Source organism: Bemisia tabaci, chromosome 8 (assembly GCF_918797505.1).
Source record: "Bemisia tabaci chromosome 8, PGI_BMITA_v3".
NCBI classification, from domain to species: domain Eukaryota; kingdom Metazoa; phylum Arthropoda; class Insecta; order Hemiptera; family Aleyrodidae; genus Bemisia; species Bemisia tabaci.
Genome location: NC_092800.1, coordinates 19114809 through 19403166, shown reverse-complemented (window position 1 = coordinate 19403166; position 288358 = coordinate 19114809). Strand labels below are relative to the sequence as shown.

At 39.3% G+C, this 288358-nt stretch overlaps 11 protein-coding genes and 2 long non-coding RNA genes across 18 annotated transcripts in view; 4 read left to right on the top strand and 9 right to left on the bottom strand.

Moving 5' to 3' along the window:
- LOC109044464 (uncharacterized) overlaps nt 1-6620 on the bottom strand; it is a 10075-nt gene extending 3455 nt beyond the window's left edge. The window contains exons 1-4 of the mRNA XM_072303558.1: nt 6609-6620; nt 4933-5399; nt 3691-4273; nt 1-2783 (exon numbers count right to left, since the gene is read on the bottom strand). The exon at nt 1-2783 is cut by the window's left edge and continues 3455 nt beyond it. Coding sequence (XP_072159659.1) covers nt 1710-2783; nt 3691-4273; nt 4933-5399; nt 6609-6620 — 2136 coding nt within the window. The 3' untranslated portion in view covers nt 1-1709. The remainder of the gene's footprint in view (nt 2784-3690; nt 4274-4932; nt 5400-6608) is intronic.
- Nucleotides 6621-27315: 20695 nt separating this feature from the next.
- Nucleotides 27316-45548, bottom strand: LOC109044465 (carboxylic ester hydrolase). Its single transcript, XM_019062188.2, has 10 exons — nt 45194-45548; nt 44230-44376; nt 42577-42721; nt 39446-39631; nt 38491-38687; nt 35059-35206; nt 33087-33271; nt 31563-31701; nt 29513-29645; nt 27316-28248 (listed from the first exon to the last, which is right to left on the bottom strand). The coding sequence occupies exons 1-10, from the start codon at nt 45386-45388 to the stop codon at nt 28053-28055; spliced, it is 1671 nt and encodes a 556-aa protein (XP_018917733.2). The 5' UTR covers nt 45389-45548; the 3' UTR covers nt 27316-28052.
- Nucleotides 39640-44312, top strand: LOC140225215 (uncharacterized). Its single transcript, XR_011900353.1, has 2 exons — nt 39640-42307; nt 43116-44312. It is a non-coding gene; the product is annotated as an uncharacterized lncRNA (long non-coding RNA).
- Nucleotides 45549-53064: 7516 nt separating the features above from the next.
- On the bottom strand, nt 53065-68200 carry LOC140225214 (carboxylic ester hydrolase-like). The gene is made up of 10 exons (XM_072303263.1): nt 67856-68200; nt 66907-67053; nt 65507-65651; nt 64234-64419; nt 62139-62335; nt 59470-59617; nt 58426-58610; nt 55928-56066; nt 54872-55004; nt 53065-53573 (listed from the first exon to the last, which is right to left on the bottom strand). Exons 1-10 carry the CDS (start codon nt 68048-68050, stop codon nt 53378-53380), a joined length of 1671 nt encoding a protein of 556 aa, XP_072159364.1. The 5' UTR covers nt 68051-68200; the 3' UTR covers nt 53065-53377.
- A 2297-nt stretch (nt 68201-70497) lies between these two features.
- Nucleotides 70498-90435, bottom strand: LOC109044387 (carboxylic ester hydrolase). Its single transcript, XM_019062091.2, has 11 exons — nt 90187-90435; nt 88834-89087; nt 87877-88023; nt 87026-87170; nt 86345-86530; nt 85014-85210; nt 84197-84344; nt 76644-76834; nt 75847-75982; nt 74686-74818; nt 70498-73594 (listed from the first exon to the last, which is right to left on the bottom strand). Exons 2-11 carry the CDS (start codon nt 89038-89040, stop codon nt 73408-73410), a joined length of 1677 nt encoding a protein of 558 aa, XP_018917636.2. The 5' UTR covers nt 89041-89087; nt 90187-90435; the 3' UTR covers nt 70498-73407.
- A 1449-nt stretch (nt 90436-91884) lies between these two features.
- Nucleotides 91885-106767, bottom strand: LOC109044610 (carboxylic ester hydrolase). The gene is made up of 10 exons (XM_019062431.2): nt 106529-106767; nt 103617-103772; nt 102632-102776; nt 100777-100962; nt 97085-97281; nt 96418-96568; nt 95567-95754; nt 94141-94276; nt 93387-93519; nt 91885-92363 (listed from the first exon to the last, which is right to left on the bottom strand). The coding sequence occupies exons 2-10, from the start codon at nt 103680-103682 to the stop codon at nt 92192-92194; spliced, it is 1374 nt and encodes a 457-aa protein (XP_018917976.2). The 5' UTR covers nt 103683-103772; nt 106529-106767; the 3' UTR covers nt 91885-92191.
- A 7406-nt stretch (nt 106768-114173) lies between these two features.
- LOC140225234 (uncharacterized) lies at nt 114174-118172 on the bottom strand. The gene is made up of 2 exons (XR_011900379.1): nt 117064-118172; nt 114174-116770 (listed from the first exon to the last, which is right to left on the bottom strand). It is a non-coding gene; the product is annotated as an uncharacterized lncRNA (long non-coding RNA).
- Nucleotides 118173-119707: 1535 nt separating this feature from the next.
- Nucleotides 119708-128346, top strand: LOC109044602 (transmembrane protein 185B). The gene is made up of 6 exons (XM_019062423.2): nt 119708-120133; nt 120768-120944; nt 122134-122341; nt 122910-123170; nt 123541-123664; nt 125204-128346. Exons 1-6 carry the CDS (start codon nt 120096-120098, stop codon nt 125449-125451), a joined length of 1056 nt encoding a protein of 351 aa, XP_018917968.1. The 5' UTR covers nt 119708-120095; the 3' UTR covers nt 125452-128346.
- Nucleotides 128347-130281: 1935 nt separating this feature from the next.
- On the top strand, nt 130282-194349 carry LOC109044530 (uncharacterized). Of its 3 annotated transcripts, none has more exons than XM_019062307.2 (22): nt 130282-130473; nt 168815-168908; nt 171646-171858; nt 172687-172766; nt 173666-174025; nt 174643-174877; nt 175220-175313; nt 175924-176102; nt 176637-176841; nt 177629-177844; nt 178147-178365; nt 178779-179050; nt 179964-180038; nt 180578-180811; nt 181526-181700; nt 183082-183196; nt 184044-184150; nt 184519-184639; nt 185146-185332; nt 186023-186242; nt 187437-187532; nt 188969-194349. In XM_019062307.2, exons 1-21 carry the CDS (start codon nt 130425-130427, stop codon nt 187518-187520), a joined length of 3534 nt encoding a protein of 1177 aa, XP_018917852.1. In that variant the 5' UTR covers nt 130282-130424; the 3' UTR covers nt 187521-187532; nt 188969-194349. The 3 variants fall into 3 exon arrangements, with proteins under 3 accessions (XP_018917852.1, XP_072159860.1, XP_072159862.1); XM_072303759.1 differs by lacking the exon at nt 130282-130473 and adding an exon at nt 161218-162150; XM_072303761.1 differs by lacking the exon at nt 130282-130473 and adding an exon at nt 161223-162150 and having other exon boundaries at nt 177644-177844.
- A 309-nt stretch (nt 194350-194658) lies between these two features.
- Nucleotides 194659-205776, bottom strand: LOC109044531 (protein O-linked-mannose beta-1,2-N-acetylglucosaminyltransferase 1). Of its 2 annotated transcripts, none has more exons than XM_019062310.2 (13): nt 205058-205776; nt 204506-204610; nt 202813-202975; nt 201506-201744; nt 200972-201127; nt 199885-199989; nt 198967-199245; nt 197972-198148; nt 197396-197525; nt 197043-197192; nt 196406-196579; nt 195575-195706; nt 194659-194891 (listed from the first exon to the last, which is right to left on the bottom strand). In XM_019062310.2, the coding sequence occupies exons 1-13, from the start codon at nt 205065-205067 to the stop codon at nt 194813-194815; spliced, it is 1899 nt and encodes a 632-aa protein (XP_018917855.2). In that variant the 5' UTR covers nt 205068-205776; the 3' UTR covers nt 194659-194812. The 2 variants fall into 2 exon arrangements, with proteins under 2 accessions (XP_018917855.2, XP_018917854.2); XM_019062309.2 differs by having other exon boundaries at nt 204473-204610; nt 205058-205771.
- A 13994-nt stretch (nt 205777-219770) lies between these two features.
- On the bottom strand, nt 219771-237772 carry LOC109044419 (uncharacterized). The gene is made up of 3 exons (XM_019062132.2): nt 232492-237772; nt 224752-225411; nt 219771-223815 (listed from the first exon to the last, which is right to left on the bottom strand). The coding sequence occupies exons 1-3, from the start codon at nt 232540-232542 to the stop codon at nt 223339-223341; spliced, it is 1188 nt and encodes a 395-aa protein (XP_018917677.2). The 5' UTR covers nt 232543-237772; the 3' UTR covers nt 219771-223338.
- A 26947-nt stretch (nt 237773-264719) lies between these two features.
- LOC109044414 (tRNA (guanine(6)-N(2))-methyltransferase THUMP3) overlaps nt 264720-288358 on the bottom strand; it is a 64703-nt gene continuing 41064 nt past the window's right edge. The window contains exons 2-6 of one of the 3 annotated variants that reach the window (XR_011900431.1): nt 287601-287914; nt 285910-285973; nt 282208-284356; nt 280668-281045; nt 278431-280037 (exon numbers count right to left, since the gene is read on the bottom strand). Coding sequence is in view for 1 of the 3 variants with exons in the window: in XM_019062122.2 (XP_018917667.2) it covers nt 264940-264956 (17 nt within the window). In the remaining 2 variants the exon portion in view is untranslated. Of the gene's footprint in view, nt 264957-278430; nt 280038-280667; nt 281046-282207; nt 284357-285909; nt 285974-287600; nt 287915-288358 lie in introns of those variants that run through there. The other 2 variants (XR_011900432.1, XM_019062122.2) reach the window with 2 other exon arrangements.
- The window catches only part of LOC109044418 (sialate:O-sulfotransferase 1), a gene marked incomplete in the record, with an annotated part of 50336 nt that continues 34321 nt past the window's right edge, over nt 272344-288358 (top strand). Inside the window, 1 exon segment of the mRNA XM_072303762.1 lies at nt 272344-273150.

Genomic DNA, 288358 nt, shown 5'->3' with positions numbered 1-288358 from the left:
TCTTTCATGGAAGATCCAGAGATAGTGGTTCCTTTATGCAAAATGTAAGCCATTTCATCACTCTACCGAGCGAGAAGAATCATATCAATTTCCTCCATTAAACACCGATAAACTCATCAACAAATGAAACGATGGATAATTGTTCCACCACGAGTAAATTGGACTAAATCTTGCAATAGAGAACTATTATTTCTAGCTCATTGATAAAAGCTCTTTTCTGCACAGGAAAACTAATGACACATTGTGCTGTTTCTCAAATGAGCCAGATATAGTTGTTCTTTATAGCACATTGTCATTCGTTTCATCTCCCTAATAAAACTGCTTTCCACAGATTTCCACCGAAAAATAGCTGTTGCACAGCGAGTGCACAATCGATGAAATATTTACATGCTAGCATAGAATAACAATGGAAAAAGGAAATGATACTATCGGCTAAAAATGTTGCATTTTTTTGTTTAAAAGAAAAGTATCAACATTTTCCAGAGTTGACCTACGGGATTAATCTCCTAAATCTAATGGGCAGTTTATTGCACTAACTTTCTGACTAAATAATTTTTTCTTGAAAGAAATTCTGCATGTCATATAAAAAATCTTATCCGTCCGTTTACCATAATTGATGCAGCTACATTAGATTAATGGCACTTCACTTCCTGAGAGCAAAGTTCTCTCTCAAACACTATGAGAGTAACTTCATATCTGAGAGCAGGTCATCGTCATGACCTGTACTTGGACCATAGATGGTGATTTAAAAAAAATTTCCGTTTAATTTTGCAATGGTATAAACTTTCTGGCATACTCATTCATTCAAGTGTTTCTCATTCACTTATTATCTTTTTCAAAGACATTTTCTCCAAAAATGTAGCCGGCCACGATTACTGTGAAGTTAGAAGCGAAGATTAAGAAATGGGAAAAGTTAGGCCTCGTGCTCATGATATTCTTTCTACTTGAAAAGGCAAATTCTGACGATCAGTCGTGGCTTTGTAAATCCGGAGAAAAATTTAAGAAAGCGTGATCAATCTACATCGAAAATTTGTGAAAACATACACACCAGTACCCACGTAGCATTTTCCAGGAAAAAAATTGCAACACGTTACATCAATGTACCGTTGCAATGAAGTGCGAACTTTAGTCTAAAATCCAATGATCATTTGCAACAACAAGAAGGCAATCAGCCAAAAAATAGGGAGTTGCAACTTGATACGACTTCATTGAAACATGTTGCAGTACTCTCAGTTTCTTGAGTGAGGTGGCATGATATGCCACAAGTTGCATCAATCAAAAAAAGGTATCGCAACTTACTGTTATGCTACTCGTGCATGAGCAAATAATACCAAAGGCGGTGCATGATGTATCGTCGTTTCTCGGACAAAGAAACGTAACTGCAGTTCAATGTTGCCAAATTTTCCCTCGCAAATCGAAATTTAAATCGGAGAAAATTGAAATTCAATTTCTAATTGAAAATTCCACTGATTTTTCTTTTGAGCTCATGGTAAAATAAAAAAAAAAGGTGTAAAAAAATTGCATAGGCACAATCTTGTACAAAATTTAATTGTTTCAGTCGATTTTGCAACCTTGGAATAAAGTTACGTTCCCTCGTCTAGAAAACTACGATATGCTTTCAAAAATTTCCAATGTAGAAGGAGCACTTCAGATGGCGACAACCAGGGATCTTATTTTGATTGCACCAACGAGCCCAGCCTTGACAATGCTTAGCCGTTGTTCCTCTTGAAGTACTGCTTCAGGTAATTGACATTATGCACATCCGGCTCGCTGGTAACGACGGGGTAGCGGTTGTAGTTATTGCCGTCCCAGAACGAAAACTTGGCGTTCCACTCAGAACCAACGTCTCCGGAACTTTGGGCACTCACCAGCCTCTTGTAACCGTCGTGAACGTTACCCCAGATATTGGGCTCCTCGTTGTAGGTCCAGCGGTCCACCACACTACTCGCGCTGGCGTTGAGACCCGCGGCCGTTCCATGGACCCCTTGTTCCTGCTTCTTGTGGAACGACTGCCACTGCATGTTCGTCAAGTCTGGGCTCGAGTTGTCCAGCTTCTGGCTGGTCTGACCTTCGTTCTTCGCGCTCTGTTCGTGCTTCTGGCTGTTCAGGTTGTTCAGGTCGTACCTTTGACTACCCTGGTCAGACTGCTGGTTGCTTTTGTCGTATTTCTGACTGCTATCGAAGCCTTGGTCCCTCCGGTCGGACTGCTCGAAGCTCTGGTAGCTGTAGGTCTGGGCGGACCCCTTAGCTTTGGGTTCTTCCTGCTTCTTGGAGTAAGACTGCCACTGCTGGGTCTGGTAGTTCTGGTTCACCTGGCCGTAGCCTTGACTTTGTTCTTGCTCGTCTTCGTAGGTTTGTTTGGTCTGTTCGTATTGTTTCCCCTGATTGCTTTGTTCGTATTGCTTGTTTTTGTTCTGGGTTGGAGCGGGCTTCTGGTAGGTCTGGGTGTGCTGGACGTAGTTCTGACTGGGCTGATTGTGGTTCTGACTAGATTGGTACGAGGAGGATTCGGCTGGTCGGTCGTGCGTGTTGCTGTCTTCGTTCTCGTAGGCGTTTTGGTAGGCGTTTTGGTTGTAGTTCTGGGCGTTTGAGTACGGCTTTTGGCCGTTCGCGTTTGTGTAGGAGTTTTGGTTGGGTTGATCTTTGGCTTGCCAGGAGGAGGAATGGTCCACCTGGTGGTGCCATGCGGACTCGTAGGTAGGGGCTGGTTCGCGTTTTCGGTAGTGAGCGCTGGTGTCTTCTGTATCGGTGCGCTCGCTCATGTGAGAATTGTGAGTGGCGTGCTGGAAACAAAGATAAGGATGAGGGAATGAAGTCTTTTAGCTGGTGGAGTATTAGGTTGAGGCAGATTTACATCCGTGCAAAGCAAGAAGAGCAAATGGAAAGCTTGGAGGACAAGGCGCGTAAGTGCAGTTTTTGCCATTCCGAGGAACACGTGTTTGATGTTTTAAAATTATGTGGATCCTTATGGCCGATAGGAAGTTCAAATTGACTTTTTGATGTATGAGAATTGAATTTGGAAGCAAATTTTGCGCAGAATATGCTTTAAGACTAGTTTTACTTGAAATCATTAATATCTAAATTTTTCAAAAACTGTACGTATGCGCTTTGTCCTCCAAGCTCTTTAAATAGCAAAAGGCATACAGTGAAACCAGGGTCATATCCTCTGCATGTTAAATGCACTTCAACGTGGCAAAAAGGGGGAAAAAGGTTATAAAATGCCTGAAAGTCATCAATTCAGGTTTAAAATATTGTAGTTGGACGTAAAAAGGACTTTTATCGAGATATTTTTTCCAATTGAATTAATATGAAATATAAAAATAATGATCATCACTTTATGCAACAGCTTGATATGATACAGCACGAAACGCATTGAGATCTCCGTCTTGAAGTTTTTCTCCTTAGTTTATTACAGGAATATTGTACTCTTATCCACATTCTAATATCCTTTCATAGTCGTTACTGCTGTATGAACTTGTTTCTCATCGAATTGAAAGGTTTACGTGGAAATTTTCTCACTAAAACCCTCGTTTCAATCTTGTAAATTTTCGAACTTGCTGCCAATCCTAAAAATAATGTTGCCACAGTACATTGAAAAAATCACGGCTGTGGGAACATTTTAGGTACTCCACTGTATCCCTTTTTATAGCATGCGGCGCATCATAATTACCAAGAATTGTAGATTCTTACCTGATACTCGTCACCATATCCCTCGTAACTCTGCTCAGGGCGGTGTCTGCCACTATTGGCCTTCTTCCTGGGCTTCTCCTTGGAGTGATTCTTGGGCTCCTTTCCGTAGGTTTGTCCTTGGCCATAGCCTTGGCCTTGTCCTTGTCCTTGACCATAGCTTTGGCTTTGTCCTTGACCATACCCTTGACCAAGGCCTTGTCCTTGACCATAGCTTTGGCCTTGTCCTTGGCCGTAGCCTTGAGCGTATCCTTGCGGGTGTCCTTGAGCATGTGCTGGTGCATGTCCTTGGGTGGAGGGTTGAGGGTGTGATCCCTTTTTGGGGGCCGGCTTTGGTGAGTTGAAGAAGTTACCGGTGAAGCCTAGGTGACCGTAGGTGATGGGTTTTTTGCCGAAGGGCTTGGCCTGTGCTTTCAAGATGGCGTCCACCTTCTCCGGAATAGCGTCGAATCCGTTGTTCTCTTGGTAGAGCTTGGAGTAGGAGATCGTGTCGAACGTCTCGAAGCGGTGCTCGTGTTCGAAGGGTTGCGCGTGCGCAGGCGCTGTTGACGTCACAGAGGCACTCTCGCTTGTTTCCGGTGTGGACCTGTAAGAAAACGTGGGTGCGTGAAACATACTGCCGTACTGAGGAAAAACGCAACATGTGCTTTTAGTTGTTGACATATTGAGGAAAAATTGTGCTCACAGGAGCTTTTTCCGTCTGTGTTTAGATTTTTAGCTTTGTGTTGATTTTTAACGCACGTTGGCTAAACAAATCCAACTTACTGTTGACATATTCCTTTCGGTAAAAGTCAAATTTACCGGGAAAATTTCGAATATTTTTTTCCGAAGTTTTCTGACAATTTTGTTCGTCATTCCATCTAAGTATCTGAACATTTCAATAAAAAATATGCATAACTTTCCTCAGATATACATGTTTTATCCGGTTAAATTTGGCAACCCTCGAGTTTTTCACACGGCGTTTTCCTTCAGCAAGGCAGAAAAGTTATCAAGTAATAGAGGTATGCAATTTGCACGCTTAAGTAGCGATGATTGCGCTGAGAGTTGCAATTGCATCGCCAAATCAATGCAGTTTTATCGAAATTCGTAAATTGAACCACACATTTTTTTCTCCTTTTGTCCTCCGATTTCCTTAGAAAATTGAATGCGAAATCTGTAAATTTCATGTACATATTCAATCACAGAATAATCATAGCCTATCGATTTATTGCTTTAAGTAATAATTAATTCGATTTGTTTTCTCACCTGGATGGTTGTTGCCTCGGCGGACGGTTATTGAAGCCCTGCCGTGTGTTGGGCCTGGAGTTAGGGCGGGAGGGGTATCCATATCTGGGCGGCGCGTTGCGCGGGGGCCCGTTATTGTTAACGCCAGCGTTAGGGGGCGGAACGTTACGTTTTTGGGGTGGGCGGAAGCCACCACTACGCCGCTTGTGGCCCTCGTTACGGGCGGGGCCCACCGGCCTGAGGTATATCTGCAGCGGGAGCTGGATCCCGTGTTTGTTGTGAGCGTACGGGGACGGCGGGCTCCGGGCGTTGGGGCCCCGCCCGGGTGGGCCCCCGACTGCGAAGCTCGGCGCTATCCCTGGGGCCGGCCCCGGGCCCAGCTCGTCCGTCTGTCCCTCGGTATTGTCGTTAATCGATTCCTCGCGGAATGATGCTGGTGTTGGCTGCACTTTCAGGGAACTTGAGATCACAACCAAGTTCAGGAAAACCTGCAACAGAGACGATCAGAAATATTAGGCTGGGTGTATTTGCCAACATCAGAAGATTATAAATGTATCGCATTTAGCACAAAGGAACCAGCAATTACAGTGTTTTCAAAATCGTCCGACTTCTTTTTTTCTTTTAAAAATACTAAATAGATGTACAGTATTAAAATTTAAACAATTATTTTCCTTTAAAATTGAAAATGTGTTGGTGAAAAGCAAAAACTATTTGCTACTCTGGGAGACTATGTAGACAATGGGCCTGTTGCAAACTTTTGCTAGAGCAAAACTAAGAGTTGTTTCCTACAGATAATGCCTCAAAAATCACGATGAGCGCATCGGCAAAGTCTGAAATGCACTAATAACTTCACAATCTGCGTAAGAAATTTGCGGTTTTTTGAGCTTCCCGCTTCGAAAACGATACTACGGTACAGGTGAACATTTTGTTAGAGGAGTCGTTCCATTGGCGACAATACTCATCATGGCCGACGCCAGTCCGCCAAAACACGTGTGATGGGACGAGATAACACTTGAACAGGATTAAACCATATAACAATCGGCGTGTTTACGTTCATATTTTCCTCGCCCGCCTTAATTGACCTTGAACTCTCCTCGAATTACGCGAGGAACTGCGCAAGCGTCGGCCATGATGAATATTGCCGACGATGGAGCGACTCCTCTAACAAAATGTTCACCTGTGCAGTAGTATCGTTTTTGAAGCGGGAAGCTCAAAATAACGCAAATTTCTTACGCAGATTGTGAAGTTATGAGTGCATTTCAGACTTTGCCAATGCGCTCATCGTGATTTTTGAGGCATTATCTATAGGAAACAACTCTTCATTCTGCTCTAGCAAAAGTTTGCAACAGGCCCATTATGAAGAAGCAACATTTTAACGGCACTGTAATCACGCTGGTTCTTTTTTGCTAAATGCGATCCACATATGAACACAACACACAGTGAATCGAGTCAATCGGATAGGTTGGACTTAAAACTTTTGACTAAAACTGCGAATTTTGATGTTTATTTCGTCACATTTTAAATTTTGAGGGGTGCCTTTAAAAGAAAATTTCACGATAATTTTCTTGCATATTTTGTGGAGGTAATAATTCTGACCTATGAACATTAGGTTTGCTGGAAGATGCATACAAAAACTGCACAATTTAGTAACATAATGTGAGAGAGACCTTTAGTTTACCACATAAAATTCCACGTACCGATTCCAGCATACCGTGAATATCTGTAATAGTGTCAGTGAGGTTTGGAAAGAAGTATGTCAATGGTACAACCAGAGAAACACCCCGTGCTTAATCTCTCTGCTCAACAAAAAAAAAAAAAACACCCCATATTTCTGGATAAAATTTGCCCAGAATTTGTTCAGGAAAAGAAAAAAAAATCCCCGAAATTTTTGTGAAATACAAACGCAACGTTTCTAAATTTAACCGCAAACAGTTTAAAACGAGTGGCTAGAACTATGCAACGTCGTAAACTGAGATAGTATGAATCTCAATCCGCCATCAACATTTAGAGAAATACTAAATTGCGCGAAAGTGAAAGAACATTACTGAACTTACAGTCCGTTAACCGTTTTTCTTGCCCCCTATCTCTCACGCGAAAAGGTCTTTGTGATCAAAAGATATGACTAAATTTTAAGATGATCTATGTGCAAGTCTTCATGTGCTTAATAATGACGTAAAAAATAATTTATGTCCTCTCTCCAACTCTTTTGACTTAATGACAAAATCACGGCGACCTTTCTGACGTTGCGTTTAAGTCTCCGAGCATAAACACGTTACCATCATGTCTTTTACGACATGATTGCAGTTTAACGATTATTTTTACAAGGTCAAGGTCACCTAGAGACGTGAAATATCATGTTGGTACTTAAAATGAGCTTACTCCACATAGATTGTTATGTTTGCCGTGTTAACTTTTGTTCGAAATCTCACGCGCGTGTGAAAGTAGCCGTGAATGCACTTCGCTGCACCGCGAGGAACTAATGAAGCTTTTAATAAGCGTGCGCCGAGAGGGGCCCCATGCAAAGAAGCCGTGTACCTGGATCAATCAGTCAATCTGGGAAGACGACGGATCAGAAAGAGAAACATTGGGAATACTGCCGTGCAAAGGAAAAAAGCCCGTATGAGCATTCCAGAGTTGCCAAATCTCCTCCAATAAAAGGTTTACTTCTAAGTGCGAAGTCTTAAATATTTTTTCTCAAAATTTACAGATAATTCAGATCTGATTCCGAATGAAATTAGCTGAGAAATTGGAGGAAAAATATTCTCAGATTTACTGAAAATTCGTAGTTAATCGAATGAAATTTGGCAACGTCTGAAGGCTCATACGACGTTTTTCCTTGGCACGGCAAAATATGATGGATCGGTACAAGAAAGAGCAGTGAGAGATACTCAGGCACGCGATAACCCCAGGACCCGAAGCCCCGCCCTCTCATGGGTGCTTGAACACGTATCGAATCAGTCATGACTAAAGATGACAAGCGTTTTCTTTTTCCCTACAGATATGAATCGTGGGTGATCATACGCATCAGTCAAGCTTAAAGCAATTGAAATCGGAATCCTGCGATCAAAGCTTTGATCAACATTACAAGTGTACTTAACCTAGATCAAAAAATTCATTTGGCCAGTATACAAGGTACAAACTCAAGCATTCTGATACGTGTTTCTTCACAAAAAATTCACGCAAAACACGACTCGCTCAAAGAAATTTACTGGCTCTATCTCCAAACTAAGATATTAAATGGACGTATTTCTATCAAACGGAACTATGTGCATGAAGACATGAGCCCTGAGACCCATAAGAGTATGTGCGTAACAGGGCTCACGTCATAATGCACATAGTTCCATTTGGCAGAAATACGTCCAAATGTTCCTTGACGCGTAAATTTAAACGTCCTCCGCATGAATCAAACAAACGTCTGCGTGAGTCAAAGCGAGCTGTAACGTTTCTGCGGAGTAAAAGTATAACAACCTTAATTTCGGTGCTTTGTCTCATCTGCTGCACGTTCTTACAACTTTGATGAAAACAAGGCAAGGAAGGAAAGTTTCGTGATTTAGAAGCGCCAAAAAAGTTTTAGTGCGCGGTTTGATTCAAGTATAGACTATATTGTTTTCCTTGTGAGCGAAAAATTCAAATCTCCCATAATCAGTGTGAAAGAAAAAATGATTAATATCTCAGATATCAGTTGATTTCAGTAATGTTCCTCTCAAAAGTAGTGTTCCACGTGAAATTTTGGTTAAAAAGCATGCTTCAGATTGCTGAAATTTGCATACCGTGTTTACGGGTCAATTGGATGACCTGAACGCTCGGTGAGCTCTCACAAATGAATGAATACTCTTTGTGACAAAAAATATGACTACATTTTAAGAAGATCTCTGTGCAAGTCTCCATACTTCCAGAAATCACTTGGAGAAGAAGTTACATCTTTCTCCGACTCTTTAGACTAATTGTAAGTGGAAAACTTACGGTAACCTTCCTATCGTTGCGTTGAAGTCTCCAAATATTACCATTAACAGCATGTATACTTTACAAGATTAGCAAAATTTAAAGATTGTATCTGCAAGGTTTAACGTCACTTAGAGACTCTTAAAAATGACGGGAAGAAGAAGTTTTGGTACGCTGTAGGCTGCAGCCATAAAAATGTCGCTACAAAATTATGGAAAAATACTCTTGTGATCGTCAAAAATTAAGGAATTGTTCAATTTATAAACCGATTGTATCCTCGTGTTCATTTTACTCAGTGGTTTCCGCACTTAAACACGCTATTCATCAAGTTTAAGACACCTGTAAATTCTCCATAGTTAGAAATTATACTCGGAAGATAATTGCACGTGAAATTTGCAAAATCTTTCTTACCGCTCTCAATAGTGCGGAGCACAAAGTAAGAAAAATTTGTAAATTTTACGCGCAGAAGAGTGAAAGTGATCCCTGTTATAAATTCATAGCAGTTGTAAGCAATTCATTTGTTCGATGTCCCCTCGGCAAGACTAGTTTATTCTCTTTTAAAATATTGATACATGCACGGGGAGCCGATTCTCAGAATTTCAGCGTCGATGTAAATCAATTACCACAAATCCGAACGACATCCACCAGAACGTTTGAATTTATTTGGCTTGCTCCCGTTTTTCATGTGGACACGCTTCGTCGCCCTCTGGCATAAGGACGTATCTCACTTTAAACGTGAGCCCTGTTCTTCGTATACCTTAATGTTTTTCGGGGCTCAACGAAGAAACAACTTATGCGCGGAAAACGGGACTGGTCAGCGCGAGCGACCCGCGAAACAATTAATCCATGCTTCGAAATCGATCAGTCAGAATAAACGATGCCATTAATAATGGGGCGTCACCCAGGGCGTCTAATGAAGCTATTTACTTCATGCATAATTCATTCCGCTTCTGTCAGAAGTCCGCGAGAGCCAATGAAGTTACTAGCACATCTCCGGGCGCGCGTCGCACAGTGGACCGAGTCAATCAGAAAGGTGGAACATGATATTTTTTACTAAAACTGCAAATTTTGATGTTTATTTCGGCACATTTTACATTTATAGGGGTGTTCTTAAGGAAAATTTAACGAGAAAACGCATGGAGCAACTTTCAAAATCTCAAAATTTCGTGTAAATGGTGTTCTAAGCTTTTAAAGTTTCCAAATTTTGTCCGACCTCTCCTGTTGACTCGCTCCACTGTGCGTTGCATTCTGTCCACCAGTGAGTAAACCCTCGTCTCGTAGTGCGTAAAAATGACGGATGTGTGCTCTGTTTCCAATAGCGCGTTTGTCATTCTTTAAGTGTGTGATTTTAAATTATTTTTTTTTATGACAGATCCTGATTTATGCTCGTAGACTATGAGGGTATTACGAGACCTACATTTCATATTTTAACAACTTAAAATGTTCATAAGACTCACAGATTTCTCGAAATGAAATTGGAAAGTTCAAAGGACGTTAAATCCGTCAAAGGACTCATTTGGACGTTAAATGGGTCACTAAACCATGAACAATTTTTGACTATATTGTTCGAAAGGTTGACTGCATTGTTGACACGTAGACCACAACGCGCACTTTAAAAATGCGAAAAAGCAACTCAAAAATCGAGAATAAAGCAGTTCAAAAAGCGCAACTTTTCCGCAATTTTAAGACGTCAAGGTTTCGCGCCGAACCAAAATGATGTCATCCAGCACCAACCACAAGCGAGCACAGGTTTGTAAGACTTTCATCAGAAGTCTTTCTACTCCTCCTACATGAAAACAATAGGAAAGTCGAGTCTACATCTTCAGAAAAGAATCGAATCTTATTCATGTTACTTGGAGTAAACAAGCAATATTCCCACATTTTAAAACGTTTTATTTCAACAAACATCAGTGAAAAATGAGAGACGATTTAGCTATTTGACTCCCGTGGTCCATTACTTCAATCATTTTCCCGCCATGTTGGGGTGTTTGAAATTCCTTTGAGTCTTTAGACTTTTTAAACTCAGGCTTGTCTGGGATTTTGGCTCCAAAAATATACAATATATCACGACGTAATCTATTCTCCTGATACATCAGAATATTAAAATGAACGAAAAGTTTAGGGACCCGTTTAAAAGAATATGTGTCAAATATCTGCTCTCATTGAAGAAAAAATTTAGAAAAAAAGTTTTATTTAGTGGAAAAAGGAGTAAGTTCCTAGCCACTTCTTCCATCAGCACAGGGTGCTTTCACCCTATGAAAACCATGAGCAATGGCTCAAACTAAGATTTTTAATTTTGTCATCGAACACGCATGCTACTTGACTTTTCATAATACTTCAAAAAATTGCAACCCTGAGCGGTTTTATCGGTGAACGGGCGCGCGCATTCACCAAATCGTTTTTAAAAAAAATGTATTTCTCGCCCGATTTCTCTGACCACTCTCATGAGATTGTGCTCTCATTACAGATGCAGAAGCCGGCAGGAATTTCTAGAAGGGATCGGATCTGTAATGAACAAGTGCGTCAGATCATGGAAGTCGAAAATGACAACGTATTCGACGTTTATAATGAAAAAATCTAGTTTTTTTCCGTTCTTTAGACTGTCAAAATTTGATATTTGGCGGTTACGCCCTCTCTCAGACAAGCCGTTCCACGCAAGGATACCTACTTTAAGCAAGCTCATCTCCAAACATACGAAGCCAGTCGGATCTTGACTACCTTTGCAGGCCTCAGGCACCGACTCGCAACTCCGAAGAAGATGCACTTTGCATTATTTTTCGCCGCTCTGCTCTCGAGTTCTCGACCCACCGGAGGGTTTCCATATCCGTCGACATCTGCGACTGTGACGGGGCCAGAGAAAACCCCGCGCATGCGCATTGTCCAATAACCGCATTCGGAAATGCCCGCCAATTAGCGACGCTCCAACGCGCACACGCCACGCGTCACGCGCCGCCCATAATTGAACAGTCTCCCTCTCCTTCAACGCCGACTTTCGATCCGCACAAAGCACGCCAAAACTCAAACTTCCAGCCGTCGTCGGTATCCCAAGTTCTTTGAGACTGTCCGTTCCTTCTCAGGCACCTCCGGTTATGGAGCTGAACCGCCCAGGGATGTGCGGAGGTATCCATCGCACACTTCACGGTCTCAAATCGACGCAACACATTGCACATTATAAATTGCACATGGTTGTTGTGCCAAACTGTGCACTCTGACTGCACTGACAAAAAAAAACCTCCGACCGTGTAAGCTGTACTGAGGGCAGGGCCGGGTTTACCTACTTGCCGCCCATGGGCCGCCTGTGTTTTGCCGCCCCCTTCTCATTCGTTTTGAAACATCAATAAAAATACCATCAAGTGAACGTGCCGGAGGGGGAGGAGTGCCTAAGACGCGTTTACTCGTGTTGGACACATTATTTCCGAAAGCCCTGTCAACACTACTAGAAAAAGTTCACGGAACTTTGTATGAAAGTTAAGCTCCGTAAACCTATCTCTGGGTGGACATGGCCTTCCTTTTATAAGAAATGAACGAACAAATTATGAAAGAACAAACATAAATTTGGTTTAATAATTTTAACTTCCTCCGCCGCGCCGCGCTGATCGCACTGTGTTTTACGCAGTGCTTGTAGTATTCACGCAATCTTGTAGGCACTATGCGATTCACGCCGACCGCATTGTGTTTGACGCAATGCGTGAAGTATTCATGCAGTCTTGTAGGCGCTCATAGGTGTCACATGCCGACCGCCGCGCCGAAGCCTTCTTCTTTCCATCTCAAGTCCTCATCATCATTGCTCTTAGCGCTGCGGTACTCCAGGCAAAATTGCGTGTTTGGTTGCTCTCTTAACTCGACTTATTGAAGATGCTGTCTCTTGTAGGTATCACCGAAAGACGACACAATTATAAATTACTATACTCTCAAGAAATGAGAGATTTGTCGCCTTTTTTTCGTTCGTAATTTTTTTCTGAATCAAATTTCTTTCTAATATGCCTACATTTTAAAAAAAATGGAAAGTTTGCCGCCAGTTTACACAAAACGTATGTACCATTACTTTCTCTATAGATATATATTTTTTATTTACGGATGAGCCAGAAACTGTAGTTACAAATTGCAAAATGCAGTCAATACAAACCACCTGTTTTAACCAATAGGATCGCTCCATGTCCCCAATGTCTTATTTGTCCACAACTTTGTCCATCAATTCCAATAATCAGCTGGCTGCTGTCTTCAAATTTTCAAATCGTCGAAGAAAGAGCGCGAGGTGCCCTCGGTATTCGAGCCTCGCAGCGGCCAAGCGGCTGGCCCCCTTGCATTGGCGGTTTCCCATCATTTCCTTTCTACCATCGCTAGAGAGGTGACCTAACCTATAATCGGGGCACTACGCACAGCGCGGCCGCGGCACGCATGTGACAGGGAGCACACTCTTCTCGCGGCACCCGTAATGAAATTAAAAGTGAGCCGTATTTTGAGAGAAAGCAATAAATTACGCGTAATTACGAGGGGTGACGGGGGCCGAGGAGGGGGAGGGTCAAGTTCCCGGCCCCCGGAGATGGGGAGGGGAGCCGGGCACGCGTAATCTCGCTAATCACACGGATGATGCTGAGAACGCACTTGTTTCCCAACGTAGCCGGCTTCACCAGGAGTTTTATCCCAAGCCACTGCGGGCGTATTGGAATGGCGAGGCAAAACGATACACAAGATGACTGAGGCAATCCAATTTGTCAAAACGTGTGGTTACACTGAAAAAAAAAATCTCGGTGTATTTACTAACAAAAGGGTAAAATTACCAAGAATTCAGGGTTCTATTTGATCCCAGTTTTTTCTTGGTAAAATTACCATTTATGGAATTGATGATTTCACCGCGAATTCTTGGATTATTGAACTTTCTCGGTAATTTTACTAGACCTTGGTAGTAACGCCAATATTTTTTATCGACTGTGGTAGAATTACCGAGATAAAATGGCAAAGTTACCGGGAATTGATTACCAATAAAAGTGGTATTCTTACCTGAAAAAAAAAAAAAACAGTAAAAATACCGGTTTTTAGGTAAGCTTACCAGTCTGTCTTGGTAAAATTAGCAATAATTGGTAAAAAAAAGTGAGATGGTAAAAGTACCAACGGACCTTAGTAAAAACGCCGAGAATTTTTTTTCAGTGCGTATTAGAATGGATAGGTATAACGATACACAATATGACTGAAGCAATCCAATTGATCAAAACGTGTGCTTAGTATCCACACGTCCTCTCCATAGAAAAAATAAAATGCTTTTGGGAATCAACGCTTAAAGCCGTAGGATGACTGATGATCAGAGAGTTTAGCAATAGGCGAATTTTTTCCACAACACTATGAGGATCTCTTAAATTCCATTGGCGGCGGATGCGCTAGAGGTTGAGAGGAGGGCTAAAAGTTGGATTTATGAGGGAAGGTCGGAGTGCCCCCCCTCCCTGACTAAAAGGGGTAGTCTTCCTGCAAAAAATGTTTGAAAATTAGGTACCCCTAGAACGCAATTTGATTTGGTTTTATGATAAAGTTTTATGATAATCTTTTTCTGCTATCAATTTTGGGGTACCGGTGGGGGGAAGAAATTGTCACCTTCCGGCCAAAGTATCACAAGCGCCAAGCGACGTTTAAAAATGTCCGCTGCCGTTTTATTTTATTACGGAGAAATTGTTGGTTGAATCTTGTTTGAAAATTGCACTGAATTTTATCGGCAGCACAAAGGAAATTCAGTGAAATTTTTGGACAGCGCCTTTTAACAATTTCTCTGCAAAACAAATAAAATGGCGGCGGAAATTTTAAACGTCGCATGGCGCTTGTAATATTTTGGCCGGAAAGTGACGATCTCGTTATCATCCTTGGATTCTAAGGAAAAGGGGAGGCGTCTCCGCGAAAATCCTTAAAAACTTGGGGGGGGGGGGCAGTAATGCCTCCTTCCCCCGTACACGTTCTGCGCCACCAAATTTCATTAACAACCCTTGTGATGATTTCGCTAGAAAGTACAATTTGACAGGGACTCCGAAAAAGTGCGATGAAATCACACATTTCTGCTTGCAGCAGACTTCCGGTTGAGTTTGAAAATCCTTTAATCGATTCAGACCGTATTAAAACACCTCCAGTACTCACACCCACCCACTCAAACATCGCATATACAAGTACGATTTAGCTGAATGGCTAATTGATTTAAACTCGATCGCAGTCAATGTAGGAGTAACACGCGCACATTCACTCACACGGGCAAGTAAAGACGAAGACGGCGCAATAAAACACATGGAACCAATGCAATGCATGGGAAACGAAAGTAATTCAATTCAGTTTATCGGAAAGGATCTGAGAAAACCGTTTCGCAGTTTAATTGAGGATCTAATGGAAAATGACAATTAACTCCCGCAACCAGTGGGATTCACGACTTGATCCGGATCCGTGCATGTTGCCACAGTGCCGGAACATATTAAATGGGTGGCATTAACGAGACTGCCGTGCTAAGGAAGAACGCCGTATGAGCCTTTAGGCGTTGCCAAATTTCCCCCGGCAAATCACTAATTTTCGGAAAAATTGTTTAGTATTTGTCCACCAATTTCCCAGATAATTTTGTTTGTAATTTGATCTTAAACGTCCGAAAATTTCAAGGAGAAATATACATGATTTTCCTTAAAAATAAACATTTTATTGAAGGAAATTTGGCAACTCTTGAATGTTCATACGGCGTTTTTCTTTAGCACGGCAGTAGAGTACCTGTATAATTCGGGAGAGTATTGCCATCGCAATCCTTTTACCGCAGAAAAAGTGTGCCGCTCTCTGATTGATCGGCTATCATGGAGCCCCAAAATTTGACCAATGTAAACAAATCCCAGCCCCTTCGCTCCTAGTTCGGCCCGATGTAAACAAACAAGATGGCGAAAAAGTTCTAGAAAGTTCTAGACGTAATTTTGGGTTTGAATTATATTTTCTTATATCCAGCTTCTGAATTGAGTTTTGATCGATCTTAGATTAATATTTTTGCCGAAAATTAAGCTTTGAGTGTGATTATGATTCATTTCTCAGCCGATGATACGTGTTCCTCTGGGTCGGGTTTGTTTGCATTGGTCCAATTTTGGAGCTCCATGATAACCTAAAACTGATGAACCTATCAGAGAGCGGCACAGAGATGGCAATACTCTCCCGGATACAGGTACTATAGTATTAACCGGAATCAGCGTAACTGCATTTCGCGTTGCCTTTTTTCCTCTTAAGTTTTATTTTTTTATAAATAGAGGACCAAACAGCAAATCGCCTTTAAACTTTCTGTACAGTTCCGTTGCTCATAAAGAATGTACTCGCCAAATTTCAAGCCAGAATGTTGATTTCTCTTCTCATGAAAAAATTGAAGAAAATTAGGCGATGTCTGATGTAGTTGCGCTAATTTTGCATGAAACTCGTCCAAATAAGACATAACAATAGTTTTGCGGAAATGCGGCAAACAATTATTTAAAAAAATGTCTAGAGTACAAATTCTTGAGTCTATCTTGCACTAAACGTAGTAGAGTAGGCGGTTTGGTAAAATTTCAAAAGTGTTTCGCTGGTTCTCTTATCATAAAATAAATGTTTAAGAAAGAAACGGAGACATCACTAGGTTGCAACTGCACTGATAAAAACATTTGTTCCCATAGGTAGTGAAACACGAACCAACTCAAATTTTGTATTGATTTTGGTTTAAAGTTTGTGGTGGATTTAGTGCAAAAAACAATGGAAAGACTGGGTCACCACATAGTCTATCGAAGGCTTGGGTTATTTTGTGTTTTACTTCTCGTGTTAACCGAACTTTGTGTTGACTTTTCTCTCTGTGTGTACGTATTTATGCTAAAAGGAACTATGTTACATGCAGACCCTATGCATATACTTCGACTTCCTTTTAGCATTAATATGTTCAATTCATGATACGACAAATCATCGCTTGTCTGGCGTAAGGGCGCATTTCTCGATTTCCGTATGAGCCCCTGAGAGCATGGTATAAGTACATACAACAGCACTCATGTGGAGATTGAGATACGTACCAGTGGCGTGGCGTGCTTTGCGATATATCGATTGATCGGTCATTTAAACCTATGGAAAAGTATCGATAAACAGAGCGTTCGCAGCGAACACCCTAATAATCGATTATCTACCACAGCTTTAAATGGGGAAATATCGATAGATCGCAAAGCACGCCACGCCACTGATACGTCCTTACGTCAAGGGGCGACGAAATGAAGGTATAAATTGCTTTTCAGAGGGATTTCCTGAACCATAAATACCATGATATAAGGGGATGCCAATACAAATAACCTCCTCAAGAAATAAAGCAGTTTTGCAAGGAGTGTGGTATCATATAAGGCGTGATATCTTGAAGTACTATCGTATTCGAGCGGTTATTCTGCACAGTCGCCGATGGCCGAGACGCAGATAATCATTTTACTTTCGATTTCACACAGACACACATTCTCTCTACATAGCTAGCCCAGTCTAGGCCTCAGAGACAAAGCATTGCTGTAATCGAGATTTAACTCCCCCCCCCCCCTCATCCCACATACCCCCCCCCCCTCCCGAACGAAGCTCCTAGAGCAGTGTACAACCATCGCTGCCTTCCTTCCCGAAGAATTTGTCTTGTTTCACTTCCAGGAGCTCCGTCCTGTTGAGCCATCGTTTTCCGGCGAGGGAACGTAACTGCATTCTAAGGCTGTAAAATTGTCTCGAACGATTCAATGTTTTACAAGAATATACTCGTGCAATTTTAGTCCAAAATTGTTCTAATGGTCAGAGGAAATATCAGTGAAGTTTTCGGTTAGAAATTCTCTATTTTTTCCTAGAAAAAATGCAATTTGCGAGAGAAGATTTGTCAACACTGAAATACAGTTACGTTCTTGCGAGAAGGAAACGACAAACGTCTCAAGAGACTTGAGCCTCGGTCAAGTAACTCATCAGGAAATGAGCGTAAAACTTTCAAAATCTGCGGGTAAATCCGGAGCGCATGTCACTCCGAAACCTGTTAAGCTCTCAAAAAACTAGTGTGCGGAGAGAAATTTACTCTTTTGGCGGAGTTTACTTCGCTTTTTCGGAGTAAATTTCACATCTTTTACATATCATTTGGGTACTCAAGAGGAAAAATAGAATCAAGCGTGAAATGCACTCCAGATTTCAATCCATGCGATTTCTAACAAGGCAGCTCAAAAAATAGTTAGTTAGTTAGTTAATCTATTGTTAAGACATTCAGCGTCACAGGCTATTAACGCTCTTTACAGAGAATTTTTAAAATGGGTGTATATTCGAAAATTTAGATTTTTAAATTTAGATAGGTGAAGAGTTTCGCATATTTAGAAAGATATGTTTAAAGTATGTAAAAAATGATATGTTACGTGTACGAGGAGATGACAAACGTTCATTCACACTCCAATACTTTGCCAGCTATTTCGTTATTCCATCTTTGTAGTAATCGCTTTTCACCACTGATAACATCGAGATAAAATGCATTAAATATGCGTTGAAAGCGTCCTTGATAACCCCGGAAATGTTTTACATGTCGATGGCCAAAGTGCGAAATCACGTATTTCCATTTTCAACGCTGCAGAACCTTCTGAAATACTTTATTTTGCATTGAAAAACTAGTCAACTGTAGTAATTTCTTGAAATCTCTTTGGTTTTTTCTCTCTATTAGCAGAATACTCCGTAGAAATTCCAAGTTTTTAGTTGACTTTTTTCTCTCCGAAAAAATAAAATAGGTGCAGTGATTTTGAAATACCGCAATGGAGATACATGCTTCTGCAGTTTAGCCGTCGATATAGATACGATGTGAACCCTCGTACAAACGCGCATATAGGTATTATCCACTCAATGTAATACGAGGGTCATCCAAAAAGTAAGTTTCCCTACCTTGTATCTTCCGAACGAAAAGAGATAAATCAAATCGGTAAAAAAGCACATATAGGCATACTCTAAGCTTTAAAAAAAGCTCAAGTTTTTGAAAATCGGTCAAGGGGTTCGCGAGTAAACTTAATTTTACTGAGACAACCTCCTGTCGCCGCGTGCCCACCTCCGGGGTCAGGATGCGCGGAGAGTCGATTATAGAAGACTCGGGTTATCGCCTCTACACATCACATCAACAAGAAATTTTAATGTTTTCATTGAGTAGGCCTTACCTTACTCTTTGACATAGTCTCCACATCTTCTTTGACATTTTTGGTATCATTATAGCAGCTTCTTCATGCCTTCCGCGTAGAAGCTTTCGCCTTGACTCTGAAACCAGTCATTGACAGCGATCTGTACCTCTGAATCGGTTGAAAATCGCTTCCATCGTGGAAGTTTTTCCGCTCGGGAACAAATGAAAGTCACATGAAGCTAAAGTACGAAAGTTTGAGGATGGGGAAAATTTCCCTACGCAAAGCAACTGATTTGGGAGTGCAGATCGCTGTCAATGACTAGTTTCGGAGCCAAGACGAAGATCTTCTACGCGGAGGGCGTCAAGAAGCTGCTGTAATGATACCAAAAATGTCAAAGAAGATGTGGAGACTACGTCAAAAAGTAAGGTAACTACTACTAACTACTAGTAAGGTAGTTACTCAATGAAAACTTTAACATTTCTTGTTGATGTGATGTATAGAGGCGATAACCCGAGTCTTCTATAATCGACTCTCCGCGCATCCTGACCCCGGAGGTGGGCACGCGGCGACAGGAGGTTGTCTCAGTAAAATTAAGTTTACTCGCGAACCCCTTGACCGATTTTCAAAAACTTGAGCTTGTTTTAAAGCTTAGAGTATGCCTAATATGTGCCTTTTTACCGATTTGATTAATCTCTTTTCGTTTGGAAGATACAAGGTAGGGAAACTTACTTTTTGGATGACCCTCGTATATTAATAATGTATATATTCACCTTTTCATGAACCGCGAAATATTTTTGAAATTTTTCATGATGAGTCTTTCAGACCAAACTGCAAAAATTACTGCTCATTTTCGAAATGAATAAAATCTCCAGGCGACAGTGGCGATTCTTGAAATTTGGTCACACTGTTTTTCTCTATTTAAATGTATGTAAAACAATCGATTCTGGTAGCACCACCCATCTAAAATCGATATTTTCAATGGCTTTTAATAGAAGGAAAAACAGTGGTGCCATCTTGCAAAATCGCCACTGACAGGCTTCGGCTTTGATGAAAAGCATCAGCCACTGTCACTACATCATCTTATCGTCATGAAGTGTGAGAGGTGAGTACGCATACATCTAAGATGTGGAGAGTATGATCAAGTTGTTCTTTCCGAAAAGGTGACATCTCACCATTTATGGAACGAGGATTCTTTATCACGTCATAAATAAGTCCTTTACTCAGCGGCTTTACGAGAGCCACAAATATAAAAATAGGCAAGCACTGACATGAGCGCAAAAATATTTTCAGTTTTTGCACGAAAATTCGAAGCCCTATGTAACACAAAAGAAAGCGAGCGAAAACCTACAATTCTACTTCCGATTAAGTCTTCATTCTCTTATTCACGTCTCATATTATGAATAATACAGTGTCTTGAGAGCCTTGCTCTACGAACAGTGTTGACATTTGGACTTATTTAACTCCATAAAAATTTGCAATGCACCGAATGATATTCTTTAAAATGGCAACCACGGAGACGAAAAAGATAGACTTATTTATTGCAGTGTTAAAATATGAACCGTGAACACAGCCTATTCCCTCACTCCGCAGCTATCTGGGTGTTTCTGCCCATCTCGAGTTAAATGAATGGACTAGACCTCAGACAACTTTCTATCAATCTTCCTTTTTTCGCATTTATCTCGCGGATGATGATACGCTTTTAAAAACCAATAAAATTCACGTTTTCAGCGCTCGACTTATGTTCTCAAAGCTGGAGGAATTTCTCCATAGAGTGGCGAAAATTAAAATTTCGCGTGACTTTGGACTGGTTATGGCCTTGTATATCAGAGCGCAACGTGCGGGAGATACAAGATTGTGCCAAATCAAGCTCCAAAGGCATAGATACACGCTCAAATGTCCATCAATTTCCGATCAAATGGTGACTGGTGAGCACCATCTACTATCAATTTTTTGCGGAATGCAAAAGTTTGATGATACATGATGGAACTTTGGGTCTCATCCGTCATCTGATTTCCACACAAGCGTGCTTATTTCATGCTTATTTCAATCAACACGCTGTTTTAATTAATTAGATACCAAGATAGATAACTCTCGACCGCCATTTTTGTCATCATTTTGATCGGCAATTAATGGAAACTTGAGCGTACATCCAGGCCTCAATAACGCAATCAGCTAAAATTTTAAAATCAAAACTTGCCTCTTCTGCCAGTCAAATAACATTTCATGAACCAGATCTGGCCACGTGCAACGTTTCAAGCATTGGCGGATCCAGAAAATTGGCAACATTGTCTTTTCTCCATTCAAACCTATGGAAATGTATCGATCCCTGGAGGGGCCAGGTGCTCTAACGAGAATCGATTATTTAGCATAGGTTTAAATGGAGGAAATCCGGTGTTGCCAAAATGCTGGATCCGCCTCTAGTTGCAAGACTGTCCTCCAGTTTTATTTTTTAAATTTGAAATCAGCATTTAAATTGTAGTTAGGGGGCCATTACGATGAAACTAGTAAAATATGTGAATATGTGAAAAAGCATACGAGTATAAAATATTATCAATAATAATGAAGGCCCGGAAGAATTAAGAGAAGCTTTAATAACAACGAGTCATAAGAAGGCAATGAAAGATGAGCACGGAATTTCCAACGAACGATGAATTAAAGGAAATCGCAAATTTACCTACACTTTTCATAACAATTCGTATGAATGGCATAAGCAGAACGTTAAATATGATTAAAACTGAAAGGTTTAAATCATGCATCCGGGATTTTAGTGAGGGATATATTTTAAAATGCAGTTTTAATCACGAGTAAATACAATAAATGACCGATTAAAATTTTTGGACGACACTTATTCATTCATCCTCCTACTCTCTAAGCGTTGGCTCCGTTTGGCTTCAACGACGAGGCTAAATGCAATACATCCTACATATCCGTTATTGCTGCATCATAAACTGTCATAAATCATAAACTGACTGTCATCACTCATACACTGACATATAAGTGGCTACAGAAATATGCGCATCGCGCATGGTATGTATCACTGTGGGAGCTTGCTGATGACCTCGTTTATGATATTTTAAAATTGCACGATATATATCATTACATACTATCGCATTTACATGATATCAGTTCGTCGATGTCAGCATTGAAGGGGTTTAAACAATTAAGAAAATGGAGGAAAAAAATCTTATAAATGAAATTTTTGCCTGATTCTGGAAACAATACTTTGCAATGAGGCGAATTTTAAGGTAAGGTTGTCTTGAAAAGGCTCAAATGAGAAGCTAAGGTGATTAAACCTCGTGACTGCAGTCACGCCGTTTTTGTGGATAACATCTTTTTGCGAAGGATGCATGCTTACGTCTTATCGTACAACATTGCATAACCTCGTATCTGAAGTTTTGTGAATGATCTAGGATTTTTTTTGGAAAAATAGCTCTACTGAGACAAACATTGAGTCAGAAGTATTAAACCTGCTTTTATCTCGCAAAGTCATTTTACTTTCACACCGTTTTTCCACTTATAAGTCTGCCAATGTACAATTTCAAGGTATCGGCTTGAACATTCCGAGCAGAAAAGCTTCAACGTAATAAAAATAATGTGTAGTTGCTTGAATTCAACATGACTACCGTGGTAATTGAATGGACTGCCGTTTGCTAAAGAACTATATTTCTGGCTCATTTGTTTCTGCGGACTGATCGTTGAAATTGATAGACTAAGCGATAGACAAAGCAACCACCCGCTTTCCACCAGTAGGATCCCTCCAAATCCCATTTGTCTTCTTTGTCTATAGCTTTGTCTATTAATTTCAACAATCAGCCCACTGCATGGGGGAACTCATGGCACATATACACTGTTTCAAAAATCGGCCAAAATAGTAGTTCGCAACTGCGAAATGGAGTCCAGATGTACCTGTACTTTTAAAATTGTAATTCATTAAAATAAGTAGGTACCCACTGACTATTTTTTAAAATATCGTAGCTTGACCTCTGAATCAATTAATGATGTAACTATGTGTCACTTGAAATTTGTTTTAAACCTCTCAATTGAAATAAGAATTTGCAGCAGAAGTGACAAGCGTGGTAATAACCGGTGTGAGAAAGGCTCTTTATGGGCTCAGACAGGGAACCGTTTTCAGCATTCTTTGACGCCAACGGACGACCGCCGCACGGTGGATCGAGTCAATTGGAGAGGTCGGACATGGAATTATTGACTAAAACTGCAAATTTTGATGTTTATTTTGTCACATTTTACATTTTGAGGGGTGCCACTGGAGGATAATTTTACGAGGATACTCCTGAAACCACTTTTCAAACCTCAAAGTTTTATGTAAACGGGGTTTCAAGCGCTTTAAGTTTCCAAAAGTCCGACCTCTCGTATCGACTCGATCCACTGTGCGCCGTCTACACCGCTAAAAAGCGGTAAACGCCACTGCTTTGACCTTAAGAGAAGGATTGAGCTTCGCAAAGATGACCTAAGTGCCAAACCACCTAACTCCATTTTCCACGGTCCAGACTTCCTATCACGCTATATTTTTATTTGAAAAATTAAGTCGGAGTAATTTCTGCAGGATTTATCTCCTCTGTTAGCAGAAATTTCAAGCTATAAAATGGGCTTATTTCCCCTCCAAAAACGTATAAACGAGTGAAAATGTTGAAACACTGCGATGGAGATACTTGGTTTCGTAATTTGGACATCGATGCGATACCAAAAGAAACCCCCTGGTAACTAAGCGACGCAGCCACCAAATGAATCTTCGCGCCACCAAAATGCCACTTTAAGTCAATTTAGAGACTAGGAATGACTTTGGGAAAAAAAGGACTTATCTAGAGATTGCCAATTTCCGGTGAATTATGGAAACTGCCTACTGGCATACCTTCGGACGGCAATCAGAATTGGAATTAGAACGCTCACGAGAATTCAGCAAACAAATCTAAAGTATAATACTTGTATTAATTATGTGCACTGATAAAGATACTAAAAGAAGATGCAACTTACATTTTAAGCGCTTAGTGAACAATTCACACGTAATTTTACAAACCACGGATATTGGCAGGGATAAAAATATGTAAACTATATAACCTCTCAAAGCTTATGTCATTTTTTCTAGCCCTTCGTTTAAGTCTCCGAGAGCCCCGCGATTAACAGTTTCCCCGTGCATGACTCATAACTGGAAATTGTTCTATGATGGTAACGCCTTTATCATGATGTGGATTCAGTAAACGTCATTCAAGAAACACTTTTGGGGAAAAATGGACCGTTAATCCATATCAGTTTCGGAATTCTGATGAAAACCTTTCTCCTAGGAATGAACGCAAATTGCGACGAGGATTTCATTACCTATTGTTTCCTACGTCCCAGCGTCCATCCGAACCATACATTTATACATACGATTCGGCACGACAAGAAATGCATTTTCCTTACAGAACCAAGTTGTAATAGACGAGCCCGTGTCTTAATTACGATGTTTCGACAAGTGGGTGATACATTGCGTTAAGAAGAATCGAATCGTTTTTAATTTGGAATAAGGAAACTCAAAATTATTCGATAATAGGAATAGACAGTGGAAATTGTATATTGAATCTTAACTTCAAAGCACCTGAACATCAATAAAATGGGTATGTAAGTATATTGCTGCAATGGAATAATTATTTTCCCCCTAAAATTAGCCCCGAGTACTTTTTAGATTATGCATGCACCAAAACTTTCATGAAGTCTAGTGAGCACTCAGTTGGAGAAACAATCCTGCAAATTTAGTGCTTTTTTAGACAATATCGCAGAATGTTACGAACATGATGAAATATTAATTTCTCTTTCTCCGATTCGTTCAGAAAGCATTCTCACAGCTATACAAGCATTCAACCGACAAATGTCATGTTTATACCCGTTTTGTAAGGTATATTTCGCGACCGAGGACCGTTAAAATTACGGGAAGATTAGAAAAAATGAAAAGTAAAGGGTAATCAGCGTAGAATTTAAATTGTAGACTAATTTTTTCTTTGAAGGGGTCATAAAATATACCGTAATCAATAAATAACTCACTTTAAATGAAAGAAACACGAATAAGCGCCGTTAAAATGTTTTATTTTGCGCAGCCCTTGCAGTAAGTTTCATTACCTCTAACTTATGGAAGCAGTCGCGCTGGATGTCTGATGTTCCCAAGTCCCATTAAACTAATTGGATCCGAATTATTTGTGATCAATTTCCCTGTGCCTTAAAAAACAATTATAGCTGGAAAAACTAATGGATATAGTTTCAGACTTAAAACGTATGAACGATTCAGCGATTTTATGGAATTAAACAATGCAATTCATACAAGGAACGAATTTGTCCCTTATTTTCTTCAAATCCGACCGGGATAAAACATGTAAATTAAAATTGAATTAAAAAAACGGGGTATTAAAAATATAATAAAAAACTGATCCACGGCAAAAATGCAAATAAAAAGAATACACGTTACATTTTTAATGAGAACACTGCGGATAGGGTAGCTCAATTTATAATCTTACATTGTCCAAAAATGATTTAGAAATAAAACGAATAACACTCGATTAGATTTTAGACACAAAAAAATTGAAATATATATGAATAAAAATTTATTTCACAGTTTTTTCCCTCCAATCTGTTATCTTTCAGATGTATTTATTTTTCGTCTGGATCCACGCTAAACATTCGCGTTTTGCTCTCCGAAAAATCAATAAAATGAGACAAAAAGGGAAAATCGAAAGAAAAGAAAACCATCCCGCATGGAAATAATGTTCATAAAGCACGCATAAATTATTTTCACACTTTGCTGCGCGAAAGTATAGAAGTGCCCTTGGGAGTATCAGAATGAAGGACGCTGCGAGAAAGAGAGACTTACCCATGGCACGGCGGAGGTCATGGTCATAGCACAAGAACACTGAGTCCATCAAGGACGTAACGTCGACTAAACCAGTTACTTGAACCAGACCCCTGCCTGTTACCAATGTTACCATCTCCAGATTCGCTCTAGCCAACTTCCACACGCAGTCGCCAACTTAACATCAAATACCTCTTTATCGCTATTAAACAATGTGTAGTACCCTCCACTTCCAAGGACCCTCACAGTGTACTTACGCGCCTGCCTGTTTGACTGTAATATTGGAAGGGGGAGAGCAAGGTTACCTAGCCGCTCAAAAATTGAACAATTCTGCCCCCACCCCCACCCCTCACGCAAGAATTTTTGCATTGAAAAAAGTACTTACAATATTTTTTGGAAAAATTACAAACAATTTAAGTCAGACTTTTCAATGGACCACTAGACAAGGTATGAATTTAAGCAATCTGATACATATTTCTTAACCAAAATTTCACGTAGAACACGATTCACACAACGAAAATTACTTAAACCAACTCCTAATGAAGATATTAACGTTCTTATTTCACATTGGTTACGAGGAATTTGAACTGCCCGCTCACAAGAAACTCAAAGCTCTACGTGAGTCAAATCGCGCACTACAACGGCTTCAGCAAGCTTCTCAAACGAACAATGTTCATTTTCCACCATGTGTTGTTCAAACTATTAGCAATTTGCTAAAGCTGAACCAAAGCGTCAAGATTGAGGTTGCCAGATTTTTATATCGCCAAGACTGTCATGATAACGTTCAGCGCGCGATGTGAATCACGTAGAGCATTGAGTTTTCATGAGCAGGTGGTTTGAATTCACGCATCAAGAATCATTAAATATCTTTGCAAGGAGTTGATTGCGGTAATTTTTGTTGCGCGCATCGTGTTCTACGTGAAATTTTAGTCAGAAAAATGTATCAGAATGCTGAAATTCGTACCTTGTTTAGTGGTCCATTCAACATAATTTAAGAAATGTAAATTCTGAGTATTTCTCGGAGGATGTAGTTCCCCTCTTCTGCATCCCTACTTATTTAACTGCCAAGTTCTTCCTCCGAGCTATATACGGTTCAATTGAACGCATTTTTGCCAAACGAAACTATGTGCAATATGACGTGAGCTCTGTTATTCATACATTCTTATGGGTCTCAGGGTTCATGCTTTATGCACATGGTTTCATTTGGCAGAAATACGTCCAATTTAAAATGCGGTAAGTTACAAATTGACACGCAAAAATAGATTTCAATAGGGAAACGTATCGTTCCTAGGAAAATGAGACAACTTTGGTATCACTATGTTGTTGCATATTGCACACTTTGATATCATAGCAAACAGGGATTTAAATATGCGAGTATAAGTGACTTCAAATTTTCTGGAACGGAGGGTAATATTTTATTCCTAACTGTATCTAGGGCATTTTGACTTACGTTGGCAACATCAATACTTGCAACAACACTAAGACTTTTAAGTAATATTAATTGAAATAAATTCAACTGAATAGTTATTTACCAGTGCACTGGATAATCAGTTTTTTATTCAACGCACATGAGAAAAGACCATGAAAGTTATACATTTTTATCCAAGATTCGTCACCCAGGAGACGCCGAAAAGAGAAAATAAAAACGAACATATGATTTTTTTTTAATAACAACGAGTAGGATTTAACATTCGTCTTCCTGAATGAAAGGAGTCGAGCCATAAAGTACTTTTTTTATTTGAGGCACCCTGTAAAGGAATGTATTCGGGTGCCAGAAAGCAAATGAGAGAGGTTGTGAAGTTTTAAAGATGGTACAGCATGGAATATAGGCTTCGCTTCGTCGTTAGATAATCTTGGTCACTGCATCGAGTATAGTAAGGTATTCGGTGCCCAACGCCCTGATACAACTATTCGTGCACGATGGATGTCCGTGTTGCCTATCAAAGAATTGAAGGCATTCTAGTATCCCGTGCTTCCACATCCACAGCGATGCTCTTGATTTGACATGGTTGACATGGGTAGGGGGAGGGGAGTGTTCTCGGGTGGGGGTTGAAGAAGAAACATGTCAAATTGTGTTTCTACCAGGTAACGATCGTTGAGGTTGCGTTTTTATGCACCTATCTACTTTTCTACTCCTGCGTTTAAATCTCCAAACACATTTATGAGCACTCAGTATTTTTAGTAGGACGGATACCTCGATAAGTCTATTCCTACTCTTTCATACACATAGGAACCATGCACGCGGTAAATTGTCTTTGTGATCAAAATTCATCCCGTATTTGCCTTGATGATTCAGTTTCCTCTAATTTACCATCCAACAACGACAGCCAAAAGTTCAATCTTTTTGAATAGAGATTTTCTTTAACCGCCAACCCTTGTGCCGTGATGTGTAGGTATTGTTGCGTCTTTGCCGTTTTGCTTACTGGCTGCAACTTCGAGTCGATATCAGTGAGTTTCCTAAACGATCAGACAAAGGAAGAAATATATGAATTGTTTCAAGGGAAGCCGTAAAATTGCAAATCTATTGGCGATAGCGCTATGCAGAAAATTATATATTACTTGATTGCTCCTGAAGACGTCATCAAAACAGCTGGTTAACTTACAGTATAATTCTTCATATTTTGTTTTACATTTTTGAGAAGGTTGCTCAGTTTTAGAGTTCAGCTTGGCAGTTTCATTGCGAAAATAACAAAGTGTTTGGTATACTTTTGTCGGTAATTTTTTTTCCAAATTTAGACTTAAAATTCCAAAAGAAGCTATATAATCTACGTTTATATGACTATGTATCGATGGTGAAACTGCAGAATGCGCACCTCGGTTGCACTCTAACGGTCATCTTTCTTTTCCGAGCGGAAAACTAGTAAAAATACTTTATTGAGGACGTCTATAATTTTTCTTTTCTATGTTCTGAAAAAATTTTGAGTCGTGATGCTGGTTTGGTATTCACTTTAAAAATAAAATAAAAGCGGAGATTTCTGAAACACCGCAACCGGAATACGGTTTCTTGCAGTCTCACCGTCGATGTAGTCTTCTTTTGCAAAAATGCGTCCAATGAAAGGCCTTTTTAACTCCCTCCACCAAGAAGAAATCGCATTCTTCATATTATACATGTATATTACTGAATTTCTTTTTCAGTTGTGTCTCCTTTTGTCATTCACATGATGCTTAGAACAAACAAGATTTAGAACAGGCAATATAAAATGACATCGGCAAATATGTGAGAAGGCAACCAACCACACGAGAGAAATGTCTTCACACTTAAATCTAACTGTTTCAACCTTCCTCATGGTACTTTATTTTTGAACGCCGACAACTGTACTGCCGCGCTAAGTAAGAACGCCGTATGAGCCTTCAGACGTTGTCAAATCTCCTTTGACGAAACACAAATTTCCCGGGAAAATTCGCAATTTTGTTTCCTTCTAATTTTGCAGGGAGCTTTGTTCATAATATGATCTATAAAGTGTCTGAAAATTTCAAGGGAGAAGGTTCATAACTCTCTTTATTTTTTTGAAAGGAAATTTGGCATTATTTGAATGCTTATGCGGCGTTTTTTCTTGGCACGGCGGTATAAGGTTTTGCAACACCGAATCTAACACTCCCATTCAGATCTCGAAATTTCTTTTGAAAGCATATTCTATTATTTGATTGGATTTCGGTTGCTTTTCTAAATAAATAAATCAAAATTTCCCTTAAGGTACGTTGAAGTTGTTGGTAAACTCACCCATTTTTGGCAAAATCAGTTATAATATCGATAAATTTTCTGGAGACTTTAACATCAGCTTCGGTCCATGTTCTTTCCGGGAAGTATAGCTGAAGCGGGAAAATATCGAGTAGATCATCTGCGTGTGTTACACCTACGAAGAGGGCATTGAATACATGTAAAATGGAGAAAAATTCATTGCGGTACTAGTATAAAAAAAAACAGAAAAAAACAATTGGGGATGAGACTACAGTCAATTTTAAAAAAAAAGGAAACACAAGTGTTATCGTCCGCGGAATAAGGGATTTAAAAACCAAAAACCAGAAAGTAAGTAGTTAATGCCACTGCTCGCTACATGGACAGCGTCAAGCAGAAAGGAACCAAGTCATATCAGCTATTGCCAAATTTATTTGGGTAATTTAATTTTTTACAAGAGAACGTTTTTGCGGATTTTTTGGAAAATTTGAAGTAATTTGCCTCGTGCTATTCAGAAAACTCACTGGAATTTGCAAATAAATCTGCACAACCGTCATGCATCTGCACAATCTCATGTAAAAAATTGAATTCCCTGGTAAAAATTGGCAGTAGAATCTGTGTTCCAAAATACCATAGGCCCACAGCCGGCTGTGAGATTTCCAATAGCTTCTGTAGCCGGCAACACAATTTCTTATAGCCTTTTATAACCGATGGCGATTAGGCAACAGCCTGGCGATAAAGTGTATGCTAAACGTTACTAATTACGGATTCGGTTTTTGGATTACCGCTCTCTTTTTGGGCCATAGTATCTTGATTTATTTTGCGAGGAAAGCTCCGTACTTTTGAAGGATGCCTGACATTCCTAATATGTTGGAGCGCCTTCAATTTCGTATGATACTGTGCAATACCTCTGGTGTGAAATAGTTGCTTTAAGCGCCGTGGTACGCTGCGGCGGGGCGCGGCGGGCGGGCAGCCAGCATACAAACCTAACAGGGATACTTCACGCATTGCGCAATACGTGAAGTATCCCTGTTAGGTTTGTAGGCGCCAGTGCGCCGCCGCATTGCGCAATGCGTGAAGTATCCCTGTTCCGTTTGTAGGCGCCAGTGCGCCGCCGCTCCGCTTTGTGTTAGGCTCTAATATTTAATCTCGTGGAGTCAGCGTTTTCAACCCATGACTTAGAAATCGTTGCACACTCTGTATGGATTATTCTCATTTTGATTGATGAAAAAAATATGTAGTAAAGGAAAATATAATGTGCGTTTTGTAAATATTAAGGTGATTCCGTGCATACTGAAGGATTTACAAAGCACACGAATTTCTACACAATTTCTAATAGCCTTTTATAAGCCGATGGCGAAAAAGCAACAGCCAGGCGATAAAGTGTAAAGCCCAGCGATAGGAACTATAGCCCGGCTGTATAATTTTTTATCGCTTCGTGTAGCCCGGTCGTATGATTTTTTCCACTTTCTACAGCCAGCTACATGATTTTCTATCGCCTTCTTCAGTCGGCTATGAGAACTCCTATGGGATTTTGAGACGCAGCTTCGATCGCCAATTTTTACCAGGGTCGCCCAGTTAAATTTGATAATAGCTGATAGGGCTTGATTCCTTTCTACTTAATGCGGTCCAAAGGATGCTCTGTGAAAATTTTCCCCCAACAAACACTCAAAAAAGGCAAAAAAGAATCGACGTAACTAAGAGAAAAAACTATGTTGAGTTCTGAGAGTTTTTTGCGTGTGGGTAACTTTGCTGAGCAACGCAAAAACGCCGTGAAACGTCATTTTAAATTATTTGGAAACAGTGCATCATAGCAGAAAAACTTGTGTACTCTGCAACAATGTTTTTACAGAATTCTTTCTTAAATACTATCAAGAATTTGGCATGAAAATTTGAGATAGTAAACATAGGTAAAACAGTTTTTTTTATAATGTGTTAAGTTCCAAAAAACGCGGGGAAATCTTGATGGATTTACAGCGTTCTTGCTTAGCACGGCAGAATATTGGAGAAAGACAATACGAAAATAGTCATTTTGGAGAAAGAGGAAAATAAAGGGAAAATAAAATCCATCCCTCAGTATCGAGATGTAGATTACTTTTGATTATGCCTGCTCCATCTAAAATGTCATTGAAAGAAACAGCGTGTAGATGATCGTACAAATAAAGATACGCATCTCCATGGTGCTTTTTGGCTGCTTCAACGGCTCCATGTAGAAACCATCTATCCGTGAACATCTGGAAGAATGATTATAAATGAAAACAAGTTCGAGAATACACGATAATCATAAATTAATCGTATATCAAATTTCAGAGAAAACCTCGTTGGCGGATTAAATGATACTTGATTGTTTCGATGGAAAAATGCCCAATTTCAATATTTATTTGGTGAGTTTATTTATCTCGGTTTGAGGTGTGAATCCCCAGCTTTTGAGCAATGTATGCTGAGTGCGGTCGATAGATTTCAAATTTCCATTATCAAGAGAATTATTCGGAATATATCGAAATATCAATCTCGAGATCAATCACTAGGCAGTATTCATCCCAAAATCGTCTATCAAACCCTTAAAATATGGTCAAAAGTACTATTTTCAAATAACGATTAATATAATATACTAACAGATGTTTGTTCCATCTCTTGCGATTTTATGTGATTTGTTGTGTTTGTCGTCTAATGTCTGCCGTTTGTTCCTCCTCTGCCCGCTTAACATTTTTTTCTTCAGGTGTTCGATAGGGTTGACTTTTCGTGTTTCTTTTATGGAAAAAGTAAAAAAAGAAGTGACTAAGGTTTTTTCTCACCGCGTGTCAACTTCAGGGAATTGATTTTTTCCCTCTAAAATCGCAGTCTTATGGGTTAAAAATGTCTTCATTCTTTCTCAATTCTTTGCTTTTTTCAAACAGCAACTTTCTACGTTTTAATATTAATAGAGATAATATCTAAAATTGAAAAGTCGGGTTTTTGACGTCATCCACCGCGGGGGTGACACCCTTAGTTTCTTCCTCTTTTGTTCAATCAGTGTTGCCGAGGGTACAACTCGAAACTTCAACGACATTAAAACATAAAACAACTCAGGAAACAGACAGATTCGCGCCTCGAGGATCTCCTTATCAGGAAATAACGCACTCGACGCACAGTGGATTGAGTCAATCAAAAAGGTCGGACATGAAATTTTTGACTGAAGCTGCAAATTTTTATGTTTAATTCGTCACATTTTAAACTTTGAGGGGTGGTTCTGCAGGGAGAAAATGTCACGAGAAAACCAATGAAACTACTTTTAGAACTTCAAAGTCTTACATAAACGGAGTTATAATCGTTTAAAGTTTCCAAATTTAGTCCGACCTCTCCTATTGACTCGATCCACTATGCGACGCGAGGAGGATAGGCGGTCAATCAGTTCACCACACTTTGTTTGTGTTTAATGTCGTTGAAATTTCGCGTTGCACCCTCTGCATCACTGTTTGAACAAAAGAGGAAGAAACCAAGGGTGTCACTACCGCGGAGGATGACGTCAAAAACCTTGAATTATTGCTGAAGTATACAAGTCAACCATTTAAAGATGTGTAATTTAACTCATCCCATGGAAACTGCTATCATAGTTATAGTTAAAAATAATTTATCTCACGTTGATGACTTCTTCCATTGAAGCATTCATGTCCAAAGGCTTATCGCCAAAGTAAAATTTCTGGATTTGCTTGGCCACGCTTGAAAGTTTGTCCCTCGGGAACCTTGACTTCAGTAGTAAAGCACTCGGTAAAACCCTCTGGGGATTTTCTTTCAGTTCGTTTCCGAGTCCTACCCTGTTTATGACTATAACAAAAATGTAACATAAGCATAAAGCTTAATTTCTGAACTGCTATTTAAGTTTTCAAATTAGGAAATTATTTGTTCCACGGGGAAAAATGGAGTATAATCTTAGATTGCAGTAATGAAGATTTTAGATTTCAAAACTCAGCTATTAACTGATATTAAAAAGTTAAAAGAAGCAACCAATAATATTTTTCACAAAGTAGAGTGTTACGGAGGCAACAATCTGCTTGACTAAGTCAAATATAGCAGTCAAAAATACCATTCAACGACCGTTACGTAGTGGGAAATTTTTAATGAGAGAAGCCGATAGTCAGACAGGAGGCAATAAAATGTACAAAGGTTTCTTTGGCTATAACTTCTGCATTAAATCCTAATGGAAAATGCCACTCATCTTTGTACGACAACGGTCAAAGCTATTAAGGCGACAAGCGGACTATATGGACTGCATTTTGCAATTTGGACGTATAAATTCTGGCTCATCTGAAAAAACACTTAAGTGCATAGGGGAGCTAATGACACATACGTTGTTTTTAAACCGGGTAGAATTTATAGTTCCAAATTGCAAAATGTTGTCCTTATATCAGTCTCCTAGAACCATCCCAGAATCATAGGAGAAGAAAAGAGGAAAAAATACAAAAATAGTGGTTACTAGATTCCTCACTATGTATAGGTAATTCTTAGAAAATCTAGTTACCGGTGCTAGATTTTTCTCTCCTTGTTAAACATGCATCTGGTTACATTTACGAGCCGCGAGATAGGTATGTCTAAAATCTGGCACTGCTCACTTAATTTCTCGAATGATATACTTAATCAGGATCCTGATGACCAGTTCAATCGTGTAATCTCGGATATTTCTATGCGTATATTTCGGGTGCCCAGCGATCGACCACAGATCGCCTTCTGACTGCTTCGTGAAAAAAGTCAGTCAGCCAATATGGGCGCCCTTCCAACAAAATCTCGGTGGAGAAAAGGGGGCAGCAAATATTCTTGTGAGTGAAAGCCGTATTTAACGGGGTAGCGAAATTTTCAAAAATCTTGAACGGTGCTCAAAAACGAACAAAGGTCGTCCTTAAAAATGGGGTAAAATGTCAACATCGAACTATCAAAATTAATGGAAAATGTATCGTTCAAAAATGAGCCAAAGAGGTAGATGCTCCTGGTTAAACACCATCTACCTAACATCTTTGAACACGGTTGCCGTCTCTTGAGCAGACATCAATACCAAAACAAGCGGGAAAGTTCTAATACTGTCGTATTAGAAAAGCGCTCAGGTGTTAGTATATGTATTTAGTGAAGAAAGGAAGTATAAACTCCGTCGACTTGGCTGGGAAATGGAAATAAAACATCAGCTGATAGCAAACAAAGGTTACCAAGGAAACCGTAAACGGGTATTTTTGTTTCCCGAAAATGAGCTCACCGTTGAGCTCATCAGGCGCGTTTTTTTTAGGCTTCACTTGAGTTCAACGATCAATTTCGATAAGAATCACTCTACCGCTAATAAATTTTCTTATAGACAAACGATCGAAACTACCTGCGCATTACGTTAAAAGCATAAAATACAGTTTTCACAGCTTTATTTATTTTAAAAATGGACCCCCCCCCCCCAAAAAAAAGCCTACACATCGATGAGCTGGTGCGCCATTTAAACGCATTAGCACTAGTATACTAGTACTCAGAGGCACTCAGAGGCAAGTCGAAATAAAAAAGCGCTGCCTATCGGCTGAGCGCTTAAAATTTCTATCGGGAGAATCAACTACCGTATGTTCCAAGAATGTGCTGTCACTTACTGGAAGCAAAGAAACCTCCTTCGCCAGAGGTAATTCCTGTCATAAAAGGGATTTTGGACCCCAATTTATCTAATTCTTTTGGAAGGAAAGCATTTTTCGTTTCGGACTCGATGGTTGGTGCAAAATTCAAATCGCCAACAACCCAGTCCTGTAAAAAAGGAAAAACAACGAAGCGTTAGTGAAAAAGTATGAGGTTCATTACTCCTTCAAAATATTCAGAAACTCCTCCGTGGATATACAAAAGATAAGTTTTTTTAAAAAAATCAAAGCACCTATCGGCATGGGATAACTAATGGCACGAACGTTGCTTCTTAAATCAGCGAGATATTTTACATTTTTACACCTATTCCGTTCCTTATTACGAAATATAGTCCAAATTGCATTTTATTCTTTCATGATTTGTTTTCATTTGACAATTATTTCAGACAAAGTCGGCTCGTAAACGCATCAATTTCAGTAATAATTCCCAATTTTCCATGTTAAATTATATTTTGAGTAATGAAGATATCAAAGAGTACCCGAATGAATTACATTTTACGCTCATATGAGCAGGATATCAATCAATATATTTAAAACTCTAAGGAACCTCTCCTCCTCTCGGAAGTCTCGGAAACAAGTCAACGGATTGAATTTTTTTTTTTTTTTTTTTTTAATTTTTTTGTGCAGAAATACAAGCAATGTCACTACTACCTAAGCAATTACAAAGGTATCCATTGACGTGGATTAAATTGAATATAAATGGTATAACTAAATAAGAAACGGATGATAAGGTTATGTCCTTATCATATTGGTCTGGGGTATGTAATACCCCAGCCATTTGTTTAATGATAAAGAGTAAAATTGTTCCTAGTGGGCAGGCGCGCGGGGAGGGGCAGAGGGCCGGGGGCCACCCCGCCGTAAGGGCAAACAATCAGAATGGGAGAGAATGGCCTTGGCATGGTTAGCTCTGATTGGCACTTCAATAGCAGCTCCTCTTACAACTGATTGGTTGACCCGGCAGAGAGACCCCCGGCCCCCCGACCCGACCCGCCCCGCCAACCCACTCGGAGTGTGGTTTAACTACTTATTAGTTTCCCACCTCCATATTATTTTGGGACTGCACTAATGTGCTAATAGTGGAGAGTAGGGAGGAGATTTGCTCCGCTTGAGCTGTAACAAGACGCTCCAAGGTGTTGAGACGTCTATCAATCGCTTGATAAAACTGAATGGCGTCGTTTCTATTATCATTTGTTTTATTGGGCTGAGAATTACCTTTGAGAGCATTAGCGTAACTTGCCGCATTTTTTGGGAGGTTTATAGCTGGGGTGGTGAGATTTGTGGGCGGTATTGCCTTGTGATTAACAAACTTTGAAAGCCTTTTCTTTTTAATGTCTTTGTAGACCCCACACCCTCTGTAATTACCTAGGTGTTGACCGCCACAAAGGGCGCATGTGGGTACAAGGGGTGTAAGGGTCGACAGAGACTCTTTTTTACGATTGCATTCATCTACGACGTGAAATTCGCCGCAGATGACGCATCTCGGCTGTCTATAACAATAGTGTTTGGTATGCCCATATGCCATGCAATTTTGGCACTGAGCAATTACTTTGCTTTTTTTCATAAATTCAAGTTTTACTATCAGGTTATTAATCGAATTAATTTTCTCGAGTTTTTTGGCGACTACAGGAGACGCCTCAACCTCTAAAGTAAACAGTGGCATTGGAGCCTTGGTGATAAAGTGCCTTATCTGAGTAACGTTAATTACCGACAGGCCTTGAGAGACAAGTGACGACTTAATGTCGTCTACTAGGTAATCAGAGGGAAGTCCTCTTATCATACGTTTAATGGTTTTACATTCCTTAAACTGATAAGTATGAAAGCTAATATTTTGAGACTTGAAGTGGCTAAAGAGAGTATTGTACTCATCACGAGTTTTAACTAAGACCTTAACTTGAGATTTATTTACAATTTGAATTTTGGCGTCCTTAACTAAGGGATCTACTACTACCTTTTTGAAAATAAGAGGTTTCCCTACTCCTGAAACAAAAAGGGGGGGAGGAAGGGGTTTAGCTGCCGGTTTATCCGGTTTTTCTATATCTAATACATTAAAATTGTTACTATTTTTACTAGAGTTAGATTTATTTACATTGGGGGACTTCCCCTGATTTAGCTTGTTAGATTTGGTTTTGGGGTTCGCACTGGAACTTTTTGTAGGCTCATTGTCAGTAGAGCCATTATCGGATGAGCTGGTGCCTCGTTTTCTTTTGTTAATCACAGTTGTCCATTCACTGTTTTTGACAGGGACCAAATTGCTTGAATTATTGGAGTTCGCTGAAGAAGGTCTTGAAGTTTCTTCCATGGGTGTGGCCTTTAAGGTTGATTGAAAGGGCGGGGAGTTTTCGGCATAAAACTTGTCGAGAACTTCACGTTTAAAGACAGCATAACGTTGTGTATCCGTTCCTTCTATGTGGTGATCGTTAGGGAAAACGGATCCTTTTAATGGTATACATGTGTTGTCCAATACATGTGATTGGTTGCAAAGGCAGCACAGTTTACATGATCGCCATGGGACGGCGTGAATACAAGAGGCATCAAGAATTATATTTGTGCATATATCGCATGTGTGAACAGGTTTCCTGTGGATGCAAATAAACCTGTATGCAAAAGCAGCATTTCGCTGTATGTCTTTATGCGTGTAGTAGAACGGCATACTAAAAATTTTATTATTTACACAATTTACAAATTGAAATCTGTTCCAAAGTCCAGAAAAGTGATGAGGTGGGCATACTCACAATGCTGCAGAGCAGCCACACAACACTTTTGATCACACAGAAGATAAGGGAGCTCTAATCACTGCGCGTCTGTACTGGTCAGAGGTTGATAACGAACTCCAGATTGAATTTGGGTTCTTTTTAAACGAAATTTTTAGATGTGCTAGAACCCCTCCCCAAGTAGCACTTTTCAAAGGAAAAATCGCTATATGTATTGCGATTTTATCGGCGATAAAATCGCCAGGAACATCAACGTCTGAGCGATTATCCTCGATCCTATCGCGATAAAATCGCGCTTTTATCGCCCGACAATTTATCGCGATATTTTCGAAGTACAAATCGCGATAAATGGCGATTTAATCTCGATTTTATCGACGAAAATTGATCACGATTTTATCGAACTAAAAATTGCGATGTGTAGCGATGTAATCGCCATATATCGCAATTTTTAACGCGATAATATCTCGATGTATTGCCACCGATATAATCGCGATAACCAACCGATAAAATTCTCTATCTATCACGATCACTGCTGCTTGGGTCGATGATTCGATCTGCGCCACCGACGTTGCAAAATTTATCTTGATTTAAATTGACACATTTTCGGGAACTACTGGACCAATTTACTTCGGATTTGTTTCCCGGAAACATAAATAAGATAAATTGATTAATGAAATCTTACTTGGAACCTATTGGCCATCTGTACGAGTAATTCAACTGGAACCGTTTGCATGCATTTTCGGAGTTCGTGAGAGGGCTCAGGTGGACAGCTGCACAATACAGCCAGTGCTTTTGTCCTGTCCTTAAGCAACTGTGGAGGTATGATTGCCGATGGACAATATCCAGATCCGCTCATTGATATGACTCTATGAATCAGACCTGCATGAGGATTAAGAAAAACGGTAAGGTTTCAAACATGAATCGTAATTGGAATGGGGAAACATAGCTATAATACCGGATGTACACCGAAAAAAAAGAAAAGATGCTGTAGTAACATCCCGATGTTACGGTTGTTAAAAAAATGTGCGACAACTCTTGGATGTTGCGATTAACACTCGGGCAGTTAACGTAGCATAATAGGGTGTAAAAGTAACATCCTAGGATGTTAGTTAGTTTTAGTTTTAAACCATGTAGATAGATACAAGGAAATACTTGTAGTAGTTACGTTATATTTAAATAAAATTCTGAAAAAAAAAGATAGAAAAGTGGTCGGCTCAGAACTGTAAGGTATGGTATAGATAGCAATTCTTCTAGAAATAATCTAGTGAATACTGAGTCAAGAATATTTCTCACAATACTTTTAAATATTGGACTAAACTATCAAATAAAATTCTGGTCAGGAGTTGTGTGAACTACTCAGAGTTAGTCCGAGCTAAAAAATGGCTCCAGAATAATTATTCCCGTATTTTGAAAACTCACTCAGATACGAGTTAATTTCACTCAGGCGGGAAATAGCAGCGGGAAGACATCGAGGAAAAAATAGATTCAAAAGTCAATGATGGTCGGGACCAAGATGCCTTCTCCCGTGGACAGTAATTAGAAATAAATCGATCAACAATTAACGATCAACGAATCAATCAGTACGTATATGATCAGTCTCTACAGTAGAAAATGGCACTCTACTGTAAGTCACCTACCTTTATTTAGCGGTGACAAAAGATTCAGATGAGCACTCATAGCTCCGGCACTCTCGCCAAACAAGGTTACTAAATCGGGATTTCCGCCGAAGTACTCGATATTTTCGTGGACCCATTTAATCGCGAGAGCTTGATCCTTCAAACCAAGATTGGCAGGGATTACTTCGTCACCAGTGCTCAGGAACCCTTAGGTGATAATACGAAAAGGTTCAAATACTTGGCGAGTAAAGAGTTGTAAAAACACACGAGGCATACACGTCTCTTTTTGCATCATTTTAGAACGTGCATGATAGAGAGAAGGCTCTAAAGTATGCAACTTGCATTTAATTTAACTGAAAAGTGATTCTGTATCCCCTATTATTAGTTCAAAAATAGTAAAAGCAAAACAAGGAAATAGTGGAAACAAGGCTAAAATACAGAAAAATACATGGGACGTTTCGGTGTCGCACGACACCATTATCAACCGCTAAAAAAGTACGAAAATAAAAAAGAAATTAAAATTCAAAGAGACCAGCACGGCGTTACATGGTAATGAAAGACTGCAGTGATAACACGCAGCAGTCGCTGTAGTTATTACTACGGTTAAAGGACATTTCGTCAACGATTTTTTGTCCGCGCACCTGTCTTTTCCAGTAATTTACGTCCACGCGTTTTTTCGGCACGGGAGTTTTGGTCCACGTGCCAGTTGAGACCCAAAGTTAATTGGCCCACATGTAAATACAAACGATCATTGCTCACGACGTTTTTGGATGAAAATGTATAATGTCTTGGAAGAATGAGGGTTTGCTTGTTTTTTGTTTTGTCCGTTTGGTCCAATGGAGAATAATATGTAGTTGAGAGTTTTGGTAAAAATGGGGGAGCGTCAATTCCATGAGACAAAATTCACTGAAACTCTCTACACCTCTTTGGTGTAACAGGACTTAATTATCTTTCAAGAAATTCCAATCTTGTTATACCTGAACCGGATAAACCTCTATATTTGCTTCAGCTAAAGGCTCTTAGATTTTTCCCGTGCACGATAAGTATCTTGATTTATTTTGCGAGGAAAGATCTGTACTTTTAAAGGATGTCTGTCATTCTTAATACGTTCAATTTCGTATAATACTGTGCAACACCTCTGTTGTGAAATAGTTGCTTCAGGCGCCGCCGCACGGCGGCGAGCGGGCGATCAGCGCGGAACGCGCATTGGCGCCTACAAACCTAAGTGGATACTTCAAGCATTGTGCAATGCGCGAAGTATCCACTTGGGTTTGTAGGCGCCAGTGAGCCTCTCGCGCTGGCAGCACGCCGCTCCGCTCTGTTAGGCTTTAATATTTTATACTCGCATAGTCAGCGTTTTTTAACTCATGATTTTGAAATGTTTGCACACTCTGCATTGATTATTCTCATTTAATCTGATGGAAAAAATATGTATCAATTTATCAAAGGAGAATAATAATATAATGTGTGTTTTTTAAATATTGGTGGTTCCGTGTCAAATTTAATGATTTCCAAAGCACTTTAATTTTTTCTTTTACATTTTGTGCTTTTATTGTGCTGCAGCGAGGTGTACGCGCAACCAAACGCTCAAAAAGTTGACGTATTTGACTCTAAAAGATCGATGTACAAATGGTTTAAAACTAAAGATCGCGTGCTCCTTGGTTTTTTCCTCTCTATTATTCATTTTTGCAGTTTCTGTCGGCACAACTATGCGGCTCATTGAGATTAATGTCGCTTGGAAAAGGTTTTACAAATATTTGCCACGTTTTAAAAATATAAATGTTTTCAAAATGAAGTAATAATTTCCTAAAGAAAGAAAAAAATAAAATAAAAAAAGTACCCATACATATATAAGGTATATTGTCCATCGAATATTTTAAGGATAGAAATAAAACCAAAAATTCACCAATGACAATTTAAAAAGATGATTCAAAAGGAGAAAGTAATAACATTTCATTTAGAAAATGAGCAACCATAACAACACCTCTTTCCCTCTCAATTTCTCATTTCCATATTGTCAATATAATTTTACATACCGACTGAAATATAACGCTTGGATCAAGTCACTGTTGCTTATTTTACGTGTGGGCGTAGACTACTGGACAAAAAAGGTGCGCGGACAAAAAATCGTTGACAATGCAAAATGTCCTGAAACCATCACTGCAGTCTTTCATAACCATGCAACGCCGCGCTGGTCTCTTTTGATTTTAATTTCTTTTTTATTTTCATACTGTTCTAGCGATTGATAATGGTGTCGTGAGACACCGAAATGTCCCGTGTATATATATGTATTTAAGCCTTGTTTCCACTGTTTCCTTGTTTTGCTTTTAATATTTCCGTTTTGGGCTGCCTGTGTACCTTTGTCTCAGTTCTATTATTATTTCATTTCTGCTCTTTCCATTTAACTCTATCTTTTATCTTGTCCTCCTCTCCCTCTTTAACCCTCAACCTCCTTTGCAATCCAGGATGAAACTCATTCTTTTTGTTTTGAAGAATATCAATACAATATTTTTATAATATGCATGTGTTTAAAGTAATCAAGATTACATATTTACCCTGAAGGCCTGCTGCACTTACGTATTTCTTCTCAATTTTACAGAGCCACCTGTTTTTTTGCTTTCCTTCTTCCCTTCTCCGTTTTCTTAATGTCCCTTTCACTCCTCGCTATTTTAGATCATTTTGACCTCTTAATAAATTCTCAAGACGGAACTCCGGAATCTTGCATACAGAGCCATTCTTTCCTTATACAACATTCAAAAGAACTCGTACTTAAAATAAGGAATATCAATTTACTAGAACCACTGCATCATAGAAATATACAATTTTGAACGGGAAGCATCTGGCTGTTAGAACTTACTTGAAACCTATTGCCTCCACGCGCAGGTAAGTTTTGTGGTATTCTCTCATTGTGAAGGCGCTTAAACAACTCGCTGTTTCAGTATACTAGCTCAGCAGTGTAAGCGCGCTGAATCTTTATGTGATAAACTTTACAGGCACATGAATCGATTGCGCGCCATAACAACAATTTTAAAGTTTACCCCTTGTTTTATTTTTACTAGGGAAAGTCAAGTTTTGAATTTCAGAAAACTCATCACCCTATACAAATGGACCCTAATATCACTTTGCTCAATGACCTCTGACCATACGCTTACCAAGAGTTCCCAGTCTGTAGTTGATGGTGACCAATATAACATCTTTATCTAGTAGTAGCTCTGGCCCGTAGACGGAGCCAGCTCCCATCTGAAATGCACCACCGTGAATCCAGACCATTACTGGGAGTCTTGCTGACTTGTCCACCTACGAAATAAGGCAGTCCGTTCGAAGCATGGAAATGATAAAAACCCATGGTTCAATATTTTTGCAATGTTTTGAAATAACTGCGTTTATTTATCGCTGTATTTATCTATCTATTTATTTATGCATTTCTGTATTTATCTATCTATTTATTTATTTCACTTACTTTTCTTCCTTTTTCGCCCGATGCAAATTTGATTGTCACTATTTACACATTTATACTGTATAGGTGTGTAAATAGTGTGTAAATAGTGACAACCGAATTTGCAGCGGGCGAAAAAGGAAGAAAAGTAAGTGACCATTGTTCCCGATAAAGAAAACAAAGAAGTAGTAATTTATTTATTTTTTTATTTATTTACTTATTTATCTATCTATCTATTTTTTATTTTTTTTTTAGGAAATTCAACCTGCGGAGCTGAAAACGTTCGCACAGATCATCCCTCACGCCAGGGCCGGATTTTTGGGATTTGGGATGCCGGTGTGCTGCAGCACCGCGGGCCCCGGACCGGGGGCTCGGTCCCACGGGCCCCTTGCGGGCCCTTTTATACCGTCAGCATCCTGGGCTCCTGAGCGTGGATCCGACCTTGTTTCATACAGCGGAAAGGGAGGGTTATTAACATGATCAAGCATTGACTGCGAATAGTTTTCGTTTCCAGGGTAAAGAATAAGAGGAAGTTTAAAACGTTAGAAGCTAAGATACTCGCACAAGTTATTTTTAGTTTCATCATTGATAAGCGAACTTGGAAATTGGAAGTTATTTTGAATGGAACGCTACAGAAAACAAATAGCATTGTACGTGCAAAGCACGGATGAGAAATACGGAGAGAAAGAGGCAGAAGATGATTAGGAACATTTTACGAGGTTGTGAATATGGAGTGCATTTTGCAATTTGGAACTATAAATTCTAGTCCGGTTCAAAAACAACGTGTGTGCCATTAGTTTCCCTATGCATATACGTGTTTTTCCAGAAGAGCCAGAATTTATAGTTCCAAATTGCATAATGCAGCCCGATTCTACAATTGGATTCGTTTGGGTATAATTAATCTTAATCAATATTATTTGTATTCGGATTACTATCCTCAATTTAAATTTTTCTCGACTTTCAACAGCCATTGACTTTATGAATTTGTTATTGACATTTATGAATTAAGCTTTACTTTTATCGATAACTCTAAAACTTACATACAACAGTTCAACGACAGTACTGAGATATAATTAATATTCAATGCAATAATATTGCAATATATTTACATATTTAAGACAATAAATGGCGATTTTAAACGATGAGCTAAATAATTTCTATGTATTAGGAAGACAGGCACTTTGCAATGCAGTGAGATTTGACAACTTATTTCAACTTCATAACAAAACATTTCAATAACAGAGCATACCTCCCATTTGCACCGAGGCTCGAGGTAGATCACACCGATGCAATGACAATGCGTTTACCAGTGTAATTGCAATTTGTGCCTCTTGAATAAGCTTATTTTTTTCCTCACTCAAAAGCTTACCTTCGGAGAGTACACGTGAAGGACAAGGCAGTCCTCCTGGCCTGGATCATTAGGATCAAATAGATTGGCGAATTCGAATTGTACACACATTGTTGCATTATTTGTGGCATCAAGTGGCTCTTTCCATGGCTCTGCTGGTTGCGGCTCCTGAAAGTGCATTAGCAAAATATTATCAACGGCATGTGGTCATGGTCATATACCCCCAAGCAATACTTCGTAACTAGGAGAGGACGAAGTATTCCGACTGAAAAAATCGAATTTTCAGTTGCATCCAAATAAGATTATTTATGAACCACCTACTTACATCGCGCATGGGAGGTAGAGATTTTTCATCAAATATAACATTATTTATTCATACAATTTGGAAACTAAATGCTAAAATGTAGCAGAACAATTGCCTAACATTTCTCAATCGATGACTTATCGGTCGGAAAATGTATCTTCTATCGGAAATTTGCATATCATTGCTCAAGTCTAATTTACTCGAGAGAAAACCAATCAATTATTTTCGTATATTTTTTTGTCACCAGAGATTTTTAAACGCTTTAATAGAGATAAAAGATTTTTGCTGTGGCCATCGACATCACCATTCTTGAGCTAAGGGCTTTTATAATTTATTATAGGTCATGTTAATCGCTTAAAATTTGATAAAATCTTCGCCTTTAAGATGAGAAAACTTGGTTTAATATTGCAGATCTATAAGTGCTATGCCATCAAAAAAGCACGTGAATATTAATAAATGCAATATTTGCAAAAACCATTCAATGAAATATAAAATTCCTGAATAAAATATATCCTGGCGCATATAATTTTGCAATTTTTGTATACTTTCAAAAAAGCTAAATTAAATAAAGGTTCTGAAATCAAATCTCAATCATGAACAATCTACGGTCGGCGTTTTAGCGAAACACTGATGAGGTGGTCTAAATTTAAATAACAATGAATTAAACTGTATGAAACTAACCTTGAACCTTAAAGGTCCAACCGGAGGTTTAGCGAAAGGGATCCCTGTGAAGCTGTGAATCACTCTTCCATCCCTCGTCCTCAACGTATCAAATCCAATAATCTTCCCATTTGGAATCGAAACCTCTAGGGCACAAGAATATAACACACCACACGAAAAAATCAGTGCTGATTTCGCCCAAAATGATACCTTCATCTTAAACAGAGCAGCGTCCACTCTCGCGTGAAACCCAAGTGGTACTGGCAATCGGATGTTCCTTATCTAACTAATTCTATCCTACCTGCAGCGCTCTGCGTTATATAGGACTTATTCGATCTCTGACTGGATCTACACTGCGTGCAAGCGGCGAAAAATTTGCGTCAGCCGAGCACTCGCGTCACGAGGTTAATTGAAAGTTATATGCAGGCCGACTCGAGGCCGCTGTAATGAGGCAATTAAAAATACTCGTCCGAGCTCGGCGCTTGCATCGGCGTCATGCATGGTTGCAACATCTAAATTTATTCTCTATTTTCGACTTGGTGAAATCTTCGATTCTCTCACACCGCCATTTTGTATCGAATTTGTATCTAAAAAGTGACCCGCACACCGGGCTCGGGACTCGTCGAGCAGAACATGGCGCCAGCTCTCCCATTTACATTACGACTCTACAAATGTACTCTATGCATGAACGGCAACAGTGCGGGGGCCTTTCCATGTTTCATCCGATTATCAGCTCATTAAACTTTTTGAGCTTTATTGTATATCCATAGTTTTTGTCTAACCGTTCGATCGGATTCTGTTCAATTTTTAACCTGCCAGGTCAGGTGGTTTATTGCGACACCCTTCATGACACTCGAGACTTTCTTTATTCCAGATGTGATCACACACTCATCTCAAGTTCGACTATAAATATAAATATTTACAGAAGTACTCTCCTCCATTACGGCCTCAACTTTTTATCAATTTCATATAGATTAAGTCGCCGCACAGGAAGTACCTTATAGTGAACTTCTTTCTGCGGCAAATTGAAAATGCAAAATTGATCGATTTGCGAACATAAAAGTGCATGCTTTGTCACACAAAGTTGTAATTTTCATGATTGCGGCTGTTGTGGCTCCTGCAAGATGAATGCAACTATTCGTACTCAAGGGCTAACCGCATTGCATATACACAAAATTGAAGGCGCTCTACATTATTAGCCTCCTAAAAGTAATGCGCACGGCAGTCCAGAGTTACTTTACATTCTGAGAATGTAAGAATCCCCTGTAGACCGATTATTGAAATTTATAGACAAAGCTATGGACAAAGACAAAAGGGATATGGAGAGATCTTATTGGTGGAAGCGAGCAGTTGCAATGGACAAAGGAGGTGAATAATTAATAGACTGACTGGATAAAAGCTAAGAGATACCCTACAGTTAGTGCATAATTTTCTTCTTTAGTTTATAGGGACCATCCATTTCCACCAATAGAATCGTTCCATTCTCCCTATGTCTCGCTTGTCTATCGTTATGTCTATCAATTTCAATAATCAGCCCGCTGACAAATTCTCGGCACTCTGAATATTGAAGCAACATGGTATTCTTTCGGAATTCGTCTCAATATTTCCAGGATACCCATCACCGCAGGGCGTTAATACATCTCAACCTTAAGAAACTATTTATAATTCAAGTCAGAGATATGATCTGTGCAAACTATTTTTTAGGGATAATTAGGCACATTTTTAAGTAGTAAGTCAACTTACGTTTCATATTATGTTAATGCAACTGATAGTATTACCTATAGAGAGAATATATTTAAAGAAGAATAAATGGTAAACAACTCATTGTTGTAGCATTTCAAGCAACTAATTAATTGATTTGCAGTTATAGACGCATCTTTCGTCCTTCTTCCTCACAGGTCGGTGAGCTTGGCCACCTCTTTATTTCTATTTCTTTTCCTTTTTGCAAGGAGGGATACTTTCTTAGAGATACTTTTTTAATGGAGTTGTACTCCGATGACGCCATTATCTAATATTAATTAGTTAAAGAACCAAGGCGTTGTATTAATTACGGATTATTTTATTTAACTTAATCTTTTCGATCTGGCGATCATCATCAGAGTTTTCATTTCACATTCACATTCAATAAAATTCACTATAACTAATCACAGTAGTCATCATCACAGTTTTCATTTCGTATTGATATTTAATGAAATTCACAAGAATTCAAGAACAGTATGTCTTTCGTGACGTCACAGTGCTTATCTAGTACAGCTCACTTCCAGCGCGCATGTCAATATTCTCCGTTTTTCCCTGTATCCCTCCTCGTTTTGCAACAAGATCGCACTTTTTTTCTGTCTGCGGTGTAAACTCTTATTTTCAAAACTTCTTCAAAGAGATAATGCGAAAAAAAATACCGTGTTTTTTTTCATATTTATACGAGGGTCATCCAAAAAGTAAGGTTCCCTACCTTGTATCTTCCGAACGAAAAGGAGATAAATTAAATCGGTAAAATTGTACATATCATACATACTCTAAGCTTTAAAACAAGCTCAAGTTTTTGAAAATCGGTCGAGGAATTCGCGAGAAAACTCAATTTTACTGAGATGACCTCCTGTCGCCGCGTGCCCACCTCCGAGGTGAGGATGCGCGGAGAGTCGCTTACTTCAGACTCGGCTTATCGCCTCTAAACATCAAATCAAAAATGAATTTGAAAGATTTCATTAATTAGGCCTTACCTTACTTTTTGAGATAGTCTCCGCATCTTTTTTGACATTTCTGGTATCATTACAGCAGCTTTTTCATGCCTTCCGCGTGGAGGGTCTCGTCTTGGCTCCAAAACCAGTCATTGTCAGCGCTCTGCACCTCTAAATCGGTTGGATATCGCTTTCCACAGTGGGAGTTTTTCATCTCAGGAATAGACGAAAGTCACCTGAGGCTAAATAAAGAGAGTACGGAGGATTGGGGAAAAATTTTACCACGAAAAGCAACTGATTCAGAGGTGCAGAGCGCTGACAATGACTGGTTTTGGAGCCAAGACGAGACCCTCCACGCGGAAGGCATGAAAAAGCTGCTGTAATGATACCAGAAATGTCAAAAAAGATGCGGAGACTATCTCAAAAAGTAAGGTAAGGCCTAATTGGATAGCATTTTGCAATTCGGAACTATAGGCAGAACGGTAGGTTTTCAGGAGAGCAACTTTTGCAAAAACCATTGGCGTTTTTCATCAAAACGATCAATGTTGCGGTTTGATGGTTCATTTTATAGCTATGGAGTTCCTTTAACACCCTGTGTTGACAGATTCGTCAAAAACATCACACTGTTGCCAATAATTACAAAAAAGGCTATAGTTCCTTATTGCAAAATGAAGAATCCGGGGAAGCTCATTTTGCAATTAGGAACTATAGATTGTTTTAGCACTGACTGCATAGGGGAGACGACCCTGGTGTCACTATTACAAACTGGAGGGTTAACCCCAACAGAGAAAACACCCCTTCCTTCCATCATACGAGGAAGGGGGGAGGTGCATTGTCCCTGCGGAAAGATATTCTACAAAAAACAGGGTGTGCCAAAAATATGGATACCTACCGACTTGCTAATATTTCGAGAATGGTGGCAAATATTAACATGCAATTTGGACGGGAGGGTTTATAGATTTGATTGACATGAATCGATCAAAAAATGAAAGCATGAATCGATCGACACCGACTCGATCGACAAATTATTGAAAAACCGGTGTATGATTCCGACATGACCGACATGAATCGATCGAAAAGTTAGAACATGAACCGATTGACGTGATTTGATCGGCACTGATTCGATTGACGACCGTGAATCGATCAAAAACCAGCGAATCGATCCGCAAATCCGTGAATCGATTGACAACCCCGTGATTCGTTCGAAAAATCCGTGAATTGATCGATAAACCCTTGAATAGGTCAACAAACCCGTGAATCGTGAAATTTTGAAAATTCGAAAATCCAAGATTAAGGATGTGGCCTATAATGCTATCTCGGCTCCTGTTCGATCGATCATGCTGATTTTCGGGGTCAGGGGGTATTTTTGGACGGGAAACTCGAATTTCTGGTCAAATTTTGAAAATTCAAAAATCCAAGATGGCGGATGTGGCCTAAAATGATATCTCGGCTCCTGTTCGATGGATCTTGCTGATTTTTGGTATCCGGGGGTATTTTTGGACGGGAAACTCGAATTTCTGGTCAAATTTTGAAAATTTAAAAATCCAAGATGGCGGATGTGGCCTAAAATGCTATCCCGGCTCGTGCTCCATCTATCGCGGTGAATCTTGGTACCAGGTAGTATTTTTGGATGGGAAACTCGAATTTCTGATCGAATTTTGAAAATTCGAAAATCCAAGATGGTGGATGTGGCCGAAAATGACCTTACTTGAGTAAGTATCCCCTGGGGGATCTTTCATTCCTCGGACACACGTTTAAAGGGGAGCTCAGAAGACGCAACCTCAAACTTGTTTTTCGTGGATTGAAATGCGAAAAATATCGGAGAAATTATTTGTGGCTTATGCGTAGTAAATACTTCAAAAAACGCAAAAATCAAAAATCACTGAACAAGCTCAATGTCAAAATTTGAAAAATTTCAATTTTTCGAAACTCGGCTAGGAATTTGAGTTTCCCGGCCAAAAATACCCCCTATACAACCAAGATTCACCACGATAGGTCGAGCAGCCCGAGATAGCATTTTAGGCCACATCCGCCATCTCGGATTTTCAAATTTTCAAAATTTGACCAGAAATTCAAGTTTCCCGTCCAAAATCCCTAATAGCACAGTTACCCAATGGAATGTTTTTAAAATGTTTCAAATTATGTCAATCTCGGATCAGTCATTGACATATGTTTCCAACAAATTTTCAAAACGAATACATGAAATGGGCAAGTTGGCCGTGTCTTTGAAACGTATTGAAAACAAATCGAAAATGTTTCTAATTGCGGTCATTCAAACTTTTTTAAAAATAAGTTGGAAACGTTTCAAACTTATTTCAAAAAGGCATAAATAACCCACCCGAAAAATGTGTAAGAATTGTGTCAGCTATGTGTTGTCAATATATTGCAGTCCGTTCAATAAACTATATCAGAAAGGTTTCAAAAACATTTCAAAACCATTGCCACAGCTAAGCCTATGATTGAAACATATTTACGGAACATTTCTGCCACAATTTATATGAAAATCAATGAACCTTTATTGACATCTATCGGAAAAAATTTGTAATTGTGTCAATTTCTTTTTTAACGACCCAGGCACAGATTCATATTAGATTTGTGTACGATATGTTGGGAAAGGAGATCAACTAAATATTTTGGAAACATTTCTAAAACATATTTAAAACGTTGCTGCAGAAATTCTTGGAAGTTCGAAGTTTCTGAGAAATAAACCTGACATATTTCTGACACAATTTAGCAACGTTTCCAAGATCCTTCAAAAACATGTTTCAGAAACAACTGGCAGATATTTCGTATTTTTAATCTGATAAGGTACAGCTATATGTTGAATCTATGTATGAAACGTGACGGAATGGTATTTGAAACGCCTTCAGATTTTCGTGTACGGATTTCCCTCATTGCTCTCCAGTTGAAATACTCGTATCACTTTCATTTAATTGATCCGCGGCGATCGTACGTCATAACCATTTATAAAATTAATTTAAACGCATAAGGGTAAGGAAATTTATTTCAGAAATGTGTCAGGAATATATCAGTTAAACAAAACAGTGCCTTGATTGTCATTAAAACCTGGTGAACACAAGTTGAAAACATTTCTCAGACCTTTCTAAAAATTTTCCTAGATCAAACTGAACCCACCAGAGAGCGTTAACGTTTCATTTTCCAATTTTACCAAATTTTGGTTTATTTTTTTGTCTCAAGGTTTACTTTTTGGCTATTTAATTATGCAGAGTTAAAACTAGTTTTAAATTCTTGGTATGCATCGCATTTATCTCCATAAGCGCTTATAAGTTATGGATTATCTAAAATATTGAAACCGTACATCATGCTTTGCGTATACTTTTCTAAAGTGAGGACGTCCTAATCCCTCTGATAGTTTAATACTGATGGAGTGAACCCATAGTTCCATACTCTCCTTAGGCATAGTCTGTAATCAGGCCGCCCAGGCACTTGATTAGATAGCTATAATGCCTCCACGACATTTGCTAAAACAGATGTCTGAAAATTTTTTTACGGTTAAGAAGTAGTGACATGCGGATGTATTCAACACAGAGTGGGCTCGTGTTTAACACTACATGGACTGTAGTGATTATACCGAAAATGTGTCATAAACATTTGGAAAATCAGAGGAAAATCTGAGTTAAAGGCTCATTGTTTTACAAATGGGTCAGAAATGTGTCAAAAATGCACTGCCAACGGAGACCTTTGCCCATTGTGTCATTGAAATATGTAAAAAATGAATTCGAAACATTTCGGTGACACAATCTGCAAATGTTTCACAGACACATAAAATGTGGTGACATGGGAATGTGTTGAACACAGAGTGGCTTCGTGTTTGACACTTCATTCGGGTTTTTAAAGTATCACGTGAAACATTTCAGAAATGAGGCTTGGTGTCATTGACACGTTTTAAAAACATCGCTAAGACTAGGTGTGCTATTACGGTACCTCCTGGTACCAAAAATCAGCAAGATCGATCAAACCAGAGCCGGGATAGCATTTTAGGCCGCATCCGCCATCTTGGATTTTTGAATTTTCAAAATTTGACCAGAAATTTGAGTTTCCCGTCGAAAAATACCCCCGGTTACCAAAAATCAGCAAGATCCATCGAACAGGAGCCGAGATAGCATTTTAGGCCACATCCGCCATCTTGGATTTTTGAATTTTCAAAATTTGACCAGAAATTCGAGTTTCCCGTCGAAAAATACCCCCGGTTACCAAAAATCAGCAAGATCCATCGAACAGGAGCCGAGATAGCATTTTAGGCCACATCCGCCATCTTGGATTTTTGAATTTTCAAAATTTGACCAGAAATTCGAGTTTCTTGTCGAAAAATACCTCCGGATGCCAAAAATCAGCAAGATCCATCGAACAGGAGCCGAGATAGCATTTTAGGCCACATCCGCCATCTTGGATTTTTGAATTTTCAAAATTTGACCAGAAATTCAAGTTTCCCGTCGAAAAATACCCCCGGATACCAAAAATCAGCAAGATCCATCGAACAGGAGCCGAGATAGCATTTTAGGCCACATCCGCCATCTTGGATTTTTGAATTTTCAAAATTTGACCAGAAATTCGAGTTTCCCGTCGAAAAATACCCCCGGGTACCAAAAATCAGCAAGATCGGTCGAACAGGAGCCGAGAATGCCGAGAAAGCATTATGCCGTCCTGTCTATAGTTCCGAATTGCAAAATGGGAAATCCGAGTTTCGCATTACGCAATAGGGAACCATAGTATAGGTCCCAATTGCAAAATGAACTTCGCGTGATCGTGCGACGGCAAATTTTTGCGGGGTCGCTGAAGCGGGATAAAAATTGTTTTTGAGGATTTTCTTTTTCTCAATAGTAAGTAAATACCCTCCTGATACGAAATTCATCATAAAAAAAAAATCGAAAATTTGACCCTAGTTCCTTATTGCATAAAGCTGTCCAATTAATGAAATATTTTGAATTCATTTTTGATTTGATGTTTAGAGGCGATAAGCCGAGTCTGAAGTAAGGCGACTCTCCGCGCATCCTGACCTCGGAGGTGGGCACGCGGCGACAGGAGGTCGTCTCAGTAAAATGGAGTTTTCTTGCGAATTCCTCAACCGATTTTCAAAAACTTGAGCTTGTTTTAAAGCTTAGAGTATGTATGATATGTACAATTTTACCGATTTAATTTATCCCTTTTCGTTCGGAAGATACAAGGTAGGGAACCTTACTTTTTGGATGACCCTCGTACATCTTTTAAACGGGTGGCTGGATCACATCTACGATTTGAGTGCTTTGGTATAGATGACAAAAGTATTTTCAGTAGAATGTCTACCTCGAGAATGGCTATTCCTACTTTTTTTATACACATAGGAATCGGAACCACGCACAAACTAAATTGGACGTAATACGTCTAATCGTATTTCTGCCAGACGCAGCTATGTGCACTAGGTATAACGTGAGCCTTATCATGCATATTCTTATGGGTCTCATGGCTCATGCGCTCATGCCTCAATGCACATAGTTCAGTTTGGCAGAAATACGTCTAATCATCCCTGTGATCAAAATTCATCTCGTATATGCCTTGATGATTCAGTTTCTTCCAATTTGCCATCCAACAACGACAGCCAAAAGTTCACTCTTTTTGAATAGAGATTTTCTTTAACCGTCAACCCTTGTGCCGTGATGTGTAGGTATTGGTGCGTCTGTACCGTTTTGCTTACTGGCTGCAACTTCGAGTCGATAACAGTGAGTTTTCTAAACGATCAAACAAAGGAAGAAACATATTAATTGTTTCAAGTGAAGCAGAAGAATTCCAAAACTATTGACGATAGTTCCGGCGCCAAAACTGTGTTGAGAATGATTTATTACTTGATTACATTTGAAGACGCCATCAAAACAGCTGACTAACTTACAGTATATTTCTTCATAGTTTGTTGAGAGGATTGTTCAGTTTTAGGGTTCAGCTTGGCAATTCTATCGCGAATCTAACGAAGTAACAATGTATTTGGTACACTTTTGTGTCTACGTCTACGTTTCCCTGAAACGTAGACTTTTCAATCCGAAAGAAGCTATACAATCGATGGTGAAACTGCAGAAATGCGTATACCTCGGTCTGCGACGTTGCACTCTTACTGTCATATTCTTTTCCGAGCGGAAAACTAGTAAACATCATTCATTGAAGACATCTATGATTTTTCTTTTCTACGTTCTGGAAAATTGTTGAGCCATGATGTTGGTTCGGTCACTTCTTCAAAAATAAAATTGAAGCGGAAATTTTGAAACACCGCAACCGAATTCGGTTTCTTGCAGTTTCACCGTCGATATGGCCTTCATTTTTTTCACCATCTTTTTTATCTTTAAAAAGAGCGACTTTTTACCAAGAAAGAACTTACGGACTTTTTGCCTCCTCCAAGAGGTGCCTAATCACATTCTTTATGATATGTGGCTGGATTATTTATTGTCCAGCTGTGTCTTCTTTCGTTAGCTACATGATGCTTAGAGCAAACAAGCTTTAGTGATGACAATTTAAAATGACATTGGTGAATATGTCCGAGATGGCAACCAATCACACGAGGGAAATGCCTATGTACTCGAAATCTAACAGTTTCATCCTTCCTCATTGTACTTTAGGTATTTTTGAACACCTCCTACTATACTACCACGCTAAGGAAGAACCTATGAGCCTTCAGACGTTACCAAAGCTCCTTTGACAATAATCACAAATTTCTCGGGAAAATTTTCAATTTTTTTTCCTCCTAATTTTGCGGGTAGCTTTGTTCATAATAGGATCTATAAAGTGTCTGAAAATTTCAAGGAAAAATATTTGTAACTCTCTTTATTTTTCTGGAGGGAAATTTGGCATCATTCGAAAGCTTATGCGGCGGTTTTTCTTAGCACGGCGGTATTAGGTTTCGTAACACCGAATCTAACTCCCAATCAGATCTCGTTTCCTTTAAAGGCGTATTCCATTCATCGAGTGGATTTCGGTTGCTTTTTTGAATAAATAAATATAAATTTCCTTTAAAATACGCTGAAGTTGTTGATAAACTCACCCATTTTTGGCAAAATCAGTTACGATATCAATAAACTTTCTGGAGACTTTAACATCAGCTTCGGTCCATGTTCTCTCCGGGAAGTATAGCTGAAGCGGGAAAATATTGAGTAGATCATCTATGTGTGCTACACCTACCAAGAGGGCAATAAATACATGTAAAATGGAAAAAAATTCATTGCGGCACAAAAAAAAAATTAAAAAAAAAACAACTGGAGATGAGACCCCCCCTCCCCCCCCCCCCCCCAAAAAAATGGGAAACACAAGTGTAATTGTCCTCGGAATAAGAGATCTGAATACCAAAAACCAGAAAATAAGCATTTAATGCCACTGCTCAGCTATATGGACCACGTTAAGCAGAAAGAGACCAAGTCACATCAGCTATTGTCAAAATCTGGGCGATTTAATTTTTTTACAAGAGAATGTTTTTGATGCAGATTCTTTGGAAAATTCGAAGTAATTTGCTTCGTGTTATGCAAAAAATTCACCAAAATTTGCACTAAAATCCGCACAACCGTTCTCATGTAAAAAATTGAATTGCCGGATTAAAGACAGGAGCTGATAGAGCTTGGTTCCTTTCTACTTAACGCGGTTTCAAGGATGCTTTGTGAAAATTTTCCCCCAACATACGCTCAAAAAAAGCAAAAAAGAATCGACGTAGCTAAGAAAAAAAACTATGTTGAGTTCTGAGAGTTTTTAGCGTGTGGGTAACTCTGCCGTGCAACGCAAAAAGGCCGTAAACGTCATTTTAAATTATTTGGAAACAGTGCATCATACCAGAAAAACTTGTGAACTCTGGAACAATGTTTTTACAGAATTCTTTCTCAAATACTATCAAGAATTTAACATGAAAAATTGAGGTGCATAGGTAAAAACAGTTTTTATTTTATAAAGGGTTCAAGTTCTAAGAAACGCGGGGAACTTTTGATGGATTTACGACATTCTTGCTTAGCACGACAGAATTTTGAAGAGAGCCAATATAAGTATAAACGTTTTGGAAGATGAGGAAGATAAAGGAAAAAGAAAATCAATCTCTCAGTATCAAGAGCTAACTTACTTTTGACTTTGCCTGTTCCACCTAAAATGTCATTGAAAGAAACAGCGTGTAGATGATCATACAAATAAAGATACGCATCTCCATGGTGCTTTTTGGCTGCTTCAACGGCTCCATGTAGAAACCATCTATCCGTGAACATCTGGAAGAATGATTATAAAGGAAAAAAAGTTCGAGAATGCACGATAATCATAAATTAAGTGTAAATCATAAATTTCAGACGAAACCCCGTCGGCGGATTAAATTATACTCTGTGATTGTTTCGATGTAGGAAATACCTAATTTTTTTAGTGAATTTTATTTATCTCGGTTTGAGGTGTGAATCTCCAGCTTTGAAGCGATGTATGCTGAGTATGGTGGATCGATTTCCAATTTATTCCACCACCAAGGAATTATTTAGAACATATCGAAATATCAATCTCTAGATCAATCACCAAGGCGTGTTCATCCCAAAATCGACTTTCGAACCCTTAAAATATGGTCAAAAGTACTATTTCAAGTAACGTTTGATGTAATTTACCAATATGAGTTTGTTCCATCTCTTGCGATTTGATGTGATTTGTTGTGGTTGTCGTCTAATGTTTCCTGTTTTTTTTTCCTCTGCCCGCTTAACATTTTCTTCTTCAGATGTTCGATAGGGTTAAGACGGGATGTTTGAGTTTTTTAGCCAATGAGCGTAAAAATTTCAGCTTAAAGCTGAAGTATCATTAGAGAGGGAAAAAGCTCACACACGAGCACAATTTTCCCTCAAAGACACAAAATGTGCTCGTGTGTGAGCTGCTTCCCTCTCTAATGAGATTTCAGCTTTAAGCTGAACTTTTAACGCACTCGGTTTGCGATAGGGTTAACTTATCGTGTTTTTTATCTAATAACCTAGGTTTTTTCTCAGCACTTATCAACTCTCAGCAAATTGATTTTTCTTTCTTTCTAAAAATGAGTAGAAAATGTCTTCATTTTTTCTTAGTTTTTTGTGTTTTTCTTCATTTCATCAGTCAGTTGTGCTGGTCACAGAATCGTGTTTTGATGCTACTTCTTGCAGATTAGCTAAAAATATTAAAATCGTCCAAACAGCTACTTCTTACGTTCGATATCAATAAAGATAGTATCTCGATTTGAAAAGTCGGGTTTTTGACGTCATCCACCGCGGATTGATAAACCCTTCAACGACACACGAAACTTCAACCACACACGAAACTTCAACGACACTACGACCATACCTAAACAAAGTCAGGAAGCTGTTCAACGAATTCGCGCTCCGAGGATCTTCTAATGGACCACTATACAAGGTACGAATTAAAGGATTCTGATTTATGTTTATTGACCAGAATTTTACGTAAAACACGATTCGCGCAACGAAAATTACTTAAACAACTCCTAACGAAGATATTAACGTTTTTATTTCACATTGGTTACGAGGAATTTGAACTGCCCGCTCACAAGAAACTCAAAGCTCTACGTGAGTCAAATCGCGCACTACAACGGTTTCAGCAATCTTCTCAGTCGAGCAATGTTCATTTCCCACCATGTGTTGTTCAAACTATAAGCAATTTGCCATAGCTGAGTCAAAGCGTCAAGATTGAGGTTGCCAGATTTTTATATCGCAGAGACTGTCATGATAACGTTTCGCGCGCGATGTGAATCACGTAGAGCATTGAGTTTTCATGAGCGGGTGGTTTGAATTCACGCATCAAGAATCATTAAATATCTTCGTAACTAGTTGATATCGGTAATTTTCGTTGTGTGCATCGTGTTTTACGTAAAATTTTGGTTAAGAAACATGTATCAGAATGCTGAAATTTGTACCTTAAGAGATAACGCACTCGACGCGAGGAAGTTAAGCGGTCAATTAGTTCAAACCGGTTTGTTTATGTTGAATGTCGTTGAAGTTTCGCGTTGCGCCCTCTGCATCACTGATCGAACAAGAAAGGAAGTAACCAAGGGTGTCACTAACACGGTGGATGACGTCAAAAACCCGACTTTTCAAAGCGCGATATCTTTATTGATATTGAACTTAGTAAGTTGCTGTTTGGACAGACCTTAATATTCTTAGTTAATCTATAACAACCAACCATTGAAACACGATTCTGATGCACCCAGGACGGCTGACCCGTATCCGTTAGAAAGCTAGTAAGTGGTGGAGTTTAGGGCTTGTTTCTTAAGCTTCGTTTTACCGGTGTAATTTTTTGAGCGAAAATTCTCATTTAACGCGGCCAATTTGACTTACATTAATTTAATTTTTCCTTGCCATCAACAAATGGCCTAAATTAAACAACTTCGAGTCAGATAAACCATTCACCTCTATAATGCAGATTGATTTTGACAATCTCGATCAGGTACATTCCATTCATTAACTAGAAATACGAGGAAAACTGTAGTCTGATCTACTTCCTCAATAAAGTTTGCTACTGAAGTAAATCCGAGTCAACCATTTGAAGTTATAAAACTTAACTCATCCCTGGGAAAATGCAAACATAGTTATAGATAAGAATAATTTATCTCACGTCGATGACTTCTTCCATTGAAGCATTCATGTCCAAAGGCTTATCGCCAAAGTAAAATTTCTGGATTTGCTTGGCCACGCTTGGAAGTTTGTCCCTCGAGAATCTTGACTTCAGCAGTAAAGCTCTCGGTAAAATATTCTGTGGATTTTCCTTCAGTTGATTTTCAAGTCCTGCCCTGTATACGACTATAACATAAATGAATCATGAGCATAAAGCTTCACTTCTGAACTTATATGTAAATTTTCAAATTAGGAAATTATTCGTTCCGCGGGGGAAAACTGAGTAGAATCTTGAATTGCTGTAATGAAGATTTTAGATTTCAAAACTCAGCTATTAACTGATATTAAAAAGTTAAAAGAAGCAACCAATGATATTTTTCACATTATTATGTATTACTGAGGCAACAATCTGTATGACTGAGTCGAAAGAACATATCAGTCTAAATACCATTCAACGACAGTTACGTAGCCGGAAATTTTTAATGAGAGAGGCTGATAGTCAAACATTTTACATAAAGGCAAAACGTAGTTTACCTTTGACTATGACTTCTGCGTTGAATCCTAATGGAAAATGTCGTATCTTCGTACGACAACGGTCAAGCTATTAAGGAGACAAGCGGACTATATATCAGTTTCCTGGAACCATCCCAGAATCATAGGAAAAGAAAAGAGGAAAAACACGAAAATAGCGGTTACCAGATTCTTCCTTGTGTAGATAATCCTTAGAAAATCTAGTTACCAGTGGTAGATTTTTCTTTCCTTGTTGAACATGCATCTGATTACATTTACGAGCCGCGTGATAGGTATGTCTAAAATCTGGCACTGCTCAGTTAATTTCTTGAATAATATACTTAATCAGGATCCTGATGACCCTTTTCAATCGTTTAACCTCGGATATTTCTATATGTGTTGTGTGTATTTCGGGTGCTCAGCGGTCGACCACAGACTACCCTCCGACTGCATGGCATATCAATGATCGATACATCGCAATTCACGCCACGCCACTGATAACTACCGTATGTTCCAAGAATGTGCTGTTACTCACATGAAACAGCGATACCTCCTTCGCCAGAGGTTATTCCTGTCATGAAAGGGATTTTGGACCCCAATTTATCTAATTCTTTAGGGAGAAAAGCAGTTTTTGTTTCGGACTCGATGGTTGGTACAAAAATAAGATCGCTAACTGCCCAGTCCTGTAAAAACGAAGAAACACCGAGGCGTCAGTGGAAAAGTGCAAGAATATTACCTACTCCTTCAAAAAATCCAGAAACTCCGTTGGATACAGAGAATATTTTAAAGCGTGCCAGTGAGGCTCGCTTTTTGAAATCACTCAAATGTACCCTAATTCAGCACACCGATAAACTAATGCCATTCAACGGCAGGGCCGGATTTAGGGGGTGGCCACATGGGCTGCGGCCCATGGCGGCAAATTTAGGGGGGCGGCAAACTTTGACTTTTTTTTTTTATTTAGGTATAAACAATCGGATTCAGAAAAAAATTGCAAACGAGATAAGGCGACAAAATCTCTCATTTCCTGAGAGTATAGTAATTTCTCATTTTTTCGTCTTTCGGCGATACAAGAGGCAGCACTTTTAATTAGTCGAGTCAAGAGAGAAACCAAGCACCCAATTTGGCCTGGAACGGCGCGGCGCAGAGTGAAATGATGACGAGGACTTGATATTGAAAGGAAAAGCCCTCGGCGCGGCGGTCGGTGCGTTACACATATTAGCGCCTACAAGACTGCATGAATACTTCACGCATTGCGCCAAATACAGTGCGGTCAGCGCGGCGCGGTAGCGGAAGTTAATATAATTAAACCACATTAATGTTTCGCACATTTTTTTGCAAAAAAACGTGTCCAACACGAGTAAACGTGTCTTATGCAACCCGCCCCCTCCGGCACGTTCACATGATGGTTTTTGTTAAGGTTTCAGAACGAATGAGAAGGGGGTGACAAAATTAAGGCGGACCATGGATGGCAAGTAGGTAAATCCGGCCCTGTTCAACGGGCCGTCCAAATATATTTCCCCTCGGACCCGTTTTTCTGTCGTTGAACCGTTATACTGTCAAGCCCTGATGGTCTTTTGCCGAAAAACCGAATGAACTGCTAATTAGAAACCCTTGAAAACATTTTCCTGTCAAACCCGTATTATTTCATCCGACAGAAATCTCATAGAAGCTTTTCTACGCTCAGAGGACTAAACTTTAGAAGCTTCTTTCCCGCCAAAACTTTTTAGCCAATGAGCGTCTTGTGCTGTAAGTGCAATCTGTGATGAGCCTCGTGACTCATTATACCGTGTGCTAACTGTGTGCCACTGCATTTATCTCCCGATATCGCTTTGGGTATCCGGTTGTGAGGAAGGCAATAAAAGACGGCGATAGGCGATGGTCGCCTCGCAGCGCAGCCGTCACCTTATCTTTCACGCCCGATTAACCATTCACCGTGACATCAGGATCCACCAAATCACAAAAATTGTTTTCCGTCTATTTAGCGAGTGTTTACTTACTCTCCGTTGAAATACAAATAAAAAGAGACCTCATTTGTAAAAATCGGCCGAATAGGAGAGAAGTTACAGTTGAAAATCCAAAGAGATTGACTTAACGCGATTTCGATGCATGGCAGTTCGCCCAAATCGCGGTCGTGCGTAAATGCCGAATATCAACTCACAAGATAACTGGACGGAATCTTTAAAATTAACTCACATTCAACGTTCATGAATCAATATTTTCTCCCAAATTTAGCAAAAAGTACCGATTGATACAAATAGCAATGACGTGAAAATAGTAGGTATGTGCAGGGCCAGATTTAGGGGGTGGCCACATGGGCCGCGGCTCATGGCGGCAAAAGGGGGTGGCAAAGTTAAAGTCGGATTCGAAAAAAAAAATTGCTAACGAGAAAAGGCGACAAAATCTCTCATTTCCTAATTTTGTCGTCTTTCGGGGATACAAGAGACGGCTCCTTTAATTAGTCGAGTTAAGAGAAAAACCAAACACGCAATTTGGCCTGGAACGGCCGACGCGGCGCAGAGAGTAATGATGACGAGGACTTGAGATGGAAAGGAGAAGCCCTTGGCGCGGCGGTCAACATGTAACACATATTAGCGCCTACGAGACTGCATGAATACTTCACGCATTGCTTCAGACATAGCAGCAGCGGCGGCAGCGGTCGGCGTGAAACGCATAGCGCCTACAAGACTGCATGAATACTTCATGTATTGCGCCAAATATAGTACTCTCAGCGCGGCGCGGCGGCGGAAGTTAAAATTTGTAAACCACGTTTATGTTTGTTCTTTCATAATTTTTTCGTTCAATACTTATAAGTGGAAGGCCTTGTCCGCACAGAGATAGGTTTACGAAACTTAACTATCGCGCAAAGTTCCGTGAACTTTGACTAGTAGTTTTGACAGGGCTTTCGCAAAAAATGTGTCCAACACGAGTAAACGTGTCTTATGCACCCCTCCCCCTCCGGCACGTTCACTTGATGGTTTTTATTGATGTTCAAAAACGAATGAGAAGGGGGCGGCAAGATACAGGCGGCCCATGGGCGGCAAGTAGGTGAATCCGGCCCTGGGTATGTGTCCAAAATTTCAGTTATTCGGCACGCTTTCCCAACATATTCATGTTGGATTTTTCTTCTTGTTTTTTTTCTTGTTTGGAAGAACGGATTTGTTTGCCGGAGATATGAATGAGGGAAATTGATTAATGAAATCTTACTTGGAACCTTCTGGCCATCTCTACGAGTAATTCAACTGGAACCGTTTGCATGCATTTTCGAAGTTCGTGTGAGGGCTCAGGTGGACAGCTGCACAATACAGCCAGTGCTTTTGTCCTGTCCTTAGCTAACTGTGGAGGTATGGTTGCCCATGGACAATATGCAGATCCGCTCATTGCTATGACTCTATGAATCAGACCTGCATGAGGATTAAGAAAAACGGTCAGATTTCGAACATGAATCGTAATTAGAATGGGGAAACATCTCTCTTCTTCTATATTATAAGCTCCAAGACCTCCTAAGCTAATTTAGTAACGCTTAGTTTCAGCGTTCTACCGGGCCGATTTTCAAGACTTTTGCGGCTATCGGCGGGAAATTGTCTCTAGACGAGCCCGCTCTATTCAGATTTTGAAAATATGACCCAGATTTTTTTATATTGCGTGGTAAAGTTGCGAATTTTCCCATTTAAACAATGTAAATTTTTATTTTTTGTCATAGTTCGTTTGAGCGTTCTACTGGGCCGATTTCCATGATTTCTTCGTTTGAACGTTCTACTGGGCCTATTTCCATGATTTCTTCGGTTGTCGACAGGTAATAGACCCTAGATGAGCCCGCTTTAATCAGATTTTGGAAATAGGATCCAGTTTTTTTATATATAGGGTAGACCAGAACGCTGAGGAAGGGGGGCAAAATTTGTAATTCCCGCCAGTGAAAAATGGCGGGAATTTCAAATTTAGCAGAAAATTGAATTGAGCGGGAAATGTGGAATCTTGGTCTGTTGGTATGGTGAAAAAATCGAAGGTATGCTCCTTTGCTACAGACTATCAAAAAGCGACGAAACGCTCCGTACCGTTCCCTTTCAGTCTTGGCGTGAAGTTTGAAATAAATGCCGATTTTTTCAATCGATTCTTAAGGTCTGTCTCTGGCCGGGAGCGATTGGACCAATAAAGGGCTGGACAATTGTTCGAAGTGAAGCTCCAGAGTGGTGGCTGTTTAGTGAAGTGTTGCGCATCGATGCGGTGGTCGATGCCAACACTTGACGAGACAGCCACCACTTTGAAGCTTCACTTTGAACAATTGTCCAGCCCTTTATTGGTCCAATCGCTCCCGGCCAGAGAAACATTGGATAAATGAGAGTCCAGTATGAAAATCTTTTACTTTTTTACGTCGTTCTTTTGTCGAGTCGGGCCTAAAAGAGCGCAAAGCGCCCTCTGGGGGTTGAGCCGCGTAGCGGCCAGGGGGCATAGCCCCTAGTAACTATTATACCAACCGGAGCGCATAGAATTAGTTGAGATGGCGAAGGAAAAGATGATGCCAGAGTGCCTTAATTTATCTGTTCATGCAACACGATAGCCACGGATAGTTGACCCTGTCACAGACGTCCAATTTAAAACCATTTTCTACTCATTTTAAATTTTATTAGGATATAAAGATATCTCCATCACAACACTTAAATGGCGTAACTTCAAGAACTACTCTGGCCTATACAAGAAATCAGGAGGAAGACTTTCACAGTACTACGGTGCAACGAAAGGAAAGTGGTTGGCTCATCAGAGCGGCAAAGTAAGGTACAGATACACTGAAAAAAAAAAAAAAAAACTCCGGCCGTGGGAGCCGAAATTACGGGCTATATAGACATACCGTCCGTTCCGGGCTCAAAGGGCGAAAATTCCGACTGCCGGAGCCGTAGCTTCGGCCTCTGAACCCGGAGAAATCGAAGCTACGCCTCCAGCAGCCGGAATTTTCGGCCTTTGAGCCCGGAACGGACGGAATGTCTATATAGCCCGTAATTGCAGCTCCCACGGCCGGAGTTTTTTTTTTCAGTGTAGCAATTCTCGAGGTAAATATTACTGAAAATGAGAAATGATTGAGTAAATACTGAGTTAAGTTAAGAATATTTCTCACAATACTTTTAAATATTGGAATAAGCTATTGCGGAAAAAATTGATTCAAATTTCAATGATGGTCAGGACCACCAAGACACGCCTCCTCCATGGGATAGCAACTTACAAATAAATCAACTAACAATCGACGAATCAATCAGTACGTATGATCAGTCTCTACAGTAAAAATGGCACTCCACTGTATGTCACTTACCTTTATTTAGCGGTGACAAAAGATTCAGATGAGCACTTCCAGCTCCGGCACTCTCCCCAAATAAGGTTACTAAATCGGGATTTCCGCCGAAGTACTCGATATTATCGTGGACCCATTTAATCGCGAGAGCTTGATCCTTCAACCCAAGATTGGCAGGGATAACTTCGTCACCAGTGCTCAGGAACCCTTAGGTGAGAATATGAAAGGTTCAAATGCTTGGCGAGTAAAGAGTTGTAAAAACACACGAGGCATAAATGTTTTTTTTTTTCATCATTTTAGAACGTGCATGATAGAGAGAAGGCTCTAAAATATGTAACATTTAATTTAACAAAAAACTGATTCTGGATCCCATATTATTATCTTTTGTATGCTCTTCCCATTTAACTCTATCTTTTATCCTATCCTCTTCTCCCTCTTTAACTCCCAACCCCCTTGCAATTCAGGATGAAACTCATTCTATTTGTTTTGAAGAATATCTCTACACTATTTTTAGAATATATATGTGTTTAAAGTAATCAAGATTTCATATTTACCTGAAGAACTGTTGCATTACCGTATATTTTCTCAATTTCTCAGAGCCACCTCTTTTTCTTCTCTCTCCCTTTCACTCTCTGTTTTATTTATTCCCCTAACACCCTTCACTATTTCAGATCATTTTATTATTATTATTTAAGTCGCTTTACAACGCACTCTGGCGTTCTACGACACCCAAACGCCACATATGCCTGTCTTCCAGAGGTTATCGGGCAACTGACACCGCAACAGATCATTTTGACTTTTTAATAAAAAACTCAAGACGAAACTCTGAAATATTGTAACTACGAAAATTTCGATTACAGAGCCATTCTTTCCTTATACAACATCCAAAAGATCTCATACTTAGAATACGATATATCAATGTACCACTGCATCATAGAAATATACAAATTTTTGAACGGAAAGCATCTGGATGTTAGAAATTAATTGAAACCTGTTGCCTCCACACGCAGGTAATTTCCGTGGTATTATTTCATTATGTGAAGTCGCTTTAACATCTCGCTGTTTAAGTGTTTACACGCTAGCTCAGCAATGTAGCGAGCTGAATTTCTGTGTGATAATCTTTACAAGCACATGAAACGATTGGCGCACCGTAACAACAGTGCGTTTAAGTTTACTCCTTGTTTTATTTTTACGAGGGAAAGTCAAGAAATTTTGAATTTCAGAAAACTTATCATCCGATATAAATTATCCTTAATATCTTCTTGTTCCATAGTGCCCGTAACCATTCGCTTACCAAGAGCTCCCAGTCTGTAGTTGATGGTGACCAGTACAACATCTTTATCTAGTAGTAGATCTGGCCCGTAGATGAAGGCAGCTCCATACTGAAATGCACCACCGTGAATCCAGACCATTACTGGGAGTCTTGCTGACTTGTCCACCTACGAAATAAGGCGGGATGGATAAATGATATTGCAACATTTTAATGTACTTTGGACAATAAATGACAATTTAGATGATAGGTAGAATAAGCTCCTCGTATTAGGAAGACAGGCAATTTGCAATGCAATGAGATTTGACAACTTATTTTAACTTCATTGCAAAAAATTATTTCAATAATATGAGCACTCTCTTATCCACCCATTAACACTGAGGCAACATGCAGATTAATCCGACGCAGTGGCAATAATTTTACTATGAAATTGCAATGTGTGCTTCTTGAGCAAGCTTTTTCCCTGGTAAAAATGGCAGTATGTGTTCCAAAATACCATAGACCTACAGCCGGCTGTAAGATTTCCAATAGCTTCTATAGCCGGCTACACAATTTCTTATAGCCTTTTATAGCCGATGGCGATTAAGCAACAGCCAGGCGATAAAGTGTATGCTAAACGTTACTAATTACGGATGCTAGGACTTAGTGAGTTTTTGGAATACTGCTCTCTTTTTGGGCCGTAGTATCTTGATTTATTTTGCGAGGAAAGCTCCGTACTTTTGATGGATGCCTGCCATTACCTAATATATTAGAGCGCCTTCAGTTTCGTATGATACTGTGCAATACCTCTGGTGTGAAATAGTTGCTTCAAGCGCCGTGGCCGCTGCGGGCAGGCGGGCAGCCAGCGCGAAACGCGCATTGGCGCCTACAAACCTAACAGGGATACTTCACGCGTTGCGCAATGCGTGAAGTATCCCTGTTAGGTTTGTAGGCGCCAGTGCGTCGCCGCTCCGCTTTGTGTTAGGCTCTAATATTTAATCTGGCGGAGTCAGCGTTATTCAACTCATGATTTTGAAATGTTTGCACATCCTGTATGGATTATTCTCATTTTAATTGATGAAAAAAAATATGTATTAAAGGAAAATATAAGTGTGTTTTGTAAATATTAAGGTGGTTCCGTATCAAACTTAATGATTTCCAAAGCACACGAATTTCTACACAATTTCTTATAGCCTTTTATAATCGATGGCGAAAAAGCAACAGCCAGGCGATAAAGTGTAAAGCCCGGCGATAGGAACATAGCCCGGCTGCATAATTTTTTATCGCTTCGTATAGCCCGGCCGTATGATTTTCTCCGCATTCTACAGCCAGCTATATGATTTTCTGTAGCCTTCTTTAGTCGGCTATAAGAATTCCTATGGTATTTTGAAACGCAGCTCTTATCGCCAATTTTTACCAGGGTTATTTCTCACTCAAAAGCTTACCTTTGGAGAGTACACATGAAGAACGAGACAGTCCTCTTGGCCTAGAAGATTAGGATTAGATAGATTGCCAAAATCGAATTGCGCACACATCGTTGCATTATTTGTAGCATCAAGTGGCTCTTTCCATGGCTCAGCTGGTTGCGGCTCCTGAAAATGCATTAGCAAAATATTATCAACGCCATGTGATCATATAACCCTAAAAATATATCATAACTAAGATGAATTATTTTGACTGAAAAAATCGAATTTTTAGTTGTATCCAAATAAGAATATTTATAAACCTCCTATTTACATCGCGAATGGAAGGTCACTTTCATCAAATATAACATTATATATTCATCCAATTTGGAAACTAAATGCTAAATTGAAGCAGAACAATTGCTTAACATTTCTCAATGGATGACTTATCGGTCGAAAATGTATCTTCTATCGGAATTTTGCATATCATTGCTTAAGTCTAATTTACCCAAGAGAAAATCAATCAATTATTTTCGTATATTTTTTTTTGGTCATCAGAGATTTTTAAACGCTTTCAGAGAGATAAAAGATTTTGGCTGTGGCCATCGACACAACCATTCTTGAGCCAAGGGCTTTTATAATTTATTACAGGACAAGTAAATTGCTTGAAGTTTGATATAATCTTCGCCTTTAAGATGAGGAAATTTGGATGAATATTGCGGATCTAAGTGCTATGCCATCAAAACAGCACGTGAATATTAATAAATGCAATATTTGCAAAAATCATTTGATGAAATATAAAATTCCTAAATAAAATATATTCTGGCGCATATAATTTTGCAATTTTTGTATACTTTCAAAAAAGCTAAATTAAATAAAGGTTTCTGAAATCAAATCTCGATCATGAACAATCTACGGTCGGCATTTTAGCGAAACACTGATAAGATGTTCTAAATTTAAATAACAATGAAATAAACGGTATAAAACTGACCTTGAACCGTAAAGGTCCGACCGGAGGTTTAGCAAAAGGGATTCCTGTGAAGCTGTGGATCACTCTGCCATCTCTTGTTCTCAGCGTATCAAACCCAATAATCTTCCCATTTGGAATCGAAACCTCTAGGGCACAACAATATAACACACCAAACGAAAAAATCAGTGCTAATTTCGCCCAAAATGATATCTCCATCTTAACAGAGTCGCGTTCACGCTCGAGTGTAACCCAAGAGGTACTGGCAATCGGGTTTTCCTTCTCTTGAAATATAATCTATCAAATTTAAAATATAAATTTCCGTAGAACCACTCGAGGTTACGATAGTGTGAGGAGATAAAGAACAAAGTATGTAGCATTCATAAATTGGTATTAAGAATGATGAGTTCTGTCTAATTTTTGTAGATGCCAAAGAAAAATCCCGAGAGACTATGAATGAGATTTCAAACGAGGCCAAACATCAGAAACCACATACTCTAAGAAAGGTTATCTTTTGCGCATTGTTCGCAAAAAAATGTATAATGTTTATGTTTATAATGTTTTAAATGTATAATGTACAACGGTTGCCTCGGGCTGATACATAGTAGGGACGGAGGGGGCGGGGCTCTAAGTGGAAACGCAGGAATACCACTTGTGTAGTATTTGAAGTAGTAAAAAAAACAAAAAGTGTCGGTAGAAAGTGAGGGTGGAGGTGGGAGGTCCGGGGGGCGCCTCCCCCTCTGAGGGCTGATATTCCTCCCCAGTAAATATGCGATCGTATGTAGCCGCTTAGACCCCCTCGAACGGCAAATGCCCCCCCCCCTCCCCCCAGCCTGAAAATTTACTCATCCACGCTTAAATCTTTCCAGGAAAGAGTAATATTGAATTGGTAACAATAAAAGAGCCAAAAAGACTATACAATTAGTTGCGTAGAAATGTTTCAAATCTCACAACTAACTGTTTTATTCATTGAAAGTGGTACGTTACACATCGAAAAAATCGCCCGGAAAGCCATATTATGTAATTTGGCGAATCATGAATAAAGGTTTCACTAAACCTCCTCTCCCCCGAAAGCGAAAGTTTGAATTGATTGATTTTGATGTAAAATCTAAACACAAGTTGTAAGTAAGTAAGTACCCTTTTACAAGCTGATGGAATTCTAGGTATACTTAACGTGTTCCCTATGACATATTATTCACTCGTAGGGTATGCTTTTACATTTTTAACCTGCCAGGTCAGGTGGTTTATTGCGACGCCCTTCATGACACTTGAGACTTTCTTTATTCCCGATGTGATCACACACTCATCTCAAGTTCGACTATAAATATAAATATTTACAGAAGTACTCTCGTCCATTAGGCCCACAACTTTTTATCAATTTCATGTAGATTAAGTTACCGCACAGGAAGTGCCTTGTTGTGAACTTTTTCCTGCGGAAAATTTAAAATGCAAAATTGATTGATTTGCGAACATAAAAGTGCATTCTTTGTCACGCCAAATTGTAATTTTCATGATTGCGGCTGTTGTGGCTTCTGCAAGATGAATGCAACTATATCCGGGCCGGATTCACCTACTTGCCGCTCATGGGCCGCCTGTATTTTTCCGCCCCCTTCTCATTCGTTAAGTGAACGTGCCGGCGGGGGAGGAGTGTATGAGACGCGTTTACTCGTGTTGGATGTACATTTTTTTGCGAAAGTCCTCTCAACACTAACAAAAGGCCACGGAACTATACGCGAAAGTTAAGTTCCGTAAACCCATCCTTGTTTGGAAAAGGCATTCTATTTATAACAAACGAACGAAAAAATTATGGAAGAACAAACATAAATGTGGTTTAATAATTTTAACTTCCGCCGCTGTGCTGCGCCGACCGCGCTATGTTTGGCGCAATGCGCGAAGTATTCTTGCAGTCTTGAAGGCGCTATGCGTTTCAAGCCGACTGCCGCTGACTGCAGTGCATTTGACGCAATGCGTGAAGTATTCTTGCAGTCTTGTAGGCACTATGCGTTTCATGCAGACCGCCGCCGCGCCGAGGGCTTCTCCTTTTCATCCTTGTCAGGCCTTTCAGGCTCGTCCTCGTCATCATTGCTCTCTAAGCCTGTCGTTCACGTGCAAGTTGTCTTTTGTATCACCAAAAGACGACAAATATTAGAGATTACTATACTTTCACTTTTCCAGGAAATGAAAGATTTTATCTCCTTTTCTCTTTTATAATTTATTTTCTGAATCCGATTTTTTCTTCTTTTTTTTGATACCTACATTAAAAAATATAGCAAAATTTGCCGCTCTCTACATTTTGCCGCCATGGCCGCGGCCCATGTGGCCACCCCCTTAAACCAGCCCTGGCAACTATTCGTACTCAAGGGCTAACCGCATTGCATATACACAAAATTGAAGGCGCTCGACATTTTATTGGCCTCCTGACAGTGATGCGCACTATTTAATTTGCTCTATTGACATAGAGAAATTAAGGTCATGCGAAAAGAGTACCGTGGCCCCTCGCTATTTTCGCTCCCTGAGCGCATGTGAAACAATGATGTAAATTTTTATCAGCCTCAATGGTTTCACTCTGTACAGTATCTAAATATTGAACATAATATAATTTGGCGTCAATGGATTTTTCTGCTCGAGTGAACGTAAGTCAATGCTAATCTCGGCAGAAAAAAAAATTGTTTAGAATTACTTTGCGTAAATGTCAGTTTCTTCTATTTGTGACTCAAAGAGCTCATCAGTTCATGCGGCTCATCATCAAAGCCATAGACTTAATTAAAATCGATAAAAAATCATCCCAATTACTAAAAAATCCCAGCTTTATTGAGGATTAAGTAACCGAACACGAGATAAAACTATAGGAGGCAAGAGAAGGTTTGGCGTAAATACTTCATTAGTCCAATCAGCGGGCCATATTATTAAAAGTTTAAAGTAGCCCGATAAGACGTCGTAATGCTATGTATTGCATGGTAAAGATAGGGCTAGTCTTGCCTAGTCGTACTGACCAGTGGCGTGGCGTGGATTGCGATGTATCGATTTTTCTGCCATTTAAACCTATGGGAAAGAATCGATATTAAGGTGTTCGCTGCGAACACTCTGTTTATCGATCCTTTTCCATAGGTTTAAATGGCATAACAATCGATATATCGCAAAGCACGCCACGCCACTGGTACTGACATAGTTTCAATAATCGGTCCGCAGATAGTCTACCGCATAAAAAAGTATTATAATCTTTTGATAACAAAAGCAATTACTGTGAAGGTGGGATATTAAGATTTTTTATCGTAGCAATAGCCTACGTCATTCAGTATACCTACTATCGAAGTCTTGGCTCGAACCAAAACAAACCAACATAACCTTATGTGCGAATTCTTCATGAGTTAATTGGGTTAATTCATCAAAATGTAGTCATTGACCAGTCATGAATCAATTAAAAACTCATTAGAAACAAGAACTTTCGAATGTAAGAAACACTTAGACGCATTACCACCATGCAAAGGGCGCGAATAGGCGGAAATCAGAATCAAGGTTCTGTGTTTGTTTACATTGCCAAGGGTTTGATACTATATCGAATGAGGTAGCCAATAAGTTAGTCTATAGGCTCTTACGCTTACAAGTTCAGGTATGAAATTCCATTTTTTTAAGGCCTGATACGAGGATACGACCGTTCTTCCTAAACTGGACTGCATTTTGCAATTTGGAACTATAAATTCTGGCCCGGTTTAAAAATACCGTATGTGTCATTAATTTCCCTATGCACATGAGTGTTTTTTTCAGATGACTCAGAATTTATAGTTCCAAATTCCAAAATGCAGTCCAACTATTAGAACTTCCTTGTGAACGCTGATCAAAAATAATGCCTTGAAATGGGTGGATCGAAAGCCACAACTTATTTGATCGGAACCCTGAGATGGTGTGAAAGACATAATAAAAAAAGTAATAGAATGGTGGATGTAATAAAAAGACTGAATTCAATGTCTCCTCTGTTTATATATTGCGCATATAGAATACATCAGCAATCATGTAACTTTGACAAAAGAATAGAATTCCGTATCGAGGGCAATAAAGAAGAGAGCCTGTCGAATTTATTATTACATCTTAATCATCAGCCAGCGTCTGATATGCCTACCTTCTGTGCAGTACCCAGATTATTTTTAACGGTTAAACTTTACGTTGGGGCGGGGGGGGGTTGTCTTTCCTGTTCGTTTCATGGAACGAGGAAATTGTTGCCCACAATTTAAAAATTTGAAAACAGTGTGATCAACCAGATACTAGATATTACTATCTGTCGATTGCCGAAAAATTATGAATGTGGAAAAAAACACCCAAAATTTAAAAGAGAGGAATTAACTTAAAGGCTTAAGTAAACGAAACAAAACAATCAAATTCGGGTCACAGAATCGGCACTTCCTCTTCTTTTAATAGAGCATTTCAACTTGGTTGCTATCAAAATTCTATCCATCTCAATTTTTCAAGAATATTCCTCCAAGCATAGATCGCTATCATGAGCTATTGGTTTGAAAGTGAATTAGTAACAATCCTGTAAAACCTTTTCTACGCTGTGTATATGCTATGGACTAAGATAATTTTGAAATAAGGAACTAAACTTTCTGACTCATTTTAGAAACAACGTATGTGAGATTAGTCTCCCTGCAGATGGTGCTTTCACGGATGAGCCAGTGATGGTTAGTTTTTTTTTTTTTTTTTTTTTTTTTTTTTTTTTTTTTTAAATGTATAGTCCATTAACAGATGTAATTCGACGGTGTAAGTGCGCAACCACGTACCTCAGTTTGCGACGTGGCATACTTCCTGTCATGCTTTATTTTTTACATGGAAAACTACTCAACGTCAATTCTTAAAAACTGCCGTGATTTTTCTTCTCTGTGCGAGGAAAATTCTATGAAAATTTTAACCATTTATGTTGATTTGTACTTCTTTAAAAAAATGAAATAGGAGCGGAGATTTTCAAACACCGCAAACGAGATACGTGGTTGCTGATTTACACCGTCGAATTGCTCACAGAACACTATACCTCCACGTGCAATGGAGGTGAATGGTATATTAACCACAATCTCGCTGCTCCTTCTGCATTGCGCAGTACATACATAAACTGCAGCTCTCTTGCACTGAAAAAATAAACACATTGGATCTAGAGTCCAGACTCTTAAAAACATCGACAAGAACAAGTACTCTTGATTCAATCAATCAGAATCTAGCTTAAATCAAGAACCAAGCCTCTTAATTTAAGCGGATTTCGTTTTGATTCAAGCAAAAATCCGATTGAATCAAGAGTATTTTTTCTTGTCAGTGTTTTCAAGAGTCTGGACTCTAGATCCAATGTATTTTTTTTTCCTGTGTGGGAACTTCGTTAAAAAGAGACAGAACACAAATACTGCAATGATTTTTTTCACATTATCCTCACTCATATGTTTGACTAGAGCACTGCCTATCACTGGAGTGCTTAGTATTTACCTATGTAAAGTTCATTTTCATTGAGGAATTTTGTCGGGACTTTTTGTTCGTAAGTTTCCTAGACTCTCAAAAAATTGTCATGCACCAGTCATCATGCATCAGTGTCTTCTTTGTGATCAAAATTCGTCCCGTGATCGCCGCGATGATCCAGTTTCCTCTGATTGAACATTCATCAACGACTGCCAGAAGTCCACTCTTTCCGAATAGAGATTCTCTTTCACGGTCGGTTCTCCAGCCGTTATATGCAGGTACTGCTGCGTCTTTGCTGACTTTTTTATTGGCTCCAATTTTATGCTCGGTTTCCTGGAAAGTTGGACGAATAAATAAGGTAAGAAAATATTCAAATGAATCTGCCGAATGGAGATGTTGCATGTGTGAGGAATTTGCGATTAGACTATTGATTCTTATGTAAAAGTTCGTGAGAAACACGATGGTGCCACTGGTTTTCTCTGAAATCAACTCCCAAGCTCAAAAAAAAAGCTCTCAAGTTGAAGCCAAAATGGAGGGGATATCCCCGCTATCCTGAGAGTCCACCTCTACATCAAGACAAACTCTCCATGCGAAGATAGGGAGCAAATACATTAGCAGTGATGCCGTGTTTTCAGTTTTAGAGTCCCCAAATATAGTGACAGCCCTGTCAATGTATTTGCTCCCTATCTTCGCATGGAGAGTTTGACTTGATGTAGAGGTGGACTCCCAGGATAGCGTGGGATATTCCCTCCATTTTGGCCTCAACTTGAGAGCTTTTATTGAGCTTAGGAGATGATTTCAGAGAAAACCAGTGGCACCATCGTGTTTCTCGCGAACTTTTACATAAGAATCAATAGTCAAATCGCAAATTCTTTACACATGCAACATCTTCATTGCAAATCTATTAGTGATTCCTAGCCTAAAATTGCACTGTGCTACTAAGGTACATGTGCTACTTAGACTGTACTACTTAGGGCTTAAATGCATCCAAATAATGGTCTGTCACTGTCACCTTTCTCTCTCTCTCTCTCTTATATTTCTGAGAAATACTATTTTGTGAAATATACAGTTAACTTACTTTTTCAGCCATGTTTTAGTTTGTCAGTATATGATGCCTATACCAAACAAGCTTCAGAAATGACAATATAAAATTCACTTGGCAGGATGTTAAATGGCGGACCAACCATGCGAAAAAAATGTCGCTGCATTCATAAAGTCAGAATTGACTGTCTTATCACCCTAAACTCGCTGACCGTTTTATTGTAACGATCTCCTGTAAGTTTCGCAACATTGAACCCAACACCTCCTTTCAGATCTCAAACTTTAAAAGCTTGTCCAACCACTCGAGTGCACACATGCTGCACCTAAAAATGAATAGAATTAAACTTTAATTTGCAATAAAATAAAACTGTTTATGGACTCACCCATTTTTGGCAAAATCAGTTACCATATCGATAGTCATTCTTGAAACTCTTACATCAGCCTCTGTCCATGTTCTTTCCGGGAAATAGAACGTTAGCGGGAAGAGATTGAGTAAATCATCTGAGTGTGTTACGCCTACCAAAAAAGCAATGAACATTTCATATAAAATGGACATAACCTTACTACGGGAGTGTAATATACATAAAATCCATTTAAATCGAAATAAGCGAGGGTGAAAGGATACAAAAAGAAATAAAGAAACTATAGAATGAAAGAAAATCATCGTCTTAGTGTCAAAAACTAGATAAAAAATGCAATAGTGTATTTCCTTCGGAAAATACACTAAAACGAGGCAATGGTAATATAAACTGCTCAGATGAGTGTTCATAGTTATAATTTTGGCTCATTTTAATGTCAAGTGGAACCGAAATAATGATGATTTCAGATCTGTAGTCGAGCAAACAATTTAGCATTGAGAAAAAGTTATGTTAAGCTTTAAGAGTTTTAGACGCTTGGTTTCTCTTGTATTTAAACAATATCTCCATTTTGAATAACAGAGGGAATGACAAAAACACACAATGGGTCACTAGACGAGGTACAAAGTGAAGCATTCTAATACATTTCACTTAACCGAAATTTCACGTAGAACACGATTTGCGGAGCGAAAATTACTGAAATTAACACCTAACAAAGATATTTTATGTTTCTTGAAGCGTGAATTCAAACCTCCCGCTCATGAAAACTCAATGGTTTACGTGAGTCAAATCGCGCACTAAACGTTACCATGACAGTCTTTGTGATGTAAAAGTCTGGCAACCTCAATATTGACGCTTTGGCTCAGCAATATACCAAGTTATACATAGTTTCAACTACACAGGGTGGGAAATGAAAAATGTTCGATTAAGAAGCCTGTCGAGACCTTTGTAGTACGCAATTCGACTCACGTAGAGTATTGAGTTTCTAGTGACCGGGCAATTCAAATTTCCCGTGACCAATGTAAAATAAAAACATTGATATCGTAGTTAGGAGTTGATTTCAGTAATTTCTGATGCAAAAATCTCGTTTTACGTGAAATTCTGGTCTATAGATGTGTATCAGCGTGCTTCGATTCGTACTTTGTCTAGAGGTCCATTCTCCTTTTTTTTTGTCAAAGTGTAACTCACCTTTGACTTTTTCAATGCCAAAAACAGAATTCATAGAGACAGCGTGTTGGTAATCGTACAGATAAAGATATGCATCTCCCTTGTACTTTCTTGCCGCCTCAATAGCGCCGTATAGAAACCAACCGTCCGTGATCATCTGTGAAACGGATAAAAAAATGAAAAGAAAAATATAAAAATATATATAAAGGTATCATGTGTGGATTCAGTGCTTAACTTGATTGCTCTGATCGTTTTGTACCTATGGAGCAGAAAAAAAAAGGAAAAATACTCCCGTTGGCTGATTCGATGGTATTTGAACCGATTACTTAAGGCCTAAATACACGCTCTTTCCGTCGATTTCCGACCAAAATTATGACAAAAATGGCGGTCAAATTTTGGCACGCCGCAAAAATGTGAGGGTAGATGGTGCGCACCAGTAACCATTTGATCGGAAATTGATGGAACTTTGAGCGTGTACCTCGGCCTTTAGGCGAAAGAACTACATGATATGCGTTTGATGTAATATGAGTTTGACACGTTTATAATAGCTTGGCATATTTGATGTGTTTTTGGAGTTGCCGTGCTAGAGGCCTTTTTGTACTTGTAAGGTATACTGACTTTATTTAATTGATATGAGTGATGTGTAAAATGTGTTTGTCGGGTTTTCTGCGTTCTTAAGTGTTTATGCCGGTGTAATTACGGAGTGTTTATGGAGCTTTGTGTACTCGTAGATAAGTCAGATTTATCTTAAAACATAATGAAATAATCAGTCCAAGCAAACAGTGAAAGTATTGATAGTTCCAAATAATTTAGCTTACATTGATAACTGCTTCGCTGGAAGAATCCAGGTCTATAGGTTTATCTCCGAAGTAAAATCCCTGGATTTTCTTTACTACGCTTGGAAGTTTGTCCCTTGGGAATGCCGACTTTAGTATCATTACTATTGGTAATACATACTCTGGGTTTTCTTTAAGTTCCTCCACATATCGCTGTCCAGCTGCATATACGACTGTGAAAATAATGAAACATGTCAATGAAGTAAAACTATTTAACTTGTGTTTCAATTTACGAAGTTGGAACCTATCACTGTTATTAGTTCCATTGGAAAAAACGGACTAGACATTTTAAAACGCTACGATTAAGTGATGAAATTTTAAAAAGCGTCATTACTAATTCATATTTATGAGCAACTTATCGCATGCAACAACAATAGTCTTAACAAGAGGTTTGTAACGAGGCAATTGTCTGTTGACTATTGTAAAAGGAAGGATAATGTCAAAGGTTGTGGGAGGAGGCAAAATTTTTCTTCGAAGAAATGAGACTACCAAAAATCTCGAACAATCTTGAAAATTAAACCAAGAAAAACCAGGAAATGTGCTGAGTAAACACCATTGGATGCATATTTCGCGACTCACCTATCGCAGCCATGGAGGCTACCTTTCGAGGGTTCATTGAAACTGAATTGACTCATCTGCCAACAATAACATATACCTACCTTTATTAAGACTCAACTCACTTATGGTCCAATCTGCCACGCTAAGGAAAAACGCCGTATGAGCCACCAAGCATTGCCAAATTGCCTTCAACAAATCACGAATTCTCAGGAACATTTGTGAATATTTCTGTTCCAATTTTTCAGATGATTTCGTTCGTAATATGATCTATAAAGTCTGAATATTCCAAGGAAGAATATTCATGACCTTCACAGGGCCGGATTTACTTACTTGCCGCCCATGGGCCGCCTGTATTTTGCCGCCCCCTTCTCATTCGTTTTGAAACATCAATAAAAGCCATCAAGTAAACGTGCCGGAGGGAGAGAGGCGTATAAGACGCGTTTACTCGTGTTGGTCACATTTCTTGTGAAAGCCCTGTCAACACTACTAGCAAAAGTTCACGGAACTTGGCGCGAAAGTTAAGTTCCGTAAACCTATCTCTGTATGGACAAGGCCCTCCATTTATAAGAAATGAACCAAAAAATTATGAAAGAACAAACATAAATGTGGTTTAATAATTTTAACTTCCGCCGCCGCGCCGCGCTGACCGCACTGTATTTGGCGCAATGCGTGAAGTATTCCTACAGTCTTACATGCGCTATGCGTTTCGGGCCGACCGCTGCTGCACGCACTGTGTTTGACGCAATGCGTGAAGTATTCATGCGGTCTTGTAGGCGCTATGCGTTTCACGCTGTATCAGTGCGTGTACAGTGCGGTCGCTGCTGACCGCAGCGACCGCACTGTCTTTGGCGCAATGCGTGAAGTATTCATGCAGTCTTGTAGGCGCTAATATGTGTTACATGCCGACCGCCGCGCCGAGGGTTTGTTCTCGTCATCATTGCTCTCTGCGCCGCGCCGCGCCGTTCCAGGCCAAATTCCGTGTTCGGTTTCTCTCTTAGTCTTAACTCGACTAATTGAAGGTGCTGTCTATTGTATCACAGAAGGACGACAAAATTAGAGTTATACTCTCAGGAAATGAGAGATTTTGTCACCTTTTCTCGTTCGTAATTTTTTTGTCTGAATCTGATTTTTCTTAATGGCTACATTTAAAAAAATTGCAAAATTTGCCGCCCCCTTAATTTGCCGCCATGGGCCGCGGCCCATGTGGCCACCCTAGGGTGCGTCAAAAAAAATGAAAGTCTGAAATGTTCCGCTCCCCAGGCGGCAATCGATGACGTTTGGTAAAAAAACATGTTTGCCAAAATTTGGGCCAATTTCAACCATTTTAAATGGTGCCAAAGGTCAATTTTGTGATGACATTATGATATTTTGGTTTAGACCTCGATTTCGCACAAAAAACTCGATTTTACGCTGAAATCGTGCGTTTACGAGAAAAATGCCAAAGAACTCGACTTGTAGAGGATGAAATTTTACACTAGGAAGACGTCTTTGTAACCGATAAAAATCAAATTGAACTAGAAAAACTCAACTCGGTATTTATTTTTTTGGTCCTCAGAATTTCCGAGGTCTTAGAAAGTAGAGGTGTAAAAGACTCATTTTTCACGAAAATAAGTCGAAAGAGGGTGTAAATGAACTGTAGGTAAGTGTTGAGGATGCAAATGTCATCAGATCTTCCTCAGTTTCAAAAAAAGTTCCAACTATTTTGCACAATCCTCCAAAAAGTGCACGGCTCGAGAAGCAGGATCGTGCTATAATAGTAAGGGGAAAGAGCGGTTTGACCGGGAAAAATTGCGTAACAAACTTTCCCAATGTAATCGTCATCAGTAGGTCCCCCTGAACAACTTCCTAAAAGTTAAAAATGGCCCGACCCCGGAATACCCCTCAAAAAAGTTAAAATTGAAAATGGCGGCCGTAATAAGAGGGTCCGGGAAATCGGTATTTTAAAATGCTCATTCTGTCTCATCATGTGAGGTATCATTTCCTATGTAATTTTGGTCGTAGATTTCATAAATGAATTCCGTAAGGCCCCTTCTAAGCTTACGTTTCTCTCGGTAGTCGTATGTTTCCTTTATTTTGTCATGGGAACGGAGTTCCCCATGATATTAGAATCGTTCCGTTGCTTTCGCTATGGGATTCCCTATACCTCTGCGACCTTGAGCGTTTCGCCCAGTCTCCGATTTTTGGTTGATTTTCCGATGTATCAAAAACCGTTGTATTTTTTAGCCAATCATGTCTCTACGTCAAGTTGTGTTGATTGCTAAAATTCGCTTTCAGCGAGTTTTTTTCCACATTGAGATGTCGTGTCTGACTGGTAAATCTGCGCAGAACCACGAAGTTCCGTTTTTAGGCAAATTCTTTTTTTTGGGAGGTTCTGATTGGTTATTTTTCGCCATCAGTTTTCTGTTCGTTGGTGCAAAAGATCGCCTACCTCGGTGCTCTTGAGAAGCCGCCATTATCCCACCTCAAATTTAAAAATAGAAGTATAGAAATAATAACCATCGTACAAGGTGGAAAATTGTTCTGGAGGACTCGTTACGGACAAAGAAGTCAAAATCAGAGCTCGATTGATTGATTTAATTCATGGATAAACAAATATCGCCTCAGCTTACTGCCGCGATGACAAATGCATGTTGAGATGAACCGTGAGAGACATGAAAACAGTGCGAACCATGGCTCCTACAGCAATGCGCTTGGTTAATTTCTCTCATATCCCAAGCGTCAAGGTCTCTTGTGATAAGTCCCGCCCATTGCTCGAGTCTTTTGTATGCTATTTTTACTCTCCCACACGCTGATCCGTTATAGCCTAGTTGACTAAACCGCCCCATATTTTTGATGAGGTGCGGGCAATAGGCGATCGGGAGTTCGATACCCGACGATAGGTGTTACTTTTTAATGGTTGTATTGAATGTTTTAGACTAATCATCAAAAAATAATTAATACTAGATGATAAATGTACGAACATTTTCTCGTGAGTTAATATGTTAAACAAAAATACTGGAATATACCTCCTTCATATAATCAGCCACATGTTCCCCCAAATTAATGACGTTATTTTCTTTTTTCAATAAAGTTAATTTGCATTCAACGTTCGTAAGTTAAGCAAAAAGTACCTATTGATACAAATAGAAAGACATGAAAATAGTATGTCTAACATTTCAGTTGTTTTTTTTTTATTTACTTATTTATTTTTTTTTTGTTTTTTCAATAAAACAAATTGACTGGGACTAGAATCATTGTATCTCTGAAGACAAAAGCTAAGTTTTTTGATACAGAAATACTAGGGGCTTATGGGGCTGCTTCGCAGCCCCTTATTTTTCCTGTACACTTATCACTTTCACGTGTTTTTTTTTTTTTTTTATTTATTTTCATTTAATTTTCTGTTTTGTCTTTGAATCGGGTCTAATTATTTCTTTGAGAGAATAAATATAACAAATGTTTTCAAAAATTGTAATTTTATTTAGTAAACTTTAAACTAAAATTTTGTTTTAATCTTCATACAAAATTATTTTTTAGGTTTTACATTTGTTTTCAAACTAATTTTAAAGAAGATCTTTTTTTATTTTTTAAATACTTTGCTTTTTTTTTCGATTAAATTGTTGATTCTTCTTTTGCCATTTCTGTCCTGCTTTTCTTCCTATATTTCCTACAACTTTGCTCTTCTTCTTTCCTCCTTTTGTCTTTTCTTTTTTTGCTTCTTCAGTAGCTGTTCCTTCTGGTTCTTCTTCTTTTTCTGCTCCTGTTTTAACTTCATCTAATTTTTCCGCTTTTTCTTCTTCGTTTTTTCCATGTTCAGTCTGCTTTCTGGTTTCCGTATTTGCTGGTATGTTATCTTTTTCTTGTTTCGTTATCTTTTATCTTAATTTAGAGATGAGTAATAAAGTAATAACAACACTATTAAACAGAATTTTAAGTCTTATTATTTTCTCTGAACTGTTTATTTTTAAAATGTTTAAAAACAAAACGGAATAGACAAAGTCCAAATAGTAACTAACAGAGGAGGAAAGAATTAAATGCAGTATCCGGAATGCAGCTGCATTCCGGATGCGTTAAGGGGTGGGAAGGAGGGACGGACGGACTGAGAAACTGAAAAAAGTACGTTACGTAACGGTAAATATTAAATAAACTTACCTATATATGGATCCTTGAACTTTAAAGCAATAAGGTCCATCACCCGGAATATCAATTCGATTTGCAGAGAAAGAGGCAAAAGCAACAGCACTATTATAATTTCTGATATGCTTTATGAAATTTGGAGAATATAAAAATAATGATTTCAAATCGGTATTTGTCCGAATACTCGGTAAAGAAATTAAGCCATTTTGGCAGCAGTTATTAAAATGACCATTGGACATTTCACCCTGAAAATGGCGAGCATCACAATGATGACAAATTATATTCATTGAACCGACTGAAAATTTGGTAACAAAATTTTCATCAAAGTTCTGATCATCAATTTTATACTTCCGAAATGAAGAAATGAAACTTTGATTTTCTATACTAATAACAGAGTTAAGTTCTTGCTTCACTAAACGAACATGCGAAGAATTCTGGAAAACGCGACCACGTTTTGGAGGACGACCGCCTCGGTCATTGAAAATTTCACTCATAACAACTGTTAAATTTAAAATTAAAATTAGTAAAAATTATTATTATTTTAACAAAATCATAACTGAAAAGTTCAATTTTTAAATTAAAAAAAATAAATCAGAAGAAAAAGGATGAAATGAAAATGGAAATTAATAATAAACATATTTATACACATTGAAAAGAAACAGCGTGAAAAGTTCTGATCGGAAATGAGAAAAAAAAACTTGGAGGTTATTGACTTAATGAGGAAAAATTGGCAATAGGAAAAAGATGGAACCAATCATGAAAAACCGTAAAAAAAAAAAAACGCGGGAAAAGAAAAATGTAAGTTGATGGCAGTTGAGTGTTGGAAGTAACCTCACTTAATGATGATTGTTGAATGAAAACAGCTGATAAAAAGACAGCAAACAGTAAAGTAAGATGCGTAGCAACAAAACTTTTCCGAAAAACAAAAAACAAAAAACCCTCACTTCCCCTCATCCAATTTATGAGTTTTTAGGGATTTAAAAATCGGGGACGAACCCCAGAAAATAATTTATAGTTTTCCCGAAGCATTGAGAACAACACCTTTCAAATGAACCAACGCCCCTCGCAATTAGTACAGTGGTTGATTCACAATTTCATTCTATTTTTCAAATTAGATATTAAGATAATTTATTCATCCTTTATATAATCAGGGAGATGTTGACCCAAATATTGATGTATATTTTCTCTGTTCGCCCAAATTAATGATGGTATTTTCTTTTTTCAATAAAATTAATTTACATTCCACGTTCTTAAAGCAATATTTTCTCCAAAATTCAGCAAAAAATAACAATTTATACCTACGCAAAAAGTAAATAAATAAATAAAGCAATGACATGAAAGTAGTATAGGTAGTACACATCTAACATTTCAGTTACATCTATTTGAATGAAAAAAATGGCAACTTAGGAAGCACATAGGTCACTTATGATGCGTATTCGGACATATGCGTAGAGTAAAAATATCATTCTTTGCGCCGAAAAAACGAAACTGAAAGTTAAATGCGTAATCTTCCAAAAACCATACATAATCCAACGAAAATAAATAATTGGTAAATAACAGCTTTCTTGTATGCAAAGAAAAAAAATTAAAAATGTTAAAAAAGAGATGTCGACACAAAATTACATAGCCCCTTCAATTCTGAAGATACTACAAACGAACTGTACCTTAACATTTTCATATCCCAGAAGCAAAAGTTCCCATGACGAATATTGCTATCGCTAGCGATTGCAAAAACCAACTTGTTTCTTTATTAAATACATTTATAACATCAAATTTAAGTTTCTTGGCCATAAATACATGAAAATAAAGACAATTCACTTTCCTTGTTCCTTCGGTGAATATTTAAAAAAAAATGCAACCTCCTGCCTTTCACATTTGGCCGCCACCTTTGATTTAGAGCGCCCCCTTTGGCCGGAGGGCCTTGTGGAATTCATTTATGAAATCTGCGACCAAAATTACATAGGAAATGATACCTCACATGATGAGACAGAATGAGCATTTTAAAATACCGATTTCCCGGACCCTCTTATTACGGCCGCCATTTTCAATTTTAACTTTTTTGAGGGGTATTCCGGGGTCGGGCCATTTTTAACTTTTAGGAAGTTGTTCAGGGGGACCTACTGATGACGATTACATTGGGAAAGTTTGTTACGCAATTTTTCCCGGTCAAACCGCTCTTTCCCCTTACTATCATAGCACGATCCTGCTTCTCGAGCCGTGCACTTTTTGGAGGATTGTGCAAAATAGTTGGAACTTTTTTTGAAACTGAGGAAGTTCTGATGACATTTGCATCCTCAACACTTACCTACAGTTCATTTACACCCTCTTTCGACTTATTTTCGTGAAAAATGAGTCTTTTACACCTCTACTTTCTAAGACCTCGGAAATTCTGAGGACCAAAAAAATAAATACCGAGTTGAGTTTTTCTAGTTCAATTTGATTTTTATCGGTTACAAAGACGTCTTCCTAGTGTAAAATTTCATCCTCTACAAGTCGAGTTCTTTGGCATTTTTCTCGTAAACGCACGATTTCAGCGTAAAATCGAGTTTTTTGTGCGAAATCGAGGTCTAAACCAAAATATCATAATGTCATCACAAAATTGACCTTTGGCACCATTTAAAATGGTTGAAATTGGCCCAAATTTTGGCAAACATGTTTTTTTACCAAACGTCATCGATTGCCGCCTGGGGAGCGGAACATTTCAGACTTTCATTTTTTTTGACGCACCCTAGGCCACCCCCTTAATCCGGCCCTGATACCTTCATCTAAAATAAATATTTTCTGAGAGAAAATTTGACAACATTCAAATGCCCATGCGGCGTTTTTACTTAGCACGGCAGAATACCTAGTGTGCTGTCACTTACCGGAAGCAAAGAGACCTCCTTCGCCAGAGGTTATTCCTGTCACAAAAGGGATTTCCGACTCCAATTTATCTAACTCTTTCGGAAGGAAAGCATTCTCTGTTTCGGACTCAATTGTTGGTGTGAAAAACAGATCGCCAACGGCCCAGTCCTGCGAAAAAGGAAAGGATGAAGGTGTCGATGAAAAAGCAAAGTGCAATAATACGCCTTCAAAATAAACAGAGACCATTCATTGGATACTATAGATAAAACTTTACAGATTCTCACAAAATATTTCACTTTTAAAAATATTATAGGATTTCAGCAAACTGTTAAGTTGCCTTTTTTTACCACGATACGACCATTATAGGCGCAATCGGCGCAAGAGCACAATCATTCATTCAATAATTACAAATACTTCATGTAAATTAAATTTTATTTTGAATGTAGACATTTTGAAAAGTGCAAATATACAACCGAAATCTGTAATTCTACATATGGAATACATCTTTCTTTATGAGACAAAGTCATAAGGGTGACGCTTAGCGCGGAACGCATAACGCCTGAGACTCGAAGAGTTTCGGGAGGTTGGAGCAGAACCGGTTAGGGGGCGTCATCCCCCAGTTTTGCAACAAGAATCCATTAGCGTTATTATGTTGATATGTTTCCCATGAATTAATTGAAAATCCGTTTTTACTACGTAAAAAGAGAGCGCATTCTTCGTTAGTTAACATTTTGTTGTGTGCTGATAGAGACTATTAATATTTGCAGGATTTCTTAGCGAGATAAAAGAAATTATCGAGGCGTAAATAAGGCGAATTTTTTTATGAAATGTCCTTACTTGGAACCTACTCCTCATCTCTATGATTAATTCAACTGGAACCTCCTGCATGCATTTAAGAAGTTCGTGTGAGGGCTCAGGGGGACAACTGCACAAAACTGCCAGTGCTTTCGTCCTATCTTTGAGTGTCTGAGAAGGCGTGATTGCCCATGGACAATATCCAGATCCGCTCATTGCAATGCCCCTATGAATCAAACCTGGATCAAGAACACAGAAAGAAAAATCAGGGCATCATTTGACTCATGCCTTGGAAAAAATACCATGCAGGCTTCGCCTACTGCATGTGATTAGCAATCGTAGTTGTGATGGCATAAAAGAAGGTAGTAGAGCGCCTTCATTTTCTCATATATGTGACACAGCTATCCACAGAGGACGAATAGTTGCATCTACATGGCGCTACCTTCAATGCCCGTCAGTGCACAGTGAATCGATCGAGTCAATTAGAGAGGTCGGACATTAAATTTTTGACTAAAACTGCAAATTCGGATGTTTATTTCGTCACAATTTAAATTTTAAGGGGTGCATGTAGAAGAAAATTTCACTGGAAAACCACACCGAAAAAAATATTATGCTGTTTTAGCATCTAGGATGTCAAAAATGTGTCTGGTGATCCCAAGATGCTGCCTTTACTGCCCCCGCAGTTAATTTTACATCCTGTGAATGCAAATTCAACTGCGGGGGCAGTAAAGGCAGCATCTTGGGATCACCGGACACATTTTTGACATCCTTGATGCTAAAACAGCATATTATTTTTTTCGGTGCAATGGAGCTACTTTTAAAACCTCCAAGTTTTGTATAAACGCGGAGTTATGAGCTTTTGAAGTTTCCAAATTTTGTCCGACACTTCTTACTGACGCGGTCCACTGTGTGACGTCGCGGCGTCAGCTATGGGATAACAACTTTGTTTCATTTTTTACGCCTATGAATGGAACAACATTTTCGTTTTAACCTCCGCTATATCAGAATCATTTGTAATGGCTCCATACAAAACCTAAAATTTTAAGTATACACTCTTTTAGTGACAATATATAAGGACGATTCGTGAAAGTCATTTTTTGAGCCCAGCATTATCATTTGGTGCATGAAAGATCTTATGGTGGCGGCCGCCTTATGATATTTAACATTGCATGATGAAGATGATTCATCGAATTCAAATTTTTTGGTCAATTAAACTTTACAAAAATCAATTTCCCATTCACCGTAGTGTGTTAAAGGTTCTTTTCCCGTGAACAGCAACAGAAAAAAGTTTTAAAAAAAAGAGTTAATCAGGAAGTATGACTCGTGTCCTCATTATGAAAGATACCTACTATATAAAACTGCGTGGCACTTACCTTTGTTTAGAGGTGACAATAGATTCAGATGAACGCTTGCAGCTCCAGCACTTTCCCCAAATATGGTTACTAGATCAGGGTTTCCACCGAAGTTATCGATATTGTCGTGAACCCATTTAATCGCAAGAGCTTGATCCTTCAACCCGAGATTGGCAGGGATAGCTTCATCACCAGTGGTCGCGAACCCTTTCGCAAGAATTTAAGAGGATTATTATTTATTCATTTATTCTGCAGGGGAGTAAAGAGCTATACAAAAAGCACATGGAACTTGAATTTTATGGAAGCACTATTTTGGAACGTGCATGCCATAGAAAGGGCTCTTAAGTACGCCTGTATTTAAATTAATTCAGAGTATTGTTGTTCCTCATAGTTCACACAACTCTCTCATTTATGAAGTTTTTGTATATTTCTCTCTCTCTTACAGCGTGTGATAAAATCTCGTTCTATTTTGTTCTTTTTTTCAGGTCATTTTCACAAGCAGGTAAACATTCGTTACCTGTCTTTATGTATTATTATGATTCTTTATAAGACTTGTTGTTTTAGTCATCAAAATTGAACTCTCATTTTTTTAGGGATGAATTAACCCGACTTTCACTGATACCTTTATAATCAAATTTTTAGACTGGATTTCTGACATTTTGTTCAATATTACCTAATTATTTTTTCTAATCACATGCTTACCTAGAGGCCCCAATCTATAGTTGATGGTTACCAATACAACATCTTTATCCAGAAGTAAATCCGGCCCGTGGATGACGCTGGCTCCCATCATGAACCCACCACCGTGAATAAAGACCATGACGGGGAGTTTTGCCGATTTTTCCACCTACAGAATATGAAACGGTCCACTCAAAGTATGCAAATGGTAAAAAATCTATAATGGAACTAGAAAAAGCTTATACATCATTTTAAAACGTCTGCTCAAACTCCATGGCTAAAAATGTTCACAAATCATCCCTCACGCGGTAAGAAAGAGGAGTCATAAAAGTTTCAAAAATTGACTTTGAATGGATTTCATTCCTGAAAAAAGAATGGCTACAAGTTTGCATCGTTGGAAGCTGAGATGATAGTACATCTAGATTTTTCTAGTTCCAATATCGACGTGCAAACTAATGAAACATTATTTTGAATGAAATCATGCAAAAAAAAACAGAGTAGAGCGAAGGACACCAGAAGAAAACGAAAAAAGAGAGACGAAGATCAGTGATTACATTATATTCGCAGGTTCGCATATACGAACCTTCGGATTATTTCGGATATGAACTATTCACTATTAAAATTAACAACGATTAGATCAATATTCTTAGGATGCATTATGATCAACTTCGATGGTCATTTTCCCCCTTTTTTCCTCTTAGCGAAACGAAAAGAAAAAATCTGGAGTCTCCTTCTTGGGCCTAGTTTAGTTAAACATTATATTAAATATAAAGCATTATAACTAGAGGCATTAACTAAAAATAAAATATTATATTAAATATATAAAAAAAATTCTGAAAACAATCTACTTAGTTTTGCTCTTGCCTTGTGTTTACCTTAGGAGAGTACACATGGAGTACGAGGCAGTCCTCCTGGCCAATAATTTTACTCCTAGTTGGGTCGGCGAAATCGACTTGCGGACAAAAGGTTGTATTCTTCGTAGCATCGAGTGGCTCTTTCCATGGTTGTGGTGGCTGTGGCTCCTGAAAGTACACGAATTATTGTTTAATCATTTATTTCTTAAACTATAAAAATGACACTTAATTGTATTTCAGGTTGCGAAACTTAATGTGTAAATTACGGACTTACAAAAAAAGATATGTTGATTAATTGCAAGAATATGTATTAAGTGTAAATATTGAATATACGAAATGTCTATAAAAAGAATATTCTGAGGTAAACAATTTTGCAATTCGTGGAGTTTCCAAATACTCTACCATTAAATCTAAAATTGGAATTTCAATATTCATAGCTCTGAATTGCTAAAAAATAACTTCCTAGCAAAAAAGATATCATTAATCTAATTTTTGTTTTTTTAAAACTATTTATCCTTAGTTTATAAAGTGCCCATGTTACGAAAAATCCTGACATCAGTAAAATTAAAGTACATATTTGGAGTTAAACAAGCGCTACCGGACTCACAATTTGGACGTATTTGTATCAAACGGAACTATGTGCATTATGACGTGAGCCCTGTTATGCGTGTACTCCTATGGATACCAGGGCTCATGTCTTAATGCACATAGTTCTGTTTGATAGAAATACGTCCATTTGGACGTATTTATGCTTATGTGCTTAGGTTTTACGTGCGCCATAGTTCCTTTTAACATAAATACGCCAATTTCAATTATAGATTGATGAATTCTCTAATCTACAAAGTTATATGAGCTTTAGAGGATCGTACAGAAGGCCGAACAAAGAACCTTAGTTGAAACTACTGTCAGCGTTTCAGCAGAGGGATGACCACAAGTTTTCAATTTAAATGACTTTGAAATAAGATGCACGGGACTAACCTTGAACCTTAGAGATCCAACGGGAGGTTTAGCGAAAGGGATTCCTGTGAAGCTGTGGATCACTCTCCCATCTCTCGTCCTCAGCGTATCAAACCCAATAATTTTTCCATTTGGAGTCGAAACTTCCAAAGCTCGACAAAACAACGCGCCGTACGCAAAAATCAGTACAAATTTCGCCCACGAAGATAACTCCATCGTGATACACATGCGTCCACTATCGAGCCTAGCCCAAGCGGCACTGATGATCGGCTTTTCTTTATTTAGAAAACAACACAAAATTGCATCAGAACCACTCCAGTCTACGATAAAGCGATGAGATAAAATAGTATGACCGTCATTTGCTTATGCATTAGAGATTAGTTCAATTGTTCAACTCGAATTCAAGTAGATTATAAGTATGTATAAGCCGATATGTATATTCTTTGTAAATAAATATGGATAAGATTTCAAATGGAGCCGAGCATCAAGCAAAATGGGGGGCTTGGAGGACAAGGCGCATAAGTGCAGATTTTGCTATTTCAAGAAACACTTGTTTACAATTTCAAAATTACATGGAGCCATATGGCAGAGAGAAAGCTTAAGCTCTTTTTTTGATGCTTTAAAGTTGGATTTTAATTGCGAATTTTTCACAGAATATACTTTCAAACTAACTTTAGTTGCGTTCAAGAATATCTCAATTTTTCCGAAAACAGCACTTATGTGCCTTGTCCTCCAAGCCCCTCAAATGTACTTCATCTTGCGATTAGGAACTACAATATCATTTTAGAAGCAGCATATTATGTGCCATTAGTTTCCTTGTGCATATGGGTGTTTCTATGTATAAGCCAAAAATTGCATTTCATTATTGCAAAATGCAGTCCAAATGTTGCTGGGATCACATGATTCGATCTCCTGTTTTTTACGAGACTAATCTAAAATTTTAGAATCTCCCTGAGGATAAAGAATATATATGGAATTAAAATCGCATGTAGGTACATGCTCGTGAATGTTCAAATGGGGTTTTTTTTCCTATGCACAGCGGTGCCGGCCGTATGCAATTATAAGCTAAAGAAAAACGCCGTAAGAGAATTCGAGAGTTGCAAAATTTCCTGCAGTAAAATGTTTATTTTGAAAAGCGTTATGAACATTTTCAATTGCAATTTTTAGATAGTTTAGATATGACCACTAATAGCATTCTCTGAATATTTCGAAGAAAAGTACTATCAGATTCCTCTGAAAATTCATATTTTATTAAAATAAATTTGGCAACGTTTGAAGGCTCATACGGCGTTCTTTATCAGCACACCATCGTAGATTTCACATGTCCGCTTATTAAGACAAACTAGAAAATTACTGAAAAGTATATATACTTACGTGTAGAAGACTGGTGTTCAATTTCACGAACAGAAAAGAACACCGAACTATATTCCACTCGCACAAGCCACTAACTGATGGTCTGATCTCACTTCATCGTGAAAATTGGTGGTTTTTTCGAAGCGTGTCGATAATCAGCGGTCTCAAAGAGACTGTTGTATGATGAGTTTAAAATTTTAAATCTTCCTACGATTAGCATACTCATACCCAGACCCAGTAAGCAAGGCGCCGCGCCGCCAGCCGGCCGCGGTGACCAGCGGCACAAGGTCAAAACTCATCATCTAATAATAATAAGCGCCCAGTCAGCCAATAGCCTGTGTCACACTATCAAAATACGCCAACAAAATGTCAAGGTCGAGTGCTGTGATTCGTCCGAGTAATCGAATAAGCCAATCACAACGCCTGACGTTGATATTTTGATGGCTAGTTTTGATAGTGTGACACAGGCTCTTCTCAGCTACGAGAATGAGGAATCTACTGCGCATGACGTCAGAAAAAGCCGATCGAGTGGGAATTTTGAAAATGAGGCTATATCTGCCAGGTAAAACGCGTTATCTGACGTTAGCTCTTGCTGACGTCATGGACGAGGGGCAGCTGCGCAGCTTGGCGGGCCGGGGGGAGGGGGGGGGGCTGACACAGGACTTGGTGCTTCTTGGACCATGAATGGAATCATAAGGGAGGAATTCTGTAAATCCAATATACTCGTATCAAAGTCGTCAAATTTTTAGTTTTTTTTTTTTTTTTTTTTTTTTTTTTTTTTAATTTTCGAAGATTTAGAATTGTCTCTGATTTAGAAGCAGAGAATCTTTTGCTAAATATTTTCTCGCTAAAACTCCTTAAATGCCCTGGAATAAGTTAGAAAATGTTGATATCTTAGAAAAGTCGTCACCCTGAATAGCCAGTTAATATTTTCCGGTGAAATCTTCTGGAAGCCATTTTCGAAATTAAATGAAAGTCATTTGCAGGACCGAAATATTTTAGAGAAGTTCTTTTCGAAGCGAAGAGAAATTCTTCTAATTGCGAGACCGGGAGTACTCCGGATGAGCTAAAATCAAGAGAACGGATTGACTTAGAATAGAAACAATGCTCTCTCAAAATCGAGTGCCACAAAGGACACTTTCTTTTTAGGTGAAATTTGGTGCATTATGCTTAATTGTCATGAATTACTTCATGCATCAGGCATTTAGACACGGAAAATCTCATTTAAGGTTTAAAACATAGCTAAAATAAAGACAAAGATTACGCAAGCTACGAATCCCGCCAATCACGATAGACGTGAGATTTTTCCGAGGTACTACATGAAATGCACTAACGAGTGAATAGGTGAGTGGCTATCTCCAGACATGTAGCCCCTTCAAATACTGAAGCTGCAATTACTCATACGTTAATATCTCTTGGTGTGTTACAACCGGTCAATTGAAGGCGGTCGAATATGAAACTACAACACCAACTTACGACCCTCCAGAGAATCACCGCCTCTAAGTTTAAAGATTTGCGACGATGAGGGCACCTTTGGAAAAGCGGGCAAAAGAAAAAAAATATATCCCCTATTTAACCTCAAGTTTGCTTTTTTTTGCGTTATTTGGATTTTGAAACCGGTTGCTGCAAGCCTTGATCGAGCCCCTTAAAATTCAATCTAGTCTACACTAGATTCACCTCACACCCAATTTGATGGATATTCAATAATTTTAAAAAAAATCAAATACATACTGTTTATTAAATCAAATATCACAAAAATAATGTATACAATTACAAAAGTGTAAACGAGCATATTTCTATTAAAAATAGTGGAATGGAATCTAAAGATTTTAGGAAACAATGTTTGTCTTATTCTCTTCCCTCCTAATGTTTAAATTGCTGAAAAATTAGCTCATTTTAGATGTTGAACTTTCTTTCGTTAGAATGTATCAATATCATCAAGTACTTAAGATGTACCAGCAACAATTGTTGATAATTTTCCCTGTGAAGTCTGGGAAACCCCTCTTCTGCATTTCCCACAATAACCTCAGATCTTTTTTTCTGACTGAGTATCCAGTATTAACGACTGCCAGAAATCCACTCTTTTTGAGAACAGATTTTCTTTCACTGCTGGTCCTGCTGCCGTGATGTGCAGGTAATGGCGCGTCTTTGCTCCCTTTCCGATTGGCTCCCACTTCAAGCTGGTATCGCTTAGTTTTCTAGAGAATTAGACACAAAAAGAAAAATATGAGCTGATAATTCAGTTAAAGATAATCTAGTTATAAAATCTTGTTTTTATTTTTAGAGCTTATTGCTTGATAATAACTTAACGGGTATATGATATATCTTAATGCTGTGCTTCTGCGGCAACTTACAGGAGATGTAGCTCTTTAAATGGACGTATTTCTGTCAAACGGAACTATGTGCATTATGACGTGACCCCTGTTGTGCATATATTCTAATGGATCTCATGGTTCATGTCTTAATGCACATATTTCCATTTGGCGGATATACGTTCAAATAACCCTGCGATTGACGTCATCCACCACGGATGTTCTAACGTGCATAACGATGGCATGGTTTCTATTGGAGTACGTATATACAAAGAGTGTTGTCATGCTCATGTCACTTTTTATGCTGTTCTGATCTGCACACTCGAATGTTGTAATCTTAGAATTATTTTTGGAAGACACGGTCTATGCGAGATGAGAAAAAATGGAAAAATCTTTGGTAAAACCTTTGAGTGATTTTTATAGTCTACTATTTAAACTTTCCGAAAATTTGGAGGTTATTCCCACTTAAAACCCCCCAATAATGTATGCCAGTTGCTGTTTATTTCAATGGATGCAGCTTGAAAGTCACTATTTTAGTATAGCTATCATATCGGTTTCGTCAAAAAGCGCTCTTACGTCCATTAAGTGATAACAGTTTTCATAAACGTTTTTCCAACTACATACAAGACGATACACTTCATGAATTTTCGAATAGCAGAGGATTCTGCACGGCAATTTATGATACAAATATTTTAACTCCGGTGTGAGCGGTGAAGTATCATTCAAAGTGAAGGCGTTTTCGACTGGTGACAACAGTATGTCGTGGCTCACAACAACTCGTGTCGCGTAAAGGTATCAAATGAACCTGGATCCCTCCTTTCATTTCTTTACGACGAGTTAAGATCCACCAAGATGCAATATATTTGAAGGAACATTTGCAATATGCGGAAATTGCGCCAGGTTACTCACCCATTTTTGGCAAAGTCCGTTACGATGTCAATCGTCTTTCTTGAAACTTTAACGTCAGCTTCAGGCCATGTTCTTTTCGGGAAGTAGTATGTGAGAGGAAATAGATCCAGCAAATCATCTGAGTGACTTACTCCTGCCAAAAGAGCAACGAACATTTACATGTTTTGTAAAATATTTGCGAATTGCGAGATAATGCTTTACTCCGACCATACAGTAAGGTCTCGACTATCCATGGTTGACTAAATACGCTCTTTTGACGTGCTTTGATTATATAAATGTGAATAATAAAGCAGAGAAAACACTTGTACAGGAGGTAAATTTTTCAATACGTGATTTATTATAAGACACATCTTCTTTTTATCTTGGTACCAACAATGAAATTGAAAAATCTTATAAAGAAGTTTTTGATTGAAATTCATTTGCTCGATAATTTCATACACACTCCTCTCTTTCTGAGCGTGAATATTTGAAAATTGAAACAAAAAAAGAGCTTGAGCAGTGTACAGGAAGTAGGCTCAATAAAAATAGCAATATCAATCGTGCGAGCCAAATGGTCGATCAAGATGTAGAAAAATTAAAAGAGAAACTGAGATTGTGGGCCTGGCCTAGCAGTACTCACGAGATTTTGACACATTTACCTGTTCTGAAAATAAACAGGTAATTCGTTTAAGACTGCAAAGAAGACGCGAAAATCATAATTATTTATCAAATTATTCCCTCCATAACGAGACCATCGTATCAAATAGTTACCAACCTTGGATTTTCGTGTTGCCAAATAAGCTATTGTGAGAAACCGCGTGTAGATAATCGTACACATAAAAATACGCCTCTCCCTTGTACTTTCTTGCTGTCTCAGCGGCACCGTGCAAAAACCAACTGTCAGTGAACAACTGTGAAAATAATTGCAAATAATAATTCTATATCACAACCATAGGCGCAAATCAAGAAAAATTTGAGATAATTACTTATTCTATTTACTTATTAGAAAAAAGTTACCGCAGCGGAGGAAAACAAATGGATCAAGACTAACATGGTTTGCTCAAGTGTGAAATGTGCTCATATTATCACAGGAATGTGAATGAGGAGTTCATGGCACCTACCCTAATAAAAATTAAAATTTAAAAAAATAAAAATAAACATTTATTGTAGTCACAGTCTACTACCTCAGAAATTGATTGAATGGTAAGAAGTCTGACAAATTTTACCTCTTACTTAGAAGAGCTTTTTTAATGCAATTTTAATAGTCTATATATAAGTGCTATGAATGCGGAACAGAATCGATTCTCCTCACGGAGTAACTTACACGCCTACGAGACCGTGTGAATACTTCACGCATTGCGCCAAACACAGTGCGGTCCGTTCGGTCGGCTTGGAACGCGTATTAGCGCCTACAAGATAAAGTGAATACTTCACGCATTGCGCCAAACACGCATTGTGTGGTCGGCGTGTACGTTGGCCGCGGAGTGCACAATTTCCGACCTGTATACACAGCGTGTGATACACACCAGTGTGCACACAAATAAAACAGAATGAAAAAATGAAAATGTAGTGTTAAAAATACTGGTGTTCCTCCTCCTGCAATTAAAGCAACCTCGTCTTCATACCCTAGCGCCAGCACAGCTTTACTATTTGCTATTTAATTTGATGTCAGTGCGTAAAAATCTAACTATCTGTTAAAACAACTATCGGCCATGACGACCGAAAAAGGCCGGCCCCTTCGAGGTCCTTATATTCGATTTCCGCTTAGTATCGGTTTTTTGGCCATTTCTCCTGACGAACGAGAATATTCACCGAAAAAAAAGTGGATTGATTTAACATTCATCTCGGCATTGCTAAAGTAACTGCTGTAACGGGTAATTTGACATTTTGAATAACTTCTCGTAAACTTTTTTTTTTACATCCGGAATATTAAACCAATTTTTTTTTCGGTGTTATTAAAAATGATGATAAAGTGTTCAAAAGCATCTTATCCATGCTATTTTCAAGAATCAATTCTCATTTATCTTTAAAGATGAGGATAATAATAGACAGTTTTTTTCCTTTCCTGAAAAATCGCGCTTTCCGAGAAACGTGGACTTACGCTCGAATTATGCCTCTGTTTATCCAAAAAGGGTTCCTTTTCTCTCTTCATCCGTATCTCTTCTAATAAACATCAAATAGAGGAGAATAACTTAGCTTACATCGATAATTTCTTCAGTTGAGTTCGTATCTATGGACTTTTCCCCGAAGTAAAATTTCTGGATCTGCTTTGATACACTTGGAACCTTCTCCTTCGGGAACTCGGACCTCAGCATGAGTATTTTTGGCAAAATGTATTGCGGGTTCTCCTTTAGTTCGTTTTCAGGTTTACCACCAGCGCTAAATATAACTGAAAAAAATGACCAAGCATTAGTGCGGCTCAACTCTGAAAGCACATAGGTCTCAACTGTCCGTCACACTTATTTGTTTCAATAAAAACTGATCTAACTAATTTCTTGAGAATCTATCTTGATTACATCCTTTTGTATAAGCTGCAGTATATTCCTTGGTAACGGGAATCAATGAAGAATTTTTAGGAGTCTGAATTTTGATAACTTTCGTATTTAAGTAGAAACCACTGGGAGATATGAGGTCAAAGATACCCTTGGTTCATAAATTGAACAGTTTTTGAAGGTGGTATGGCAAAATGATCTAATCTGCTGAAATCTACGTCTTTAAATGGGAAATGCCACCAAATGACGTCTGCATTCTCTCATATTTAATCTCTTTATATACTATTTCCCATATCAGAGAAGAATATAAATTATACTGTAAAAGCAGCTCTTCAAGTACTCTCGGATGAAATTATAAGATGAGTGCACATACTTCATTGCCGAAAACAAGTATTTTGATGATCTCCTCGAATCAGAAACTTATGTCTCTCTGGTTTAAAGTTTTGAAGGGTTCGGTCTGGCGCCTTAAGTGGGCGAAATATTTACCAGCGAGTAAAGATACTTATTTCAGTAAATCAAGCCGTGCTTTAAACACGATTCAATAACTACTGGTTACTTACTTGAGGCAGCAAGACCTCCCTCTCCGGAGGTTACTCCTGTCATGAGAGGAACTTTTGACTCCAGATCATCCACGTCTTTCGGAAGAAAAGCGCTCTTGGCTCCAGACTCAATCGTTGGTCCAAAAACAACAGCGGGTGCAAGAGCCCAGTCCTGAAAAAAAACCGACAAAAATATCAGAAATCAAGCGCTACAGGCTTAAGCGAACCCCCGGGGGGGGGGGGGGGGGGTGTGTTGGGACGACACTAGTTTCTCTGGAATTTATTTTTTCAGCGGTAGGTAAGTTTTCTCAAAATTGATTGTTGAAATTTTGGTAAGCGAGTTCTTTCCTTTCAACGGTGCTCATCCTCTTAGGGGAACTTGAATTCGTGCCTACATAGAGAACAGCTGAGCGCTTTTCTAATACGAACGTATTAGGGCTTTTCCGCCCGTTCAGTTTGTAAACACCAGCATCCAGTTATAGTAATTACAGATTTGTGTTTAAATGAGGTTGAACCTTAGTAAATATTTGGATTTCGTTGCTAAAATTGTTGACGAGGATCATTGAATACCTACTTGAAACTTCTTCCCTGGCTTAGGCATCTGGGAATGTCACCGATGGCCTCAGAGTTTGTTCGAAATTTTTGGTTCAACAATGAAAAAATATGCTTTTCATTTTAATGTACTTACTTGGAATCTTTTGCTCATCTCCAAGAGTGATTCGGGGTGAACTTCCTGCATGCACTTAAGGAGTTCGTCCGAGGGTTCAGAGGGACAGCCGCACAACACAGCCAGAGCTTTCGTTCTATCTTTAGCCAACTGCGGGTTTATAATTGCCCAGGGACAATGTCCAGTTCCGCTCATTGCTATGCCTCTATGAATCAGACCTAGATCAAGAAAAACAACATTTTAAGATCTCAAATAACTTAATCTGAGACTACTATTTTGTTTTAAAAAAAAAAAAGAAAAAGAAAAGAAAAAAAAACCTTATGCGATATGGAATTTTTTATGAAGAGCAATCTCTGCTAGAACGGTTCAAACCAGCAAAAAGAATTTGTAACAGCAGATCGATGGCTAAAATACAAAACCACGTATCGCCATCGCGGGGTTTCAAAATTTCCGTTCTTATTCAGTAAGTACCGCGTGCAGGAAAACCATTAAAACTTCTTAGTTTGATGTGTAGGTCAATCGTACCAGTGAACAAGTATTTCCTCTGAACAAGTATAATTTGCCTGCCGTTCAAAAGAACGGGTTTTCAGCTTACAAGTTTTCGATAAAAGCATTTGGCGGTAGTCAAAAAGTTGTGGACCACAGTTAGCAAATAATTGACTTCAATATAAAAGTAATTTCTGGTAGTCGCTAAGTTATTATAGTTAAAAAGTAAATGGCCGTAGAGGAATGGTAGTTTTCATTGGAAAAAAATATATTGTTCTTGAAATTGCAGTAATCTTTTTCTCCATTTTGTTTGTTCTCCTGAGTGTAATAAAAGAAAATAATTTGTTCTTCTTGAAAGAGGAAGATTTGCTTTTTTACCGTGACTGCATCATACTTCTGAGCTGTTCCCATTCCAGTCCCAACTAATATGATTTTTTCAAAGTACAAAAGCTCTCTAATATTTCTAAAATTTATAAGGCTCTATAGGTTATAGGACATTTTGTCAACGATTTTTTGTCCGCGCATTCGTTTTTTCCAGTAATTTACGTCCACGCGTTTTTTCGGCACGGGAGTTTTGGTCCACGTGCCAGTTGAGACCCAAAGTTACTTGGCCCACATGTAAATACAAACGACAATTGCTCACGACGTTTTTGGATGAAAATATATATTGTCTTGGAAGAATGAGGGTTTGATTGTTTTTTTTGTTTTGTCTGTTTAGTCCGACGGAGAATAATATATAGTTGAGAGTTTTGGTAAAAATGGGGGAGCGTCAATTCCATGAGACAAAATTCACTAAAACTCTCAACACCTCTTTGGTGTAACAGGACTTAATTATCTTTCAAGATTTTCCCACCTTGTTATACCTGAACCGGATAAACCTCTATATTTGCCTCATCTAAAGGCTCTTAGATTTTTCCTGTGTATGATAAGTATCTTGATTTATTTTGCGAGGAAAGATCTGTACTTTTAAAGGATGCCTGTCATACGTTCAATACGTTCAATTTCGTATAATACTGTGCAATAACTCTGTCGTGAAATAGTTGCTTCAGGCGCCGCCGCACGGCGGGCGGGCGGCCAGCGCGGAACGCGCATTGGCGCCTACAAACCCAAGTGGATACTTCAAGCATTGTGCAATGCGTGAAGTATCCACTTAGGTTTGTAGGCGGCAGTGAGCCTCTCGTGCTGGTAGCACGCCGCTGCTCCGCTCTGTTAGGCTATAATATTTATACTCGCAGTCAGCGTTTTTCAACCCATGATTTTGAAATGTTTGCACACTCCGCATTGATTATTCTCATTTAAATTGATGGGGAAAAATATGTATCAATTTATCAAAGGAGAATAATAATATGATGTGTGTTTTTTGAATATTGGTGGTTTCGTGTCAAATTTAATGATTTCCAAAGCACTTTAATTTTTTCTTTCACATTTTGTGCTTTTATTGTGCTGCAGCGAGGTGCACGCGCAACGAAACGCTCAAAATTTGACGTATTTGACTCTAAAAGATTAGTGTACAAATGGGTTAAAGCTTAAGAACGCGTGCTTCTTGGTTTGTTTCCTCTTTTATTCGATTTTGCAGTTTCTGTCGGCACAACTGCGGCTTATTGAGATTAATGTCGCTTGAAAAAGGTTTTAAAAATATTTGTTACGCTTTAAAAATATAAATGTTTTCAAAATGAAGTAATAATTTCGTAAAGAAAAAATTAAAAAAATAGAAAAAAGTACCTATACATACAGGGTGATCCAAAAGTCCCTTCCACCCCCTCTAACTTTTTACCTAATTGAGGTAAAGATTTGAAACTTGGGGGATATTCCTAGGTCAAAGGGAGCTACTTTTTGGCCCCCCTAAAATTTTCAGGGGGGCCCCCCTTGGGGGGGCAACGGCCCCCAACTTTTAATTTTCAAATGGGAAGACCCCCTTTGTGATAGCTCGTTCGAAAGAGCATAAAAAAAGAAAACTTTTCGCGCAAACCCGAAGTCAATATCTCAAACCGTTTCAAAATGGCGGCCGGTTAAAGTTCAAAATGGCCGAAAATTCACACCGGTTATTTGTCGATGGATTTGCGCGAAAATCGGTAGGTATGTAGGGGTATTTTGACACGAGAAAAACGAATTTGACGTTAGATTTTCAAAAAAAACCGAAATTTCCAAAATGGCCGCCGGTTACAGTTCAAAATGACAAAAAATTGATTTTTTTAGAAATCTAAGTTCAAATTTGTTTATCTTATGCCAAAATACTCTCAAATTCCAAGTTTTAGGCAAATCCATCAGCAAAAAACCGAGGTGACAATTTTCGGCCATTTTAAACTTTAACCGGCGGCCATTTTGGAAATTTTGGTTTTTTTGAAAATCTAACGTCAAATTCGTTTTTCTCGTGACAAAATACCCCTACATACCGATTTTCGCGCAAATCCATCGACAAATAACCGGTGTGAATTTTCGGCCATTTTGAACTTTAACCGGCCGCCATTTTGAAACGGTTTGAGATATTGACTTCGGGTTTGCGCGGAAAGTTTTCTTTTTTTATGCTCTTTCGAACGAGCTATCACGAAGGGGGTCTTCTCATTTGAAAATTAAAAGTTGGGAGCCGTTGCCCCCCCAAGGGGGGCCCCCCTGAAAATTTTAGGGGGGCCAAAAAGTAGCTCCCTTTGACCTAGGAATATCCCCCAAGTTTCAAATCTTTACCTCAATTAGGTAAAAAGTTAGAGGGGGTGGAAGGGACTTTTGGATCACCCTGTATATAAAATATATTGTACATCGAATATTTTAAGGATGGAAATAAAACCAAATATTCACCAATGACAATTTAAAAAGATGATTCAAAAGGAGAAAGTAGTAACATTTCATTTAGAAAATGAGCAACCATAACAACATCTCCTTCTCTCTCTATTTCTCATTTCCATAATGTCAATATAATTTTACATACCGACGAAAATATAACGCTTGGACCAAGTCACTCTTGCTTATTTTACGTGTGGGCGTAAACTACTGGACAAAAAAGGTGCCCGGACAGAAAATCGTTGACAAAATGTCCTGAAACCATTTCTATCATGCTTAGACTATTCGGTTCTACTGGGAATTTATCCCTCCCTAATCTCAATTTATGTGGATTTTGTATCCTCGATTACTCTAGATCCTGGAATTCAGTCCTGGATACAAAAGAATAACGTCACCTTAAAATGAAAAGCTCCTAATAACTTCACGTTATTATCAAGCTGCATCTTACCTACCTTTGTTGAGAGGCGACAAAAGATTCAAATGTACACTTGCACCTCCGGCACTCTCCCCAAAAACAGTGACTAGCCCAGGGTTTCCACCGAAGTTTTCGATATTATCGTGAACCCATTTAATGGCAAGAGCTTGATCCTTCAACCCGTTATTTGCAGGAATAACTCCGTCGCCGGTGCTGAGGAACCCTTACATGAAAATTTGAAACATTCTAGTTTGAAATTCGAGGAAACACACTCATTAAAACAAGCCTTACTCGTTTTATCTTATACAAAACTCCAGAACATGTTCTTGAGGAGAGTTCGAAAACATCATTTATGGAATTGGGAACTTTTGAGGGGAAGAGGAGTAAATAAAAGAGAACAAACTTCCAGAAAAGGTATAATGAAATTTTCTTGGCCCTAGAGGAAGAAGGTGGATAATTTTTAAAATTCAGGCGTCTCCGAAGCTATTTCGAGTGGATATAAATAAATATTTATCGAAAACAAAATTTCAAGGACGAAAGATATATTACTCGGTAATTTTGAAAAATAGGATTTTATATCGTATCGTCCTTAAACGAAGGTCACCAAGCAAAACAGATCGAATTTAAATTAATCGGAGATCTATGTGGAACTAATGTGGTAGGATAGTACTGCCGTGCTAAGGAAGAACGCCGTATGAACATTCGAGAGTTGCCAAATGTCCTTCGATTAAATGTTTGTTATTTAGGAAAGTTATGAATATGTTTCCTTTACATTTTCAGAATATTTAGGTGAAATTGCAAACAAAATTATCTGAAAACTTGGAGGAAAAATATTCACAGTTTTACCTGAAAATTCTTGTTTTATCGAAGGAATTTTGGCAACGCCTGAAGGTTCATACGGCGTTTTTCCTTAGCACGGCAGAGTACGCCCCTTCGGCACCTCCATAAAAACTCTGCCGTGAGAAATAAATTCCTTAAAATATTGCAATGGAACAGGAGGTGAATCCAGCAGGTTGGTAACGCTAGCTTCCCTCCATGTGAACCTGTGTTGAATGATTGATTCTTGTTGGAGCACGAGCACTGGGCCCCTCCGAGAATCGATACATTTCCATTTTTTTAAAGGGAAATAAAACAATGTTGCCAACTTGCTGGATCCGCCAATAAATGAGACGAAGGGCAACGACGCTGTCGTGCGCACATATGGTCAAAGTGTCACAAGCGCCATAAGACGTTTCGAAATTTCCGCCGGCATTTGCTTTTTTTACGGAGAAATTGTTGGTTGTATCAGTTTGAAAATTTTACTGAATTTTATTGGTAGCACATAGAAAATTCGGTGAAATTATCGGACAGCTTCGTTGATCAATCTCCATGTAAGAAAATGAAATGGCGGCGGAAATTTTTAAACATCGCACTGCGCTTGTAATACTCAAGCAGGAAGGTGACGGTATGTAAAAGGGTAAATAGTCGGCTACGCGTGGCAGCCATAACATAAATAAACAACTTCTTTGCCTGACTTGAGTTCTAGCTTTCAAGAGTATGCAGCATTTGTAGTATCCTTTCATTTTGAAGGCGCTTTCGCAACTCATTGTTTTCTATTCTAGTTAACTCAGCTGCTAAGCACTGTAACTCTCCATATTTTGGTTATGAACTAATGATCCGGCGATGAATACTTTACCTACGAGTAATGCTAGCTTTCCTTCTGCTGTCTTCTCTATAACTTATTTAAAAAACACAGAATTAACTTATGCTTTCTTCTAGAAAATAAACATTTGAAATAAAAATTAAAATAAATCACTCTAAATTTTACTCAGCTCCAAACGCATATAACGTTTGTTAGAATTCCTAAATCATCCTCACGTTATAGAACAGTATGGTTCTCACAAAATGCATACCTAGTGCTCCGAGTCTGTAATTGACGGTGACCAACACGATATCTTTGTCCAGCAATAGCTCTGGGCCGTAAATGACGCTAGATCCTTGCTGATACCCACCACCGTGAATAAAGACCATGACTGGGAGTTTCGTAGCCTTGTTCACCTATAGGATCAAAGAATGAAAGTAATATGAATCTACGATGATCGAAGGACAAATGCAAATCTCCTCATTATGACGACGACCTGTCAAACACTTTTAAAAATTAAGTGGAAAACAATTTAATAATAAACAATTTAGAGTCTCAGTTGTTTACTTACAATTTTTGCAGTGGGTATAAAAGAGAATGCAAGAGCAAGTTTTTTTTATATTTTTTTTACTTTTTTATAACCTTTAAAATACGATGGTGCTTTGAAGGGCAGCCGGATTTTTCTTGGTTGCATGTGACTTTTGAATATTTAAGATTATAGATCTGATTTTGGTAAATTCCAAAATTAAACGCAAAGATGCATCAAATCACATGCATGAATTTTTCTTCCGTAGTATTTTTAAGATTAAAAAAAATAGTTGAAAAAATGTCCTCTCTCAGTTTGCCCCATAATACATAGTGTCAAATGTTTTGTAAGACCTTCAGTTAGGTCGCCCGGCAAGAAAATAACATTAAAATCTTAGTATTTAAAAGCACATGATGTAAGAGCAAAGAAAACAAGATACTAGATCATTGGCAATCGCATTATTCGCGGTTAAGTTCAACCGCAGTGTGTAGGTAAATGTATGAGATTATCCACGGTTTTTAGATTTTCTGCGGTTTAGATTTCATGCGATCGACTTTTTCGCAGCTTATTCACGACACTAACGATCGATTTTAAACTGAAAAGGGTAGTTGTAGAATTCCGAAATGATGTTCTCGTATTTGTTTTTCCAACAGTATGTCCACAATAAGCATGGATTAGAAGCTTCCTAGAAAAGTGCTTGAACTGTATGTTTGCTTGTTCGGGAACTCACGTTTGGAGAATAAACATTGAGGACGAGACAGTCCTCCTTCCCCAGGACCTGAGAGGAGCTCTTCATCTTTGGGTTGAACAAATCGATTTGCGGGCAAAAAGATGCATTCTTTGTCGCATCGAGTGGTTTCCTCCATGGCTCCAGTGGTTGTGGCTCCTGCAAGTGTGCCAAGAAAAATTTGATGTAGCTACAATTAAATGTCCCTGTTTCCAAAAGAAATCATTCACTCACACATTGATCCATCGAAATGATTTATCTATTTTTCAATCATAAAATAAATAAATTCAATCTAATGATTGGTGTTCTTTATGTGAGCACGCACTTACATCTAAGTGCAGTGGTATATGACAAATTAATAGCAATTAGGCACAGTGTTTTTATTAAACACGGCGCGGTCAAAGTCAACACAGATTGAGCTTTGCGTCGTGTGGTAGGAGTCAAATAAGTCATGAAATTAGAGAATTAGTGTTTTTAAGTTCAGAAAAAGGGTTTGAGTTTTTGAAAGTTGAACATCAAGAAGTATCACTACGAGTAGATCATCAAGTCCAAATTTAAAAAAAAGTGGTAATGCAATTCACTGAAGTGTCGATTATCACTGTGTACAAAATCTGTTAGAGGTCTCTAAACATTGTAATCCTTACTACATACCTACATTTATAACGTGACAAAAAAGCAACATTGAGCCAAAAACCACCATACCATAATTTCATTACTTTTTAGAAAACCATTCGATCCTTGAACTAGAAAAAGTGGTATCTCGGTCACGACATTTCGTATAGTATTTGCTCTCACTGCATTTTCTCAAAATCCCGTTACTGATCTTTTTTTTACTTAACATTTTAAAATAATTTCTCCAAAAAAATGAGTGAATAAAAGTAGTAATACGAGAAAAATTCCACGAAAAAAAGTAGCATAAAAACAAAACGCGGCAGGAAGTCTGCAACGTCTCTTCGAAAAGAATTACGTATTTTCCTAGTTTTACCATCAGAGAGCATTCAGCAGCCTATAAATAGTTTAAAATTATTCTGCGGTACCTACACCTACACCTACATCACTATTGTACTGAGAAGAATTGTATTTCACCTATTTAGATTAGAGGTATTTACCCTGGTAAAAATTGGCAGTAGAATCTGTGTTCCAAAATACCATAGACCTACAGCCGGCTGTAAGATTTCCAATAGCTTCTATAGCCGGCTACACAATTTCTTATATATAGCCTTTTATAGCCGATGGCGATTAAGCAACAGCCAGGCGATAAAGTGTATGCTAAGCGTTACTAATTACGGATGCTAGGACTTAGTGAGTTTTTGGACCACTGCTCTCTTTTTGGGCCGTAGTATCTTGATTTATTTTGCGAGGAAAGCTCCGTACTTTTGATGGATGCCTGCCATTAATAAAATATTAGAGCGCCTTCAGTTTCGTATGATACTGTACAATACCTCTGGTGTGAAATAGTTGCTTCAAGCGCCGTGGCACGCTGTGGCGCGGTAGGCGCGCGGGCTGCCAGCGCGGAACACGCATTGGCGCCTACAAACCTAACAGGGATACTCCACGCATTGCGCCAAGCGTGAAGTATCCCAGTTAGGTTTGTAGGCGCTGGTGCGCGCTTATCGCTGGCAGCACGCCGCTCCGCTCTGTGTTATGCTCCAATATAATCTTGCGGGGTCAGCGTTTTTCCACTCATGATTTTGAAATGTTTGCACATCCTGTATGGATTATTCTCATTTTAATTGATGAAAAAATATATGTATTGAAGGAAAATGTAATGTGTGTTTTGTGAATATTATGTTGGCTCCGTATCAAACTTAATGATTTCCAAAGCACACGAATTTCTACACAATTTCTTATAGCCTTTTATAGCCGATGGCGATAAAGTGTAAAGCCCGGCGATAGGAACTATAGCCCAGCTGCATACTTTTTTATCGCTTCGTATAGCTCGGCTATATGATTTGCTCCGCTTTCTACAGCCAGCTATATGATTTTCTATTGCCTTCTTTAGCCGGCTATAAGAATTCCTATGGTATTTTGAAACGCAGCTCCTAACGCCAATTTTTACCAGGGTATGCAAGAACTGCAAAAAGGAACCACGTGTGCTTAAATGGAGTTAATCCGCACAAAAATTGCGTGCTTCAAAGTTCTTCTGATTCATGTTATTTTGTTCTTTCAAGCATTAATACGTCAAATTTATCATAATTTGATGGTTCTATTGCTTGGAAGGTGCAGATTTGATCGACATGAATCGATCGAAAAATATAAGGAATGAATTGACCGACGTAAACTGATCAACACCAATTCGATTGAAAATGGGATTGAAACACTGGCGTCGATTCGATCTATATGAATCGATCGAAAAATACAAACGTGAACCTATCGATGTGATTCGATCCACACCGATTTGATCGAAAACCGTGAATAGATTGACAAACCCATGAATCGATTGAATTTTGTCGATCGGTTCACGTTACCATTTTTCGATCGATTCAGGTCGACCGAATCGACACCGTTTCTTAATCATTTATCGATCGAATCGACATTCGATCAGTGAACGTTGGTCGATTCATGTTTTCATTTTGCGATCGATTCATGTTGATCGAATCTATACCCTCTTTATTTCTTTAGTGTAAGACAATTTCCGACTACAACGAGTATAATGTGATAAAAAAAAATTTAAAAAATTCTTGCGGTAATCTTTTTAAGTGAGACGCGTTCCGGAGCTTTTTTTTTTATCACAATTTGACTTGTGACGCCCCCCCCTCCCTTTCACAGGGTTTCTGTAACGAGTATAATGCTGATGGTGTGTGTTGAAAACGAAAGTAACTGAAAACCCTTTCACTATTTTAGCCGAGATTTCATCATATTTTATGATGATAATCATGCTTAAAATGACTACGAAATGGTAGACTTATACATACCTTGAATCTAAGAGGCCCGATAGGTGGCTTAGCGAAAGGGATGCCAGTGAAACTGTGGATCACTCTCCCATTCCTCGTTTTCAACGTATCGAATCCGATGATCTTCCCGTTCGGAGTCGAAACCTCGAGACCGCTGCAAATGAACACTCCACTTGCAATAACCACGATAATTTTAGGTAAAATGAGATCTCCATCGTGAGAAGGGTGCTGCTACTCGTATGACTCCCAGGCGACACTGCTAATCTAACCTTTCTTATCTAGCTGAAAAACGACATGAAACAAACAAAAAATTACATTTAAAACATATCACAGGTATGATAATACGTGGAGATAAAATGGTAGATTTTGAGAGAATCAGGCTTTAATGCTTGTTAGTTCTAATGTTAAACGATTTTATTTCTAGTGCGAGATTTATCTTCGGCCCGGCTATGCCAACTCTGACTTGCGAAGGAAAAACGCGGTGTGAGCCTCCAGGCGTTGCAAAGTTTCATCTGGAAAAACATGAATTTCCTGAAAAACTTATGAATATTTTCCCACCCATTTTTCGGATTAGTTTGCTCGCAATTTCTTCGAAAGTCCCTGAAAATATCAAGGGTATAGTGTGTATTTTCCCACAAAAAATGGACATTTTCTAGGAGGACATTTGGCAACTTTTGCATGTTCATATGGTGTTTTTCCTTAGCACGGCAGAACTCTGGTCGAATTTATTCTCTGGCGATAAACAAGTAAGTTCTCCGCGATTAAGAGAGAGACATGCTGAGCATAAAACTGCGAAGTTTTAATCAAAATTAACCATGTGTCAGACATGCCTCTCATTTCTCTTTGATTTTATTGGTCTCAGTTCTTTTTAGTATTAATACATCAATACCGCAGTTACCCGGAGAGATAAATATACGAAATGAAGCTAGCCGCCTTAAAAAAGTTGACGTTAACCTCTGGATGCAACTATTCGTGCTCAGGGGCTGCATGTGTTGCATACACGAAAAAATTAAGGCGCTCTAAATTTGTTTGCCTATTATTAACAGTGAATAAGTTTTAAGTGCCTCTATTTTGTCGCAAAAAAAGTGAGTGGAAAAAAAATTATCACCAGTTCTGTATTAGTTCTATGTATTTACTATATAATATTTATGTTGGTAAACTCATGCGAAATCGGTACAATAACTGCGGGCCGCGCGTCATTTTCATCCATTTAGCGCATGTCTTCAAATAAATCGTGAAATTTAGCATTCTTAAATGGTATCATTCAAGTAAGTGAAAGAGATAAACATAATGATTCTTGGCATCATTTCATTTTTCTGCATTGGTAAATATTCTAATCTTAGCAGTAAAATGATGTTTAAAGTTAATTCCTGTAAATGACATTTTTTAAAGCTATCAGAGTCAGGGACTGACTTAAAGGTGCGAAGGAGAATCATTCTAATTACTTGAAAAACTCTGTCTTAATTGAGAATTCAATGTCCCAACAACTGACAAAACGATAAGAAGAAAACGTGCGATAAATCAGTTCACTAGTAATATGGACTACAATTTGCGGCTCATTTGTAAAAAAAAGTAAGTACATGGGAAGCTGAAAGGTACATAGTACACACGTAGTCCATAAACTGAGCTACAATTTGCAGTTCCTGATTGCAAATTATGGTCTATTTATCCAAAGCGTTAGTCGGAGTGCTGATACCGGTTTCATGAAGATTGTGTAGAACAGCAAAAGCGGAACTAAGTAGGAGGGCTGGAGGGGTCTAGCTTGGCCCCTTCACAAATCTACTCCCCCCCCCCCCCTCAGAAATGTGAGGATTCTTCCTGAATAAGTGCGTCGCATACCTTTGAAATTGAAATTTGATCAATTTTTGGCGAGAAAAGCTCAAAATTACTTCCGAAACGACGCACGTATCGTTCGCAAATCGCCCAGGTATTTTCTAAAATTAATAAAGTCATTATACGCTTTGTAACTTTCCTAACCATTCGCGCCATTATTTAATCATAAATCCCACGGAGGAACACACCAAAAAAACACCACAAGTCAAACTCATCGATTAACTTTGACAGATATTATGTATGTATTAATTCAAGACACAGCGAACGAGAAACTAAAAAAATTAGGTCGACCCCTGCTGTAGTCATCCTTAACGTAAATCTATTCAAATTAATAGAGAGAAAAAGACTCACTTGAAGAAAATCCTTTGTAGGGCTTTGGAGCTTTAGAGAGCATTACCACAAAGTTACACTGAACTTCAGCGGCTGCAGACTCATCGCACGATTAGTCAAAACCATTTGCATACTCACCAGCACGGGCGTGCGTAGCGTCCAGCGGCGCAAGGTCAAAACCGGGGCTTCGACTGGGGAGAAAAAGAACGCTCCTACTACTGGACTATAAGATTTACATAATATCAAGTGCAAGGAAATGGAAAGAGTGCAGACACCTTTCCGAAGCCGACTAAGGGACTAGCGGAGCATCAAGGTTACTTCATGAACAGTGGCGTAGCGTGCTTTGCGATATATCGATTGATCGACCATTTAAATCCATGGAATAGGATCGATAAACAGAGTGTTCGCAGCGAACACCTTAATAATCGATTCTTTATCATAGGGGTAAATGGCATTACAATCGATATATCGCAATTCACGCCACGCCACTGATTCACGAACCCATACTAACCGATGATTTATTAGTACTTAATCAGGTGTGACCAGACTCTAGCTCAATCAAATCGACGGCCAAAGTGTGGAATACCACGTATCTCCGTTCATAAAGTTGCAGACTTCCTGTCGTACTTGTTTTCCTTTGAAAAATTAGTCGACGTGATTTTTTGAAAATTTTCTTGATTTTTCCTCTCTGTAAGCAAAATACCCTACTTAAATTTCAAGATATTAAGTTGGCTTGCCACTCTTCGGAAAACTAAAATAGGAGAGGACACTTTGAAAGTCCGCATTGGAGATACGTGGTTTCACACTTTAGCCATCGAAATGATGGTTGCGTAGCGGAGAGACTTGGATTGTGGCCATGATCTAGCGTATAATGCACGTATTTATGCTAAAAGGAACTATGTGCATAGGGATTGCGTGTAACATAGTTCCTTTTAGCATAAATATGTCCAAATGCTCCGGTGAACGATAGCCTGTCTTGATCAAATAGTCGACCGATGTCACCTTTTGGTCTCTCTTAGATAGAGGTCAATTAAAAAAAAATCGATAAATCAAAGACTGGAACGATCACTATTAAGCTCATTTTCCAATCAAAACCAGGTATTGATTCAACCAAGGCGTGGATCAATATGAACGTGTACCTATATTGCGAATAGAAAACCGTTCATCCTTTCGGGAAGCTTGTTGCCTATCCGGTGAGATTGAAGGCGAACTTCAGATGGTGGTATTGCTAAAAAGGTTCATACGACGCATATCGGTCAAATCAAAGCATGAAGCGAGATATCGACGGTGAAACTACCAAACCACGTATCTCGTTTGCGGTGTTTAAAAATCTACGCTCACGTTTTATTTTTTTGAAGTAGACCGAATCAATATCATTCCTTGAAATTTTCACAGAATTTTCTCCGCACGAAGAGGAAAAATCACAGAAATTTTCAAGACTGGACGTTAAGTAGTTTTTCATTTAAAAAATAAAGTATGACAGGAAGTCTGCGACGTCGCAAACCGAGATACGTGGTTTGGTAGTTTCACCGTCGATATGTGTTTTTATTGTTGGAATAGTTAACTATTTGCCGGCAGTGCTGGCTGATTGTTGAAGTTGAAAAACAAAGCTATAGACAAAGAAGACATAAAGAGTATGGAGCGATCCTATTGGTTGAAATGGGTGGTGCTTATAGACTGAGGGAGAACATGATGGAATAACTATAGGTTCTGTCGTGGGCTGCCGTAAGTTAGTCTCTTGCCTACCTTATTTGTCCGTTGCAACCACCCTTTTTCACCAATAGCAGAACTCCATATAATGTTTGTCTTCTTTGTCTACCAACTTAAACAATATCAAATTTAAACAATCCGGCGATCTACACTAAAAAAGTTACGGGCTAAATGGACATAGTATCCGTTCTGGGCTCACAGAGGCAGAAAGATCCAAGTCTTGGCGCCGCAGCTCTGATTGACTGCTCCGGGTTCAGTGGCCGGAGCAACGGATGCTACATCTGGAACTTTCGGGGTCTGAGCATGGAACATATTCCCCGTACTTAAGTGGGTGCGACTTTCACAGCCGGAGTTTTTGTTTCCAGTGTTTAAATTGACAATATCTACGCACGATTATAAGGTCACAGATCGTCTTTTTATGCAATTGAAGCGTGGAGCATGATAAAAGTATATTATCTAATAGCTAAATCTTTGTGATTCTCGGTTGATTTTTTTTGTGGATTGATTGGAAGCAAATGTCAAGCGAACTGCATGTGAGGGAATAATCTGAGATTTGAAGTTTTGCCTGAACTCTTCCTCGTAAAATATTTTAATTAAAATTGTGTTCCTTTGAGGTTTCTGTTAAGATGAAGCCTGATCTGAGCTGTATCTCTGAGCCCCAATCACAATCAGAATTTTTTTTTTTAGTTTACAGGCAATATAATGTGCTGTACGACATGATACCATTATTCGACCCCTGGGAGATCGTGAATCGTGATGCCTATTCAGCTGATTGAAGGCGTTTTGATTTGCCGTCGCTGCACGCTGAATGAATCAAGCATCAAAACACGATTCTGTGACCAGCGCAATGACTCATTCCTATGATCTATGTTGGTATCGAGTATCGAGCAGATTCTCATTCAAAACTGTATCCCCTGGTAAAAATTGACAGTAGAATCTGTGTTCCAAAATACCATAGACCTACAGCCGGCAGTAAGATTTCCAATAACTTCTATAGCCGGCAACACAATTTCTTATGGCCTTTTATAGCCGATGGCAAGTAAGCAACAGCCTGGCGATAAAATGTATGCTAAACGTTACTAATTACGGATGCTAGGACTTAGTGAGTTTTTTGACTACCGCTCTCTTTTTGGGCCGTAGTATCTTGATTTTTTTTTGCGAGGTAAGCTCCGTTTTTTTGATGGATGCCTGCCATTCCTAATATATTAGAGCGCTTTCAGTTTCGTATGATACCGTGCAATACCTCTGGGGTGAAATAGTTGCTTCAAGCGCCGTGGTACGCTGCGGCGCGGCGCGGCGGGCGGGCAGTCAGTCAGCGCGAAACGCGCATTGGCGCCTTCAAACCTAACAGGGATACTTCACGCATTGCGCAGTGCGTGAAGTATCCCTGTTAGGTTTGTAGGCGGCAGTGCGCCGCCGCCGCCGCTCCGCTTTGTGTTAGGCTCTAATATTTAATCTCGTGGAGTCAGCGTTTTCAACTCATGACTTTGAAATGTTTGCACACTCTGTATGGATTATTCTCATTTTAATTGGTGAAAAAAAATATGTAGTAAAGGAAAATATAATGTGCGTTTTGTAAATATTAAGGTGATTCCGTACATACTTAAGGATTTACAAAGCACACGAATTTCTACACAATTTCTTATAGCCTTTTATAGCCGATGGCGAAAAAGCAACAGCCAGGCGATAAAGTGTAAAGCCCGGCGATAGGAACTATAGCCCGGCTTTATAATTTTTTATAGCTTCGTGTAGCCCAGCCGTATGATTTTTTTCACTTTCTACAGCCAGCAATATGATTTTCTGTAGCCTTCTTTAGCCGGCTGTAAGAATTCCTATGGTATTTTGAAACGCAGCTCCTATCGCCAATTTTTACCAGGGTCTTCCTCAGTGACCTTTTCGCATGTAAGATGTCTACTGCGATGCCACTCCGTGCGCGTAAAACAACATCCATACATCGGCAATAATCCGAACAAATTACGCATTTCCAGGAAAACGAATGGGTTTTTTTTTTTTAACTTATTATTTTTACTTATAAAACACATGATCTGCAATTCTGCATATCTAAAAGAAAAATATTCAAATTTATTAATTACAGCTAATTGTTTCTTTAACAGCTAAACAACTACCCCAACTGCCATGCTAAGGAAAAACGTCGTATGAACATTCAAGAGTTGCCGAATTTCCGCCGATAAAATGTTCATTTTTGAGGTGTGTTATGCATATATTTCGTTAGACTTTTCAGATATTTTTTATTATAAATTGCGAGCAAAATTTGAAGAAATATATTCACAATTTTCCAAGTTAACTCACTATTTATCGAAGGAAATACGGAAAAGTATGATGGCTCATCCGGTGCTTTTCCTCATGGTGGCAGCAAAAAAACTACATAGTTCATGCGGGATCAGGGAATTCGATGATATCTCCTCAAGAATTATTTGGAATATACATAATCGATTTTTTCCACAGGTCGTAACAAATCTATAAGCCATCCCAAAATGCCTTGGAAAATTGTTACCCTGTATCATAAGTTTACCATCGGACTTTACTTTGAAGACCTTAAAGGTGCTGTTTGAAAGGAAAAAAATCTCGCCACGCTCACTCCTGCGGTGCGGTCGGTCTAGCTTTTACAAATTTTAAATTTCCGCGGGCATCGAAGTTCCCGGAAGAGAACCAATAGGCTGGATTAAGCACTTTGAGAAGGAAAGAGGCGTTGAAAAGTTGCCACGAGCGCACCGGTAATCGACCGATGACCATTGACTATTCGGATGCTATCTCGTAGATTAGCGCGGGAATTTCGAAAAAAACAGGAGGTTTGTAATTTTTAAAGTCGGAAATTAAAAAAATTTAAGTTGAGTGAAACATTAATTTTTTTTTTGTTGAAAAACATTAGTTGAACAGAATGCCACTAATTTATTAAAGAGCTGATGACCTAACCTAACCTAACCTAACCTAACCTAACCTAACCTAACCTAACCTAACCTAACCTAGCCTAACCTAACCTAACCTAGCCTAACCTAACCTAACCTAACCTAACCTAACCTAACCTAACCTAACCTAACCTAACCTAACCTAACCTAACCTAACCTAACCTAACCTAACCTAACCTAACCTAACAGAACCTAACCGAACCTAACCGCTAAGTCAGTAAAAGTCGCTGATTTAGCTAACTATTTTCAATATTAAATTAATTGTTGTAAAAATGAGTTTTGACCTAACCGCTAAGTCAGTAAAAGTCGCTGATTGAGCTAACTATTTTCAATATTAAATTAATTGTTGTAAAAATGAGTTTTGTGACTTATTTGGACGAAGAATCATGATTGGGGGATTTTACAGATTGGAAAAAAAAAAAAAAAAATTTCCGGTGCCGGGGATCGAACGCGGCATCCTCACTGTGGCAGGCGAGTGCTCTACCCATTGAGCCACCTGAGCGGTTGCATTGGAGTGGGAAATAAGTAGTATATAAGGGTGGCGTTATTGTTGTTGAAAAGAAGATGCATCGTTGACCGGTGACCGACGCGGATGGTTGCTGGGGATTCTGCAACTTTTCATGCCTCAATTTCCTTCTTTAAAGCCCTTTCCACACGTTGCAAGTTTTGCTGCAAGTGAGCCGAAAGTGGGAGTCATCACTCATCGATGATCGTGAAATTTGCGGGCGGGACGCAAATTTCACGATCATCGATGAGTGATGACTCCCACTTTCGGCTCACTTGCAGCAAAACTTGCAACGTGTGAATGAAAGGGCTCAATCAAGAGTAAAGGCCTCTATAGACGATCAAATTCCCGAACCAATTCCGATCAAAGTAGCATCAAAGTGTCGGGAGTCATCAGTCTGAAATTCATAAATTTGCTTAATTTTAAAATGAAAACTTGACAGAAACGTTTCCTGTGGCAGGAAATGATGAATGATGGCACTCCTGTCTGATCTCACTTTGATCAAAAAAGTGCGGCCCGTCAAAATTTGATGGTAGATGGTGACCACCAGTCATCAGCATGTCTACTTTGATCGGAATTGGTTCGGAATTTGATCGTCTATAAAGGCCTTAAGACGCGCCGTTTGGGCAGAAAAACGCACAACTCTGACCGCGGAGCATCAGAGTGCATCGTTCGCATCGGTTTCACCGGTGCAACACATCGGTGCCACCAGCCTTCCCCGGCTTTTGATTGGCTCGCAATTTTCCTCAATTTTCTTTAGTTTGAAAGAAAATTTCTCGTGGAAACCTCTCTGAAGTGCTTCTCAAAGCGACTACAAAGCTATTGATATATTACACCTACCATGTTTCTGTTTTTTTACTTTCAATTTGAATCAAGTCTCAAAAAAAAGCTGTACCTAACCTAACCTCAACCATGGGTGTTCATTTTCATTGCCAAGAGAAAACATTGCAAATAGCCACCAGCAGTTCTCGATCTGAAATTTGACAAATTTTCAATTTAAAATCATCTTTTGTGACCTAAAATGGTTTTTTGTCTTTCAATCAGTGTCGGCTTAATACCTTTTCACTTCAGTTTCTAAAGTTTATGGCGTTTCTTCATTGTTCCTTTCGCTCCTAATGGTTGAAGCTGAAGCCAAGTAGCTCGTCGGTTTGATCTGCTTTTTTTCCTCGAAGAGGATTTAATTGTGCCTCTCCTTCAAGTCTCAGCTTTAGCAGTGTTACTTTTTCATCATAAACAATTACTTTGGTAATAATCAAAAGTTTACATTTCAGTTCTGTATCTACAAGTGTCTGCATCAGGAATCGTTCTCCGAGAGCAGCATCTCATGACTGCAGCATACAGATGGAAATTAAGCTTGTTTCATGGTTTTATTTAAACAACTTGTGCTCTAAATTTATCGTTGAAGTGACAAATGGTGTGTATTACTGTACCCGAAAGCCTAGCGTAGAAACTTTGAGCACCTGTCTCAGTGTGAGCGGTCCTTTGTTGCGGTCAAAGCTGCTCATTGATGACAGTTTCTCAAAGGAAAAGTCTTCGATGGATCAAGAAAAATCGTCTCCCTGAAATAGTAATTCACACCCTTTCTTCATGACAATCTCAAAATTTAGTCCTCGCCCTAAGTTTGGGACCATTTCTCAGTTTTATCCTTGGTGTTGCGGTGTCATCAGAAGTGCACAATTTCTGTAGGATCAGTTCATGGTATGATTTGGAATATTTTAATTACCACTTATCTCGGTATGTGACACTACAGACTTCCTGTCATACTTTATTTTCTAAATGGGAAACCACTTGACGGAAGGTTTTAAAAACTGCCGTGATTTTTCTTCTCTTTACGAAGAAAATCCTGCAGGAACTTCAAGGAATGATGTCGATTTGTACTCTTTTATTAAAAGAATATAGGAGCTGAGATTTTTAAACACTGTAAGAAGTTTCAACCATCTGCTCTGCAAAGATAATTTGAATTCAAATCATCCTATGAATAGAATACCATGCATTCGGAAGGGGTGAGCACTTGAGGTTTCATTTGCCTGGGGAGGCGCCTTTCAAATTCACTGCCAAAGGGACTCTAGCAATATCTGGCAAATGGAAGGTACTGTCCTAGTCCAAAAAATGTAAAGAAAGCCTAACCACCCCCTGGGCTCGATGTAGTTGCTGGATTTTTCCCCCTATTTCTGGATTATTATTTGAGGATGCCTACTGGATCTTAACTTTTACAGAAGACGGAGTTAATGCTGAAACAGGAAAATTTAAGTTGGAAAGTCTGAGAAGTGGATCCGTACCTCAAAAGTCTGAAGCTTCACCTTTATTCCAGCCCAAAGAGATGGTTATAGAAACATTCAAATTTTCAAAAGATGTTGACTTAGGGCAGCAGAGAAGGAACAAGCAAGGTCAAAGGTTCAACCCTGTAGGGAAAAGGGGGGAATAGGAAGGAAATAAGGACAAATCTATCGGGATCAGAAAAGCGTGTATGAACGTGAGAGAGGATCAGAAAGACAAGTGGTGGTGCGTAACCATAGATACATACAAGAGATATACATGATACAGTCAAAATCGTACAAACCCGATACAGGGAGAAATGGCATTGATTATGACTCTGTTTAGAAAAAAAAAAGTTTAAAAACTTGCTTTGGATGTTTTTCACCCCTCTCAGGGAAAAAGAACAGATATAAATTCAGGTATCAAAGAAAAACAGTGACAATAATGGGCGGCGCTTCGTTCGAGGAAATTTTGAGTGACATTTAGTGCTCACAGCATTCATAAAAGCGCTCATAATGACATTTTTGAAGGTTTATCCAAACGTGAATGACCATTAAAATCTTCTTGACATGACTTGGAAATAATTTCAATGAAATTTCAATGCACATTTCAAAGATTTAGGAAACCTGTGATGATGATTGATTTTAAATGATTATGAGCTTTGAGTTAGACCAAGAACAACACAAGACACACCTGAGCAGCCTGATTGTTGAAATTTTTTGTTTGTCGGGACGGCATAGATGACATAGGTTAAAAAACCGAGCGAGATTAGTCGGCTATGTCTTATCCCTGCTTTGTCGTGCCTTTGTCAGGTGGAATGGACAACATACTGTCGGAAACTTAAGAGGTGCCGTTAGCTTGTCAAGAGTTCAACTTGACATAGGCACGACAAAGCAGCGATAAGACATAGCCAACCAATCACGCTCCGCCTTTTAACCGATGTCATCTATGTCGTCCCGACAAACAAAAAATTTCAACAATCAGGCTGAAATCACATGATTCATTTTGTTCCCTATAATATCCGTAGAGGAATGGTAAAGGAAATCATTCGGAGTCCGATTAGCACTCACTAGGAAAGATTTATTCACGTCAAGGAAATACATATTAAATCTTAATTTATACCTACATACATAAGCCATGGAAGAATTATTAGAGAATGACATAGAATGCGTCATCAGTATAAGTCATTAGATAATTTTTCTTGATCCATCGAAGACTTTTCCTTTGAGAAACTGTCATCAATGAGCAGCTTTGACCGCAACAAAGGACCGCTCACACTGAGACAGGTGCTCAAAGTTTCTACGCTAGGCTTTCGGGTACAGTAATACACACCATTTGTCACTTCAACGATAAATTTAGAGCACAAGTTGTTTAAATAAAACCATGAAACAAGCTTAATTTCCATCTGTATGCTGCAGTCATGAGATGCTGCTCTCGGAGAACGATTCCTGATGCAGACACTTGTAGATACAGAACTGAAATGTAAACTTTTGATTATTACCAAAGTAATTGTTTATGATGAAAAAGTAACACTGCTAAAGCTGAGACTTGAAGGAGAGGCACAATTAAATCCTCTTCGAGGAAAAAAAGCAGATCAAACCGACGAGCTACTTGGCTTCAGCTTCAACCATTAGGAGCGAAAGGAACAATGAAGAAACGCCATAAACTTTAGAAACTGAAGTGAAAAGGTATTAAGCCGACACTGATTGAAAGACAAAAAACCATTTTAGGTCACAAAAGATGATTTTAAATTGAAAATTTGTCAAATTTCAGATCGAGAACTGCTGGTGGCTATTTGCAATGTTTTCTCTTGGCAATGAAAATGAACACCCATGGTTGAGGTTAGGTTAGGTACAGCTTTTTTTTGAGACTTGATTCAAATTGAAAGTAAAAAAACAGAAACATGGTAGGTGTAATATATCAATAGCTTTGTAGTCGCTTTGAGAAGCACTTCAGAGAGGTTTCCACGAGAAATTTTCTTTCAAACTAAAGAAAATTGAGGAAAATTGCGAGCCAATCAAAAGCCGGGGAAGGCTGGTGGCACCGATGTGTTGCACCGGTGAAACCGATGCGAACGATGCACTCTGATGCTCCGCGGTCAGAGTTGTGCGTTTTTCTGCCCTTTAAAGGCCTCTATAGACGATCAAATTCCCGAACCAATTCCGATCAAAGTAGCATCAAAGTGTCGGGAGTCATCAGTCTGAAATTCATAAATTTGCTTAATTTTAAAATGAAAACTTGACAGAAACGTTTCCTGTGGCAGGAAATGATGAATGATGGCACTCCTGTCTGATCTCACTTTGATCAAAAAAGTGCGGCCCGTCAAAATTTGATGGTAGATGGTGACCACCAGTCATCAGCATGTCTACTTTGATCGGAATTGGTTCGGAATTTGATCGTCTATAAAGGCCTTAAACGGCGCGTCTAAAGCCGGGAAGCTGGTGGCACCGATGTGTTGCACCGGTGAAACCGATGCGAACGATGCACTCTGATGCTCCGCGGTCAGAGTTGTGCGTTTTTCTGCCCAAAGCCCTTTCCACACGTTGCAAGTTTTGCTGCAAGTGAGCCGAAAGTGGGAGTCATCACTCATCGATGATCGTGAAATTTGCGTCCCGCCCGCAAATTTCACGATCATCGATGAGTGATGACTCCCACTTTCGGCTCACTTGCAGCAGAACTTGCAACGTGTGGAAAGGGCTTAAGGCCTCTATAGACGATCAAATTCCCGAACCAATTCCGATCAAAGTAGCATCAAAGTGTCGGGAGTCATCAGTCTGAAATTCATAAATTTGCTTAATTTTAAAATGAAAACTTGACAGAAACGTTTCCTGTGGCAGGAAATGATGAATGATGGCACTCCTGTCTGATCTCACTTTGATCAAAAAAGTGCGGCCCGTCAAAATTTGATGGTAGATGGTGAACACCAGTCATCCTTTGATCGGAATTGGTTCGGAATTTGATCGTCTATCGAGGCCTTTAAACGGCGAAGCGGAAGCGGTGGCACCGATGTGTTGCCGGTGAAACCGATGCGACCGATGCCGATGTCCTCAAGGCCTCGATAGACGATCAAATTCCGAACCAATTCCGATCAAAGGATGACTGGTGGTCACCATCTACCATCAAATTTTGACGGGCCGCACTTTTTTGATCAAAGTAAGAACAGACCGGAGTGCCACCATTCATCATTTCCTGCCATAGGAAACATTTCTGTCAAGTTTTCATTTTCAAATGAAGCAAATTTATGAATTTCAGACTGATGACTCCCGACACTTTGATGCTACTTTGATCGGAATTGGTTCGGGAATTTGATCGTCTATAGAGGCCTTCAGAGTTTGTGCGTTTTTCTGCCCTAAGCCCTTTCCACACGTTGCAAGTTTTGCTGCAAGTGAGCCGAAAGTGGGAGTCATCACTCATCGATGATGCTGAAATTTGCGTCCCGTCCGCAAATTTCACGACCATCGATGAGTGATGACTCCCACTTTCGGCTCACTTGCATCAAAACTTGCAACGTGTGGAAAGGGCTCTATTAACGGCGCGTCATACAAGAGTAAACATCAATAGGCTGGAGGCTCATGAATATTGGTGGCGCTCTCTGAAGTAAATAAATGAACTAAACTGTTGACTAGCTTTTTTGTGGTTATGTTGTGGTTGTGTTTTACTTTTTTGTCATCCCTCGAATTAATAATTACTTATGTATCGTTCAACTTATCCTCTTACATTCAGTAAAAATGAAATTTGTAAGTCTCAGTAATTCATAAATAGCGCTGATCATCGAAAAAGTTATAAGTCAAGTTGGATGTATTTGTTTAATTGTAGTTTGGACCCTTTTCAATTTTGAACCTGTCATGTCTGATCTTTCCTTTATTTCCTCATATTCATTTTCTTTTCACTGCCGGAACCTGAGGTGAAGTTCCATTTCAATGTCATAATTTAGAGTCTTTTCTGGCTTTCCAGAATGTCTTTTTTATTACCTCCAACCGTCTTTTATTTATAATCTTGTTTGGGTCGAGTCTCTCAGCTGTTCAACATGAATCTTCAAACGCTCTTCCAGGACTTCAATCCGAGGTAAGTTAATTCACACTCCCTTGCCAGAAGTCACACGTTTCAAAACGTTATCATGCATGGGCCTAATATCATTCCATTAGTTAAATTTGATTACAGGATTTCTGTTGAAACCTTTCAATTTATGAAGCGTGCAGTATAAGAATAATCTTTCAATTGAATATTTTTTTAACATTCATGTCGAGTGGCGTTTGTCAGGAGGTATCTTCTGAAACTTTGCTTCAAGCCAAAGCAAGTTTTCTCTGAAAATCTTCTTTGTCCTTAGCATGTGAACCCACATCAAGTACTTGTTCGATCACGGAAGGGCTCCCCTTAAGGAGCTCCATCAATTTTTTTCAATTTCTCCAACTCCCTCAATTTGCACCTGAACACTTTCAAACCCCCTGGATGAACTTTGAACCCTTTCTAGTACCTACATGAGAAAATCCTCAGTTCTGCACTGTTGCAAGTTGTGGCAACTGTTATAAAGGTACAATTTCAACCTCTACCTTGATTGCCTCTCACAGGCACCGGAGTTAATTCTTATTATGACCACTATCATTTCTTACATGAGAGATGAATATATCTATTTAACTATTCGTTACATTTACCTTGGAGAGGCTGCACTGACAACTTACCATGTTCTGCTTTATTTCAGTAAATTCATAATTCACTCGTCTTTGATGGTCTTCACTGCATTATTTGCATTGAGGCTGGATGGCACTATACAATGGAGTTACTGGACTGTTTTCTCCCCAATTTGGTTTTGGAAATCAATGGTAATCTTAGGTGCCACCGTTGGAAGTTATGTTTGGTGGAGGTATCCACATTTCAGGTGAGTGAAATTTTGTCCAAGCGATATCATGCCACAGAGAAAAGATTTAATTTTTGAAACAAAAAAATGCATTGTTGCAAATAAGAAACACCATGCTGTAAAGGGTCAGTCAGCTTTGTAACAAATACGCTCTTAGTTTTTCTGGAACTCAGGCGTTTTAATTTTGATCCTCGCAAATCATGGATCCTCAACAATTATGATTTTCTGTCGGCCTTTAAATTGGAAAATCTTGCAAGAGAGGTGAGAATAAGCATGCCCTTCCAGTGAAGAAACGTGTCCTTTTTCAGCATTTATCATTTTGTCAAAGAAAATAAAAAAATTAGTATACTTACTATAACAAAAAAAGCATAATTAATTTATTGCATCTTAAGTAACAAATGCTCCAAAGACCGATTCTGAGTATAATATTCACATCACTAACTTGATCCTACCTGAAAGTTTTAAGAGTATTAATAACTTGCTGGTCAGACTTTTTCATATTTAGGAACAAGAGCTCAAATTAAAAATTGACTATATTTTGTAATGAGAACGAACTTTTCGTTGTTTCAATGCCCTGTTTCTTGTTTTCCTGTTATTGAATGTTTTTTCTTGATTTTTAATAAGGAACTATTATATCTGCCTTATTTTAGGAAAAATATATATGCTGTCAGTTTCCATATACTCATAGGTGCTTTCACGTATGAGCCAGAAACAGTAGCTCTTATTTGCAAAATGTAGTCTAACCTATCTGAAGCTTGAGGGAAGTACGATCTTTCATCAAAAAGAACATAAGACTATTCTGAACTTTTCTGTTTGACCCTCTTTCTAATTTAAGGACAATACCCTTTAAAAAAAAAAACAAAAAAAAAAAAAACCTTCATCAATAGAATTTTGATGCAGTGCATGTTACATAGTTCACTTAAAGTTTGCTAAGAAGCTGCAGCAAAGAAAAACAATGCAAGAATACACCATGACAACATGAATAGCGTTCACTTTTTACAACTCATCCACCTTTTTACTTTCTCACTCTCTTAGGGTAGAGGACGTATTGTCATCCTCCAAGAAAAAAGAAGAAAAAAAGTCGCAATTTCATCATTTCTAGTTTTTACTTGCAAGTCAATAGATGCAGTTTCCATCAAAATGTTTTCGTTTTCTGTCAGTGCTAAAATTATTTCCTTTAAACATGACTAAATGAGAATATTTCTTACAGGTTGGAAGGCGAAGCTTATGTCCACTACAAAGCAATGCTCATCAGTTTAGCCTTGCATCTCATTTTGTTAATGTTTGAGCTTCTTGTCTGTGATAAGCTGCAGTCCGGTAGACATCTCTGGATTCTGGTGTTTATACCTCTGATCTTCATATCCATTGTATCTATTGCTGTATGCATTTGGGCTGTCAAACACGACCGCTCATTTGAGGTAGGTACTTCTATTATTTGTATTTGTTTCTCACTAGGTTGTTTGATGATGAAAAATATTTAAAGGTAAAGAGAGACAGTACAATAGTACATTCAACTAATTTTTTTCTCTCTTGATTCCTTAACTCTGTACTCTCAATGAAATGGAAACAAAAGAGAGAAAAAAGAAGAAAAAAGATGCAGTCATAATGAAGCCTTTTTTTTCTTCCAGTGATGATATAATTGAATCGACTCATTCGAAAACGTCCGTTGTCCAATACAGGGTTTCATAATTGCAGTATGGTTTCTTTTGCCTCACGACACTGATGGATAAAATCGATCTCTTTTGTAAACGTTTAATTATACTTAGGGGACTATTTATAAAATTGTTATACATTCCTAACATCTTAAACCATCTTGTGTCTTTAAATTACAACGAAATCGTCCACTCAATTCTGAAACTCTGTAATGGACATAGGACGTTTTCGCATCTGCGGATTCCATTAACTATGCGTCAGAAGTATTGGTACAGAAATATTTGTTTTCAGAATATAAATTTCTAGTCATCAGCTTGTTCTTGTTTTTTTCAGCTGGAACTGTTCTGTGCTGTCAATATGCTTCAGTTCATCTTCTTAGCATTGAGGCTGGATGGATTCACCCAGTGGAGCTGGGAGGTGGTCTTCGTGCCATTGTGGATTGTCATGTGCCTGTCCCTTGTGGGTGTTCTGTACACGATCATATTTGCAGGGATCCTTTTAAGAACACCAGAGGTCAATGCTACTCAGCGACGCACCTCGCTGAACACAGCCCTAGCTTATACATTTTTAGTCGTTCCAATTTTAATTTTTCAGGTAAGGTCAACAAACTGCAGCTTTGAAGCTCTGATTGCTAATTTTCCTGTATTGATAGCATTCCTAAAGCATTTTAAAGCAAGGAAAAAGTTACTAAATGTGAGGAGTAGTATTTCGTTTTAAAACTGCGGCAGGGTTGATCAAGAATTTTGTACATGTCAGATAAAAATTATGAAAAATACTGCGAACTTTTGCATAATTGCGTTTCTAATAATATCCTATTTAATACCATCAAAATTAAAGAGCTGAGGATCAAAAGTTACAATCTCCATTCTGTCGCAGAAATTCATTCATTGTCGATTCATTCATCTGCTGTGGAAAGAATTCAGTCTTTTATCTTCTTGTAATTATTTTTCTCTTCCTTTTTCAGGTTTTATTAACGAATAAGTTAGATGAAGATATATCAATGAGTTTCTTCGGTGTTGTTTCACCATTGTTCATCTCTTTCACAACCCTCATATTGATGTCATTCAGCGCTAAAGGTGGCAACAAATGTAAGGATACGTAAATTTTCACTTTTGCCTCAAACTAAAGTCCTACAATCAAACACCCCAAAACTAGCAACTCATTTTTCTCTCTGTCCTCACAGAATTCAGTCTACCTAGGCTGTGTTTATGATTTTTGACTACTTCCAAATGGACTTCATCTTTCACTAAGGAACTACAATTTATGTCGCATCTGTAAAAGCATCTATTTACGCAGGGAAACTTATGGCACATGCAAGGTTTCCAAAATGAGTCAGAAATAGTAGTTTCTTAACGTGAAATGTAGTTCAAATAGTCTTATCTTGATGTGAAAAAATTGCGACAATATCCCAGAATTATGAAATTGAAAAGTATGCTAGGATGTACAGCACTATTTGCTTCATGAATATTTATGAAACTTGGACAAGTGCATCAACTCAATAAGAATAAACCAAGTTAAAGCCTAGTTCAGATGGTCAAACTTTTTGTTCAACTTTTCTTTTGTTGGATGAAAAGTTGGATTGTGTGATACTGATACGAGAATACACAACTTGAGTCTGACATAACCTTCAATATTCCATCCAATTGTGGAAAAACGAACGGAAAGTTGGAATGAAATCCTCTGACCCACTTATCGAAAGGTGTATCTTCGCGAATCTGACGAATGCAACCGAATTCCGATGTCCATAATTGAATAAAAAATATTTGCATTCGACTTTTCAGTCAACTTGAGCTTCAACAGCTCTGAAAAGAGCTTTAGAATAATCAAAATAAACGTACAATTCACAAAAGCAAAATTTTCAGAAATATCTTATGCTCAGCCACTGAAAAATCCAGTCTTTTGATTAAAGTAAAGTCTTAAATTGGAGCAATGCATCAAAGTGCAGCAAATAATGTATTAATTTCAATACATCACTTCAATTCAATCTCCTGCTTTGATGAAGTGAAGCATGATTTTATTAAACTACAAAACTTCACATGCATCCCCAAATTCTTTGTCCACTCTTTGTTTATCAATTTAATTTCAAACTCTCATCAAGTTTGTATATCTCATCAACTCAGCACAAACAGAAAACAATCTGAAAGAGACTCTCCATCTATCTAATTCATCTTCTGCAATTAGTGCTTATTTAAGCTCAAAATTAGGAGTGCAGAAACTTCCAAATCACAAATTTTTTGTGTAAAAAGTTTTTTTTACACGCTGAATATGGGAGCTGAGTGTGGCTTGAATGTGGAAGTCATCGGTCTGATGCCTGAATTTAGCGCGTGTCACGCAAAATTCAGCAACGAGGCTCAGCAACCATCGGATAATGTCGGATGTGTCTGAACTATTCGAATAGATTTGATACAAATCTGGATGAAAATAACTCGAATTTGCGAAATTTCAGCCTTTGAGCGATGACTGTTGACTTCCATATTCAGCTGCCAAATTCAGCGTCTGATTCAGGCATTACAAAAAGGGGAAGACCAATTGAATTTGGGCAAAGGCTTGCAACTTTCCACATCCTACTAGAAAGGATGTATATTTTTACCCTTCGCAAGCTTATGTTTTCATCTCTTGTTTTTCAGGGTGGTTTGGACTCAGGAAAGATTTTTCGCAGTTCCTTCTGAGCATCTGTCCATTCCTACAAGAGTACGCAAATATTGCGTACAGTGTCGGTGGAAACGACCCTCATGGAGGAAGGAGTGGTGGTGGTGATGAAAACAATATAAGAGGCAGCCAAGTAGTGCCAATCGTGAAATCAGACAAAGGTCCCAAAAAGTGTGATTTTTCCAAACCAGTTGTGCCTGTTATCTCAATTGAAACCCCGGACTAGGTGAAATTTTGTGAAAGCCTCTCCCTTTTTCAGGGGAGTGTTAAAGATCTTCAGAAAGTGGAAGGCTTTGTAAAATTGTAAGCAGTGCTAAGTTCATGATTTGTGGTTGAATGGCATCTCACTAATGAATCACTCATTAGTATTCAAAAACCCTTGATGAAAGATCTCCAATCCCAGATAGGTCAGGAAGTATTATGGGAAAATTTGTATCAATTGAATATGAATTATTTAAGTAGGATCAGAGATATTCTTTACTACCTCAATTGAATAGTGCAGAGCTAACCTACTGATGAGATTCACTCAAGGTTATCTCTCATTGGGGACTTTAAAGCTGAGTTCATTTATTTGAATACATCAAGCTATAATAAAGGCACTGTCTATAGAAAATCTTGACACAAAGCAGCGTCATATTAGAAGCCTCTAATCCCGTTTCTATTTTCATTTATTTCTTCTTTTTCACTACCATTCAATCTGTTTTTTGAAGTGGATCTCACATAAAAGAAGGAGAAAAATGACTGTATCATATCGGACGAAAATTTAAAAATTGAATAAGTTTGTAATTAAATACTTGAAAATTGAAATGAAGAACAAAATAAAGCAATAAGATATTAGTCCCTCCCAAATGACAAGCAGAAATCACAAGCGAGAGACAGGTGAATTTGTATGATTGTCTGACTAATTTTAGTATAAAAAGAAATAACTGATGCCTCATTTTCAAAGTCGAAATTTCATTAAGATCATAGAGTTACACAATGGACCACTAGACAAGGTACGAATTTAAGCATTCTGATACGTGTATCTTAACCAAAATTTCACAAAGAACACGATTCGCGCAACGAAAATTACTGAAACCAACTCTTAACGAAGCTATTAACATTTTTACTTCACATTGGTCACGAGGAATTTGAACTGCCCGCTGACAAGAAACTCAAAGCTCTACGTGAGTCAAATCGCGCACTACAACGGTTTCAGCGATCTTCTCAATCGAGCAATGTTCAATTTCCCTCCATGTGTTGTTCAAACTATAAGTAATTTGCTATAGCTGAGCCAAAGCGTCAAGATTGAGTTTGCCAGATTTTTTTATCGCAGAGACGTTCATGATAACGTTTAGCGCGCGATGTGAATCACGTAGAGCATTGAGTTTTCATGAGCGGGTGGTTTCAATTCACGCATCAAGAATCATTAAATATCTTCGTCAGGAGTTGATTTCAGTAATTTTCGTTGTGCGTATCGTGTTTTACATAAAATTTTGGTCAAGAAACATGTATCAGAATGCTAAAATTCGTACCTTGTCTAGTGATCTATTTTCAATGGTGGAGCTCATTCAGTCATTCTCTGTTAATTATAAAACACTGTGTGCTAATGTTAGTTAGGCCATCTTGAAACCAGTCAAAGCAGAATTCCTCTCAAAATTTTAAAGTTTCATAGAGACTCATTCTTCAACTGTAGCTTCCATGACAAAAAATTCTCTCCATATTGCAAAAAATTGCGTATCTTAGTTGCAATATTTAAAAACCTCTGAGTATGTTTTACATTCCTTTAGGAAAACTAATCAGAATGCCATTTTTTGCATTTTGTATAATTTGTTTTAATGAAAAAAGGAATTTAAAAAAAAAATTGAAACTGGTGGTTAGTCTCTCTGTAAACAACTGAAACCCAAGCAAAGGTTTACAATGTCGTAATCTAAGATACGCATTTTTCGACTTCAACCATCAACTAGATTTTGCAGTCAGAAGCAATTTTTAAATGTTCAGTGCTGAGACAAAACATAGTAAAGTATACACCCGTAAATTGAATAAATTGCATACAACAGAAACACTTCAGTCTTATATTAAACTAATGACTTGTGAAATTAGTTCTCTTTTTAGGTTGAAAATTGACTTTTTGGCTTCATGCATCGAAGTGCAGTTCATTGTCCTAAAATTAAAGTTGTTGTGGTAATCACTCATTTGGCAGTTGATAGGAGTTTAACAGAAATACACAGGGTTGCCGGCAATCTGGAAAACCACAACTTGATGTGTTTCTGTTGAATTCAATTCAGTTAAATCCCATTCTAAATAATACTCATCATCTATTTTGTAACAAGCTCCTGGTTTCATTATTTGTAGTTCAGATTCCTGGTTATTATTTTTACGTATTATGGTAAGCGTAAGTTTTAAATCTAAGTATGAATTATAAAAATTTTCCCTGGAAAAATTTGAAAATCAACAACTTTGTAGAATGAAGTATATGGTCGCAGTTCTGATAATTTTTTATGATCGTCTGATGACCTGAGATGAAAAAAAAAAAAAACTTTTACTGATTCCTTCATTTTCGAAGTCAAAATATTTTAGTGGAACACCGCATGAATACCATGAGCGAAATCAATTACAGAAATATTGTTGTGTTATTTTTTGATATTCTTCCTTTTCTGTATCAATGGTTTCAAAATTTTTTTGTAAGTGAGGAGGTAAAATTAAATATCATTCTGGTATCTTTTTTGATATTTTTATAAATTTTGTAACTCCTTGTGTTGATTTGTTGGTGCACTCAATGAAGACTGAAGCTCACCCCGAGGGACTCTAAGACAATCATGCAGCTTGATAATAGCAAACAGACTTTGGCCTTTTCTTCTTTTTGTTCTTCAATGGTCGGTAATCAACTTAGTGAAGATTCCAACAGATCCACCTTTCCATATGATTTGCTTTTTCTTATTTTTAATGTTGTTGCAGCTAAGATTATTTTGCTTGTTGAGTTAGTCTCTGTGATCTTTTGAATTTTACATTTTTGAATTTGGATAATCAAGACCTCTGTGAATGCTCTTTCATTGGAAAAATACATCGTGGATGTGTTTTGAGCACTCCTTTAAAGGAAACCTTGATAGTGTTTTTTTTTTTTTTTTTTTTTTTTTTTTTTTTTTTTTTTTTTTTCCAAAGTGTGGAACTATGAGTTATATTTATCAAATTCAAAAAAAGCATGTAATATCAAAATTCTACGTAGTTGTTGGTTACTTTCATATCAGACTTTCAATTATCTTTGCTGATTTGGTGTAAATTCTGGTGAATAAACTGCTTTTTTTCACCATGAATCCTCATGTTTTTATTATTAAAGTCCAATTTGTACATCAATGGAAGTCCTTTATTTTTTCCAAGCTTTTAAATTTTGTATATATACCTTACAGAATCTTTCATTTTTGACAGGAAACCCTTGTAAGTCCTTAATTTTTTTTAAACTGTGTGATTTTTTACTATCCATTACATTGGTATGCTTTTGTTGAAAACCATACTTTTTCAGGCTTGTTTGATTTCCTATTTAATTTCTGGGTAGCTTTAAATGTGAGTATTAATTTAAGTGAATTTTGTGAAAGGAAAAAATTACTTATGCAACAAAGTCATTGACGTTTTTAGTTGATTCAATTTGGTGGCACAAGCACCAGACTTATTGCATGAAGTTTTACTGATGGTCAGAGTGCAAAACCATGTGTTTCTATTTGTGGCGTTGTAGACTCCATGTCCTACATATATTCTTTTTCTTTGGAAAAAATGTCAATACAATTACTTAAAAACTTCCTTGTCCTTTCTTTTCTGTTACATGAATATTCTTCATAATTTCCAAGCTTTAAAGTTGACTTGTTTCACTTGCAAAAAATGAAATAGGAGCGAAAATTTTGAAACATTGCAGTGGAGATACATGGTTTTGCACTTTGCCATCCATATGTATTTATCACCCAGTGCAATCCTTGTAGTGTAAATCTCCCAAGTATGACGTAACATGTTCCTAGATGTACCAGATTGTAGCAATCCATGCACGGAAGATTTCCAAGTTTTTTACTAACATTTATTTATTCTTCTTTTTTACCTTTTATCCAGTTGTATTTATATTGACTGAGATTTGTGTCTAAACTCAATAAAAATTATGATTTTTATAATTCGCTGTTTTTTTTAGTGACCTACTTACCCCATTTGAAAATTACCTCAAGAGCAAGACTTGATTTTTTATTTACCTATTTTTTTATTCATCGACCTAAGTTTGGAGGTATCAAAATTATTACGACCTCCAAAATTGTAAAGCGATGAAAGTCATAGAAAGATTTTCTATAGGTACCCTAGTAGCAATGGCTCTTAAAAAAAATTCTACAAAAAGTTGTCCAAAAAATGTAAAAAACTTGTAAATTTTAAGTGAAAAAACTCTTAAAATACTCGTTTTAGGAAACCCATCTGGGGAATTCTTTCAAATAAAAAAAAGTGTTATTTTAATTAAAAGAAAATGTAAAATTTACGTAAAAATCAACAAACTATATCCTCAATTTTTATGGGCTGCAACTTTTCCATTCATACTTTTCTGTTCACCACTTTTTTCCTCGTTTTTCCCCGCAGGAAGTTTATTGAAAAAAAAAAAAAAAAAAAAAAACGCAAAAAATTTACTTTAAAATCTTCAATTTTATGTTAAAAAAAGCCCCAAATAGGGCTTCCTGCAGATACGAACATTTCAAGAGTTGTTTTACGTAATTTTCAAGTGGTTTTGAGTTCTCTTCAAAACGTGTTTTTTACAACTTTTCTCATCAGCCACTGCCATTAGGGAGGTACCTAGTACTAGTGTTTGTTTTCAATAATACAGAATTTTTGGGTTTATACTCTACCGCCTCCTCTAAATTTCTTTTAGATCTGACATGACTTGACTCGAAAGTATTGTTTTCTCAAAAAAATATGATGCAGTTCTTAAGTTTCATTGGTTACGTAACACTCAGCGCTTAGCTCGGCTGGCTGCTAGAAAGAATTTGCCTGAAAGCTCTGGCCGATGGGCTGTTGAGATGATCCGATGGTTGGTGCGCTGTGGGGAATTTAAGAATTCCCCTACGTGACATCCGTCATTGTTATTGTTGATTGTTTTTATAGATAAGCCAAGACGAAGTTTAGTGTCCTTTCTCGGGCTTATTATTTAATTCAAAGTGGAATATGATCTTGTTACAGTGTCATGTGTGTTTGTAAAGTGTCATGGAAGAATTGGTCGGAGATGAGGCAGTGCAATTGTTTATGAATTTCAGTAAGTTTCCCTGCTCTCAATTTAACCTAAAACTCTTGGGCTTTCCACTCAACAGGTGGCTGTCAAAATGGAAGGTGTACACTTCAGTCACCAAGTTTTGACTATTTTCGCGAGCTTTCTCGCGTTTTATACCAGCTTCGTCTTGCTACTTAGGATTCAATACCAAGCTAGGTTTTCATATATCCTGGTTATTTGTTTGCTCCAATTCCTTTCGAACACAATGAGCGTAGAGGGCGCCATCAACAAACAAGTTTTCTCCTCAACTACGCAGCTAATTATCATACATTTTTTACTATTCATTCATCATCTACTGTACTTATGTCTATTGGTGCAATTGCTTTCCTTTACAAGACCTATGACACTTTATTTGATGTGTGTCATCATATCAATTGGTGCTATGATTGAGGTTAGCGCAGACTTTCTGCGTGCCATCACACTATGTTTGCAACAGTGAATAATGATGTGTACCATTCGGAAATAATTCAAGAAATTAGTTTCTTGGTCAGTGAGGATACAGCCTAGATCATACTAGCTCCTTGAAAGTTTCATTTATGTTCATATCAAATTCAGGACTGCAGGAAATGGATGTTCCAGGGTCTGATAGTTATCTGTGACTTTTAGGTGCTGTGAAATAATGATTGCTCTAAATTGGATTACATTTTGCAATGAAGGACCACTACCTCTTGCTCTATCATAAAAGCACATTTCCGCCTAGGGAAACCAATAGTGTAAATGTTGTTCCTAAAATGAGCCAGAAATAGTGGTTCCTCATTGCAAAATGTGTCCAATTGTGAGGCTGCATTGAATTGAAACATGTTTATACGCCAAACGAGGCATTTTCTGAGGAAAGGGGAAGGAGGACAACTTGCCGAACAAGATCTAGGGGACACTATCGAATTCCTCGTAAAAAGGGATTTGTAAGACTCCTCCAGCTCCCAAAGGGGGTTTGGAGCCTCGTAAAGCCTCTCCCAGAAAATTTGGAAAAATTGAGCCATCTCAGAAGGCAATTCTGAGCTGTTCTTATTAACTATTTAATCGAATCATAATTTCAAAGGTCAAAAATATGTCACTTTCTTAATTAGAAAAATCCCTACATTTCTGGGTTGGGGGGGGGGGCGCCCGCCCTTCCAACTCGCAGTGGTTCTACTCACGGACTATTGTCACTGATAATGTCATTTTCCGCTTCGGATAAGGCTGCCTCCTCAGTCAAGCAAGGTATCCCTCAATAGTTCAGCTTCTGTGAGGAATTTACTTACTTACTTCATTGCAAATCCCTTCTTTCTCTCCCCAGTGGGGGCCTCTGGTTACCATTTTAGCGAAGGCAATGCATGGAAGTCCCTTTGATCAACTCTTGTTTGTCCAATAGCCAATCTTGCGCTGAAAGCTAATGAAATATGAAGTAATTAGGTACAGTGTCATTTTGCAAAATCATGGATTGAGATTGATACATTACCTACTTATGCATCAATGGTGAAAGTCATGGGATTAACATTTTGATTTTGAAGTTTCCAAATTTCTACTGTTGATTTCTTTTTCAACCAAAAAAGATGTTTATCCTCACTGAAGAATCAATGTAATTACTCAATTGTTAAAAACCTGCATAGTTGATTTTCCCATCAGTAAGATCCTAGAAAAAAAAACAGTAAAAAATAAAAAAATCTGTTCCTGGAAAGTAAATAAAAAATCTGTGAAGATAGAGCAATATGGCTGGCTCACAAATTGAAACACGCTACGCAGGGTTAAAAAAGCCACTTTTGGCAGCTATGAAATAAGGGCATGGGTATTACGAAATTCAAGTATTTTCCTCGTGATTTTGCACCTGTATAGTCAAATTATTTTTTATTATTTCTAGTGAATTCGCCATCTGGTGTTCGTGTGTCTTCTCTCCCGGTTTTTTTTTCTTCTCTTTTTTTTCTTTATTTTCAACTTAAATTTACCTGATACTATTACGGTTGCACCGTTAATGCGAAAAAGTGATGGTCGTATACAAGGTTTCTTAAACCCTCATGAACTACTTACGCCAAAATCATGACTAATCATGAGATAAGTAATGATATTTTGGGGAAAAGTTCAAATTAAACGATTTGCTGACATCGGCCCTATTTAGTTATAAGCTGCAAAGGCACGGAGATCGAGAGCCGCGAATTTAAGTACCTATTATTAAGTATGTCGATGTTTGCCGGTTGAAAGTTTTTAAGTAATGCCATGCGTTAGAGACACGTCGGATGAGAACTTCAGCGTTGCCAATTTCCTTCGAAAAAAGTTTAATTTCATGAAGAGATATGAACATTGCTCCTTGAATTTGTCAGAAATGCTAGGTTTGATTGTGAATGAAATACTCCGAGAAATTCAAGGGTGGGAAGCCATTAGTTTGGAAATTTTGCAACGCCCAAAGGTTTGTGAGTCTAAATAGTCGACTCTGCGCAAACACGCTATCGTTCGCGGTTATTCTAGGAAGCAGGGGTTTTCAATAATTTTTCTTTGAATTTCCTCAAAAACTTGCAAGTTTTTTTTCTCTTTGAAGCATGAAAATTTATGCGCGAAAAGAGCAGCACGCTCCTACCAGTAGCGTGAACATTTTTGGCTTTTCCTGAGAGATGTAGGAAGTTAAAACCGCTCAACCACCTGACCAATTAAACCGGTCGCGTGAAGAGGGGAAACCCCTATGGGAACGGGAAATGGGAAATCCCCGCTAGCACGGGAACTATTCTGCCGTGCTGAGGAAAAACACCGTATGAACATTCGAGAGTTGCCAAATTTCCTTGGATAAAATTTTTATTTTTGAGGAAAATGGTTCATATTTTTCCTTGAAATTTTCAGGAACTTTAGACTAACAAAATTTTCTGAAAACTGGAAAAAAATATCCATAAGTTCACCAGGGAATTCATGTTTTTTTCCAAAGGAGATTTGGCAACGCCTGAAAGTTCTTACGGCGTTCTTCCTTAGCACGGCAGTATTGGGGAAATCTGCACTATTTTCCCTGGTAAAAATTGGCAGTAGAATCTGTGTTCCAAAATACCATAGACCTACAGCTGGCTGTAAGATTTCCAATAGCTTCTATAGCCGGCTACGCAATTCCTTATAGCCTTTTATAGCCGAAGGCGATTAAGCAACAGCTAGGCGATAAAGTGTATGCTAAACGTTACTAATTACGGATGCTAGGACTTAGTGAGTTTTTTGAATACTGCTCTCTTTTTGTACCGTAGTATCTGGATTTATTTTGCGAGGAAAGCTCCGTACTTTTGATGGATGCCTGCCATTACCAATATATTAGAGCGCCTTCAGTTTCGTATGATACTGTGCAATACCTCTGGTGTGAAATAGTTGCTTCAAGCGCCGTGGCAGGCGGGCAGCCAGCGCGCAACACGCATTGGCGCCTACAAACCCAACAGGGATACTTCACGCCTTGCGCAATGCGTGAAGTATCCCTGTTAGGTTTGTAGGCGCCAGTGCGTCGCCGGTTAGAGGGAGTTTGCTCAACTCTGATAAGTCAGGGAATTTGCCGCGGAACCTTCAAATTTTTTCCTCAGGCCAAAACAGGTCGTTTTTCAGATCAAGAGACTTTACGATTTAAAGTTCCGTGAGAATAATTTTTAAATGAAATTGCGCTTCTAGAAAACATTGGAAATTGAGAGGAAAGTCAGTCACGTTTATGTGGAAAACCCCTGAAAATTCAGGGGATTTTGAAATCAGAGAAAGCTTTTCACCCTGTTCAGGTAGATCTCTCTTGCGTAATGTTAGTGCCGGAAACGCGAATCTCGCTATTTCTGCCGTTTTTTCTAACAGTTCGAAAAATTATTCAAAATGCTGACGGAGTCTGAAAAAGCATATTATTCTTGCTATCCTCAAGAATGGACCATTAGACAAGGTACGAATTTCAGCATTCTGATGCATAATTTTGAACCAAAATTTCACGTAAAACACGATGCGTATAACGAAAATTACCGAAATCAACTCCTTACGAAGATATTTAATGATTCTTAATTCGTGAATTCAAACCACCCGCTCATGAAAACTCAATGCTCTGCGTGATTCACATCGTGCGCTAAACGTTTACCATGACAGTCTCTGCAATATAAAAATCTGGCAATCTCAATCTTGACGCTTTGGCTCAGCTCTAGCAAACTGCTTATAGTTTCAACAACGCATGAGGGAAAATGAACATTGCTCGATTGAGAAGCTTGCTGAAACCGTTGTAGTGCGCGATTTGACTCACGTAGAGCTTTGAGTTTCTTGTGAGCGGGCAGTTCAAATCCCTGGTAATCAATGTGAAATAAAAACGTTAATATCTTCTTTAGGAGTTGGTTTCAGTAATTTTCGTTGCGCGAATCGTATCCTACGTGAAATTCTGGTTAAGAAACATGTATCAGAATGCTTAAATTCGTACCTTGTCTAGTGATCCATTATTACCCTGTTAATGACAATAAGGTGGAATGAAGACAGTTTTTTTTACTCTCCTGGAAATCGTGTTTTCCGAGGTACGCACTTCTGCAATTTCACCATCGATATGTGCTCTCGTGAGACCTCTCACGGTGTCTCGTAAATCATCATAGAACTTCAGGGAAAATACCACGGGTCCATATGTGACGTCACGGTCAGGGGAAACCGGGAAATGTCCGGGAATTTTAAAAATTCAGGGGAAATGACGAAAATGTCAGGGAAAATTTGTTCAATCACCTTCATTTGCTTTCTAGAGTGAGTTTGAGGTTTCGAACTACAAATTATGCCTAAAGACTATTTTCAATTATGTCCTCTTAACCAACAGTTACATCTTCAATTGTCAGGAAATCACCAAAATGTGTCAGGGAAGTCAGGAAAATGGCAGGGAATTTCATTTTCTAAATTCTGTGGCAACCCTGATGTGACTGCAGCCCACCATGTAAAGTGGAGCATCACGGAACTATATCCAAGGGAAATGCATACAGGACCCCAGTGTCCTGCAATACGTCACCGAACTTGAAAACGGATACAGTGCGACAAAACACTGCGTCTTTATCTACCGCAGACGCTTTACAAGTTATGACTTGGTCCCTTTCTACTAAACGCGGTCCATATGTAGAACAATTGGACGTGTTTCTGTCAAACGGAACTATGTGCATAATGACTTGGGCTCTGTTATGCATACAGGCCCGCCACATGGGGGGGGGATACTGGGTCCTTGGTACCGGGGCCCGGGCCCTGGAGAGGCCCGTGACGCAGGTGACAAACCACTACGAATTCATGTGTAACCCTTGTCTCGTCGGGAAAAGTGAAAAAATTACCCTAAAAATTCCGCAAAAGGTGAATAAAGTTTCAAAAACACGCTAGGGCACCATAACATTTTTCTTACTTTTTTAGAGATTTTCAAGATTTTTAGTATATGTAGAATGATATTTTTAGTAACTGTGTTTCATTTTCTTCCGTTGTCGGATGCTAAGAGGCTCCTTTCTAGGCATCCTCGACTTCAATGGCTTAACTCCCTTGCCATAGACGTACGAAAGGGGAGTCCAGGGGGGCCCGGCTCCCCATAGAATTGAAAATTATCATCTGCCCCCTCAAAAAAAAAAAAAATTATAGATGTTTTGTATGCAACAATTCGAAAGTTTTTGGTGCTGAAAGTAAACAAAAAGGCGTAATTATTCTGCAGAAATTGATGGAAAATCTCCATCGTAAGAGCTTCATAAAGTGTCCAAATAGATTTAAAATTTCAAAAATTTCCCGGGGGAGGCCCCCCGGTCACCCCCCCCCCCCCTGTGCTAGGGGCCCGGGCTAGAAAATTGGTACCAGGGCCCGAGATGGGATGTGGCGGGCCTGTATGCATATATTCTTATGGTTCTCAGGGCTCATGTCCTGATGTGCTTAGTTCCGTTTGGCAGAAATTCGTCCAATTTTAACGAATCTCGATTAAAATTTGGCAGAACACTGCCGTGCTGCGGAAGAACGCCGTATGAACATTCGAGAGTTGCCAAAGTTCCTTCTATAAAATGTGCGGAAAGTTAAGAATATTTGAACCGCGTTTAACAGAAAGGAACCAAGCCACATCAGCTATTGCCAAATTTCACTGGGCAAGTCGATTTTTTACGAGAGAACGTTTGTGCGGATTCCTTTGAAAATTTTAAGGAATTTGCTTCGTATTATGGAAAAAATACACTGAAATTTGCACGAAAATTCGCCCAACCGTTTTCATGTAAAAAATTAATTCGCCCAATTAAATTTGGCAATAGCTAATATGGCTTGGTTCCTTTCTGTTTAACGCGGTCCATTTTTCCTTGCAAGTTGCAGAATCTATAGGTAAAATTGTGAACTAAATTTTATGAAAAATTAGGAGGAGAATATTCTTAAATTTACCAGGAAATTCGCGTTTTATGAAAGTAGATTTGGCAACGCCTGAAGGTTCATACGACGTTTTTCCTTAGAATGGCAGAACAAGTCCCCGTAACGAAATTCGGCAACCGAGCCGATAAGAATCGACGGAGTTCCATCCCGGTTTGCGGGAAACGCTCATCGATTTTTAATCGCGTCGCGGGCTTTCATTCGTCACCCCCGAAGAAGGGATGATCGCGACCCCCTCCGTCGATTCGCCGGCCCAGTGCGCCGATGAAATCGCGACCAATCACCGAGAAGTAGGAGCGAATATCGTCCAATCAGGGCGCACCTCCCTCGAGAAGGGTGGAGTGACGAAGACGCCCTCCGCACGGACAGCGCCGCGACGCCAACACTGCCATGCTGAGGAAGAACGCCGTATGTACATTCGAGAGTTTTCAAATTTTCTTGGATAAAATGTTTGTTTTTCAGGAAAATTATGAATATTTTTCCTTGAAATTATCAGACACTTTAGATCAAGTTACAAACAAAATTATCTGAGAAATCGGTGGGAATTAGTTGCTTCAAGCGCCGTGGCAGGCGGGCAGCCAGCGCGAAACCCGCATTGGCGCCTACAAACCTAACAGGGATACTTCACGCGTTGCGCAATGCGAGAAGTATCCCTGTTAGGTTTGTAGACGCCAGTGCGTTGCCGCTCCACTTTGTGTTAGGCTCTAATTTAAAATTATGAATATTTTTCCTTGACATTATCAGACACCTTAGATCAAGTTACAAACAAAATTTTCTGAGAAATCGGTGGGAAAATATTCAAAAATTTTCCTGAAAATTAGTGATTTGCCAAAGGAAATTTGGCAACGCCTGAAAGCTCTTACGGCGTTTTTCCTTAGCACGGCAGAATGTAGATCGGCATTGAACGTTAACATACAGGGTGTCCCAGGATTCAGTACGAATATTGAAGGGGTCGATTCTTTGGGGTAAAAAAAATACGTTTTCGTAGTATAGCTTGTTTTTCCAAAAATGCTCGCCTTGGGGGCCTCATTATCCCTATATTATCCCCTACCAGCCCCTATTATGTCGAAAGCGATCAGTCATTGCCGAAAACCGCAAGACGCATTTTCTCAATATTTGTCAGCGCTGAATCTAGTGGTGCCGTCATAAATCAATTTTTGTCGCTAAAAAAATTAATTTTGACCACTTTTCGGTTCAGACAATTTAATCTAAAATATCTGACAATTTCAAGGAAAAATATGCATGAATGTCGTCGCAAATATATGTTTTATCAAGGGTTTGGCAACTTTCGAATGTTCATACGGCGTTCTTCCTTACCACGGCAGTATACTGCGATGAAAATCGCGTAATTTCTTATGACGTCAGGAATTCGCGTATCCAGGGTGTCTACAAGTCCGGAAATAGTACTGATTTTTTAAAAGCGGTCCGGAAGTACTGAAAAAGTGCGGAAATTCCGCAAGAAGGTCCGAAATTTTTCCCATTTTTTCGTCATCTTTGTCTCAGTTTGAGCGGAATTCAAATTTTTTAAATTTCGTCAATAATTGGAAGTACTGAAAAAGTACTGAATTTTTCTGTTTAGGAGGTACTAAATTTCCTGGGAATATACTGACAAAGTTCTGATTTTTCGTAAGCCTGTTTTAGTAGACACCCCGGTATTTTTTCGATGAAAGTTGCCGAAATGCCAGTTACATGATCTCACTCCTCGTGGATTCACCTTTAAGGAAGATTCCCATGGATTTTGAGCACTCGTGGGGGCTTCAACCTCAAAACAGCGCTACGTAGCCCCACTCGATGGCGTCATGGGCCGAGACCTTTGGAGCCGAAACGGAGATAATGGAACTGGGATGATCCTCGGTGCAATCAGGTGCCTGGCAATTGGTGAGCTCGAACCCGAACCGAACCGGAGTGTGTCTGTGCGTCTGAGCTTGAGTAGCCTCTTCAATTCCGCGCGGAGTCGCCACAGCCCGCTCGCCGATTCGATTTCGTCGCGGCTCCTGCACGTTGCGAACGCTCGTCACGCACGATCTGACGCGAGCGCCCGATCCATCATTAGTCTCGAATTCACCGCGTAGCTACAGGGTTCGCACTCGATTCGCGATCATTCTATCAGCCAAAAATTGATGGCATATGCCATTTTTTATGGTGTACTGGAAAAAAAATAAAACACATTGGATCTAGAGTCCAGACTCTTAGAAACACCGACAAGAAAAAGTACTCTTGCTTCTATCAGAATTTAGCTTAGATCAAGAACCAAGCCTCTTAATTTGAGCGGTTTTCGTTTTGATTCAAGCAAAAATCCGATCGAGTGAAGAGTATTTTTTCTTGTCAATGTTAACAAGAGTCTGGACTCTAGATCCAATGTGTGTTTTTTTTGGTTTTTTTTTCCAGTGAACCCTTGTAAAAATTGGCTATTTTCAGGGTTGCCACATTCAGGGAATACCGGGAAATATCAGGGAATTTTAAAGTCACACTGAAAAAAACGGTACACATACCGTCGCGTACCGTCCGGATATACATACCGTCCGTTCCGGGTTCATAGGCCGAAAGTTCCGGGTGCTGGAGCTGTAGCTTTGACTGCTCTGGGTGCTACGCCCGGAGTTTTTAGCCTCTGAGCCCGGAACGCGGACGGTATGTCAATACAGCCCGTAAGTACGGCTTCCCTACCCGGAGTTTTTTTTTTTTTTTTTGTCAGTGTACTGAAAAAGGTACCCTGGTTAAAATTGGCCAATACAGCCGGTTATAAGCAAGGTTGCCAGTCAAGGAATACCGGGAAAACCGGGAAATATCAGAGAATTTTAAAGTCACACTGAAAAAAACGTCACGGACTATGTAGACGTACCGTCTGTACCGCCGGGCTCATAGGCCGAAAGTTCCGGTTGCCGGAGCCGTAGCTTTGATTACTCCGGGTGCTACGCCCGGATCTTTCGGCCTCTGAGCCTGGAACGCGGATGGTTTGTCTATATAGCCCGTCAGCACGGCTTCCACGGCTGGAGTTTTTTTTCAGTGTACTGAAAAAGATACCCCGGGAAAAATTGGCTATTATCAGGGTTTTCACAGTCAGGGGAGACCGCGGGGACCGCGGGAAATGTCAGGGAATTTTAAAAAGTCACTTTGAAAAAGAAGTGACGGGCCATGTAGACGCACCGTCCGTTCCGGGCTCATAGGCTGAAAGTTCCGGGTGCTGGAGCTGTAGCTTCGATTGCTCCAGGTGCTACGCCCGAAGTTTTCGGCCTCTGAGCCTGGTACGCGGACAGTATATCTATATAGCCCGTAAGTACGGCTTCCAGGGCCGGAGTTTTTTTTTTCAGTCCTCTGAAAAAGGTACCCCGATAAAAATTGGCTATTACAGCCGGCTATAAGCAAGGTTGTCACCGAAAACCAGTAAAATTTTCATGTACAAATGCCCATCGGTTTTCCAGTAAAAATACCATGGGTCAGTTGCGCTGGTCACAGAATCGTGTTTTGATGCTCTACTCTTGCAGATCAACCAAGAATGGTAAAATATGTTTTAACAGCAACTTTCTGCGTTGAATATTGACCGAGATATCGCGCCTTGAAAAACTCGATTTACATACTATGTCATGCACTACCGCGGTGGATGACGTCATAAACCCGACTTTTCCAAAGACGTTACCTCGGTTAATATTCAACGTAGAAAGTTGCTGTTTGAACAGATCTTCTTATTTTTAGCCTATCTGCAAGAATCAAGCATCCAAACACGATTATATTACCAGCGCAACTGGCCCATAACGAGGAGAAATTGTTCAGCATCAGAAAGTAGTTAGGTTCTTTCGTCTGGAAAACGACGAACTCTCCAACGTGAAAATAATGGATTCATCCGTAATTAATTACACACGACCCTCTAAACAGACGTCCTCTTGAAAAGTATACAAATTGTCATTGACGTTTATACACAACGTCAAAGATGTTTTCAGTTGTCGTTGAAGTGGCGGGTTTGTTTGAACGACGCGGCCCTTGAAATGTGAAAGACCTAAATACGTCGCCAACCTGACGTAAGGACGTAACGACACTCTGCGATGAACCCTGTCTTCCACACATTGCAATGCTCTTCCGGGCTCATCTCAATGTGTTGTTACGCCCTTTTGTCAGCCGAGCGAAGGATGGTCGATTCCCCTGCAGTCGCTGCACTCGGCATCAAGTCTCGTGATTCCGTTCCACCACTCAACCCAACTTTGTAACATGCCAGTCGACAAGATTTAATTTCCGCAAGGGGGGCCAACCGCCCGGACCCGGCCCGAAGGAGGGGATAAGGAATTGATTCATTCCGAATCGGATGACAAGTTCACAACTAAAAGTAAAGTACTCGAGAACTTATTCTTGGCGCAGGGAGATCTCAACCCGAGGTAGGCGCCTCATTTCCTCCTCTGGCCTTAGTCATGAGAAGAGAAGCTCTGGAACAATTATTTATTGTTAAACGAACGAATACTTATTGTTACTACGAAATACCTGTAACAAACTATGAGAAGAGAAGCTCTGGAACAATCATTTATTTTTAAACGAATGAAACTTATTGTCACTACGAAATACCTGTAACAAACAACGAGAAGAGAAGCTTAGGAACATTTATTTATTTTTAAACGAACGAAACTTATTGTTACTACGAAATACCTGTAATAAACTAGTAGGCACGTTCATGGCGCTACGCAGCCAAATCCCCGAATATTTTCAGCGTGCTCTGGTGGCTTAAATTTCAGTCGTATCAAAAAATTGATAAGTACCTATTCTCTACAATATTTAATGTACTTTGATTTTGAAAATAACTTCTTTGGTCCAAAAATCAAAAATGAGCAAGATATTTTTTTTTTTTAAAAAAAAAAACGGGATTTTAGGTCATTTTTTCAAAATGGCGGCTTTAGCGGCGGAAATATCTCTACACAAATGCGAAATTCGGCTTTAAGGTCAAAAAATACATGGGAATCACTCAACGGGACCGGAAAATTGGGGGTATGACAAGGAACAAATGGAATGAGAGAAGAAACGGAGACAGGAATTTGAGAGTGAGTTAATCAAAGATTATAAAAAACGTTCAATTTGTGTAATCTTTATCCCCGTTTGTGACACCCATGGGCCGCGTTGTCTTAACTCTTTCTATAAAGGGACTCTACTTTTTCGTAGAGTCCCTTTATACTGTGAGTCAAGACAACACCTCCGCATGGAGTCACAAACGGGAGTAAAGATTACACAAATTGAATGTTTTTCGTAATCTTTGATCGGCTCATTCTCAAATTCCTTTCGCCGTTCCTTCTCTCATTCCGTTTGTTTCTTGTCGAACCTGTAATTCCTCGGTCCATTCCAGATTATAATCTTTGCAATTGGTGAAAATATAATCTTTATACCCGTTTGTGACACTGTGGAAGCCTAAAATACGGGAGCCAACCAGAAATGGATTCACCTTGTCTTAACTCTCAGTATAAAGTGACTCTACTTTTTCCCGCACAAGGAAGTGAAAATCGTGTCAAAGCACTTTTATACTCACTGTATATGGTGCGGGGCTCCTAATGCATGCATAATCCAAGAGCGACCCGAGTGCACCCCTGCAAGAACCATCGACCTGATGGGGCGGAGGGCGGGTTAAGAGGAGGGCGCGGGGGTGGCACTGTAAATAGCCTCCGAGAGACAGGTTGGCATTCCGAATGGGAATTATACTAATGATACGGTGGGTGGGTGGTGGCGGGGGCAATCTCTATGTTTCCGGTTTTTTCTATAAATTAATTTTTTAGTCCGCGGCCTCGCTTCGGCCTGTCATTCGCCCCGTCTTCGCATGCAAGCGTCAAGCTCGCCCTGCTAACAAGCGAACCGTTGCCAACCGAAGCTCGGGATTTTATTTGTCTCTCTCTTCCGAACGGGAAAACTTATATCAGGGTTGCCACAGTCAGGGAATACTGGTAAAACCGGGAAATGTCAGGGAATTTTAAAAATTAGGGAACATTGGAAAAAAAAACACATTGGATCTAGAGTCCAGACTATTTAAAACATCGACAAGAAAAAGTACTCTTGATTCAATCGGATTTTTGCGTAAATCAAGAACCAAGCCTCTTAATTTAAGCGGATTTCGTTTTGATTCAAGCAAAAATCCGATTGAATCAAGAGTACTTTTTCTTGTCGATGTTTTAAATAGTCTGGACTCTAGATCCAACGGTTTTTTTTTTACAATGTTCCTTAATTTTTTAAAATTCCCTGACATTTCCCGGTTTTGACAACAAAAAAACATTGACAAGAAAAAAATACTCTTGATTCAATCGGATTTTTGCTTACATCAAGAACCAAGCCTCTTAATTTGAGCGGATTTCCTTTCGATTTAAGCTTAAATCTGATTGAATCAAGAGTCCTTTTTCTTGTCAATGTTTTCAAGAGTCTGGACTCTAGATCCAATGTGGTTTTTTTTTTTTTCAGTGAAAATTCGAAATGTCAGGGAAAATGACGAAAATGGCAGGGAATAATCGTCAGAGTACCTTAATTTGCTTTATTCTCGAGTGGGTTTGAAGTTTTGAACCACAAATTTTGCCCGAAAACTAATTCTAACCATGTCTTATCAGAAATTTGACTTAAGACCAATTGTCAGGGAATTTCGCCAAAATGTGTCAGGGAAATTAGGGAAGTATCAGGGAATTTTGAAAAGTCAGGGGAAATGACAAAAATATCAGAGGATATCTGTCAAAGCACCTTAATTTGCTTTATTGGCGAGTGGTTTTGACGTTTCGAACGACAAATGCCCGAAAACTATTTCTAATCATGTCTTTTTAAAAATCTGGCATTTGTTCAATTGTCAGGGAATTTCGTAAAAATGTGGTAGAGATAGGTCGGGGAATTTAATTTTCTAAATTTCTGTGAAAACCCTGGTTTAATGGCGCGAGAACCCGAAGCTCATCAGTTTTTGCGGGAAAATGGGGTATTCAGTTCTTACGGTTCAAGTGCTACTGAAAAAAAATTTCTTGAGATATTATTTTGACTACGTTTCTTGTCGACAAAATTTGGGTTTCTTTAGTTAAATCCGTGCTGATTCAACCGAAAGTCAGTTTTTGTGAGTTAAAGAAACGTTGTTTTGCTATCGTTTTTTTAACTTAAACCTAACGATAGCAAAACGACTCTTTTTAACCAAAAAAACTTATGTCGAGTTCTAGAATTCGTACGGATTTAAGTTTAAAAAAAAGACTGAGATTTAACTAAGATTTTCAACTTAGTTTATAAAATGTTTCCTGAATACGAAACTCATCAATCATTTTTGAAAACTCATGAAACACTACTAACTTGTCGTCATATATTTTGGATACATTACGTATATGTGCGAGATGAGATTCAATAACAATGAGCGAATAAAAAAAAAGATAAAAACTTTACGTAAACTAATACCGAGCTGTCTTCAAGCAGGTGATTGAAAACGACCTAATATAGACTGCACTTGGAGGTAGTTATAAGTTTGTGGTGTCCTAAAATAACTTGACTCCTTAGGAATTCGAGCGAAATGGAGTGCACAGAGGTTGATGTCTTCTTCTCCTTCGAGTATTATTTTCTTCCTAAATTATAAAGTGTATTGAGGTACTGGTATCCTCGTGTTTATTTCAAAAAGTGGGACGGTGGCTCCTGGTACATTGTAGAAGGAAATCCTTGATTCAAAAATTACTGAAAGTTTCTTTGAAAAAGGTTATTTTTATGGGGAAAACGGCGGTCTTAACGACCAAGATTTTTGGTGGAAGATTTCGGAAAACCCATTGGAAATTCGTTGGAAGCCCACTCGGCTAAAGTAAACCTTGAAGAAGTGCATTACGTAATCCTCCATGCAAAAAACTGCAGGTAATTAATTAACACGGTTTTCCTGCAGCTACACGATCGTAAATGGCACTGAGGGATCCACGCAGCGAACCGGTGAATTTCGGTAATTGCATTGCTGAATATAGTTTTATTACAACTTCGATTATAGTTTCACAGTGGTTTTTTTCTGGTAATAATATTTTATTTACCAATTATGTTATAAAAAATGGCGCAATAAGCAGGTTTTGTTTGCTAAGATTTTTGAGGATGTCCCTTATAAGTTGACTTTTGAAAAAGTTTTTTTCAACAATGAACTCATCATCTAACTAAAACCAAATCAGGGTTAAAATGTGTCCTATAGCCTTTTTAATAACAATTCGAAAGCTAGACGACGTGCTCGTTGTCAAAAAAACCTCGGAGTGATAGAAAAACATGAGTTTTTCGCTAAAATGCGCCTGCAGACAGTGGCGTAACGGGCGCCCCCGCAGACCCTGCTATGCAGGGGGGCCCAAGCGCCTAGGGGGCCCTCGCGGCCCTCGGCCGCCGGAATTTTTTTTTCTCTCTCTCTCTTTGATGCTTAGCTTTGGTTTCAAACTGTGGGCCTTTACTTACCGAGATGGCCCTTCTTCTGCTGATTTTTATTGTTAGCTCAGGGTTTTTCATACTTCTTTTGGACTGTTTCTAACTTTTTTTTTGCGGGAGGGCCCCTGCCTTCCAATGTCCACTCAGTGATTACTAAACATTTTCTCGATTCTTGGGCCTGTATGGGCCCTTCTGTAGATCCTTGGGCCTGGGCTGGGCCCCCGCCACCCTTTAGATCCTTGATCCTTTAGGGGCCCCATTTAATCGGGTACGGGATCCGGGACGGTGAGGTGAGAGGCATTCCAAGTCCAAGTCCGTGATTTGAAATGTCTCGGGCCAAAAAACGGGAAGGGGTGAGGGAAGTAGAGGGGCAGAAGGGGGGATGATTTTGGAATTTTATCGACAGGGGGGGGGGGGGCCTAGAAAAAATTTTGCAGGGGGGCCCAGCGGAAGTCCGTTACGCCACTGCCTGCAGACGTATGTTCAGGCAACCATTTATCACGTCCAGTGGCTTAAAGTGATTCGATGGACGCCATACTTTGTGTCAGAACGGCATGCGATTTATCGCATCAATCGGTTCCATTTTTTCAGCTACTCGTCATTTTTCTCCAATTTTGAGATCGCAATTCTGTTGTCAGGAGACTAAAGTACTCACTTACCAATTTTAACCAAGAAATTCAACGTAATAAAGGCGTGGTTTTTTTAGAGAGAAAACATCGCATTCGAAACTGATATCAAAACTGCACTCGAATGAGCTATTTTCTCTCCAAAAAAACCACACCTTTATTACGTTGAATTTCTTTGTTAAAATTGGTAAGTGAGTGCTTTAGTTTCCTGACAACAGAATTTTGATCTCAAAATTCGAGAAAAATGATTAGTAGCTGAAAAAATAGAGCCAATCGATGCGATATATCGCACGTCGTTCTGACACAAAATATGGCGTCCATCGAATCACCTTGAGGACCGAATCATGATAGTATCCGTGAACTATTATACATTGAGTTAACTTGGAAAACCCGCATAAATTACCAGATTCTATGGGGGCCAAAGCCAAAGAAGGCCCTTGTCGATACCCCTCCTCTCATGTCCGACCTTTCTGACTGATTCGATCCACTGTGCGCCAATGCACTCCTTCCGAGATCTTATCCGACCGCAGGAAGCACGGCGATTTACGGGCATCGCGCGCGCGATGAGAACGGGAGCGACAACAGCCGCAGTCGCCGAGGTTGACTAATAATGGCGCTTGTGCGGCCCAATTTGTCTCAGTTTCAGCTGTGCGGGTGCGACAGCGGCGCGAAGGTGGGGGTGGGGGGTGGTGAGAGGGGTGGGGGTGCGCACGTGGCCTTTAAGGCCCCGCTCCGGGGGCGGCCTTCAGCATCGCCAGCGGCCAAGCCGGGGCCCGGGGTCGGGGGATGGGGGATGAACAATCAAACGGAACTTGGCCGAATACGACGCAGCAGAGCGTGAAAACGAATCGAGTCCGTATTAAAAGCGCGCTTCATGCATGCACGATGCCGTTAAAGAGGTATACTGGTCTGGTTGCTATCGCGATACGGCGTCACCTGTTCGGAAAAATGAATAAGAGCAGGGTGTCTGGGACGTGGAAAAAGCAGGAATTGCTAGACTTTATCATGATACCAGCAATTTTCCGGGGGGGGGGGGGCAGCAGGTGGCTGTTGAAATTGATAGACAAAGCTGTAGACGCAGAGGACAAAAGGGATACGAAGGGATCCTATAGTTGGTGGAAGCAAGTGGTTGCAATGGACAAAGGAGGTAGGTAATAGACTAACTCTAACGGCATCCCACGAGAGACCCTATCAGACCTACCTTAGTTCATCATATTTCCCCTTATAGTTAATAGGTAATCAAGACATTTTTCAATAAATTCCGTCAACCAGATTTTCAAAGGAAAAATACATTTTGACACACCGAAAAAAACCTCCGGCCGCGGGAGCCATACCTACGGGCTACGTATAGACATGCTGTCCGCGTTCCGGGCTCAGAAGCCGAAAGTTCCGGGCGCGTTACCCGGAGCAATCGAAGCTGCGGCTCTAGCACCTGGATCTTGCGGCGTCTGAGCCTAGAACGGACGGTATACATATATAGCCCGTAATTTTCTTTTCAGTGCAGGCCAGTCTGCAACTATTCGCAAACGGAGGTACGTGGTTTCGCACTGTCGTCATCGCCTCCCCTCGCTTATCATAATGTTTAGTGAGACCGTTTTTGCTGTAAATGCCGGATTCCGTGACGTGAAACTGATCAAAGGGTGCCTAATCGACGGTGTCGTTGTACTTTACTCCCGCTCGGAGGTTTAATGGCTCAATAAAGGGATAAACGGCCGAGGCAAAACGAACGGTGCCTCGGTGGGGGCCAAAGCTTAACGACACAGGTGACAACTTGGCCATGCACGCAATTACACGCTTGGGGTGCAGCGGCCCGGCCACAGACCTCGCGACCGTTGCTGTTGAGTCCTGCCATCGCGACAGATGATGGAGTAAATTATTTTTCCACCCTCCATTTCGCTCGCCTGATTCTCACCGATCCTTCGCTGTTTTTCCTCTGTGGCCGTTTTCTTTTTCCGAGTTCACACGCTGAAATTCGGAATGGAGATGTTGCATGTGTGAGGAATTTGCAATTTGACTATTGATTCTCATGTAAATGTTCGCGAGAAACACGATGCGATGGTGCCGCTGGTTTTCTCTGAAATCAACTACCAAACTCAAAAAAAGCTCTCAAGTTGAGGCCAAAATGGAGGGGATATCTTACGCTATCCTGAAAGTCCACCTCTACATCATATCAAGACAAACTCTCCATGCCGTCTTTTATTGTCTTGCTCATAACCGGACACCCAAAGCGATATCGGGGGATAAATGCAGTGGCACACAGTTAGCACATGGTATAATGAGTCACGAGGCTCATCACAGATTGCACTTACAGCGCAAGACGCTCATTGGCTAAAAAGTTTTGGCGGGAAAGAAGCTTCTAAAGTTAAAAGCTTCTATGATGTTTCTGTCAAATGAAATAATACGGTTTTGATAGGAAAATGTTCTCAAGGGTTTCCAATGGAGATCTTGCATGTGTGAGGAATTTGCGATTTGACTGTTGATTCTCATGTAAAAGTTCGCGAGAAACATGATGGTGCCACTGGTTATCTCTGAAATCAACTGCTGAGCTCAGAAAAAGCTCTCAAGTTGAGGCCAAAATGAAGGGGATACCCCACGCTATCCTGAGAGTCCACCTCTACATCAAGACAAACTCTCCATGCAAAGATAGGGAGCAAATACATTGACAGGGCTGCCACTTTATTTGGGGACTCTAAAACTGAAAACACGGCAGCCCTGCTAATGTATTTTCTCCCTATCTTTGAATGGAGAGTTTGTCTTGATGTAGACGTGGACTTTCAGGATAGCGTGGGATATCTCCTCCATTTTGGCCTCAACTTTAGAGCTTTTTTTAAGCTTGGGAGTTGATTTCAGAGAAAACCAGTGGCACCATCATGTTTCTCGCGAACTTTTACATAAGAATCAATGGTCAAATCGCAAATTCCTCACACATGCAACAGCTCCATTGAAAATTGGAGCCAGCGGGCTGATTATTGAAATTGATAGATAAAGAAGACAGGGAGTATGGAGCGATCCTATTGGTTTTCTATAAGACTAAGATAGAAATGATGGACTAACTGTAGGGTCTCTCGTGGGTTGACGTTAGTTTGTCTATTACTTACCCCCTTTGTCCATTGCAACCACTCGCTGCCACCAATAGGATTCATTTATTTCCCCTCTGTCTTCTTCGTCTATTGCTTCGTCTATTAATTTCAATAATCGGTCCGTATCAAAAGTCAACAGTCGTAAATCAACAACCGTAATTTCACAAATTTGAATGTTTTAATTTAAATCCGTGTTGGAAAGTTGCAAATTCTTCATTACACGAATTGAGTGTAGTTTAACCTTCTTGCAGAGAGAAGTTTATAGGTACGTCGTTTCTAAAATAAGCTAAGAAAATGTATTCCTCTTAGCTACATTTGGTCAAAATATAATTTGAAGTACAACAGAAAGTTTCTCAAGGAATCAAATCGTGGATTCGGCAAGTCATTTAAAGTGATCACCTCCTTAGTGACTCCTAAAACTGGTTGACTGTCCTCTGTAGTATCTCAGATGTCACCTTAACCCTAATCAAACTGCATCATTTGCAGTGCTTTTCTTTTTATAGAAATAGCCCATGCAAGACCCAATATAGCACTGAAAAAATTTTTCTTGAAATATTATTTTGAAGTAAAGCGTGGTTTCTTGTCGACGGTTTTTTTTTTTTTTTTTTTTTTTATTTATTTTTTAGTTAGATCCGTGCGGATTTCTGTCGGTTTTTTCGAGTGTAAGAAAAGTTGTTTTTGTATCGTTTTTTTTAACTCCAACTTACCGATAGCAAACCAACGTTTCATTCACTCAAAAAACCCACTCTAAACTCAAAAGAGTAAACAAGCCAACTTGAAACTTAGCATGTATACAGAAGAATATTCTGCTGATAGAGAAGGAAAATACAACTAGATTTCCACAGAAAAGAAGATATATAACAGGGAATCTGCAACGTCGCAAACGGAGATACTTGATTTCGCATTTTGGCCATCCATACGAAACTACGTAATAATAACACTGAATTTTTTTTTTTTCTTGAGGTATTATTTTGACTTGAGGCGTCCGTCGTTTCTTCTCGACAAAATTGGTTCTTTTTTAGTCACGATGAGTCGTTTTTTTATCGTTGAGTTTATAAGTTAAAAAACGATAGTAAAGAAGCGTTTCTTTAATTATTAAAAAAAAAAAAAAAAAAAAAAAAAAAAAAAAAATTGTCGACAAGAAACGACGCTTTAAGTAAAAATAATATCTCAAGAAAATTTTTTCAGTGAGGGTCGAGAAGAGAGCCATTACTTGGGGAGCGGAAATGACTCTCCGTGCTTTAAGATGGAAACTACCGCGGTAGTCAGCAGTTAAGTCGTAAGCAAAAGTACTCGTCCACGACTACACGCCCCTCCCTCATCCCCCTCCCGATGTAAACTGCCCATCCCTTCTGAAACCGACCGTGGGGGATAGAAATCTGGGCCGCATTTCACAATCGTCGGGCATGCATGCGATAGATTATCAAGCCCGTTTGACGCCGATCGCCTCGAATATGACTGCAACCCCCCTTCCCTCCCTTCACCCCCACCCCTCCGGGAAAGCTGGATAATTTATTTATCCATCCACCGGACGGGGTCGTTATTGTATCAAACGAGCGGGTAGCTTCTGTCCCTCACGTGCCCGGATCGGATTGGATATCAGGAAAAAATGACTGCTCCCAGATTTGTTTTTCATATTCTTTTTATCTTTATGCTCGGAGGGGGCAGGAAACGGGGAGGGGGAGTCTCGCGTGTTTGATAGCATTTATTCATCCCCGGAACGAACCCTCGGACGTCCGATTCGCTGGGCAATTTCCTCCCGGGATGATCCGCGGGTCGAATCCCGTTCGATTCCTCGCGATTCGGGTCCTATGCGGCGCGGGGAAAGTATCGATGTGTTCGATGGATCGATTGTATCGCCGGTTCGAGGCAGGAAGTCGCTCGGAACGACCACTTGACGCCTGCAATTTCAAATGCCACGACCCGGCGAGCAGACTCGGATATCGAGGTGAGGCCTCGCGGAAAAATAGGCGCTGCGAGACCGGGAAGAAATGGGAAATGGGAATATTCCCGGGGAAGTGCATCGGACGGAACATGCAATCGCTGGAGAAGGAGCGGAGGAAAAAGGCAAAAGAAGTATTCCTGGAAACGTGATAATTATCTTAGCGTCTGAATTCAGCACGGAGAAAAGGAAATAGCTGATTTAACAATTTTGTAGTTAAAAAAGTGGTAGACATGTTTCAATGGACACTAGAAGAAAAAAAAAAAAAAAAAAAAAAAAAAAAACACATTGGATCTAGAGTCCAGACTCTTGACAAGAAAAGGACTCTTGATTCAATCAGATTTAAGCTTAAATCAAAAGGAAATCCTCTCAAATTAACAGGCTTGGTTCTTGATTTAAGCTTAAATCTGATTGAATCAAGAGTATTTTTTCTTGTCAATGTTTTTAAGAGTCTGGACTCTAGATCCAATGTGTTTTTTTTTTTTTTTCCAAGGTAGATTTTACATTAAAAAATGCTAATTCAACAACCCTCGTGGTTAAATTAGCTTTTCACTATTGTAAAATGTACATTTGGACTACATTTTGCAAGTAGGAACCATAAATTCCGGCCCGGTTTAAAAACAACGTATGTGCCATTAGTTTTCCCTATGCTTATACGTGTTTTTTCAGATGAGACAGAATTTATAGCTCCTAATTTCAAAATGAAGTCCATTTGAAACATGTAGGACTTATTTTTTAATTTAATCGTAAAATGAGCAATCCATGTTTTTTCGTGAGAAACTTTTCAAAAGTGTTTTGATTAGTGAGAGTGTTTTGATCTTTTAATTGTTATCAATTGTTACCACTGTCTGAAATTAAGTTATGGCCTTTGTAATTAATACTTTGTGACCCTGACGATAAAGTGCTTGCTTCGAATAGCTACGGTCCAATTTTATCTATAAAATGTGAGTTTTCCAAAAAAAGTTACACTATTTCTAGCACTTGGCTACACTCCACATACCGATATATTTCAGTGCTATTACCTTGTGGACATCGTGGTAATAATACCATGTTCGCTGAACTTGACCTACCGCTTAGTCCGTATCTTTGCAGGTCGATGCAACACCTGAATACAACTATTCGCACTCGACGGATATCTGTGTTGCATATTCAATAGATTGAAGGCGCTTTCGCCTCTCTAACACTAACGCGTGAGCGCGCGTATGCTGAAAATACGCAGGCTGAAGGCATGACGTCAAGATTAAAGAGGCCAGCGCAAAATTCACCCATTGCTGTTCAACGAAATTATTGTTTTCTCTTTTCTTTTTTAACTTCCTTTCTAATTTATTGTACGTAATACTTAACTAATGAATACATTTAACACAAAACTAATTTATTTGACTTTTGTTTTGTTTTAGGTAAGTCTCACTTTATCTCTTTTCCTCTCGACTCGCAAGGTTTCCGTAAGTAATCATATTTTCACTCTTCATGAATCCAAACATGGAGAATACCTCCAATGATACAGTAATATTTTCGCTCGCCAAGAACTTTATGTCACATCGATGAGTTCTTTCACGTCTAATCCCCTGGAAAATTCAATAAGTTAAGAATCCGCAAAATAATTGCTGTATAGTTCGAGGATTCTGAAGTCCAAGTCATGCGTGAAACCAATACCGGTCAATTTACGTACGTTAGTGCGCCTTCATTTTCGGTTGATACTGTGCAATACTTCTGTGGCGGAATAGTTGCTCAGAGCGCCTGCAACAATACCGCTTCGACTTGATGGCAGGATATCACGGTTACTGCTGAAAGCACACTCACAGTTTGTGCGCATTGACACGTTTTCTCATCACCGACAGTGACGTAAAATACATGCATACCTCAATTTGCGACGTTGCAAGCTTTTACACCGCCTTTTTAAACGGGTGAACCAAAATGAACAGTTTAAAATTTGTTGTAGAATTTTCCGAGATTTAACGAAAAATATCATTTTAATGTTTCATTTCAATCTGTTTGTGTGCTTTCCTCTAAGGGGGTAAATATTTATGAGTTGGAATGGACGAAAGCGGATCCGAAATTTATAGCCTTTAAAGTAACCGGCCCGAAGAGTTAAAAAAGCGCCGAAACCTACTGACTGTCAATCTATGTCATGATCAGCTCTTTTTGCGTCTATGGTATAAAAATAATGTAATTTGATTTTATTCTCTGTAATTTAATCTAGTTTTCCGAGGTACGTTGTTGCGGACCTACGCCGTCGATGTAATACGTCGTTTAAGTATTCGACTGTAGAGAGCTACCTCTTGGCTATTGCGTTTAGGTATAACCGCCCGAACTCCCAAAAAGGTAAACTTAGCTATATTCCACGCCGCTTCTGCAATGGCGTTCTGTTTCTGTGTGTTGCGCGTTGAATTTCAATCGAAATTTACTTTTTAAAATGGATTGTCAAGCTCCTAATAGATGTGTTTTAGTGGGAATAAAACTTTAGTAAATTTTTAGATGGGCAATGAGTAAATCGTCGTCGTTCTGACGAACGGGCGTATCTCAATTTCCACGATACCCCTGTTCTCCATATAATTCCATGCTTCTCAAGACTCTCGTGGGAATAGAGTTCCGCCCTTATACGTCAGAGGGAAGACGAAAATGAGGAATAATCCCTATTTATTTCCAATCTTTCTTCAGAAAAAGACGACGTCCTTCAAGGAAAGTGACTGTATACCAACATTGTATCATTTATTCCGAAAATTCTGTCGCTGAAAGGGTTAAAGTACCCCAAAGTTTCCATTCTAAGTTTATCTTACTGTTGAATCTGAAGCTCTAAATCTAGGGCGAGTTTCCGCAACTTGTCGATAGTGACTGAGTCTGAGAAACCTCGCAAACTTTGGCAATCCCTGGGGACTCGATCGGCCACGAGGGATATTGATCAAACAACTGGTCTCTACCCCTTCCTCCGTCCCCTTTCATTCCTCCTTTCTAAAGTAACTCCACAAGTTATCGATAGCCCTATGTGCTTTGGTCGGCCCCGCGGTCTCAATTCCTCATCCGTATTCTTCGTTTGTTTACGGAACTTGCGTGGAGGCCGAATCGCGAGGACTGCGAAGAGCTTTTTCCTTGAGGTGGAAAATCTGAGATCAGAAATAGAGACTCGGAAATTGGACGAAATGACTTTTCTCGGAGAGCAATCCCTTTCAAAATAAAATTAGGGGTCCTCACAAAGATAAGGAGGACGCTCGCGGGGTTCACCGTCCAAAAATTTTTAAAGTACCGATTGTTTTCCAAATCTCATCAGCGCCAAAATTGCGAATACGTAAAAAACAAGAAAACCAGTTTGATTCGCTTTGTCGACTTTCTTCGAATTCCAAAAAATGTATGTTCTTTTTGAAGGCTACTTTGAAATCAGACATGATAGACAATTTTCCGGAAACGGAAAAGTTCCCGGAATATCTCCTAAAATATCCCAATATTGAAGGGGATGACCAAAATTGCCCCCAATACCAAGTCAATTTTAAAATTCCGGGGGGGGGGGGGGTGCTCCTGTGGCCTCTGCCCCCCCCCCCCCCCCCTGAATGACAACTCTGATTTTAAAAATCCGAGGCATTTCCAGGCCATTTACAATTTTTTTCCCCAAGATCAAACTTACTTGTGAAAATTACACAGTTTGTGTATTTTTTTAAAAAATAACTATCTCAATCGGTCGAAATCCCAAGTTATTCATGATTGCGTCAAAAAAGGTATGCTTAAAACTCCTATTAGCCCTGTGACAGTTATACAATCAGCGACAACATAAAATTATGCTCCTCTTCTTTATCATTACTCTTCCTTCTCAAACATGGAGGCAAGCAAAGGCTGAAGTGGCATAATTTGTTATAACAATATTATACTGTAGTCCATTCGGTCGCAATATTTTCATTCTTCATCCCCTTTACACAGCGAAGCACCGTCTAACTCAGCTGTAACATGAGATAGTACATCCTCACCGTTTGGAGCAGCAATTTAATGTACTTTTTTTTCCAAGTGCTCTCGATATGTTGGTTTATTTACGCGTGTCGCAGTTATGGCGCATTTGTATCCGTCAACGAGACATCAATCATAGTGGCTGAAAAGTCAATATTAGCCGAGCAAACATGGTTGTCGCTGGTAGCAAGGTAATTCTTCAACCCATCTTTGCATTGCGATTAATTGATGGAATAAGGGTTCTGATTATCGAAGCAGGAATAAGTCGTTTTAAACTGAGCGAAAATTTTGAATGAAAAATATTGTTGGGTGTTGAAATATGTGGTCTAACCCAACCTGTTCATCCTGATGAGCGCCATAATTGCATCGGATATTGGAGCCTGTATGCGAGAAAATAGGAAATCTCAATTTTGCAAACGTTTTTGTCTCTTGAAAGTTGTAAAATTTCGACGGAATAAAGAACCTTTGGTCGTCATTACCGATGAAACTTTACTTAGTGTTATCCGGTCACTCCTCTGAAAGTCCTGAATCTAACAACAGTTGTTCTTTCTTCGGTAATATTGTTAACTTAATTATGTTTTTAAAAAATGGAAGAGTGCACTGATAATCTTTGTTCGTTCCTATTTTTTTTTTTTTAATAGGGACTTACGCTCGCTGACCGCTTCGCGCCTTAAGTGTTATGCTTTACGCGGCACTCTTATGATCTTAGCTGTATTATAGAGTATGCTTTTAATCCGCAAGAGTAACGCGAGTAATGCTTTATTTTTAGGATGAATCACATCTAGAGCAGTTGCAATCTAGTTGCAATTTTTCATGGAAAATGAAATCGGTAAATTTTTTGTGAAAAATTTCATGGAATTTTAGAAAAAAGTGAAAAATATTTTCCGAAATTAAATGCAAAATTCAACGAAATGCGGCTGGTTTTTGCTTTTTGGTGTTTTTTAGTGCGCGTTGCATATCCAGCTTTTGAAAACATGTTTCATATTTTTCACAACTTTGTGAAATTGTATCAAATATTTCACGGATACTTTCAATCCGTATAAATAAAACTGTAACGGTCTAAATCTTGTGATCCTTAATTCTGAAGAGCCGCCAGGCCGATTTCCTTGATTTTTGTTGCAAACGAAAGCTGTTGATGTCCGGAAGATACACTGGAAAAAAAAACACATCGGATCTAGAGTCCAGACTCTTGAAAACATCAACAAGAAGAAGTACTCTTGATTCAATCAGAATCTAGCTTAAATCAAGAACCAAGCCTCTTAATATAAGCGTTTTGATTCAAGCAAAAATCCGATTAAATCAAGAGTATTTTTTCTTGTCAATGTTTTCAAGAGTCTGGACTCTAGATCCAATGTGTTTTTTTTTTCAGTGTACCAAAAATCCTAAACTTTCAATATTTACTCTTGAAAGTTTTCCTGGAGCTCAAAAAGCGAATTGAAGCAGCCAGTATTTCATATTTTTCATTTCGCCCGTGCAACCCTGAGAGCACCCCTCTATAACCGGAACACATCCGCTCCTTGCTGGTTTGGCAACACTGCCGTTTGATTATTGGCGGTCATAAGGTCGAATCAAGAGAGAGTCGATGCTGAAGGGGAGGAGTGATGAAAGGTGGGTGAGTAAGCAGGCGAAGGGGGCAGCTAAGAATAGGGGCTTGGTCTGGAAAGAAAATGGAGTAGATTTTCTTTTCGATGTCTCGTAAATTACCTTTCCCGGGCTTTATTTCCATGCGGCCGCGGCCCCTGCCCCCCCCCCCCATCTCTCGCGTCTACCGTTCCCCGCCTTGTCTCACATGTCGAATGCACAGGGCTGCCGTGGTCAGATAAGTTTGTAGATACCGGTGTCTGAACCAACAAGGGTGCAGAAACTGCTCGATCGCTCGTGAAAATGTGGTAAAGCCCCCTAATTTGGAGGAAGGTAACGTTTTAAATTGTCAAAAGTCAAAAATCAAAGGAAAACACGCAGGAAACAAGGTCTTCTTCTTTTAGATTGGTGCAAAATTTTGTGGAAATCCGATGAGAAAAGTGTGAAAAGCTGGCCGGCGGGCGCGTAAAAATGTAGAAGCTTCACTGAGAAATATTTATGGTTATAATTACCATGTTAGTGGTGTTCAATGTGAACTCTTAATTAGTAGTTGCCATAACCAATAATAGAGATATTTTTACCATTAAATGGTAATTTTACTACCGCACACTTGTAAAATTACGATTGCTCCAGTAAAAATATTACTATTATTGGTTATGGCCACTACTAATTAAGAGTGCACATTGAACACCACTAATATGGTAATTATAACCATAGTGTTTTCTCAGTGTTGGAAGATTCCGCACATCTGTGAACCAAATCCAAACTTTCTTGACCTACCTCCAGAGGTAGGCGGAGTTCGGCTCCTTTCCCTCAGGATTTGGTTGAAGATTATATACTCGATTCTGATTGGTCCAAATTCTAACAGTAATGCAACAGTCGTCCATCCAAAAAATTACAGAATCCAGTCGCGAACATTCTCCTAAAAATCGTAATTCCCTATTGAAAAATGTAGCACGTTCATTGGTCCTACGAGCTGATTGTTGATAAACAAAGCTATAGACAAAGAAGACAAAATGGATACGGAGGGATCCTATCGGTAGAAGCGGGGGGTTGCAATGGACATTATAGGTATTAATGGACTAACTAAAGGCAACCCACGAGAGACCCCATAGCTATAGTCCATCTTTTACCCCTTTAGTCTATAAGAACCACCCATTTCAACCAATAGGATCGCTCCATACTCCCAATGTCTTCTTTGTCCATCGCTTTGTCTATCAATTTCAACAATCAGCCCGCTGGCGTACTTCGCCACCCCTGACGTCCATCTCATACCCCTTTAGTCTATAAGAACCTCCCAGTTCAACCAACAGGATCGCTCCACACTCCCAATGTCTTCTTTGTCTATCGCTTTGTCTATCAATTTTAACAATCAGCCCGCTGGCGTGCTTCGCCACCCCTGACGTCCATCTCATACCCCTTTAGTCTATAAGAACCACCTATTTCAACCAATAGGATCGCTCCATACTCCCAATGTCCTCTTTGTCTAAGGCTTCGTCTATCAATTTTAACAATCAGCCCGCTGGCGTGCTTCGCCACCCCTGACGTCTATCTTATACCCCTTTAGTCTATAAGATACTCCCATTTCAACCAACAGGATCACTCCATACTCCGATGTTTTCTTTGTCTATCGCTTTGTCTATCAATTTTAACAATCAGCCCGCTGGCGTGCTTCGCTACACTGGGGAAAAAAAAGAAGAAAAAAGAAGAAAAAAAAAAACACATTGGATCTAGAGTCCAGACTCTTGAAAACATCAACAAGAAAAAGTACTCTCGATTCAATCATATTTAAGCTTAAATCAAGAACCGAGCCTCTTAATTTGAGCGGATTTCCTTTTGATTTAAGTTTAAATCTGATTGAATCAAGAGTCCTTTTTCTTGTCAATGTTTTCAAGAGTCTGGATTCTAGATCCAATGTGTTTTTTTTTTCCAGTGCACCCCTGACGTCCATCTCATACCCCTTTAGTCTATAAGAACCACCCATTTCAACCAATAGGATCGCTTTATACTCCTAATGTCTTCTTTGTCTTCAGCTTTGTCTATCAATTTTAACAATCAGCCCGCTGGCGTGCTTCGCCACCCCTGACGTCCATCTCATACCCCTTTAGTCTATAAGAACCACCTATTTCAACCAATAGGATCGCTCCATACTCCCAATGTCCTCTTTGTCTAAGGCTTCGTCTATCAATTTTAACAATCAGCCCGCTGGCGTGCTTCGCCACCCCTGACGTCTATCTTATACCCCTTTAGTCTATAAGATACTCCCATTTCAACCAACAGGATCACTCCATACTCCGATGTTTTCTTTGTCTATCGCTTTGTCTATCAATTTTAACAATCAGCCCGCTGGCGTGCTTCGCTACACTGGGGAAAAAAAAGAAGAAAAAAGAAGAAAAAAAAAACACATTGGATCTAGAGTCCAGACTCTTGAAAACATCAACAAGAAAAATTACTCTCGATTCAATCATATTTAAGCTTAAATCAAGAACCGAGCCTCTTAATTTGAGCGGATTTCCTTTTGATTTAAGTTTAAATCTGATTGAATCAAGAGTCCTTTTTCTTGTCAATGTTTTCAAGAGTCTGGATTCTAGATCCAATGTGTTTTTTTTTTCCAGTGCACCCCTGACGTCCATCTCATACCCCTTTAGTCTATAAGAACCACCCATTTCAACCAATAGGATCGCTTTATACTCCTAATGTCTTCTTTGTCTTCAGCTTTGTCTATCAATTTTAACAATCAACCCGCTGACATGCTTCGCCACCCCTGACAATGCAAGTTTTTCAAACGGCACCTCAGCGATGATCACGCAATTATCATATCACACTCCCACGTACCCAAAATTAAAGAAAACTTGGCAACGGTGTTTCTATAACTCTCCCTGAGCGCCCCTGTGATTGGCCCACCCCTCCGCTGCCTCGCCGAGCATGCCCCCTGGCGCCCGTCGAACAATTTGCGCATCATACCCTTCCGATCTCCTCCCGGAAAGGTCGTTTCCTCTCCCATCGGAGCCTTGATCCCGTTTAATTTCATCCAAAATCCATTCTATTTTGTTTTTAAAAATTGTGAGAATCGAATTCTATCGTATCGCGTGTGATCGGACCTCTCGTGAAACAGAATTCGGCGCGGATTTTCTGTGAGCCTCGCCGGGATCGCGTACGGAGTGATTTGTAAGTGCGTGATGAGCTGCTATGGAAATGATCGATGGATGCTTCGATCCGGTTAATTAGGACCATTGATTAATGATCTACTTTAATTATCCGATAGGAATATTTCGTAGCTTTGTTTATTGTTAAGAGCCCCTCTATCCCTCCTCTTTTGTTTTCATACTCGGGCATTTTTTTTTCTCACTTGTGTTTGGACCTATTTATGATGAAAGGAACTATGTACACTTGAATTAAATCAAAAGAACCTATGTACATAGCATTTACATGATTTATAATTCTTTTTAAGTTAGTTCGTTTTGACATGGTTCCTTCTAGCACGGATACGTCCATTCGCACTTTAACACGTCACTAGTAACTTCAATATTTCCACCTTCATTATATCATTTTTATGGATCATAGTAGACATTGCAGGAAAATATTCCCCTCTAAAGAGGTTCAAAGAAGTTCATTCCCTGTAATTTTGCGAATACTTGGTGTTCAAGGCTAAGAGGATAAGCAGCACCTCAATTGACTGCGTCCAGTGACTTTAACGCATGGTTAGGAAAGTTAAGAATATAGAGGTTCAGCGTAGGCGTCTGCTTACGGTGCTCCACCTTTCAAATTGAATCCGATCAAATATTTGGTGTGTCTTTCCAATGGGCTTTTATGGTACAGAAAATGAATTAAAGCATAGAGTTGCCCTAAACACTTCTCAAAGAAGGTGTGACACTTTAAGCGTTTCACACTTAAAGTGTAGTAAGTCACACTTAAGTGTTTCACACGTAAAGAACCACGTTTTGCAATTAAGTCTCTTTATTTAATAGCATTACTTGCGATAAACAAGACCGGACTGTTTAGTTGAATTTGGTGATATTTTTCAGTATTCGTGACAACTCTTTTTTGACTCTGAATTAAGGATCATATAATAATACTGTGCAAAAAGCTCAAACTTTGAGGTAAACGTAGCCATAATTTTCAAACATTCAAAGCTCAGTTGAAACTTCCTTGCAGCTCATCAATCACGTGAACTTCCTCAAACTTTAAAAGCAACGATCGGTAGTTCGTAGCTATTGAAATTTTCGGACGAAAATAGCTCCCGAGAACACGTTTCACAACTTTCAAACTTTCAGGTCACATCACGTCAGAATACTTGAGCTTCCGCTGTGGGTAAATCAAGGCGAATCATCGAACCTGACAGATCCGGAACTTTTTCAGCTTTGCAACTTTAAAGTGTGCGCAGTTTTGAACTTTCGTTCCGAAGATAATCTTTTTTTCACATCGCATCCTGTTAACTGTTTCCATTAGCAATGTGATCTTTTTTTTTTATTTTTCAAGCGAATAAACGCCATCGTGTATTCGCGAAACTCAGTGGAACATTTTTTGAGGCCAGACTTTTCTTGAAGTCTTAAGTGAAATCTTTCAGCAAAACTATTTGAACATTCGTGGCTTTTTTAAGTGAACATACTGGATCCTTGCCTCGTGGATTTTAAACTCGATGTTATTGGCGAAACTGAACCATTTGACCTTTGGACCTTTACCGTGAACCCCGCGAATTACATATCTCGCTTAATTTTACCGAAGTTCAAGTTTTTACAAGATCACTTTTTGAAGATCCGCGATAGCAATTCATCTTGAACTGTGCTTGCTGTGCCTCAGAAATTAATAAGTAAATTTTTGCATTCAGTAAAATTTCGTTTCAACCACAATTGCTGAATTCAAGTGCGAACTTGGAGTCCAATCCATCTTAAACTGCATCGAACTTTCGAACTCTCATCGGTTGGATTTCGGTCCTCATCATGTGAGATTCACCGGGCTATGTTGTTTTTGATCTAAAGCGAATTGCTTTTTTCGGACCCTGTTTTTCGCAGCCTTTTACTTTGAACTGTGCCACTAAAATTGAATAGTAAAATTTATCATCCGGTAAAATCTCTTCCCAACCACGACCGCTGAATTCAAGTGCAAACTTTGAGCCCAATCCATCTTAAACTGCATCGAAGTTCTGCATCTGAAGCGAAGTTCACTTTTTGGACCCTGTTTTTCGCAGCCTTTTATTTTGAACTGTGCTTTATATGCCTCTGAAATTGCAAACTAAATTTCATTATCGGGTAAAATTTCGTTCCAACCGCGATCACTGAATTCAAGTGCGAGCTTTGAGCCCAATCCATCTTAAACTGCATCGAAGTTCTATATCTGAAGCGAAGTTCACCTTTCGGACCCTGCTTTTCGCAGCCTTTCATTTTGAACTCTGAAATTGAATATTAAATTTCATCATCCGGTAAAATTTCGTTCCAACCGCGATCACTGAATTCGAGTGCGAACTTTGAGCCCAATATTGCATCGAACTTTTGAACTTTCGGGCCCCACTATGTGAGATTTGCCGGCTGTGTAAGACTATTTCCCTTCGGGCATGAACTTTCCGGACCCCGTTTCCCGCGAAGGATGTAAGTGTGCGTCGCCGAGTGGACCCTAGTCCGACGCCAAGTGTCGGCCATGGAGTATTCGTGGACGCTCGTGGAGAGCAGCGAGGACTGCCCCGGCGGAGGCGGCACGACGCTCGTGAGCAGCGCCGTGATGCCGCCTCCGGGGCCCGCGGGGGCCTCCCACGCTCACGGGGCCCACGCCTGCATCGCCCCCGCGGAGGACGAGGGCGCCGCCTCGCAGGGCCCCCACCGACTCATCATCGATGCCCGCCGCCTCCATCATCTCCAAGGTAAACGATCCTCAGCGGACTGATTATATGTATTGAAACTGATAGACAAAGCAATAGATAAATAAGATATAGGGGGTATCGAGTGAACCTGTTGGTTGAAACGGGTGGTTCTCAAAGACTAAGAGAGTAAATGATGGACTAGCTGTCGGGTCTTTTGTGGGTTGCCGTTAGTTAGTCTATTACCTACCTCCTATGTCCATTGCCATCACCCGTTTCCATCAATAGGAACCCTTAAAATCCCTTTTGTCGTCTTTGTCTGTAGCTTTATCTATCAGTTTCAATAATCCGACCACAGGCGGACAGAGGAAAATTTAAACACACTAGTTTGGTTAATACGGGAGGAAGAACACAAAATAATCCTAGCCTTCGGTTGACAATTTCTTCAAGAAAATGCTAGCTAGTTTTCTTGAAGAAATTTAATAAAAAAACGAGTGGTGAAGACCACTGTCGCAATCGGAGGAATGCATTTTCCCAGTCTCTCCACTGTTTTCTGCACTAAATTCTCCGCAAACTGTACCACAACCAACACTCAATTTGTGTTTGTCTGTGTTTCACTTCCTATATTTACCAAAAATAATGCAAGAACATAAACTTTTGTACAAGTGTAGCTCAATATATCCGCGGGAAATTCTCATGCCTCTTCCGATTTTAAGTTTTTAGTGGGTTGAGGGCTTGTTCTTCAGGGTGGCGATATTCTGAAAAAACGTAGAACTTCTTTAAAAATCAGCGCGGAGGGGGGGTAGGGATCCCTGAAAAGTTGTAAACTATTGTCGGAAGTCAGGAAGTTTTTCATTGAGAGAAAAGATCGCACAACCAGCAAGTTTGCCTCTCGTAAAACAGTCAGGAGATTTCTTCTTTTTTTGTTCCCAAGTTAGTGCACTGGAAAAAAAAACACATTGGATCTTGAATCCAGACTCTTGAAAGCATTGACAAGTAAAAGGACTCTTGATTCAATCGGATTTTTGCTTGAATCAAAAGGAAATCCGCTGAATTAAGAGGCTTGGTTCTTGATTTAAGCTTAAATCTGATTGAATCAAGAGTATTTTTTCTTGTCGATGTTTTTAAGAGTCTGGACTCTAGATCCAATGTGTTTTTTTTCCCAGTGTGTCCCCCAAACTTTTTATTTTAAAAAAATATTCGAGAAAACTTTTAGGGTTTTCAAACAGACGACCGTTCAACTGGGGAACTACTGAGCGTATCTGACAAAGTATCGTTACATTGTTGAGCGCAAGTTTTATTTACTTGTCCACCCATCATCCCTGGGGCCGGGGGTCCGATTTGCGATCAGAGGAAGGGGAGGCGGAATCGGTCGAGCGCCTCGCGTGTTGAAGGGCTGCCCAACGCAGGGGGCGGTGGGCACCCATCCACGGCGAGTAAATTGGCTTCCGGCGTTAAACGACCGTTTAAAACTACGAAAAAGAGAAAAGCACCAGCAAATCGCTTTCGCACCCCTCGCCCTGCATCCTTCAACCCTTAGTGGCCGGTCCCCGTCCCTTCGACGTGGGACCAGCGCAGGTGGATGGCGCGAAAGGTGGTCGCCTTCCCAGGGTTGTCAAATCAGGCGTCTATAAATGAATTGATAAGGGAAGATATAACCGCACCACGGAATTGTTGAATTAGATTAATTACGTATGCATTTCAGGGTATTAACTCCATCTTGGACGCAATTTTTAAATAACAAACCATCACCTACATTAAAATAAGAACGTATGACAGTGCATGATTGACTAGCAATAGAGAAAGAATGTATATTTATTTTTTTTTTTTAAAAAAAGTAAAAAAAAGAAAGAAAAATGGAGGCAAAAACAACTTATCTGCATCGCTTAGATTATTTACATCCTTAAGGTGGATCTTCAGCTTTAGCGCAATGCATTCTGGGTACGATCGATGTATCTCATGAATCTGAAGGTGAATTATTTTGGGGAAATTAAAATTTCAGTCCGTGAATAAATCACTGAGGAGTGTTCGTGCCGAAAATTATTTTCCGAAGACTTAAAGAAAAATCGAAAGTACTGTGGTCAATGAACCATCGACATCAATACCTTGAAATCAGTTGCAAAACGGAAAAGGTACTTTTGATTTTCTTTAAAATTTTGGAGAATGATTTTCGGCACGAACATTCCTTAATGATAGATCTAGATCTACGGACTGAAATCTCGATTTTCCCAACATAATCCACTAAATGGTTGAAATTTGAAATATATCGATTGTACCCGAAATGCTTTTGTTGCTGCGAAATGCTGAAGTTCACCTCGAATATTACTTGCACTTCTTCTTCTTCTTCTTCTTTTTTTTGACACCCGTGAAGTATTAATAGTTGAATCAAGCGTTGCCAACTGAGAAAGCCAGAGCGCGCTTTTATTCTCCTGTTTATAGACGGTAAAACCAAGAAACCCCGTATTTTCGAGTAGTTAAATTTTCTTTTCTTTAAGATAGACACTCGTGCTTATAACTCGAGAATTTTGCCCAACTCCGTTAAGCCGGTAAAAGTTAGGAAATTTTGCTGCGAATTTTCTTTTACTCCAGCCAAAACATTACATTTTTTAATTTTCAAGATATACTTAGCGCTCAAGATCGTCTGTCATCAGAATTTCTTCGAGAAACCGTGCCCGCTCAGGATCGTCTGTCATCAGAATTTCTTCGAGAAACCGTGCCATAAATACTTGATTGTCAGGGAATTGTAGAATCCAAGAAAACGTGTCATTCTGCGTACACAGCGATGATCACGATTTTTAGTGATTCCGTCCGTTTTTATCAATAAGAATTCCGGAAATTGCACTCTTTGGCAACGCTGTCACATATTGAAGATGTAGTAAATAATCAATAGGATTTTACTTATTTCGTAGTATAACCAATGAGAAGATTCAGAAGAAGTAAAGTGTCTAATTGCCGATAAAGTTAAGCGAGTAATAGCCGCGTGAGTATAGTCTCCATTTTATTAATATATTTAATTTCAATTTTCTTATCTCTTTCCTTTTTTTTTTTGATTAAATACCCAACTGCCCTATCTTCGTGCAACGATGACGTGAGATTGCAATGAGGGACGTATTCTGCCATCACAAGCGGAGAAAATTGAAGGCGCTCTAGGGGTTTTTAATGGCCAGCTGTGGATGCAACTATTCGTGTTCGTGGGATGTCCGTGTTGCATATACAAAAAATTGCAGGCGTTTTGGTTTTCTTCGGTACAACGCATGGCTGCGGTTATCCGTCGCAAGGGTTTTTACGTTGCACTATTACGACCGTGTTTACCATGAAATCCTTGGAGTTCAAATGAGCCGTGTTGTACCACAACAGTGTTGCCAAATGGTGCAAATTTTCACCATAAACATTTCCACAAAGCATCGCGGTTGTCAATCCCACAAATTACCACCGATAACATTTCCGCAGTTTGCACAGTTTTAAAACGCTGCCATGTTGGTACACGATTTCTTCGGAATCGGAGGATACCATGGTGCCAAAAACTATATGTCTTTTTACCCTCTCGCATATCTCAATTTTCAGGGAATTTCACCAAATCGTGTGAGGGAAATCAGGGAGATGTCAGGGAACTGCAATTTCTAGATTCTGTGGCAACCCTGCCTGCCCCCACCGCTCTGCGATTACTCGCACCTCGAAATGTTTCTTTTATAGCTGTTAATTGTAATTGGCCGCTCTTAATGAGTTTTCTCGGTCACACCCCCACCCCACCCGGCGCCCCGTCCTGGATATCAATGTCTGTTTGTTTTGCGATCAATGGGGCGTGCGAACGCACTCGCGGCATCGTCGGGTCTCGCCCGCCCACCTCCCCCGAAAGCGCGTGATGTCTCGGGAAAGGGGTGCAAATGGGGCACCGTTAGGCTAGGTTAGGACATCCGTGAAGCGAAAATAGGGTGGTTCGCTCGGAGGCAAGCGATGACGTTGTCAAACCTCGGTATTCGCTTCCGCTGATGGGCTCAAATTTTGTGGGAAACGAACTTTTTGTAGACAGCTGCAAATATGTTTTTTTTTCATTTCTTAATAGATCGTGTTCAATACATCGAAATGGTGAGATTGTATCGATATCGATTGGTTCAACATAGCCTCAAAAGTCAATTTAGAAATCAGAGGGGATGGCTTTTTTGTGGTAGATTTTTTATTCTTATGAGTACAAAATGGCAATGGAAAGTGAAATAATTGTTCGGAATTTTCTCATTTTCGTCTTTTTCAACTGAAGTCCTAGAATTTTTGTTCGAGATTATGTTCTTTTGTTTTGAACGAAACGATACATTGAACCACTATCGATTACGATCCGTAGATAATTAAAGTGGAAATCGATGGCTAAAGACAAAAATTGCGATTGCGACGTTTTAAGCATCTCCGCTCATGTTGTTTTTTTTTTTTTTTTTTTTTTTTTGTTCAAGGGAAAGTAACTAACAGTTCCTTTTGAAATTTTTTTGGATTTTTCTTTCTTTTACCGTGAAAAGATCACATAAAATTGTAAGGAAGTATTTGAATTAGTTTTAAAGAAACAGGAGTCAAATGGGAGATTTTCAAACGTCGCAATAAATTAAGGTACGTATTTTTCGCCTCAGGTATAGGTACCGTCCTTAAGTTACGCAATGACCTGGGGGGGGGGGGGGGTGTTTATGCTGGCGTTACAGGGGGGAGGGGTGGGGGTATAGAGCGAAGCATTACGTGGCGAGTTCAAGTGATTTTTTTTCGAGCTTCTAGAGAATTTCTCGTTGGTCTTCTCCAAATGATTTGAAGAATCTCGAAAATATTCTCTGTAATACTTTGACTTTTCCTCACTAAATTGGAACGCTAGTCCGTTCAGTAAATGCAAAGTGATATTTTGGTTTTTATTTATCGAAATAGAGGGGAGGGGGAGTCCGGGCGAGCGTTACGGAGCGTTACAGAGGGGTCGGAGGTGTCAAAAAACCTCAAATTTAGCGTCACGTATTTAAGAGACGGCACCTCATTAATATGTACTATATTTTAACCTATGCAGTATTCGCGATCCGTTTAGAGATTTTCTCACCCAAAATGATTTATATTTATGAAATAAATATTTACGATTAACTCATCAGAAATAAAAAATAAGTTGACACTTCATCGAATGGTGTCAAAAATGTATTTTCCTCTCCTTTTAAGCGCTCAGCCGATAGGCAGCGCTTTTTGATTTCGACTTGCCTCTGAGTACTAGTATACTAGTGCTAATGCGTTTAAATGGCGCACCTAGAGTCCCTTTATACCCAGAGTTAAGACAACTCACTTTTGGTTGGGCCAGAGTTGGGCTGAAAGTGGCCTAAAAAAAAATCCAATTCTGATTGGTTCTCGCTCATGGAGGCCGAAACGAGTGCACCAAGATGGCGGTACCTCGAATGTGAACAAGAATAATGAAAATATTACCTAATTGTGGTTTATCAAGAGTAAATTGTTATTTCCATCGGTCCAAAATGAAAATAGATTAAGAAATTATTCACAAACCAATCCCATTTTCTTTTTAATTGATCAATTTGTTGATGTTGTTGTTTTTGTGTGACAGACATCGCAGGATTCCTGATCCTTATCCCTCAATATCGTTCGTTTGGGTGCACTCGTTTCGGCCTCCATGGCCAGCCAAGGCCGGCTGCCAGTCAGCTGATAATCGAGTTGTCTTAACTCTGGGTTTAAAGGGACTCTAGGCGCACCAGCTCATCAATGTGTAGGCTTTTTGGGGGGGGGGGGGGTTCTATTTTTAAAATAAATAAAGCTGTGAAAACTGTATTTTATGCTTTTAACGTAATGCTCAGGTAGTTTCGATCGTTTGTCTATAAGAAAATTTCTTAGCGGATAGAGTAATTCTTATCGAAATTGATCGTTGAACTCAAATGAAGCCTAAAAAAAACGCGCCTGATGAGCTCAACGGTGGCTATCATTTTCGGGAAACAAAAATACGCGTTTACGGTTTCCTTGGTAACCTTTGTTTGCTATCAGCTGATGTTCTATTTCCATTACCCAGCCAAGTCGACGGAGTTTATACTTCCTTTCTTCACTAAATACATTGACTAACACCTGAGCGCTTTTCTAATACGACAGTATTAGAACTTTCCCGCTTGTTTTTCATTCTAATGCGGAATAGTGTGAAGACGAGCGTATCAAAATCCGAGCGTAATCAGCAAATATTAGTTTGCGTGAACAGCGGTTTCTTGAGTACACATTGTTGAGCAACAGCGCGTAAAAGTTTGTCAAGAGCAAACAAAGGGTGAAACCAACCCCAGTTTCCACCTACCTCACTACCCTAACTTGTTGATTATTCCTGTGGGAACGCAAGGAATATTTCATATTTTGGTGAAATTCTAGATCGGTTACTGGGATCATACGCTGTACTTTCGTGTGAATTCTGCGACAATTTCTGCTGTCTTGCGGAAAAACGCCTCATGACCATTCCAAAGTTGCCGAATTTCTTTCCATAAATTGTATTTTTTCAAAAAGTTACGAACTTTTCAGATGTTTTAGATTCAATTGCGAACAAAATTTTCAAAAAATTGGAGGAAAATATTCAGAATTTTTCCAGTGAATTTTTTTTTATCGGAGGAAATACGGCAACGTCTGAAGGCTGATACGATGTTCTTCTTTGGCACGGCAGTAAAGTTCTGCAGAGTTTCTTCTTCTTTATATGTCTCCTCCAAAGCCTGCTTCTAATATAACTCCTCTTGTGTTACAGGTCGAAGTGACTTTGTAGGAGGAATTGACAATGAAGCCCTGGATTTTAGTCAACTTGAGGACTATATCAATGATGAGACGGATAGTAGTAACACGTAAGTGCTCAAAAATTTATTTCATCTCCTACACTGGAAAAAAAAACACATTGGATCTAGAGTCCAGACTCTTGAAAACATTGACAAGAAAAAGGACTCTTGATTCAATCAGATTTACCTAAGCTTAAATCAAGAACTAATCCTCTTATTTTGAGCGGATTTCCTTTTGATTTAAGCTTAAATCTGATAGAATCAAGAGTCCTTTTTCTTGTCAATGTTTTCAAGAGTCTGGACTCTAGATCCAATGTGTTTTTTCCAGTGTACTTGTGTATTTTGCATTTTCAATAAAAATAGCGTTCGTCTTTAATATACCCATACTGAATTTAAAATCATTCAAAGCTGTAAAATTATTTAGGTGCAACTGTTTATTTTCTCTTCATCTCTCTTAACCTTTTGTAAGGTTTACTTACGCAAAGTCTGATTTTTGTTAATACGACTTATCTTTGAGGTTTTATCCCTTAACTGATTTAATGAATTAGTTTAATTAATTACATTAATTAATTAAATTAGACGGAGTAAATCCGGGCGAGGAGCCGCCAGCTCCTCGCCGAGCTCACCGGGGTATTGTTCCCATTATTCTGCCGTGATAGCGAAGAGAGCAGTAAGTGTATTTCTGTATGAGCCATGGTTAGCACATGCTTTTATGCGTTTCGAGGTTCATCCCAGCATGCTTTTACTGCTCAGCAGTAAGCACCACATGCACTTACTACTGAGCAGTAAGTGCATTTCTGTATGAGCCATGGTTAGCACATGCTTTTGTATGTCTCAGGGTTCATCCCAGCATGCACTTACTGCTCTTTTCGCTTTCATGGCAGCAATGCATGCGTCCGCACTGAGTCTTTACATGACGGCCTACTGTTGCCATCGTGGCGCTAGGTCTGAAAAATTGCCAACCAATTTTTTTAAATAAACATCATGCAAAAAATTGAAAATTCCGCCCTCCCCGAATGAATATTACACACCTTTGTTGATCTCTTCGCGTCGTATTTCAGCGAAATATTTCCGAAAAAACCACGAATTTTTTTCAAGCTTTTTTCTCATCGGTTTTTTTTTTCATTTTCTGAAAATGGAAAATAGTCAGGCCAGCATTTTGTATTTCTAAGATGGGGTGTGGGGCTGTGTCACAGGTGGTTCACTAAGGTGGAGGGGATTGAAAAAATTGGAAAAAGTGCATTATATACGGAGAAAAAAACTTCGTGCGTGGGACCCGAAGTTGAGGTCATATGGATCTCCAAAGTTTTCAGATTACGCACCCGAAAACTTGAAGTCCTGCAGCTGCATGCTGATGTTTGGGTCCGACACCTGAAGACTTTTTTATTTACCCGAGTTATTCAGATGTGTGACCCGAATCCTTCGGTATATACCGAAGCACTTCAGATGTCCGACCCGAACTTCGGCAGCTCGACCTCAAGTTTTCGGATGTGTGATCCGAAAACTTCAGAGATCCATATGATCTCAACTTCGGGCCCCATGCAATGCAGTTTTTCTCTCCGTGTGTCATACTTGAACGGCCCTTCAGTGTAATTGAATCAGTGAGTTCGAAAACACGAGCATCTACACGCAAAAAGAATTTTCGAAATTGCAATCGGAAGTGCTCGAAACAGCGACGGGAAAAGGGGGAAATCGAAGTATTTCATTGGAAATACCAATTTTTGGCCATTTCAAGGGAAACGGGTGACCATCCGATTTTGCGGTTTTCTTTTTTCGGTTCAGTATAGCTTGTGCCAACAAGTTGTATAAATATTCAAGCGTTATTCAGGTCGAAAAATATAAATTTTTCTGGGCAGACCATGAAAAATCAGTATCTGAAAGTCGGTGAGAACGAAAACACACCAACTCGGAAATTTTCAAACGCTTAATTCTCTGTCATCAAACATGGTGTATCGATTCCAACTTGGTGCTTTACAAAGTCTCTAAGTATTTGTCCTGTGGCACCAAAAAGGTTTTTCTTAAACTAACTTCTTCGCCCGCTGCGCAGTTTTAGGTGTTTCTTGAACAGTTTTTTTTCCCCGAGTTGGTGTGTTTTCGAACTCAATGGGCCTGTTGCAAACTTTTGCTGGAGCAAAAATAAGAGTTGTTTCTTGTAGATAATGCCTCAAAAATCACGATGAGCGCATCGGCAAAGTCTGAAATGCACTCATAACTTCACAATCTGCGTAAGAAATTTGGGTTTTTTTAAGCTTCCCGCTTCAAAAACGATACTACGGCATAGGTGAACATTTTGTTAGAGGAGTTGCTCCATCGTCGGCGATATTCATCATGGCCGACGCTTGCACGCAGTTCCGCGCGTAATTCAAGGAGAGTTCAAGGTCAATCAATTCGGGCGTGGAAAATACGAACGTTAACACACCGATTGTTATCTGGTCTAATCCAGTTCAGGTGTTATCTCGTCCCATCAAACGTGTTTTGGCGGATTGGCGTCGGCCATGATGATTATTGCCGACGATGGAACGACTCCTCTTACAAAATGTTCACCTGTGCCGTAGTATCGTTTTTGAAGCGGGAAGCTCAAAAAACCGCAAATTTCTTACGCAGATTGTGAAGTTATGAGTGCATTTCAGAGTTTGCCGATGCGCTCATCGTGATTTTTGAGGCATTATCTATATGAAACAACTCTTAGTTTTGCTCTAGCAAAAGTTTGCAACAGGCCCATTGTATCACAAAGCGTGCCAAAAGAACTCGCGATTTTTTTCATACAATAACTTAGCAAAGAGTAATATATGTGTGTGTTTTACAGGTATTTTGGTAGCACGTTAGCACACACGGGGAATGTAGCCCCTGTGGTGGTGAGCGTCGGTGTGGGCGTGGAGGGAGGGAGCAGCACCCTCCATATCCCGGCGACAGCCAATCAAGTGGCACACCACGCCAGCTTCCCAGCCAATAATACTCCCAGCAATGGCGTTCCCGTTCCCGTCCCCGGCACCGATTCGACCAACAACTTCTCACACCCGTGAGTATAAAATCACCGTCATTTTCCTCCCGAGTGTATGGTTGTAGATAGATTTCCTAGAATAGGTCTCCAAAAAGCACAAAAACTGGGGGAAAAGTGTCTCCAAAAATCGTCTCCAATGAAGCACAAAAAGTGGAAATAAGTGTCTTCAAAAGAACACAAAAACTGAAAAAAGTGTCTCCAAATAAACTGGAAAAATGTGTTTCCAAAAAAGCACAAAAACTGGAAAAAAGTGTATCCAAAAAAAAACACAAAAAGTTGAAATAAGTGTCTCCAAAAAGCACAAAAACTGGACAAGAATGGGGGAAAATTCCATATGAGAATGGGTGACTGCACTAGTTGTGAGCTAGAAGCAAACATCACATGTTGTTCCTCGAAACCTTACGTAGAAAATGATTCTTACAAAGAAAGTTCAGAAACCAATTCCTGAACGAGATATTAACAGGCATATTAACTTGTCTCGCTCTGATCAACATATTTGTGTTCTTGTGTTACTTTTAGTTGATATAGGAAGTGAAACACAAACCGACACAAATTTTTGTTGATTTGGTACAGTTTTCAGTGCATTTAGCGCAGAAAACAATGGAGAGACTGGAAAGTGCATTCCTCCGATTGCGACGTTGGTGTTCACCACTTGTTTTTAATCATATTTCTCTAAGGAAACTAGCCGTAATTTTCTTGAAGAAATCGTCACCCGAAGGCTAGGGTTATTTTGTGTTCTACTTCCCGTATTAACCGAACTTTCGTGTCGAAATTTCTCTTTGTGCGTTCTTCCTTTTTGCTTTTTCGCTTTTCCTTTTCCATCATTTTGCATTTTTATTTGTTCAGACACAACTTGCCGGAAAGCCCGCCGGACTCCGGATCAGAGCCGCCATATTCGCCACAGGACCCGAATGTTCATTCACCTCGTAAGTTTCTCTCCCGTTGCTATCTCTTTCAGGCTGATTGTCGTAAGTTATCCCTCTTTAAAGGAGTTTTGGGTGAAATGCATGCGTTATGTCTCGCGAGGGATAACGCATAACTGTCTGCCACCACAAATCTCCTTCAAATGAGAAATTCTGCAACACACAGCAGAAGCGTTAGATAAGTTGCATGCCAAAAGTTTGAAGGAGCTCTTACGTATCATTAATTCATTACCTTCGTCCACGCGAGTAACATAGCGTTTTGGACGCTCTTTTACTGAACATCTTGATTCATTTCCATACATTGGGCTTTATTCGAAAATCCAGAAATGTTTGAAACCTTTCCTGTGGAATTTGAATACTTTTTTGCGATGGATCAAACAACAATCAGTGATATTGTATGGTTTGTTCATTTTTCTGGATATGTTGAATTATTTCCTTTTGTTGATTTGTTCTTCCGGCGTTGTATCGGTGTGGGTATCGAAATATGCACATAGCCTGATACCTACACCAATACAATAACGGAAAGAAAAAAATCAACAAAAGGTAATAATTAGTAATATCCCAAATTTTGGAGAAAAATGTCATGCACTATTTCGTACAACGTACCTACTGCGAGTATGGAGGGTGTTCAGTAAAGACTGTCGTAACTTTAAAAAAAATTGACCAAAAATTGTATAATTTTTTTACAAAATCCAATCAATTTAGACTCTTGATTCTCAATTTAATCACTTTGAAGTGGAGTACTTTTTTCCAACACTTTAGTTGCTCCTTGAAAACGATCTCAAAACCTTGCATCCGGTGCTTTGACTACTGCGATTATAAAGTCATAATATCCACCTTTTAAGTGATTTTTGGTCTGAGAGTGTACACAGAAATTCATCAACATGATTATGTTTTTACAGATCAAAAACCAAATGTAGCCAATTGCAATGCCAATTTACAAGACCTCCTTCTGCAATCTGGTGGGTTGGGGTTTGGAAAAGCAATTCCGGCAGCCAACGAAGCAATTCTGGTCCAGCATTCTCCAGCCCTGACACCACTCCTAACGCAGCAGCAAGTCACACAACATGCGCCGCTCTCGCCCATCGGCCTATCGGCCAATGGAACAACCACAATCGGCATCCCAGCCCAAACGCACAATGGAATTTCATCTCCCGAATCACCTAACATCACCACAGTTTACACGCCTCTCCATACAACATCAACCAAAAAACGAAAGTTGTCTCAAGATAACCCTAATATCCTGGTCAAACAAGAACCTGGTAGGTACTTCAAAACAGTCGACTCATAACAGCTTTTTTTAAGAATGCCTCCAATTCTCCAGATTCATGCTCTAAAAAGCTGTCACCAATTTTTTAACTTTTTGAGAATTCTCGACATTTTAAAGCTCTGATTCCTCAGTTGAACTCCTGCCCTCTTTGCTATCAGCTCATCAAAATGCAGCCTCTTAAAGTATTTTTCAACACACCCTGTCCCCAAAATTGCATGTAAAAATTGATAGGCATTTCAAAAAGATTTTTTCTGTCACACTGAGCATATTTTCAAAAAACTTCATCTCCAAAAAGGAATGGAAATGATTGTTTTCGTGTCCAGAAATTAGATGTCTGTAATATCAGTTGAAAATCGGAAAAATAGACTTAAAAATTAGGTAAATAACAAAATCTACAGAGGTTTAACCAGAGTCGCATCATTTAATGATGAATTCTATGAAAAATATCAAGGAAAATCCTTGAGTTTTGGCAATTTCGTTTTACCCTTCACGTGGTGTATGTGTTCTACAATAATTTAATACCGTAATGATATTGTCTCGTGTGTCCAAGGTCATGTCTGGAAAGTAATATTCATTAGGTCGATTAACACTGTCTAATTTTAATTTCAGCTGGAACTGTGTTCGGTGCAACAGAGCTTTCGCCAGATGCCAACTCAAATCACACAGCTCTAGGGAACAGCTCAGGGTTGTCAAACATTGAGGATGATTACAGTTATCAGGAAGGCTCAGGTGGTGCTGGTAGCGATACTGGCATGTACCTCGATTCAAATTTTCAATGTATCCGCTTTCAGCCCTTCCAACAAACAGCATGGCACTCACTGTGTGATCAGAATCTCAAGGAGTTGTAAGTACCTTTTTCTGACTGTATTGATCTCTTAAGTTCTTTTAGTGGGCTGAATAATCTCCCATGTTAATCAACAATTTTAGTAGAACGTATGAAGTCTGATGAAGATTATATAGAAAAAAGGAGGCTTGAATATTTGTTACTGTAAGGCTCAATTTTAAGAACAAAGTTGAACAACTACTTTCATGCTCAAAATATTTTCTCTCAACCTTAAAATTTCGACAGGAGAAAACTTATGAGTCGAGAGACATTTTGCTTTTACATAATGTACATGAATATGATACTCTTTTGAATCTCTCATTGAATTTGACAAGAAATTTTCATATTTAATTGATTTTACAGGCCTACCCCACATTACAGAGTAGATGCAGACAAGGGCTTCAATTTCTCAAATGCTGATGACGCATTTGTCTGCCAGAAAAAGAATCATTTTCAGGTGAATATGAATTTTAAGTTCATTTGATGTTAAATCAATGTAGATTTTTGTCTCTCGGTCAGTGCTTTCCTGTACTACCCCGGCGTAGACGCACCGGCAAGAGGAAAAGACTGACTGACCTCAGTCAACCAACAATTTTGCCCTAAAACTGAGCAGCCTTTACAATCAGGAAAGGAAGGCGGCAGCGGCTACGGTTTGGAGTCAGGGTCTGAGCTGTTGAACATTGAGCATTCCTGGCGCCTCGTTGCCATTGGTTGGAAATGGCACGGGAAACAATGACAGTAGTTGTTGTAAATGTATTGTCTCGCCACATACAAAGCTTGGAAAAAAAAGTTCCATTTCAAAACTGTCTCGTGTTTATGCCGCATTCTCCTCCCAAAACTTGGGAAATTCTATAATTAACCAAAATCAAGCCAAAGCATTAAAATATGCCAAATTGTTTGTAGTAAGTACAATAGATTGCCTGCATGTTGTTTCATTGTCCTTTTCTTATTGTTTTTATTGGAAGAGGAAAAATTATAATTGTATTTGAATATTTTTACCATTGCTGAGTTATTCATCATTTATGTATGCATCCGTAAATTCATACTCATTGGTGTTTTAATTATAGATAACGTGCCACACGCAGCTGCAGGGTGATGCGCAATTTGTCAAAACCCCAGAGGGGCTCCGAAAGATTTGTAACTTCCATTTACACTTTTATGGAGTGAAAGTTGAATCTCCATCTCAGACTATCAAAGTTGAGCAATCTCAGAGTGATCGAAGTAAAAAAGCCTTCCATCCTGTCCTGTAAGTAATCGCCCCCCTCTATCCCCTCTAGTGTTGCACACTATTTTTGTTATCTTTAATGTAAGTGTAATGTTGTCTTCTCCCTTTGTGGATAGCCAGCTTTTGAAAAATGTAAATTTGTTTATGTCTCTTAGTTTCTTAAAGAGTACATCATAGAGAAAAGTAAAAATGATTTGCCAATCAGTAAATTTTAAAAATCAGTTGATCTATTTGACAAAATAAAATTTCATAATCTTATCAGGATTACAAAAGAGTTTGCTTATTTTGACCAAAAATGTCGAATGAATTTCGTAGAATAGATATATCCAGCATTATCGTGTCCAGAAGAATAAAACTGAAGAATGATCTCCAGAGTTAGTGTATAGAAGCAGAAGGAATTCAACTTCTGTTCTTATTTTTTATTGTTTTTATTCGTCTTTGTGTAGGTTTCCTGCATTAAAAAGCTTGAACCATGATTGTTGTTTAGTTAGCAACAGGAATACTACTAGACCCTCAAGATATTAACTAACAATATCAATAATCTTTTCCTTCCAGAGTTGATTTGCACGGCGAGCAAGTAACGAAGGTGACAGTGGGTCGACTTCATTTCAGCGAAACAACATCCAATAACATGAGGAAGAAAGGAAAGCCAAATCCAGATCAGCGATACTTCTATTTAGTTGTAGGCTTACACGCACACTGTAATGATAATAGTCACTATCCAATTGTGTCTCACGCGTCGGAAAGAATCATCGTCAGGGTAATTAGCCATTCATTAGATTCCAATTCTTTATCCTCTGTTTTTAGCCTTGAAACAAATATCAAACAATCAAGGTCTAAATCTTAGGTTCTCTTGCGACAGTTGTGTGAGCATGCGCATCCACTTCAACAGGAAGCATCAAAAGTCATCTCCTGATACGTTTGAATTCACCAATATTTGTCAGTTATTGTGTACATCGACAATTAATTGGATTTCATTTTTCAACTAGGAACTACAAATTCTAGCTCATTTTAAAAACAATGTATACACCATTAGTTTCCCTATTCACATACATGTATTTACGGATGAGCGAGAAATTGTAGTTCTTAATTGCAAAATAAGATCCAGTTATGAGTAGAACTACCATGTAATTTTGTGAGGTTGTAAGCATCCGTGGAACAGATAATATGAGCTTGTTTTATGGTTGAGTTGCCTGGCAATTATTCCAAAAAATTTATTTAAAAGTTTACTAGCCTGGAAATCCTTTCCATAGGCCCTAAAAAAATAGTAAGAATCTAATTCTCTAAAAAGAGGGCGTAACATCCCTCTAATTCATTGCCGTGTGTTGCTCAAGATTTCCATAATTACAGTATCAGAATATTAAGTACAGAAAAAAAATCGATTTTGAATTATTTGTAATGAAAAGTGAAGTTCTTTTTTATCTATTCAAGATTTCAACAACTCAATATATTTGGTAAGTGTTGATCTGTTCTGCCCATCAACAAAACATGCAAAGATTTGCAGCACTTCACCAATTTGTTTTGAACGTTTTGCCTAAAGCCACTAGGCCTTTTTGTTTCAGGCGTCAAACCCTGGGCAGTTTGAAAGTGACGTTGAGTTATGTTGGCAACGAGGGAGCTCTCCAGAATCTGTGTTCCACGCAGGAAGAGTGGGCATCAACACGGACCGACCTGATGAGGCACTAGTTGTTCATGGAAACGTCAAAATCAGTGGACATATCATACAGCCGTCAGACGCTCGGGCTAAACAAGATATAGAAATAGTAAGTTTCAGAATGGTCATTTTTCCTTCCTTTTTTTCCAGGTTTGCAATAACTGTGAGTCATGAGTATTCGTCAAGTTTTTGCAGTGATATCTCAAAATAACACAAAAGTGGAAGGGATTCGTGTAAGATACAGTAGCAGTAACCAATTCTGGCACAGGAAACCCAACTAAAAATTATAACTATAACTGAATGCCAAATCTAGCTCTTGATACAGTTATGCTACTGTTTACTCTTGTTGAAGCTTGTCAGCACTAGTGTGCTCTTTCATGTTCATTTTTTCACAACTTTGTGTCTTTGCAGTGTGATACTCGTGAGCAGCTCCGAAATGTACAGCAGCTAAGCGTGGTGAAATTCAAGTACACACCTGAATTCGCCTCACACTTTGGGCTTGTATCCTCCGGTGACACTGGCATCATCGCGCAAGAAGTACAAAAAGTTCTACCGGAAGCTGTAACCATGGCAGGAGATGTTACGCTTGCGGACGGAACAAAATACGATAATTTCCTAGTTGTTAATAAGGTTGGTTTCCATAAGTTCTTCTAAAGCTTTTGTTTATCTAAGTTGTAATGATAGGATTCAAAATAGTTTTCTGATGTTCTCAAATAACACTATTTTCATGAATAGGGAGCGTTACACCAATAGAGTTATTAAGATCTTAAAGAATTTACATTTTGATTTAATCAAATTGTACCAGAATTCTGAAATCGATCTACATACATGGAAATTGAAACAATTCAAGACTCCTTGGCTTGAATCGTTGGCTTGATAAGCTTTTAGTGACAACGTCCAGTTGCTCACAGTTCACTGTTGTAGGTTATACTGTATAGAAATTCTCAGTTCAAACATATCGCTCTCTCCTATAAAATGGAAACCTTTTGCAAGAACATATTGTTATATTTTTCTCTAATAAAATGTATGATGGTTTTCTGTAGGAGCGAATATTCATGGAAAATGTTGGTGCTGTGAAAGAGCTATGTAAGGTGACAGACAACCTTGAGACTAGAATCGGGCAGCTAGAAAGAATCAACAAGCGGCTCATTGGGCTCAAAAGAGGCGATAGTTTGAAGTCCATTGCCTCTTCGATATCTTTTCGAAAGAATGGAAATATTAGTAAGAAGAAGAAACAAATAGACAACAATGATTTTTGCTCAAACCGTGTCATACAATGCACAATCGTAATTCTCATTCTAATCATGACTTTGTGGTAAGTTCCAGGTTTATCATAATTTTTTTTTAGTGTGTATGATTGTAGCAAGGGTGACAAGAAAGACAAAAAAAATTTTTTCTCGCTTCAAGCTTCAATTTTTCTCATTTCCATTAATTATCATGCAGGGTCTTTTTAAGAAGAGTGGACTTTTATCTTACACACTTCATACTTTCCATACATAAGTGGTTTTACTCACACGTTTCCACGAAGTCAATTAATCAAGCAAAAAATTTGACGGTTGTAATTTAAATTATCAGTAATCGTCCTGATACCAATGGTGTTCTCAATTACAGCCATGATTTGCGCTTCATAGTTTGTTTCATGAGGAACCGCCAGAGAGCATTCCCTTCGCTTGACAGTGCAGTGGAATCACCTTGTAAAAAAGTCAGGTTCTATGGCCATTTTGGCCTTGAGGACCATTAAAAAAGCGGTCATTATGTTTGGTTTGGCAGAGAGCATGTTGAAAATAGAATGTTTGTCTTTGGAATTTTTGTCTTTTTTATCATCATTCATTTGAGTTGTTTCAAGAAAAACCAAATATTTGAAACTAGTTAGGTTCAAATTTTTTCCTAGGAAAGAAAAATTGAAATGTCTACTCCGGCAAGTCATTTTAAATGTCTTGATTGCTTTATGCATAAAAGTGACATTTAATTATTTGAACAGTATCAGCAAGAGTAATAAAATCTTTCAAAAATTTTATGATGGGTTTACCTTCCCAAAATCTGTCAAGAACTTGACAATGGCTTTACAGAGCAATTGGGCTCGAAGTCAAATCGATAACTTTGCTGTTTGAAAGGGCTTCAAGGAATTTTGATGTTTATAGATATGTGTTGAAAACTCAATGCAAGTGCTTAATCTTTACTTTGTTGAGTTTTGAAAAGTAATGTTGTCTTATCCGTTTCTGTTACAGCCTTTTTGCAATGGCTGCATTATATTTCTTCGAATACACAAATCGTAGTGGTGTTGAGCATCCTGTTCATTTTAGGTATGTATTTTCTTTTTCTTTTTTGACTCCCATGGTTGAAATTGTAGCTTTTGACAAAAAAGTTTTTTTTCACATTTTGATAAAGTTGTTCTAAGTTTTTCCCCGTAAACTTTAATTACACTTGAACTTTTTTACGGGTTTTTTTTGTCATGAAAGTGTCAATTTTAGGACATCTTATTAATTGGACCTCCAGCACTCTCATTACATTCTCCCTGTTTTTTTTCCCCTCTTATTCTTGAAGGTGAGGTGACTCTTAGTAACAAGTTCGGAGAGTTTGTCTGGGAGTTTCTTACCTGGCTGCTTTACTTTCCTGAGTTTGTGAAAGCGAACCCAGCACAGTCAGCACTTACTAATAAAAACTAATAACAATCATACTATAAATGAATAGATAAAATTACTTGTGGATAAATAATCAAATGTAAATCCAGCATAAACTTCCTTCTTTCCTTTTTTCTTCTTGTTTGGATGTAGCTAGGTGTTCATTTTTTGTCTCTTGGTTACTGGACCTTTAAAATTAATCTGTTCCATCTCGTTTTCAGTCAAAAATTCGGTGGGCCATGGCTGAGACCTGCAGCAAATCTTCCCAATTGGGGCTATGGCCAAAATTCATCCTATATTTATCACTCTAACTACACCAACTACATTGGTCGGAATCAGCCTGACAAATCCCCATCAAAGAACTTCAGCCGTTTCAGATCGACTGCCCAACCGTACAATTCATCAGAATTCCGCGCTGGCAGTAACAGTCAGCTGAAACACTCCAAGCATAACAGGTTTGTAAAATCAAAGCAGTTTTTGAAAATTTCTGTCTCACTGCATTTCATATTACAAATGGTCTCATCAAATATAATGAAGAACGCATGCACTGATTCCTGAAAAAAACTTGTTGAATATGAATGTACGAATCCATTTCTACTTTTTCAATGTTGGGTGTGTTATTTTTGTATCAATGGTCAAATGAAGACAATGCGTATCTCAATCGCAAGATTTTGATTCGAGTACCATTTTACAGGGTTATAAATTAGTGACGTAAAAAATAATAATGTATAGGACTCACTTGCACTATTTATTTTATTAAAATTGAACGCGTATCAAGAGCTCTGCCCTCATCCTCAGCAATAATCCATACTTGACTTGACTGGAGGAGCAGGTGTCATTGCAGGAGCACCAATCAAGTCAGTTGTTGGTTGTCATCACTGAGGATGAGGGCAGAGCAAAGCCCTCGAAGCAGGTTCATTTTTAATAAATAAACAGAGCAAGTGAATCCCATACATTATTATTATTTTTTACATATTAAACCTGTGCTGACTTTATAAGTGTTTCTTTAAATTAGTTATGCTTACCATTTTTTTGTAGGAATCATCAAATAATTATGATTTAAAATCATAGGAAGAAAATGGTAAATGTAACTCGTAACTAATTGATTTTTAATTCATTCCCCTTACTAGACGTTCATTTTATCAATTTTTCCTTGATTATTGTTCCAGCAAAATGAAGCTTGGCCATAGCACAGCCTCAGTCTCTGTGGATGAAACAAAAGACCACACGGAAGACTTGCTAACCCCAAGCTCTGTTGTTCCACTCGGGAGACCTCTTTACTGTGAACGTTCACAAACCCCGCTTCAATTTTTGAGCGAATCTGCGTATCCAACACTCTGTCAAGTGAGTAGAGGCCTCCTCTTTTATGCATTAACAATGTCTCTTAATCATAATTTCTTACAAGAGTAACAACTAAATCTTAACTTCCTAACGTGTCAAATTTCAGATGTCAAATTTTTAATTGTTCTGCAATTTTTAAATAACAAAAAAGACTCTTAGTTTTTTTTTTCTTATTTTTTTTTTCAATTGCAACTGCTTCTGAATTGTCAGTTTTTAGACTCGTCCAAGTCACTTTTTAATATCAAGGGGCTCACAAACAATTTGAAATTTGATGCAGCTACGCCAAAAAAACTTCGGTTAACTTCTGCAGGACACATTTTTCGTGGTGAAGTGAAAATTAGCATTGGTGCAAAATTAATCTTATTTATTTTAAGGGAAATTGATTTTCCCAATAATTGGAAGCATTAACTTTTGAAAACATCTTGTGTCAAATATTTTAAAAATTCCTGCCCTCGTGTTCTTGGTTTGATTTTATTGATCTCTTCATCTTCGAGAAGTTCAAATGAATTGGCTAGATGAATCAAATTTTTATTTAATTCCTCCCCTTCATCTTCAATTCTTTAATTTTATTTAAACTGAGAAATCATACATTAAGGAGGTTTAATAAAAATTACTCAGAAAATTAAAAACTTTCCTGTTTTTCTTGGCTTGCGTCTTCCTCTTTACTCATCAATCGTCCTAACTTATATTTACTTATTTTTTTGCTCCCGAAATCAAAGGAAGCAAAAGAGGTGAGTGGAAACATGTTTCGCTTTTTTTGGTCAGTATGTTAGGAGGGGCTAATAAACTGTCAACTCATTGAAAGCGAAAGTGAATTAATGAGAATTACCAGTTTAGCCAGTTAGCCTTACCAGTTTTAGCTGTTGTTATACAGTACCGCATATTCAGCGGCAGGTATTCTAAGGGTATATTTTATCCCTTACTTTTCTGCCTTTTGATTTGGTGCACCCAGTATTTACTGCACTGTGTGCTCTTTTCCTAGCAAAATCTTTTATTGCACCCTGTATCAACCTATCGTTTGCAGCAATATACGGTAATGTTTAATTGATTGCTCAATAAAAAAAAAAAATTGAACATAAATACATCAATGACTTAAAAAAAAAATTAATTATCCTAGGTACAATTTTAGGAAAGATGAGAGAATTGTGTGGTTCAAAAATGTAAATAATCGATTTTTAAATATTTTTTTTACTGTATCTAAGATACCAACATGTTTTTTTATGATGATCTGAGACACGGAAGTTGGTCTCATCTTCTCTTTGTTTGAATTAATTCACTCTTTTCAGAATTTCAAAGTTTTTCTTATCTGTGTAGCTGCTCTTTTACACGAGGCTATTTCTTTAATACCGGACATTTTACGAATGATGTGCAATTTTATTTCCAGACATTCTGCTGTCTTCCAGCTTTACATAATTCGGGTGGAGATGAAAATTCTGGGCTGTCCCAGTCAACTTCCAATCCTAAACCAGACGTTCCTCCTGAAAATCATAACTTCGGACGTAAGTAGCTCCTCTCTAACTCTCCACATTTTTTTTATTTTTTTACTGTATCAATTCCTTGAGCAGTTATAGCTTTACTGTTTTAAAGCACTGAAGCTAGATAATTTTATTCTCTACTGTTGTAGTAAATCAAGTGGAGACTAATTTTTTCAACAGGATTTTTCTATTAACCAACACGGACACACCTAAATCAGGTAGCTATTGAACAGTAAAAGAGAAATCAAGGCTTGGTCTGCCTATTTTTTAAATTCGCCTTCCCAATAAAAAAATCCCTTCTCAGATATTTCAATTGAAGAAACAGAAATCATTTAAAAATGATGACTTTTTTATCGCTCTTTACCCATGAATCGCTAAGATTTTTGAATCGTCGTATTTTCAACTGTAATTTTGTAAAGCAAAACTGCAAAACTGAACATAATTTTGCAGGTTTTTCAATTTTGAGAACCTGCAGTCAGGGCCTTCCCATTTTTACGTGTGACAGATTGTGACCAGCCGAGTTGCCCAGTTGGTCACAAAGTTTTTGCACCCTTGAAAGAGATGAAGCGTTTCCACCTGTACCTTTATCCTCAGTTTTAGAAATTTTCTTCTGAGGAAACATTTATGTAAATGATTAAATTCTAGCTCTCCAGATTTTATTTGTTATAGTGTAGAGATCTACGCGTAAAATAACATTCACCAGAATTGTGACCACGATTTGAATTTTATCACCACCTGAAGTGTAGGCGAAACGTAGATAAATCTCATCACATCTTAAATAGGCTCATATACTTTTCTTTTAGTTTTTAATACAATTATCTTCCTTACCATGCCTGTATTATCTCTAAAAGAAAAACCATCTGATTCACAGGACAAATTCAGATTACCCCAGCAACAAATGCCCTGGAGGATCATCCAGGTAGTGGATCTGGGGATAGCGTTAAAACCATCACAGCCGACAACTTGCTCAAAAAAGAGGTATGTTTATTAGTGTTCAAACCCCTTACACTCACTCTCTTCAATTCAGGTTTTCCCATGAGTAGAAGATATTATTCCTAGATGTATTACTTTTTTTTCCATTGTGAGCCTATGATTGATAAAAAGAAATAAAACAACTAGTTCTTCCAGTGTTTTCCAAAAAAATTAATAGAGGTCCAAACTAAAAATTTAATTTTGAATAATGGTTATCTCCTTGCAAATAGATAAAGGAGAGGTTGTATTTCTAAAATTCTGATAAAAAAGGTTTATACCATCATACTCAGCAATTTTTTTTTGTTTTTTTTTATATATATTTGATTATTGTACGACACCTTTTCAAAACATTGGGTGAATTGCTCTGTTACCAGGCACCTTCGTGGCATGAAACCAAATCGTCCATTGAATATCTTGCGAGGCGCAAACGGAAGCGAAGGAATTCCGAAGAATGGAGTGACAGGGATGTGTTTGCCACCTCTGTACAAAATTCAGGTAAATGAGTCAAGCATTCATATTTTCATTATTCTAGTGGTATGTTGTGAGATTTATGTGTATTATCAAAGTCATTTTATCATTTAAAGCAGATCTAGAATTTCATATCTTGTGAATTCAGATTTTTTTTTTTTTTTTAAGACTGCCGAGCTAAGTAAGCAAAAAGTAGTAAGAAATGTAAAGGAGACTGAAATTTAACCCAGCCTCTTTTTGGTTCTTACAACTTCCTCAAACTCACAACTGTTGATCTATCGATACACTCCATTAAGGCTGCTCTTGTCTGAAACGAGCGGCTTTATGGAAATTTTGCCAGCTCTTAGTACTATAAAACTGATAAACATGACATCAGCTCATTTGTTCCAAGAACTCCTATAGTTGTGCCGTCACTAATTTTCAACAGAACTGTTTTGCAGGCTTTTTATCAAGAATGGCTAGGACACCCCTAGTTGTATCTTTCTTTCACGACCATCTCATCAATGTTATTTTTATTTGAAAATACATTTCAGATGCTGATCAAAACGGGGTCCTGATGCAAGTGAGAGGGCCATCATTCAATGAAACCATCGGTCTAGACTATTGTAATGTGGTCAGTCCTGAATATAATCTTTGTCTGGGAAGATCAGCGACAAACCTGAGCTATGCAATTCCTCTCAGTAAATACCTTGCTGATCCCGTCATCTCGGTTGTCTTCAAGTAAGTCCTTCTTTTTTAAATTATTTTTTTTATAGAGACCTGCAGAATTTTTTCCATAGCTTTTCAATATCGAACAATGTACCGTTAACCTACTTTACATGCATGAAAATGTAAAGAAACCGTCCTGACAAAATATTACTCACGAGACAGCTCTTTTCTCAAGTAATAAATTGATCTGCTTAGCTTTTCCCGAGCAGTAGTATATAGCAAGTTATTGTAAATTGATTTTATAAAGTTCAGAATGCAATTTTAAATATGTAATTCGCTTTTATATCATGTGTTGTAAAAGAGTGTTGTTGTCAGAAATTCAGTTTTAAGACAGTGTTGAAACCATTGTATACATAACTCTTACTTACTGTGTATTACACCGTAAGTTTCAGCATTCTAAGTAGAACTATTCGACAGTTAACAGGAGGGAAAAAAAAAAATCTAAATTTCACCTCATATTATTGATTGAAGAATGCCCCCATCAAAAGGTTACAACTAAAAAAGTAAAAACAATTCCTCAGAAAAAGTAAATGTAATACATTGAGGAAAACGTTCATTTAATGTCAAGACAAGCAAGCTAAAAAGAATCCAACAATCCAGAAAAATCTAGACTCTTCAAATTTCACTACCCAATTTATAATTCTGTCTTCATTATTGTCATCTCAGTTATTGTCTAATTAATGATCTCCTCTCTCTGTTCAGGTTTACGAAAGATTTCCAAGGAGAGGAAACAGTGCGCTTTTGTCCGGTGCCAGGAGGACGGCAAGAGTGTCCTGTGAGCAGACCAGAACACCTATACAACTCTTCCCAGGCTGATAAGCTGGTCGAACAAGATGCAAGCGGTCAGATCTTCAACATTGATATCTCAAGTTCTCTCTTTGCAACTTTCCGATACAGGATTCCGAGGATACAAACAAACCACGTAAGTTTCAAAATTAAAAAAAAACCACCAAGGGTGGAAGTTTTCAGAGTATTTCAAAGTATATCTTTTTTTTTGTTTACATTTTAAAAATTAAACAATAAGCGGAGATACCAAAATTTTGCCATGGATTTATTAAGTTGTAATTTTAAAAGCCTCATCTTGAGTCAGTTATCTTGGCCTTTGGATTTGTATTGCTTTTAACCTTCATGAATAAAATCAGTGGCATGACCAAAAAAATTGCTCAAAGGGCTCATGACCAGTAGTATTTGGACAAAAGTATAAAAGACGAAAAGTAATTTGGACAAAACCAGCTTAACTGCATTTCACAATGCTTATTTTTTCCCTCATGTTTTGTTTTTTTCAAACAGACAGCTAAATTCTTTACATGTAAATAGGTTACAAGTTGCCCGGTCGTCTGCATACTCCCTTTTATTTTACCTTTAAGAACAATGTGTATAATTGAACTTAATAATAATTAATGATAAATACTGAACTACTGAGGGCCTGCACCTGTGAATCACTCTTGTTCAATAAATATAAATTTTTATTGTTGCTGAGTTTTTTGTTGAAAAATAAAAAATCAGGCAACACTTAATGGTCCACTTTATATAGAAAAAGCGCAATTTTAGAAAGTTATAAGTTAAAGTTAAAATTTTCTAAAAATAGTACTAAAAATGAACTTATCAAAAAAATTTTGGATCAAGGGGGGGGAGGCTTCAGATTTTCCTGTCTTAAACTAGCATCACTATATTTCATAGACCTTTATATTGGATTAAATTTTGCTAAAAGAACTACAATTTCAGGCTCATTTACAAGAGCACCTATCTGCATCAGGAAAATAATGGAACATACGTTGTTTCTAAAATTAGTCAAGAATTGTAGTTTCTTACAGCAAAGTATAGCCTAATTAGTCTGTCACCTATTCATTAGAGTACATTCAACTACTTTAAAGCAAGCAAAGTTACAACTTTGTTTAATGATGAAAAATATCTTGCTATCAATGCTAGTAATTTCCTAAGATCACACGGTTTCAAAGGAAGGCAATGTTTTGTACCCCCATTCAAAATACAGACAAATAGTTTAATTTCCTCTGCCCCGTGATGTCCAATTATATTAGCTTTTTTTGTAACATCCAAGGCATTATAGTTGTGAATACTCTCGGTTTTAATCAACTGTTTTATCATTTCCCGGCAGAATGTGTGCAACATACCTGGCAACAAGCTAGGAGCTTCTTTCCTGGAGTATAACATCTATTTCTATCGAGACTGTGAAGGTTGAACCTCTTCCCATGTAAGTATTTACTAATCCTAATCGCACCTATGCTGTCATGCTGAGGAAAAACGCTGTATGAACCTTCAGATGTTGCCAAGTTTCCTCTGATTAAAACCGAATTTAATGGGAAAATTGCGAATATCATTTTCCAAAATGTTCAGACAATTTTGTACACGATTCAATCTAAAATATCCAAAAATTCAAGGCAAAAAATGCATGAATGTTGTCAAAAATACATTTTTTATCTAGGGAAATCCGGGGACTCTCGAATGTTTATACGGCCTTCTTCCTTAGCAAGGCAGTATGCCTGTCCACCAGTCCTTTCAGGGGACTGTTGAATGCAGAAAACCAACCTCTAAATCGAATCTCTTATTGTTAATTTGAAAACGACCCATCTCGGTAAAATGAAATTTTTTATGAGACGATAAAAACTGCGTGGTAGCCAGAAAAAGAGTGTCTCCACGCAAAAAATGAACATCCAAGAAAGCCCGATTTGGGTAATTTCTGAATTTAGAGATTCAATTCAAATCGGCACAAAACTTCCTTACTCAAAATCATCAAGTTAATTCATAATTCTTCATCAATCTACCAATATTGTATTGTAAAATTATAACTACACAGGAAAATTCATCTCTGGGTGAACCAAATTACCTAACAAAGAATATCAACCAGAAACAAAATATACAATGGAACGTCTCCTTAGTTAGGAACATTTTTTATTTCTCTTGTAGTTGATAAATTAACCTGCAATGAAACAGATAAAATCAAATATAGTACAGGATAACTATTGTTTTAATGATCAAAAACAAGAAAACAAGCATCTCGATCCCTTCCATCTCTCCCTTCATTTTATGGGAAGAATAGACCATTCTTATTTGCTGAATATATGTGTGAATCTTTTCACTGAATGAAGAGTGTTCTTCTTAAGTATCATTTCAAAAGAATCACGGTCGAAAATTTTGAAAACCTTGTTTAACTAGACTAACTTTCAACTGTCCATCGCCAAGTAAACAGGATCCATATGCATTGCAATGGCTGAAGTGTGAAACCGGGTTCTCCATTGCGGTGTTTCAAAATCTCTACTCCTTTTTTATTTTTTCAATGAGGGACAAGTCAACTATCTGGCTGGAAATTTTTACAAATTTCTTGATAATAGAGAAGAAATATCAAGGAAGTTTTCCAGAAATTAAGTCAACTAGTTTTCCAATGAAAAAATAACAATGACAGGAAGTTTGTGACGTCGCAATCGGAAATACTTAGTTTCGGACTTCGGCCATCGATTAGCTTCAAGACATTGCGTTTAACCGCTCATAACCTTCTTGTGGTAGGTACTCAGTTTTAACCGCGATCAAAGATAGACCCTGTTTCGTTAGTGGTAACAATTTCTTCCTCTCTGGACATCAGTTTTACTCTCCTATCTTATTTCAAATTTAATTTTTTTTGTTCTCTGAAAGGTGCTGAAAAGGTGCTAGTAAAATTTGAATGAACTTTCAAATATGCCAGTAATCTAGTGTAACTGAGGTTCTGCTATCTCGTATCAACTGTCTTCAAGCAAAAAACTGTATAGAGAGGACTACAAACCAAAAAACACGGTGCAGGCTGTAACGCAGTAAGTAATAAAAACAAAACTACGATTATGTCAACCTAGACCATTGACTCGCCCAGTAGAACCTCCTGGCTATGCCGATGCTAATGGCTATATTTTGCAATGATTCTTACAAACCCATAAAGTGCGGAGCAAACTACAAAGAATTTTATTCACTTGTGCATTTATTATTTTAGCTGTTTAAGGAATTAGTTTAAGTGTTGAGTGCCTAACATTTCTCTATTTTTGGTCGTTTCGAGTTTGCTGAATGTTAGGCCAAACAAATCAAAAACAATCACTCTTTTATCTTTAATCTCCCTATCTCGTTAGTCGTAACTGTAAATTCATGTATCCTCAAGTCCCAACGTAGAACAAATTACTAATTCTAGCATTATTGACGGTATCAAAGGACCTAGGTGTAAGTGTACAAAATATGTAAATTATTCCAAATATTTTACTGACCAAACATTCCAAACTTTAATTAATCCTAGATAATTTCAATTTGATATTATACTGTTTCTGTTGGTGTAAAACTAACAATGAAAAATTTAACCTTTTACATTTGAAGGAAGGCGTTGAGTCGTGACTTTTGAGTAGGGTTGTTCCTCCTCCGAAGAGATTGCTTTGGCCAATGATATTTGCGCATGAAATCATGCAAAAGTATTTGAGAAACTTTTTCTCTGTGCCATCAATTTTTTAACTCGTTGACTGACGGCCATATCAGACCTTTGCATCTACATAAATTTTTTCACAGCGTTGTCTGAACTTTATGCAGTGCATCCAGGATGCTAGGATGAATGAGATATTGGCCCCTCTTGGCACAAGATCTGGTGCTGCTGCTCAAATGTGTACATTTTGCATGTGTCAGATCCACATAATGATTGTGGCGTCAGGTTTGTGTCCGAAAAACTCATGGACAATTAATGGGACTATCTATTGACTTTCCATGTGTGGAGTCTGATGTACAGAAGTATGTTTAAAATAAACCTGTTTTGCTGAGTCTCAGTGTATCATGAAGCTTTAATTCTAACTGTCATGATCAAAAGTGAAAATAATATTTCAAAGAAATTTACATTGGATCAGCGCTATTATATAATCCTTGGAAGACATGCATGGTTCTGTCTTGGCACAGCGCTGGTTTTATCAGTCCAGTATGAAATGTTATGTGCCCTTGTGCAATTTTTCTTTTCACATTCCCTTTAAGTGAGGGTATTTTTAATTTTATTATTTTAACATCTTAAATTGGATATAGTGTTTACAACTTTACCAAGTTGTGCGTTTGTGTGCTTTGACATTATCTATGAGGGTGCAACAACAACAGTATTTTATTATGCCACTTTAATGTTGCCATCAAAGTATCGTTTTCACCAAATATTTTCAAAAACAAAGACAAAGTTTTATCCCATTAAATTGGATGATGTTTTGTGAAGTAGTAGCAAAATTCTGCTTTGGTTTAGAGCCCAAAATTAACATGAAACATAGCCTCAAAAACTCTTTCAAATTTGTCGAATAGGCAAAAGGCTTTTTTGAACCGGTTGTTTTTTTAATTAAACCGGTTAAAAATTTAGTAAACTATTGCAGCGGAAGTTTTGAACTATTTCAGTTTATTGTAAATAAAAAAGATATTATTTTAAGTATTTGTTATGGGACATTGTACCCAAATCTCCAGAGCATTTTTTTCTTTTATCTTGACTAAGAAGTAACTTTTTTATTCAATACCTGTACAAGAAGTTTTGTGTTCTCACTGAAATTTTTCAGGCTAGATGAGAATTTAATGTAATGTAATTTAATTTAATTGATTTTTCATAAACTAAGAGAAGTCCATAGTTTCAAGGTTCAACTCCATTAAAATAATCTGCTGACTTCTCCTTTATAAGTACATCACCATTCAATTTTGTTATGCTGAGACAGAATTCTGGACAAACTTGTTGTCTTTCAGAAAATTGGAGGACTAATTTGGTTTCATTGTAAGTGTCTTATGTTTGTGGTTAAAATCATTTTTGGAAAAATATTGCCAGTGTGCAATCTGGTATTTAAACCTTAAGAAGAATAAAAAGAATATGAGCTATCAATGAACATCATTGATTTAAACAAATTGTAATCTCAGATTTTTTAAAATCTCCACGCAAATGAAATGAAAATCTCAATAATTATGTCGGCTGACTGTGTGACGATTTTTTTGTCTCTCTTTCTGCAACAGAAGTCAAGAATGTATCTGATAATTTAGATATTTCAAAGATAAATTCACTTTGAAAGAACAAATCATCCATTCGTTTGAGACTATTTGATTCTTTGATGTTCCAAACTTTCAAAATTTTTTTAGAGTTATGTGCATACATTGAGATAATTAGAACTTTGACCGTTGAATTTACTTTCAGTACAAAAAATTGTTTAATGTACATATTTTTATTTTATTTTAAACCTTTGAATTAATCCTTTTGGTTTCTAATGAAGCAAAACAAAGTGATGACCAAAAAGAGCTATCATTGATTGAAAAGTATCAAGCACTTCAAACAATCTGCCTGTGAGTTATGTAGAGTTTTGTCTTAATAGATTTGTGAGACCGACTTCTGTTGCATGAATAAAGTTGGTCTGCATTATTGCTTGTTTGAAATCTCTTATGAAAATCTCATTTGTATTCTCCACATACAGTTAAGCAAGAATCTCTTCAAATCATGTTTGCTTTCGTTAAAGTAATGAATGATTCATGTGTGAGTCTCCCATCTTGAAGGGACGTGGACCTAAAGTTGCGCTCTCAAAGGTTTAAGTTAAATGTTAAGAAAAATCATAAATCATAATCTTATTATTTTTTTGGTCCACTCAAAGCCATACGTATAACCATAAATTTGTGAGTCATTACTTTCTTTGAAGTTTTTTGTTTTGAATTAAGATTATCTACTTTACAACTGCTCATTGAGTTTAAATTGATGTGCCTTGAATTACGTTCCATAAACAGCTAGAAATTGAAATTCCGACGGACTGTATTTGCAATGAGGAACTACTATTTTTGGTTCATCCATGGAATCTCGTATCTGCATAGGGAAACCAAATGGCACTTGCGTCGTTTCTAAAATGAACGAGACATTATAGTTATTGCAAGTCTGAGGTAGTCCAAATCAGCACTGCATGACTTACCGACGGTAAAACTTTCAAACCACATATTTCGTTTGCTGTTTCAAAATCTCCGCCCCTGGTTTTTTTTTAAAGAAGAACAAGTCTACATAATTTCTGAAGTTTTCACAGAATTTTCTTCGCACCGAAAATAAAAATCATGGAAGTCTTAAAGAACTCACCTGGAATGGTTTTCCATTAAAAAATGAATTATGACAGGAAGTATGCAATGTCGCAAATCGAGATACGTGATTTTACCGTCATTATACTTTCAAACTAATTTTAATTGAGATGCTCTAGGGTTCCTCAAAAATTCTTGATTTCATAATCGATAAATTCAAGGCTATTTACAGTCCTTTTCATAAAATTTCTGGTAACTTTTTCAGTTTTCATTTTAATGCTCATTAAAAGTTTTGTGTGTATTTCATAGAAGTATTAATGGTGATACAGTATTACATGTTGCCTTCAAAGTATCCGTCCACTTATTTCTTCTCTTTTCATATTTTTATCTCTATGTTGTTGTTAATCTATTGTTGTAGGTTGGTAACACCTATCATTTTAAAAATAAGCTAATGGCAAAAAAATAAAGAAAAACAGAAAACGAGAGCCTAATTTTTTAACCTTTGCCTTTGGATCAAAATGTTAATTCATGTCCGGTAACTTTCTGTGATGGGCCATTAGATAAAGTTGAAATCAAAGCATTTCTTTCACAATGCATTATTAAATAACTGCATCAAAAAGTTTCAAAATTAATGTGTGCATTTGCTTTAGGGACCTTCACATACTTAGGGTTACCTACTGTTCAAAGGAAGGAAATGGATGACATCATCTATTGTTTGATGATTTGTCTAATCTTGATTAGTTCTATTTTGATCAGTATTAAATATACATTTTGTCAACCCTCTTTGAAAGTCAGTTTTAAACTTTTCATCTAAACAAATTCTTCTCTTTCAGGAAAAAAAACAGAGGGAAAGCAAATCCTTTTATTTGAATCTTGTCTTCTGGCTTTTCATTTCTGAGTATCTTTCGCTTTTTTGTTGAAAATAAATCTTTAAGAAGTATTGAAAATTTGCAGCTTTAATAATTTTTCTTGTGCATCAACTGGCAACACTTTGCTCTAAGTAAAAAAGCAGATTATCAGGCAGATGGTAAAATTCAGGACATTTTAAAATGTTCGAGCTATCAGTAAAATTGTAAATACTCCAACAGTTTTCAGGACGACTTCCTACAGTCTTGAGATTTGGATGTTTAATATCTTAAAAACTAATGAAATAAATTGACGTTTATTCCCTTCCTATTTTTTAAATTGCATTAGATTAAATGATTAACAAAATTTAATACTTTATCTTCTGCTGCCTTGCAATTGGGCGGATTTAACTAGAATCTGCTTAACTCCATTAAAAGTTGTCTAATTTCCAATCATGTTTAATTTCTTCACCAGAAAACTAAGCAACATTCTGACTTGGAATTCCAGACTTTCAGGAAAATTCAGAGAAAGTTTTAAAGCATTGTGTTGTCTAGTTCAATGTTTAAGAATTAAATGTGAGAGAAAGTTAGACAACATCAAAGGCTGATTACATCCACCTAATTAGGGAGAGACAGCCATAGAATTTGTCCTTAAATTAAGTTTTTTAATCCCCATATTAAAGCTGTTTGAAGTACTTCATTCAGTCCAATTCCTGATTTGACTACTTGCCTGGAACATATGCATGTTTATGTTTTCCCTTTCTTAACTATTTTTATCTCACCACAATAAAAGTCCATTGTGTAGCCATAACATAAAGGTGCAGATTTTATTCTTTTATTGTTTTACAAAATTTACCCTGTACCTAATATCTGTCTTGTTCAATTTTATTGTATGTGTCATTCCAATCCTTAAAATCTCTTTGTATTAAAATCGATCAAAAATTGCCGGTCAATTAAAAATTTTCAATCTTCTTTGACAAAGTGCCGCTTTGTATTTCTTGAAATTTGTGTACAAATTTGATATTGTAAATTAATACCCATCACTTGTAATATTGAATTTACAATCTTATCATGTGTAATACTCTTAAATTTATTGTGTGATTAAGCAGGTAAAAATTGTTTTATTTTGTTAAGTTTACTCTCTCAAACTACAATACATAGATGCAATAATTACTTATGAATGTTTTCTTTTCTTTTCTCTCATTGCCTGTTTTAGCCACATCATTGTTTTTCAGACAAAGGAACATAATTACATTTCAACTCTTTCAAAATTTGTCTCGCAAATTGTACAAAATTTGTCTCACACTTTTACTCAGAAACTGTTGGCAATATCTAAACGAAAATTTTCCTGGATATCATTCTGATTTTATGCAAAAAGCTGCTAATTTTTTTACTAAAATCGTCATTTTCTTTTAGAATTTTTGTTTCTTTTTTGAAGATGTTGAAAAAATTAAGATTTAGGGTAATTAAGTCGTAAGGATAATTTTATATCACTTTATTTTGTATCAAAATGCATGTATCGTTTTGCTCACTAATCTATTTAAAAAAAATTCCCTTTACACATATTATTCAACAGTTTGGTCAAATTTTCCTCATTAATGGGGTGAATCGCTTTGATAACTTAAGGCAGCTTCCTTTAAAATGGAAGCGAATGTGTTCGCAGGAACGGAGATGATGCCTCCAGCAAAAATACATCATTGTCATTCATCGAGAACCTGCAAAAAAACGAGGATGGTGATAATAATTACTTTCTTTCACAACTTCTGTATTTCTCTTTTGATCAGTAGTAAATTAAGTTGATTAATAATTGTAATAATAACAAATTTTTGGCCAGTTGTGAGCTCCAATGAACTCATCAAGGGTTTTAGACCAGAAAATCGGACCATTCGGACCATCGGAAAAGCGGGTCATTTCTAAGGGGACCAGCTTCATTTCAGCCCGATTGGAAAACTTTCAATTTAGGCTCCAAAATTTTAGTCTATGTAACTCCTACTATAATTAGCTATCACCCCTCAAGCGTATGATGTAATCCACAGTAGTGGCGCACATATGTAGTTGTTTCTCCATCCTTGGTTTCATCCTTACCTCATGTGAGGCAACCAGCGCAAGTTTATGTTTCACTAATTGATGAATCAAAGGTGGAAGAAACCATGATGCGCAGTGCTGTAATGGATATCATCATATACCGTGTTTCTTGAAGAGCAATTTACAACTCAGTTAATTTCAAAAACTTGGTGTTTGGACAAATTTTCTTCTAATTTTTAACCTGAACCATCAAAACGCCAGTCTACAGTTTGCGTACCTAGTTAACTCATTCTACTAATATCACAACTAATAGATGTTTCAATTTTATGCAAGAAATTTCATTCTAACTTTCATGGGATCCGAAGACACTTACCGAAATAGCCCTTTGTAGAGGTTGAATGGGCGATGGTCTTTGGGCGAGTAAATGTCAAAACAATTCAAGAGTGACACTAAAGTTCCAAAACCAGGGCTTGAGGTTTCATTGTAATTGATCACAAAGGACTTCCTGAAAACAAGAAAGAGGATTCCTTATCAATATCGAAACTACCAGACCATACATCTTGTTTACACTGTTTAAAAATCCCCGCTCCCATTTTTTTGAAAAAAGAAGAAATTAAAATCATCTCTCAAAATTTTTACAGGGTTTTGCAATATTAACAACACTCTTTTTCACCTCCACAAAGTTTAGGGAAAGAAGAAATCGTTCAAAGCAGTGTCTCATGAATTTTTTCTTTAATTAAATAATTACATAATTCTTTTACGAGCTGACAGAAAGTTTTTCGATGCATCTCTCTCTGCTGTTACCTTGATCCTACTGCTCCTCTTACAGAGAGGAACGTGGATCTGTTTCTGAGATAAGTAGCATTATAGTTCTTCAGACTTCAGAATTTTTTCATGAAAGTAATATTCATGCAAAAAAATTGTTAATCAATTCACAATTCACAAGCAGTTGACATAAGATACGTCATAATGTTCCATCTACTCTACAAGGAGTCAATCAAAAGTGCAAAATGTACCTAGGTAAGTCGCTTTCTATCTATTTACTGTATCAGTTACTATAACAAGTGTTCAATAACAAGGGGCTCTCCTGAAACAGTCAACCTGTAGTTCCAAATGTAGAGAGGTAGTTTCAATGTGAAAATCTAAATTAATGAAAACATTCCTAGATGTCAGGGATTGAATAGTAGCCTTCATACCTACTCACCCTTTAAAATTACGCAAGGCGTTGATGGCGGCCATGTTTGGTTCTCTCGCACAATTGGATATGTCATGCTCTGATAAATGAATTGTTGTGCTCGACAATAATTTATTGACTATTTCATTAAAGTACTGGTGGCTCTTCAGCTTGTGAGGGTGGTCGATCCATGCATCAACATCCCTGGAAAGAAATCATTGGAATGGAGATAGAACTTCAAGTGAACTTCAAGTGGTAAGAGAAAAATAATACTACGAATGTGGCCTGAATCAATCAATTAGAATTAGAATTCTAGAAAATTTTATTTGAGTCAAAAGTTTAAACTCTAACGAGTATCGGTGCAAGACTGAAGGGAAATGTGTTCAGCTCTGGCAGATGCAATAAATCAATAAGTAATCCAATTTTTGGAAGTTTCTACTTTGATTTTCCTGGAAAATAGTGTGGACCTAGCGCCATTCTACCATCCTGTTACCTACTTTAAGAGTTATCACCGTTCCTTTAGAAAGTCTTAACTTAACTTTAGCAGGCAACTTTTGAGTTTTAACAGACAAGAACGAATAACGCAGATATTAATTTGAGATAATCATATTTTCTTAAATAAAATTACCCATGTGGAAAATAACTAGTATCCAGATGAGGTACTTACACATTAGTTTCTCTCTGAAATGTGAACATTTTTTGGTATTCATCAGATGCTGCTGAAGGAGCGATTGGTCGGCGCAATACCCTGGAGACATCCGGAATGATAGTGTATCCAGGCAAGGATTTTAATGTGCTACTCCAACCGATGAAATTTCTGAAATACAGAAATACATTTTAATTATCCTGAGAAAATGATACAGATGATGTCCACGCGGATTCGTCACGAATGCATTGCAAGATCTTCATTACAAATACTTCATGGTGAGTTATCAAACGTTTTGGCTTAAGAACTTCAAAATTAAGAGCAATGCAAAAGTGTTTTTATTAAAGTAAAAACGAAATAATGATGAAATCTACCTTTCAAAACAGCAAGAAAAATTTCCTCGTAGGTAATCTGTGTAGATTCTCATTGACATCAAAAATCCAAGTCCTGGAAAGTATTCAACGCGGTAAGCTTCATGCTTTTTGGATGACAAATTTTCGTAACCTGTGCCAAAAAAAAAAAATGAAAGTTTTTATGAATGTTTTGACTAATTTATTACATTCAGTTTTAATAAAAATAGAAAATTCTGTCATAAGAGTGACCTTAGGCGAATGTTGCAGGTATGGTTTAAAAAATTATAACGAAAATTACTCTTCATTCAACATTACTCTTCATTCTCAACATTTTTTAAACCCTGTTCATCTTATTCATGCAGGGAGATACGTCTCAGTAAAGGAGCTCTCGCAAAAGTGAAGAGTTAACGAAAATCTCCTAACACGTTTTCATTTCTATGAAACGTGGGTCAAGAAAAATCCTATGGGATACAGAGTGGAAACTGAAGAGACCATTATTACAAAGTTTTTAATCATTTGCAAATGGTTTACCAAAATTATTTTCATAATCAGTAGCCTAAATAAATTCAAATATTTTGTTCAGCAGATCATATTTACCATAAGGGTTCCAGGCTGAGATTCCAATGATGCTTTCATCACCCTCCATGACTGGTAGGACTTGGGCCATAAAAAATAAGAAGTCAGGCGAGAGAATCAACTCGCTTTCAATAATAATGATGTATTTTTTCTGTGGATAAAAGTTGTGTGCTAGATCAAGGGCCATTTCCGTTTCGCCTGAAATCAGGAAACATCAACTTGTTATCGAGAAAATTCAAGAGCTCCATCATGTACAAACTTTCTTTAAATTAACAAGGACAAATTTATTTCAGTCCTCAGAAATGTGAACGTACTTATATTTTTAAAGAGGCAATGGAAGAGACTGGAGATATACCAACATAGATTTTTCAAATGAAGGTTTATTAATCCCCAAGTCTCTTGGAAACTTGGATTTGTCAGAACGAAAATGTTCGGAACTTTGAAGTCCATGAAGTTATTTCAGTGGCTTTTGGTCAATAAGTTTAGGTATTTTAAAAAGCAGAAGTGCATATTGACGGTGAATCCGCACCTCGGTTTGCAACTCTGTAGACTTTCAGTCATAATTAATTTTTTAAATGGAAAAATACTCAGCATCATTTTGAAAACCTCCCCGATTTATTTTCTCTAGCTTTGTGTGACAAATATTCTGTGAAAATTTTGAGAAATTTGTTTGGTTCTTTCTCTTTAGATAAAATAAACTAGGAGTGGGACTTTCAAAAATGAGGTTACTAGTTTTTGCAGTTTTACTGTCGATTTGGCCTCTGGGGCTTTAGACAGGCTTCTCTGTGGAGGGTCATACCTACATGCAAAAATAGTGTCTCACTGTATATTGATGGGTACCCCAAAAAGTGTATGAATATTCTTTTTTACTACCTACGTCTGCATGAGAGCAGAAATTTCACTGCAACTGAGAAGCTCACAAAGTTAACTGTCCTCCTCCTTCATTTTTAATGATCTATGGAAACGGAGCTAAAATTCAGACAGAAATGGAAATTTTTAAATTAAAAATATCTCACTTTGATTTGAATAGCTCTGCTGGTAAACATTGCTCAAGAAACCGAAAAGTTTTGCCAGGAGTGGGATATGTGTTTGATGGGCAAAGTGCAATAAGCGAACGTTGACCGGCTGGATTCCTGGTTGATGGATCAAAGAAGTCAGAGTCATGACCAGAAAAGACAATGAGTCTGATTCATTTTTGCCACACAAAACCATAATTGGAGTCGAGTAGGCGGCATTCCCAATCAAGCTTTTGTTCGTGAGCAATGCGGCACCAATTGGTTCATGACGATTGTTTCCTAGAAAATGATGAGAACTGTCAAGCAAATTGTTGAAATATTGATAACAAAGTAAGTAATACATTTAAGATATTAATCAGAAAAATGTCAAATTTTTGTAATCACAAGAGTAGATTTAAATTTACATCTCCACAACTGAAAACAGAATCTATCAGAGAATTTTCGAAGGAGGCAAAAGTTGAGACCAGATATTTCATCCTTTTTTTAAGTTATTTACTTTTGATGGAATAGATGAATTAGGCTTCTTAATTTAAATATCTTTATCGTCACTTAAACAACTACAAAAATATTCACTTATCAATGTTGACAAGAGGCAGGTACCCAGTTGTAGAAAAATCAACTGAAGTAAATTAATTTCAGTTTGGTTTAAATAATTAAATTGAAAAATATGATTTAAATCAATCACATTATACTGTACGTTATTGTGCATAAATGCCATGTTGAATTTTTAGAAACATATGGAATCATGATTACAAGAATTTTCAAATCTTTTTTATTGTTAGTTAAAAAAAAAATATTGGCTCTAATGATGAACTTTTTGTAAATTTGTGGAGGATACGACTTTCACGGACTTTTCAACTTTTTCAGTTTCCCATAATCCTAGGGACATGATACAACTACAATGACATTATTTCCTACCTAGACAAAATTCATCACAGATAAGCTCAGGCGCTGTATCGCAGAAAGATGCACGAAGCTGATTACACCGCGGAAAAGGATCCGGAGTGATTGGAAGTGGAACAACTGGAAAATCAATCGGCAATAATAGAATATTAAAAACTTGATGATATTCCCCTAATTCATGATTATAAAGTGTATAAGAGCGTAAATATGAGTGAAACGTGTAACATGATTATAATTATGATTATTTAAGAGAAGTAAAGGAAACTGAAAACACCAAAGCATCTGATAATGCCTTACCGAATTTTATAAATTGAATACATTTGCTAACTAGGAAGATTTTTTAATTTTTAATATATGTCCTTAATTGACGTACCTCCTCTGTAAGAAATTTGACTTTCTTTAAATTTGTAACTCCATGATAAATTAACAATTAATAAAATATCATATATTATTAATATATAAAAAGCAAAGAATAAAAAGGTGCATAAGACATAAATTCAATTTTCAAAGAGCGCATACCTATTAGGTGATGGTTGAGTTAGTGAATAAGTATTTCAAAAAATTCAAGGAAAAAAGTTCAGACAATATGTATTACGAATTTAGGCTTTCAAATAATCAGAGGTTTTAAAATTCATTAATAATTCAGACATTTTAATAAGTTTCAAGGATGATAATCATTAATCAGATCTAAAATCTAACAGACTCCAAGACGAGACAAGTCTGCAACTACTGACGTGGTAAGGAAGAACGCTATATGAGCCTTTCAGGCGTTGCCAAATTTTCAAAGACAAATCACGAATTTTCAGGGAAATCGCTGCAAGTTTTTCTCCCAATTTATTCGAGAATTTCATTTGAAATCAGATCTAAATTATCTGAAGATTTCGGGGGAATATCTTTACCTGTAACTCTCCTTTTAAAAAAAAACATTTTATGAGAGGAACTTTGGCAACTCTTGAATGTTCATTCGGGGTTTTCCTTGGCACAGTAGAGCAGTCATTGTTATGTGCCACTCAAGAGAACACTTTTGGAGAAAAAGGTAAAAATCTTATCCCTAAAAATAATTATAAGTTGTGTGTCTTTAAAACGATGATAGCATGCTTACTTTTCTTAGGAATACAAAGTTGTAGATTAATGGGTTCTCCCCACCAACCGTTCTTTGCATTGTGCAATGTCTCATACGGAGTGAAGCCAGAGATGCCTTTTTGAGATATCATATACCACTGTGAACGATACTGAAGATCTTGGATCTTACCACTGCCTGAAAAAGAAGAAAATTTAGTTTGCAAAAAACCAATACTCCTCGTATGTGACAAGGTGAAAAATGACAAAACCGTAATTTTATGAAATTTCAAGGCAATATTTAATTAATAACGAAAACAGCAGTATATAGGTTTCTAAATTGTGCATTTTCCGAAATGTCTAGATTTTCTAAAAGTCAATATTTAAAAGTCCATGCAACTAAGATAGTTTGTTTAAATCTTCTTTGGCACAAAAATCTCCACAATTAAAAGTGTGTTTCAGTACCTTTATGCAATATGACTACAGTCAAACAGAAGTACCTACTGTATTTACATAGAAGTTTTCATTTGAATTAAGCAAACCAAAGAACAGCTAATTGAAGCTTGTGAAATCATACCTAATTGAAAAAGAGCTTTTTTGGCTTCTGATGTAAATTCTTTTGATGCTTCATCAAAAGTGAATATAATCAGAATGTCATCTAACTCCATCATTTTCTGCAGCCATTCTTCCAACGTTGGGGATGAAGGAGCTAAGTATGTATCAAAATTGTGTACAGCCAAAATTTCCCCATGAGAAGGATCAACAATGGCCGCATTCAACCCTCGTCCTACCCCATTCACACCTTCTGCCAGCACACTATGGCAGAGAAGAAACAGACAAAATTAAAATACAAACAACTACCTGTTTTCAAATAAATAAAATAAATGACTAAATTATACTTAAAAATGGATCATGTTTTGCTCAATTGACGGTAATTAGAAAACCTTAATTGCTGGAAGGCAAAAAAAGAGAGATAAAAATTATAGAATGGTATGCTTTGGTCAGTTTATTCATGATATCGAGAATTAAACTTTCAAAAGAAAAGAGGTTGGGCAGTTTTTTACGAAAGTCAAAGATGAGCGGAAAGTCAACTGTAAGCTGAACTTTGTGGCAGGTTGCACCAGCACTTAAGCGGTTTTAAATATAAGGGAAATTTGAGGATTTTGCAGGAGTGTGGCGCCACACTCTGTGGCGCTGGGCCCGAATTTTAGCCGAGATCCGAGCGTGGCGCCAAGATCTGTGACTCATTGCACCGCAGCCAGAGTATTATGCTAATTTTTTTTTTTCCATTTTCAGGACAGTCCTGCAAGACTGCAATAAAATCTTCAAACGTGGTTTAGGTATGGTCGGTCAATTTCTAAGCAATTCAATTTCGACAAGTGTGCCATTTTATGATGCATGAATTCAAATACATAGCACAGTGCAACAATTGAAATAATTTTACAATTAAATTGAAAAATTTTTTTACCATGAAATTACAAGATTAAAAAAAATTTTATCAAATGGTCAAATTTCCATGTGTGCCAGCGGTAGACAATTTGCGATGCAAGAAAAATTGCAACTTATTTAAATTTTATAACAATGAATTTAATGACAGACAGTGAATAGACAACACTTATGTGAAACACTATAAGAAAGGCAATTAATTGCAATCGGTGCTACTTAGAGATGAAGTAATGTCTGAAGAGTCTCAGACAAAAGATTAAGTTATGCAATAAATAATATAACTTGTCATGTACTTAATTATTCAATTTTATCATATATCTCCGGCAGTATGTATGTCTACTGCCAGTATTTGACCAATGCTGCAACGCAGAGGGTGCAATGGTGCATAGAGCAGTTAATCTGAGGGTTTCATCCCTGGTAAAGGAATACATTACTTACTATTTGCCAAAAACACATAATTTAGGGAAGTCACTTTTGTTCTCTCCAGTATAGAGATGGACTGGAAAGGTGTCGTTCATACACTCATAAGGAATTCCGCAGTTCGGTAGGATCTCTTTAATCTCGAACGATGCCGAATCCCGGATGTGGCTTGTCCTGCCATCTGAACAAAGTGATATGATATTGATCAATAAAAATTGTAAATTAGGAAACAGGAGAGAGAAATCATGCCGTTTTAGAAATTTGAGCATTTTTGGAGAAAACATGAAATAGATCTTGTAAAAATAAACAGGAAGAATCCCACCTGGCAACTTACAAAAAATAATATTAATAAGAAGTTAATTTTGGCAGTGCTAACATTGTTACAGACACTTCTGTTTCGCCTTCATTTCTCGAGGTAGGCAAGAAAACAGCATGGGTGCAATAATAGTTTGCTATTCGAGGATTCAAGTCTTGTGCTGTCTTGCTGTCTACAAATCTTTTCAAACATTGTGACGTTTTTGCGACCACTTGTTGCCTCATATTTTAGAGAGAAAAATTGAAATTTTTTACACAGCTTCAGCTTCCCATCTGTCTAAGTTTATATAGTTCTTTAATTTCATCCTGAGTAATTTTGATTTGTGTGAAATTATCAGAAAAGGCACAATTCTTTTCTGGGAAGGAAATTCCAGTGTATTCCTGCCTCTTTCCTAGATTAATTACACTACGGACCAGGGCTGTAGAAAGCGGAGCAAATCATATAGCCGGGCTATGCGAAGCTATAAAAAAGTATACAGTCTGGCTATAGTACCTATCGCCGGGCTTTACACTTTATCGCCATTGGATTGGCTATAAAAGGCTATAAGAAATTGTGTAGAAATTCGTGTGCTTTGGAAATCATTAAGTTTGATACGGAACTACCTTAATATTTACAAAACACACATTATATTTTCCTTTAAAACATATTTTTTTTCATCAATTAAAATGAGAATAATCCATACAGAGTGTGCAAACATTTCAAAATCATGAGTTGAAAAACGCTGTCTCCGCGAGATTAAATATTAGAGCCTAACACAAAGCGGAGCGGCGACGCGCTGGCGCCTACAAACCTAACAGGGATACTTCACGCATTGCGCAACGCGTGAAGTATCCCTGTTAGGTTTGTAGGCGCCAATGCGCGTTTCGCGCTCTCTGCCCGCCCGCCGCACCGCAGCGTGCCACGGCGTCTGAAGCAACTATTTCACACCAGATGTATTGCACAGTCATGCACAGTCAATTACATAAGAAATTGAAGGCGCTCCAACATATTAAGAATGAGGCATCCTTCAAAAGTACGGAGCTTTCCTCCGAAAATAAATCAAGATACTACGGCACAAAAAGAGAGCGGTAGTCGAAAAACTAACTAAGTCCTAGTATCCGTATTTAGTAACGTTTAGAATAAACTTTATCGTCTGGCTGTTGCTTAATCGCCATCGGCTATAAAAGGCTACAATAAATTGTACAGGTCTACAGAAGCTATTGGAAATCTTACAGCCGACTTTAGGTCTATAGTATTTTGGAACACACATTCTACTGCCAATTTTTATCAGGGAAAAGCAAAAGAAGAAAGGAGAAAAAAGTTCTTTCATCGAGATATAAGGTATAGGAAAAATTGGAGTGCACAAATAAATTAGATGCAGACCTTGAGAAATAAGGGTTGTATTGCTCAGCTCACCAAAGTCACTGGTAAACTCAGGGATCCAACATTTGTAGAAATTTGATGTGAAGAATGAACATGAGATTGCTATAAAAACTCCTCCGAAAAGAATCTTCGGGTTCGCTGAAAGCAATAAATACAAACATAATGAATTGATTAGCTCCACTGAATCTAAAAAATGCTATTCTGAAAAACGGGGGATGATATGAGCTGTATGATTACCCTGGAGATTTTTTAGGCATTGCATGGAGTTCACTTAATTCATAATTTTACAGCGGATGTCCATTTATGACTAAAATGGGGACAGTCAAGTAGATCTTAAAATGCCTTGATAAAAAGTCTGAAAAAAAGTATTCCATTTGAGCTTAAAAAAATCTAGATTGTTGCTCTGCAAAGATGCAGAAGTTAAATCACCTGCTCATCCGAAAATGCAAAGAATTTATGGGGAAAAAATCATAACTCTTCTTAATTTCCAAAAATAAAAATTATGTAGATCCACAAAAATTATTGATGACATAAACGTCAACCTTGGCAGTGTAAGAATGAGGTAGCTAACTCAAGAGAACTCACCTTTGAACATAAGACTTCTTGTAACAGGCAGTTTGAAGCTTTTGCGATGACTTCTAGTTTCATAAGTTGGGATGCGGTCTTTCCTTTCCCACCAACCAGGTGTAGGGAGAGGAAAACCAGCAGGGACTATCGCAAAAATGGTGCTTATGCAGTGTTTAATAAAACACTAAAATTTATCGTAGAGGCTTCCTTGATGAATCATTTTCTACTATTGAGGTACCTACTTTAAAAAATAAATTTAGGGCAACCACTTGAAACAAAATAAAACTTTAAAGTTAGAAATAAAATGATGGTCGGTTGTCGAAGAGTTTAAACCAATTTAGTTTGAATTGAAGAAAATATTTTAAGACTTAGAATAGATGTTTAAGATACGATAGAATTCTACTCATAAAGGGTTAAGGTTAAGTATCTGTGGCTTGAATCCTTTAACATTCAATCGGACAAAACTTCAGGAATTCTCCTGAAAAAGACGGATTATACCTCAATAACTCACTAAATTTCAAAGAAAATGCGCACGAAAGCCTTGTACCTAAGTAGTTTGAGAAAATATTGGTGGTGAGCAACAATTTGACTTGGAGAAAAACACAACAAACAACAATCAAGAGGGAGTTTAATTCAAGGCAAAATGCTTTCATTTCGTGTTATCGCTGGCTAGGGGATGATACTCGCTCACCAATCGATTTTCCGACCGGCTGGTAACGCGGAAAGTCACCCTGCGATACAATACCGAGTCGGAATCTCGAAAAGGTGAGGGGGTGTTGCGGGGATGAGGGTGGAAGTTGAGAGACAGGGGAAACCGATCAAAGACGCAAGTTTGATTTGCGCGCGCGCCAGCGCCCGCGCAAATCCAGCTCCTCGCGCAGCGCTGCCAACCTGATCCATGTATCACCGGCCGCAGTGATGCAGATGGAGTAGACGGAAAGTTTCCGAAACGGACGATGAGAACAGAATGGCTGGGCTGAATCTTGGTTGCAAAAGTGAAATGAAAATTATGAAAGATGGAACATTTTTGCGAAATATTTTATAAAATTTCAAAAAGCTATGAAAAATACGAAAGATTTGAATATATTTTCAGGGCTTGGTATGCGACACGCGATTAAAAAATCACCAAAAGGCGAAAACCATCTGCCTTAAATTTAATTTTTCTCTTGATTTCAAAAAATATTTTCCACTCTTTTATGTTTTTCTGAAATTTTAAGATTTTATTTTTCATTAAATATTGCAACCCTGGTCTGTATTAGCCCCTTAAGAAAGGCCAGTAGCTTTATATATCTTCTCTACTTTAGTATATGTCGAGTGACCCGGGCTGCAATAACTTGCAATTGCAGGGTCAAAATGTTCGCTGGTGTGTCGATGTGTAGTGAATGTTGCTCGCTTACTAATTGCAGGGGCTCTATTTATTGGATTGATTGCAGTAAAATTTTAATTAGTTGCAATTTTGTTTCTGCATTGCAAATTGCGTGTACTTTGAAATTCGTTTTATAGATCGTTCAAAATTGGCCCTCATGGACGAATTAATGTGCATAAATATCGCGACCTTATGGAAGAAATTCAATTGCATTACATTAAATTGCTGCCTTTTTTTTTCACATATCGACGGTGCAAGTCGGCAATCACATAACTCGGTTTGCGACGTCGCAGACTTCCTGTCATACTTTATTTTTTAAATGGAAAACTACTCAACAGCAATTCTTTAAAACTGTCATGATTTTTCTTCTCAATGCGAAGAAAATTCTGCAAAAACTTCAAGAAATAATGTCAATTTGCTCTCCTTTAAAAAATGACATAGAGGCGGAGATTTTCAGACACCGCAAACGAGTTTTATGATTGCCAACTTTCACCGTCGATATGTATATTATTTTCAGTGCACTGTGCTTCATAGGATACTACTCTGCCGAAGAAGGCACGTTGCCTACGAGAGATGAGCGCTAGTTACACTGAAGAAACAAAAACACTCAAGTGGCTATGAAGTTCGACGGACCCTTAGGCGATTTGATCTGCAACTACAAACTCTGGCCGAATGAAATTGAAAATTTGGAATAGGCGAAAATGTTGAATAAAAGAGACAAAATTCCGAGGAAGTAACCGTTTACTATCACTTGATCAGATACATTTATGTACAGATAAATACAAAATATAAAAACAACACGCGTACAAAAATTCAGTTCTAGCAAGAGGAGACTTTCTTACACTGGACAGATACCGGAGGAAAATAGATGACCGCTTAAGGTTACATTGTTGATTCTTAAACTTTTGGAAATGGTGGACGACATTGGTGGATCTAGCTAGAGTACCTGTATAGCGAGAGTATAGACAGATGTGAAACTCCGAAAATCCATCAGGCCTTCACCGATGTCTCCGCGAATAAAGTTAGGGCCCAGAAATGCAGCCAACCTATGATTTTCAATCATCCAGAGCGCTTTACTAATACAATTGTTACGAACCATCGTTTATAAAGCACGTAATTGACTTAGTTTTTGCATAAATTTACTCAATTTTGCGGAAGAACGCTCATTTCTGTACATTCTTAGCCATCTTCGTTAGAATTGGAATCTGCAGACTGGCAGTGAAATTTTGTGCGTTGGAAGTTGGTTAGAAGGCAGAAGGGTGGCTGCACTTTTGGGCCCTAAGCCCTCCATGAAGCGATCTGTCCATACTCTCGCTATATAGGTACTTTAGATCTAGCGAATTGGCAACATTGTCTTTTCTCCATTTAAACCTATGGAAATTATCGATTCTCGGAGGGGCTAGGTTGTCCGAAAAGAATCGATTATTTAACATAGGTTCAAATGGGGAAAATCCGATGTTGCCAAACTCTGGGGCTCTTGCAGAAATTGAGATATGCCCTTGCGTCAGAGGAGCGACGAATTGTATGTCAAACGTCTTCGCTTTTCGCTAAGGAAAACAGCATGGGTCAAATTTAAAATTTTCGGAAATGCAAGAGAACAGCATGTTGATGGCCAAAGTGTGAAACCACGTATTTTCATTTGCAACGTAGCAGACTTCCGGCCATACTTCATTTTTTTCCTTGGAAAACTAGTCAACGTAATTTCTTAATAACTTCCTTGATGATTCCTCTCTGTTGGCAAAATAGTCTGATATTGACCAGCCATAAAATTCGATTGTCCTTTTTTGAAAAAATATAATATGAGCGGCATTTTTGAAATACCGCAATGGAGATACGTGGTTTCATATTTTAGCCATCTATATACATTCCGTTGCTTTTGATGAAGGGGCCATTTGGCTTAATTTTTTTTTTAATTCTGCGCGTACATAATCGACCCCATCTCATTCCCATTTATACCTCGTTTGCCTGGAATTTAGAGCAATATTTTTGCGATTTAAGCACAATCAACAAATTCTCTTCACGATGCGCTGTTCCGAGGCAAGGTAGTCTGGAGGTAAAAGTTCAGTAGCGTATCCGAGCGGCCTGCGGCAACGAATATTATGAAGAGAAGAAACAAAGCAACTGAAGCTCTGGTCAAAATTCGAAAGTCAGCGTTGGAAATTTGAAGAAACAGTTATTCACTACAACTACAACCAGAACAGATACTATCAATATCGTGGGAATTTTCGAGCTGCGAATTTCTCTCTTCTCGACGATGACGTCACCAGGAATGATCGTATCACGTTCCTCACTCTGCAATTGAAAAGAAGTCGTTTAGGATGCTTGAAATTGCGCACATGCTAAATTAACATTATGCAAAAATTAAAAATAAAATTGAAAGTCTTGTTCTTACGAGTTCTCATTAAAAGTTTTTATAGATAGTGCATGCTTACTCCGAGCCATTGGCTAATGATTTGGCCTGGATCAACACATGAAATCGAAAAAAATAAAACGGCATCGCACTAAAAACAAAAGATGCCCCAATGCACGATCGAATGAAATTATGGAGACATTTAGGTAATGGGTCACTATTTTACTGAATGTCCCCATCATACATCGAAACACTACATTCTTTGTTTCCGCATGATTTCGGGAATCAATTCGTACTACAAATCGATCACCGAAGTGCGAACAACGTAATTCCCCTGGTAAAAATTGGCGATAAGAGCTGCGTTTCAAAATACCATAGGAATTCTTATAGCTGGCTGAGGAAAGCTACAGAAAATCATATAGCTGGCTGTAGAATGCGGAGAAAATCATACGGCCGGGCCATACGAAGCGATAAAAAAGTATGCGGCTGGGCCAGGCCCGCCACATCCCATCTCGGGCCCTGGTACCAATTTTAAGGTCCGGGCCCCAAGCACGGAGGGGAGGGGGGTCCGAGGGGCATCCCCCAAGAAATTTTAGAATTTATACGACTAATCGGACGCATTTTGAAGCTTCCATAAAGAATTTTTCCATCAATTTCTGGGGAATAATTATGTTTTTTTTTCTTTTTTTTTCCTACATTCAGCACAAAATACTTGCGCATTGTTTGCGCCATAAGAATGTGACGGAAGATTTAAATGGAAATAGCCTCCATGCATGCTGGGCTTGTCGATTTCCTCTGAAATTTTTGCAGTAGTGAATGCATAGCTGAAGTGCGCTTCAGCTAGAATTGTATTTACAAATGGGTGGTTTTTCTACGAGGATTAAAAATAAACAAGTGGCACGGAATATAACAAAAGAATATGAACTATGCAAAACGATAATCCAGGTATCGGAACTTGGCTGATTTGAAATCGCCTTCAAATGCGGCGTGATACCTCACACATTCCGGAGAGTTCAAATAGTTGTATCATTGCGCCTTAGAAATGCGACGGAAGATTACAATTGAAATAGCCTTCACGCACGCTGGCCTTTTCGATTTCCGTTAACATTTTTGAAGTCATGAATGCGCTTAAGTGCGCCTCAGCTAGAATTGTATATAGCAAATGGGTAATTTTTATAGGAGGATTATAAATAAACAAGTGGTCAGAAATGAAAACAAAAGAATATGAACTATGCAAAACGATTATTCAGATATCGGAACCTTGGCTGTTTTGAAAACGCCTTCAAATGCGGCGTGATACTTCACGTATTCCGGAGAGTTCAAATAGTTGTATCATTGCGCCGTATGAATGTGACGGAAGATTTAAATGGAAATAGCCTTCATGCTGGGCTATAGTTCCTATCGCCGGGCTTTACACTTTATCGTCTGGCTGTTGCTTTTTCGCCATCGATTATAAAAGGCTATAAGGAATTGTGTAGAAATTCGTGTGCTTTGGAAATCATTAAGTTTGATACGTAACCGCCTTAATATTTACAAAACTCACATTAAATTTTCCTTTAATACATTTTTTTTTCATCAATTAAAGTGAGAATAATCCATACAGGATGTGCAAACATTTCAAAATCATGAGTTGAATAACGCTGACCCCGCCAGATTATATATCAGAGCCTAACACAAAGCGGAGCGGCGACGCACTGGCGCCTACAAACCTAACAGGAATACTTCACGCATTGCGCAACGCGTGAAGTATCCCTGTTAGGTTTGTAGGCGCCAATGCGTGTTTCGCGCTGGCTGCCCGCCTGCCACGGCGCTTGAAGCAACTATTTCACACCAGAGGTATTGCACAGTATCATACGAAACTGAAGGCGCTCTAATATATTAGGAATGGCAGGCATCCATCAAAAGTACGGAGCTTTCCTCGCAAAATAAATCAAGATACTACGGCCCAAAAAGAGAGCAGTAGTCCAAAAACTCACTAAGTCCTAGCATCCGTAATTAGTGACGTTTAGCATACACTTTATCGCCCGGCTGTTGCTTAGTCGCCATCGGCTATAAGAAATTGTGTATCCGGCTATAGAAGCTATTGGAAATCTTACAGCCGGCTGTAGGTCATGGTATTTTGGAACACAAATTCTACTGCCAATTTTTACCAGGGTCCGTCTGCAACATTCCAGACTTCCTGCCATACTTCATGTTTTCTTTGGAAAACTAGTCACCATGTTGTTTTGAAAACATTCATGGTTTTTTTTCTCTCCCGGTAGAATATTCTGTACAAATTTTAAGCTATAAATTTGGTCTGTTTTTCTTCGGAAAAATAAAATAGGTTGGGAATGTTGAAACATCGTAATGGATGGACGTGGTTTCATACTTTGGCCATCAAAATTCGTCTAAAATAAGAAACAACAGAGTTCTTCGTCTTTCAAGACAAGCTTGAGATACCGTCACAATTTAACGCCCTACCACGCAAGAGTAGGCGACATGAGCTGCACTGAGAAACTCCGCCATTCGAATGCGGAAAGGTTTACAGTTGAAGTTTTGAACACTTGCATATTAAATGGGGCTAGCCAGCCCAGCGATGATGGGCAAAAGGAGATCCATCTTCCTCTTAGCACTTGAGAAACCCCCCCCCCCCCTCCCTTTCTTCGGGTGAAAACACGTAACGACGAACAAGCGAGCAAATTGTCAAAAATAAGAGTTGAAAAAGAATTTTCCGTCTGAATTCTTACTCTTTAAAAGAAATGAAATTTTATTTTTGATTTTCTTTCAAATTCCCCTTGGTGACGAGCCATCGTTTCATGGCAATCTCTTTGGGTAACTTCTACTGAAGATTACTACTTCATCGACTCCAATATTTGTTTTTTGTCCCTTCTTCGATATCTACTTAAACCTTGCGGAGCGGAGAGAAGCATGCAACTTATCGAGCTCTTGCGTCTGCTGTGGTATCACTTAAAATTGAAGGCGCCCCCTTATTTGCTTGAACCTACCGTCAACGAGGCTGGCGTCGACTAATTATGTCAACGGACACTCTCACTAAGAGTCTCTCAGCCCTACTTATACGGAGGTACTTGCGCGCATAGCTGATTAATTTGAGCAACAGGTCCAGGTTCGAATCACGGCCAGGATAGCAAAGTTTTGAAGTTAAGAATTTTTTGTCACCGTGAGCCAGCTCACAGACTTCTTTTTCTGTAAACTTTACATTTTTACGTCGTCATTTTAACCAATTTCTAATGCAGTAAGGTCTTGATTATCCATGGTCATTGAAACTGGAGCTACTGCAGATAGCCCGAAAGTAAACAATTTGGCTAGGAAAAGTGATCGACAAAACTGGATTTTAGAAGCCTCCATTAAAACACTTGTCAAATAATGGATAGAAATGTAATTATTATATTCGTTAATGATGGACAAATATTAACTTAACAGAGGCAATTTTGGCAAATATCATTCCGCGAGATTCCTGACGAAAGAGGATATATGTCAGATGGTTAAAAAGACATAATTTGAATTAGTTTTGGGGCAAACTCAGTTGTTCAAAACGTCAAACCCATTCTTAAAAGCAAGTAAAGGTGAATTAACAATTTTTCCCTGACACGTTCATCATTTTCTCTGACATTTCCCGGTTTTCCCTGACGGTGGCAACCATGGAAATGGAGATCCGCAATGGAGATACGCGGTTTCATACTTTGGCCATGCTGCCGTGCTAAGGAAGAACGCCGTAAGAACATTCGAGAGTTGCAAAATTGCCCTCGATATATTGTTTATTTTTGAGGAAAATTAGGTATATTTTTCCTTGAAATTTGCAGGAACCTGAGATGGAATTGCGAACAATAGTATCTGAAAAATCGAAAGAAAAAAATCCATAATTTTACCAGGAAATTCGTGTTTTATCAATCAAAATTTGGCAACGCATGAAGGTTCATACGGCATTTTTCCTTAGCACGGCAGCATTGATGTGAGACTGTACTGCCGTGCTAAGGAAGAACGCCGTATGAACATTCGAGAGTTGCCAAATTTCCTTCATTAAAATGCTTATTTTTGAGGAAAATTATGAATATTTTTCCTTGAAATTTTCAGGAACTGTAGGTAAAATTGCGGAAAAAATTATCTGAAAAATTGGAGAGGAAATATTTATAAGAGTACCAGGAAATTCGTGTTTTATCGAAGGACATTTGGCAACGCCTGAAGGTTCATACGGCGTTCTTCTTTAGCACGGCAGTGTAGATGAGCCTACCTTGAGTGCGTATTGATGAAGGAAGTTGATCTCGTCGTGAAGGCGTTCGACCTGTCTGAGGGCTTTTTCCGTCGCAGCGGCGAGACCGTGTGTCCCTGTAAACCTTTTCTCGTTGGGCAAATCAATCGGCCGCCCTTGAAGCCGCAGTCGGACGAAGGATGTACTCGCGTATAACACCCCTAGGTGCTTGGTGTTGTTCCGCATCATTTGGATGGCATCGGCAACGCTGCAACAACACGAAACACCACACTTTATCCACAAATCGCTCGAATACTTGACATCGCCACCTTTCGGCCAAAGTATCACAAGTGCCATGCGACGTTTCAAAATTTCTGCCACCATTTTATTTGTTTACAGAGAAATCGTTCGAGGAAGCTGTCCGAAAATTTCACAGAATTTTATTTGCAACACGAAGAAAAATTCAGTGAAATATTCAAATAGATTCAACCAACAATTTCTCTGTAAAAAATGAAATGGTGGCGGAAATTTTGAAACGTTGCATAGCGCTTTTGATATTTTGGCCGGAAGGTGACGATATGTTCCTGACTCATAAGAGCACAACCACACCAAAAAAAGTGATATCGATGGCTGAAGCGCGACACCACGTATCTTTATAGCAGTGTTTTAAAATATCCGCTCCTGATTCATTTTTTCGAAGAGAAACAAGTCAACTTCATAGCTTGAAATAAGTAGAGAATATTCTACTGAAATAGAAGCAAGATAAAAGAAGTTTTAAAGAAATTCAGTTTGCTGTTTACAGTTTTCCGAGGAAAAAATGAAGTATGCCTGGAAGTCTACAACAACGCAAACAGAGGTACGTGGTCTGGCACTTTAGCCATCGACATGCTAATGATATCATGCTCGATGTAAAAAATCTTGGATGCTGGCTTACTGCCCTCGCAGTTAACTTTATATCCTGGGAATGCAAACTTAACCACCTACAAAGGCAGTCAAAGTAGCATGTAGCATCAGACACGTTTTTGACATCCTACGTGCTAATGCAGCACATTATTTTTTTCGGTACATGATTCTTATAAACAGGAACAGTGTCGGATGCATTCGAACTTTTCCAAATTTCCTCTGAGAAAACATAGATTTTCTTGAGCACTTTCGCACACTATTCTTTGAAATTTCTGGAGAACTCTACTTTTATTGAACGAGGCGTTTTTGCAAATTTTTTTGAAAAAATTTTACACTGCCTTTTCTCAAAATTGTCATCTTATTGGAAAAAAATCAGGCAACATTCAAATGCTTCTATGACTGCTATTCTTATGCACGGCCGAACAAGAAAGGTTGAATAATCTCGGAAGCGCAAGCTAGCATTTTAGGCCGCTACCACCATTTTGGATTTTTGAATCTTAAAAATTCGACTTTAACGCCAAAAAATATCCCCTAACCCCAAGTTTCAAAAATATCGATCTGACGCGTGCCAAGATAGAATTTCAGGCCGCATACACAATTTTGGATTTTAAAATTTTAAAAATATGAGTTGAAATTCAAATTTCCCGTCAAAAAATGTAAGCTGCTACCAGTTCTCACAAAAATCAATCGAACAGGAGCCGCATTTCGTATGATCAGAAGGATTCTACACAGAGGTAACCGATGCCAGTCAATTTACATATGGCAGTGCGCCTTCATTTCCATCTGATACTGTGCAACACTTCTGAGGCGGAATAGTTGCTCAGAACGACTTCAACGGTATCGCGTCGACTTGATGGCGGAAGATAACAATTACCGTTGAAATTGCACTGTAGCGCGTTCGCATATTACACATTTTCTTATCACTGAGAGTGAGGTAATACACATTCACACGTCAATTTGCGACGTTGCAAGTTTGCCACTGCCTAGTTAATGCGGGCAAATCAATGTGACCATTTTACAATTTGCCATAATTTTTCCGAAACTAGATGAGAAATATTATTTTAGCGCTTAATTCAAGTCCATTTGTACCCTTCCGTTAAAAAGGGGAAATTGAGTACGAGTAACCTTCGAGCGATCAGAAGCGGATCCGAAATTCATAGCCTTTGAAGTAAACGGCCCCGAAAAGTTGGAAAACCGCCTACATAAGCAAACTGACTGACAATCAGAATTGTTATCAGCTCGTTTTTGCGTCTGCGATGTAAAGATTGTGAGCTTTGATTACATTGACAACTATCACTGTGGCATCTCCATTAAATGTTTCTTTTTTTGTAAATTCTGTACATTTTAGAGAAGAACTTGGAGAGCTTTAGACAGAAAAGGACTTTAGGCAGGAGAATGAAGGAATAATGTCGACCAGGTGGTCCTCGGGAAGCTTGTCCCTGATATATTTGTTTCAATTTTGTCGCTGAAGTGCGTTTCATTTACAAATGAGTCGAGTTGAGAGAGTAAAATTATTTTATTATTTTATTTTTTTTAAATATATAGCGTGAGGGGATGTCGTGAGAACATCTAAGACCTTACAGGCATACTTTCTTACATTCAGCTATATGGATGAGGCGTGCTTTGCGTCATGGCTTTTCGTGAGAAATCACGGATTTCCAGGGCCAGCGGTAGAGACAGGTTTGTCGAAAGTTGGCGCTTCTATATGTCTACACGTGGAGCTTCAGTGGCGAGAACAAATTTAACTAAATCAAGTTATTTACAGAAAACTTGGCTTTTACCCACCGTTCCAGCAGCAGCACAGCGTAAAACAAACACAATCTATATTTTCCGATTTGAAGCTATGGCGAGAAATCGATTGTTGACGAGTCCGTTTCGAAAACCTTGATGATCGTTATTTTTCCATAAGTTCAGATAGTAGATCGATTTATCTCACACGACCCACAACTGGTGCGCGTGAAAACGACTTAGCGCATAAAATAACTGGCTTGCTAATAAATGTCATTTCAGGTCTACATAGGCTAACCGATCTCAAAGAAACACTATGTTTGTTGAGCAACAACAACTTAAAATATAGTGATGCAACAATGAGATGCACGATGGTAACAGTGTTGTCTCGCGCTGTGGTCTCATAAATTATAAGTTATTAGCCACACGGACTGACACTTGCCCAGATGCCCACAGTAGTATGTGGGATGTGAAAACATATGCACTCGTTCTGACTTTCGGCAATTGCCGAACACCGAATTTTGGCTTTCCGTTCGGCAATTTTTCACAACAAAGTGGCGAAGGTGACATCTGCCCCGGACAAAGTAACGTAAAATGACACCAACATTACCCAAAGCCTAATAGTGACGAGACTTGCGCGGATTTTACAACGCATAGTTTTGTTGGGTGATCGTAAGTAGGTAATAGATTAGTGGAAAGTAATGTGATCTGTCCGAACACCCGGCTTTGGGGTCCGATGATGGCAAAAATTTTCTTTCATGAACACAAACTTGGTATTCTTTAAAGCGTCAGTGAATACCTTGCATGTGATCTCTTCATCTTAATCCCATTTTTCACACTGCCAGCGCTCTCTGTTAAACAACCGCACCGGGGCTACGAATCTGCCGATTCACTGAAGTTCCTTCTTTTCGCTGGGTATGCAATTTAATCTCCGAGGAGTTAAAATAGTTGCTGGTCGTCAAGGCAAACTTGATCAGGGTTCAAGGTAGCTTTTCAAAACTAAAATCAATGACTTTTCGGGATTTTTTGAGGAGACACGATTGAATCTGTCTTTCTCAAAAGGACTTTAGCGCCGTAAACAATAATACAAGAAAAGTAGTAGAAACTGTATAAATCGACCAGTTTTAAACCATTAATTAATTAATTTTGTGATTCAAGAAAGAAGAGCATTAATATTTTTGAGCCCTGCGATTTAGAACTGGTCAATATAAACAGTTTCCACCTTTTTTCTTGTATTTTTAATTATGGCGCTTAAGTCTTTGAGAAAGACCGATTCATTTGAATACTCTTACAAAGTGAAATAGCCATTGTTTTTGTTTCTAAATAACTAAAATACCATTTCTGGAATTAAGTTTCTAAAGGTACTAGTTTCTATAAACACACAAGTGCTTTCATGGTGGAGCCAGAAATAGTGTTTCCGAGTAGCATGCAGTTCGATTGGACGTATTTCTGCCGAACGGTACTATAGACGAGTGGGAAAGATGGAGTGTGCTCAAGAAAACTGCGTAAGAAACTATGTTAAAGTGGGCGTGATTCCCTTTGGAGAAATGGAAAGCGGGATTTTACATTCTGTCAAACGGAACTATGCACCAACTGAATGCGGCACTCATGAGCCATGGGCATGACACAAGAGCATTTTGGATGGGCTCATCAGTTAAAGACTCTGAGGCGGAACCGCGCCAGAGGCTTTATCTCCGCCGCTGACGTCACCGGCGCTTTTTAATTCCCATTCATTCTTACGGCCCTGGACTAACGAGCGTACCCCTTCTTTCCCACCTGTCTATGGTTCCGTTTGGCAGGAATACTTCCAATTGGTGTTTTTACTTATTGACGAATGAAACCGACCAAAATTTACTGACGTAGAAAAATGACGCCATCGACTATTCTCATCCGAAAATGAAATGTCACACCCATAAATATGCATCCTATTACTTTTCACCAATCTATAAATTTCAACCATGAAGACACGATTCAATGACACGCTGACTCATTCCGAAAGCGAAAAAAAGTCCCGTCTTCAGCGCACGGCAACACAGTTTAAAACGCGGGTTCCCTCTCGCGGAGCGGCGATGGAGGGGGGGGGGGGGGGGGGTTGTGCGGCACGGATGAGATAATTTTGAACTCGGGCCAAATGGAGCAGAATAATAAAAGATTTCGCCAAACTAGAGTCGAAACGTTTATGGCGTCAAACAAAACAGTCGCTTTTAGCGTAAAATCCGCGCTTCCGTTCCGAACTTACATGTTTGCTCATGCAGGTCGGAGTCGGTTTCCAACCCGGTGCCAGGTGATTTTTCACGGCGGTGCACGTCAGCGCTTCGCGATGTATCGATTGATCTACCGTTTAAACCTGTGGAAAATGATCGATAAACAGGGTGTTCGCGACGAATACCTTCTTAATCGATTCTTGACAACAGCTTCAAAGGGGAGGTATCGAGAATCGATCTTTCACGCCTCGCCACGTTGCAATACGTTACCGAGGTTTTAGGGCACGAGTGCGGATCGGAATTTTTGTGACGTTAAATTATCGTGGCTTTCAATGAAGAGGAAGATAGGGCAGAGAAAGAACATTTTTAGGTTCGTACTGAAATTCGCATGACGAAAAGAGTTCAAGGGCTCGCGATGCACACAGTTGGACTGTGTTATGCCAACAGGAATGATCGCATATTCTGCTTTAATTTTAGGGACGATAATTTTAGAATTAATGGAACGTAAAATGGGTAAGTTTTGACGAATGGATGGTTTGGAAGCAGATGCAGTAAAATGTATCAAATGACGGATAAAAAAACTTTATTTTCACAAAATTGTAACGATAAGAGAAAAATAGTTTTTGGGGTAGGCATGAATGAATGACTCTTGTGACTCGACTTTTTTTTCAAATTGTAAAAAGAAATGCATTCTATGACATATTTGTAGAGCTATTTATGAAGGAAGGTTCATCAAGTTAAAATCGCGCGAAATTACGGAGGACTGAAATAGAGCTATTTATGAAGGAAGGGTCATCAAGTTAAAATCGCGCGAAATTACGGAGGACTGAAATAGCTCCCAGGCCTCCCATAGGCCCGGGATGGGAGGACTAGGGTTAATTGTATATTTTCATTGTTCATTTATTAATACAGAAATACTAATGATAATTGGTAGATTTTCCTGTTTAAAACCCTAAAAACTTGATAGCATTTCCCTTTTCTTACAGACCTACAAACTAACGTCATCACGAATAACCCCTAGGACTGGGTTCACGATCGTGCCTCGAACTGAACACGTGATCCAAGTGACAGCGTACGCTGCTCCGCGCTGATCTCGTCAACTGAAAGACTTTTGACCAAGGTTAGGAATCCATACCATCGTTGCCATTTTTCGCTATCATTCCCCGAAATCTCGACGCAAATGAAATAATTTCCTCATCAATTTGGCAACACCGTTTGGCGCTTTCGGGCCGCGTCGAGCGGAACCGGAACGCCCGGGCGGGCGAGGCGGTGAAAGCTCGAAAGGGGGGGGGGGAGGTCCGAGAGTGATTGACTCGGCGTCCGAAGCTGGCTGCAAAGATAGACACAATTCTGTTTCGATTAAAATGTCAAAGTTATTTTTGACCAGGAACACGGAGCCAAATATTATCACACATGAACTTACGTCGGAATGAATGTCCGCCCCCCCCCCCCCCCCCTGGAGCTGACTCACGCAGGACTGTGTATTGTGCCGTGCTAAGGAAAAACGCCGTATGAAACTTCAAGCGTTGCCAAATTTCCTTTGATAAAACACAAATTTCCTAGTAAACTTATGAACATTTTCCTTCCGATTTTTCAGATAATTTTATTCGCAATTTAACCTAAAGTCCCTGAAAATTTGTTCATATCTAGCCTCAAAAATGAATAATTTATTTAAGGAAATTTGGCAACTCTCGAATGTTCATACGGCGCTTTTCCTTAGCACGGCCGTATTGGGTAGAACGGTCATTCTCACTCACGGTTAGACGAGGACAGCGGCTTAAAAAACGAATCGCCGCACAATGGATCGAGTTAATAGGAACAGTCGGACAAAATTTGGAAACTTTAAACGCTTATAACTCCGTTTACACAAAATATTGAGGTTCCAAAAGTGGCTCCATCGGTTTTCTCGTGAAACTGTCTACTTGAAGCATCTCTAGAAATGTAAAATGTGACGGATTGAACACAAAAATTTACAGTTTTAGTCAAAAATTTTATGTCCGATCTCTAATTGACTCGATCCACTGTACGCCGCGCCATTGCGTTTCATTGGATTTTTGTTGTACTCATACAATACTGCTTTGGGTCATTGGCAAATTCAGCAAATTGGCAACGTTTTTTTCCTCATTTAAACCTATGAAAATGAGTCGATTTTTGGAAAGGCCAGGTGCTCCGACAAGAATCGATTATTTGACATTGGTTTAAATGGAGAGAATTCGGTGTTGCCAAATTGCTGGATCCGCGCCTCTGTTTAGGGTACTCCCCGAAGTCAAATGCATAGGATTGCGATATCTGGACCTAAACTGGGGACCTCCAGAAGTTGCGATGGCTCATGATACTCTGACGTAAGCTAAGGATCTCCATACGAGAATCACCCAATAGAACTCGATAGATGACAACTAAGAGGAGGCATAAGCATTTCAAAAAAAATCAGAGCTGGGAGCCACGGGGCCAGGGGCGGACTGGCAGTCAAAAAGTCAGGAGGCGACCTAGATTTGGGGCCCTTCCCCCGGATAATTTTAAAAATTGTACTCTTTCTAAACGCAATACAAGCATTTTTGGAGTCAAATTCAAGAGTATTTGTACTTCAAAATAACCCATTATCAGGATTCTTCGGGGTCCTTAGAAGTGATGAAGGGAACCCAGGAGCCCACTAGATTTTTCTGTAGGTATATGAGGTATATTCTGTATTATAAGCTTTAGGCGACCTTTTATGTCTCTTAAAGAGACGAATTTTCAAGGAGGCCTTATAGTGACTGATAAGGAAAATTACAACATTACGGGAATAAAACGATGACTCGAAAAAAAATCGCCGCGAAGGCCCCTTCGGGACCTCCGCGGCAAATTATTAGGGGGCGATCGCCTCCCCAACCCATGGCCAGTCCGCCGCTGCCATGGGCTATAAAAGCATACAGCCCGTACCGGATTAAAACGTTCTGGATTTAGAGTTCGTAGCTGCAAGGCCAGAGCTACGGTTAAGGCTCTAAACTCTAAATACTTGGGTCACTGAATCCGCAGTGGACGGTACGTTATTTAGTGATTGATAGCAAATCTCGGTTTCAGAATCGATTCTCTAGAATTGATCTGAATCGGCCAGGAAGAATCGATTCGATTCAGAGATCGGGTCCGAAATAACAGAGTAAAGCTTAGCCGAAAACAATTAATTTATTTTTAAAGTATTTCTGCATTGCATGGGTAAGAAAGTTACAAACGTCTTTTAGTGTAAAGTACAACGCTCTTGGTCGTCTTGGAGGAGGCCTGTTCACCTGTTCACCTTCATTTTACAAAGTAGGCAACCCGAGTTCCCGCGTGGCACATTAGTGGTATCACTCCCCCGTCCTACATGTGGCTGGCGTTTATTTAACAGTAAAATCACGCCGAAAATAATCGGCAGAGGAAAAAAGAGACCATCCGTAGTACTCTCTGGTTTATTCTGAATTTTTTCTTCAGTTACAGTATATTATTATTGTGAAAACAGAACCTCGGTCGTGTATATAGAATATGCTTAAAATAGAGAGATCTTTATCCGCGCTTTCGACGGAGCGGTTCTGTAGCCGTTCAGTCCGCGCCAACAAAGTTAATCTACTTCATGGAGATTGACACAGGATCTGCTGTCTTTGATTCAGCATTGAATCAAAATGAGTACAGGGCCGGATTTACCTACTTTCCGCCCATTGGTCGCCTGTATTTTCCGCCCCCGTCTCATTCGTCAAGTGAACGAGCTGGTGGGGGAGGGGTGTATGACTACAGAGTACATAGAGTCGTAATGTAAGTGGGAGAGCTGGCGCCATGTTCTGCTCGACGAGTTCCGAGCCCGGTGTGCGGGGTCACTTTTTCGATACATATTCGATCCAAAATGGCGGTGTGGAATATGGCCGGGTCCCCGTGTATCGCAAACAATCGATTATGTATCGAAAAAGGGACCCGCCGCCGCACAGGAATCTCGGAATTCGGGACCTGGAAAATGCTTAAAAGTGGCGCCAGCTCTCCCACTTGCATTGCGACTCTATGTACTCTATGTGTATGAGACGCGTTTACTCGTGTTGGACACATTTTTTGTGAAAACCCTGTCAACACTGGCAAAAGTTCACGGAACTTTACGCAAAGATTAAGTTCCGTAAACCCATCCCTGTTTGGACAAGGCCTTCCATTTATACGTAACAAACGAACGAAAAAATTATGAGAGAACAAACATAAATGTGGTTTAATAATGTTAATTTCCGCCGCTGCGCGGACCGCACAGTGTTTGGCGCAATGCGTGATGCATGTAGTCTTGTAGGCGCTATGCGTTTTCCGCCGACCGCTGCTGACCGCACTATTTGACGCAATGCGTGAAGTATTCTTGCAGTCTTGTAGGCGCTATGCATTTCAAGCCGACTGCTGCTGACCGCAGTGTGTTTGACGCAATGCGTGAAGTATTCATTCAGTCTTGTAGGCGCTATGCGTTTCTTGCCGACCGCCGCGCCGAGGGCTTCTCCTTTTCACCTCAGTCCTCGTCATCATTGCTCTCTAAGCCGCTCCGATCAAGGTCAAATTGCGTGTTTGGTTTCTCTCTTAACTCGACTAATTAAAGCTGTTGTCTCTTGTATCACCAAAAGACGACAAAATTAGAAATTACTATACTTTCACTCTCAGGAAATGTGAGATTTTGTCGTTTTTGTCGACATTTCCCTGACAAAAAGGAAAATTATTCCCAATTTTTCGACACGGTTGATTAGATGTAAGTAAGAATTTATTCATTTTTTAGGGATATGATGTAATAATTAGAGCAAAATTTATAGTGCCTAAACTTATACGAAACACGTTTGCCTCTTTTTTAAAATTTAAAAGACATCAACGGAAATTCTGGTAGAAACTTCAATTACGATTCCATTATTCTGAAACTTGATTCATCATCAATTTTCCACAAAAAGAAAATCCGTGTTTTTCGATTTCCCTGATATTCCTCTGACACGAACATCGAAAAGTCGCTTGCAAAATAAATTTCCCTGACATTTCCCGGTTTTCCAGGTCGCTTGGTACCCTGACGGCTGATTGTTGAAATTGATAGACAAAGCTATAGACAAAGAAGACAAAAGGGATATGGAGGGAACCTATTGGTGGAAGCGTGTGGTTGCAACGGACAAAGGAGGTAGGTAATAGACTAACTAACGGCAACCCACGAGAGATCTTTTATTAGTCCTTCATTTACCCATTTAGTCTATAAGAACCGGCCATTTCAACCAAAAGGATCATTCCTTACTCCCTGCACGGAACAAAACAGGGTAGTCGACACAACCAGCGGCTGGTGAAAAACGCCCCAGCTACCGTGCGGTAGTTACGATAACTACCGCGGTGGAGGTCACGACTAACCCGATAGTTGCATCAACATCCAAGGTTGCTGATGTAACTACCGGGTTCGTTGTGACCTCCACCGCGGTAGTTATCGTAACTACCGCACGGTAGCTGGCGCGTTTTTCACCAGCCGCTGGTTGTGTCGACTACCCTGTTTTTTTCCGTGTGTCCTGTGTCTATAGCTTTGTCTATCTATTTCAACAATCAGCCCGCTGGAAAAGACGAAGTAAGTCATCCAGAGCTGGAACCCTTGCGCGAGAAAGGGTTTTTGAAACTCTTCTTGCCGAGGCCGCTTAACTTGAACCCGGAGCTGGGGGCTTTCTGCGGAGCTCCTCTCGGCGGGGACCCGAAAAGCCATCTGTTGAGCCCATCCATGCGTCCGCTGTTGGACTTGTGGATCATGGCGTTGACTTCCTCGGCGGTCGGCGAGTTCTGACTGTCCGTCCTAGGTAGAGGTGACGTCGGGGGCTGTTGCCCCTCAGGCATGGGCCCCCAGAGTCTGGAGTTGATCATGCCCGATATGCCGTCGGTCCCTCCGGAATCTCGGCTGAGGCTGTCTTTCGAGAAAGTGACGACACTTTTCCACCCTTGGTTCACGCCCTTGCCCAGCGCGCCGGCCGCGCTGACCGCCATCCGAGGGGCTGCCACCACACCTCCCACCGCACCTCGCACCGCCTCCATCGTCATTTGAGCCGGGACGTCTACCAACTTAACAATTCAATCATATTTTAGGAGGATATGGATTCGATCGACATGAATCGATCGAAAAATGAAAACGTGAATCGATCGACATGAATCGATCGACACCGATTCGATCGACAAATTGTTAAAAAAACCTGTGTCGATTCGATCGACATGAATCGATCGAAAAATGAAAACGTGAATCGATCGACATGAATCGATTGACACAGAATCGATCGACAAATTATTAAAAGACCGGTGTCGATTCGATCGACAAGGCATGGAGTACGTCATAGAGTCGTAATGTAAATGGGAGACAGTATGTTGGAACTTTTTAGCCAACGTGCGTTATAAATCAGCGTAAAGCTGGAAATCTCAATACAGAGGGAAAAAGCGCGTATGAGCACGGTTTTGACTTCGAACTTTTATGGGATTTTTCCTACGTCACAAAGAATGTACTCGAAAAAGTTAGATCAGAATGTCGCTGAGCTTTCTGTTAAAGTAATAAAAAGAAAACAAGTTAATAAGCGAAACCATTGCGGTGCTTCAATTCATTTACTTTTTTGTAGAGAAACAAGCTAACTCGATAGCTTGAAATTCATACAGAATTTTTCGCTGACTTTGAAGGAAAATCGGAGACGTTTTCGAGAAATTAGGTACGGTAAAAGCAAAGCATGACAGGGAGTCTGCAAGGTTCCAAACGGACATACATGGTTCCGCATTTTGGCCAACGACATTGTACACTGGAAAACATTGACAAGAAAAAATACTCTTGATTCAATCAGATTTAAGCTTAAATCAAAAGGAAATCCGCTCAAATTATGAGGCGTGGTTCTTGATTTAAGCTTAAATCTGATTGAATCAAGAGTATCTTTTCTTGTCGATGTTTTTAAGAGTCTGGACTCTAGATCCAATGTGGTTTTTTCGAGTGTACCTAAGCAAGACGCGGAAAAATGTAAGTACCTTCAATCCAAGTCCAACAGCCTTGGCGATCTTTTCTCGAGCCACGGCAGTGATATCATTGACCGCCTTTTCCCTCTCAATCTGCACCTCTTTTTGGAGATTCATGAACTGCGTCACTTCCTCTTCCGTCATCGGGTTCCCAACCACGAGGTTCGTATACCACCAAGACGTATACAATTTGGTTTCCTCCTTCTTATCCTGCAGTTTCAATTTCCGATATTGCGGCTCGCCCAACTGATCCGTGTTCTGACAGACAGGATAATCGTTCAGGAGGACTCTCTTGCCTGACGTGACGATCATCAGCGATTTCTCCGGACTGATGACAAACACGTGGACCCCTTCATCAGTGTTGAACTCCAGGAGCCTTCCCTTCCAGAAGATCGTGCCATCCGAGCGTCTCTGACCACCGTTCTCCAGGCGGGTGCTGGCAGTGGCCAAGGGGTTCAGGAGACGCATGACGTCCCGGATGGCTGTCAGAGCCGGTTCTATGTTGTGCAGATTCGACATTACCAAGGAGGCTACCGTGATGGCCAAAGTGATTGGTTCCCGCGTTTGAAGAGAGCTGAGTTCGGCCTCTTGGTTACCACCGTAAGTTTTCTCGCCGATGTAGATTTGTATCGCGTGTCCATGGCTAGTGTCGATTGCCGAGATAATGGCAGCCTGAAAGTATGGCAACCAAACAACTACCAGGGTTGCCACAGAATTTGGAGAATTTAATTCATGGACACATCATTGAACAAATTCCAGATTGTTGAGAATATATGGTTAGAAATAGTTTTCAGGCAAAAGTTGTTGTTCGAAACGTAGAACCCACTCGAGAGGGCAAATATCGGGGGCGTATCCCGATTCCCTCCCGCGGTCAATTTTTATAGCCCGATTCCCTCCCGAATATTTTTGGGAAAACCGGAGTGATAGCCCGATTCCCTCCCGCTTTATTTAACGATTTGACAACTGAGGACCGACAGATGCCCAACACTGATTACAGCTGGAACCAGTAAACGTCGATATGAGCTCGAATCACAATTCGTTTATCTCACAGATAAACGGCATGCACTGGTGTATCCACCGAAAATGCATCGTCATTGCGCAACTAGGAATCAGTGTTCTCGCGTATCTCACCATGGCCGTTTCTTTTGAGAAAATTAAAAGTGAAAAAAGCAAAGATTTGTTAGTAGTTGAAAATTATAAATTTTGTTTTCACAAAGAACTGAAGGATGGAGTGAGAAGGTGGTGCTGCGTTAATAAAAAGTGCAAGAGCTTCCTAAAAACTGACGCGAGTGACAGTACATTGTTAGAAATTTCACTAATTTTTATTTGTTGACGAGGAACCCTTTACACTCCAAGGATGTTTTTGTACATCGCTATTCGGACACACACTCATAGAGGTAAGCAACGTTGTCATTTCCCTATTTTGATTTTTTCACTTCATTTATGTCGTCGGGAGGGAATCGGGCCATGCCGATCCTGGGAGGGAATCGGAACCCCCAACTCCGGGAGGGAATCGGGCAACTCCCAATATCGGTGACTTGACGATTTTTCCCAGACATTTTCGTCATTTACCCTGACATTTTCAATTTCCCTGACATTTAACGGTATTTCCTGACTGTGACAACCCTGTATGGATGAAGAGTTAGGGAGCACGGTCAAAGTTAATGATAACGGATGAATGAATTCACAATTCCACACACGATTATATATTAACCCTAGTCTGCCTGAGCCTCTGAACCAACGAGAAAGCCTGAGCGGGGTCAATTTGACCCCAGATGAAAATCAATTAGTTAGCTATGTTTTTTTCATGTTTTTAGTTAATATCAGTGCACTAACCTTACAGGCCTTAACCATAAAGCATATCTAAGTTTTAAAAAAACACGGCGCAGGGTATGCAACCATTTTATCATACACATGTTGCCATGTTGTTCTCAGCATGAGAAAAAAAAATCATAGGGCTACTGAATACTGAAAACGAAAAAAATCTGAAAAATTTTGCTTGTTTTATAAGTTCTGAAAAAAATTAAAAAGAGAAAAATGAATACACCTTCAAAGTAAGCTTTTGTGATTCTAAATGGTAAAATATATGTTATAAGGATATCTAACCCGGCTCAGGCTTTCTAGGGTACTCGTGAATTTTTTGATCTCTCACGCACATTTTTTTTTCTTTTTTGTTTTTCCTTCAAAATCGTGTTCCTAGATGTTTTTGTAGAGCTATCTGTGAAGGACAAAAAATTTCGTGCATACCACGAGAAATGGCAAAGAGTTGAAACTCCCGTGGGGTCAATCTGACCCCACTCAGGCAGACTAGGGTTAACTTCGGTGTTACTTCAGGCATTTTCCCCATATTATTTCAATGAATAAAATTTTCCAGGTTGAAAAAACACAGAATTTAATTTCAAAAGGAGCACTAAAACAAAACTCCGGCCGTGGAAGCCGTAATTACGGGCTAAATAGACATACCGTCCGCGTTCCAGGCCCAGAGGCCGAAAGTTCCTGGCGTACCCGCAGTAATTGCAGCTGCGACTCCAACACCCGGAACTTTCGGCCTCTGAGACCGGGTCGGACGGTATGTCTACACAGCCCGTAACTTTTTTTTTTTCAGAGAGGTACTTTTAAGGTATTGCACGGTAAAAAACAACAAATTCGTTATTGAAAATTTGATAAATTGAGTTAAAAGATTCCGTGCTCCAAAAGGAGAATTCTGAAGAGTGCTTACACGCATCCGAGGAGAAAATTTCGTTGAAAATTATGAGCTCATATGAGTTGAAGAATAGTGCGATCCACTCATAATCCGTAGGTACAAAGACATACACACGTCAAAGTTTAGGCATAGGTAGTAAATTATACAACTGCATTATTCAGAGCACCCATTACATATAGGTAAGCCATTAAAATTATGCACCATGCTAGTATTCTATGCACTTGCTTTAGGGCGGAGTTTAGAAATATTAGGTTGCAGATCTAAGCTCGTGTCTTTCTGCTCCCTGACCTCTCAAATATAATATTTACCAACATTTTATCGTGATTGCAACTTGCCGGCTTTACCATCCTAATTGCCTTTCACGTTGTCTAATTTCCTTTCATGCTTTATTTTTTTTGACAGAGCATTTAACAACGTCTTGAAATTTTCTGGGATTTTTCCCTCGGTTAAGAAACTTTTAGCACATTTTAAGTAAAAATAACATTAAGATTTTTATTTATAAAAAAAATAAAATAAAATGTAAGCAGAAATTAGGCTACGTCTGATGTAGTTAGATTGATTCTACTAAAGTCCGTTCTACTAATAATGAAGTAAAAAAGTAGAAAGACTCCGTTAGCTGATCATCATTGACGTAACAATGCTCCTCATTTGCAGCACGGATTTGGATCAAAAATTGTACCATACTTCTGTTGCACAGAGTAAAGTGGATCTGTCTGAAAGCCCGCATGAATCACGTGTTAGAGCAAACCCAGTTGCGTTTGATTCCTTTCATGGCTTGACTCTCTTTCCTTTTTTTTAAAGGGTTTTTTTTTTTTTTTTTGGAAAAACTGAGAAAACCCGCATTAATTTTTTATGAAGTTTCGCCTTCACCTCTCTACGTCAAACCGTTACATTTTACTGGCCTTGAATGGGGACAGTATAACGTTGACGTGTTACCAGGCGGTTTGAAGTCAGACGATTTTGACTAGCGATCAAACCAAGTTTTGAATGGGATTAGAACGGTTAGGATTGTATGCTTTGACGACACGGCAATAAGAGATAAACATTTCATGTGATCTTCAGCTTTTTTGTTGAAATTTATAGGATAATTTTACGATGAATATTTTATACTACTCGGTTCGTACTAGTGCAATATTTAATTTTAGGTTACCACGTTTGAGGAAAAATTCATAAAATATAAGCACTCCTTTTTTTTGCGTCTGAAGGAATTTTTAGTGTCATTGATCTAAGAGAGGACATTTTCCTTTAGATCATCATTATTTTATCTTAACTAATTGATTTATTGGCCACACCAAAGAACACTTTCTACGCCTTTCGCACGTCGTATACGTACTTTATTCTTTTGTATTTCAATGTTTCGGTAGAATTATTTCTGAGATTATTTTCATCCCATTGACACTATAGTTATTCTACTTGGATTCATATGCGAGTTCATGTACGGTTAATTTTATTCATTTGATCAATGTTTAGTTATGTGGCGAAGTATTTTCCAGGTAGCCATGAATCTAGTTTTTATGGGCAACCGTTCTTGATCTGTTAAGATTATTAGAAACATTAATTGACGCGCATTAATTAATTGTAAGCGCAAAATTTCCTCTGCCAATTACACCTCATGGTCCGCCATTGTAATTTTTTTCTCCTTTTTTTAACAGGGGCTTTAAGCTAACGTCAGTACATATTATGCATGTGTGAAACTTGACGTAGAAATCCCCATGGATTTCTACGTCAGGACGACTTCCCATACCATAGTTCGACGAATTTCTATCAAACGGAACTAAGCGCCATAGGGGGAGGAAGGAAGAGGGGGCTTGACTGGCGGGTGTTGCGGAACGCGATGCTCGTTCCGTCCTATACTCGCAATGCTTCTCCATGGCGCTTCGTTCCGTTTGACGGAACGCGCTATCCAGGATTTGAAAATCCTCAAAAGGAACTCAATTTGGCGCTTAGTTCCGTTTGACAGAAGCACGTTCAGTTAGAGTGGGTCTTGAAAAACATTCAATGGGATATGCTATGCATATTGAAGTTAGAAAGAAAGTTGAATAAGGATCAACTAGTCACTCCCTGAGGGGCTATTTTATTCTTTTCTCTTCCACCCTAATTTTTTCGGGAATTTTTTGAGGAATAAGTGAGAGAAATAGGCACGTGTCTCTCATTAGAGGAAAACTAATGTGTGCATGAAAGCAACTTCTGAGCATAGATTAGGCTTGCTGTCGTAATACTTGAACTACGCGGTTTTTTGTCCTATTCTCTGTACCTGTCCACTCATGAAAAGTTCAAAAGCATCATCGTCAATGCATTCTAAAATTAGTGACACGCTTACTTCAGCCTGTTGTGCTTTTGAGAATTACACTGCGCGCTATAAAACTGGAGAGAAACGAACTAGCAGATTCTTTGGCTGCGTGGACATATTGAAGAGGAATAACCTAAACCGAACGAAGTATTCTAACATGAATATGCGCTCAAATAAAATTGAAAGATTACGATTTGAATATTATCAACTTTAGAATTTGTTCTATTTTTCATATAAAATGTATACAAGAAGAATTTTTGGTGCGAGAAGAAAAATTCAAACAATTTCATTTCGAAATAATGAATATTTCTCATCACAAAAGTGAGGACTCTTTTTAAAAAAAAATGTAGGGGGCTTTTTTTTATTTTCATAAAAATCTCTGAATGATTTTCTAAACAGTCCCGATTTAGCGCCTTGCGATTTCTGGCTATTTCAAGAACTAAAGAGAGCTCTCCGCGGCATACACAAAGAATGTGTTTAAATTATATACAACTAAAGATGGGATCTTCAGCTACTTCAGACCTTCCGAAAAAAAGCTCCTCATGGGAAGTATGATTATCGAGATTGTAAGTAGTTAAAATTTGACTCATGCTTCAACAAAAATTTGACAACTACTTACAAACATTTGACAACTTACTAAAAATTGACAATACAATTTAATGTATTCTCCTGAACCTTGACGTTAACAGCCATATATTTGCTGATCATTTTAATACATGAACTAACTGACTATTAATTATCTTCGTGATCATCCTTGAATTTTTAAAAATGTTGATTTTTGCGAGAGTATCTTAATATTTAATTTGAAAAATAGAATGAAATTGTGAATCAACCACTGTACTAATTGCGAGGGGCGTTGGTTCATTTGAAAGGTGTTGTTCTCAATGCTTCGGGAAAACTATAAATTATTTTCTGGGGTTCGTCCCCGATTTTTAAATCCCTAAAAACTCATAAATTGGATGAGGGGAAGTAGGGGTTTTTTGTTTTTTGTTTTTCGGAAAAGTTTTGTTGCTACGCATCTTACTTTACTATTTGCTGTCTTTTTATCAGCTGTTTTCATTCAACAATCATCATTAAATGATGTTACCTCCAACACTCAACTGCCATCAACTTACATGTTTCTTTTCCCGCGTTTTTTTTTACTCTTTGTCATATTATCTCAATAACCTCCAATTTTTTTTTCTCATTTCCAATCAGAACGTTTCACGCTGTTAGTTATATTTCCTTTTCAATGTGTATTAATATGTTTATTGTTTCACGCTATTAGTTATTTTCTTTTCAATGTGTATTAATATGTTTATAACTAATTTCCATTTTCTTTTCATCCTTTTTCTTCTGATTTTTTTTTCTTTAAATTAGTATATGAACTTCGTCAGTTATGATTTTTTTAAAAGAATAATAATTTTAAACGTCTAATTTTAAACTGGAAAAAGGAAAAAAAACTTCTGAAACAGAAAATACGGAAAACGGAAAGAAGAAAGAACAGGAACAAGGAGAAGAAGAATAAAAAGCGGAAGAATTGGATGAAGATAAAGATAGAACAGAAAATAAAGAAGAAAAAAAGGGAGCAGACAATGAAGAAGAAAAAGAGAAAAAAAAGAAAAGAAAAAAAGGAGGAACGAAAAAGAGAAGAGTTGAAGGAAAAATTGGAAAATAGCAGGGCAGAAATCGAAAAAGAAGAAGAACAATTAAAAGGAAAACAAAGTAAGGTATTTAGAAGATAAAAAAACCGATACTTAAAACTTAGTTTGAAAACAAAGGTAAAAAGCTTAAAAAGAAGTTTGCATGAAGGTTTAAAAATAATTTTAATTTAAAGTTTACAAAATAAACTTACAATTTTTGAAAAAAAATGTTATATTTATTACTTCAAAGAAAAAATTAGGACCAATTCAAAGACAGACCAGAAAATTAAATGAAAGTAAATAAATAAAAAAAAAAGACATGTGAAAGGGAAAGGTGTACATGAAAAATAAGGGGCTGCGAAGCAGCCCAATAAGCCCCTAGTAATATTGTAATTGACGGCAAAATTTGGAAACGGAGTATTTCGACACAAAACGAGGTGAAATTTTCAAAACCTCAAACGAAATACCGTAATGTAAAACGATGCAATTTTATATGAGAAAGCATGTTTTCTATTTTTTTCAAGTGCGACACTTGACGAAATGACTAACGCGTTGTGCCGGCAATTAAATATTCTCAATTAAACCGATGGAATCCTAAACTGCATCTGTCGGAGGTCACAAGTTTTACCTACATCGGTTTGCGGGCAAATGTAGATGCTATCATGATACTTACAAACCGTGATTGAAATAGAGCTGAAGGGGATAATTTGGGTAAAGATAATATTTTTTGATATGAAAGATTTTATATCGATATTCGGCACTGTTTTTGAGATATAGATGACCGAAGTGCGAAGCCCCGTATCTTCATTGCGCTGTTTCAAAGTTTCCACCCTAATTTTATTTTTTAGAGTAGAAACAAGCAAACTTTATAGCTTGAACTTTACACAGAATATTTTGCCAACGGAGTGGAAAAATCAAGGAAGATCTCAAGAAATTACGTTGATTAACTTATCAAAGAAAAAATGAAAAATAACAGGAAGTCCGCGATATAAAAAACGGAGATATGTGGTTTCACACGCTGGTCATTGATGTGGATGATTACACTAAGAGTTATACTAAAAAACAAGAGGAAAATTTGATGAATCTTTAAAATGTGACTGACTGCGATAGATGTGTACACTTTGGATGGTATTTACCTGTGTTATAGTCCCGAAAAACAAAATACACACGCTCTTAAGAACCGACATGACACTCAGCACTGTCACAAATTACATGCTTCACAATCAGAGGGTTTCGCATTAGCGCTCAGCAAACGAGTAGCAAATTGTTCAGGACTACGTTACATAGTTCCCTGTCGGAGGCTGACGGGAGTTATCGGCGGTTTCGACAGGTTCATATATACTCTCCGACTTTTCCGTTCACTGGCGACGTTGCAAAACTAAACGAAATAATCCGATTAAATTCCTAATTCGTAATAGGCCCGCGGAAATCTAGGAGTGGTGTGGGACTGGCGACTGGCGTCAAGTAGTGAATTGACGCCAGCGAGTGCGCTGAATTGATTTGGGATGGTCGCAAACCGCCACGCAAAAGTTATGAGTTTGGGTAGAAAAAGCTCGATTTAGAAAATTCTGAAGGAAAGTACATTTTCCGAGAGTTGAAGCCAGATTTGACATTCCCGAGAAAAAACGTGATCCCTTGATGAGACTATTCAGATTTTGGGAATATGACCCACGACTTTTTTTGTGTTACGAACCAAAGTTGTAAATTCTCATATTTAGTCCTAATAAAAGTTAGACATAGTGGCATCACTCTGTTGTCATAATGACATCCACTATGTGTTTCACAGCAATGTGACGTCACAGTGATGCCCGCTTAACACTCTGCCATCACAATGTCATCATAGTGATGTCTGAATGTCAGAGTGAAGTCAGATTGATATCAGTGTGAAATTGTAGAGACTTGTTCCATAAGCATTGTGATGTCTCAATGACGAGGTCATTATTCTCCACTTCTACTTGAGAGACAATATAAATGTTCATTTTTTGTCACAAGTCGGCCAGAAGATCTATTGAGCCCATTTTCATTATTGTTGCGGCTACTGATGGGAGATAGTCTCTTGATAATCCCGCTTTATTTAGATTATGTCAACGAGAGCCCGGAGGAAGCTGGCCTTAGAAGATGCGAAACGCCATCTGGAGATTAGGCCGCATGGCGCACAGTAGATCGAGTCAATGGGAGAATAGGCGGAGATTATCTCTCATCAATAGCCGCAAAAAGCATGCAAATCGGTTTGGAAGATATTTCCAACGACCTGAGGCGAAAAAATGAACATCTAAATAATTTAATTAGGAGAATGCACGCAACTTATCTCGTGACAGACCTGGATCATATTTCAATAATCTGAAAAAGAGCCGGATCATGTGGGACTATCACCTGTCAAAAGTCGCAAATATCATAGAAATTGACCCCGTCAAACGAAAGAATGAACTATGACAAAAATGAGAATTCCAGAGGTCAAAGAGCTTATAATTTTGATGCCCTCTCCCCTAAAATTGAACTTTTGCACATCAAAAGAGCCGTAAGAACGATCATTTTGAAAATGTCTGATAGGGTTCCTTCCAGGGCATTCTTCAGGGTCTTCCAATTTCTGCATCCGTCAGGTAAAATTTTCTGTGCATGAATTAGGCGCTCGAACTGCTTAAAAGAAGCCATATGACAGTGATCTGAGAGAGGACAAAACGCCTTGTTTTCGACAAACCTTCTGTATTTCCCGAACATTAAGTAAAAAAGTGTAGTAGAATTTTAGCCATAATTAAATATATACGCGTCAAAACAGTGATACAGCAAACGGAAAAAACATGTCTTACTTGAATGAAAATCAAATTGATCGACTAGAGGGAACTATATGTTGCATGTAAACCCTAGGAGAATAGTTCCTTTTAGCATAAATACGTCCGATTTTGCAAGAGATCTGCGATAATAATTCTAAGTCTACAGAACATTTAAGGACTTGCAAACGTTCTGCCGAGATTTTAAGGCACGCTTCAACGCAGGGTTGCCTCCGAATTTAGTGCGAGAATCCTAAATTTTCCACTAACTATATAGCATTTTTCCAGCCGGTCTTGGACGATCCAAAAATTTCAGCCACAAAGTCAAGGCTGAACGTGAGCCTGAATTCGATGCGGCCTTCCTTCCTGGCAATCCTTACTTTTGAACACTCAAATTGGAAATAGTTACACAATAGTTACTTTTTCAAAAACATGCAAGTTGAACTGTCAATAATGTAAACTGCGCAACGTTGAATCGTTGACACTAGCCTTGAGCTCAAGCTAAAACTTCACCGGGGGCTCGGCTTATCAGTGGCGTGGCGTGATTCGATATAAATCGATTTTTTCCCATTTGAAGCTATGGTAAAGAATCGATTATTAAGGTGTTCGCTGCGAACACCTTGTTTGTCGATTCTTTTCCATAAGTTTAAATGGCAGATCAATCGACATATCGCAAAGCACGCCACGCCACTGCGGCTTATCATATGTTTTTTATGATGGAATCTCTACATATAGGTTTAGCGAAAAGGGGGCCTTTATGAGGTGATTCTCTGCTCGCACCACGCACAAAAGCTTGTTTGCCATGCTGATGACATAAGGGCATCCAAATGCTACCGATTTTCCCCGATTGACTTATCATGGACAAAGAGAAAAAATATAAGCACTGTCCCTTGAAATCAGTCACGCTGGATTAGAAATTCTCTAAGAATTTTGAAGAAAAGAATTCATTCTGTTCCGGGTAAAATTCGCATTTTTCAGGAGTATGGCAACGGCGTCCGGATTTTCATATGACGTTTTTCGTAAGCACGGACGACTAGCAGGATGTTTTTAAGTTTGGTTTTTTGCCTACTGTGATGTCATGTATAAAAAAATCGACTTGAGCGCATTTGGATATTGCCAAATATCTCTGAGAAGTGAAAAATTTATTTTCACAAAACTCGCGGGTATTCTCAAATGAATTTTTTTATGTGTTGGAATGAAAAGCAAAAGAAATTATCAGAAAAAAATCAAAGAAAAATATGTTGAAATTTTCCAGAAGAATCCTAATTTATCAGAAAAAATCTAGCAATTTCTGAATTTTTTAAGACATTCTTTTACGCTACGGCAGTTTAAATGTGCGTTTAATCCCGTTTGAGAGAGTTAGGATTAGTTAGGAAGAAACCTCGGATCCTAGAGCCACAAATGAGCAGAAAAATGTGATACAGTGTCTAACGTTCCTCGTAATATCTACTTTTACCCAGGTTTTTCCCCATATTCCATCTATCAGTTCGTATGTTCTCTTTCTCTATCGAACCTATTTAATTTTCTGGTCCGTTTCAGTTAATAAACTTTGCAACCGGTAAGTATGTAATATTTCTGCCAGTTTGTGACACTATGCGGGTGCCAAATAGGAATGGAATGGATGAACTGATGGATGTGATATGTGATGGATTCCACGTGTCTTGACTGTCACCACTAAAAGGTCACTCATAACTTACAAAACACTGAAAATTGGATTTTTTTCACTCCCCTCCCCGTCATTTACGCGTAAAATAGATCTGCACCCCTCAGCCTGAAAACGATCACGCAACGCTCTGTTTGACTCTATCTCGTTCAAAGTGGCGTTTACTTGTGAGGAATTTTAGTTAAAAAATGGCCCCCTCCGGCAGTGGCGTGGCGTGAATTGCGATACATCGATTTTTATGCCATTTAAACCTACGGAACAGGATCGATAGACAGGGTGTTCGCAGCGAACACCTTAATATTCGATTCTTTACCATAGGTTTAAATGGCATAACAATCGATGTATCGCAATTCACGCCACGCCACTGCCCTCCGGTAAATTTTTTATCTTAAATTTTCGAGGAATTGGCGCATCCCGCCAATTTCAGCGCGAAGTAACGCAGCCCTTGACTTTCCGCGGTTATAGGATATTTCGTCAACGATTTTTTGTCCGCGCACCTGTTATTTCCAGTAATTTACGTCCACGCGTTTTTTCGGCACGGGAGTTTTGGTCCGCGTGCCAATTGAGAACCAAAGTTAATTGGCCCACATTTAAATACAAACAACAATTGCTCACGACGTTTTTGGATGAAAATGTATAATGTCTTTGAAGAATGAGGGTTTGCTTGTTTTTTTGTTCTGTCTGTTTGGTCCAACGGAGAATATGGTTGAGAGTTTTGGTAAAAATGGGGGAGCGTCAATTCCATGAGACAAAATTCACTAAAACTCTCTACACCTCTTTGGTGTAACAGGACTTAATTATCTATCAAGAAATATCCACCTTGTTATACCTGAACCGGATAAACCTCTATGTTTGCCTCAGCTAAAGGCTCTTAGAATTTTCCTGTGCACGAAAAGTATCTTGATTTATTTTGCGAGGAAAGATCGGTACTTTTAAAGGATGCCTGTCATTCTTAATACGTTCAATTTTGTATAATACTGTGCAACACCTCTGTCGTGAAATAGTTGCTTCAGGCGCCGCCGCGCGGCGTCCGGCGGGCGGCCAGCGCGGAGCGCGCATTGGCGCCTACAAACCTAAGTGGATACTTCAATAATTGCGCAATGCGTGAAGTATCCACTTAGGTTTGTAGGCGCCAGTGAGCCTCTCGCGCTGGCAGCACGCATAGCACGCCGCTCCGCTCTGTTAGGCTTTAATATTTATACTCGCATAGTCAGCGTTTTTTAACTCATGATTTTGAAATGTTTGCACACTCTGCATTGATTATTCTCATTTAAATTGATGGGAAAAAATATGTATCAATTTATCAAAGGAGAATAATAATATAATGTGTGTTTTAAATATTGGTGGTTCCGTGTCAAATTTAATGATTTCCAAAGCACTTTAATTATTTATTTCACATTTTGTGCTTCTATTGTGCTGCAGCGAGGTGTACGCGCAACCAAACGCTCAAAATTTGACGCATTTGACTCTAAAAGATCGATGTACAAATGGGTTAAAACCACAGATTGCGTGCTTCTTGGTTTTTTCCCCTCTTTTATTCATTTTTGCAGTTTCTGTCGGCACAACTGCGGCTCATTGAGATTAATGTCGCTTGGAAAAGGTTTTACAAATATTTGTCACATTTTAAAAACATAAATGTTTTCAAAATGAAGTAATAATTTCGTAAAGAAAAAATAAAAAAAATTTAAAAAAAAAATTACCTGTACATATATAAGGTATATTGTAAATTCAATATTTTAAGGATAGAAATAAAACCAAATATTCACCAATGACAATTTAAAAAGATGATTCAAAAGGAGAAAGTAATAACATTTCATTTAGAAAATGAGCAACCATAACAACACCTCCTTCTCTCTCAATTTCATATTGTCAATATAATTTTACATACAGACTAAAATATAACGCTTGGACCAAGTCACTGTTGCTTATTTTGCGCGTGGACGTAAACTACTGGACAAAACAGGTGAATGGACAAAAAATCGTTGACGAAATCCTTTCCACTTTCCCTTCCCCTCTTCGTAACGGGCGTGACGGAGGATCAAGGACTCTACATATTGAGCACTATAGGGAACAATAATATTGACTGAAAATTTTGGCGAAAATGAATAAACGACTTTTCCGCATTCCATAGTACAAAAAGCACAAGCTAATATTTTCAGTTTTTTTTTTTCAATTCCGCATGGGAGCGTTGTATGATGACAGGCGCTTTGATCAATTAAAAAATTACAAAAATAGCGAATTTTTTTTCTTTGTCCCGTAAAATGGTCAGTTTCCAGACAAGCTGCATTGTTCCTTAGCCATCGATATGCAGGGGTGACATTGCAAGCACAAAAGAAACCTGGAGTATGGTGTCAATCTGTCAACGTTGTTGCGGATCTGGGCTGTGCAAAAGCGACGGGAGGAGGCCAGGCAAGCGGCCGGTCGGCGCACAGTAGATCGAGTCATTAGGAGAAATCGGACAAAATTTGGAAACTTTAAACGCTTGTAACTCCGCTTATACCAAACTTAGAGGTTTCAGAAGTGGTTCCATCGGGTTCCTCGAGAAACTTTCTACTGGAAGCACCCCTTAAAATTTAAAATGTGACGAAATAAACATAAAAATTTGCTGTTTAAGTCAAACATTTCACGTCTAACCTCTCCAATTGACTCGATCCACTGTGCGGCGCGGCGTCGGGCGAAACATGCGATCCGCTGTTCACGCAGGGGAAGTTCACCGAAGAAAAGTGCCGGAAGTCATGCAAGTTTGCAGCGCAAATTACGGAGTCACCCCTACCCCACTGACGCCCCGTCTTGAGAACATTCGGAGGAGTCTGGGACTCGCTCGAGTTCCGCCGTGGAAAACAAAGGGGTAAGAGAGAGAGAGAGCGATAGTCGTAGAGTTGCCGTTAAAAAGTTTCCAAGTCACGGTAAAATCACCGACGGTGGAACTCGCGAACGGACGGAGAGAAAGAGCTTCCGTTACACAGAACGAACATCGGAACACCACAGTTCGGCCCGGGTAAAAAAAGTTTACTCGAAAGAACCGACGCCTCGGTTGGATCTAAGAATGGTATCACATAAATTTTAAGGAGGTACCAGCCCTACCCTCGAATAGAGTACCTTTATAGGAAGAGTATGGCCACTGGGCCTCATGTAGGGGCTCAGGGCCCAAAAATGGCGGCGCTTTATTTTGGTTTTTGATAATGGGAGGGGAAGGGGGTCATTGCCACTTTTGACGGTTATCACTAACCGCATTTTCTGCCATTACTACATCTAAGATGACTTCTCTCGAAAGGAGCACACGTTTAGCCGTAAAGCTGTGTAAATACGTAGTAATAGTGCATTTGATTAAAATTCTCGTTGCGATATGCAAATAAAACTAAATTTTGAGCCATTTTGTATTCACAGTTTTAAACATACCGTCCGCCATTTTTGGACCCTAAAAGGCTCCGTCCAGCCTAATATGGCTGAGCCAATCAGAGGTGGTGACCGAAGTGGCCATACTCTCCCAAAATCTAGATGATGCCATTTGATCTAAGACTCTAGGCACGAAAACTTAACCGTTTGAACGTATTTCTGCCAAACGGCACTATGTGCATTAAGACATAAGCCCAATATATAGAATATATGCAAGACAGGGCTCACGTCATAATGCACATAATTCCGTTGGGCAGAAATACGTCAATTTTTCCGTGTGAGGACTGTAAGGTCATAAGAATAGAACTTCAATTCATACGACTGAATTCGGTAAGAAATGTTACTTTTGGGGTGACAAAAAGTTTAGCTACTTAATTGAAGTTCAGGGTTGTATTCAGTTTTTCCTTCAACAGCTTCTTTCCTCGTAAGGCCCCATTTGGCTTACATTGTAATTAAGGGGGACTTAAGGACCTTAAAATAGCATCATTAAAATGACAATTCTCGCCAACCTGGAATAAAATTCAGCAAAGTAACTTAGAAAATAGGCCCTTGCACAGGAATTCAATGATATCCCACCGCGAAAATGCAAAATACGGTAGAAAACATCCTACCACTTTTCTAAATTTTGAGGTAGTTTAATTGCGCCTACCTCAAAGTTTGTCAACGGCATAGAATGTTTTATTTCGTATTTTGTACTTTTTGGAGTGACAAATCATTGGAGCCCCTTACAAGAGTCCATTTTTTAAAGTTATACAGCTGAGTTTTAATCGAGGTTGGCAAAAATTGTACTTTTATGGTGCAATTTGAGGGCTAAGTCTCCCTTAATCACAATGTACTCGTAAACCAAATGGGGCCTCATAAGGAAAATGAGGTGTTCAAGGCCATGTCCACATGAGCGCAGTTTGGACGAATTAGTTCTATGAACTATGGGGTTCGAGGAACAAGTTATAGGTGAGTTATAACAAATTCCTGGAAAAGTTCGCCCGAGGTTCCACGAACAGCGCTCGTGTGGACAAGGCCTAATATAAGGAACGACTATGAATATAACCCTGAGTTGTATGGTAGGATTGGGAACTTTCTCGGCTTTGATTGCCGATGACTCATTAGCGGATCCAGCGAATTGGCAACATTGTTTTTTCTCCATTTAAACCTATGGAAATAAATCGATTCTTGGAGGGGTCCGATACTCCGACAAGAACCGAGTATTTAACATAAGTTTAAATGGAGGAAACCCGGTGTTGCCAAATTGCTGGATCAACTTCTGCGATGACTAAGGGAGAGTGCTTGCCCGCGGATGAGGGACAACATCTCCGATGTGCAGACCTCGCGAATCATGATTTTTGGAGTGCAATTTATACCTCTGATGTGCTCATTTTAATTATTGTAAGTCTTCTCAGCCGCCTGCATTTCTCGTGTGCAACAGACAAATTTAATGAACAGTCTGACTGGTTGGCGCGACAAATAAGGCGATGAGCTGGTCTCATGAAACAAGGGTTGGCGCCGTCTGCTCTGGAAGTCGCACTATTTGTCGAATCATCAGTTTATATGGGTGCAGATGGTTCGAGTCGCATGGTTTGAAATGCGCTTAAGGTAAATGGAATCCCAAAGTAAATCTGTCGCGTTGGCTCCATTTGCTCCAAACTCGATAATTTTTTTCATGTCATACTCGAGCTTTCGAGCTCACTCAGATTATTATAAAATTAGATGAAAAAAATGAAAATCAACTACGACTAATCGGACTATTTTGTAGAGTGGTAGTTTTTAAGGCTGTGTGGACAATGTTCAGTCATAGAGAGCCTAATCCTAAAGGCAACACGGGTTGTTCTGGTTGGTTCGTTGACAGCGTTTCCCATAAGAGACAGCGTGAATCAATAAACGGAATATTTTCGATAACTTCAAAAATCAAAAACAAAGTATGCATTATGGAAAAAAGAACACCAATTTGAACAGTTGAGGCTTGATTTATTTAAATTAGAAACAGGTACAAAGGCAGGCATCGCTCAGGATCCAAGGTATGAGCCTCGCGCGCGAGCGTTGCCTAGCATTTTTCACTTAGCCCCTTCATTTCCGAGCGATAACTATTTTAACTCCGCAGTCGTGGGGTTTGCAGATCCACCCTTTTGAAGGCGATTCGGAATTCGATTCAGGTATCTGTCTGGATCATAATTTAGTGTCGTATTCATAGCCATTTCTTAAACAGTTACTTTCTTTCCTTCCTATGGTCTATATTGTGATTAAGGGGGAAAGGGGGAAGGAGACCCTTAACATAGCACCATAAAAAGGACAATTTTTGCGCACCTCGAGTTAATTGCAGCAGCAGAACTTTAGAAAAGGGGCCTTAGAAGGGACACCGCCACAAAAAATGCAAAACAAGATAGAAAACTCACCGCGAGTTTCGTAAATCTTACGGTAGGTTTGTGCCAGAAAGGTAGTTTGTTGAAATCATAGCATTTTTTCTTACCTATTTTGCACTTTTTGCAATGGAGACTCATAAGTTGTACTGCTGAATTTCACTCAAGGTTTGCAAAAATTGCCCTTTATAAGTTGCAAATTTGAGGGTTTTTTTGAACCTCCCTTGATCATAGTGCAAACTATATGGGCATAGCCTTAGATAGCCTAGATTAGCCTTAAATAGCCTAGACTAGCCTTACATAGCATAGGCTAGCCCTAGACAGCCTAGACAAAAGTGAGAAGGGTAAAAAGCCCCCTTCGAACGCCGATGCATGCCCTAGAGTGGATATCAGCATAGACACCACTGTGAATGTCCTCAATGAACCATCAGCTCGGCCTCTCCCCTTTCTCTTTCTTTTATACTTTATTTTTTGATGGTGCAATATAACTTAGCCTAAAGTTTTCTTATGACCTCTTGCTCTTGTCCTTCCATTGTAAGAGTAGTATAGAAATGAGGATATGCCATCACTTGACCTTTGACATTTAAGGCGACACCAGAGGGAATCGGTGTGACATCACTAGCGACTGGTTAATTGTTGCGGGTTGCCTACCTATCGTTACCAGTGTTGTAAAATTGTGCAGAAAAATGTCGATTATTACCAGTGTTGTAAAATTGTGCAGAAAAATCGGAATTAATTTACGGTGAGGGGTGGGGTATGGTGCATGATTTTCCAACCATGGTGTGACGTCACTAGCGACTGTTGCGGGTTGCCTACCTATCACCCACGTTGTCAGTCTGTGCAGAAAAATCCGAATTATTTCGCGATGAAGGATGGGTGATGAATGTTTTAGTGGATGATCTGTCAACAATGTTTTATGTTGCGAGGTGTTGTAAAATTGTACAGAATAATCTGAATTATTGTAGGATGAGGGGTGGGGTATGGTGCATGATTTTCCAACCATGGTGTGACGTCACTAGCGACTGGTTAATTGTTGCGGGTTGCCTACCTATCGTTACCACTGTTGTAAAATTGTGCAGAAAAATCGGAATTAATTTACGGTGTTGATTGGGTGATGGGTGTTTTAGCGGATGATATGTCAACAATGTTTTCATGCTATGACGTCACTATCGTTGTGAAATTGAGCGGGAAAATTTGAATTAATTACGGGTGATGGGTATTTTAGTGTATAAAATGACAGCCGTCTTTTCATGCTGTGACGACACCAACCAACCAACGTTGAGAAATTGAGCGGGAAAATTTGAATTAATGACGGGTGTTGCTACGGTTATAGTATATGATATGGTAACAATGTTTTCATGTTGCGAGGACACCAGTGTTGTAAAATTGAGCGGGAAAATATGATTTAACCCGGAGTCGGGTATTGATTAGTGTACGGTGTATGGCATCCGTGTTTACTGTTGCGGGTTGCCTAAACGTGAAGGGGCTACCATTAGCTTTTTTAAACCACAACCGTTTAATCCTTATGGGCTACCTACCCACCCGAGCGAAGCATGATATGTTAGAGTCAACAATTTGCCTGTGAATTAGGCGGGAAATTTGAAGGAGCAGACGTTGCAAAAAATCTGCAAAAACCTATCTTCACAGGGTTTTTCATGTGCCATGAGTCCTTTACCGTGACGATATCTGCTCTATTAGCAATCATACACAGTACAACCATTCGGGTAAATACGTTTGACCAATGACCTGCATCATTTTACGTGACGTCATGCGAAGCATCCATTATGTGTCGTCACCCCACCCAGCTAGCGACCTTACCCGCTCTACTAGGAATTATACACAGGAGGAGGACCGAGGTTCTCCCATAAATTCGTAGCGGGTTGCCTATCCATCGGGGGAATACGATTGAGTGTCATCACTCTAAGCATCCATTCTATGACGTCACCCTGTTGTATACCACAGTATCAACGTTGTATGATCGTAAAAAACTTATACCACGCTATACGTGAGATGATAGAAAATTCGGGTGTAAGTATCGACAGCGGTGACTAGAGGGGCTAATGAGTCGAACTCTAGATGCGACAAGTACAATGCTCTCATCGCGGAGATGTGCGTATGTCTGCGGTTCGATTGTTGATTCGTTATCGAAAGACCTTGTTCGATAAAAAGCATTGCCGAGATAGGGATTCATCGATCGAGTTCTGTCGATAACGATTCAACAATCGACCCGGTCGCGCGACTGCGCGAGCTCCCATTCAAGGTCGCCAGTTCTCGCTACTCATTTTCCTGTTAGAGTGTCATTCGGAAACCACACATGTTCCACACAAACTACTCATTCACTTAGCTCCTTTCACCATACATATAACTGATGAAAAATCACGAATGACTCTGGAAAGTATCACTACTTATACGGGGTTTTCGCGGTAACTCTCATTCGATAATCTCCAAATATCCGTTCCCAGTGATGCCATCCTTCGACAAGTTTCAACTTGTCTCGATCAACTTCCCTATAATATATTTCTGATTCCCACGGTTTGGCAATAGCCGAGGACCTGCGGTCCCGCTCATTTAAACGCGTGGTGCTGGTGCGGGTGTGAAAGCCATCAATAATTTTCGATTATTTAAACGGTGATGTTTCTAGTCAGTTGTCGACCATCATCCTCATCTAAATCGATATGATCCGTTTTGAATTTGGAAAATGAGTCATTTTTCCTTTCTTTTTGAGACAAGTGAAACACTGATGGGGTATGAACCACGACGGGATGTGCAAATTCTCGTTCCCTGATTGCTCCCGCCCGGGGAACACCGGTAGACAAATGATGTTTCAGTATCATGAGCCTTGGCTGCATTGGCTAGAGGAATCGATGGAGCTCGGATGAGGGGGAGAAAAAAAAACAAGAAGAGATTCGTTTATCACATACAGCAGCAGATTTATTGATATAAAAAGGAACATGAGTATTGTATATTTGCCACACACACTTTCATACTGTGCTATGAACCGTCGAGATCATGATGGGTCAAATTGAAACCGTGCTTTATACTCATCACTTTCCTAACGATTAAATGACGACACTGGTTTTTCAATTCGCAAAGAGCATAGGGGAAAACCATCATCGGAAAAGTCTTAACATCAAACGAGCCAGGGTCTAAAGCGCTCACAAAATTTGAAATTGAAGCGTTGTCCAAATACTGACATTTTCTTAATACTAAATCACAAGTTTCGGAAAAAAGTTTTTGAAATTTTTGCTGATTGTCAACAGCTTTGATCACTACTGCGCTAATCGATGGAGCGAGTTTCTTCAATTCTTTCCACGCCTTCTCTTGAAGCGCTATTTCTCTCGGACACTTACGATGAGATGAATTTTTCTGACCGAGTACAAGACTTTTCCGTCCCAGAATCCTGCCAAACTTCAAAAATCTTGATACGGTCCCGAGATAGCGCGTCTCCCCAAAGTCGCTGTCCCCCTCAAAATACGCATCGATGTCCTTGTCCCAGCGTGTAAGCTCTCTCCACTCGCTCGGCTTAAGGGCGACCATGTTTTGAACTGTAGCGTAATTGTAAAATTTGATGATCGGAGTAAACTGTTCATTACAACTATAACCGATCACTATCTGCTGTTCACCGTTCGGGGTCAGGAAAAAAGATGAGTTTCCCATCGTTTTCGATACGATAGGGCCTCTGCACACACCACGACCGGGTTTTATCGGAGACATGCTCGAAATTTGATAACAAATCACTTCGAGCGACCCGAGCTGACAGCAAAAGCGGACCACACCGACGAAAAAACGAACAGAAAATGGTCGCTGGTGTGTAACAATCCACGGTAAGAAGACATCGTGATCCAGGAGGAGGAAGAGAAGAGAAGGAGGAGGAGGAGAGGGGTCTGCAACACGCATTTAAAACGTATCAGATCGACTATCCACTCAAATGAAGGCGCCCTCGTCCCGAGTCGCTGACATTCAAAGCCTCAGTGTCAAGGTATGATAATGGAGTATCCCATTTGAACCTATGATAAAGAATCGATTATGCACATGGTGCTCGTTACGATCGATATTTTTCAAAGGTTTAAACGGCATAGCAATCGATACATCGCAAAGCATGCCTCGACACTGGAAACCGTATGTATGTATAACCCGCTTTCACGGTGCACTAAGGCGCTCTGCGACGCCCACTCTCCACAGCAATCTGTCATGGAAGAGATCCTCCGGGAGCTGGCATCTCATCTCTACCCACCGTTTGGCTGGACGCCCTCTCTGTCGCCTACCTGTCAATCGATACATCGCAAAGCCCACCACACACTACTGCAAAGTCCATAGCCGTCTTCATCCCGCAAACAGTACCATGCAGCAACACCAGATTGCCTATTCGTTCAAATCAAGGCGGTATCATCCCGAGGATAGCCCGGGCAAGGCTTTCACGTTATAAAACCACACTTTTCAGTCCGGGAGAGGGTACCCAACGAGCTAGCTATCGCCTCTATTTCGTCCATTCCATACCCTCAAATATGGCGTCACTAGTGAGGTGTAATAATCGACTATCGATTATTGTGGTGTTCGATCTCGTGTCATATCAATCGATACATCGCAAAGGGAACCAACGCAAACGGCAACAGATTGCCTATGAAGCTGTGATAAAGAATCGATTATTGGGGTGTTCGATCGTGTCATTTCCATCGATACATTGCAAAGGGAGCCAGCGCAAACGGTATCAGATTGCCTATGAAGCTGTGATAAAGAATCGATTATTGCGGTGTTCGATCTCGTGTCATTTCCATCGATACATCGCAAAGGGAGCCAACGCAAACGGTATCAGATTGCCTATGAAGCTGTGATAAAGAATCGATTATTCCGGTGTTCGATCTCGTATCATATCAATCGAACCAGTCTCATAACGCAATCGCATCAGATTGCCTATGAAGCTGTGATAAAGAATCGATCATTGCAGTGTTCGATCTCGTGACATAGGTTTGAATATCATATCAATCGATATATCGCAAAGGGAACCAGACTTATAACACAATCGGTATCAGATTGCCTATCCACTCAAATGAAGGCTGTCTCGTCTCGAGGATACGCCGTAACAGTTTGGTCCAATCTCCCGTACCACGGGGATTCCCCCTCTTCCTATCCTCTCGGTGGAAGGGTTCGCACATGGTCCACGAAATCATTGGAAATCGATCGACTTCGACCGGGTGAGATGTCATATTCTGCGCATTCAAATCGAAGAAACGTGATGGAAATCGTTACTGATCGAACAACCGATTCGTGATGAGACAACACAAACAACGAGAAAAGAGCAGGCGCTCAAGCATATGATGGTGAAAATTGGTCATAGTCGATGCCAATCGAAGCTATATCGATAGGAATCGGTGAAAAATCTATGAGCCTCTCCACTAATCGGAGGCAAGAGAGCGAAGTTCTTCGCTTAAAATGCACAATCAAGGTTGGTTCCCAGCATTCACCATCATCTCATCATCTACCTTCGCCTCGTCAGAACTCAATGAACATTAGTGAAAATCGATACCGCCCACACAAGAAATCGATACCACCCACACAAGCAATCGATTGAATTCGATCCTGGTAAGCTGCTACCAAGAATCGATTTCCATCTTTCTCACCTCTCGCTGCGAGATCCGAGCATGGTTCACGAAGACAGCATCGAGATAAATGCACGAGTATCACCGTAAATCTAGTTCTAATCGATTGAAATCGATAGAAAATCGATAAAACGCTCCCGCAATTCGGGGTGAGAGAGCTATATTATTCGCATGCAAATCGAGTTTATTCGATGAAAAATAATGTGAATCAATACCGATCGAGCAAACATCTATCATGTTCATCGTTAAGACCGGGGTGATCGCACGATTGAACGTTCGATTCTATCGATAGGAGCCGATCAGATCGGGTCAGATCATTCGATTCGCTGATCCGATCACGAAGCGCCCGATCAGTCTTTCCCCTTCGCCTTGAGCGAAGCTCAAACGAAGGGGAAAGACGGGTGATCGGGCGCTTCGTGATCGGATCAGCGAATCGAATGATCTGACCCGATCTGATCGGCTCCTATCGATAGAATCGAACGTTCAATCGTGCGATCACCCCGGTCTTAACGATGAACATGATAGATGTTTGCTCGATCGGTATTGATTCACATTATTTTTCATCGAATAAACTCGATTTGCATGCGAATAATATAGCTCTCTCACCCCGAATTGCGGGAGCGTTTTATCGATTTTCTATCGATTTCAATCGATTAGAACTAGATTTACGGTGATACTCGTGCATTTATCTCGATGCTGTCTTCGTGAACCATGCTCGGATCTCGCAGCGAGAGGTGAGAAAGATGGAAATCGATTCTTGGTAGCAGCTTACCAGGATCGAATTCAATCGATTGCTTGTGTGGGTGGTATCGATTTCTTGTGTGGGCGGTATCGATTTTCACTAATGTTCATTGAGTTCTGACGAGGCGAAGGTAGATGATGAGATGATGGTGAATGCTGGGAACCAACCTTGATTGTGCATTTTAAGCGAAGAACTTCGCTCTCTTGCCTCCGATTAGTGGAGAGGCTCATAGATTTTTCACCGATTCCTATCGATATAGCTTCGATTGGCATCGACTATGACCAATTTTCACCATCATATGCTTGAGCGCCTGCTCTTTTCTCGTTGTTTGTGTTGTCTCATCACGAATCGGTTGTTCGATCAGTAACGATTTCCATCACGTTTCTTCGATTTGAATGCGCAGAATATGACATCTCACCCGGTCGAAGTCGATCGATTTCCAATGATTTCGTGGACCATGTGCGAACCCTTCCACCGAGAGGATAGGAAGAGGGGAATCCCCGTGGTACGGGAGATTGGACCAAACTGTTACGGCGTATCCTCGAGACGAGACAGCCTTCATTTGAGTGGATAGGCAATCTGATACCGATTGTGTTATAAGTCTGGTTCCCTTTGCGATATATCGATTGATATGATATTCAAACCTATGTCACGAGATCGAACACTGCAATGATCGATTCTTTATCACAGCTTCATAGGCAATCTGATGCGATTGCGTTATGAGACTGGTTCGATTGATATGATACGAGATCGAACACCGGAATAATCGATTCTTTATCACAGCTTCATAGGCAATCTGATACCGTTTGCGTTGGCTCCCTTTGCGATGTATCGATGGAAATGACACGAGATCGAACACCGCAATAATCGATTCTTTATCACAGCTTCATAGGCAATCTGATACCGTTTGCGCTGGCTCCCTTTGCAATGTATCGATGGAAATGACACGAGATCGAACACCCCAATAATCGATTCTTTATCACAGCTTCATAGGCAATCTGTTGCCGTTTGCGTTGGTTCCCTTTGCGATGTATCGATTGATATGACACGAGATCGAACACCACAATAATCGATAGTCGATTATTACACCTCACTAGTGACGCCATATTTGAGGGTATGGAATGGACGAAATAGAGGCGATAGCTAGCTCGTTGGGTACCCTCTCCCGGACTGAAAAGTGTGGTTTTATAACGTGAAAGCCTTGCCCGGGGCTATCCTCGGGATGATACCGCCTTGATTTGAACGAATAGGCAATCTGGTGTTGCTGCATGGTACTGTTTGCGGGATGAAGACGGCTATGGACTTTGCAGTAGTGTGTGGTGGGCTTTGCGATGTATCGATTGACAGGTAGGCGACAGAGAGGGCGTCCAGCCAAACGGTGGGTAGAGATGCCAGCTCCCGGAGGATCTCTTCCATGACAGATTGCTGTGGAGAGTGGGCGTCGCAGAGCGCCTCAGTGCACCGTGAAAGCGGGTTATACATACATACGGTTTCCAGTGTCGAGGCATGCTTTGCGATGTATCGATTGCTATGCCGTTTAAACCTTTGAAAAATATCGATCGTAACGAGCACCATGTGCATAATCGATTCTTTATCATAGGTTCAAATGGGATACTCCATTATCATACCTTGACACTGAGGCTTTGAATGACAGCGACTCGGGACGAGGGCGCCTTCATTTGAGTGGATAGTCGATCTGATACGTTTTAAATGCGTGTTGCAGACCCCTCTCCTCCTCCTCCTCCTTCTCTTCCTCCTCCTCCTGGATCACGATGTCTTCTTACCGTGGATTGTTACACACCAGCGACCATTTTCTGTTCGTTTTTTCGTCGGTGTGGTCCGCTTTTGCTGTCAGCTCGGGTCGCTCGAAGTGATTTGTTATCAAATTTCGAGCATGTCTCCGATAAAACCCGGTCGTGGTGTGTGCAGAGGCCCTATCGTATCGAAAACGATGGGAAACTCATCTTTTTTCCTGACCCCGAACGGTGAACAGCAGATAGTGATCGGTTATAGTTGTAATGAACAGTTTACTCCGATCATCAAATTTTACAATTACGCTACAGTTCAAAACATGGTCGCCCTTAAGCCGAGCGAGTGGAGAGAGCTTACACGCTGGGACAAGGACATCGATGCGTATTTTGAGGGGGACAGCGACTTTGGGGAGACGCGCTATCTCGGGACCGTATCAAGATTTTTGAAGTTTGGCAGGATTCTGGGACGGAAAAGTCTTGTACTCGGTCAGAAAAATTCATCTCATCGTAAGTGTCCGAGAGAAATAGCGCTTCAAGAGAAGGCGTGGAAAGAATTGAAGAAACTCGCTCCATCGATTAGCGCAGTAGTGATCAAAGCTGTTGACAATCAGCAAAAATTTCAAAAACTTTTTTCCGAAACTTGTGATTTAGTATTAAGAAAATGTCAGTATTTGGACAACGCTTCAATTTCAAATTTTGTGAGCGCTTTAGACCCTGGCTCGTTTGATGTTAAGACTTTTCCGATGATGGTTTTCCCCTATGCTCTTTGCGAATTGAAAAACCAGTGTCGTCATTTAATCGTTAGGAAAGTGATGAGTATAAAGCACGGTTTCAATTTGACCCATCATGATCTCGACGGTTCATAGCACAGTATGAAAGTGTGTGTGGCAAATATACAATACTCATGTTCCTTTTTATATCAATAAATCTGCTGCTGTATGTGATAAACGAATCTCTTCTTGTTTTTTTTTCTCCCCCTCATCCGAGCTCCATCGATTCCTCTAGCCAATGCAGCCAAGGCTCATGATACTGAAACATCATTTGTCTACCGGTGTTCCCCGGGCGGGAGCAATCAGGGAACGAGAATTTGCACATCCCGTCGTGGTTCATACCCCATCAGTGTTTCACTTGTCTCAAAAAGAAAGGAAAAATGACTCATTTTCCAAATTCAAAACGGATCATATCGATTTAGATGAGGATGATGGTCGACAACTGACTAGAAACATCACCGTTTAAATAATCGAAAATTATTGATGGCTTTCACACCCGCACCAGCACCACGCGTTTAAATGAGCGGGACCGCAGGTCCTCGGCTATTGCCAAACCGTGGGAATCAGAAATATATTATAGGGAAGTTGATCGAGACAAGTTGAAACTTGTCGAAGGATGGCATCACTGGGAACGGATATTTGGAGATTATCGAATGAGAGTTACCGCGAAAACCCCGTATAAGTAGTGATACTTTCCAGAGTCATTCGTGATTTTTCATCAGTTATATGTATGGTGAAAGGAGCTAAGTGAATGAGTAGTTTGTGTGGAACATGTGTGGTTTCCGAATGACACTCTAACAGGAAAATGAGTAGCGAGAACTGGGCGGCCTTGAATGGGAGCTCGCGCAGTCGCGCGACCGGGTCGATTGTTGAATCGTTATCGACAGAACTCGATCGATGAATCCCTATCTCGGCAATGCTTTTTATCGAACAAGGTCTTTCGATAACGAATCAACAATCGAACCGCAGACATACGCACATCTCCGCGATGAGAGCATTGTACTTGTCGCATCTAGAGTTCGACTCATTAGCCCCTCTAGTCACCGCTGTCGATACTTAAACCCGAATTTTCTATCATCTCACGTATAGCGTGGTATAAGTTTTTTCCGATCATACAACGTTGATACTGTGGTATACAACAGGGTGACGTCATAGAATGGATGCTTAGAGTGATGACACTCAATCGTATTCCCCCGGATGGATAGGCAACCCGCTACGAATTTATGGGAGAACCTCGGTCCTCCTCCTGTGTATAATTCCTAGTAGAGCGGGTAAGGTCGCTAGCTGGGTGGGGTGACGACACATAATGCATGCTTCGCATGACGTCACGTAAAATGATGCAGGTCATTGGTCAAACGTATTTACCCGAATGGTTGTACTGTGTATGATTGCTAATAGAGCAGATATCGTCACGGTAAAGGACTCATGGCACATGAAAAACCCTGTGAAGATAGGTTTTTGCAGATTTTTTGCAACGTCTGCTCCTTCAAATTTCCCGCCTAATTCGGAGGCAAATCGTTGACTCTAACATATCATGCTTCGCTCGGGTGGGTAGGTAGCCCATAAGGATTAAACGGTTGTGGTTTAAAAAGCTAATGGTAGCCCCTTCACGTTTAGGCAACCCGCAACAGTAAACACGGATGCCATACACCGTACACTAATCCATACCCGACTCCGGGTTAAATCATATTTTCCCGCTCAATTTTACAACACTGGTGTCCTCGCAACATGAAAACATTGTTACCATATCATATACTATAACCGTAGCAACACCCGTCATTAATTCAAATTTTCCCGCTCAATTTCTCAACGTTGGTTGGTTGGTGTCGTCACAGCATGAAAAGACGGCTGTCATTTTATACACTAAAATACCCATCACCCGTAATTAATTCAAATTTTCCCGCTCAATTTCACAACGATAGTGACGTCATAGCATGAAAACATTGTTGACATATCATCCGCTAAAACACCCATCACCCAATCAACACCGTAAATTAATTCCGATTTTTCTGCACAATTTTACAACAGTGGTAACGATAGGTAGGCAACCCGCAACAATTAACCAGTCGCTAGTGACGTCACACCATGGTTGGAAAATCATGCACCATACCCCACCCCTCATCCTACAATAATTCAGATTATTCTGTACAATTTTACAACACCTCGCAACATAAAACATTGTTGACAGATCATCCACTAAAACATTCATCACCCATCCTTCATCGCGAAATAATTCGGATTTTTCTGCACAGACTGACAACGTGGGTGATAGGTAGGCAACCCGCAACAGTCGCTAGTGACGTCACACCATGGTTGGAAAATCATGCACCATACCCCACCCCTCACCGTAAATTAATTCCGATTTTTCTGCACAATTTTACAACACTGGTAATAATCGACATTTTTCTGCACAATTTTACAACACTGGTAACGATAGGTAGGCAACCCGCAACAATTAACCAGTCGCTAGTGATGTCACACCGATTCCCTCTGGTGTCGCCTTAAATGTCAAAGGTCAAGTGATGGCATATCCTCATTTCTATACTACTTGTAAGGACTACTTTTCTCTGTAATAATTAACCATCTAAGGTATCAATAAAAACGCATTAAAATAAAAAATAAATGGGTATACATACATATACAAGGCTAAGGAGAAATAAAACAAACCAGGACGTTTCGGGCCAGTTACATGCCCATTCTCAACTGGAAAAAAAGATAAAAATGTAAAAATTAAAACAAGAAAATGAGCATGCAACTGACCGAGGTAGGAATCAGTGCAAACTCAATTTTAGCTTACATTTTTAGCTTTTTTTCCCGGTTGAGAATGGGCATGTAACTGGCCAAAAACGTCCTGGTTTGTTTTATTTCTCCTTAGTCTTGGATACCCAATTGTTTTTGTATCTTAATGTGTTTTTATTGTTGTCTGCATTCGGGCTATTGTGGTATCAATGAGCAAAAAAATAAAAACAAAAAACTATATAGGTGGGGCCTCCTAATACAAAGAAAGGAACCGTCTAATGAGCAAATATGAATACGACCCTGTGAATAGGACAGTAGGACACTTTGCGACTACCGAAGTATCTTCCAGTACGAAGAACTTTTCCACCTGCTCGACTTGGCTTTGCTCGGTGGTGGCTTGGGCGAGCGTTCCGGCGAGCGGCTCCTCGAGCTGGACCTGCTCGGGGACTTGAACGAAGGCAACGCCCCTAAGATATACCTATTCCAACCTTCGAACCGCTTGGACGATCCCCGGAGGAACCCGCCGAACTTCGCGATGCCTCCCTGGGACGAAGAACTCGCCGAGGACGCATTGCTGTCCAGCCGGGAGATCTCGCCGGATCTCGGCGGGGTCTCCGCAGCCTGCTTGCCCCAGAGCACGGTGTTGACAGCGGCCGCTACGCCGGTCTGCTCCTTCGGTCCGGCGCGCCCGAAAGCGTTCTTGGTGAAATCGAAGGCGCGTTTCCGCTGCTGCTCCACGTTCTTGACCAGGTTGTCCGCTGCCGCGCCGGCCGCGTCCACGACCGCCCCCGGGATGGCCGCTATCCCTTTCGCGAAGTCCACTGCCTGCTTGGCTGAGGTCAGCGCCGCGGCGTGTACCGTGCCCGGAGCGGCGGCCACTGCTCTTGCTAGACCCAGAGTCAGTTCGATGGGGACCCCTGCCACCTTTACAGCAACATGAGTAACGTGTAAAGCGCTGTCTCCACTCGTCAATAGGGCGTCGAAATGGAAGCTTAAAGTGAATCGATTTCAACGGTAAGTGGCTCAAAGTCGGGACTTGAAGCGATTGATGAGTGTTGCAACTCAAAATGGAGCGGCGTAATGCCGCAATCAGACGCTGAATGTGGGAGCCAGAGACAGGAGACCCTCCACTGGCCTCCTAGCGACAGGTGGAAGCTTTTACTTTTGGGGTTTCAACAATTTCTTATGGACAATTACTAGCAACTGGGAGCAACAGTCATCACCTTAGTTTAGGCTGTTGACTTACCTGCATGGTCGATGATGAGCTTCGGATGACGTCATGAGCCAAACAAGTTTCCGAAACGTCGGCCATTTTCGACTTGTTTGCAAAACGAAACTGTCAACACGTTGTTGAACATCAACCATGTAGGTAAGTCAACAGTGGAGTGCTGAAGTCCCGAAAGTAAAAGCTTCCACAATGGCCAAGATACTAGTGGAGGGTCTCTTGTCTCTGGTGGGAGCTGAATGTGGAAGTCATCGGCCTGATGTCTGAATTTTGCACGTATCGTACAAAATTCAGCAACGATGCTCAGCGACCATCGGATAATGTCAGATTTGTCTGAACTATTCGAATAGATTTGATACACATCTGGATGAAAATAACTCGAATTCGCGAAATTTCAGCTGTTGAGCGATGACTGTTGACTACCATATTCATGCAGCTGCCTTTAGCGTGTGATTCCGGCATAACTCTTTTTTTTATCAGCAATCGCGAACAGGTCGTATTTATCGATTCAGTTTGGGCTTCCATTTTGACGCAATTCTGACGAGTGGACACAGGGCTTAGAGGACAGTGGCGTGGCGTGCTTTTCGATAAATCATTGATCTGCCATTTAAACCTATGGAAAAGGATCTATGAGTAGGGTGTTCGTTACGAAGACTTTGATAATCGATTCTTTATCACGGTTTCAACTGGGAAAATATCGATAGTCGATCATTCACGCCTCGCCACTGATAAGGGGTGGTTCATAAATTCGTGGCCCCCTCACGAAAGAGCATGACTGCAATGGAGACGCTCCTGGTTTCTGGAATAGACTCCCTGATTTTCCCTGACATTTTCAATTCCCTGATGAAACCCAGATTCCCCGGGGTTTCTCGGTCTAGACACCTTTAATTTCGATCAGCGGGTCGATTGTTGAATCGTTAATGAATGATCCTTATCGAAAAAACTGCGATGGGATTGCGCGAATGCCCCCTTTTTTACCTTTTTGGAGATGCATAGGATTGCGCGAATTTCTCTGGTACTGAAACTCCCATGTTTGCCCGAATATTCTATATGAAACGAGTGAGCATTAATCTGGCAACCTTGGTAGTTTATGGTAGATAACGACATCACGGATGACTGTTCATTCCCTCCTCACTTACGGGCAAGTCTCTCTTCGATGGATAGCCCTCGCAGCACGAATGGCCCAGCAAGAGCTTACATACATATGAGTCGCTTTTACAGCGCTCTTCGGCGCTCTACGACGCCCAATCGCCACAAAGCTCGGTCTTCCCACAGGTCATCAGGGAGTTGACACTCCCTCATCTCACTCAACACCCCCTGTCGCCAACCTCTCACTGGGCGTCCTCTACGTCTCCTCCCAGGAGGAACCCAATCAAGCATCTTTTTTGGCAGCCTCTCTTCAGTCATCCTATTGACATGACCATACCAGACAAGCTGTCTGGTCATGACGTCGAACACGATCGAAGAGCATTCATCGACATTTAAAAAGTGAACTAGGGGCCTGTGGCCGCTACGCTACGTGGCCGCAGATCACCGAGGAAACTACACGTAAAAAATTGAATAGCAACAATGTTCAAGTTTTTTAAGAAATTAATGGATTCAAAACCCGACGGGTGCTCCCGAAGAAAGCGTATATTTATCCCTGATTGCAACGTTATGCACTACTTTTATGTTTTATTTTTAATAAACACAAAAAAAGCTTTTAAAAAGCTACACACAGTTTTTCTGAAAAGTTTCCGCGAATTTACCTAAATGATCTCAAATAAAAGAATCGGAAGTTTCAACGCGACATTCTCGTTCTTTCTATTTTCTTTTAATGTAACAAAAAAAAATAATAAAAAAAAAATAAATAAATAAATAGCATCCAAATTTCTGAATTGTTACAATGAGGATACGAATTTTCTCTTTGATTTTGGTAAAAACTGGAGCAGACAGTCAAGAATGATGACACGCAGTTGTACAGCATTCTACCGTCTTGTAGATTCCCGTCTTGCTGGCGTGAACGCCAACTAACCGGCTGGGACTGCACTGCGTTTGGTGCAATGCGAGAAGTATTCATGCAGTCTTGTAGGCGCTAATATGGGCTTTCCGCTGACCGTGCTGTTTGGCGCAATGCGCGAAGTATTCTTTAAGTCTTGCAGGCGCTAATATACGTTTAACTCCGGCCGCACAGTGTTCGGGGCCGATTATTCTATTCGAACCCGCGTTGGAATAATCGCGGAAAGTATTAAGGTTTCTACTCGCGCAATCCTTGTGCCTTTTTCGCGCAATCCTCATACATTTTCATAAAGTTTTCGCGTAATCCTGGATTATCGATCGAAAAATCCCTATCTTAGCAATGCTATTTATAGATCAAGGTCATTCAATAACAATTTAACATAAGGGTGTCCACCAGTTATAAAAAACCAAAATTGGGGACTTTCAGGGGTGTTTTTCAAGAAAATCGGGGACTTTTTTCCTGAAATAGTAAGAGAAAGGGAACTGGTTAGAGCGTTAAAAGGCGTATTTTGTACGACTGATTTTACAAGTCATGTTGAACGGATGAAAACATACAAAGAACCGAGCAACACTGCAGTTATTTTACCCCTGGTTATACCGCGCCGCGCGAAAATTTGAAAATGCCGGTGTTTAGGACGATTTTTGTCATTTAATGGGGACCTAAACAAGAAAATTGGACTTTCGGGGATATCAGGGACGCCCTTCCAAAATCAAGGATAATCGGAGACATTGGGGACTTTTGCGGACCAGTAAACACCCTGCGCAGGTATAGATTAGCAGAAAAATAAAAACTACCTTCTTCCCGAATCGTCCAGCAGTCCTAAGTCTCAGCTCAATCGCGTTCAGGACAGGCATGAAGAGCTGCTCTCTCTCAGTCTGGACTTGCTTCTGGACATCCTTGAACTCCTTGATCTCTCCTTCGGTCATCTCCACGCACACCACGAGATTCGTATACCACATGGACACGAACTCCTCATCCTCTCCCTCTACCTTCATACTGCACGTCCGGTACTCCGGCTTCCCCAGCTCGTCCGTATTCTGACAGATTTGATCGTAGTTCAGGAAAACCCTCTTATGCACGACGACGATGTACTGTTCTTTCTTCGGACTGATGACGAAGACGTGGACCCCTCCCTCGGTATTGAACTCCAACATCGTTCCCTTCCAGTAGATGGAGCCATCCCTCCGCCGTATTCGGCCACCGTTGGGCAGTCGGTTCGTGGGCAGCGTCCCGAACACTTGTTTCAATGGCTCTAACAACTGCGGCATCACTTGAGTGGCCTGCATGATCTCGTGCAGGGCGGTAACGGAGGGCTCCATGTTTTTCAGGTTGGCGACTACCAGAGAGCTTATGATTATCCCTGCGGTGATGAGTTCGCGCTTTTGGAGGGACGCGCCTACGGGGGCTATTTCCGTGTCGTTATTCGCGGCATCCCCCTTGAGGCGGATTTCCGGGTAAACGGTTGCTAAATCTTGGGAGAGACTAATCTTCTGCCCGACGGATGAATTTAAGACGACCTGGAAGTGTTGGAATCAAAAAATTGTGGGGATAGAATCATCATACATACATAAAGCCGCTTTCACAGCGCGCCCGGGCGCTCTGCGGCACCTATCGCCACTCTTGTCTGTCGACCCAGACGTCATCTGGTAAATGGCATATTGTAATCTTGTATATACATTGTATAATCTTGTATAAAAGAATCATCATCATTATCATAAATATCGCTATGCGTGGACAAAATCATGACTGAAAAATTCGGCGGACCGAACCAAAGCGTGGCATGCTTTGCGATACATCGATTGATCTGGCATTTGAACCTATGGAAAAAGATCGATAAACAGGGTGTCGCCACGAACTCCTTAAGAATCTATCTTTTACCATAGCTAGAAGTGGGGAAATGTCGATCATCGATCATTCATGCCCCGCCACTCTGCCGTGTTAAGGAAGAACGCCGTACAAACATTCGAGAATTGCCAAATTTCCGTCAATAAAATGCTCATTTTTGAGGAAAGTTATGAATATGTTTACTTTAAATTTTCAGAATCTTCAGGGAACAAAATTATCTGAAAAATTGGGAAGAAAATATTCATAAATTTACCAGGAAATTCGTGTTTTATGAAAGGAAATTTGGCAACGCCTGAAGGTTCATACGGCGTTCTTCTTTAGCACGACAGCTCTGGACGTAGCCCCGTCGTGTCAAAATCTCGCAGTCTAAAGAGGGCTATCCTCTTTTATAAATGCAAAAATGCATTATACTGTGCTTCATAAGGATTAAAGTTTCAAAGTATGTCGAAAGGAAACCCCCCGGACAGTCCCTGGATTAGGAAAATTGGAAAACCCGTACCCAAACATCTTATGGGCCCAAACATCCTAAATCCGACCTGCCAGTAAGACGAGTATGTTTGAAAACTGTTGTGGTAAGGAAAAGCGCCGTATGAACCTTCAGGTATCACCAAATTTTCTTCAATAATCATTCAAATACATTGGGAAAATTGTAAATATTTTTTGTCAAATTTTTCGGAAAAAATTGTTTGCAATTTGATCTTAAAGTAATTCAACGGACGCCATATTTTGTGTCAGAGTGACGTGCGATATATCGCATCGATTCGTTCCTTAATTTCAGCAACTTGTCGTTTTTTTTCGAATTTTGAGATCGCACCTCTTTTGTCACGAGACTAAAGAATTCATGTACCAAATTTGACAAAGAAATTCAACAAAATAAAGGCGCGGTTTTTTAGAGGAAAAATATCGCATTCGATACTGATATCGAAACTGCACTCGAATGCAATATTTTTCCTCTAAAAAAAAACCACGCCTTTACTACGTTGAATTTCTTTGTTTTTGGTATATGAATTCTTCAGTCTCATGACAACAGTAGTGCGATCTCAAAATTCGAAAAAATGAAAAGAAGCTGAAATTATGAAACAAATCGATGCGATATATTGCACGTCACTCTGACACACAAAATGGCGTCCGTCGAATCACCTTAAGTATTTTTAAAGTCCAAGAAAAAACAATTTTCATATTTTCCTTCAAAATAACATTTTTATCAGACCAAAGGCGACATTCAAGAATTTTACGGCGTTTCTCCTTAGCACAGTAATAAAGCGGTGTTGCGTACGAATTTGATAGGTGGAGAAATTCTAAGCAGCTGTTCCAGGCCCTTGTTAAAATGGTCAACACAGAGGGAAAAAGCATTCAACTTACATTCTACGCGACGCCACGTACGCAATCAATAAAAAATCACTCGTCAAAATCGGCACACACGGTCTCCGGCAATTTTTTCTAAGTAGACAGCTCAATATACGTAAATTGTAAGGTAAAAGGTAAATTTTAAACTTTGCGAAAGCGCAAACGCAGCTATTTTTGAACCAATTTACATTTAAATAAACTGTAAATTTTACTTTGCCTGAAAGATAGGGACAGACCTATTCAGACGACGAATTCATCCCGAAAATTCACGTTGATCCCCGAAAATGCGCTGAAACGGACCGACGCGACCGACAAAACTTTTTGAGAGAATAGAAGAAAGTGAAAAAATATGAGCACTGCTCGGCCTTGATCTTCAAGTGTAGAAAACATTGCATCGCTTATTTTCAGCGAAATAAAAATGAACGCTTTTTTGCTGTCTCCGCTTTCTCATTATCCCGACTGCATTTTTTGCGATCAAAATTTTCCCCCACTCTTTTTGCTTACTTCGTCAAATTCTCTTGAAAATAATAGATGTTCTCGGTTATTAAACGAATGTTTAAGCGAACGGTCCCCTTGCTCGCCAGTCTGCGAGCACCGTAGCTTCTCGCGTCCCTTGCGCGTTCCTCCTGAAAGTGGAGATATCGGACAGTCCGTGATTTCATATCATAAAAAGTATCACACTTAAATCCAGAAGGAATTCTGGAACCCAACAGAGATACGTTTTCAAGAGTGGCTCTTAAAAATGTTTGTACCGTTTACACCGATACAACCTGTTCCTTAAAAATTGAATCCAATTTTGTAAAAAAGAGTGTTTGCAGTGATGAATCTAACGCGATGTCGAACATTCGTGAGACGTAAGTCCTAAATCATCCTCCTATTTTCTTCCAGCAATTCGTTTAGGCAGCGAATTTGTTTATAATCCTTGTATATATTCATGGTTTCTTCTATGCTTATAATCGAATTACTTATTCCCAAACGGCAGATTATCTTCAATATTCATCCATTTAGAGTTTGCGTTGAAAGCCTCATACACTTTAACACCGCGGAACCCTTTTTTTGTGCAAAATAGTCCCGACCAGACTATAATTTGAGGAAACTAGGTCCGTCGAGATAAGACGTGATTGAACAAAAGGCGATGGTAAAATTAGTCTTTCTGCTAAAAAAATGGGTACAACTCATTTCGATACAACTATTCAATAGAGGTAAGCACAACTGTAAGCCCTTCTGTGAACTAAATTGGCAGAAACGAACTTGTTCTGACTAAAATCGGGGTCGGGCCTATCCTTAGGGGTATTCATAGGGTATTAGGGGTCCCAGGGTTATTCTGTCCTTAGTGAAAATTTAGAGACATTATTCTTGCATGCTACTTTCAGGGAGGATTTTTAGTAGTGAAAGAAATCATGTACCATTTTACAAATAAATCAAGATTTTTTAAAATGCATTGAATAATCACGTGGCTGTAAGTTTGTGCCATTCCAAAAAGTTAAATTTTTCCCTAGGTTCGCCATCGATGTGAAAACCCATTTTATCCAAATTTTCGGGAAATAGGTTAGGGGGGGGGGGGTAGGAGGTTGTTAGAGGAGGATTAGCTTCAGACGAAAAAACTTTGCGTATCCAAAATATAACAAAATACAGCTTAAAATTGATGAAGGTAATTGTCAAGACAAAAATTAAATTTCAAATGCGAAAGGGATGTGTTACACATTTTTTTCAGCATTTTCAACAATTAATTTAGCAGCGGACGTATTACACTACGTCATACAGATGATGGGAGAGACTAAAAAAAAGAGAATCAATGATCAGAGTGAAAAAGTTCTTACCAGGATAACGGTGCCAAAAATCAAACCCTTTGAAACGAGCATGCTTCGTTGCATCACATTTTTGACGACTATGGAAGGTCCTCACGCCGATTTTCGCAGGCGATAGCAGTTCTATCGATGCTCCATGTCTATAACCGGCTTACTAAGCTTAAGGTTGAAATCATTTCGTCCATCACTCACCGAGTAGAGACTGCCTACGTCTACCTCATGCTCATAACTTACAGGGTTGACATTGTCGCGGCTCAAGTAACCCATACAAAAGCCCGGCAAATTTCCCAAAATTAAAATTGGGAGCAATGTAGCAACTCCAAACTAACACGCATGGTGCTCCGGTGACATTTATCATATAGCTCTGCGAAAAAGGCTGTGACACAACAGTCACATGACCCTTGAGCGGCATTCGGATACTCGTACAACGGAGCTCATCATGAAATATTAGTTTGCCCATTAACCCATGGCACCTCGATCATGCCTCGACTAATATCCCCGGCTGTAGAGAAAGTAGAAGAGAGAACCTTTTTTTCAATTTAAATTTTTTCCTTCTTTTTTTTTTCACGTAATTTCCAGAATTTTTGCTTTTGTTACTGCACAGCGACATTTATGATGACGTTGCAAGCGCGTTTTCAAGCTATGGCGATCCGCAACTATTTCTCCTGCGTGCGTTGGATATGGGTGCGTTATCAACTCATGACAGGTTTCGTGTTAACCTCTTTTGTGACAGAAGGCCTTTTCTCATGCAAGGGATTTTTATTTTCGTCTATGAGAAATATGCCAATGACCTACGGTGACATGAGAGGCTTTTCGTTCGATCTTCGGATTATTCATCATTCACTGAAAAAAATTCTCGGCGTTTTTACCAAGGTCCGTTGGTACCTTTGCCATCTCACTTTTTTTTTACCAATTATTGGTAATTTTACCAAGACAAATTGGTAAGCTTACCTAAAAACCGGTATTTTTACTGTTTTTTTCAGGTAAGAACACCACTTTTATTGGTAATCAATTCCCGGTAACTTTGCCATTTTATCTCGGTAATTCTACCACATTCGATGAAAAATATTGGCGTTTTTACCAAGGTCCAGTAAAATTACCGAGAAAGTTCAATAATTTTACCGAGATTTCTCGGTAAACTTAAAGTCTCACTTAAAGTAGGACGGTTAGAAATTGTGGAAACATCCGCCAAGGTCGAATACAGGTGGCACAAGTCGAACGGAAAAAGGCACCGTTTTTAACGATAATATGAAAGATTCGAGCTGGAAACATCATTTCCACGAAAGTAAGAATTACATTATTAGGAATCAGCTTGTTCAGTGCTGTTTGATTTCTGTATTTTTGAGAATGCGCATAGTTCATAGGAGTTTCCCCGATTTTTTTTAAAGAATTTCAACCCATGAGAAACGATCTCACAGTTGCGTATTTTGAGCTTTTAAACGCGAGTCACCGGTTCATCTAAGATGGCGGCCGTGGATGTCCGTCGGAGAATGGCAACACTGTTAACCTGGCGTGCCAGCTGGCTGATTATTGGAATTGATAGACACAGCTACAGGCAAAGAAGACTTAGGGGGTATGGACCGATTCTATTAGTTGAAATGAGTGGTTCCTATAGACTGAGGAAGAAAACGATAAACTAACTAAAGAGTTTCTCGTGAGTTATGCCGTTAATTAGTCGATTACCTACCTAATTTGTCCATTGGAACCATCTGCTTCCACCAATAGGATCCCTCCATAACTTTTTTGTCTTCTTTGTCTATAGCTTTGTCTATGAATTTCAATAATCGGCCCCTAGCGAGGTGTACCTCTGCCGCGTTCGATAGTAGATAGATAGTCCGAGAAAGTAAATTACAGTAGATAGATAGCCCGAGAAAGTAAATTGACAAACTCTTATGAATTGAAAAACTATCTACAACTACATGGCTTACCTAAATTGAAACTTAGGAATGTTAGAGACCACTAGTAATGATATATTTGACTTCAATAAATATGTTACGATCAGTAACCAGTAGTGACAATCTGGCAGATGATTTCTACGAGAGCATAAAATATACATGTACGCGCAATCCTATAATTAGGGAAGACTTTTGCGTGCAATCCTCACTTGCACACGATGCCCTCAAAATTCTACGAAAAAAGTCGGGTTGGGCATGACATTTTTCGTGGGAAATTGAGGCCATGAAATTTTTTCCAGGTCCTCCCGTCGTTCATGGTTTAAACTCTTGTCCTTTCCTTTTTGTCGAGAGCAATTTCAATCAACTCTATTTCTGCGCAGCTCATACAATCACATTTCAGATCCCTGTGCCAGTAAACTCTAAATCTGAGAACGACTGAATTTTTGTGAAGTTCCGTTTCCTAATATAGGGTGCGGTTAAATGGCAATTTTCGACGTTTAATCTGAAAACGACGTAAGTCACATTTCCCACGGGGATCAAAGTTTCCAAGGCTATATGCACTCCGAGATTAGGAACACGGATCCCGGAAAAGTTTCTGACGACCTTCCCGGTGAAGCTTCAAAGTGTCAGTCATTACTGTGTATATTGGTATGTGTGAGCGTCTTACTATATCAAAGTTTTCTACGCGAGGATGTGGAGGAAGTAGAAAGCCTGAATAGTTTCCGATCAAAATCTTGCTGCTATTTGCCGAGAATCCGAGGAAAAATCCGTGAAATACGTTATTCTATTCGAACAAGATTGCCACAGAATTTAGAAAATGAAATTCCCTGACAATTTGCCGATTTCTCTGACACATTCTGGTGAAATTCCCTGACATTTGAAGATATGCCAGATGGTTGAAAATGAAAAATTAGAAATAGGTTTCAGGCATAATTTATTCTTCGGAACGTCAAACTCATTCTAGAAAGCAAAAAAAGATGACTTAACAAAACAATGGAGAATTTGCATGCACATTTTTTATTGCTTCATCTGAAAGTACTGAAAGAGCTGATTTCACAGCATTTTTTATAATCATTTTTCTGATATGGGAAATGGTATATAAAAGTAGATTTAAAAGTGAGAAAATTCACCGCCTAGTGACGTCATTTGGCGACATTTTCCATTTACACACATGTATTTTAGCAGATTATCCTCGTGTTTAGTTCACACAGGAGTTGCGACTTAAACACGAAATTCATCAAAATTCAGACACCTGCAAGTTCTCTATTTCTCCCTGATATTTCCAGGTTCCCCTGACTTTTTAAAATTCCCTGACATCCCGGTTTTCCCTCACTGTGGCAACCCTGAACGAATGATCCGTAAAAAATCAAACCCTTACCTGAGATGTGTGTTGCTGTAGCGGGGTTGAGCGTCGCTGCTTCCCTTATCCGACGGCGTGGGCGAAGGGGTTGGCGGGGGTCGTGGTGAGAGGGATGGAGAGGGGGTGCGAGAGAGCTCCTCGCAGACGAGATTGTTGTTGTCCTCGGTGAAGATCCTCTTCCTCTTGCTTTTGTGGTCGTTGATGTCGGCGATGGAGATGTTCTTGACGCGGAAGTCGTCGGGAGAGGTCACGTGTTGGCATGCCTCAAGCTCGGCCACCAGCGCGTAGCCGTTTCGAAATGCCTCCGGCCCTACCATCCCCGACTCGTCTAGGCGTTTTTCAGGTCTGGAACATAGAGATACGGAAAAATTAGGACTTTTGAAAAGACAGAGTCATAGAGGAACACTAAAAAAAAGTCCGACTGGAAGCCGTAATTGACATGTTTCATGTATGAGGAATTTGCAATTTGACTTTTGATTCTTATAAAGTAAAAGTTCGTGAGAAACACGATGGTGCCACTGGTTTTCTCTGAAAACTAGACTCCGGTTGACGTTGAAATTTGAGGAAATATGATACAAAAAACTGGTACCCTCCAAAAATGCCTGTAACAAGTTAGGGTAGATTCATGCCAAGCCTTAATCGTATAACTCAGTGAAAGATTCTAAGTTTGTAATCTTGGATCTATGGCAGAGCAAGAGATACAATCTCTTCTTTCGCTTCACTATTGCTCCTGCAACTGTAATTATAATATACTTTCAGTTTTCTGCCCTGGTAAAAATTGGCGATAAGAGCTGCGTTTCAAAATACCATAGGAATTCTTATAGCCGGCTAAAGAAGGCTACAGAAAATCATATAGCTGGCTGTAGAATGCGGAGAAAATCATACGGCCGGGCTATACGAAGCGATAAAAAATTATGCAGCCGGGCTAAAGTTCCTATCGCCGGGCTTCACACTTTATCGCCTGGCTGTTGTTTTTTCGCCATCGATTATAAAAGGCTATGAGAAATTGTGTAGAAATTAGTGTGCTTTGGAAATCATTAAGTTTGAAACGGAACCACCTTCATATTTACAAAACACACATTATATTTTCCTTTAATACATTTTTTTTTTCACCATTTAAAATGAGAATAATCCATACAGGATGTGCAAACATTTCAAAATCATGAGTTGAATAACGCTGACTCCGCCATATGAAATATTAGAGTCTAACACGAAGCGGAGCGGCGACGCACTGGCGCCTACAAACCTAACAGGGATACTTCACGCATTGCGCAACGCGTGAAGTATCCCTGTTAGGTTTGTAGGCGCCAATGCGCGTTTCGCGCTGGCTGCCCGCCTGCCGCGCCTCGCCGCAGCGTGCCACGGCACTTGAAGCAACTATTTCACACCAGAGGTATTGCACAGTATCATACGAAACTGAAGGCGTTCTAATATATTAGTAATGGCAGGCATCCATCAAAAGTACGGAGCTTTCCTCCCAAAATAAATCAATATACTACGGCCCGAAAAGAGAGCAGTATTCCAAAAACTCACTAAGTCCTAGCATCCGTAATTAGTAACGTTTAGCATACTTTTTATCGCCTGGCTGTTGCTTAATCGCCATCGGCTATAAAAGGCTACAAAAAATTGTGTAGCCGGCTATAGAAGCTATTGGAAATCTTACAGCCGGCTGTAGGTCTATGGTATTTTGGAACACAGATTCTACTGCCTATTTTTACCAGGGTGGGAAAATTGATCAATTTAATGAAAACTCATTCATGAAAGTCAATCATAATTGGACCGAGTTCATCAGAAAGGAACCAACCCACATTAAGTTGAAACTGAGAAAAATAGGTTTAAAGTTTTATTCCTGCAAATGGTCCAATGAAAAAATAAATTTTTACGCCTCTTTTCACAACAAAAAATTGTTTTTAGACTTTCAGTTTTTGGCAGGAGAAAATGCACAACTAGTGGAACTCAAAAACACTCTTCACTCATTTTTTTTCGAAAATAGGGGGTTGGTTCCTTTCTGATAAACTCGGTCCCATTTTAATTTGTCAATTTAAAATACCCTCACTGCACAGTTCTAGGTTTTCAAGAGGGTTTAAAAATGTGGCGATGGTCAGTCGGTTACCTCATTATTAACTTGTAATGGTAGAAAACGTTTATTTGCGTTTCATCCTCTTTCAAAGACTGCAACATCCACGAGCAGTGGTGTTCGAATCCGATGCAACACCAGAGGGGTGGGAGATTTTGGAGAAATTGAAGTTTAAAAACTTTAATTCAAATTTAAAAGATTTGCTGAGAGTCAATTCGTTGAGAGTTATTGAGAACAAAGGAATACGGCCGAGGTATAAATATTTACACAGCGTGGTTCAAAGCAAATTCTGGAAAAAACTTTCACTTATAAAATCTCACTTTCCAAGTCCTGGCGCAAAAGCCAAAAGCTTCTCGATTGAATAATATCCCCGCACGTCTAGCCCGTCATATCCCAGAATTGTTCTCACTTCTTCATCAATTTGCCGTGTTTTTAACGCTGAAATTTCCCTTTCCTCAAGCGTCTCTCACTTTTTGGCAAGTTCAATTGCCTCTCGCTTATACGTCTATATTCAGATTTTTTTTCACGCACTAGAAACTTTCGACCCGAAAACGACTTTCCCGCCAAAACCGGGGAAACGCGGGAGTCGGGGGAAAATTAAACTCGCCGGACGGCAGCGCAACGTCACGGAACTGACGCGTCGGAACCACTCGAACATAGCTCAAGATCAAAGCAATTTCGGGAATGAGAAAAGACGGGAAATCATGCCAAGTTTCACTCATTGATACATTCTCGAGCGAAGCTCTTCAAGTCGTCTCGTAAGCAGGGGAAAGGGGGGTCAAGTCGCTCATCGTAACCGAGTGAGACTGTCCATAACTTACGTAACGCTATTTTTTCGATTTAGCACCTTCTGGCCATTCATAACGCACCTGTGACGTAGGTTTAGATACGTCATTCAACATTTGTCTCAACTTCCTGAAAACACCAAAAACATACCATCAAATGGACCGCGTTTAGCAGAAAGGAGCCAAGCCACATCAGTTATTGCGAAATTTAATTTTCTATATAAAAACGATTGTGCGGATTTTTGTGTAATAGACAGTAAATTTTCTGCATAGCACGAAGAAAAGTTCCTAAAATTTTCATAAGAATCCGCAAAAAGTTCTTTTGTAAAGAAATAAATCGTCCGGTTAAATTGGCGATAGCTGATGTGGCTTGGTACCTTTCTGCTAAACGCGGTCCAAATACGTGCGAGTAGCCTCCTTAAATTGGCACAACTAATGGGTCACTAATCCTGGTGTTTTTTATTTTCATATTCTGAAAGTACAAGGTGAGGGTAGATTACGTGGTGATTTATCGCGTTTATTTTTGGAACCACAATCCCGGACAAGTCGCTGTTAAAAAGTCTAAGGACTCGAAGGAACTTTAAACTCGCCGAAACGGCGAGAAAATGATGGATGTTATTACTACGACAGTCAAATCGCTATCCCCTTTTATTTTTCACTGATGTTTATTAAAATAAAACGTACCTCAATGTGGAATTGTTGTTTGTTTACTGGGTACAGACAAGATGAATGAGGTTCCATTCTTCGATTCTACAGATACAGTTTCCACTTTCTTTTTGTTTTTATGTGCGAGAAATAGAAAGACATTTGACGGAAATCGTAGAAACCCGTGCTCGCTTCTGATTGGTGCTGGATGATATCATTCGGTTCGGCGCGAAAATGGAGCGTTTTAAATTTATGGTACAGATGCCCTTTTTTAACAGCTGATTTCTCGGTTTCTGAGTTACTTTTTCGCGTTTCCAATGTGCGCATTGTGTTATACGCATCATTTACCTTTGTCAACACGTATTCGCCGGTCAAAATTCGTTCATGGTATAGTGGCCCTATGTAAGGATTTTTGTAATTTTATCATTTTTCGATTCTCTGACTCTTTTCGTTTCTCCCAGACTCCAAAGTCGTCGAACTCTTTGACTTTCCCTGACCGTCGAACCAATCATCCTCATAGATTTTTACCTCATTCATTATGCTGAATTCTTCTACTCACTGCTCGCGAAATTCCCTGAGTTTTTCATGGATTACCTGACTTATCGAGGTACCGCTGAAATCTCCAACATTCCCTAACTTTTCACGTTTCCCAGACCGCCGAAAGCCCTAATGAATGGAAGTTATATGTAAAAATATTAGGAAAAATTTGTATTTGAGCGAAAATCAAAATCAAAATCCAAAGGGGAGGGGACCGAACGGACAAGACTCTGAAAAATACGTTGACCTCTGATTCCCTTAAGCAACAATGTTCACAAGAACTTGTTCTTGGAAAATGAAATTAAACGCTTACGCGGGCGAACTGGTTTGCAAACAGGGGCGGATCCAGCAATTTGGCAACAATGGATTCCTTCCATTTAAACCAATGTTAAATAATCGATTCTTGTCGGGGCACCTTGCCCCTCCAAGAATCGATACATTTCCATAGGTTTAAATGGAGAAAAACAGTGTTGCCAATTTGATGGATCCGCCTATGAAAATTTGGCGACGGCGATGGGGATTTCGTCAAGGCCTAAATTTAAACGATAGTCAACGGGAAACACTCTCACTGGCAGCCGGCCCGAGTGCTTTCGGAAGGACGCCAAACTGGGAAAAATATTACACATTTCTTCCGCGCTCTTGCAGTGGATTATTCGACGTCTGCTGAATTTGACAATCTTGAAATTCCGACAACGTCAATTGAACTGTCAGAAACTCATCAATTGTTCAAGTGATAAATAATGTGTGAGATGGGGAGTAGACATGGGGGTGGCCTTAAAGAGTAAGAGAGTATAAACCGGAATTTATGAACCCTTCTTTGATCCGGATGTTACTCAACGGGAAGTGGCGTGGCGTGCTTTGCGATACGTCGATGGATCTGCCGCTAATTTAAACCTATGGAAAAGGATCGATTAACAGGGTGTCCGCAACAAACACCTTAATAATCAATTCTTTACCATAGTTTAAAGTGGGGGGAATATCGATAATCGATCATCCATACTTTGCCACCGACAACAAGTCTAATCAGACGTGGTGTCGGAATCGGATGTTTCGTGTTTTTGAACCGCATTAATGAATAAGGCATGGAACGAAAAAACTTAAGAGTCGAGGATTGTTTCTCATGGAAGAGATGAATTAAGAACGGCACCGCCGACCAACGCGTTTGTCGATCGGATCAACTACAGGTATTATGCGTAGGAAGTCAAAACGCCTTCAAAATTTTGAACGCAATACGGACATCCGTCGAGGTTGTATAGCATAGCTGTATCAAGGCGCCGTAGCAAGCGCGTCCCATTGTTTATCGTTACAGACGAATATATGTTGAGAGAGGCCAGTCATAATGCCCTCAATTTCATGCATACATATTTTCGGGCAAAATGAGAGACGACGTTTCTCCATTTGCGACGTTGCAGACTTCCTTAGAAATTTTATTTTTCTTTCGAGAAGCAGGTCAACATGAAACTTAAATTCTCCATGATTTTTCGTATTCGATAGTAGAGGATTTGGTTCAAAATTTAAAGTCGTAAATTTGGATTGTTTTTCATGGAAGAGACGAGTTAAGAACGGAAATTTTGAAACGCCGCAATGGAGATACGTGGTTTCGCACTTCAGTCGGACCGATACGGACATCCAACAAGCTTAAATAGTCGCATCAAGTCCCCGCCGTCACCGCCGACCAACGCGTTTGTCGATCGAATCAACTACAGGTATTATGCGTAGGAAGTCAAAACGCCTTCAATTTTTTGAACGCAATACGGACATCCGTCGAGGTTGTATAGTTGTATCACGGCGCCGTAGCAAGCGCGTCCCATTGTTTATCGTTACAGACGAATATAAGTTGAGAGAGGCCAGTCATAATGCCCTCAATTTTATGCATACATATTTTCGGGCAAAATGAGAGACGACTTTTCTCCATTTGCGACGTTGCAAATCATCTTCCTGCAGCATCTTCCTGCGTAAATGACTGTTTCGCTGCGAAAATACACATAAGAAGAATTCTTTGAAGCATAAATGAAGTAGCACGATTTTGAAAACACTGCAATCTGTGAAAGGCAGCCCACGTACATATGATAGAGTTCGAATACTGAATGGTATTATTGCACGGAATCATTATGCAAGAGGAAAGGACAACTTAAGTTTCCTCTCAAGTGCAGTTCCCCGCATGTGCAAATCTAATTAGATACAAGCTGAAAACCCGCCAACGACCGAAGAAGAGGTCAAAACACCGATTACACGCTACGAACAAACGACTTTTTGCAAACGCGGCGGCCGGCGAAATCCTTCTCGGTGACGAAATTGCAAGAGCAGGGGCTCTTTTGCATGTTTCCATTGGCGAGATTCCAGGGATCGATCCTCCGCCGCGGGTGACCCACTGAGTGCATTGCATTCCGTTTCGTTTCGGCTAACGAGCGCTTTTATGCCACGAAAGCGATGCTCCGCAGCTCCTTCATTTTTTCTCATAGCGTCGCGCCGCCCCGCGTCGTTTGAGATAAAAGGCTTCATGGCGGAGCATCATGCACACGCGAAAAGAATACTGCCGTATGCTAAGGAAAAACGCCGTATAAACCTTCAGGCGTTGCCAAATTTCCTTCGAGAAAACACGAATTTCCCTCGGAAATTTATGAGTATTTTCCTCTCAATTTTTCAGATAATTTAGTCCGCAATTCCACCGAAAGATTCTGAAAGTTTAAAGGAAATATATTCATAACTTTCCTAAAAAATAAACATTTTAGCGAGGAAAATTTGGCAACTCTCGAATGTTCATACGGCGTTCTTCCTTAGCACGGCAGAATACGACTTGGGGTTAAATCCGGAACATCGACCCATGAGTCACTATGTCGGCCCTTCTCAGCCACCACAGGGTGTCTACTAAAACAGGCTGATTAAAAATCAGTATTTTTACCGGACTTTTTCAGTAAATTCTCAAGAAATTCAGTACCTCTTCAGCGGGATATTTCAGTACGGTTTCAGCACCTTCATCTGACGAATTCGAAAGATTTCAAAAATTTGAATTTCTCGCTCAAATATTGACAAAATGACACAAAAATTCCGGACCTCCTTGCGGAATCATAGCACTTCTTCAGTACTTCCAGACCGCCTTTATAAAATCAGTACTCTTTCCGGACTTGTAGACACCCTGCACCACCTGATCGTTGAAAGAAGGAGTATCGATAAAGGCCGTTTTTAAGCCCACCCTGAATTCCCCCAACCGTACGCTTTTTTGCTTATTGAAGGTCTATATTTTACGGAATACATCATGATTTACACCAAATCGCATCAAGTTTAAACACAGTGAAAGAAGTTTGAAGTTGTGTTCTTCCATAAGACTCAACGTCAAAGACCGAGGTTTAAAAACTATTTTCAGGCTCCCAGTTTTTTTCTCGGCTTTGAATTGTTCACAGGATGAAATTCACCACTAAAGTCGAACCTTTCCTAACTTTATTTTTTTTTTTCTTTTCGAAATAATGTTGATTATGAATAATGGCCACAGTGCAAGCCTACGTATCTCCATTGCAGAGTTTTAAAATTTACGCTTCGATTTTATTTTTTCGAAGAAAAACAAGCCATATTCATAGTTTGAACTGTGCACAGAATGTTCTGCTACCAGAGAAAATTGAAGGAAGTTTCCAAGAAACGTCACCTAGTTTTCCGGGGAAAAATTAAAGTATGACAGGAAATTCAAATTCAAAGTTAAATTCATTTTATTTCTGTACATTAGCCATGGTAAGCTAGGCTAGGTACAGGTCACAATGGGTACAGTGAAGATTAGCAAATCAGTTTGTTGACAGAATAGTTAGGTTATAACCAATTTCCTTAGGTTTTATCAAATTATCTCAGGTATGATTTAGGTTTTAACAAATTATCTCAGGTTTTGACAAATTAACAAAATATCTTTATCCATAAGGAAGTCTACAACATAGCATAATGTGATACGTGCTTTCGCACTTTGGCTATCGTAATACATCTTCCTCGATTTCCAAACTTCTCGTTGTGCGAATAGCTTCCGACGAGATATCATAGAACGCGGTGCTTTAATTCATTCTTTGTCTGGTAGCCCATTGAATGTCGTCGCATGCACGAAAAAAAAAACACCAAGAAGCTACTAGAAACAGGAACTCCACGAACAACGAATCGGGGGGAGGGGGGCTCTAAGCAGTGGAAAGCTCGATTCGTAGCTCGAATCGATACCCACCCAACCTCGGCTAATATTTGCTCCGCGTACTACGGGGCTGACTGTCGGGTGCTCATAAACTACCCCCTCGGGGTCGGAGGGGGAGGGGTGGGGGATGGGGGCGTCTCGTCGGGGGACGCCAGTCTCCCCGTGCCCCATTCGCAACGCTGCGCCTCGTGGTCTCGATCCCCGACCTTTCGTCTCCGAGTCGCGTCCCGCTCGCCACGGTTGCATCAAGTGCGGTCCCGATTGTTGCTTCTCGGCGTGACGTGAGTCGCACGTGACGCATGCGGACGTGACGGGTTCACTCACGTTCCCGTTCAGGTAACGTAAATTTCAGTTTAACGTGCACAGACAACGATGAATTGCTGATTCTACAGTTGAATTGATAAAAGTGCGTCCGACATGCATGTTTCAAACAGTGTTCGAAACTCACAGGCGCCAACGCGCCAAATGCGCCTAAAAAATCGGCCATGGCGCCTAAAAGATGAAAGCTCAGCGCCAACGTGGCCCCTAAAAATTGCCCCCTAAAAATCTGGATTTTCACAGGAAGGCACAAAAAGAAAGAAAAACAAATCCATTTGAATTGAAAAAACTCAGAATTCTCAGCACTACAAGTGAAGACTTGTTTTTCTAAATTTTCACGATTTCATTCTTAGTGCTTTTGTCTTCCTCAAGTTACAGCTACGTACTAGTTCTGCTACGAAAATATCTTGCGTCTAACTTTTCACTAAGTGCGCCATAATATATAGGCAGAAAGTCAATTTGGCCCCTAAAAAATCTCCAATGGCGCCTAAAAATCGGGCTTGATGCGCCACATAGCTCCTAAAACTCACAGGTGAGTTTCGAACACTGGTTTCAAAAGTACATTTTACAATAAAGGAAAGCTGATTGAACCGGGGTGGTTGGATTAACATTTTTTGATTGGAAAATCTACATTGAAACATGTCGGACACTTCTTTAAAGTACAACATTTTTAAATCCGCAAGTTAGTTTTTTTCGTGTGTTTTTCACTTTTAGTTTCTTCAAGCATTTCGAGTGGGCATCAAAGTTACCGGGGAAAATCAAGTGCCGTACCCGCGAACATTCCCGGTAACTCTTTAAAAAGTAAGCGATAACCTTGTGTATGTGCGTAAGGGGGAGTGATTGTGTATGTTTCAGAGTCGAAGTTTCTTGGAAAAGCAGTTTTAAGCTTGGAGTTCCTTTGAGGGAGAGATCCCATTGAGATCTTTACTCTAAAAGCCTGGAATAAGTTGGAAGTTGGATATAGCATACGCTTTCTTTCCGAGGAGATCTTGTGTATGTGAGGGTGGGAGGGTGCATGTGTGAGTGTTTCGCAGTCAAAGTTTCCCCGAGAGATAAGGTTTCAGTCACGAATACCCTAAACTTTTCCGGATAAGTTCCCGCATTGATTCCGCCTCTCGAGATCTGGAATGACGTGAATGTAGCGCCTTAATTGTCAAGAGATAACTATTCGGGCTTGGCGGTAATGTGGTGTTGCATACTTCCTCATTTGAAGGCGTTTTTCAAAATTGACTCGGGCGATCAAGGCTGGCAATGCTACTGTTTGGTTTAACCTGACTTCACTCAATGTAAATCAATTGAAGTGTAGAATTTGTCGTTTCTTAGACGATAAAGTATAACTACACTGCAACGTGACAACCTTTCAACTCGTTAAATGCATTTTTTTTAAGGAAATTGATGAGAATTTAAAACAGAAAATTTCGCCATTGTACATCCTACTCACACACAAAAATCAGAATTTTTTGACATAAATTATGTACTGCCCAGTCTTAGTCTAGCATTAAGTTGAACTGTTCGAGTCAGATTTGCAGTTTCGAAATGGAGTTCCATCGTATGGGAAACAACGAATGGATTTTTAATTTCGAGTGTAGGCCCTCTTTCCACACACGCAGACTTTCTAACCAAAAAAGATGATGATGTTTTCAGGAGAGCAGAGACAATGATCACGACTGTTTAAATAGTTTGAGAAGACTAGTTGATTACCATTGAAAATGAAAAGAAAATCATGTTGAGTGTAAAGTTTTTTGAGGGTTGAATAAAGTTCACGCGGTATTATTTTGGTCGGGAGGATTTCTGATGCTTTTTCTTGGGGATTCGAAAATGTTGCGCGCATTGAGTCCAAAGACTCGCTTGCTAAGGCGATAAAACACGATCGTAAAAGGTGCTCTTTGGTATGGATATCCACCACGGAACGTTCCTCATTCCGTGCTGTTATACAGCTCTGAAACCATTTCGGAGGACTTACAAACGCTTTTCATTTTATTGGTTAAGGACTCTTCAGTCGCCGCAATTTGCAACTGTAAAATGAAAAGGTAACTGAACGACTTTTCACTAATTGTTAGTTTGTATTCATACAGTAAAATCTAAAATATGATCATTAAATGCGCCAGACTTTTGACGTTTATGACAAAAATTACACGGGTGCTTAAATTATTTTGCAGTAAAAGATGCAACTATCGGTATCATCGTTTTGAGGGGACTATAAAGTGATGAATTTAGATCATAAAACACTGGCTGTGGTGATTAAGGACATTGTTCATTCTTCTATTTCTTAATTTACTTCCATATTAATTATGATAGAATTAACAGATAACATTAGGAACGTGAGCTAAACATTAATGTTAAGTACTTGAGTTAATAAGGGCTCCAAATGATAATAATAAAAAAAAATACGTATATTTATGAACATGAATATGAAAATAAATTATCTACATGCCACGCATCAACAATCAAACTGAACGACGTTCAAAATTTATAAAGAATAAAATTTAAGTTTTAATAAATATTTTGATGATGAAAGACGATGATGGGGATTAATCATACATTAACAGTAAGTTCCTTAGGTACCCAATATAACAAGGAGTAAATCAGAACACGCATTTACAAACACAAAAGTAATAATCTGCATTGCTCCCTTCAACAGTTAAAGGTGGATTACGCATACCTCGTGAGTAAGTGTACCCTCTGTAATACTTAATTATTTATTTAAAAAAAAAAAAAAAAAAAAAAAAAAAAAAAAAAAAAAAAAAAAAAAAAAAAAAATCTACATTGCTCGCTTCAACATATTTGTTCACACCAAAGAGGAAAATAATATTTCCCCTTAAGATTTTCTATTTTGTTATGCGAGCTTTGCAATTACGCAAAATCTTACGATTTAATATTTTTGGCTAGGAGAATTAGAGGCATTTAATTTTGATTACTAGCTGATAGCAAGAATTATCGGTGAGTTTTTGATGGTGATATTTTAAAAAAATCTTACTGTCGTGATGAACCAATCAGGCGTCGCAGTTATTTGTTTGAGAGATTAAAATATGATAAATATGATAAGCAATTTTGGACGCGTGTACATTCTTTCTTCCTCGGGGGAAACACGATGATTTTTAGGTGTCTTTAACATTTGATACTATCGCGGAATTTTCCTCGGAGTAAAAAACATTATTCATGAAAAGATACTTGACCTTTAAATGAATTGGACGTATTTCTACCAAACAGACCTATGTGGCGGTGAGAAATATGGGGTGTGCTCTAGAAATCTGCATAAGAAGCAATGTAAAAGTGGGCGTGGTTCCTTTTGAAGAATTGGAAAAGCGGGATAATGCATTCTATCAAACAGACCTATGTGCAACTGAGTGCGGAACTCATGAGCCGCGGGCAGGGCAAGAAAGCGTTGTGGACAGGGCTCATGAGTTGATGACCACCGAGAGCAGAACGACGGCAGTTCCATCTCCGTTGACGTCACTGGCGCTTTATTATTCTCATTCACTCTTACGGCCAGAGAACTAACGAGCACACCCCATATTTCTCACTTCCACATAGGTCTGTTTGGTAGAACTACGTCCAATTCTGCCAGGCTTCATGTCACTACGCGCACAAAAGTATTATTTCGCGAACTCCTATACGTTCGCGTTTGTGCACGTCAACGTGAGGAACGGACAGAAATCTTTTTTCCCCTGCCTTTCTTTCTTTTTCTGATGCTATTCCATAGGTTTCGCGGTATAACATAATTTATTCTACAGTAGTTTACGATAGAATGTCAAAAAAGTCGCGACTTGCGACCTGGGAGCAACTTTAATTTTCCAAAAAAAATCTTTAATCAGATTCGGTACTATTCTGCCGTGCTGAGGAAGAACGCCGTAGGAACATTCTAGAGTTGCCAAATTTCACTTGTTAAAACATGTATTTTAGACAACATTCATGCATGTTTTTTCTTGAAATTTTTAGATATTTTAGATAAAATGGCGTACGAAATTGTCTGAAAATTTTGGAAAATAATTTTCAGAATTTTCTCAGTGCATTCGGTTTTTATCGGAGGAAACTTGGCAACGTTTGAAGGCTCATACGGCGTTTTTCCTCAGCACGGTAGTATTGCACCATATTCTTTCATGAGAATTATGAGTCTTGAGCATAGTTGCCAGATACTACTGGAAAATCAGCACTTTCATTATTCATCCCCATGTAAATTGTCCCCCTTTTATCGCACAACCTCGCAACCCTGGTTCTGAGAAAAACCTTGGGATCAGGGAACGGTGCGGCATTGATCATAAAAAACCTCCCAGAGAGGTCCGCTATGAAAGGTCGTGATCGCATGAGAAATCAACAGCTACGAGCTGTAACTCCATTCGAAGCCGGTTCACGCTGTGAAACAATCACTCGAACGAATTTCAGCGATTACGTTCAAACATCATCCATAAAAAAGTACACTCGACAGCTGCATTTATTCAATACTTCCATCCACTGGATCTCGAATTCCGATTGAGATGGAAAAGTTCTAGCGAACATTTATCTTCCATCGATAACTCGCGGATTTACTTCGCCAACTGTGCGGGTCAGTTGCTGGACAGAAGTTGTGAAGTTGACCGTTCGTTTCGTGTCGTTTGTGAGTTATGGCTCTGAAAATGAATCACTTCTCGCGTAACTCCAATGCACTGAGAGTTGTTTTGTTCTCATGTTGCATCCGCATGTAGACACGTTTCTAGTATTAATTTAACCTACTTCACAACCCATTCCTTGAACGATGTTGCTTGAAAACTCATATTGGAAGAGTGCGTACTGAAAGGAGTTCTAGGTGGCGGTAGCTACCCCGGCCCAATCCTAAAAAACTCCCCCTAAAAGTTGACGAGGACGACAACGACAAAAAAAAAAAAGCTGAATATTATAAGCACGGGAAGCATCATGGAGCTTTGGGGTTGTGGTTACTGTTTCTTGCTTAATATCAAACCTCAGGTTATCCTGGAAAAAATGTTGTAGTTTTCTTAGAACTTTTGTCCAGGAAATGCGGTTGGTAGATAGGATCATCCGCAAGGTTTCCTTGGTAATTATCTAAGTTATATTAGGGCGTAGCAATGGGACATTTTTGGACCAGTATTTTTTATCTGTCACTGCATTATTAGCTCTAGCTAGCATATTTGACAATCAAATCACGATCCTGCGTCATCAAGTGGCTGACCATTTTATACGAATTTCAAAAGATTTCATTCTGTTCAAATGGTCACGGATAACCACGAGGGAAGTAGGAAAAGCGGTCAACTCTTCACAACGTTACACTATTGTCAAAGAATACTAGATTGAGGAACTAAGTACTTGGGGGTTTTTTATTTTTTTATTTTTAAAAAAAGTTATTTGAGGTCTTCAGTCCATTTGAGCATTCTGCAACCTTAAATGAGTATCGGTTTAGGGTTAGTGCACACCAATGATCCAGGCTTTCAAATTTTCAGGGATTAAGGTGATTCGATGGACGCCTAATTTTGTGTCAGAACGGCATGCGATATATCGCATCAATTGGTTCCATTTTTTCTGCTATTTGTCATTTTTCTCAAATTTTGAGATCGAAAATTTGTTGTCAGGAGACTAAAGCACTCACTTACCAATTTTAACAAAGAAATTCAACGTGATAAAAGCGTGGTTTTTTTAGAGAGAAAATATCGCATTCGAGTGCAGTTTCGATATCAGTATCGAATGCGATATTTTCTCTCTAAAAAAACCACGCCTTTATTACGTTGAATTTGTTTGTAAAAATTGGTGAGTGAGTGCTTTAGTCTCTTGACAACAGAATTGCGATCTCAAAATTCGAGAAAAATGGTTAGTAGCTGAAAACATAGAGCCAATCGATGCGATATATCGCACGTCGTTCTGACACAAAATATGACGCCCATCGAACCATCTTAAGGCCGAGTGAAATCTGTCTCTTCAGATCCACTCGTCAGTATAATGAAAATTCGTCGCCACCACCGGGATTCGAACCCGGGACCTATTGACCTAAGTACTTGTTGAGTTGATTGTACTGGTTTTATTTTCCTTATATAGCGGAATCGGATTTGTAACGTTCAACTTCCCTGGCATCTTCTTTGTACACAAATCCAACAACCCATCCCTGATCTCCTTGGTAGGGATTCGGACAGTATGAAGTCCTGATATATCTCTCGGAGTTGCGATCAGGTATCCGTTATGAACGAGAAGGGTCCAGAGTGGATCTGGGAAGACGATCAGGTACGACATGTCGCGATACATCACTGTATCTATACTCCCGTTGGAAAAAAGTTTTTCGAGGGCTGGCCGCACCACCGTCGGAGCCAAGGCAAACATCAACTCCACGACGAAGTCCGTCAGACCGCCGGGTACCCAATAGACCCCGGGCTTTCCCCCTTGGTTCAGAAAGGACAACACGGAGAATGGGTTATAAAGTTGAGTACCGCAGAATTCGTACCCGCGGTACCAAGTGTCGAGGAGCTCGCGCTTGGCGGTGAGTCCAGCCTCGTCCACCAGAGTGCGCACGTCGCTCTCCAGGAACCCGAAGAACTCGGTGTAGCGCTCGTCGTCAAGAACTGAGTAGACCCGCATTTCAGGGAGCTTTGCGAGGAGGCTTTCCTGCCCGATGCCGCTGATGCTCGTGATGACGCATTTGCATACATGCGGATTGTCTTTCAAAACCGGTAGAAGGAGATCGTTAAGCACGGATCGCATTTGGTCCGTGTAATGGTTGAGGAAGGCAGTTAGGGTGGGTTTCTCGAAAGAGTCGATGAGAAGGACGACGGTTCTATTATTTTTGCGGTGTAGATAGGAGCATAGCATGCGGACGCCTGCCGTGATGTCAGAGAGTGAGGCCGTCTCATCACGAACGGCTTCGAAGGTGCGTTTTTCCTTGTCGGTTAGGAAGCACCATCGAGGAGGTACTCATGGAGGCGGTATATCTGTAATGTATATCCAAGCAAAAAAGTAGTAATTTATCATGAGACAAGAAACCTCAGTGCGGATAAACAATTATATTCTGATAACATTTTTAAAAAGCGCATTATACGAGAAATTATGCAAAAAAGATTCCAAAATTTTCCCAATGATAATATTAGAAATATTATAAGAATAACAAGCTCATTAATACTAGAAATACGAAGAGATGCCCGAAAAGAACTGGACATTTGCTGGAACTTGGCAACAGTTGCGCGGATTTTTCCTCATTCGTCGCCGGAGTACTAGTACATACGAGAGCTGTATTAGCTTCTGCTTGGATTATACCAGCAGATGCATACTATCTTCCTGAAACCGACCCATTGAAAACATTAGGAATAGTTCTTTTTAAAAAGGAGCGCATCCATTTTTCAACTTTCTTTTTTTTCTTCTGAATTTTTGAACCCTCCGGTTGTTTTTGCCAGATTACCCGAGAAAGCAGCGGGGGTCCACCTCTTAGAACACAAGCGATGGGCGCTTAAATACACGATTTTCACGTAAAAAGAGCATAAAAAATGCAATAAAAACGAGTTTGAAAAATTACACTCCCGCCCCTTTGCGAAAGTACTGATTCATTTAAAGAAATTCGTACGCACCTCTCCGACAGAGTGAGCTATATCGGTTTTCGCGGCCTCGTAACTGTCCGCATTGACGTTGCTTAAGGAAAGGTGGATGGTAGGGTACTGCCCGCGATGGACCCTGCAGAAGGCTGTGTCTTTGGAGATACTGGTACCGCGAAAAAGATCCAAGCGCCCGATCTTCTTGGCCGTTGCCGGGCTGATGCGGTTCTCGAGGAAGTAGCGGAGCATGGAGAGAGCTGTCGTCTTGCCGAAGAGTCGCGGACGGGTGATGAGAATCAGGCTGGGATCGTCCCGCATCACCGCCTTGATGAACATCGACTTATCCGCGTACGTAAAGTTGTTCACGATGATGTCTGCGAAGTCGTGTACGCCTAGTGGGAATTTTCTATGTGCCTGCGCGACAAAATACCGAATCAGTTGCCTTGAAAATTATTTGGAATGGAGGTTCTTCTTGAGAGAATAATTGGATTGCATTTTGCAAAAAGGAACCAGAAGAATTGCAATGATCTAAGATTGTGAATTCTCATCCTTTGCAATCAAATTACTGAAACCATGAAAAAATGTAAAATTTACATTCTAATTTTGTCTTAAATTTACAGTTTTTCGCGAGTAAAATAGAAACTGTTAATGGATAATCAGGTTTTTCTTCCACGACAAAAAAATTTGCACAATCTTGGCAACATTGCAATGCTCCTGGTTCCTTTTTGCAAAATGCAATCCAATTATGGTTGGGCAGTTTTATAAAAAAAGGGAATCTAAGACGTTACAAAACAATGGATCTTTCATTGGTTGAAAAAATGGAAAAAACCAATGTAAAGCAACATTCTTCGAGTATGAATCACGCTTCAGTAATTACAAAAACCTGGTGATTAAAAATTAGTTTGCAGCCGAAAATACATTCCTTTGAAATGATTCCGGCCGTATACACGCTAACATGAGGCAATTAGGTTTAGTGTAGTCGGCTCGAATACTCGGTTACCCGTCCACCCTATTCAAAATTTTCTCTTTTGTTAAGTCTTTAAGTTTTAAATTAGGTATCAGAGACAATCCGATGTATAATTGATTAAAGTTTTTGCTTTTCATGTGGTATTGGCTGGAGTCCTGGAGGACGCGAGCTCCTCCTCCTAGACAGTTTCGTATGTGCGGGGCTTACACGGTCATATTCCCGAGGGATAACTTGTAATTTTTACCTAACGGTTATTAATAAAACGGGGGAGAAACTTGGTTTACTTCTATGGTTTAATTTAGCTGTTTCCCTAAAAAAACAGAGAATACCTAATTGACAAAGGGCACTAAATTAAAGAATACTTTTTTAAATATATTTTTAGTGATATAAATATAATAATAATATATTTAATTGTCGATATTTCACTACAATATTGATCAATAAAAACTTTAATTCGATTAAAAAAGATAGATCTATTTAAAATTACTCGACCTTTACTATTTTTTAGATTGACGGTTGCTTATTTTAGTATTTCAACTTTAAAAATCTCATAAAGCTCAGAGCCAACGGGACAAAAAGTGCACATACAGAGGAAAAATTTTCACTCACGGAAACACACCCAACGGCAAATAAACCGAAAATCGCGTACACCTGCGTCGTTTTCGACGCCATTATGGTGAATTTCCTGGGACTTAGGGAAAGAGACGTCATCAACTCAGACTGGGGAACAAATTATGAATGAAAACGTTATGCATGACGTACATGAATAATGAATATTAAACTCTTCAGCTGGTGCAACAAGGGGGCTCGACAGTATGCCACTAGGGACCCGGCCAATCGATAGATAAGGAGTGATTATTAATAGTCCAGATGCTACACCTCTAATTTCGATAAGACATCGCCGTCAGTAAATTACATGCTAGACAGACTGATTAAAATCAAAGCTCGAGCGACAGCTGAAATCCTACTTGGGAGTGCATTTGTGACCTAATTTTTTCACGTTGTGTCATCGAGGATCAGTTTCCTATGAAATCACATTTAAGGAGTTGAAAGGTTGTCACGTAGAAATGTTACGCTTTATCGTCTAGAAAACGACAAATTCTACACTTTTATTAATCAAAATTGAGATAAGGCGGTCAAAACCTCACACCAGCATTGCCAGCCTCGATCGCTGGAGTCGATTTTGAAAAACGCCTTCAAATTAGAAAGTATGCAACACCACATTACCGCCAAGCTCGAATAGTTATCTCTTGGCGATTAAGGCGCTACATTCACGTCATCCTAGATCTCGAGAGGTGGGATCCATGCGGAAACTTTTCCAGCAAAGTATTTTCATTTAAATGTATGTGTCTATGACACACGTAACTGACTTATTCATACAGCGGGCCGATTATTGAAATTGATAGACAAAGCCATAGACAAAAATGACAAAAGGGATATGGAGGGAACCTATTGGTGGAAGCTGGTGGTTGCAATGGACAGAGGCAGTGGGTAATAGACTAACTAACGGCAACGCGCGAGCAACCCGACAGTTAGTCCATCATTTTCTCCCTTAGTCCATAAGAACCATCCAATTCAACCAATAGGATCGCTCCATACGCCCTATGTCTTCATTGTCTATAGCTTTGTCTATCAATTTCAATAATCAGCCCGCAGGCTACTGAAAATTTTATCAGATCGGGCCGACACTGTCCAAGACTGCCAACTACCACTGATGTTATTAGCACTGCCCTCAGTGTTAAACCTGAGCCAAAATCAATTACCATTTGTCATTCTTGCTGAAGATGCTCCCGGCAACCGGTATACTAGCTAAAAGAACCTCCTCATGCTATTTTACGCGGGTGTTGGGCTTGTACCCCTTGTTGGACTTCTTCGGATCCTTGGCGCCGAAAGTTCCTTCAAATTTCTTCCTACACAAGTCCAACAACTGTTCTCTGACTTCCTTGTTGGGCATGCGAACGGTGTAATTAAGCTCTGGCAGACCCTTGGGCTTCGCAACCAAGTACCCATAATGAACAAGTAGGCTCCAGAACGGCTCTTCTTGGGTGACAAACTTCTCGTAAGACAAATCTTCGTGGATGACCTTCTCTAAACTGTGATTGTACATCAATTTGTCGAAGTCCTTTCGCGCCGCCGTTGACAAAGTGAACACTATTTGCACTACTGTTTCTGTCAGCGGATTTTGCACCCAATAGAATCCTGGCTTCCCGCCTTGACTCAAAAACGACAGTACGGAGAACGGATTGTAGAGCAATGTGCCGCAGAAGTCGTATCCGCGGTACCACGTGTCTAAGAGCTCGCGTTTGGCAGTAAGTCCAGTTTCCGCCACCAGAGCGCGCACGTCGCTCTCTAGGAACCCGAAGAACTCGGTGTAGCGCTGGTCGTCGAGGATGGAGTAGACACGCATGTCGGGGAGCTCTGCGAGTAAGGCTTCTTGTCCGATAACACTAATGCCCGTAATAACAGCCTTGTAGAGGTAAGGGTTGTCCTTCAGAGCGGGTAAGAGGAGGTCGTGGAGCAGGGACTGCATTTGGTCCGCGTATTGGTTGAAGAAGGCAGTTTGGGTAGGTTTCTCGAAGGAGTCGATGAGCAGGATAACGGGTTTATTGTTTTTACGGTGTAGATAAGTGCATAACTTGCGGAGGCCTGCCGTGGTGTCTGCAAGAGGAGCCGTCTTGTCGCGAATGGCCTCGAAAGTGCGTTTTTCCTGGTCCGTGAGGAGATCACCATCGAGAAGGTACTCATGGAGGCGGTGTATCTAAAATAGACAGAATAAAACACTCAAATACGGAGAGATAATCGATATGTAACCGGCGAAAAAAAATGCTCCTAGATCTTAAAAAAAGAACAGAAAAACCGGAAAAAATGAAGGTAAGAGAGCGAGAAAGGTTTAATTCGACGGTAAAAATGCAAAGAAGCGTATCTTGGTTTGCTACGTTGCAGACTTCGTGTCGTAATTTACTCTCTTATTGAAAAACTAGAAGTAGCCAACATATCAGGAGGGAAAGAGCAGAGCATAGTATGATATTTACTGATATATATTTACCACACTTCTTTGTGATGTAGGTTCACGTTGCACCTAGGAAATAATGTACGTGCATATTTAGGCATGTCATGTTACGGATTTACTGTCGCATTTTATTTTTTCAAGAGACAAATGGTCATCGTTTCATAATTTCATGCGATTCATAAGGAAAGATTTATGAAAATTTCGGACTTAATCATCAAAATTAGTTTTCCCAAAGGGAACTACGAGAAAGTAAAAATCCAAACAGAAGACGACCAACTAAAATAGGTTGAGGGAAACTCTAAACGTCATGTTCAGAGATCGAACTTTATTGCGATTTCGAGGGCCGACAACGTTGTGATGCATTTAAATAGTGCATATCTCGGGAAACTAACAAAGTTGCGAAAAAACGCAGTAGCGGTTTATTTTACTGGCACAATAGGCAACTCTGGCAACTATTTACTGTGACTGAGATATAAGTTGAGAGGTAAAAAAAAAAACCATTAAACCGGCGAGTACCGATACAGCCAAAACGCCTTCAGTTCTGTGCATATGCAACACGGACGTCCATGGAGCCGGAGTGTTTGCATCCAGGAGTTAAAATAAAGTGCGTGACGTGCTCATCGCGTTCGACCCTAACGAAGGGAATTTAAGACACATTTTCGCGAGTGGATTCGGTCGAAGATTTCAACTTATTGCCAACCTCCGTTACAAAAAAACGAAATTTCTGCCGGGCAACGGTGCGCTTACATCCTTATTTTGGTTTTCAACACTGGAAAAAAAAAACTCCGGCCGTGGAAGCCGCGATTACGGGCTATATAGACATACCGTCCGTTCCGGGCTCAAAGGCCGAAAATTCCGGCTGCTGGAGCCGTATCTTCTGCCTCTAAACCCGGAGCAATCGAAGCTACGCCTCCGACAGCCGGAATTTTCGGCCTTTGAGCCCGGAACGGACGGTATGTCTATATAGCCCGTGATTGCGGCTCCCACGGCCGGAGTTTTTTTTTTACAGTGAGCCTTGCAGCAATGACGACCACATGCAAAATCCTAGAGCCACCCCCCAAGGTGGGTTGAAAAGTGGATGGATGCAAACGTTGGCCAAAATTCATCAAGCAACTGGGTTTAGTTCTCGACTGCATAAGAATGTTTTTCTCCTTTGGTTTGCGACCCTGCCAATATGGTTGAAAAACTCGACCGAATCCACTCGCGAAAATTCGCCTTTAGCTAATTTAATGACGATAAAACTGGAAATGGAGACATGATGGGTTACACCATTTACTGCGTAACTGCAAATTCGTACACACCTCTCCGATTGAGTAGACAATGGCGGTCTTAGCCTCCTCGTACTTGTCACCATAGACATTGCTGGGGGTCTGGCAACGGCGCCAGGAGTGGTGACAGCCCGAAATGTAACGCTCCGTCTATCAAATCTTTTCAGTCCTTAATTTTTAACTTTCAGTTCCTAATTTTATATCAAGACGTGTCCTTTTTCTTTGTGCTTTCGGCTGTATTATTCATTTTCACTTTTCTCAACGGGTTTTCTTATTTTTAGTGATTTTTCTTTGTGACTTTACAGACTTTTGCCCTTTTTTACTTGATTATGTAACTCTCAGTTCGGTCTTATCTCTCTTTTGCTGCCACATTTCACTACTCTGCCGTCTAATTTTTATCAGATTTAATTTTAAACTCCGCTATGCTTTTTTACCATTTCTGAAATGAACCCTTGTTTACTTTTTTCATCTTTACTCTCCGCTGGACTTTTTACCAATCTTGCTTTTGTCTCTTCATTCACCATCTACGCTCAGTACTCTACAAAAATGCTCTCAGTCCTTGCCTCGTAGTAGACGTACTGGTAACCGCGTACCCTTTGAAGTGCTCAAGTTTCCTTGGTTTGTTGTGGAAAAGTCTACCATACGCGTTAGTGCCTGCAACTTCCCGGGATCTTCGTCGCTTTGGCCGCCCTCCACCTGTCTCTTGTACTGGAAAAGTTCACCAAACGAGTGATGACTGGTCTTTTGACTTGGTCTTTTGGACTTTAAAGACATTAGTTTTAGAGGTTACCGCCTTGGATCTGGAACCGTAGCATGTACTCGCCCTCCCCCCTTCGAAAGAGGAACAGTGTGGGTGTGGCAGACTGCCGGGTTTCCAAACCTGGAGGAAGGCGCCGGGCTTCCAGACCCAAGGGCTGCACCTGCTTTGATTGGTTCTTAGTTCCTAGTTTCAGTTTTTTAGTTTTTTCAGTCATTTATTTTATTTATACACTTAGTTTCAGTCTTTTTATTCCCCTTCCTTGCGCCGTTGCCAGCCCCCCCTCCCCCTCCAATTTATATTATCAGACCTATATATTTGGGGGAGGTGTCTCTTCAGCCCTTTATCATCTCAGTTTTTCAGTTTTTTCAATTTCAATTTTCAGATTTTAATTCTAATCTCAGCCCTTTTATACCCCTTGTCCTTTTGTATTCAGTTCATTGATTTATTTTCAGACCCTTAATTTTATCCCAGCCCTTTTAAAATGATCAGTTTATTCAGACCTTTAATTCTCTCAGCCCTTTTAGTTTTACTAACGTAATTAATTATCTGCCCACTCTAACGACTTTTCAGTTTTTATTAATTTAAATTTACTTTCAGTCCTTTTATTTGACCCATCAGCCCTTTTCTTTTAACTTTTGTTATTCAAACTCTGACCTTTTCAACCCTTTTCAGTTTTATTATCTATTCTACTTCAGCCCTTTATTTGACTCTTCAGCCCTTTCTTTTAACTTTTAACTTCTAAACTCAGACCTTTCATTGATGTAAGTCCCTTTTTCCCCCCCTATTCTACAAGGTTCATATGCCTCAAGGCGAAAAACCTTTTTATTAGAATTGTATTGTAGGCCTTCGGGCCGGGGCCCTGTCTTCCCCGGTTCCAACCTGTAATCTTTTCTAATAAACTACCCTCTATGTTTTTGAGGATTTAAAAAAAAAAAAAAAAAAAAAAAAACCATAGACATTGCTGAAGGAAAAGAGGATGGTCGGGTATTGTCCACGGTGGGCCTTACAGAAGACGGTGTCCTCGGAGATGCTGAGACCGCGGAAGAGATCTCGGAACCCGACTTTCAGGGCTGCGGCTGGGCTGATGCGGTTCTCGAGGAAGTAGCGGAGCATGGAGAGAGCTGTCGCTTTGCCAAAGAGTCGTGGGCGGGTGATGAGGATCAGCCGGGATTCGTCCGTCATAACTGCTTTGATGAACCCCGATTTATCCGCGTATGTAAAGTTGTTCACGATGATGTCAGCGAAGTCCACTACGCCCAAAGGAAATTGCCTTTGTGACTAGCGAGACAGAACCAAGAAAGACGTCTTAGAACGTTTTGCGTGGATTCATAATAAAAATGGTAAAACTATTGAAAAAGCAGTGGTACTTTTTCGTGATGATCTCGATTCTCATCTGTCTGTTAACACCATTAACCTGAAAATTCTTAAGAGCTTGTGACATTTTTGGTAAACGTAAGAGCGTTATTGACAAGAGCTCCCAACTACGATTATACAAAAACGGAAAGATGGAAATATTTAAAAGATATCTAATCGATGGATTGATTAAATCATTTTAACTGGATTCTTGATCTGAATGAGAGTTCAGATAAAAATTCAAAATACATTCAAATAAATATGCTTATATTATACCTATTCCTACACTTCACTAAGTAAATGGATGCATTGTCTTTTCATTCGTAAGTATTCATTGAATCAATGAAGCAATAACTGTGTTAAAACTGT

What these genes read in the sequence shown, in the direction of transcription:
- LOC109044602 (XM_019062423.2), top strand. Translation starts at nt 120,096, where the DNA reads ATGAATCTTCAAACGCTCTTCCAGGACTTCAATCCGAG. An exon ending in TGGAGGTATCCACATTTCAG is followed by an intron (nt 120,945 to 122,133) that starts GTGAGTGAAATT and finishes TATTTCTTACAG; the next exon opens with GTTGGAAGGCGAAGCTTATG. An exon ending in AACACGACCGCTCATTTGAG is followed by an intron (nt 122,342 to 122,909) that starts GTAGGTACTTCT and finishes TGTTTTTTTCAG; the next exon opens with CTGGAACTGTTCTGTGCTGT.
- LOC109044419 (XM_019062132.2), bottom strand. Translation starts at nt 232,542, where the DNA reads ATGTCGGTTCTTAAGAGCGTGTGTATTTTGTTTTTCGGGACTATAACA. An exon ending in TTTTCGGGACTATAACACAG is followed by an intron (nt 225,412 to 232,491) that starts GTAAATACCATC and finishes CCATACTTTCAG; the next exon opens with GCTGCCATTATCTCGGCAAT. An exon ending in CTGTTGGACTTGGATTGAAG is followed by an intron (nt 223,816 to 224,751) that starts GTACTTACATTT and finishes TGAATTGTTAAG; the next exon opens with TTGGTAGACGTCCCGGCTCA.
- LOC109044387 (XM_019062091.2), bottom strand. Translation starts at nt 89,040, where the DNA reads ATGTGTATCACGATGGAGTTATCTTCGTGGGCGAAATTTGTACTGATT. An exon ending in AGGAGGTCTCTTTGCTTCCG is followed by an intron (nt 76,835 to 84,196) that starts GTAAGTGACAGC and finishes TTATTTTCACAG; the next exon opens with TCGTATATGCAGCTGGACAG. An exon ending in CCAGCGAAGCAGTTATCAAT is followed by an intron (nt 75,983 to 76,643) that starts GTAAGCTAAATT and finishes TCCGTTTCACAG; the next exon opens with ATGATCACGGACGGTTGGTT.
- LOC109044530 (XM_072303759.1), top strand. Translation starts at nt 161,931, where the DNA reads ATGGAGTATTCGTGGACGCTCGTGGAGAGCAGCGAGGACTGCCCCGGC. An exon ending in AAACACTCCAAGCATAACAG is followed by an intron (nt 180,812 to 181,525) that starts GTTTGTAAAATC and finishes TTATTGTTCCAG; the next exon opens with CAAAATGAAGCTTGGCCATA. An exon ending in CGTATCCAACACTCTGTCAA is followed by an intron (nt 181,701 to 183,081) that starts GTGAGTAGAGGC and finishes TTTTATTTCCAG; the next exon opens with ACATTCTGCTGTCTTCCAGC.
- LOC109044465 (XM_019062188.2), bottom strand. Translation starts at nt 45,388, where the DNA reads ATGAAGGTATCATTTTGGGCGAAATCAGCACTGATTTTTTCGTGTGGT. An exon ending in TTGGACCTTTAAGGTTCAAG is followed by an intron (nt 44,377 to 45,193) that starts GTTAGTTTCATA and finishes ATGCACTTTCAG; the next exon opens with GAGCCGCAACCAGCAGAGCC. An exon ending in TTCACGTGTACTCTCCGAAG is followed by an intron (nt 42,722 to 44,229) that starts GTAAGCTTTTGA and finishes CTTATTTCGTAG; the next exon opens with GTGGACAAGTCAGCAAGACT.
- LOC140225214 (XM_072303263.1), bottom strand. Translation starts at nt 68,050, where the DNA reads ATGGAGATATCATTTTGGGCGAAATTAGCACTGATTTTTTCGTTTGGT. An exon ending in AGGAGGTATCGCTGTTTCAT is followed by an intron (nt 58,611 to 59,469) that starts GTGAGTAACAGC and finishes TTTATGTTATAG; the next exon opens with TCGTATACAGGGCAGGACTT. An exon ending in CAATGGAAGAAGTCATCGAC is followed by an intron (nt 56,067 to 58,425) that starts GTGAGATAAATT and finishes TCATTCTTCCAG; the next exon opens with ATGTTCACGGATAGATGGTT.
- LOC109044610 (XM_019062431.2), bottom strand. Translation starts at nt 103,682, where the DNA reads ATGAAGAGCTCCTCTCAGGTCCTGGGGAAGGAGGACTGTCTCGTCCTC. An exon ending in TTACAGACTCGGAGCACTAG is followed by an intron (nt 100,963 to 102,631) that starts GTATGCATTTTG and finishes TTTTCATGTAAG; the next exon opens with GGTTCCTCAGCACCGGCGAC. An exon ending in TTTGTCGCCTCTCAACAAAG is followed by an intron (nt 97,282 to 100,776) that starts GTAGGTAAGATG and finishes TTCTTGATCTAG; the next exon opens with GTCTGATTCATAGAGGCATA.
- LOC109044531 (XM_019062309.2), bottom strand. An exon ending in TACAACCCTTATTTCTCAAG is followed by an intron (nt 202,976 to 204,472) that starts GTCTGCATCTAA and finishes CACTTTGTTCAG; the next exon opens with ATGGCAGGACAAGCCACATC. An exon ending in AAAAGCTCTTTTTCAATTAG is followed by an intron (nt 201,128 to 201,505) that starts GTATGATTTCAC and finishes CTTCTTTTTCAG; the next exon opens with GCAGTGGTAAGATCCAAGAT.